Genomic DNA, 264,683 nt, shown 5'->3' with positions numbered 1-264,683 from the left:
AGGATTGGTTAGGCCAATAATAGAAGATGCATCCTCTGTTTGGGACCCCTCAACTCAAAACATTACGAAACTGGAACGGACACAAAATAAAGCTGTGAGATTCATAACAAACGAATATTCACATTTGACTAGAGTAACACCTTTAGTAAAATCACTAAATTTAGAAAGCCTTCAGAATGGAAGACTCAAAAGTAAAGTAGCTATTATATATAAAACACAACCATTATCTTGAAGTACAAAATCTAATAAAATACTCAGAAAGACACAAAGATAACGGCACATTCCTCGTTCCATATGCTAGGACAAATCTTTGCAAATGCTCCTTCTTCCCTAGCGCTATTAGAGCATGGAATGGGTTGCCTGAGGTAGCCAGGAAAAACAGTGACGTACCAGAATTTAGGTCATTTGTAAATATGCATGACGCGTAGGACGTAATCATCTTCTTTTTTGAAGTTAACGTCTGTATTATATATTATTATATTTTCCCAGGGTCGACATCACCAACCATTGATTTTGTCTGCTCCAAAATATTTCCCTCTAATACAGGGGTGGGCAAATTACGATCCGCTGGCCACATGCGGCCCGCCGAAGTGTTGTATGCGGCCCGCGAACACCTAAAGAAATCAGGTGTGCCCACACGTTACACATATAAAAATACTAATATATTAAAAATAAATAATTGCAAATATGTATAGAAAGTATTGAAAATTGTTATTCTTATCACTTATAATAAAGAGGCTAAAGAAACAAGAAACATTGTCTATAACGTCATTCTAAAAAGTTCAAAGTAAACGAAGATTATTTTAATTGTCAATATTTCCAACAATTCAGTCAAAGACACAAGCCCAGGCCAGCATTTATTCTATGCTATGAAGTAATGTGTTGAAAGTGTTGGGTTGACAAGATGGCACGTGTAACAACTGATGGAGACCGTGCTTTGACTGAAAAAAAAAACAACAAGCTTTGCAATAAAATAAAGAGCAATATCCCAACCATAAACTCATTAGGGGACAGTTTACACTAATTGAATACCGTTTAATAAAATTATACAGTGAAAGCATAGATATAAAAGGCATAGGGCCGGCCTTAAGCATAGGCAAACTATGCATTTGTTAAGGTCCACGATTGTAGGGACCCCGCACAGGATATATAATATTTTTTAGTATTTTAGAGAAGAAATAGAGAAACTTGTCCTCACTGCTATTGTTGAAGTACACAAGGCTTATAATACGCTGCATAATTCTCTTTTTTTTTCGCTGTTAATTAATATTTTTCTATTTTATTCGGGGACACCAAATTCACTTCGCTTCCAATTATCTATGGCGGCCCTGACTGGCAGTTCCCAAAAGTACTTGAAGATTTGGAAACAAAACATTCCGATGTTCGGTAACACAGTAGTAGGCCTACTCGCTGGCATAACATTAGAAGAATATGGAATAGCAAGTAAAGGTTCCTTGACTGTGACTTTGTTACTAATATTTCTAATGAAGAGTTCAAGACAGACTTCATGTTTATCATCGCAAACATATAAGCAATTTGTTGTTTGCATATGAAATGTACGTGCATCTTAAATCGTTTCAAACAAAGCTATTTCATTTCTTGAGGCCAGCAAGTGAAATTAGGATTTATCATTTTACTTAGCTGTAAGGTGAAACTATTTCTAGTGAAATGGTTGAAAAGTACAAGACTTATTTGGATTCCTTGATTGTGGGATTTGAAAGCAAATTTTAAGACTTCAACAAGAGGTTGGAACCATTTTTCAATACCCTCAGCTCACCATTTAATGTAGAAGCTGACCCAGCTCCAGATGACTTAACTCCAAGCAAATTATGACCTGAAAGAAATGTTCCAGTCGGTTCTTTCACGGGAGATCATGGCTGCCAGAAGCTGTATATCTGCACTTTAAAAAAAACTTTCCTGCTAAACTTTCACATTATTTGGAACCACATTCATCTGTGAACATGCTTGTTTGTTGTTTGACAATTATCGAGTGTTAGAACAGGTCGATGCTTATTGACTGTACTGTCACAATGATAACAACTAGTAAGCTAGTTCCATGGTTACGGAACATGGTACACGAGAGTAAGCAGCCATATACTTCACATTAAGTACAACCCAGTGCTTTTTTTTTTTTTTTTGTGACCGGTATTTATTTATGCGGCCTCCCAGTCCCCAATTTTTTAAAATGCGGCCCTCGGCAGAAAAAGGTTGCCCACCCATGCTCTAATATTTTACAATTTGCTGAATTTTACTCTACTATTAATTCATTTAAAATACCATAAAGTTTTTCCAGTTATGGACATTTATACAATTTTATCTTGATGCTTTTGCTTACAAAATAAATAGAAAAATATTTTCAAAGGGTTCAGAATATAATAATTTTGGAAGGGTATGTTAATATATGTATAAACATATTAGCAAAATTTTTTTTTACTTTGAGAGTAGCAGAAACCTCATACCAATGAGCTCCAAGAAAGGTTGAAACATTTTTATGTCCTATGTTACACATGTGCAAAAACTTCAATCAATCTTAATCCTGGAGAGATTGGACAAAGTTTTGAAAAGATGGTTTAGAATCTTCAATGGTACCAGTCAACTTAAACAGGATCTGAAGATCTCATTCCATCATCAATAGTTTATCAATGGATGGCTGCCTGGTCATGCAGTTTGCGCGCTGGACTGTCGTTCAGATTTATCGACGGTCAAGGGTTCAAACCCTGCCCGCTCCCGTCGTCCTGCGGGAGGTTTGGACTAGGAAGTAAACTATCTTCAACTGTGAAGAAACATCCGAAACATGTAAAACAATTTTCTCAACAAAGCTGCTGTATTTACTGGATCATTTAGACAGGTACTTTATATGTAGTTTTTAGGTGTGAATTGTGTTTTTCATTGGATACCATAAATGATGTTAGTTTGAGGAGATTTTTACCCATCTTTACACCTTTACTATTCTCAATCAATACAAAATAAAAGCATTTTGTTTTATCAGTAGTGGAGACTAGTGGTCTCAAGAGGTGAGGGTGTACAGGGTTTTAATGTGCAGTATATAGCTCATGTTCAATCACAAAGTAAATAAGTGAACTAAACATTGCATTAAAAGAACTGCTGAAATGTCAGGTATCAGCAACATTTTGTTTTTATTGAAGACTATTAGTGTTTCTTGTACAAATAATCTAATCACAGCCAAATCAACAGTCATGCAAATAAGTCATTTAAAATAACTTAAGACATTAATTGGTTTTGTGTTTCTATATTCAATATTGACGTTTAATGAATTTTAATACACAAAGGAATGAATAAAAAAATGTTGTTCATTACCAGTCTACAAACACACAATCTGGGGAAGCATATGACCTCAACCTTCAAATGTTGACTTCACAAAGTAACCAGGGGGAAAAAAGTGACTACTATCTATATGTAAAATTTTGTTTCCTCATGGAGGTTTCATGTGTTGTATGTCTGTATATCACATAGGTCAATCTTGTCCCACAGAGCACAGAATAGATACACACTAGGTTTAATGACTCACCAAGCCTTTCATCCAATAAGAATCTGGTCCACACATACACAAATATTAACAATTAATAGTTCTTAAGGTTACAATTACTTAAGATATTGTTGGTTTGGAATGGCCTAACAGCTATCAAATTAAAGTGCAGTCTAGGAGAACATACAAATTGAACTCTATGATGCTCAGAAATCAATGAGTTCCTATTCACACTGCCTTACTGTGTGAACTTAATGAGCCACACAAAGTTTATAATGGAAGAACCCAATGACTCAGAGTTTTATTTTTAACATGGTTGGGAGATGAGCTTAGAATGATTAACTCAATTCTTACAGAACAAGCAATTAGGTTAAAATACAAACTTAAGACTTAACATTCATACATTTTCAGACAAAGGTTTTTAAAAAATCTAAACTCTGAGCAAATAATTTAAACACAAAGAAAAGAAAGGAGAGGTTGCCAGCTTCAAATTCCTTAATAAAATGATGAATGTCATACTTCTCAAAAACACTACTGGGAATTTGTAAAAAAAAAAAAAAAAAAAAAAAAAAAAAAAGAATTATGTTATCCTTTAATTGACAGAAAAAAAAATACACATGTACTATTTGTTTCAATGCCTAACACTATTGATGTTGACATTGCATGCGTGGATGTCCATGGCCACCATCATCTTCATCATCATCATGGTATGCTTCAGACCTGGCACCATGAAGAGCATCGTGGCTTTTACTACCATCAAACTCAACTAGATTGACTTCCTCTACATTCTCACCACTGGGAATTTCTGTGCGAGGACGGGCTGGAAGAAACGTTTCCAGAACCTGAAATAAAATAAATCGATTTATGAAAACATTTCTTTTTGCAAGGCAGGGAGTAACATCTAAATAAGATTCAAGACTGACAGGAACTAAAATGTCTATTACCTTTAATTGTTCTTCAGAAGCAAAATTATTCGCTGGGAAAGTGACATTAAAGTTTATATACAAATCACCCTTTTCAAAAGGATTCCTATACATGGGCATGCCTTCACCAGCAACCATCTTCAATTTACCTTAAAAAAAAAAAAAAAAAAAAAAAAAACGAAACAATATTAGAGATGAAAATTGGAGAAATTTTGAAATGAACAATCTAGGAATTACTTCTGAATAGAGACCCAGTCCCTCAAAAAAAAAAAAATCATCCTAAATTTAACTTACCAGGTGATATAACCTCCCCTGGTTTATTGTGTATAAGTAAATCTCTGCCATCTAAGTGTTTGATTACAAATTGGAAACCACAAAGTGCTTCAGTCAAAGACACATTGTGTTCCATAATAAGGTCTGCGTCTTTCCTTGTGAAGATTTCATGTTCCTTTAACTGGAGGACAATGATGACATCACCAGGTTCCACCCCAGGCTGCAAAAAGAAATGTTTACACATCAGTCTACACAACTTTGACTGCCCTGCATTTTACATTTGTTTAGCTTGTATAGATGTTTCTAGTTTTAACATAAAATGTGAAAAGAAAAACAACTTACCTGCTGGTCTCCTTCTCCCCTGAATGGTATTTTTTGTCCGTCCCTCATTCCTTTGTCTACATGCACTTCAAGGATCTTGGTCTCATTGCAAACTTTTTTACCTTTGCATTCAGCACATCTATCTTTTTCTTTTATCACTTCACCTGATAGGATAACATTGATAGCAATAGTCAGTTCACTGAAAAGTCTAAAGTAAATGATTGTAGTACCACACTATTAATCCTTATAAGAAATGCATGATCACATTGAAGGACTGATTACTTCAACAATCAACAAAGAAGAAAAAGTACTCTCATATTCTTCTTCTTCTAGCCAGCTTTATTGCTGCTGAGCTGTGAGCTCTTTTGCAGACTGTGCCAAGGAAAAAAATTGTGCTGTTTTCTTCAGTTGTTTAGCACTGCCGTACAGGGTGTTGGTTATGTTGGGCTGTAGTGGAAGTAGGGTCTGCCTAAGGTGGATTAGGGAGGGGCATTCAAAGAGGATATGGTTTACGGTTTCAAAGGGGTGGGCGCAGTGTCTGCAAAGTGGTAGTTGTGTGGAGTTTATATTGTTCAGGTGGTAATTTAATAGTGGTGTGTGTCCTGTTCTTAGTTGGAAGATTGTAGATTGTTCTTTGCGGGGGAGGAAGTTAATACTGTCCAGTTTGTTAGGCATAGTCATTTCTTTGTACATGGCTCTGCCTGTGTTTCCTGATGCCCAATTGGTTGAGCCACTACTCTTTGTGATTGTTGACTAACATTGACCTTAGGGTGAGGTAGTTAACAGGTCTATCTGGTTGTTCCATAGATGAACCTGCCTTTGATAGCTTATCTGCCTAATCATTTCCCATGATGCCAATGTGTCCAGGGATCCACTGTAGTGTGATATTGATATTTAATTTTGATATCATCTGATGGATTATCACAATGAGTGTTGTCAACTCTCTTGAGCTGTTTGAGGTGCTGCTAAGTGCTTGCAGAGTAGATTGGGAGTCTGTAAAGACAACAATATCTGATGGTGGTTGCACTCCTTCATATATTTTGTTTTCCTCTGTCTGTAGTGCCATGGTAATTGCCTCAATTTCGGCTTGGAAGTTTGAGCAGTAATCGCCACAGGGTGCGCTTATCTCAAAGTGTTTATTTTAGGGAAGACCAGGAAGGCACCAAGACCAGCATTGATGGTAGCTTTGAAAGCCGATCCGTCTGTATAAATATGGATAGCTGTTTTTTTTATAGCTTTCAATAGTTTCAAGCGTGCCTACTTTGAGATCCAATGGATTAGATTCTTTTGTTAAGGTGTTATTTAGTAAATGTATTTTGATGGTTGGTTGTTTGTAGTTTAGTCCGGGTGTAATGTACTCTCATATAAATAGATAGGTAGATGAGAGAGGAGTAATATGGGAAGGAACAAACTCTCCATCCGATCAACTTCTTTGAACCATAACCAGCCCTTTGTCCCAGAAACTAACCTAAGCTCTTGAGACTACACCCCACTTTTACTATCTATCAAGCTCTAAATCTAATTAACATAAAAATTGTTCTGATCAATAGATCTGTTGTTTCTTTCCATTGAAGTTAATACATACAATTCTGATACCTAACAGTCTAAATCAATCAAAACATTGATCAATTTTAGGTTTATTACAAGCCTGGACCTATCATTAACATGATTATTATAATTTTTTTTTTAAATGTTCATGTCAAATCAAAACAATTCAATCGGGGCAGACATTTGCAATGACTAAAAATGTGGTTTAATTATGACTGGTTGGATTATTTTTAGATTCTGTATCATTTTTTTTTAAATAAAACCAAAAAATAGGTGCACTGCCATATCTACCATTTTGGAATTACTGAAAAGTAGCACAGTGGTCTGGTTTTAGGGGAGTTTTCGCTTTCAGAAAAGAAAAAAAGTAGCTGTTGCATCAACTTTGAAGGGTATAAAATATTATGATGTCGTAATTTCACTATCTTTTCTAGTTTACGGGATCTAACACCACACAAAACTAATAGTGTCTTTTCCCCTTTCGGGGGCAGATAAAAATGAGACAATCTCATAAAGTTTCATTTCTCTTTCTGTATTACTGCTCAAATTATATATACTACTTAAAAGGATAAGTAGTGTACTTGTATTCTTTCTTCAAACATAGAAAACAGAAGCAAGTATTTACCTTCACCATGACATTCTGAACATATACTCTGTAGCTGCTGTACCATTCCTGGGCCTAACTGTCGAAGCTGTATTTGCACACCACGACCATTACATTTCTTGCATCGCATACTTGCTCCACTTTTACCACCCATTCTAGAAATAAGCAGAAAATATATTAACAGACTTTACCTGGTAAGCGTAACTTCTTGACATTTAAAAAATGACTAGATGGGGAAAAAAATCTGTAGAAAGGGAGAGGAAGAGTAAATACAAGATTTCTATTTTTTACAAGTTTCCTTATAAGTAATATTGAAAAACAAATTACTGTGATGTGGTATTGTTAAGACAATTTACATCTCGTAAAGTCAACATTTACAGCAATTTTAATTTGGTGACATATTTAAAACCTTGTTCAAAATTGGAATACAAGTTCTTAACTACAACTTACCCATTACATTTTTTACAGATAATAGTTTTACTAAGTTGGAGTTTAGATGTTTTGCCATTATAAAGATCTTCCAGGGAGACTCTACAAAAGAAGAATCCAAAATAAAACAAAGAATGAAATGCAAGGTCAAAATTACTGTTTTGCAAATTAAATACTGTAATTTATTTTTTTTATAAAACACAAAACCTCAATGGATGTAAGGTATCTTCTCCTTTTCTTCTTCCTCTACTTCCACCCATACTGACGCCTCCAGGAAAACCAAAGAAACCCCCAAATAAATCTTCAAACATGCTGGCACCACCAAAGCCGCCACCTGAAAAAAAAAAGAAAAAGAAAAAAAAAAGGAGCAATATTTGTATTTATCGCAACTCAACTTTTTAAATATCCTTCAGAAGTTAAGTTGTACAAAGGAATAAAATTTAAATTCTTACCTGGTCCAGCCCCACCCTCCTTGATACCATCAAGACCATGTCTATCATATATTTCTCTTTTGTCTGGATTGGATAAAACTTCATAGGCAAAACTTATCTCCTTGAACTAAAAAGATTTGTTAAACAAATTTTAAATAAAACAACACTAATGTAGACCAGAAAAGCAACCCTTTGCAATCATTACAAAAATATAATACTGTGATGCCAATATTTAAAAAAAAAAAAAAAAAAAAAAAAAAAAGAATTACCTTTTCACCAGCATCTGGGTTTTTGTCTGGATGATATTCTTTAGCTAGTTTACGATAAGCCTAAAATTAAATGAGATCAATTAAGTCAATATGATAAATGTGTAAAAAATTATAATAAAAAAATGTATGCATAAGATGGATATGATGGATAGAGGAAGGAAGAAAATGATCTATCAAATGCAATTGATCTACAATCATAAAAAAAATTATTTGTAGGAGTTCATGTGATGACAATGTAATTTAATTTACTTGAAACTAGATTCTAATTGAAAAGGAGAGTGAGATTAAATTTTTTTCCCGGTCAAAGCTGTTGTTTTTTTTCTACATGACATATTGTAATACTGACATGCTACAAAATTGTAAATCGCAGTCAATAATGATTTCAACAGAGACCATATACTAGCCTTTATATCAGACATGCCTGCCTTAAAAAAAGTTAAAATGTGTATTTTGGCATCAGAATGTATAACACTGGACTGTTTTTGTAGAGTGTAATATGTATATATATATACATAGATAGATATAGATAGCCACATTGATTCAACTTTTTTTTTAAGATTGAGAATAATTAAAAATGATGTAGTTGCAAACTGCCTACTAATGCATCACTCATAGCACACTGGTTTTCTTCCGTTAACGGGATAATTGCTATCAAGAACCAATCAACATATAAATCTGGTCTTACTTTTTCTTTTCCTATAGGATGGCTTAGCGTGACCGAACTTAAAGAGGAAAAAAACAAAGGATACAAAATGTATAATGTGAGGGGCTAATTCTTATTTGAGAGATTTAGCATTTAATGAACATATGCATTATCCATATAATCTAATATTTAATTTTGCTTTAAAAGTAAAGAAAACACATTGCATAAAAATATGTTAACACTAAAAAAGAAAGAGTCTAGTTTAATGTGCGACATTTCCAGAATGGTAAACCTTATAGATCACCCCCCCCTCCCAAATCAAAATTTTATAGCCATAGGTTTCAAATTCAATTGATATCAAGGAAAGTGACAATACATACATGTGTTTCCCCTTTTAATGTTTACAATAGTAATAGTACCATAAGGCAAACACCCTCATACATGTGTATGAGATTTGTAAAAAGTTCATACTAATCATACCAATGCCAATGCACTTGGACGTTGTCAGTGCCTAACACCAAGTTGAACTACAATCTTGCATAGGCATAGCCTGGCATATAGGAATTATTAGGAAAACAAAACTAAATGTGATACATAGAAAAAAATGTATCGCACACAGTAATACAACAAAACATCAAAATAAAGAAGCATTGATAAAAATTTGGTGAGGGTATTGATATGGGAGACAAAAGAGCTGCTACTAGTGCTAGAAAAGGGGGGGGGGGGTAACGTTATTAATAATATTAACTTTTGATCTAAAATCTAAATTAAATCTATGACCTATGTATAGCTAGGCGAAAAAAAAACAGAAGTGTGAAAGTAAAAAATGACTTGAGATTGCCTTTTTGACTTTTTTCACATAAGCCACACTTGCAAATTTATTACACTTTTGAATGAAATGCGAGATGTTTTAAACTTGTGTTATCGATTACTTTAGACAATGGCCTATATAAAGCTTAATCACGTTTTTTTTTATAAAGTTATTTGTCATTTTTACATTTATTATAAAAAAATACTCATTTTTTGTATTTAGCAATACAGTGTCCAGGAAAATGATCAATGATTCATTTTTTTTTCATGGTAGATATCATGCCTGGCTATAATTCTACCAAGTTTTATTGCGATATCTCCTTCGCATCGCTCAAAAACTTGAAAATACGGTTATCATTGTGGGCTATGGGATTTACAGTTTTTGTGAATTTTGATAAGGAAATTTCATCATCAATGTATAACCACTGGAGGCAATGTAAGGCCTAATATTCTGGATATATTCAAATAGATTTTATGTATTAATCGTCTTCGCATGAATTATAAAGCGCATTTGAAAAATAATTGTTTCAGACGATTTTGATCCCACTTTTTAAATATTTTGTTATTTTCTGCCATCACAATGCCACCATTTAGTCCCTGCCTGTCTGGCATTTCTTGTAGATCTAGACCCGATAATTTGTTTATTTCATCAATATTTACATTTTAAACAAATAAAGTTCATAAATATAAATGAAATCAGATTTGTGAGCTAGAAATTCACTATGAATACTAAATCTACTATTAAATTTCTTATCCTCTACGAAACTCAATTCCAACTTTTTAACTTTTTGAGCCAGGGGGGGGGGGGTGTCCTCGCTGGCTAATGATGACTCATCTTACTTGTTCCATGTCAACCAATGTTAAGCCAAAATGACGCAAAAAAAAAATCATAACTTTCTAACTATTAAACATACAGTCATAATTTAAACAGCATTGGAAAGTTCTTTAAAATCATTTTAATGATGTACTAACGAAAATTTTTTTCAAAGATCAATTTTTTATTTCACCTCCCTACTAGATCTATGTTAGATACTTCGATTTTCCGGTCGCGCGAGATTTTTTTTGGTTACCGGAACCGGTAGTATTCGTGCGGCAGTATTTAAGCCGAAAGCAGTGGTGATTTCGTTTCAGTCTGGTTTTGTCTTCAAAATCAGACACAAAAGGATAATCGGAGCCCTTTGTTTGTTCAAGGATCGGATATCAGTTAATTCTTTGGATTTATATCAGTGCTTTTCTATCGTCTTCATGGAGTTCCAGCGTGTTGAGCATAGGGGTAAGTTGACCATCCATAGTTTTTTTATTATTCTGAAAAGCATAGTTATTTAAGTAAATCCGTGTACCTTAATATCTAATCTAACTATTTTCGTTCATATTATCGCAATAAGTGTTCCACTTTTTTAGTAAAAAGTGACCCAGTGCATCAAGTATCTTGGCTAGAAAACGAAACTAGCCGCCATTACTAACCGGAAATGATAGATTCAATGGTTATCAATGGCTGCATAGCTTTTTTGTTAGATCAATTTTTTTTAAATCCATCATCTAGAACACTTTTATTTAATCATCCGTGATTTTGAATGTTATTTTTTAAACTTTTAGAATGATTTTAACCTAGTTCAATTGATATTTTTTGTTTTTAGTTAAATTTAAGTGATAATTCTTGCAATAGCTGGTAATATAATTGCGATAATTATAAAACAATTTTTATACACAATTTTAAGTGATAGTTACCATAATAATCACTATGTTAAAATTGTACATATGTGTAATTTTGTTTGAAACATTTTTTTTTTCACAATTAAATAAAACTAACTATAAACAAGTTATAAACAAAATAAAACACAAATCAATTGAAATATCATTTTATTTCAATGAAAATAAATTTTCAGAGATATTAATCTATAGATCTACTTAAATCTACTATATTCTCTATATGATTTAGGATAATTGTAGAAATTTATTTTAAAGTAAAGGCTTGGCTGGACTTGGACTTATGAAGTTGAGCCTTCTATTTTACATTAAATGTCTTATATCCTTTTATAAATAAAATCTTTAAACTGCATTTTATTAAAATTGTACATATGTGTAATTTTGTTTGAAACATTTTTTTTTTCACAATTAAATAAAACTAACTTTTTTTGTTACATTTTCCCCAGATAATGTGGGCGTGGCAGGCCTTGATGTCGATGTTGTTGACAATAAGTTTCGAAGGCATATGACTGATGTGAAGAACTTTTGCAGGAAGATTACCCGCAGCTGGCTTCTAGTTGTACCCTACTTGGATAAAAAAATTTCTATCGATGCTGCTGGCAAAAAGACACCTATCCAAGTCCCACGACAGAATTGAACGACCTAGTATGGTGAAGAAGTTGCGACCTGAAGGTGATGTTGAGGCTACTGAAAGGCCAGGTAACACAGAACAACACTGTGCTTGTTGTTGCAGAAAAGCGGTTAGTCTTTTAAGGTAATAACTTTTACATTTTCTTTCGTAAATTCATCTATATAGTTTCAAAACAATTCCTTTTTAGGTGTCTCAACCCTTTTGACATTTATTATATTTATTAACAGGGCTTTTTGGCAAGATGTTGACTGGACCGTGGATGACACTGATCTACAAAATGAAAGATGAAACATTTTAAAGATACCATTTATGCAGCTATTATATTTATTCTCTTGTTTTCTAGATCTCTCATGTGAAGGTCTGCATTGACAAACTAAAGCCACTAAAGGCCATTGTGGATTCTCCAGAGAATCTCCTTTCAATACTAACTGATTGCTTTGGCCAGACTGTGGATACTGAAGATCTCGTTCTGAAAACCCTGAGAAATGTGACTGTTGATGAAGTATTTATCGAGATCACTAAAAAACTTGCTGAAGGTTTTTGTAAGGTGCTACAGAGACAGTACTTCAATTGATAATTTCCAACAACAAACAAATCCATTATGTGCTTAGCCATCAAATAGTTAGATATATTTTATTTTAAGGGAACATGTTGCATATCTGGGATGTTATTTATTTAATGTGAAAAATATAATTTCACAATACAGCTGATAATTGTGCTATGAACCATTTATATTAAGTCTTGATAATTTTACCTTTTCAGCAAGCCTACATTGGTATGCATTAAAAGTATTTATTCTATTTCAGCAAAACAGATAGGGTACACCCAAACAATGTTCATCTTCAAACAATCATGCATGATCCTCGCAAGCTTTGGATACTGACGTACATTTGCAAACGCACTCAGACTGATGACATCAAGAAATCTATATTTGTTATTTACATTATATGTAAATTTAAATACTCTTTTTTTTTTTAATTTTGTAAATCTTGTATAATTATCTCAAAAGTCTAGATTAAAATGTTACAGCTCTCAAAGTATGAAATTGAAATTTTTGTTTTTATTTTTGTGTTGTTTTTCCAACATGTTATTCATCCAAAGTTTATTATAAGTATCAGCAAAAAGTTGTTCATTTCAGTTAAAAGCCTAAAAAGTAATTTACGGCTAAAAAAGTTGCAACATTTTAAGTGTCAACATAATGAAAACTTCTGTCTCAGATTATAATAAAATAAACAAATAACACATAATCATGCATGCATTCCTGTAGAAAACTTCATTTAAATTTCTCAATTAATTAAAAATTTATAACCAACATAAATTTTGGTTGTTAAAACCATAAGTGTCAACATAATATTTTGTCGAAAAAAACTCAAACTTGTCATTCCACATTTATCAAAAATCAAATTTTCAAAAAAATTCTTATCTCAGTGTTAAAATAGAATAAACAAATAACACATAATCATGCATTTCTGTTCAAAATTTCATTTAAATATAAAAAATTTTTTCTTTCTTAAACATCTTACTCAGCTTTATAACAGAATAAATAAATAACTAACACATATTCATGCATTTCATTTGCATATCTCTATTGGTTAAAAAGTTATAACCATTTAAGTGTCAACATTTTTTTTTTTTCGTTTTCGAAATGTCGACCCACATTTAAGAAATTAAAAAAAAAAGTTTCAACTTCTATCTCAGAATTATAAAGAAGAAATAGATAACACATAAACATGCATTTCTGTTGAAAATTTCATTCAATTATCTCTATTGGTTTAAAAGTTATGACCATTTATGTGTGAATATCTATTCTGTTTCTGTCGTTTTTCAACACCTACCCCTACATCAAGGGCTTAACACAAAAAAGTGTTAATAGATATCCCAGATTTAAAATTGTCATAATTATCAGAACATAATTGCGCATTTCTTTAGAAAATTTTATTACATTATCTTTAAGCGTTAAAAAGTTATAGCAATTTAAATGTATAAGCTCCTCCTTTCGGTCACAATTTTTTGGGTATTTTAATAGGCTAATTTTCCGACACTAAAATGGTCATAACTTATGTTCTAATTAACCTAGAAGCATAAATGAGGTATCAATGAACTCCATTCAAAAAGATCTATCTAACTATACTAGTTTCATTTAGATTCATTAAAGTTGAAATTTTTATCAAAGTACCTAATCTATGTAGTATGACTATGATAGTAGCTAGGCGAAAAAACGCGGAAGTGTGAAAGTAAAAAATGACCGATAAACTTGAGATTGCGTTTTTGACTTTTTTTCACATAAACCACACTTGCGAATTTAGTACACTTTTGAATGAAATAAGAGAAGTTTTAAACTTGTGTTATCGATTACTTTAGACCATGGCCTATATAAAGCTTAATTACGGCTTTTTTTAAAAGTTATTTGTCATTTTTTTCTTTTATTATAAAAAATACTCATTTTTTGTTTTTAGCAATACAGGGTCCAGGAAAATGATCAATGATTCATTTTTTTTCCTATGGTAGATATCATGCCTGGCTATAATTCTGCCAAGTTTTATCTCGATATCTCCGTCGCATCGCTCACAAACTTGAAAATACGGTTTACCATTGGGGGCTATGGGTTTTTCATAATTTACTGAATTTCGATAAGAAAATTTCGTCATCAATGTAAAACCACTGGAGGCCATGTAAGGCCTAATATTCTGGATATATTCAAATAGATTTTATGTATTAATCGTCGTCGCATGAATTATAAAGCGCATTTGAAAAATAATTGTTTCAGACGATTTTGATCCCACTTTTTAAATATTTTGTTATTTTCTGCCATCAGAACGTCGCCATTTTGTCCCCGCCTCTCTGACAATTCTTGTAGATCTAGACCCGATAATTTGTTTATTACATCAATATTTACATTTTAAACAAGTAAAGTTCATAAATATAAATGAAATTAGATTTGTGAGCTAGAAATTCACTATGAATACTAAATCTACTATTAAATTTCTTATTTAATAAGTAGATTTATCCTCTACGAAACTCAATTCCAACTTTTTAACTTTTTGAGCGGGGGGTGTGTCTCGCTGGCTTAGCGAGAGAGACGCTCTCATGATGACTCATCTCTTTTGTTCCATGGCAACAATGTTAGGCCAAAACGACAAAAAAAAATTCATAACTTTCTAACTATTAGACATACAGTCATAATTTAAACACCATTGGAAAGTTCGATATAAGTATTTTAATGATGTACTAACGAAAATTTATTTTTTCAAAGATCAATTTTTTATTTCACCTCCCTAGTATGCTATGACTGAGTATGAGTGAGTATGATAAAGCTAGTTTAAATCTAGATTCTAGATCCTTCTTTTGTGACATGAATGATCATATTGTATTATTATTAATATAGCTAGATAGATTAATAATAATATAATAATAATATGAATTATGATTGTCGAGATGACGATTTTTTTTGTGTCTTCTCCAAACTTCTGGCTGGCTCAGTAGTCAGTCTTACTTTACTCTTTTCTTGCGTCTAAGTCTAACACTCACTAGAGAGCTTATTTCTAGATTTCCAATACCACCATTTGATTCGATGATGTGGTAAACCACAAAATAATGTTTGATAATAATTTACCTTTTTTAATTCAGTATCGTTGGCATTGCGGCTAACACCAAGGAGATCATATAACTTGTTGTCGGCCATCTTGCACGAGGACGATAATGACGTCACACAAAGCGCCCTCTTACAACAAAGAAAATTACTTCCGTTTAGGATATACATTTCTTGTATCGCTAAAAAGAACTATATATATCTAGATCAGGGATGCCGAAAGCCGCACCAATATGAATAGCACTGTATAAAAAAATATTTTTTATTGTGTGTACAAAACAGTTTATTTTCTCCCAAATTTTAAATTTCTAGGAAAACCGTTAGCGTTGATTTCGAAATCCGTGTCCATGTTCCACCAATGAATTTGAAAAGAATTGTTAAAAAGAGGGAAGGTGGGAATGATCCATTCAAAACTCAAAAGAGACAAAACGCGCAGCGTATCGGACTGTTTTATATAGCCGCTGAAAAGTCCACTGACTTAAAACGTTCAAACTGTGTTAAATAACCAAACCAACGTTCCCAAAACCTTTTTTTCCCAATAGTTCCTTCCTACGATACTCTAATAGCATTTTAACGCTAAAATAAAACGCGTAAATTCACGAGTTTGGGTATATAGGCCTTCATGTACAGTGGAAAGGACAAAATTAATTTTCTAATTGTGTAAAAAATACGGTCGAAATAAACTGCAATTAGACATTTTATAAAACAAAAATTAATATTCCCATAGCTCGACGTAGCCTACCCAACACATTTTTGAGCGGGTTCTGAATATATAATTGGGTGGGGTGTACTAGGCTACGTGTTAATTCCTCTCATCAGACTGCTCCGTGGTCAGAATCAGAGACAAAAAGGCCAAAAAAGTGTGTGTGTGTGTGAAGGAAAGGGGCGCCCCTTTTGTATTTTTTTTCTGGAAGAGACAAAGCAAAGGGGCTACTAGAAGTAGAGTTCCCTAACACACGCAATATAATGCAGGTCGATCGATTGGATCATTGGATGATAAAAAAAAAGTGTCGACAAGAAATAGCCTATGCTTTAGGGCAGTGATGCCCAAAATACGGCCCGCGGGCCAGATCCGGCCCCGGCCCGCCGAATCGTCGGCACAAAAGATAGAACCCCCCCCCCCCCATCTAAAACAATGTTCAAAATGTATCTTTACCTACGTTAGGGCATTCACTTTTTTATAATGGATTACTACCAAGGCATTTAACATTTGTGCGTTCATGAAATAGGACTATATAGAATCTACAAGGAAAAGTGAACGTATCTTTACTTTTTTAGTAGAACATGATAACATTCCTAGCCAACATGTTTGTTTTTATGACGAAAGTGTGGCTGCTTTTACAAAAACAAGAACAACAAAATATAAACAGAACTTAGCCATTTTTTAAGTGTAAAGAGAAAATGCGGAAATCCGAATAGTTCAATGTAAGTAGGGGTACAAGATCCTCGGGTTTGAAATAAACCCAGCCAGCAAAGCTACCTGTTCAGGCCCGGGCTGAGTTAGGGGCCCGCACGGGGAACCGGATAGTCGTGCGGGGCAGTTTTTTCCTTTCCTACCCCGTCATGCGCCCATTCAAAACCCCCCTTAGATGAATGGGGCCCGTAAGTAGCAGGGGATGGAGAGATTCGCCCCATTGTTTCACTGCTGGGCGTCGGCTGGCGGTCTGAATTTTGCGTAATACAGTTACGGTCCCACCACCTTCCCCCTTCTCGTCCTACTGGCAAGGAGTGCCCTCCCCGCCTCGCTCTTATCTCGGACGAGACCGTCGGCCAGGAAACTCGTTGCGTAATGAAATTCAAGGGGAGACAAAAAAAGAGCTCAATATAATTGGTTCGGATAGTCTCCCATTTCATTATAAACACAATAAACTCATTGAATGTTTTGTTATTTTTTTATATAAACTTTTTATTGCTTCGTTTTTTTTTACATTAACATATTTCGTTTTAATATATATGTATATAGCTATGAAATAAAAACAAGTGTTTTATTGTTATACAATATATAAGGACGATTCTTTTGATTTAATAATTTTATTTACATATTTAATGAAAACTATATTTTTTGATATTTTAAATTTATCAGAAAATTTTTTACGAACAATATAAAAACTGATGTAAACGCTGCATACAATAACTGTATCCCTGATAGCAAAATGTTCGGGCCCGGTAAGGACCCCCAATTGGGCCTGCCCATACTAACCACATGGGCCCCAATTGGGGGAAGAACTCGGTTGAGTCTGGGCTCAGTCAGTGGCCCCAGAAAATCCCCTTGTGAAATCCGTCTGGGACCAGTAAGGAAAAGGACTTGTGGGCCCCAATAAGGCTATAGATACTTGGCCCTTTGGGGAGAATTAATGAAAGCCCAAATGGGGCCCTTAGGGGTCGAGTCTGGGCGAAATCAGAAGGCCAAGATGACGCCGTGATGGAAACCTCATGGGGCCAGTACGGGGAAAACATTAATTGGCCTGAAAGGGCTTAACACATGGGTTCGATTTGGGGGATGAACGTAGGCCCAAACGGGTGCCCTTAGGGCTGAGTCTGGGTTCAGTTAGGGGGCCCAGATGAAGCCCTGATGGAAACCTCATGGGGCCAGTACGGGGAAAAATTGAGGGGCCTGAGAGGGCTAAACTCATGGGCCCCGTTTGGGGGATGAACGTTGGCCCAAACGGGGGCCCTTAGGGCTGGGTCTGGGCTCAGTTAGGGGGCCCAGTTGAAGCCCTGATGGAAACCTCATGGGGCCAGTACGGGGAAACATTGAGGGGCCAGAAAGGGCTAAACACATGGGCCCCATTTGGGGGATGAACGTTGGCCCAAACGGGGGCCCTTGGGGCTGAGTCTGGGCTCAGTTAGGGGGCCCAGATGAAGCCCTGATGGGGCCAGTACGGGGAAAACATTGAGGGGCCTGCTAGGGCTAAACACGTGGGCCCCATTTGGGGGATGAACGTTGGCCCAAACGGGGGCCCTTAGGGCTGGGTCTGGGCTCAGTTAGGGGGCCCAGTTGAAGCCCTGATGGAAACCTCATGGGGCCAGTACGGGGAAACATTGAGGGGCAGGAAAGGGCTAAACAAATGGGCCCCATTTGGGGGATGAACGTTGGCCCAAACGGGGGCCCTTAGGGCTGAGTCTGGGCTCAATTAGGGGGCCCAGATGAAGCCCTGATGGGGCCAGTACGGGGAAAACATTGAGGGGCCTGCTAGGGCTAAACACATGGGCCCCATTTGGGGGATGAACTTTGGCCCAAACGGGGGCCCTTAGGGCTGGGTCTGGGCTCAGTTAGGGGGCCCAGTTGAAGCCCTGATGGAAACCTCATGGGGCCAGTACGGGGAAACATTGAGGGGCCAGAAAGGGCTAAACACATGGGCCCCATTTGGTGGATGAACGTTGGCCCAAACGGGGGCCCTTAGGGCTGAGTCTGGGCTCAGTTAGGGGGCCCAGATGATGCCCTGATGGGGCCAGTACGGGGAAAACATTGAGGGGCCTGAAAGGGCTAAACACGATGGCCCCATTTGGGGGATGAACGTTGGCCCAAACGGGGGCCCTTAGGGCTGGGTCTGGGCTCAGTTAGGGGGCCCAGTTGAAGCTCTGATGTAAACCTCATGGGGGCCAGTACGAGGAAAACATTGAGGGGCCTGATATGGCTAAACACATGGGCCCCATTTGGGGGATGAACGTTGGCCCAAACGGGTGCCCTTAGGGCTGAGTCTGGGCTCAGTTTGCCTCTAGTTTCTCTCTCTCTTTTCTCCCTACTGACAAGGAATGCTCTCCCGGTCTAGCTGTTATCTCAGACGAAACATAGAAAGTTATTACGTAACATAACTCGAGAAGAGGTAAAAGAAAAAAAAGAAAACCATGACTTTGATATGTTGGCTCGGATAGACTCACTTAGATTATTAATACAAACAATATTGCTGTTTTTTAATTATTTTATTTTCATAAAAATATGTATAGGTTCCTATATGTTTTACTTCTTTTTTTTTTTCGTTCTTTGCATTTAATTTAAAGTTATAGAATGCTGATTTCTAAACTGTGATAATTTTATCGTACATTATACTTTATTAAATAAATTGGATTGTAGGTCATTTTTAGGTATAACATTCAATGTCATTAAGTCAAAAAGTGATTTATATTATATATTTTATTTATTCTTCTCACAGTAGTTTGATCAAAACGTTTCTACTATAACGACATATATATGGGATATTTGTGTGTGTGCATGTTTGTTAGCGCGCGTGTGTATGAACTATGCATGTTATATGCCAATATAAAATTTCTAGATCTAATATAGTACGTGACACTTTAAAAAAAAGAAAAAGGTCATTGCATAGCTCCAAGATTTTTCATGAGATGGCTAGATACAAATGTGCGATTAATATGATGTCGAGTGTTTTGATTTTTTCGAGTAAAAAAAAAAGCAACTTGTGACTTTACAACACTTGCTGTAAATGGACCTTCACTTAGGCATCATTTTGACTTTGCTCACGTAATGTAACACCCCTGTGACCATAGTCGCACTCCCTCTACGTCTATCTGACCCAGATGTTTAATTAACATCATGGTGATCTCTTTTATTGCCTTCCTCTAACTTAACTCCCCTTTCTTCTTTTTTTTTTTACCCACTCTGCTGGATTTCTCGAGTTAACACCTAATGAAACGCTAGACAAAATGACGCCTCTCGAAGTAATAAAACTGAATCTGTCGTTCTTGTAGGTTTCTATCATTGCGGAAGGTACCGGTACCGCTATTTACTGACCAGTCATTGATATTTAGGGTTATGTATTTTCACGTCTACCTCAGGAAATAAATAAATAAATAAATAAATATATATATATATATATATATATATATATATATATATATATATATATATATATATATATATATATATATATATATATATATATATATAGTTTTAGGTTAACATAGAAAATCAACAGATTCAGTTAAACAAGCACAGCATTGGTTTCTTTTTTTTTTTTTAAAGTTTTATCTGTAACATGTATTAAATATATTTTAACCATTCATAATACAGATATCTGATTTACTGTAATTGTGTATAGTTGCACTGTTCAATTAGATTTCAAATAAATAAATTATTTGCAATTCTTATTGCATCTTCTGGTAATAAGCCGATTTAAAAGTTTTAATGTAGCCTATAATGCTAGTTTCCAGTACCGGTAGATATTTTTAATGTAAACAAACTTTACACAAGCAAAGAATTTTAACAATAGGGGTTTTACCCATCTTGTTTGAATTTATTTAGTCGTTTTGAAACATGACTAATAAGAATGCTTTTATATTGATTTAAATGTTTGTCTCAGTTATATTTAAATATAGATATCAATTTATAAAGATGAGTGCGTGTAAAATTCCTACAAATAAAGATCAGCTTAGGTTAACACGTGTTTGACGTTTTCCTTGCTCGTTGCATAGAACGCGTGCTATCAAGCAAGAAAGTACACGTGTGCACACTGATGGTCAGTAGGTCAAGGCTCACTGACTCTCACTGTAAATCTTTTTCGTATACCACCTCTTTACTCGATCTTTTTGTTGACGTAATAGACCTTGTGGTCTCTTTCTTTTATGAGTTACAAAAATGTTTAGGCCAATAACATTCAAATATAATGAAACACCTAACTAAAACTATCTTATGATTTAAATATAATTCAAGGAATTTTTATTTTAAAGTATAAGATATAACTGGCAAGATCATGATATAAACGACAGGATTTGCTATTCAGTTTCATACATTTAAAAAAAAGTTATGACTCAAAATACATGCTACATGACAGATCTAATAAACTACATTATAGGCACAGTTCGTAAATATTATCGATGACTGATTCTACGAAGATAAAGAGCATAAAAAAAAATCAAGAGGCATGCAAATGTGTTGTAGCCATAGTTGTAGACTATGTACGTGTCAGTGTTTTATCTAATATCTACTGTATACCCCATTCAAGAATATTTATGATTTAAAATATATATAAAATTAATTAGATCCATATTTTAAATCGTGCAATCTAACTTTGTAAGAACTATCTTCGTTAATTATAATGTCTATAATCCGATTTGTGTAAGTACGGTAGTCAAGTAGATGAGGTCACGAGATGAACCAACACATCCTCACATAATTTGTTCAAATGCTGCACTCTGCTTTATGGTATCGAAATACTAGAGTTAATAAAACAAACAATTTAAATATTCAACAAGAGACACTACTAATATACAGTATTAGAGAAGATTATAGTCCTGGGGGGGGGGGGGCGAAAGAAAGACTGCCGCTGGTCAATGTGTAGGCTACCCGGTCACGTGGCTTACTTACAATTGACCAACCAGAGACAGGTCTACATGATAGGCTACAGCCTATTGCATTATTAAGAAAAATAGCGCCAGAACCAAACACCATGACCATCCCATTCCAGTCATAGTACTCATAGATCTACTTCAAGATTGTGTTGATTTGTGATTAACTCGACTCTATTCTAACAACTTTGGAATGTGTGCGTCAAGCAAAGGTACTTTTTTATTTTATTAGACAATTAGATCTACTTTATTATTTTATACTTATTTATAGAGATTAAGTCTGGATAAATTAAAGTAGATTAGATCTAGAATCTAGATTATTCTAGATCTACATCTACATTTAATTTTAATGTCATTTTTGTTTGTGAATGTGCTTTTTTGGTTTAAGTTTAAGTCTAGTCAGACTAGGCCGTCACTAGGCACAAATAATTATTTTAAGTGACGCAAGGAAAGCCGTTTGAAATAATTAGTCTATAATCATTCGAATCCCGTGGCGTGTCTCACAGTTTATTAGAACCTTAATAGATTAGATTTAGAAAGTCAATTTAGAAAAGATAGTAAAACCAAATTCTTCAACCATTAAAATTAATATTTTAAAATACGTGAGTTCTTGAGATCTATTTTCAATTTAAATGCAAAATGTAGGCCTATAAATACATTTTTGTATACTTTTTTGTAGAAGCAAATCTAACAATGTTATAGAAATATAGATTATAGATCTACTATACTGAAACTAGTCAATAATCTTGTCATTCAATATGTTGTGCAGAATTTATAATTTATCTTTATATTGCTTATGCCTTATGTAGATCTATGTATTTAATATTTCTCATGTGTGACTTTGATTTAAAAAAATTGAAATGTTAAAAAAAATGATTTTCAGACTCTCGGAACCAAAGAGTGAAAGAATGATGGCATCACTATGATCACTTCTTGCTGGATCTGTCCAAGAGTCAATGAGTACAGGTATTTAATTTAAAATATAAAGTATTATTACTACTCAATTTTATTATAATTACCAATTGATTAAGTTTAAAAAAATTATTACTATACTTAGGCTACTATACTAATATTTTTTCATATTCTTCAAGGTGGACCATGTTGGAAAATAACTTTCAGTCAAGACTCAAGTTGAGACAAGAGCTCCATTGATGTTATTGATCAAACTGGTAATTTTTTTTTACAATATTTTCAAGCCAAAAATGTTGTATACAAATCTGATGATCCAGATTTCCTGAATAATTTATATTAGCAGTCTAGATTTACTTGTAAAATTTATTTAATACTTATTTTATTTTCTGTCTGCAGAACATGTTCTAGAGATACTGGAGAAAAGATTTGAGTGCAGTACAGACTCATTTTCAATTGAAAGCAATTAAAAGAAGCAGAGATAAATACAATCAGGATTAGGTATGAAGCAAATTTCCCAATGGCAAATAATGTATCACTGTTGGAAATAGAAGTGAAACTGAAGGATGAAGATTCTCATGAAAATTTGGTAAGGCCATATTATATTGTAGGATTTAGGATGTAAAATATCATTTATGTGAATAGGTACTTCGATAAACTTACCTAGATCAATTTTTTTTCTCCCAAAAAATGGCTGAAAAGTGTGTCAGCACATTTTACCCTTTTTTTAGGGGTGGTCATTTCCATCAAAGTTTTAGCATATTGTATTTGATTTGAGGACTAATTATGATTACTTTTTGTAAACATAAGATATCAGAGATCATTTTTATTTGCTTTTGAAGCCAATCTGTTAAATTTTTCTTAACAAAAGTTTATATGACAGTTGACATTTTTACAACTTTTTTCCTATAAAAGTTACAACAATGCTGTTTGCTACAATAATTTATCATATTATGAAATGTGTATATTTCAAATTTCATTAAATTCTCTTGGCGCACTTTAAAGATATTTGATATTAAAATTAACAAAGACAAAGAAGGGTAAAATTTTCTTTTTTAAATAAAATAAAAGTGTTTATGGTTACAACAATCTCACTAATTCTATTGAATTTAGCATGTTAATATTTATCTGTGTGCTAAGTTTGAACTTTGTAGCTTGGCGCACTCTTTAGCTTTAGATATTAATTTTCAAAGTTGATGGTTAAAATCTATTTTTAGTAACAACCAATACTGTGATTTACTGGAAATGGTCAATTTCTGTCTATCACAAGCTATTTTTAGAAGCACACATAGGAATCTTTCATTTATATTAACTTTTATAGTGTTTGAATGCTAGATTATGGAGAGGGAATGTGTCTTTATTAAAATGACTTTGTAATCTGCAAATTTAAAGTAAAAGTTTAATTACTTTAAAAAATGATATTAAATATTACAATTTTTTTTTCATATTTTTAGCTCAGCGAACTAATAATTAATTTTTTTTTCTGTGTGTTGTTTTTTTCTATTAATATACATGTAAATTAATAGTTAATAAATGAGTACATTATATTTTTAAAATGATGAGCTATTATTGCACAAAAATTCAAGTAAAAAATCTTTTAATAACTTCTAAAAAAATCGCAAGGTTTCTTTTTTATTTTATTGTCCGAAGCAAGAAATTTTTCATTTACAATCTAATTTTTAAAGCATTTAAATTAAGGCATTTTAAAATGATTAATTGCCAGTGCTCTACAAAAAGGTTAAAACTGTTTTTTTATCAAGTTTATGAAACTTATAGTCATTAAATTTTAGGAAATATTTTTCTGCGCAGTGCTATTTTCATTTATAATTTATAAGAATTATCTATCTGATGCATATAAATAGCTATTTAAATACAGTAGAATTATAATTAAACAAAATAAAACACAATACAGATCTCTGATTTGTTTTATTTGTGATTTTTGGGCTCATATGATGACAAAATCACATATTTTTATTTTTTGTCGAAGGCTTTTTTTTAATATATTAACTTTTTTTCAAAGATTTTATTGCTTGGTCTTATTTTTTTAATTTATTTTAACAGAATACTGGTTAATGTAAAAGAGTGTGAAGTTTCAACCCCATATCTTTAAGACTTTTTATAATACAGTTAATTTAAGTTCAACTGTCAGTTGTTTCGGTCAGATTTTTTATTTATTTACAAAGGCTAAAGAAGGCTAATTTTTGGCCACTAAAAATTTAATAACTTCCCCCACAATTAACTCAGCAATATAAAATTGGTATCATTGGAAAGCATTTCTCAAGCTCTATCTAACTAAATAGGTTCCATTGCATTGTGATCATTTTGAAATTTTTATCGAAGTACCTAATGTGAAACAATAATTCAGCTATTTATTTATTTTATGTGTCAGCAGAATCATACTTATCTCATCTTATATATTACAGATCTATCCAGTGAAAACAGCATTAAGAGAACAATAGTATGGATTATAACTTGGCTGGACTGGACATGGCACAAACAGAAAATAAATGTATTGAATTTTCAATCCAAATTATGGATATTAGGTATGAATTTTTATTTCCATATTTTTAACTAACATAATCTTTATAATTTTTTTTTATGCCACAATGGACCTCATTCACCAATCGTAAACAAACAACATTTAGCCACTTGGTGCTTTATCTCTTCTATATAATTTACGATCTCATGTTTAATTCATGATGGTTGTCACGTGACAGTTTTTTCATTGTTTTATCAATAAGATCACGTGACTAAATGTTGTTTGTTTACGATTGGTGAATGAGGTCCATTGCATTGTTACTTTTCTTTCAAATCATTTCTTGATCAAATGCTGTGTCAACCTAACCTAAGAGGCTCATAAGTATTTTAATTTTTTATGAATATTGTGTGTAAACTGTTAGGTCTTTATACCTCCTATAATTCGCTGTGTGGTTGTGAAATGTTTTCTCCACCATCACCAGATAACTATGTCAGTGACTTTCTATTGGAAAAACATACTACTTATACATATGATGGTAGGCTCATATTTCACAGAATTTTGAACTCTGTTATCACTTGTTGGAACAACTGAAGCTCAATTGCATCTTGAGGGACAGATAAACAACAATTAATGTACTGTTAGTTTACGCCAAGTCACGTTTGGTATATGATACGAGTTGTAAGATTAAAAAAAAAAATTTTTACTTGTGCAGGATATGTACATGTGCGAAAATACAGTAGTTAATGAAGCCTGCATACACAAATCATGAATAGATAATGTCAGCATTTTTTGGTTTGGAAAAAGTGAAAATCATTGTGTTTTTGTTTTTTGTATGTTTTATATGAACATTTCATTTTGAAATCATAGGCATAGGAATATATTTAAAAAAAAATTTTTTTTTTTATGTTCTTCTTAGATTATTCAAGTGAGTTACCCAAGTCTGTCAAATAACTTAGAGAAAGTACTTGAACTTGGCACATGTGATGGCACAGAAATCGTAAAAAAAAGAAGGATGATGGCTTCAACTCTGAAGGAACATCCCAATCATGTATAACATTTTACAAACAAACCTAATCAAAGTTTATAAATGTTTAAAAAAAGTAAGATGCACAAGCAAATTTATTTACATACTACAGATATTAGAACTAATGGAAAAAGAACAACTACCTATCTAGACTTAACAACAAAGAAATAAGTAAATATAATATTTCAAACATGTGCTGGATCTTGTTAACCATTAGCCAAAGAAACTGATGGCCTTAACATCATCTGCCCTATAGATGCTAAGTTTGAAAAGGGGAACTTTACTTTTATTACAACATAAGGTTATAAGTTGACAGTTACAGATGATGTACCATATGAGTATCATTGTTGTTTACTGGCTTTTGAACAGTAGCTTGAAACATTTGCTCTTTCTTACATAGAATATTCACTGTTAAAAAATTATGAATATGATAGTGCAGCTAGTTACTCTGCTCAAAATTGAAAAAAATATTTTGTTGAAATTATAAACATGAGCTACCGGTATATATAAATGTATAGTTTTCATTGTTGAGCACACACTTTTTCTTTGGTACTGGGTAACGTACATGACCTATATTTTTTTGAAATATTATCATCTAAAATTAGGCGAGGTCTTGAGAATATTTACCTCGAACAGACTCAGCTTTGGGTTTTTGTGCATGTAGACCCTATTGATTAAAAAGCACCATTCTCTAATTATATTTTACTTGTTTAAATTTATATATTTATGGTTATTAATTATTCTTTGTATTTATTTTTTAAATTTTTTTTTGTAAAGTAAGCACTGGTATTTTTCTAAAAGTATGTTTCACACTTATTTCATTTTAAACAAATTAAGTCATTTACTTAATGTTCAATTATGTTCTAAATGTATGTTTTTAAAATTTCAGTGTTTATATTGCTAACATTTCACAAACTTGTTACAGGTAGCTTATTTTTGTTTTGGTCATTTTTTCTTTAGAACTACCGGTACAACATAATCTAAAAAAAAATTTGTTTCATGATTGTCAAAACAGTTTGCTTTTCAATTTACATACAGCAGGCTCATACTTTGTTTAGATAATTCTGAATTACATTCTATATATAATTTATAGGTTTCTGTATAGGCTATTCAAGCTTTTGTACATGTTAAAATTTCATAAATTTGGTAGCCATTATATTTTTTTAAAATTTTATGGTATAATAAGTACTTATTGTATTTTTAAAATATAAGCATCCATATTTTAAAAACTTATTTCTAATTTGCCATTTTAAGCAATTTTTTATTACAATTAATATTTAAATGAATATGCTTTTACTTATTTCAGTGTACATATTGCTTACATTCCACCAACTCAATACTTTTTTTGTTACTTTTATTTTTTTACATTTTTTTTACATAATTACAAAAGCTAAGTTGTTTTTTGTTGTTGTTTTTATGATTGTCAAAACTGTTTGCTTTAAACATAATTTTTATACAGCACTTATACTTTCTGTAGATGATCCTGAATTATGTTCTTTATAAATTTGTTATACATTTTCATGTTATCATTCACAACTTTTTTGTTGACTCAATGCATTTTCCATAGTATACTAAAATATTATAGGATCAATTTTCACAGTTAAAATCTTTGCTACAGGTATTGCTTTTACTTTAAAAAAAAGTTTTTTAGTGTATTCCGGTATTTTTAATTATTTTAAATAGTTGCTAACATTAACATTTTATAATGCAATAAACTATTAATTTCAACTAGTAAATTGTTTATGTAATTATTTGTCATTTTATGCCATTTCAGCTAGAGCTCAGTGTCATTTCTTACTGGCCTCATCTGGGCCCCTAACTGAACCCAGACTCAGCCCTAAGGGCACCCATTTGGGCCAATGTTCATCCCCCAAATTGGGCCCATGTGGTTAGCCCTTTCTGGCCCCTCAATGTTTACCCCATACTGGCCCCATGAGGGTTCCATCAGGGCTTCATCTGGGCCCCCTGACTGAGCCCAGACTCAGCCCTAAGGGCACCCATTTGGGCCAACGTTCATCCCCCAAATGGGGCCCATGTGGTTAGCCCTTTCTGGCCCCTCAATGTTTGCCTCATACTGGCCCCATGAGGGTTCCATCAAGGGTTCATCTGGGCCCCCTAACTGAGCCCAGACTCAGCCCTAAGGGCACCCGTTTGGGCCAACGTTCATCCCCCAAATTGGGCCCATGTGGTTAGCCCTTTCTGGCCCCTCAATGTTTGCCCCATACTGGCCCCATGAGGGTTTTGTCAGGGTTTTATCTGGGCCCCCTAACTGAGCCCAGAATAGACCCTTAAGGGCCCTAATTGGGCTTTCATTAATTGTCCCCAAAGGGCCAAGTATCTCTTACCCTGTTGGGGCCCACACGTCCTTCCCCTTACTGGCCCCACAAGGGTTTAACACTGGGATTTTCTGGGCCCCCTGACTGAGCCCAGACTCAGCCCTAAGGGCACCCGTTTGGGCCAACGTTCATCCCCCACTTGGGGCCCATATGGTTAGCATGGGCTTGCCCAGTTGGGGCCCTTACTGGGCCCAAAATCTTTGCTATCAGGGAAATACTTTCAGGTCAATTTCATTAAGTTTTTGTATCTTTTTCATCATGTAGCCCGCGACGAGTGTTGGAAATTAAAATGCCCGTAGATTGTAATAGGTTGGGCATCACTGCTTTAGGGTGAGATGTGTTGGAGTGTATATTGTAAATGTGTGACTGCTTCGGACTGTCGTCACTAAGATCTTAAGTTTGAACAATCCCTGACGTCTTGAAGGAGATTTGGGCCAGGGCGTATAGGCCTGATAATGTTTATTTAACGTCCGATACTTGTAAAACAAATATTTAAAAATGTTAATTTGAATCATCCGTAATTATTAATACGAAGCCTAGGTGTTTGGCTATGTAGTTTATGGTTTTGTTTAGGGCCTACAATTCCTTTTCAGCTTGCAACTTCTTAAATTCTTGGGTGGAAAACACAAAACACGCCCGGTTCTCGAAAACGGCTGAAACGATTTTACAAGAAATTTGACAATTAATAAATATCTTTTGGAAAAGAAACATGCCTACTCTCTAATTGGCTACACTGGGAAAACGCTAGTTGTATCGTTATAATTTTTTTGAAATATTATTTTCTATACATTGGCCTAGCTATTTTCGACTAAATCTTCCCTGGACTTCAATTTACCGACATGAGTCTGTGTCACATGTATTGGGCCTAGATTTATAACGTAGTCCCATAATATGAGAGCTTATTATAATTATATTATTATATATAGCTGTCTGTTCAGCTAGGTTGCATGTTAGGTCGAGTTCATTCATGCATGAAGTGATCAAGCCCTAGCTAGTTCAACGCCTGTTTGAATTATTCTTTGTTGAGTAAGTCTATTGATTAATTGCCGTTATTCAAATAAAACGAATGACGCAATCACTAAAAGAGACTGAACCTGTACGTAATACAAATAGAGCCAGCTACTATAATATCAGTTAGAGTTTTTTTTTTTTTTTTTTCAGCGCCGCATCTACTAATCTACTAACTTGAAAACTATGCCCTTACTGAGTGCTCTATTCCCGGAATAAAATGTTAAGTTTAATAACAATGAAATACAAATTGTGGACCAGCCCCTCCACATCCCATGATGAGGAGTTGATCGGGCCTAGGGTTCTTAGATCTTTCGCATACGCACCCACTTTTAACTTGAAAACTATTCTACATCTAGACCTAAAACTATCTAGTCTAGATCTATAGAATATAGACTCTAGAATCTATCTCTCCGCCCTACCATCAATGTATTTCCCGGAGAGTTGAAAAAGCAAGGGAGGACACTCTTAATTACTTTATTATTGTAGTCATGGTTACTGCTATTTTTTTCAATTTACTATCTTATCGGAATCAAAAAAAATAATAATATAAAAAAATAAATCTATCTAGGTCTAGATTTAGATCTAGACATCTAGATCTATATAGAACAAAGTAGTAGATCTAGATTCTATATATATCCATAGTATTATTATAATTATGTCATTCATTGTGATTCATTGATTGATTGTAGTACTCAGACTCAGGACTCAGAGAAGTACTAGAATCTAGTAGGCTATAGCAGTATAACTGAGTATAGTCCTAGGTCTAGACAATCTAGACACTATGAGTCTATGTCACATTCTGAGTATGTCTATGGTGACTATAGTCTATAGACTATGCAGTAGAGTTCAGTAGAGTAGAGTCTAGACTAGAGTTACTAAGAGTTGACTAGTCACTAGACTAGGAGTGACTAGAGTAGAGAGTTATAGAGTGTGACTAGAGACTATATATGGCTGCTTTTTTCCATATGGCATGATAAGGTCAATAAGGATCAATAAAGCAGTCTTAGCTTTCCTGGCTGATTTAGGCTTACTGCTCTGTTTTGTATTTGTTCTAGTTCTTTATCATGTTTTCTTGGGCTGAAAGAGTTGAGGGATCCCAAACAGAGGATGCATATTCTAAGAGTGAAAGACAAATGAATGAGAAGTCAAGTCAGACTCTAGTCTACTGTTAACTTCAAAATGAATTTGTCCTGACCTTTGCTCTTATTGTTAGTTTTAGCCATAGCGAAATTCTTTGGTTATATTATATTAGAATTAGATATACCTACGTACATTTACGGATTTATTAAATAGAAATAATAATTTATAACGCTAAAAGGTTAATAGTTTATAATTCAAAGACTATCTCTATTAGTGAGTATACATATAGTGCTGGTATCATGGGCGTAGCCAGGATTTTTTCCAGTGGGGGGGGGAGGGTCCCTGACTTTTGCTCTTATTGTTAGTTTTAGCCATAGAGAAATTCTTTGGTTATATTATATTAGAATTAGATATACCTACGTAAATTTACGAATTTATTAAATAGAAATAATAATTTATAACGCTAAAAGGTTAATAGTTTATAATTCAAAGACTATCTCTATTAAGGAGTATACATATAGTGCTGGTATCATGGGCGTAGCCAGGATTTTTTCCAGTGGGGGGGAGGGTCCCTGACTTTTGCTCTTATTGTTAGTTTTAGCCATAGAGAAATTCTTTGGTTATATTATATTAGAATTAGATATACCTACATTTACAGATTTATTAAATAGAAATAATAATTTATAAAGCTAAGAGGTTTATAGTTTATAATTCAAAGACTATCTACATTGGTGACTATACATTTAGTGCTGGTATCATAGGCGTAGCCAGGATTATTTTCGAGGGGGAAGTGATCCCCACTGGAAAAAAAATTTCATGTGTGTGTGTGCGTGTGTATTGTACATAATAAATCTTTATTACATTCTGACCCTTCATTCTTTCGGAAGACGTTTATTGTACCCTAAAGAATAGATTTTATATCAAAAGGGAAGTTTTATCGTCAAAATCTTTTCTTTTTTTTTTTTTTGGGGGTGGGGGGAAGAGTTTAAACTAAAAAATCTGTGGAGTTTTTTTTTTTTTTAAATTCAAAACCCCATTAGCTATGGTCATAGAATTTGGTGACTGTAGTTTGCTTTAGAATAAAATTGAAGAGAAAGGTTTTCAACCTCAAAACTCTCTGTATGGAGGTATTTAAACCATCAGGAGGGTTTTTTTAAACATTAAAAAAAAAGCCCTGTGGAGGAGGGGGTTTAAACTCAAAACTTCTTTTGGCTTGACTATGCTCATAGAATTTTCAGTGTGTAATTTGCTTTTTTTTTATATTGAAGAGGTATTTTTTAGCTTCAAACCTCGCTTGAGGGGGGTTTAAACTCAAAATCCCTATGGCTAAGATCAGTTCATTTTAAGTGTGTAATTTTCTTTTTTTTTTAAATATTGAAGCACCATTATTTAGCTTCAAATCCCGCTGAAGAGAGGTTTAAAATCAAAACCCCTTAGGCTATGCTCATAGATTTTTTTTTAGTGTGCATTTTTTATATTGAAGAGGTATCTTTTTAGCTTCTAATCCCACTGGATTAAACACAAAACCCCTCTTGGCTACGCTCATAGAATCTGGTGACTGATGCATGGATAGTCTTATATTGAAGAAGGGGTTTTAAAATCAAAATCTTCCTTAGCTAAGCTCTTGGATTTTGGGGATTCCCATTTGCATTCTTTTTTTGGGGGGTTTTGTTTTCTAGAAGAGGGGGATTTGACTGCAAAACCCCCTGGTAGTGAGTTTTAAACTCAAAACCCACTTGGCTGCACTGGGGGAAGAGATTGTTTAGTTTTAAAATCTCACCTAAAGTAAATAGAATAAATTTCAATTCGGGGGTGGGGGGGGGGGGTAAGGGGAGGACTACACCCGTGACTGTTATAGTAAAAGAAATAAAAGAGTACCATTAGTAAAAAAAAAAGAAAAAAAAAGTAAAACATAAATTTCATAAACTAGAAAATTGGAGAGAAAAAAATTCTTCTTATAAATTAGATTAGAATATATTCTAGGCACATTTCATATTCCTACAAGTGCTTCTTCTTCCCTAGTGCCATTCAAACATGGAAGAGTTGCCTGAAGAAGCCAAGAAAACCAATGACATTCAGGGATAGATTTTAATGAATTTCTGTTATTAATAAGATAATATTATCATTTATAAACTAAAATTTATTGAATGTGCAATACCTTGCATACATACCGGCATGCTTACATTTACAGTAACAACTAAATGGGCACTGGGCAAATGTAAACAATGTAAATTATAAAACAAATTCAAATGGAATGCATGCCAATGTTCCTACTTACAGGCATATAATTACAGTGACAATGAAATGGGTTCACAACATGTCAAATGACAAATGTATATATATATATTACTTTTAGATACATTCTTATTATGCAAAAATGTTTCAAATTTGTGTATTTAAAATGATTATCTTGCTACCAAAGTTTAACTAGGGTAAGTGGGTGTGTTATCTGTTGTGAAAAAAGATGAAATAAAGATAGATGGGTTCACATTTTAGTAGTAACAAGTGAATACATTCAATAAAAGCACAAAATCTGATCCTAAAAATTACATTAAAAATAGACTATTCTGCCTTATTTTATTTATAAACTGCTATACATTTTTTTCCCCAGGTTAAATGAGCAGTTGCTTCAGTTTGAGAGAGATGAAAAGTAAATTCAATTTAAGTCATGACTATCAATGTCGAATCTAATCCAATTTAGATAATTTTCAATAGGCTTTTTCTTTCAAAAAGTCTTTTAGAACAGCCTGCAAATATGTACCATTTGATGCATCAAATTTGTATCTAACATTTCTATTATAATATAGTTATGACATTTGAATCCAAACTATATTCAAAAATAAGGACTAGAAAGAATGGAAGTTGTGTACAAACTGCATTTAAATAATCAAAAAAAATATGTTCAAAAGCCTTATTTAAATACAGGAAATGGTCAAATTTCTAATCAAGCAAGAAAACAAAGCAAAAAAAAATGTTTTTCTCCTTGTCGCTTAGATGAACTTGCAGCTCCACCAGCCAGATTGCGTCTTCTTCCAGTGCATCAAAAAATGACGAATATTAGATTGAAGAAACTTCCTTTGCTTGCAGCAGTTAAACCAGAGAATGTGAAAGCTGAAAAAGATAGGTTCATGAGAGCAAACTTCAATTACAACCCTTACTTTATGTATAAAGGATGTACAGATGATAAAACTATGAATACATTCAATTATCCATCTGACAGATATTTGCCAGAGGTAAGTCATGCTTACATTTTAAAATCTAAACAATATTAGGAAAAAATAAAACCAGCATAAATTATCATTAGATTATTTTATTGCATTTAATCTTTCATCTGTAATTAACAGGCCATATTAATTCTTGAAAACACAATAGCCCATTTTGGAAACTTTGAAACCTTTGAAAAGGTGACAGGAGGACCCCCGATAACAAGGGCTGGAGTTTTAAGCCTGACAAAACAGTAAGTGGATTATACATAAAAAAAAAAAAAAAAAACTTCTTAAAAAAAAAGTTTTAAAGTTCAGAATTAACATGTTTAAAAAACCTTACCAGGTATTTGGCCAATGAAAATTTAGAGGATGAAGTGCGCATCATTCTCAAAGATGACCTGATCAGCAGAGGCTCCTTCATCAACAGCCATGGCTATTACACAGTGCACCTACGTTGTGCTAATCTTAGAGAAAACTGTCTTGAAGGTTTGCTCAATCATGAAGTAGGTAGGCTATAAAGTTTTTAAACCAAAATTTATAGCAATTTTAAAATGCATATCAGTTGTAACACATAAAAAAACAAACTATATGTACTATAATACTTTACGCTGTACACATTAATTAAATTGTATCATCTAAACAGTTTATTTTCCAGGTACACATTATTTACGTAGTTACAACAATAAACTCCAGCCTTGGGCTACTTTAGATGAAAGAAATAAATTAGACATTGGTCCTGTCAATCCAACAGAAGAGGGTCTCGCTTCACTTCACAGTATCATGTTTAGGTAATTATTTTTTTTTAAATATTGGTATGTCCCATACAATTCCTTGTGTTGAATCCAGCCATTTATGTACATTATACATTGGAGTTAATAAACTTTGCTTGTGCAAAAAGAAAGATAACTCTTGAACAACATATGTCATTGTCAAAAGACCATGTCATCCAAATTTGACTTACATGCTTCAGACATTCCTTAAGAAATAAACATTATTTTATTTTATCCCAAATCTCCTGCTGGAGGGTTGGGGATGCAATCAGGATTCAAACTTGGGACCATCAGTTTAACAGTTCCAAACTCTTTCCACACATAAAAAATTTCATAAAATAAAGAAAAACCTAATTAAAATTTTAAAATTAAAAATGCATTTCATTTTCTCATGGCTGCATTAGATCTATTATTATCATAGTATTAGGTCCTAATTTAAGTTGCTGACCTCCCTAGCAATGTAGAGGATTTATTTTCATTTGCTGATGAAAATGGTAGAAAAAAAAGTAGAACCCATAGAATTTTAATAAAACTTGATCAATTAAATATAGTAGACACTTTTATTTACACTGTAGGGTTAAATGCACACAGAATTTGAATCATCTTCTGCTTGAATTAGATTATTTATTATGGGCAAAACATGGGCACTCAACACTTTTTAGTTTATGCTAATGATTTTAATTGATCTCTCTCAGAAAGCTTATTTCACTGTACTTATTCAGTTTTGAAAAATGTTCAGTGGTGCAATTTCTAAAATAAAAATTATTGGATAAATATATGAAGAAGTTTCATAACAGAAATATGGTATATGATGTAATTACTTGGTTAAAGAATAAAAAAATGTGTCCAACTGTTCCTTTTTTCTCTTACAAAGTTAGTATAAGTGTTCTAATATGTTAAGGTGTACTTATTAAGGAAAGAGAATCTTGGTTAAATAACAATTACTAATGATACAGTTTTAAGGAAGTGACAAAATAGTAAAACAAGTTTGGATTTTTAAGAGGGACAATATTCTTTCCAGATAGCAAATAAACCTTGTTATTAAAGAAGCCATTTTGTTTACATGTCATCACATTAGACTTACTTTGTAATATTTGCATAGATTTTGTTTTTATTCGCATAAAATAAGTTCTACATTTTTTTTAGGCCCCATTTGAGGCATATGGGCTTCCTTCTCTGCTGCAAAATTGACTTTATTTTTTTTGAATCACTGATATAAATCTTTATTGAACCCATCACTAGCCAAAGTCTTTGAGTACACAGATTGCCTTCGAGTTTAGGTGAACACATTGACATTCACTGCTTTTAGTAAATATATTTATTATCAGATGCAAACCGGAGAATTTTAATTTTAGAAAGTCAGCCTAACAATCCACCATTGTTCCATGATAAAACATGACAAAGTGAAAGAGCAGTAAAATTAACTTTACTTATTTCAGAAGTAAACCTTTCCTGTGGCGCATAGCTCTATTGTACTACACCACCTATAAAGCTTCCAAAATGTCCTTTAAAGATACCTTCAGTGACCTTTCTAAATATGTGGAAAATCCTGATATCAGGTGGGAATACTGTATGCGAGCAAAGCGAGGACAGTTGGACACATCAAGGCCAGGTGATCAATTCGTTAGTCAAAACAAAAACTTAAAATTTTCATTTAAGTAAGGTTGAAGAAAATAATGGGATTTATCACATGCACTTCAACTAGTAACAAATCATAAACAAAGCAACTTTTAAAATATTGGAAAGTGAAAGACTTTTTTATCGTCACTATAAGTTCCATGTGCCAAAAGGTAAATGAATTATCAACTAATACTTAAGTCTTAGGTTTGAATCCTGGACTAGAATTTATAAGCTCACCTCTCAAAATGGATATTTTACTGAGTACAACTTACATTTATAAATGTTAATGAGTTGGTGTCTGATACAAGATCAATGCTAGTACCATCTATTATATGTGATTACAAGACATATTAAAGGCACCAACAATAAACACTGAAGAGGGACTAGCTGTTTGTTTATCAGGAGTGTCTTTTTAAAGAGTTAGATATTGACCTTAGTATATTTGTTCATCCTTCATCTAAACACAAAACTAATTGTTAATGATTATAATAATTTTTTCAAGTTACACCAAGTGTCTTTTAAAAGTCAGCATTTTGATGCCCAGTATGGCTATTTCTTTTGTATGTTATGGAATTTTATTTATTTTTTGGTTAATATAAGAGATTAGTATAGTTTTTTTTTCTTTAAAATTATATATCTTATGTATGTATATTTTTAAAATAATATTCCAGGAAGCTTTTGCAAAGATCAAGTCTATTTAGTGGGTGTCTTGCAGTTACTTAAAAGAAGAAAAAATTTAGATTTTCCGATGCTTCTACGGCTAGGTAAAATATCATTTCGGGATGTGAATCGCAGATGTGTAACAGATGCTGCTAAATTAGACAAGACCAGAATCCCAAAGTTCATGGAAGATTTAGAGAGTTATCATCAGAAACTAGACAATGTTGTCAAAACCAATGGTCTTACAGATATATTGTCACATGTAGAATGAGACAAATAGTTTTATCTTGCCAGTTTTGTTAAATCTTACAGGGGAAATTAAAAGCATTTATGGTACACTTAATAAGTTTAATGGTACTTGCTTTGGATTAGAGCCCTGGACTATGAGGTCAAGTAGAGTTCACTTATCTTAAAGCTGAAGAAAGTCCTGGTGGCAGATCTCTGTCAGCCAAGGGAGAATGTTTCAGTTATTTGTAGGTTATAGAATTTAACATCTTGGCAGTCTAAATGTACGGGTATCTAACATTTACCATATTAGACTAAATGCCAGATTTTTAAAGTATCAGAAAATGTTTTGTAATATTGGGAATATTCATGTTCTCTTTTAGTGACATTACTATAACAATATTGTGCATTTATTTACAATAATAAAAATTTTAGGAATCATGTTCAGTGTAATTAATTTATGGGTTATTAAGAATATTTAAGTACCTATTCAAACCCTTGTAATTTGTAAGTTTCCAAAAAAATTAACAAATTAAGTTTTGAATCATTTCTGTTTCAAATGCATAAGTATTCTTATTCATTCAGTACAATTGTAAACACATTTTGCAAAGAAAAAGAAAACAATTCAGTTACAAATATGTGTGAAAAGAAAAGGTTTATTTCTATGACATTATTAATTACCAAAAAAAAAAAAGAAAAAAAAAACTCTTAAAAACATGTAACCAAGGCTTAACTATCAAGCATGTACACCAGGATTACTTCCATATAATAAGTTATTTTTGGCTATTACTTTTAAGTTCAATTAAAAATAAGTAAATAAAAAAGAAAAGACAGAAAATTAAAATAAATAACAAGTGTTTACTTTTGATTTGTCTAAATTACAATAGAAAGACAATAAATAAAACTCATGTGGAGCATTTTAAAACTAGTGTGTACCAAAGATTAGCTGGAAAATATTTTAGCAATCTGAAACAATTGACAAACTTGTAGCTATTATTTAATTGTTGAGTGCATGATTTCTCAAATATCAAATCAATGTATATGTCAAATAAGACAAAAAAAAGTTTGATGGCATTTCTGGAAGCATGTTTGCTGACTGAAAGTTTGACATGATACTTCTGTTAAGACTGTTCATCTTGCTGTATCACTATAAGAAGGAACTCCTTATCTGTTCAAAAAAGAGAATATATTTAATTATTTAAAGGTGTCTATTAGCATAGTAGAACCTAGAAATAGTGGTATCAATCCTATTTCGAATATGATGAAAACATTAGTGCAAAAAGATTTTCAAGAAGTATGCTTTATGGAAGACCAAAAGTGTCTTTGATGGAGATGATAGTGAAATCTAAAGCACAATAGCTTTTTAATTTTTTAAAAATTTAATTTAAAATCTAAGCTTAACAACACAAAAACCATAGTGATATTTCTCTACAAGGTCCATAAACTAGCCCATAATAGTGTATATTAGGCTTAATGTATATATACCCTATTTTCACCCATTTAACCTGCGGGTTATACAAGTATTTACAAACAAATTCCAGATGTGAATGGTATACAAAATTTATTTTCTCATAAACATAGAATAACAGAAATTATGGACATACATGTGGGTCTTTATACCTCCTATAGTTTGCTGTGTGGTTGTAAAATGTACATTGGAAAGCTTTATGAAAACTTTATCTCATTATAAAACTCAAGCAAACAAATAGTGCCGATGTGGCAGAGAATCTTTAATATACCAGTAATTAATTGTGTCAAGTAAGTAAACAACTAAACTAATTTGCCAATACTGGGAATGTCGAAACATAGGCTCATATTTCACATGTGTATTGCACTCTATGTATCGCTTGTAGGAACAACAACTGGAGCATGATTGCATCTCGAGGGTGACATATCTGATGAGCAACAGCTTTATGTACCAGTAGTTTATGACAAGTTACGCTTTGCACATGTGGGGCATATAAGGGTGCGGGTTGTACAATTTTGTTTTTACTTATTTCCTAATTTGTGTGGGGTATATGCATGTGCGGATTATACCCGTATGCAGGAGAATATATGCGGGAAAATATGTAATTTCCAAATAGATGCTATTATAAACAGAGTGTAGGTTACAGACATTATTACAGAGGCTAAAGACCAAGTATCAATGCAACACAAAGTAAGGAGCTTCTAATCAGTGAATTTGAAAAATCAATTAAATGAAGTTGGCCATACTTACCAGGTGCGCACATGATCTCATTCTTACGGGAACGAATTCGCAAAAACTTGAGATCATTTGAAGGGTCAATATCCCTGACTGTACTTCGCGCCTTCGCTGTCAAACTGTGGATGAGGCTAGCATATTGCACAGTTGTGGAGTTGTCCAGTGTAGTCTTTATAGGTATGCCTAGTAAAAAAAGTTTCAAAAAGGACATGTATAATCTTACTTTGTACTAAATAAAGATGATCATTGTGATAAGCAATAATATATAGAAATTAATTATTAATTCCTGTGGTTTTATATCCTTATATAATGCAACCTCATTTCGAATAGAATTAGAATAATATATTTTGTAAAATTGGCACTAAGTATATATTAGTTAAAATCTGTATCTTTGTTCAGGCTAGCTCAAACATATAAAGGAACAAAATAAATCCAAAAATGTGAAATATATTAGCCTATGATGAAAAAATATTAAATTCTCCCTGCCAAAATTATATCTACAACTCTTTTGATATAAAATGTAAAAAGGGTATTAAAATCAAAATATGATGATAATTTGAACACACACACACAAAAACAGTCAACTTGTGCCATATAAAATGATTAACTCTGTTAGATTGTGTTTTACCTTCACTGTTGACAACAATTGTCCCTGTCACACCTCTGTGAGACTGGATTCTCTTCAAAGTTTCTTCTACTTCAGCAGCCTAATGATTAAAAGAAAAATGCAGTAGTTCCTACAAATATGTGAAGAGTATAGCAAACGTTTTTTTGGAGGAAAAAAGTGACTGAGGAAGTTAAATTATTGAAATCAAGCAAATTTTTAAATATATACCATCACTGATATAGTTAAACCAATCATCATTGTAAATATCTGACCATATTTGATGTTTCTTTAGAGCATCAGCATGTGTTAGTAATTTCAATGTATTAAATCTGTCTGCTGTCAGGCCTGGGATATACGACACATTTTTATGTATAAATTCACAAATGAACCTGACCTAAACAGAGATGCCAACGTTGACCAATGAGAATGTGTATTCCCTGCTGTTGAAGTGTGTGGTTTTTTTTTTGTCTAAATATGTATTTTATATAAGAGTATGTATGAAGACGCAAAGTGTACATTTTAGAATCCCACCTTACACTTATAGAAATATGTTGTTGTTTTTTTTTAACAAAAGGTATCTAATCTTTATAAATAGATACAATTATAATAAAGTAGCAATGTTTCTTTTACAAATAATTTTGTATTATGAAGCTTGGGATCTTCAGACAAATATTTGTTACCAGTGTTTTAAAAAGCTAAATATTATTAGTTTATTAATTACAACAGAGGAGGTTGCCATGGCCATTGCAGTCCTAAAGAAAAACAAAGAACCAGGGCTACACATAGTGTCAGCAGAATCGCTAAAACATGACTGAGCTCTTAAATCTCTATAGGCAAACTTCTAAAGTCCCTGAGGACTGGCAAAAAGGAGTGATTATAAAGTTTCCTAAATAGGGTAACTTGACAGATTGCAACAATTGGAGGGGCATTACCCTCCTCTCTGTCCTTGGCAAAGTTTTTAGCATTGTTCTGTTAAGATGGCTTCAACAGTCTGTAGATGAGAGGCTCAGAGAAGAGCAATCACTTTGGAAAATAGTTAGAAAATATTGCATCCCAGAAAAATTAATCCAAATTTTACAACACTTATACATTCAATCTAATAGCTGCATTAAAACAGAAGAAAGAACCAACCAAGTTCTATAACATCGAGACAGGTGTGTGACAGGGGTGCATCTTGTCTCCCTTCCTCTTCGTCCTAGCCATCAACTACATAACGAAGAGAGTAATGAATCAGACTGCCTCCGGTATTCCATGGCGTGAACAGAATAGAATGACAGACTTGGACTTGGCGGACGATACTGCACTACTCGGGTCTACAAATAAATGCATACAAGTAATGGCAGAGAGCCTAGATAGACACCCAAAACTGGTTCCCGAATAAACTTATATAAGACTAAAATTGTGAGAGTGGGAAATATATATTATATATATATATATCTATATTATAAAGTAGAATGTGAGGGGTATGTATGTATGGATGTATGTTACTTATAGACATCAAAACCGCTTGACCAATCTTGATAAAACTAGGCAGGAATGTTCGTTGGGTACCAACTTAGATCGTAGTGTATGTATTGTAGCCCTAAAACAAACTTAAGATCCTCAAAAAAAAATAAAGTTGTCCGACTCTATTACAGCTATAGTATTTTATGGATCTAGGCCATGTCTACAATGTTGACATGAGAAAAAATAGAAAGGATTTAGACCTAGATCTAATTTTAAGAAATACACTTTGCGCAGATAGTTTTTTACTTTGACACATGAAAAGACAAAAGAAGATCCATTGATTTCATTATATAATAAAATTAACCTTCAATTTTGTGTTTCAAAAGCATTTTTTACATTAATTAGTTCCTTATATCTGTGATTACAGATTTCCTGACGAACATTCTTTCATTAGACAATTCAGTAATGAATCGCGTACTAAATATTAATTCGTTTAATTGTTTACTTTATAATCCCATCCCTAGATCTAAAACTCTAATTCAACTCTAAGATGATAAAACTTCTCTTCGCACAGATAGTTTTATACTTTAACACATAGACATATTAATTAAAGTCCATTCATTTCATATTTTGATCAAATAAACATTCAAATTTGGTTTTATAAAGCTACATTCGATTACGAAAGCTGCGAAGCCGAGTTAAAGGCCTAGATCTATATTCATTCATGAATCGCGTACTAAAAATTATTTCGTTTTATTGTTACTTTATAATCCATCCCTAGATCTAAAACTCTAATTCAACACTAAGATGATAAAACTTCTCTTCGCACAGATAGTCTTATACTTTAACACATAAACATATTAATTAAAGTCCATTCATTTCATATTTTGATCATGTAAACATTCAAATTTGGTTTTCTAAAGCTACATAGATTTACGAAAGCCACGAAGCCGAGTTGAGATAGGCCTAGATCTATATTCATTCATGAATCGCGTACTAAAAATTATTTCGTTTAATTGTTCACTTTATAATCCCATTCATTTAACAAAGCTATCGCTCTTTTCGTTTTTAATAGATAAGAATGTATCGACCTCGGGTAAACCCATTTTCACAAAACTAATTTTATTTTCGTAACGAAAGATAAATTACGTGAAAGGATTATTAGCTAAGTTTAACATATATCTAAATCCAATCCACTAGATTATTCAAAAGCATTTTTTACATAAATTAGTTCCTGATATCTGTGACTACAGATTTCCTGGCGAACATTATTTCATTAGACATTACCAATGGTTACACATTAACACATCTCTCTACTGAGTCTATTTCTAGGCCTAGGTCTAAAACTCTTATTGAACTCTAAGATGATAAAACTTCTTTTCGCAAAGATAGTTTTGTGCTTTAACACATAAATATACTAATTATTGTCCATTCATTTCATATTTTAATCAAATTAACATTCAAATTTGTTTTTCTAAAGCATTTTAATACATTCGTTCGCTGTTCGCTAAAGCTGCGTAGCCGTGTTGAGATAGGCCTATATTCATTCATGAAAAAAGGTCACGCATGCACAGCACAGAATGAACTCTATAAAAGCCAATGTTTAACTCTAGATTAGTGTAGATTTAGATCTATGTCTACCTCAATATATACTTTATACACATGAACATACAAAATTTAGTCTATTCATCTCAAATTTTAATCAAATATATGTAGGCCTACAAGCAAATGTTTTAATTTGAAAAAAAAATTAAAAATTTAAGCCTATTATCTATTTTGATTTGATAGCTTCATTCACACCATTTTTACATTGACACATTCGCTTTACTTATTACATTATTATTTCGTTTAATTGTTTACAAAACACTCTTAGTGACTATATCGACAGTAATGCGCAAATAAAGACCCGCGGGTCGCGGGTAACATATGTCTAGTATATATATAAATGGCGAAAGGTGCTCCCTTCAGACTTGGCAAGTCAGAGCTTGAAGAGTTGGGCAAGTTCACATACCTAGGCAGCAACATAACCTGCCAATATTGAGAAAAGACTAAATGTGACTCAACAAAAAAGATGGATTTTAGGAGTCAGTTATAGAGATGGTGTCTCAAACAAATAAATCCCATGCCAAACTGGGAGTTGAACACTTAGTGAGTTTGTAACAGAGCGTCACATAAATTTTCAGGACATGTTCTTCGACAAAATGAATTACGCATGCCAAATGTTGTGATGACATGGAAGCCAATACGGCGAAAGCACAGACAGGGATGTATCGTATAACTTGGCGCCACACTTTCATGGAGGACCTCAGAACAGTGGACACCAGGTGGGAAGAGCTTCAGACATTGCCAGTGACAGACCTTGCGGAGACAGCTTGCCATCCAATGTGCCATACAGTGCAAAAGGATCTAAGTCTAAGTAAGAAATATTAAAATATGACAGTTATTTTTTCAACAACTTTATAGATCTATGACTAAAAAGAAAGAATATCAACTAATTTGTAATAATCTTTCCTTTCAATGTAAAGATATTTAGATTAAGAAAGTCACAGTATGATTGCAAATAGCTATAATAATATTTGAAACATTATGCAAAGAATCATTTGAATTATGGGGAAAACAATATTTTGTTTTTAGCCTTATGTCTAAGTTATAGAAGATATATAGATTAAAAGATTTATTAATCTGCCATTACTATATCTAAATACAGCATTAGAGTAAGCTTACTTAGTTTTACTAACATTTATTAGTGGGAAAGAGAAATAATGGTTTTAAAATAGAAATACTTGCAAGAACTAAGAAAGAAAATGTCTTTACACCTAACATTCATACCATTTAAACTAGGGGTGCACCAGATAGCACTTTTTGATATCTGGACAATGATGGATTTAGTCAGGTAATAAAATAAGATAATCATCAGAATCCGCATAGAAATAAAAAAAAAGTTGACCAATCTTGATAAAACTTGGTAATAAAGTAAGATAATCATCAGAATCCGCATAGAAATAAAAAAAAAGTTGACAAATCTTGATAAAACTTAGTATAAATGTTGCTTAGATCATGGTGGAGACAGTAGTGTATGTTTAATGTCACACCCACAACCCGAAGGTTATAAAAATAAAATTAAAAAGTAACTAAATTTATCTCTATTAAAGAACAAAACTTTTAAACAAATCTGGTAAGCCCGTTTTCACAGTACCGGCTATTTAAATGTGATATCAATATGTTGGCTAAACTGGTAAACTCATTTTCACACTTTGCTTTCATTTTTATGGCAAAATAACAAACAAAAAACAATTAAGGGAACATTTGTTATGTTTGACAAAGATCTCAATCCAATCCACTAAAGCAGTTATATCCAAACTAAGGTCTGCAGGCCACAGGTCATATCCAGCTAGTTAATCATTAATGATAAGCCTACCTTATCATGTCCCTCTCCCTCATTGTCATTAAAATCCACTACTTTTCCTAATTTACATAAATGCATTAGTTTAGAAACAAAAATCAGATTATTTGCAGATGATCGCATAATACTAATTATTTAATAATAATAATTTAACAAAGAGAAGTAGAAGAATTAGAAGAACTAGAGAAACAGAAATCAAATTGGAGCATGTCTTTCAACTCAGTAACAAAAAAGCTAAAACAAATAAAAACTACTTATTTTATTCATGGTAAATTAAGTACACAGACTAAATTATGAGTAAGTATGGTTTGAATGTATATTTTTGTTTTCTATAGTTAAAATGTTTTGTTTGGTGTATTGCACAAATTTTAAGACAAATTTCCTTATGGATAATAAAGATTATTATTATTACAATATTTTCACAAATATAACTTATGGGTTTTATAAGTTTTTGCAAGCAAATGGCGGCTGTGCGGGTTATTCAAAGGTGTGTTAAAAAGTTTTATTTTACTCATAACATAAAATAGCTATAGTTAGCTGTTGTGAAATGTTCATTGGAAAGCTTTATGAGCATCTCATTCTAAACAACAAAGAAACAAATAGTACTGGAAATTTATGGCAAGTCATGCTTTGCACATGCAGGTTATATAAGGGTGTGGGTTTACACTTTTGTTTTTACTTATTTTGTAATTTGTGCGGGATATATGTATATGCATGGTATATGTGCAAAAATTTGGCAGGTGTTATAATGAAGTTATGGTCCAGTGTTTTATTATTTTTAGTCTTCTATCCTGAAGGGTGTCCTAATTTATTGATTTTATTAATGGTGTTACTCTAGTCAAATGTGAATATTGTTATTGTTTGTTACAAATCTAACAGCTCTATTTTGTGTCTGTTTTAGTTTCTCATGTTTTCTTGAATTGAGGGTCCCAAACAGAGGAGGCATATATTAATAATGGTCTAAACTCTAAACCAAGGTTAAATAACATTTTTGGTTTATGCTCTTGTTTGATTTGTAAAAGTTTCTTTTAATAAACCCTGAAACTTTGTTGATCTCATTCGCCTTGTCTAGCTACCTACCTAGGAGGAAAAAAAAATTTGAATTCTAAATTTTTGATGCCTTGCAGTTATACATGGGAAAGTCGTCAGGAGTTAACACTAAGAAAAATCTGGAGCTGTGACCTTAGGCAGCATACCGTGCTACAACCTAGCAGAGCCTATGATGTCACTGACTCCTAACTGTATTAGTATACTATTAGTATATTAGCACTGACATTCTTTTAGATAATCAGCTGCATGGAGGAAGGGGGGGGGAACTGATTTGTGGGCAACATTTTTCCAACCATAGCTAATGTCCAGGCATTTATCTTATTTCCATAAGATGATCCATAGACCTATTAGTAGAAGTCGTATGGGTCGTACGAGACTCTGATGACAGTGATGAGTCATTGATTAAGTTTGAAACAGAATCAATCATTATCATTAAATCATTATGAATGATTATGATTATTATCTATCTCAGATTATGAGATTATCATCTGTCACATTATCTATTATCATTAAATCATTATGATTCTCAGATTCTGTGTAATGTAAGTTACTAGTAACTAAGTACTGTAAGTATATTGAACGTGAAAGAAATAACCAAGACTTGTTTAGAGAATAGTCAATTACTATAAAATAAGTTGAATCACTATTTCGACTATGATTTGGGTATATTTTAATATATATTTTGATAGACGTATTTATTGCTACTTACCATTTTTAGATAACTGTTATCGCGGTTGCTAGGATGAGAAATGAAAGAATGTCTTATACCGGAAGTGCCAGACAAATTCAAACAAGCAGCCAAATTTGTGGTCTTGCTTTGTTGCCAGATGCATTATTTTTGTAACTAGACATAGTCATAGTCCTACTTTTTACACTGATACCTGTGAATCATGGGCGCCCGCATGGGGGTGCAAGGTGGTGCATTTGCACCCCCCTGGATTCTGAGCAGCCAAACTCTAGTCTTTTTTTTTTTTTTGCACCATCAGATCAATTAAAATCTAAGTAGCAACTGAACAAGTTATGCTTCTACTGGTGACTGAAGTACAGTTGTAGTAGACGAGCCTAGGCTTATCAGGCTGACCATGTAGCCTACGTGCACCCCCGGCTCTATCAATTCTGAGAAGCCAAATTTTAGCCAATTTTTTACACCTTCAAATCAGTTAACTTCTGCTAGGAAGCAACTTAGCATGTCGTGCTTCCACTAAAAATAAAGTTAATAAGGAATTCAATATTCTATCGCACGTTAGTCGTGACGATTTGGTTTCATTTTCACACAATTGAACTTTTTATTATATTTGGTAAAGGCCTAGGGCCTATTTATAGAATATGATAAAAGTGTGTTATTTTTAGCGCCTCCGAAAGGGGAAAAGACGCTATTAGTTTTGTGTGAAATGTCTGTCCGTCCGTCCGTCCCGTTTAGATCTCGTAAACTAGGAAATAAGATAGTGAAAATCAAGCAATAATAATGCTCAGTTCAACCTGTTTTGTCTGCATCCTAAAACGATGCAAGAGCCGCAACGTAAAGAGAAGTGTCAGAACTGCCAGATAACCTTCATCGCCGCTTGTCCATCGCGACGAGAAGCAATTCAGTGGTAAAGTTATTGACAGTTTCGGCAGTGTTTGCATTTTTATTTTGATCAACCGTTGGGATGCACGGGCCCTACGGATAAACTTCTGTGGGTGCCCATGCTGTGAATACCAGCCTTAGGAAGATTCTTATGGTCCATTTGCAAGAAAAGATCACTATATAGCTCCTTCTTTGGAGTCGAAGATGAGCACATTTCTCATGAGCTTGAAGATGGCTAAGGAGCCAAATCCTCGCTTTAAAACAAAAGCTGGCTACATAGCCTTCATGGTCAAGAAGTTTTTCTTGAGATCTGTGGTCTTTTCTTATATGCAGGGGCGGACTGGGCCGGTAGGGCTACCGAAAGAAGGCCTAATGCATGGATGTCACTTATTAAATTTTTAAAGGTTTTACAATATTCTATTATAAAATTGAGCATTTGAAAGTCGTGTTTAGAGTAATCTCTACAATGCAATCTTATCTTATCTTATATAATACAGACGTTACTTCAAAAAAGAAGATGATTACGTCCTACGCGTCATGCATTTAGTCATGCATATTAACCGTCCCAGTCCGCCCCTGCAATGTGTCAAGTTTGCCGTTTCTGTAGCTACAGGGGTCTCAACAACAGACAGTTTGTGTCATTTCTAGCTGATTTAGAAACGGAATATAGAGAGTTGCTGTATTAAACGGAAGTCAGATGGTTGAGTCGTGGAAAAGTGCTGCAGAGATTTTTTGAACTGAGAGGGAAATAGCATTGTTCATGGCAATGAAAGACGGAAAACATAACTCAGCTCAGTGACCCAATGTTTTTGTCGGATCTTGCTTTTCTTACTGACATCACGCAACATCTCAATGCACTAAATTCATAACTATAGTGCACAAAGCAGCTGATTACCGTGATGTTTGACAGCATCAAAACATTCAGATGCAAGCTGACTTTGTGGGCCACTCAGCTGGCAGATGGAAACCTGGCTCATTTCTCATTTCTACAGAGCATAACGTTTGAACCACAGAGCCTGAAAGACTACGTAGAAATCCTCTTCAGACCACTGCTCTCGAACCACAGTTTTTCATTGTTGCCACTCCGTTCGCAGTTGACGCTAAAAACGTTCCAGAGGAAGTCCAAATGGAACTACTGGACCTGCAGTGTGACACTGTTCTGAAGCAAAAATACGCTGATGTTGGCGTTCCAGATTTCTACCAGTTTCTTCCCAGAGAGAAGTTTCCAAACTTATTCTGCGCAGCTGCTAGAATTCCTGCGATGTTTGGGAGTACGTACGTTTGCGAACAGTTTCTCCAGAATGAAGATCAACAAAACAGCATTACGATCAAGACTGACTGATGAGCATCTGAGAGCAACCTTGCGGCTTGCCACTTCACGCGACTTCAGGCATAACATGAGTGACGAGCCATCTGCAGTAGGCCTAGTAATTATAGTTTTTTTTTTTTTTTTTGGGGGGGGGGGGGAACTACAATTTCTGCTTTTTATTTATGACAGAGACAACGTCAACTTATTTTAGTAAACTAAACTGCCGGTGCATGTAATAAACTACACTAAATGTAATTAATAATTATAAAAACTTTATTTTAGCATTTAACTGCAGTGACAGCAGTGTTCATAAAATTTAATGAAAAAAACATTCTCTTTCCGTGGTGCGGCCCGCTGACTGGTTGTTACTTTCCACTACGGCCCACATGCTGATATGAGTTTGAGACCCCTGCTCTAATCTATCCCTTTTGGGCCTACACACTGAGCGATTAAAAAGCAATATAAGGTTTATATTTCTTTTAAAGATATAAAGCTTGTGTACAGTTATTGATACATTATCCAACTTAACATATTGATTTTGAGGACAGGTAGGTCTAGAATTGGATGTCCATCATATGATATTTGTGGGCCGGATTGTATAGAAATGCACGGGCCGATTTTGACATTCAGTCCGCCCTTGCTTATATGGCTGATCTCAGTGCCTCATATCTTGAAACTCCGACACTTGAGGAGCGATCGAGAGCTAGCCTTTCCCATCCGTGAATATCAATCTCACACTCCTCGAGTGACCTAAGGGAGCAATTGACAATTCTGAGAGCGCTATTCTGCTCACAGCTCCCATTAAAAAAGTCGTTTGGGGAGATGATTTTCAGGCATACGGACTACATGCCCCACCTATCGTAATTGTGACTCTTTTGCTGTGGAGTGGACACTGTAATTACTGCCCATCTGTGAGATTTCAACGTCTCTTATGTTGTTAATCCAATTCACCTGACGAGTTGTTTTTTTTTAGCGTAGGTGGAAGGAGTTAAGCTTTTTGATATGGCGGGATTATGTAGTCCATGTCAGAGTACATTTAAGAAAGGGCTACAGTGATGTAGACTTTCAGTTGAGTAGATATGCTGAGTCCTCTCCGTGTCCTTGAACTCTGCCAAAAGCGGCACTGGCACGTGCAAAAGTCTACCTCATATCATCTAGATTGGAATTTACTGAAATAAATACTTTTTTTTTTTACATTTGCTAATTTTTTGGCAATCTATGAGAAAGTCTAGTTCTGTGACAGATTTATTTGGAGGAGTTTGGTGCAGCACTTGTGTCTTTTTGACATTGATGGTGAGGCCAAAGTTTTTGTTAGCCTTAATGAAGAGGGACAAGTTCTTTTGAAGATTTAAGGCATTGCCATCTGCAAATAGCAAATCTCTGATGCTGTCATATTTGACTTTGGTCAATAGCAAATCTCTGATGCTGTCATATTTGACTTTGGTCAATAGCAAATCTCTGATGCTGTCATATTTGACTTTGGTCAATAGCAAATCTCTGATGCTGTCATATTTGACTTTGGTCTTCGCCTTAGGCCTCTGAGGGTGGAATAGACTTGCCTCAATGTGATATCGTATGTCTACTCCAACGCTTTCTTCACAAAAGGCATTTTTCAGCCTTCAGCATGGCGGTGGGGGAACACTATGCTGAATATTATTGGAGCCATCAGAAAGCCCTGCTTCAAACCATTTGAAACAGGAATTGGCTTACAGCACTAGCATTTTTGAATGTCATGATTTAAAGATGTATTTATTTTATTTCAGCTGATTTTCATATTTTTAAAAATTTCTTTTAACAGTTCATAAATAGCATAAAACAGACATTTTGATTACAATTTTGTACTTGTCAGTGTTTTAATTTTACCAGGTACCAGTACTGATGATTTATATAGAAAAGACATCAAGACTAGATGAGGCCTTCATTTTTAACAAAGCTTATATCAACTTTGCCTGTCTGGTTCACATTTTCTACCTGTACACATTAATTATTTCTCCAACTTCCCATTCTTGGATCAAGTTGAAATTTTGCACAACAATCAATCATTAAATTAACCAATTAATTAGTGATAATTATTTAATTTTGTTTGATACGTAAAATAAATCTTACAGTAGAGATGTATGACTGTAAATGTGCATTTGTAAAAGCTTTGTTGTTTTTGTTAAGTATTTTTTATTTAATAATTCATTATTATTTTTTCATCTGCTGATGTAAGAAAGAGATTTTGGGTAAGTAAATTTAAGTACCGGTAGTAATTTTAAGATATATCAGTATATCAATTTAAAAAGTAAAAGGTCTATGTCTAGCTGTCAACATTTTCAAATTAAGTAAACTGATGAAAATGTACATTCTTTGAAGTTCAGATAACCTAGGGAAAGAAAATGTAGGATAACAACAGTGTGATAAAAGATTACTTTCACTCCAGTTAAATGGAAGACTATTTGCTTTACTTTACAAAATTTTATTTAGAAAAAAAAATGGCTGTAAAACAATTGGACAAATAATCCTGGGTTTTATCACAATAAAGTACCTCTGCAAGAAAATGTTATCTTCAAATAAATACAAGAAAGTTCATTTTATATAAAAAAAATGTTTACAAATTGTCATAAATAAATATTACAAAGATACTAGCTGTAACATTTGTTCATAAAATAAACAAGTTATCCTAACATTGAAAAAGAAGTTTCAACATGAAGATAAGATAAGATAACTTTATAGGACCAAAAAATGAAAATTCAGTTCAACTACTATTGAAATTTGACCAAAACTAGCAGATGGCATTTAAACAAAAATTCAAAGAGTACAGCATGTGTAGGTGACTTATTCAAACAAGATATAATATAGACTACAAAATTTTAAACAAATTTGATTTATACATACTGAAAAATTGATATGTGATAATGTTCAGTCTATTTTTTTTCTTGCTTGACTAGAACCAGGAGAGAAGAGGAAACCAGGTAGATCAAAGTAAACATGAAAGTTAATAGTCAGCAAAACTAATGTATAACATGGTACACCAAAGGACATGGAGTATCAGGATGTCAACCTAATTCTATTTTATAAAATAGACTTACCGGTACTTAATAATTGCTTTTTTCATGATCATTGTATGTAACAATCCTATCTACATTTTTAAGGAACGATAGATTTCAAAACTCAAAAATTAGCTAAACAAAGCCTAGCATTTTTTGGTTTTGGAGACAATGAAGAATGATAACATTTTATAATTTCCACTTCCTCTGCCTGGTTACATACACAGTGCCGATGGAATTTCAATGTCAATCTTTACCTTTAAGAATTCCTGATTTATTTGTATGACAAACTATTTAAACTTATATGTACGAAAAACTATTTAAACCTAACATTACTTTACATTTTTTAGTTAACTGAAAATAAAAAATGTTATGTTTTATGCATGACAATAAAGAACAATTATACTGATACTGTACAATTTATTAGTTGTCAAAACTATTAGACAAATTGATATTAAATAAATAACACTTGCCATATGATATTTCAATGATGTTTGGTCCCTAAACATACTATAACATTAATCTGTTTGAAATTCTGATCTTTGTGAACCTTCATTATTGTCCTCAGTTGAGAATTTGACGTTTTTCATTACAGCTGCTGGCTGGGATCTAAATGAAGATTTTCTTTCTCTTCTCATAGACAGCTCTTCTAGACCAGATAAAACTGTTTGAGTCTTATGTTCTTTTTCTGCAGGAACATCATCCAAACTAAACATGACTCTCCCAGACGTTCCCACATTGTCTTCCTCATTTGAGCTTTGGGAGTCGGACTCCACCATCTCGGCTAATTCATGAGCACTCAGAGCTCTTGGCTGTCTGATTCCAGCCTCATCGTTGAGCAGCTCAGCCTGGGAAGCACAGGAAGATCTGCGCCGCAAGCTGGACATGGCCAGGTGACGCTGTTCAAACTCATGGCTGATGTTAGGCCTGCGACTTTCATCTATTGCTTCACCAATCATTTGTACTATGTGATTAAAGGCTTTTGGACGATCTGCATAAACATGGTGCCCTGCACCACTAATTATCTTAAAGAAAAAAAAAACAGTGATAGTTAAATAAAAATTAGAATAAATTAACATAATCTTTTCCCACCAGTAATAGTAGAATACAAGAGATAGCTGAATAGTAAAGCAAATGACATACAACAAAAAAAAAAAGATGTCAACCTTTTTATTCATGTGGAGGTAAAGATTATTTTACTTTCATGATTTGAGAACATTCCAGAGAGATATACAACAAACATAACTGAATTCTAATCAGCAACCCTTCTGTCACCTGACAGAAGTTGAGGTAAAAGCTTCCACACAGTTAAAAAATGTTTGTCATGCCAAAGCATGCATTATAGGAGATTGTTAATGAAACTTTATTAGGCTGCTCCATTGGGTTAGAGGTCCAAATAGACTTTAAAAATAAGACTTTGAATTGTAAAGTAATATTAAATATAAGCATTACTTGATTACAGATAAACAAAAAAATTTTTCTCAAGCAGCCAACTCAACTGCATCTGCTGTCTACTTACATGTACATCTACATAGTTGTCATGTCGTTGATTTTTAGTTTCTAGCCCTGGCTGAGAATCTATCCAAGAACGTGCCCCATAGATAAAAGTTACATCCAACTTGCTATCCCAAGCCTGTACACGTTCCACAAGAGGTTTCCTTGCCCATCCAAATGGTATGGAAACACGACTGAAACCTACTTCTCCACTGTAAAAAAAAAAAAATCACATTTTTCTTAAATTTTAAGATATTCTGATTAAAAAAAACAACAACTCTTTAAGCCAATTAACACCCCTAATAATTAATATTTTTAAAGCACAGAAAAAAAAATTGTTTTGTGGGAGTGAATGCACTAAGCTTAGAAAGAAAACAGACATAGCCAAAACAAAATAGACAGCGAAAACAAAATAGTAAAATTTGGTAAACACTTTAAGAAATACTTTATTAAAACTAAAGCTGAAAAAAAAAAGCAATAACTGGAAAATCAAGCAAAGGGTATTTATGTGTAAGAAATGTATAGGAGAATTTTTAAAAGAAGTATATTTAGAGAAAATGCAATCAAAAGCTCAGTTAGTATAGTAGGATGCTGCTATTACATTTTAGAGTTAACAATGGGGTGAGAGTAGGATTTTTTTTTTCAGACTTTAAGAGCAGTTCTGATACCACCAGACTGTAATGGATAAGTGACATTTGTTTGGGTAAGTAAAGATAGGTGGTTTATGTGCATCAAACCCCTCATCAACCATGAGCAAATAAAATTAGTAGCATAATCTTCTCTAAGTACCACACTGTCAAAGGGAGCAAACTATTTAGATGCAAAAATTGGAAATGAAATAAATTATATGTCTATATCAGAGGTGGGCAACATTTTTCTACTGAGGGTCGCATTAAAAAAATTTGGGGACTGGCGGGCCGCATAAATTATTATTTTTTTACTCCCAATTGAGGAATTACAACAACAGTTAGCAATTTCTTGAACTAATTTTATGAATAATTTTTTAAATTTTGTCATTGTCTTTTTACATCACAACATTTCACCACAAATGTACTAATGTACTTAATGTGAAGCATTTAACTGTTTACATTCATGCATAATGTTCTGTAACTGTAGAACTAGCTTACTAGTTGTTTTGTTCTTGCAACTGCTGTCAAATTACAGTCAGTGATCATCGACCTGTTCTAACACTTCATAATTTTCAAACAAACGAAATAAAGCGTGTTCACAGATGAATTAGGTTCCGAATAATGTGACAGCTTCGCAGCAAAGTTTTCTTAAGTATTGGAATACAGCTTCTGGCAGTCATGAAACTTCTGTAGAAGAACTCACTGGAATTACTCTTTCAGGTCATAATTTGCTTGGAGGTATGTCATCTGGAGCTAAATCAGCTTCTGCATTAAATGGTGAGCTGATGGTATTGAAAACTAGTTCCGAGATATTGATGTCTAAAAATTTACTTTCAAATTCCACAATAAAAAAAATCCAAATAAGTCATGTAATTTCATCCATTTCACTAGAAATAGTTTTACCTTTCAGCTAAGAAAAATGATAAGACCCGATTTCACTCGCTGCCTCAAGAAGTGGAATAACTTTGTTTGAAAAGATTTATGATGCAGATACATTTCATTTGCAAACAAAACATTGCAATGTCTCTAATGATAAACATGAAGTCTGTCTTCAACTCTTCATTAGCAATATTAGTAACAAAGTCACAGTCAATGACCTTCAATGAACCTAACTATTTCTTCCTTGAGATTCCATATTCTTCTCCGAACTGCCAGTCATGGTCGGCAGATAATTGAGTGAATTTGGTGGCCTCAATAAAATAAAATTTAAAAAAAGCGACAACAGTAAAATTATTAAATTTATTAAAAACCTATTGTACTTCAACAATAACATTGAGGACAAGTTTTGCTATTTCTTCTCTAAAATAATAAGAAGGAAGTCAGTGCAAGGCCCTCACAAATTTGTGACCCTAAGCACTTTGTCTATGCCTAAGGCTGGCCCTGTGCCAATAATAAGATCATTGAGAAATCAATTCCAACAATATATTTGATATTCAATGCTTTATTTTATTAAAAAGTCTGTTTTTCTTAGTCAAAGCATGAGCTCCATTAGTTGTTACACTTGCCATCTTGTACAAGCCGACCCAACACTTTCAAAACACAGTTTTTGATAAAATTGAATAAATACTGGCTTGTGTTTGTCTTTGACTGAATGTTTCGAAATATTGCCAATATGAATAATCTTCTTTTACTTTAAACTTTTTAGAATGACGTTTAAAGACAATGTTTCTTTAGCCTCTTCATGATAAGTGATAAGAATCAGAAGTTTCAATTATTTCTAGATCTATAGATATTTACAATTATTTATATAAATATTTTTGCATTTTTATATGTGTAATGTGTGGAAACACCTGATTTCTTTAAGCGTAAGAGGGCCGCATAAAACACATCAGCGGGCCGCATGTGGCCTGCTGTCCGTAATTTGCCCACCCCTGGTCTATATAGATCTGTTTAAGCTTAAATTGTTTCTTTTCTACAAACCTATTTCCAGAAAAGCACTTTAAAAAGAACCAAAGACATTTTGAGGCTAAAGAAAAACCTATTCTGTTTTAATGAATGATTCCTCATTTTAAAAAATCTTTATGCAACTCTAAACTAAGGAGCCCTATCTGAAGTATGCTGTATGTTTAAAAATAATAATTTCTGGACACCCTAGAAAAACTTCTTAAGTAGCTTTAACAGAAAACAAATTTAAGAAATAAAAATTCAACAAATAGTAATCAAGAAAACATTTAGAAAAATTGTATTTTAAATAATAAGATAAAATGACAATCCTTCTTTTTTAAAATTAATTTGTATCAAATTAAAAATGGTACCTTAAAATGTAAAATGTTTACTGTTTATCTTTACAAATATAGCAAGCAGCTTTCTAGAATATAGAGTGCATCTATCTTCATCTGTTAGGAATTGTAATGTGCAATAGTGAAATATCAACTTAAAAAAAAAACAATATTTGCAAGTCTGAATTCAAAAATACCTTGGGGCACCATATGTATTACAGGCATAGAGATAATCATAAACTGTATGATCTAGGAAGTAGAGCTGAAATTTGCGACCCAAATCAGATCTTAGTGAACGGAAAACAAGTGGACCTGAAGATATAATGGTCATTTAGAAGCAAAGATATTAATAAAATCCAGAGTGTGTTTAAAAAAAAGAAAAAAACATTTTAGTTGATGTATTCCTAGAGCTTCTTATATTGGTACCTAGCCATGTTGAAAGTAAGCATGAAAAAAAAAACTGGATCTGAAAAAAAAAAAAAAAGCTTTTTTAAATGATTAGCACATGGAAAAAAATAATATGGGAAAAAATCCTGGCAGCCTATCTGGCAAGCTTAGTGAGAGTGACTACCTCTGGCTGTGCATCATCCACATGTAACAGTAATCCTGCATAGTGGTGTTAGGGAAGACATGTAAGCCATCCTGCCTGAGCAGCTTCTGGCGTTCAATCAAATCTGCTGAGTCTTCAGTGCTCCCACTCAGTTTAACTATGAAGAGGGTCTTAAGGCCCAGCTTACATATTCTGAACAGTGGTAATGCTGTGAGAGAGGTGTGTAGAAGAAATTAACATTTGTTACAAGAGTATACAAACTGTTCTATTAATAGACCTCATGTAATAGACAGCTGTGGAATAATACGTTGAAAAAAAAGTAATTACCATATATACTCAGTCTAATTCCTTACATTGACAACATTATGATCCAATCCACAACTAAACCTTAAATGTTTCCTTTTAAATTTAGAAGAGAAAAAAAAAAGTCCCATTACTTTGAGTGAGTTACTTTGAAATATTATGTTATAAGAACCCTTATGAGAAACTGCTTAGAACAGAGGTGTAGCTATGGTGGGGGCAGGGAGGAGGAGAATTTGAAAATCCTCACAGGCCCCCCAAAAGAGTCTTTTATACATTAAATATTACTCAAAATGTAGGAGCCCCCAAAGAGGTCAAGCCCCCTGGGCCCCCAAATGATGTCAAATTCCTAGCTACGCCACTGGCTTAGAAATGTGGCATGGTGGAAAATCAAGGTGGAAAGGAAATATTACAGAAAACATGAATGCAAAACACTTCAAAGAAAGCCATCTAGAATTTTGGATGAGACTGGACTGGGGCAAGGCAGTGGAGGAAATAACTTGTTCAAGGAGGGAATGGAAAAAATGATGTCTTGAATGAAATGTGTTGTATTTATTTTATATGTTAAAGGAGGGAATAGAAAAAATGATGTTGCCTTGAATGAAATGTGTTGTATTTATTTTATATGTTAAAGGAGGGAATAGAAAAAATGATGTTGCCTTGAATGAAATGTGTTGTATTTATTTTATATGTTAAAGGAGGGAATAGAAAAAATGATGTTGCCTTGAATGAAATGTGTTGTATTTATTTTATATGTTAAAGGAGGGAATAGAAAAAATGATGTTGCCTTGAATGAAATGTGTTGTATTTATTTTATATGTTAAAGGAGGGAATAGAAAAAATGATGTTGCCTTGAATGAAATGTGTTGTATTTATTTTATATACATGTCCATGTCACTCCAAATGATAAACAAGGAGGACATGAAAGTTATGTTAAATATCACATGTTTGAGTTGTTTGCTAGATTTTGTGTAGTAGGACTTTTTTTTTAAGTTAAAATGCTAAAAAACAAAAATTAACATTAAAATGAAATAAAGATATATAGACAATTTAAATTCAAGAGATATTTTTCAACATCACTGAATAAGCTTTGGTAGACTAAATTAATCAATATACCTTGATTTAAAATTTTAGATAAATTGCTATATAATTGGTCCTTATTTAGCCCCCCTGATATTTTTCTAAAATAAAATCATTTTAGATAAAGTATATATGGTACAAAATAGATCAATAAGTACTTTTCAAATATATATTATAATATAATTAATAAATAAATTCTAATACATGTAATTCAATAGCTTATACACATGTAGCCATAGACTTGAAATAAAGTAGGCTACACAAACAACAATAGTAATGTGTACTGGAATAGACTTCATACTTGCAAGTCAAAGGCAAAGACACATTTATAGGAACATATAACAGTATGTTAATTCATATTACTGATAGTAGTAACATGAAATTTAAAACCCTTATTTATAACTCTATTTTGAAGTGGTAAAAAGATTTTTTACAAAGCTTATATTAACTAGCCAAAAGTTTGTACATATTATTTCTCCAAAAACCCAAACTTGGATCAAGCTGAAATTTTGCACAATTTATTTCTTTTACCTGACAACACAAAAATCAATAAAAAAATTAACCAAACAGTTAATTAACTATCGGTTATAAATTACCTTGTTTGGTATCTCAAACAAAGGAAAGAAAGAGTACTTGACTAAAGTGGTGGTATAAACTGAATCAGTCCTCTTTATAGATTTTTGTCTGAGGCTTATTACAAATTTAATTACATGACTGATCCAAACTAAATTATACACTTAATATAAGCTTTGTTTTTTAAAAAAGCTTTTTTTTTTTATTTTGCTTGTTTTTCAGTCATAAATAAAGAATATTTACCATTTCATAGTTTGTTACAATATATATTATTTAGCTTTAAGTTTTAAATATAAATTGAATGTAAACATGTAAAGAAATTTTTACCAATTATTATTAATTGTGTACATTGAGTTCCTGTAACTCACCTAGAGGTCCAAGAACACGAAGTGGTGTAAAAATATTCATCTTGCCATATAACTTAGACAACAGCACAAGGGCCTTGTTTCTCATGAAAGGCCTCATGTCTGCTGCAGCAGGTCGCTGGGGAAAGCCCCAGGGATCAGCAAGGATGAGGTGCTTGACACGATCTGGGTATTTTAAACAGTAGACAGAAGAGAGATATCCACCATAGCTGTGACCTGAATAGAGAAGTAAGTAAAATGAAAGATGGGTGTATTCACAAGACTACTTATTTTCTGGTTTACTTAGTAGTTTACAAGAAATAGTTTTATATACTGGTACTACAAAGTATTTTAGAAATAAAATATATATCCTTTGATTAATTACCGATTGATTTTGGATTGTGCATTCCAAGAATGGGAAGTGGGAGAAAAAAAAATGTGTTGAAAATTTCACCAAGACAGACAGAGAGACTTGATACAAGCTAACAGTAGCTGTATAATTTTATGATGATTTTATCTACACCAATATTTACAGTTATTAGTGGAAGGAAAGTCTGCAGTGTATCCTGATGAAGAAATATGGTTAATCTGTAAGTCTTTTGTGGTTGATATTTTCATGGGCGTAGCCAGGGGGGGGGGGGGGGGGGTTCTTGGGGTTCAACCCCGGGGGGGGGGGGGGGGGAGTCGGAATTTAGTGACTGATTTTTTGCTTTGATTTTGTTTATTTTAGGTGAGATTTTAATACTAAACCATCACTTGCCCTAGCACAACCAAAGGGGTTTTGAGTTTAAAACCCCCTACCAGGGGGGTTCGAGTTTAAAAACCCCTACCAGGGGGGTTCGAGTTTAAAAACCCCTACCAGGGGTTTTGAGTTTTAAACCCCCTACCTGGGGTTTTGGCAGTTAACTCCCCCTCTTCTAGAAAAAAAAAAAAAAATGCAAACGAAAATCCCCTAATTCCAAGAGCACAGTTAAGGAAGATTTTGATTTTAAAACCCTGTCTAAAATTTACGATAAACCCCCTCTTTAATATAAAAAAAGCTAATTATGCACTCAAAATGTTATGAGCGTAGCTAAATGGGTTTTGACTCAGTTTTGAATTTAAACCCCACTTCAGTGGGGTTTGATGGTAAAAAATACCTCTTTTTAATAATAAAAAAAAAGCAAATTATACACTAAAAATGTTATGAGTGTAGTCTATGGGGTTTTGAGTTTAAACTCCCCTCCAGTGGAGTTTGAAGCTAAAAAGTACCTCTTCAATATAAATAAAAGAAAATTACTCACTCTAAAATCTATGAGCGTAGTCAAAGGGGTTTTGAGTTTAAACCCCCCGCCATCTTCAGTGTAAGAAAAAAAGCAAATTACGCACTCAAAATGCTATGAGCGTTGCCGAAAGGGGTTTTGAGTTTAAACCCCCATTCAGAGGGGTTTGGTGCTAAAAATACATCTTCAATATAAAAAAAAAAGCAAATTACACACTAAAATTATTTGAGCGTAGCCAAGCCAATCGGGGGTTTTGAGTTTCTTCTACAGATGGCTTTTTTTTTAAAGTTCAAAACCCCTCCAGATGGTTTTGAGTCTAAGATCCCCCTTCAGAGCATTTTGAGGTGGAAAACCCCCAACAGAAGATTTTGACGATAAAACTTCTCTTTTCTATATAAAATCTAAAGCAAACTACAGTCACTTAATTCCAAGAGCGTATTCAAGAAAGGTTACACATTTTTACCAGTGGCAGGGCTCCATTAATAAACTGCAGTGAATAGTCACCTACCGAAATCGAAAAACACTAAATGTGGCTCAACAAAGATGGCTAAGACAGATTTCAGGAGTCAGTTATAGAGATCAGATCTAAATCAAGGAAATCCTATGCCAAACTGGGAGTCGACCCCTTAGTAAGATTGTGAGAGAACGACGCATGAGGTTTACGGGACATGTTCTCCGACAAAATGAATTACGCATAAGAAGAGTTGCAATGATATCCTAGTACAACTTGACGCCACTCATTCATGGAGGTCCTCATGGTAGGTGGGAAGAGGCTTCAGAAATTACCAGTGACAGATTTTTATGGAAACTGCTTGACGTCAAATGCTCCGAATGGCGTGGGAGGGTCTAAGTCAGTAAGAATAGCACATTAGGTTTTTGAAATAAAACTTTTTAATAGCATTAAAATGGACTGTAGATACCTCAGAATATGCATTTTGTTGGCTTTCAATACCAGAAATAATGCTTGGCGGGGAGGCTTCGCCCTGCGCTGGGGAGCTCCTAGTGCTCCCCCAGACCCCCTTGCTAGTAATGGCGGGGAGTCCACAATTTTATGGAAACAGCTTGATGGCAAATGCGCCGAACGACGAGGGAGGGTCTAAGTCAGTAAAAATAGCACATTAGGTTTTTGAAATATAACTTTTTAATAGCAGGAAAATGCACTGTAGATACCTCAGAATATGCATTTTGTTGGTTTTCAATATCAGAAATAGTGTTTGGCGCCCCGCGCTGGGGGAGCTAGGAGCTCCCCCAGACCCCTTTGCTAGTAATGTCGGGGAATCTACATATTTTTCACTAACTCATGGAAGAACCTATTCTAGGGCACAATAAACGTCTTCCAAAAGAATGAAGGGTCAGAATGTAATAAAGATTATGTACACACACACACACATAAATACATATAATTTTTTTTTCGTGAACCCCCCCCCCCCCCGAAAAAAAATCCTGGCTACGCCCATGGATATTTTAATTATAAATTTGAAAGTCTTTAAGCTGGTGTTAACCCCTATGAACAATTAATACTGCTGCATTTAGTACTAATAATTTTGTTAAAAATCAATTTAAGTGACTCATAATTCTTAAACCTATAACAGTAATGAAAGTAAAAAAAATGTTTTATAATAAATAGAAATTTAAATATATATACAAAGGAAATGAAATAGAAATGAAAAAGAATAAGTATTGTTCAAGTGACAAACTAGTGAAGGAAGCTAGCAAGGATCATACTGTAATCTGAAAATCCCATTAAAACATCATAATAAGGTTAAATCTCATTACCTAAAAGTATCACTTTATCTAAGCACAACTTTTGAAACCATTGTTCTAGAACTTCTGTGTAAAATTCCTCAACATCATCTGCAGATGTATCCACCCACCAGCCATTTTCATATTTGACTCGTAGATCTGGCCGGCTGCTGAGTCCAAATCCAGGTAAATCCAACAAAATGACATCTCGCTGAAAGTTCATTAAAAGCAATGTTTTATTAGACATAAGGAACAAGAAAAGGTAAAAACAAAGCACATGTGTTATATATAGGTTATCCTTCTTATACAGTAATACTCATCAGTCCTTGGATATTCATTAAAAGCTTTCAAATTCTGAGATCTAAATCTGACGCATGAACTGAAAGACAAGACTATAACAACATCACTTAAAATAAAGTAGCTTCTAAAAAAATAGCAAAAATTAAATCATTGGAATAAAAATTAAAAAACAAAGCTTCTTGTTGAGCATGTTTGTGAAATACATCATTATGATATGTTTTGAAATTCTATGAATCCTGAAGCTTTGATAAATCATCAGTGATAAACATACTTAGTTAGAAATACATTAGTACTGGACAAAGGCTCACCTGTTCTGCCAGATCATCTATATTATTGAGAAACATGTTTGCCCCGCCTCCCATGCCATGCATGATAACAAGAGGCACTGAACCCTGCACATCACCTTCAACTTTAACTGTCCATATATCAAGTACCTTGCCGCCATGGTTAACCTGAACCCAATCAGCACTGTTTTTATGGCTTATTCCTGAGAAGTCATAAAGATATTTGCGATTTATAAATGCTGGCATGTTTCAAAATGTACTGGTTTATAAAAATGTTATGACATATAAACTTAGATTTATTCTAATTTAATATTGATATTAATAACTATTTCTTTAAGAGGAAAACATTTTCAAACATTATCACAAAACATAAATGTCAAAAAGAATATCTATATATAGAAGAACATCTCGATAATTTCTTAATTACTATGATTATATAGGCAATGAAATCTGGGTAATTTCTAAAGTAACATAACAGATTTTTTTTTTTAAAATTCCCTCTTTAACTTAGAGCCCTATGCCAGCATGTAAAAAAAAAGGGCCACTTTTTTTTGGCCAAGGATGTGTAGATAATGTGCATTTAGAACATGCAAACATAATTTAAAAAAAAAACCTCAAATTATGAATGTGAATGTACCCCCAAAAATCAAACATGTTTCTACCATTCCATACAAGCCATGCAGAAAAAAATGGAATTTAAGAAATTTCTTCAAAAACAAAAATATAAGTGGTTGCAAAGGGAAAAGATCATCTCTCGAGACGTAAAATGCCACAGATATATACACATCTATCCCCGGTCACTTCATCCCCTGGTCATTTCATCCCCAATTAAATATTTTATATATAAATATGATTATGTAGAATGCTTTCTTTTTGACATTTAATGACATATTACTAATGCGTTTATGGTGTTTCCTCTTCCACTTTGTATTCTTAATAAGAAATCTATTATATGGTAAATCTGGATGTGCACTTATCAAAGGCCAAGGTGTAGTGCAAGTAGTGGAATCTTTTGAGAGATAGAAGTGCGATTAGAATAATTATGACCGTGCCGCTGATAACTAACCATCAAAGGCCAAGGTGTGGTTCAAGTAGTGGAAATCTTTTGAGAGATAGAAGTGCGATTAGAATAATTATGACCATGCGGCTGATAACTAACCATCAAAGGCCAAGGTGTGGTTCAAGTAGAGGAAATCTTTTGAGAGATAGAAGTGCGATTAGAATAATTATGACCATGCGGCTGATAACTAACCATCAAAGGCCAAGGTGTGGTGCAAGTAGAGGAAATCTTTTGAGAGAAGAAGTGCGATTACAATAATTATGACTGTGCCGCTGATAACTAACCATCAAAGGCCAAGGTGTGGTGAAAGTACGACCATGTTTCACTTTATTTTATTTTTCAATCGCTCTTTCTTGAAAATGGGCGAGTCATTTTTAGCCTTGAAATAAGGTTTTATTTTTTTCTACAAGTAAATGTAAGTATGTATTTTGTTTATTGATATTCATTTTAGATATCGAAACTGGTGGGCCTATATTTATGTGAACATAAATGCCCATCATGATGAGTTTCCTATGTCCTTAAAATTAATTGTTTGAGTGCTTATTGGAAATAATCTTTTTTAGGGTGTGACTCTCTCTATCTCTTTCTCTCTCTCTGCCAGTAGGCGTCAATCTGATGTATTTTTTCCCACTCCACAGCATCGTTTTTAGGTTTTATAAGTGATCAGCAGTTCTCTATTTCAAATAGCCAACATTGCCTAGCTACACGAACTGTTAGAGAAATGCCTCTGGAGTTCACATTAAGTAGTAAAGGCAGATCTATCCTAGTTTATGAAGGATATGAATTCTGGCTCAAGAAGAAGGCGCTCATTTAATGCTTTTTAAAATTACAATTTGTTAGATAAAATGAACAGATGATGAAAATATCAGGGGATGAAGTGACCAGGGGATGAAATGACCGGGGGATGAAGTGACCAGGGGATGAAATGACCGGGGATGAAATGACCGGGGATGAAGTGACCGGGGATGAAATGACCGGGGTGAAGTGACCGGGGATGAAGTGGCCGGTCACCATATATATATATAAATATAATAAAGTATTAGGCACTAACAATTATAGCCTTATGACACCAACTAGACCTGTTGATATGTTATCAGGCTATCTATTATTTATTTTTATCCACCCATCCTTGTGTATTTCCAACAAAATGGCCCACATTTAATGATTCCTACACACTTGCATACTTTTGGCCTGTGAATTCTAGTAACTGTTACAGTGAATAGGAAAGGCCTGCTTTATAATGCTCTCCCATGTCATGACACACATATTTTTGGCCTATGCATTCTTATTCGACTCAATCCAAAATAAAAAAGAAAAATAGTTTTACATACAATCCAAGACTATTCTTCAGTTTTTCATTTCAATAAAGAAATATGTGGTAAGCTCTATGATGCTGTTGTTTTTTTCACCCTGCACATCATAATGCTCTCCCACATAGACTTTGACCTGTGCATTCTGTTCTCCTTTACTACCACTCTCATCAAAACAATTTAATAAGCTATTTTTTTACTTAATTATCACTACTTTTCTTTGTGACTTTTTTACCCAAGCAAAGAAAAAAACCTCTAGACCAACTAACTTCGTCATTTGTCTAATAGAAGCCCTTAAATCAAAGTCTCCTGATAATGATACATTTTGAGCCAACATTTTTTTTATGTAATACTGCTAAAACATATTTTAAAACATTAAAAAGTTCATATTCTTATATTTTGTCTAGTTAGGTCAAAAATAACGAGTAACTTTTTCTCTAAAATTTCAGTTAATGCAATTTAGTGCTTAAAAGCTATGAACGTACTTGATCGAATAGTGCGATCCAAGCGCATCAGCCAAGTTTTTGATGATGGAGTCCATCGAAGCTTCAACCATGAATGAAATCTGTTGATTTTTTTAAAGGCTACTTAATTTAGCTTTGAGTGGGAACTAATCAAATCAATGAGTCAAATGTTAATGTTATATATATTATAATAAAGATAAAACAACCATTGCAAAAGATTTCTAACTGCAGTAAATGTAAAATCCCCAAGACCTAGCAGTTCCATATGGCAGATGATTTGTTCACAACATGTTTCCAGACAGAGCTAAAAGTGGCACTAGCATATATATACCACAAGGAAGTCTTCTATCTTATCATCTAGTTTGATATTTATTGATATGGTGCTTTGCAGATAAACTAACTTTTTCACATTTGCTAGTTTCTGGCTATCTATGAGTATCTGAATGCTGCTGTTTGCCAATGATGCAGCACTCATATCTCATTCATAAGAAGAATTACAGAGGCAGCTGCTTGTCAAGGGTATAGACTAACAATAAGACCCAAATCCTGGCACAAGAAGTTGCAGAAATACCAGTGATACATATATTGGAAATCACACACTTACTGTAGGTAGCCAGTAACCTACATTTAGACACTGAGCTGACAAAAAGAATAGGAAAGGCTTCTGCAGCAATGGCAAAACTCTCAAAGCGTATCTGGGAAAATACCAAATTGACTACGGCAACCAAAATTCTAGTCTACAATGTCTGTGTTCTGAGCACACCTTTATGGCAGTGAGAGCTGGGCAACTTACATGCGTCAAGAGCATAGATTAAATAGCTTCCACTTATGCTGCCAGCAATGCATAATGTGCATCTCCTGGAGGGATCATGTCTCCAACCACGACATTTTGAAATGGGCCAATATGCACAGCATATATATATGATCTTCAGACACAGAGAAGACTACGGTGGCTCAGACAAGTCACTTGCATGCCAGATGGAAGAATCCCTGAATCCCTAAAGACATCCTATACGCTGAGCTTGCGGAGGGAGTCAGACCCAAGGGCCGCCCAAGACTAACTGAGATGTCTGCAAGCAAGACATGAGAACCACAGGCATATCCAAAATATCTTTTGAAACACAGACATTACTTAAAAATAAGAAGATTATTACGCATGTTCCTAGGTCAATCTAGAGATGCATGTTAATCAATGACTATATTTCTGCCAAGTCATTGGTTTTCCAGGCTGAGTCAAGCAACCCATTCCATGTTCTAAAAGCACTAATAGAAGGAAGAAGGAGCAATAAAGAAGTAGAAATGTCAGCAACTTTACTTACATTAAGAACGCTAGATCTTGTGCATGATAAATAAATCTGGATGGCATGCTTGTGATATTATATATATAATATTTCAATAGAAATTATATTGATCTCTGGAATACTCTAGACTAGATTATTCTAGATTAATCAAGATCTATTAGAATTATTTGGTTTGATTAGATCTAAGATTTAATTTAATAACTTACATGCGTAGATCAGAAAATCTATTATAACAGTCTTTGCTTAGTAATGGTCTTGGGTTAGTATGAGTTTATATATTTGCGGGTCCATTAGTTGAAGTTATACTAGTTGAAGTTTTGTTGTATCTTTAAGTTTTATTGAATGAGGAATTAAGTTAAATTGTTATTGAATCGAGAAGTTACTTATATGTGAAAGTTGAAGAAGTTTATTAAAGAAGTTTTGAGAGAATACAGATGTTTCTTCATTGAACTATCAAGTTATTAGTATAATCTCCGGCGTGTGATGATTCTGTTTAATTAACAACTAATATAAGAAGAATTACCAAGAAATAAATGAACAGAAAACTTCACACTAGTTACTAGTATTTTAAATTATTATAAAATATAATTCAGATTCTACTTAAATATAGATCTATATATAAAAATACAGTATACTATACTAGTACTAGCTGATATACTACAGTACTACAGTTACAGTACTACTTCTAGTAGTTCTAGTTATTAAGTCTAGAAACAAGATTTTTTTAATGATTATAGTCTAGATAATAATAATAATTTTATTATTTATAAATTAAAAATATATCTAGAATGAAAATAGATTTTAGATTATTCTAGATCCTAGTCTAGATTTAAAATACACATTTCAGATACTTTGTTATGTTTGTTTTTTGTAAATGTCATGAATTTTTTATGAAATGTGTTAGTGATGTATTCAGAGATGTATAGATCTAGAATTCTAGATTCTATTCTAGAGTCTAGATAGAATCTAGAATCACTCTAGATAATATAGAATTTTCAATCTAGAATCACAACTAAAATGACTCAGCATATTGACATTGTTTATATAGAGAATAGAGTCAAGAGTATTTATAGAGTCTAGTGACTAGTCAATATAGTCCCCGCAGGCCGCAGGACGACCGGGGATGGGAGAGGGCAGGGTTTGAACCCGGGACCGTCGATCATCTATCTAGAATCTAGATCTAAACTATGTATAGAGATCTAGTAAATCTTATTTATGTAAGGAAGTGAATTCATCAATGAATGAACTACTGTACTGACTTAGTTTAGTGACTACTCAAGTCCAAGAGTAAGACAGTCTCAGAGTCTGTCTAATCACTAATCTTATTCTTAGTCTAGACTCTCTAGATCCTAACTTGGCAGAACACCTGACCTGATTTTAGAACCGTAATCTAAATAATTAAATAGTAAAATAGACGATCTAATCTAGATTCTAAATTTATTTAAAAAAAAAAAAGATCACACACAATGCTTTGATAACTGATGTAAAAACTCTGAATGGAAGAACAAAAAACAAATGCATAAAGTTCATATCCGAAGACATCAAACTCCTTCTGTACTATCACGATTGTACCATAATATATGCCACTGATCTATATTATCTTGTGAGTTGTGCATTATCTGGGTCATAGACATAATGCGTGTTCCCAGCGTCATCGTAAACCAGAGCAGTGGTTCCCAAACTTTTTTGTCTCTTAGACCCCTTGTCATGTTTTCAGGTTTTTGGTAGACCCCCTGCTAAGCTTATATTGCATTTAAAAAAAATCTAACTGTAGTGAGTCTAAGAGTGAAAAACTAATTTAAAGCTACATTTTAAGTTCTTTTTATTGATAAAATTCAAATTTAAATACATTAATGTGTATTGCAAGAATTACCAAACACACTGGAAAAAATTTTGTTTAATTTTTTTTTTTTGCAAGTTCATCATCCGTTCCTACTGATATCATGTTTCATATAGGAATTTGTTGTTCTATGAAGTAGTAACGTCCTTTAAACATTAAAAATTAATTAATTAATTTGCCGTCAGTATCATTGTAAAAGTTTTCGCAAAGAGCAGTTTCTCATGCATTTCTTGATCTTTCAAATATTGGGTCCACGGAACTGTTTTCAATAACAGGAGAAGGGGCGAAGGCGAGTATCTGGCGTCTAAACCAGCAAGCTTTGGACAGGAGTGACTCATTAACCTTGGATGGCAACCCACCTAGCAGAATGAAAACTGAATTCAAACCTTTGCTGCCTTGCAGCTGTACCCAAACTTAGGAAAATTTGCGTGGGTCAACCCTGAGGAAAAATATGGAGCTGGCGAGTGGCAACCATTAGGCAGTTTGCAGCACACACCGTGTCAGAGCCTGCGACGCTGCTGATCTCATACTTTACATATCGTTTGCAAAGAATTAAATAAGAAGCTTTTGATGTTAAAACTCATATACCACCAATGTGAAATTCGTTTAATAATATCAGATGAAGGTTTGTGTAAAACAATTTTTAAAATAACTTCAACGGCTGGTAAAATCAATGTTATATCTATAGTATTTTCGTATTTAGCTATTAGTAAAGAGATCTTGTAAGACTCTCACAAACCCACATCTTCTCTAAATGATGTTGAAAATAGATTTTGAGGGTTTATTCTGAACTTTATCTTTGAGTGTTCAAAAGTTTTCAAATCTTTATCTTTCTATCAGGGAAGCATCGTCTCAAATGATCCTCCAGCATTATTAGTTCCATAGTGTCATAAAAAGGCACTTAGCAACCGCATGTTTGACACAGAAGAAATGAATCCCAATTTTAAATAATCAACGCTGTAAAATCTATGTTCTTTTTGTTAAACATTATAATTACGTGTAGACAAAATTAAGCTACTTAAATAAGCGTTGAATTAAATACAATTTTTTGTTTGAATAGCAAAAAAAAAATAAAATTTAAAGGATTTACAAAGGTTCAAATCATATAATAGTGTAGGAAATTAAAGTCAAGACCTTCTAAAATCAAATCCATTATCGAGACACCCGTAGACATAGATAAACCCCAAATTTATTTTTTCAATTTTGTAGACCCATTGGAAGTCTTCGTAGACCCCTCCCTATATATAGGGGTCTATATATATAGACCACTTTGGGAATCACTGGACCAGAAGGTAATTGCTAGATCTTTGTATATATACATATTTAATATATATGGATATCGGTTTTAACACACAAAAAAAGTTCTGGAATAGGCTACATCTTGCCTTTCCAACTTCATATTAATGTGATGCAAACAATGACATTCTTCTCATTGACCCAAATAAAGTTTATTTATAATATCTAACTTTTCTTTATATTTTATTATGAACAATTTTAGTTTTCGTTAATTTAATTTTTTTTTTGGTCACAGTTTTTGATAGATAATTCGCAACCCAAGCGCGGAAATTCGCGAAAAAACATCACGCTTTTTATTACGCTTATAGTCATTGAGTTAGTGATGGGCAAAAGTTAACTAAAAAGTTAAAAACTTTATTAAGGCCAAATTTTAATTAGAATTTTTTTTTATATTTAAAATCGTAGTTTAATTATTTTATTTTTTAGTTACAAAGTAAAAAGTTCAACGCACATCCCTGTTTCCTGTTCATGTACACGATATCTACAGCGTTGATTATTTAAAAAAAAGATGCAATTAACAACTATTTAGTCACAATCTGCATTTGAAGAGGTAGGGCCTATTGGTCAAGTAAGATGGTGGTAGAAGTTATGGAGCCAATATCTGCACTTGAACGCAGCAGCATTATAAATGATTATAAATGTTGTTAAATATTTTTTGCCAAAAGCTTCTATGCAATATTATGAATGGTATTGTTCAGAATTTTTTAAAGTCACGTGGTGGTGTTTACTGTTCGTTTATTGTGGGAATCTGATAAGTGTGTTCGATCAATATTTAGTGATTTTAATCAATTCATTTGCAATAACAATAATTTATTAACTGCAGGAACATCAAGTAGACCCTTTTTATAGCTTAAACATTAGCGCCTTAGATGAAGACGAAGCATATAGGCCTAACAGATAATGATCTATTAATTTAGACCTATTATTGAGATCTAGGTCTAAATCCTTAAGTTAGGCCTACTCAGATAAGAGCATTAGGATAACCAACTATTTAAACAAAATTAATCCACATCCCTGTCCAAAAAGTAAATAGACTGTCTGTCTGATTTTAACAACCTGGTTAGACGTACAGATGTGTAGCATTGATATGGGCGCCCGCAGGATTTTTTGCATGGTGGTGCAAGCTGCAACCCATGGCTCAAAGTCGTAGCCTCAACTTTCTTGTTATAGTATTAAAGAAAAGAATATACTGCCCCCTGTTCGGGCCCTAATACCTAATCGATATTAAATGCATAGTAAATAATTCTTTTTCATGAAATAAAAAAAAAAAGAAACTCAAAACGTGAACAAAGTATTCTCTTCGCAATGTTAACTTTATCCGTGAGGCCTGTGCTTCCCTACGTTCGATCAAACAAAAACTGCAAACGTTGACTGAGGTTGCAGAAACTGTCAATAACTTAAATTTACTATTGAATTGCTTTTTGTCGCGATGGACAAGCTGGTGATGAACGCTTATCATGCAGTTCTGATTTTCTTCTTTGCATTGCAGCTTTTGCATCGTTTTAGGATGAAAACATAACAAGTTGAATTGACCATTATTATTGCTCGAAAAGCGAGACGTAATGAAGAAACTTAAAAATTAAGATATGTAATGTAAAGCCGTGTTCTGTAATAACTCCCAAAATCCAAACATGTTTTTTTTCTCAGTGCGGATTCTCAGCATCAGCAACTCAATATCCGGTATCAGATTTTTCTGCCAGCAGTCTCTCCTTCCTCAAGATGACATCACTGACGTGTTCCTCAGGATGGTCAAGTTGGTTTTTGATTATGTCATTAATGTGACTGCTGATGTGCTGTTGAGCGGCCACTATGTTAAGTTGGAAAGACTGCAATATCGTGAAAACTGGTTCAAGACCATATGAATAATTGACGATAATGAAAAGACAAATAAGAAACACAAGAGGAGACAGTTGTGCAGTTTGTCTGGTTTCACTTGCAGTCCTTATTTTAAGATCCGCCAAACAGTCAAAAGAATGCTAGCCATGAGGGGCAGCCTTGGCCGAGTAGTTTGTCCATGTCTAGACTGTACAATGACGTTGGACGCATGCAGTGCGTCTCTCTGAACAACAGGTACTAAACCAAGGAAGTCGAATACAATCGCAATAACAAACCAACCGCTCAAAGACATCTGCTCAGTGCCTGAGATATCTGCTATTTCTTCACTAAAATACCCAGCTAATGCAGTTAATTTATGATGCTGCAGCCTGTATTTTTTTTTTTGGTGTCTTGATGCTGCAAGTGCTACGTTGATCCAAAACAGTGGCGTAGCTACCAATGTGCGGGTGGTGCGGGCCGCACAGGGCACCAAGTGGAGAGGGGCACCAAAATTCCCCCAGTGTGTATTAATTTCCTATTTCCCTGAGCGTTTCAGTAAAAACGACTAATTATATGGACACGAACAAACATAAACTGTATTTTAAACATGAACTATTTATAAACTATAAATATTATACTTATAAACAACCTTTAACCCTAACCCTATTCTATTTCATCTCCAAGACTATTTCTTCAATACAATGTAAGCTATAGAACAGTTTGAATCTAATTTACTAGATTTATTTCGGACACACGGTACATGTTGTTACTACACTGATCAATGCTCTGTAATATAAAGAAGAAGAATAAGATTGGCCAACCTTTTTTTACTTCATTGTTTAGTCCATTAGTTTAATCTAGATATTGAGTCTAGAGGGTGAAAATCTGTTACATATTGCGCATGCTGTTATTGTGTATGAAATAACTGAACAATTAAAAGCAACAAAGCAAGATGAGACGGTTATCATTGAATCCAGAAAAAATGATGAGGCCGACATCCTGAATGATGAAAAAGAAGAAAATACTTCAATACCGCAGGTTCTAGAGACTAAAGGACAGCACACAAGCATGTCTTTAGTACACTCCTCAAATATTCATACTGAAGAAGCTGAACCATCAGACAGTGTAAACAATACAGAAAGCAGGATAATAAACTCTAGACTGAACGACATTGGAGATTGGCCTTATGTCATCACAGATAATATTCGCATACACCTTGCCACTCAAGGATCTGAAACAGTTCAGCGTATGGACAGTAAATTCAGAGAGGTGTATAGACATCAAGAATCAGCAAAAGGAAAGGCTAGAAAGCTTCCAAAGGCTAGTTTTTTCCGGCAAATGTCAAACGGCGAGAAAGTTCTTAGAAAGTGGATGTGTTATTCGCCAAAAAAAGAATCCTTATTTTGCTTTCCCTGCATACTCTTCTCAACAAGATCAAGTACCAAATCTTCATTTAAATCCAAAGATGGATTCAATGATTGGTGGAGGTTATCCCCGAAAATAGAAAAACATGAGACCAGCAGAACTCACATTCAGTCATCGCTTGCTTGGGGGGAACTTGAAGTTCGCCTGAGAGTAGGGTATTGACAACAAGGCCCAAGATTTGATTATACAAGAGACGAAAACCTGGAGAGACTACCTGAAGAGAATCTTGGACATCATTCGTTTTCTCTCAAAGCAAAATCTGGCACTTCGTGGGCATCGCGAGCGAGCAGAAGAAGTGTTGGAAGGGCAAAATCAAGGCAATTTCTTGGAGTATTGGAGTTAGTAAAATTACTATCAAAGTCCGATCCACTCTTGAGGGAGTATGTGCTTCAAACTAAGCTTTGTTCCAGACCGAATACATACATGCTACATGCATGGGCATAGCCAGGGGGGGGGGGTTTGGGGGTTCAACCCCCCCCCCCCCGAAATGAATCCCCCCCAGGGGGGGGGGAATCGGAATTTAGTGACTGATTTTTTGCTTTGATTTTGTTTATTTTCGGTGAGATTTTAATACTAAACCATCACTTGCTCCAGCACAACCAAAGGGGTTTTGAGTTTAAAACCCACTACCAGGAGGTTTTGAGTTTTCAACCCCCTACTAGGGGAGTTCGAGTTTAAAAACCCCTACCAAGGGGGTCGAGTTTAAAACCCCTACCAGAGGGGTTCGAGTTTAAAAACACCTACCAGGGGTTTTGAGTTTTAAACCCCCTACCTTGGGTTTTTGCAGTTAACTCCCCCTCTTCTAGAAAACAAAAAAAAATGCAAACGAAAATCCCCTAATTCCAAGAGCACAGTTAAGGAAGATTTTGATTTTAAAACCCCTTCTAAAATTTACGATAAACTAAAAAAAAGCTAATTACGCACTCAAAATGTTACGAGCGTAGCTAAATGGGTTTTGACTCAGTTTTGAATTTAAACCCCACTTCAGCGGGGTTTGAAGTTAAAAATACCTCTTTAATAATAAAAAAAAAGCAAATTATACACTAAAAATGTTATGAGTGTAGTCTATGGGGTTTTGAGTTTAAACTCCCCTCCAGTGGAGTTTGAAGCTAAAAAGTACCTCTTCAATATAAATAAAAGAAAATTACTCACTCTAAAATCTATGAGCGTAGTCAAAGGGGTTTTGAGTTTAAACCCCCCGCCATCTTCAGTGTAAGAAAAAAAGCAAATTACGCACTCAAAATGCTATGAGCGTTGCCGAAAGGGGTTTTGAGTTTAAACCCCCATTCAGAGGGGTTTGGTGCTAAAAATACATCTTCAATATAAAAAAAAAGCAAATTACACACTAAAATTATTTGAGCGTAGCCAAGCCAATCGGGGGTTTTGAGTTTCTTCTACAGATGGCTTTTTTTTTAAAGTTTAAAACCCCTGCAGATGGTTTTCAGTTTAAGATCCCCCTACAGACCATTTTGAGGTGGAAAACCCCAAACATATGATTTTGACGATAAAACTTCTCTTTTCGATATAAAATCTAAAGCAAAATACAGTCAACTTATTCCAAGAGCGTAGTCAAGAGAGGTTACACATTTTTACCTGTGGCAGGGCTCCATTAATAAACTGCAGTGAATAGTCATCTGCCGAAATTGAAAAACACTAAATGTGGCTCAACAAAGATGGCTAAGACAGATTTTAGGAGTCAGTTATAGAGATCGGGTCTAAATCAAGGAAATCCTATACCGAACTGGGAGTCGACCCCTTAGTAAGATTGTGAGAGAGCGACGCATGAGGTTTGCGGGACATGTTCTCCAACAAAATGAATTACGCATAAAAAGAGTTGCAATGATATCCTAGTACAACTTGACGCCACTCATTCATGGAGGTCCTCATGGCAGGTGTGAGGAGGCTTCAGATATTACCGGTGACAGATTTTTATGGAAACAGCTTGACGGCAAATGCGCCGAACGGCGCGGGAGGATCTAAGTCAGTAAGAATAGCACATTAGGTTTTTGAAATAAACTTTTTAATAGCAGGAAAATACACTGTAGATACCTCAGAATATGCATTTTGTTGGTTTTCAATATCAGAAATAGTGCTTGGCGGCGGGGCTTCGCCCCGTGCTGGGGGAGCTCCCCAGACCCCATTGCTAGTAATGACGGGGAATCTACAATTTTTCCACTAACTCATGGAAGAACCTATTCTAGGGCACAATAAACGTCTTCCGAAAGAATGAAGGGTCAGAATGTAATAAAGATTATGTACACACACACACACGTAAATACATATACATTATTTTTTCGCGGGGGGGTGGCCCCCCCCCCAAAAAAAAAAACCCCCGAAAAAAAATCCTGGCTATGCCCATGCATACATGTCTCCACAAATACAAAATGAATTTATTAGAATATTGGAGAATCACGTTAAAAACAAATCATACAGCAAGTAAAACAAGCCAAATATTTCTCTATTATTTTTGACAGTACACCTAACATCTCAAAGCTGGATCAAACTTCCGAAATAAATTTTACGGTATGTTGTCATGGATAATGACGGGGTGTAAGTTCGTGAGTCTTTTATTGACTTCATCGACACAAAGGACAAGCATGCTGCTGAAATCGCTGAGATGATTCTAGAGAAACTGCGTTCGGATGGCTTAGACATAATGGACTGCAGGGGTCAAGGCTATGATAATGCTGCGGTCATGAAAGGTCAAAACTAGGGTGTCTAAAAACGTATTCTAGAAGTCAATTCCAAAGCACTATTCATTGCCTGCTCAAACCATTCTCTTAATTTAGCAGGAATTCGAGCTGCTGAAGCTGAAGTCAATTCGGTAACATTTTTTTTTGGTACACTGGACCGTTTACACACCTTTTTCTCAACTTCAACACACCGCTGGGATATCCTCATGAAAATAACCGGAACTAGCCTTAAACGTTTAGTTGAGACCCGCTGGAGCGCCAGAGGAGAAGCCGTCAAGATGATTAGGGATACATTTTCTAAAATTATAGAAACTCTGGAGACATTAACTAGCAGAGAGGAAAATTCATCGGCTAGATCTGAAGCAGATAGATTATTGGTTGCTATTCAGTCTTTTAATTTTCTCACCTATCTTGGATTTTGGGCTCCTGTATTAACTGAAATTAATGATACGCAAGTCTACCTTCAAAAACAAGGATTGTCTATTCGATACTGCTCACTCAAACTAAAAAAATTTGAGACATTTTAAAGTAGTAATCGAGAGGCCATCGCTGAAGCCAGCATTACCTTTGCCGAAAGCGTGTGCTCAGAACTGAGAATCAGTACAGAACCTCAAAAACGTATTGGCCATAAGAAAAAGATGCCTGGTGAGAAAAGTGACAACTCTGTACTTACACACAAAGAAGAGCTACGAAGGGAAATTTATTCTACCTTGGACAGGATTGTTCAAGAAATAATCACCCTATTCCAGCAACTTCATGATGTAGCAGATAGATATGAATTTTTGTTGCCTTCCCAGCTGGAGCGAAAGAGGCTTCAACGGTTTGTTAGTTTCATCAGAAGCCTCCGAACTTCCAAAACCTGTTGAGCTCTTGAAATTTAAAAAAAAATATATATCAGCTAGATGATTCAGTCCCGAATTTCGTCATCATGATTCGCATATTTTGACTATTGTGGTAAGCGTCGCTACATGCAAGAGAAGTTTTTCCAAACTTAAACTGATCAAGAATTACTTGCGATCAACGATGACAAATTTACGACTCACTAATTTGGCCATTTTGTCCATTGAACAAGAGCTGGTGGAAAAAATTGATTTCGATAAAATTATTGATACTTTTGCCAGCAAGAAAGCGCGTAAAATTCACTTGTAGTATGTTTAATTAAAAGTGGCAAAGATTTCTTCTCCAAGGCAAAAAATTAATAAATAAATAAACAAATATTCTAGACGTTAACTAGATTATTATAAAAAATAATTGTGGCCTTTTACGTTTCGAGACGATTTTTTCCCTTTGCAACTTCTTGTGTGACTAAAGAGGCCAATCTTTTGTACTTTCGCCCCTCTTTCTATAACTGTTGTGCATGACATCTGCAATCCAGGACATTTCCTGTAATGCTCGGTCTTCATGTGGAACTGTTAGCGTTGATTTTGAAGAGCTTGTGACGCGTTTGCATACATCAATATACCTTAGTAGTGGACGACTAGCGGATCTTCTTCCTTCTGTTAAATCACATACAGAATGTCTTGTGAAAGTCGACCTTGTGGCATTCATAATAACTACATCTATGTGAAAATGAAAACAAATCGTCACGACTAACATGCCATAGAATATTTGACACCATTTATAGTGCAAAGAATTGCAAGCCTGTAATAAATCGTATCGTACATGGTCGGACATGAACTACGGATTTGCCTATTCTAGTTACAATACTAGCATATCTTTACAACTGTACATCAGTGGAAGCACTACTTGTTAAGATACTACACTTTATGATATTCTAATGATAGGCCTTTAGATTTAGACATAGAAGACAATGCGCAAAATTTTCCTTAACATTAATTTATTAAAATCTTTAAATCAATAACGCCTGGGTGCCCACAAAGGGGTACATGGTGGTCCACTTGCACCCCCCCCCCCGGATTCTCACAAAATCTACATCTACGTAATAAAAACAAAACAGATCTGGAAGATGCATTTCACTATAAAATAATAACAACATCAACAAAAAAGGCTAAAATGTGGCTACTCAGAATTCAGAGGCGTGCACGTACATGGTAGGCCATCTATTTCATACGCCTATCGGGGAGGCGGTAGGGGCGACCCCCCACTCGGCCGACCCCTCGGGACGAATTTTAGTAAAGAAATCACACAATTTGTATGCGAATTTATTAGTTATGTTAATAATATATATTAATTATTTATATTTCAACCTATTTCTAGATTATTTCGCCCATCCTCTAGTATTTTGGCTGATTTGGTGGGATATGGTTAGGTGGCAACAATCCCGCTCCCCCAACCATAAACTTTCGAGTGGTGGTGGGGGGCAGTCCAATTTATTTGTAGAAATCACAGCTTGTTAACAGAATCAATTAAATATCTATATAATTAAAACGTGTTATTGATATTTTAACCAATTCGTTATATTATGTCGTTCCCCTGTTAGCCGATTGGGTGGGAGGGAGCGAATACATCTACTGCCCTTCCCCCATAAACCCTTTGAGTGGGAGGACGGTCCTACTTTTAATTAGAAATCATTATTTGTGAACAAAATTAGTTGAATTACTATATAATTTTTATATTATGTCGCTACTCAGAATCCGGGGGGGGGGGGGGGGGGGGGTTGCAAGTGCGGGCGCCCATCTGTAGTTGATGATGACTAGACAATAAACTGCGTTATTTCCTTGCGCGTTATGCAATAGTGTTTTTAGTTTGTTCAGTTGTCAGACAAGAAAATAACAATTTGGTCTAGCTAGTTAGTAAGAATGTAGCTAGCCTAGGCTACGAAAATCTATCTTTACACTAAAACAGTTACACACCCTCCCTGCCCATAAGTAAATAGGCTGTGTCTCCGACCTATTTTAACAACTTGGGTCAGATAGACGTACGCATATAGTCCTAGTGTAGGCCTACTACAGGAGCTATAGCTATTGGAGCATTGAGTGGGTTGCCTGAGTGGCTGAGCTGCCAGGAAAACCAATGACTTGGCAGAATTTATAATTGACTAACATGCATGACTAGATATAGACCTATAGGAATAGGCGTAGGACACAAACGTCTTCTTTTTTTAAGTGACATCTATATTTTATAAGAAGATATAGATCTATCTAGATCTAGTAGGCCTATCTTCTATATTATAGATGATAGAGACAAATCTAATCTCACAACATTACCACATTTAAAGGAACTTTTCGAACAAAAGTGCCTAAGAAAAATCGAAAAAATCTTGGAAGACAACGGCTACCCGCTCCATCAGAACTACGTCAGGTCAGGTCGTCGCGAAGTGGGCGACTGCTGTCAATCAAAACAAGAACGGAGCGGTACAAAAACTCGTTTGTACCTCACTCGGTCAGACTCTATCACCGCAACTCATTGATCAGGGAACATGAAATGCACCAAGATACCTGCCTGTAGTCGCTGAATGAACTCTTTATGTTGTGTCTGTTGTATTTATATGAGAAAAGAGTCATTGTAATCATTACAAATTTCCGTAAGGATCAATAAAGCAGTCTTAGCTGTCTTAGTCTTAATAGTGAGGCCAAGACCCGGCGCCAAGCAATATTTCCGGTATTTAAAACTCAGAACCCCCCTTGGCTACGCTGCGGCAAGTGATGCCACAAAATTCCACCCCTCTGTAAGGGCGGACCAGCGGCGTAGCTAAGGGGGGATGGGTGAGAATTTGAAGATCCAAATCCCCAAATGGGTGTCCGAAATTTGTTTGTAAATACATAAATTAATATATTTGATTGACAAATAGTGTCAACGGGTGTCTTCTATTTCAACATTTATGGATTAAATTTATAACAAAGACTAAACCTAGATCTAGGTCTATCAGTAGGCTACGTTGACTTTGTTGACATTTTAAAAATATTTTTTTCCCACAGAAATCAAAGTTGTTTTTTTTTAAAGTTAGTTTTACATTTTAAAATGGAAATCTTTAATAGATTTGTTGCCGATTTATTTTCCTTTTAAAAGAGATCACACATGTGCTTGCAGCAAGAACCAAGAATATTTCTCTCTTTGTTGCCACGAATAAAACTGTATGATATACAGCGAATTCCAGGTATCTTGTTACCTTTACTAATAATAGATTTAAATGGCGAGTATTTTAAGGTTACGCTAATTAACATTGAAGCAAAATTTACAGAATCGGGTATAACAGATCCAATAGTTATTCTTAATAATGCTAAAATTGTCCATTATTTGGGTTTGGCTTCTATAATTTCAGAATTAAACTTCACAATCGAGTTATTAACCCTCTATTCATCTTTCCTCAATCCAATGGAAACATGCTTTTCTAAATTAAAAACAAACAAACAAACCGTTCTTATAGAGTGATAAAAGAGTGAATTGCAAAGGTGGGAAAATGAATAAAAAAAAACTAAATGTCTGTCTTTTTGTCAGAGGAAATTTCACAATCATGGCATATTTTTTATTTGTGAAATAAAAAAAATGTTATTCTTTCTATGGGAACTTCCCCCATGCCGAGTTGACCAGAGTGGGGCTACAAAACAGCGTGTCGCAAAGGTTAAATCTATGATAACGCAGACACAATGAGTGGCCGTCTGTCTAGCCTGCGGATACGTCTGTTGGACATTAATCCAAAAGCATCATTTGTGAACTATGATAATCACTCTCTCAACCTGGCAGCTTTTCATTCTGCTGAGATAGATCCAACAATCGTCACCTTTTTTGGAACTGTACATGAATTGTTCAACTTTTTTTTTCAAATTAACCCCAGAGATGGGCCAAACTGAAAGAAGATGAAGCCGAGATTGAAAAAAAAAAGAGCAATACAAGAGAAGAAGCTACGTCGGCAGTTTCCTTGCATCTCGACAAAATCATCATACTGTTGGAGAACCTTTTTGAATCAACAACTGAAAGAATGGACACTATAAGCTATGTCTCGTCAAATCCTTTTGCTTTCGCACAAAACATAAACAACAAACAATGACGTAATATCGTATAATATTAGCACATCCTTCCTTTTGAAGTTATTATCACATCCTTCCTTTTAAAGTTCTTAAGATCTATTAGGAACTTTAACAATTCGACCACTTCTGGTTGTATTGACTGGCACAACAAGATCTCTAGACGTTGGTCTATAACTGTTTGTTTCGTTTGTTCCAACAGTTTGCTGTTCATTGTCTTCATTGGTATCATAGTACCCAGAGATGCCTTCATCGAAACTCTTGTTAAAAAAAGCGTTGATTTCTTCTGTATGTTTTTCCATCGTTTGTCTTTATGATGTAAGATCTGGGTGATGAATGTTTTTTTATGACAACTGCTTTCTGCCTTATTTGTCCTAGACGAACTCTCACTTTCTCTCCGACAGGGTAATCTTTAGGTAGTCTTGCTTTTGCATCGTATTTCACTTTGCTTTTCACCTGTCGTTCGTTGAGTAATGTCTCTGCATTCTCAGCTACTGGTAGTTTCAATAGTTTGGGATCAGTTGGAATTCTTCTTCTTCATTTCTTCATCGTTCTCATTGTTATGTTGGAGTGTTCATATGACTAGACCAATACATGAGATGAACTGCGCAGTGGTTTCCAAATCAGGGAGCTCTCCATATAGTTTTCTTTCTATTGGGGTGATTTGGGGCCAATGTCTTATACGGGCCTCTTGGTAGAGAGAGCAGTTTTGGAGGACGTGGTCGGCATTTTCTGGTGATACTCCACATGGGCAGATTTCACTGGTTCCAATTTTGAGCTTCCGGAACATGTGTTGTCGCATTCTGTTGTGTCCGGTCCTGAGTCGAAAGATTAGACGTTGGTCTTGTCGGGATAGCTTATAGTAAGCATCATCTTTCTTGTGATTTGGATGGGAGCTCGTCCATTTCTCATTTATTTTATCTACAATTAATTTCTTCATTTCTTCTGGATAGAGAGCAGAGTTTACTTGTGAGTTTGTTCTCCCACTCTTGGCGAGTGTGTCAGCCTTCTCATTTCCTGCTAGTTGTATGTGAGCTGGTATCCATTGAATGACGGTTTTTTTGCTGTTGTGGTTGAGCTTTGTGAGTGCTGTTCTGAGGTTTTTAATACAAGGGGAATCAGAGTTTTGCAGGCTTTGGAGGGTTGTTTTTGCGTCTGTTAGAAAGACAATCTGACTGTGAGGGGAACTAGGATGATTTGCTAGCATGGTAGCAGCTAGTGCTAGTGCTTCCCTTTCTGCTCTGTGACTGTCAGAGAGCTCTCCAGTTGCAAAGGATTTTTCTAGTTTTCCTCCATCTGGCCATTCGATAAGTATTCCAGCTCCTCCATTTGTGGTGGCTTTATGGGATGAGCCATCTGTGTAAACTCTGATCCACTGATTGCTAGGGTAATTGGTATGTAGAAAACAGTTCACTATTTCCTTGAGCTCTGTTGGTCTGTAATCAGATTTTCTTTTTATTTTTTCAATATGGTCCCTTATAGTAGGAAGAGGGCTTTCGTCCCAGGGTGGAGATTCATTATAGTGTTTCGAGGATTCCAGAGTAATTTTTTCAAGTTGGTGTTTCTTTTTTAGGTTTAGAGATTCCTGTATGAAATTGGTCCTTTTGAGACGGTTTTTTGTGCCAGTTTTGTGGATTTTTGTTCTGAGTGGGTGCCTCTCCAAGGTTTCCAATTTAGTGAATTGGGAAAGGATTTTTATTTCTCTTCTTTCATCCAGAGAGATCAGGGCAGCGGTTTCCTCCATAGCTCTTATGGGTGTTGTTTTGATTGCTCCTGTCATTATCCTTAGACCAATATTTTGAACCTTGTCTATTTTTCTTAGGTTAGTTTGGGCTGCTGAGCCCCATGCTGTGGCACCATATTCTAGTACAGGTCTTACATAACTGGTATAGGTCTTTTTCAGGATGTTGTGATTAGCTCCCCAATCTGTGCCAGCTAATTTTTTCAAGAGGGATAGTCTCTGGATGCCTTTACTCTGTGTTTTATCTATTTGGTTTTTCCAGGTTAGTCTCGGGTCATAGGTGACTCCAAGATAAGTAGGGCTGTCATTTTTTTCTAAAGCTTCCTTATCTAATGTTAATTTTATTGTTTGTTGTTTTGTTGACAGTGAGAATATGGTATATGTTGTCTTTTTTGTGTTAATGGACATGCCCCAGTCTTTGGACCAATTATTGAGTTTATCAAGAGCATCTTGTAATCGAAATTTCGATGTTCCTACATATTCTTCTGTGCTAATTAAGGCAAGGTCATCTGCATACATGCTGCTCTTAACTTTTTTGGGTAGGTTTTGATTTAGATCGTTTATGAATATTAGGAAAAGTGTTGGGGATAGGACTCCTCCTTGGGGGACACCATTTTTTATACCCACTGTGTGGCTTCTTTGTCCTTGCAGTTGGAATGATCTCCCTAAGTCTTCTACTCATCAGCTGTTGTGATGGTGAATACGGCAGTCCGCTTGTCGGAGTATTTCCATACTAGAGCATACTCCCACTTTTGTATGCTTTTTTTGCTTTCGCACAAAACATAAACAACCAACAATGACGTATTTTCTTCATGCAGTGGAAAATTAAGAATTTTTTGCCTATTTGGAATTCTGGTCAAAACTCCTGCGCCCAATTAATGTAGTTCAGAAGAAACTACAAAAGTCTGGACTGCACATACGGGAAGCTGCTGAAGAAATTAGTACCCTTTCATGCTTTCTACAAAATGATGAGAAACTGACAAAACCCAATCCATGGAAAAATCAAATGAAGGTAGTGAATACTATGGATTCCCTGTAATCAAAACAACCAGAAGAAAGAAAAGACTTGATGGGAAGTTGAGTTCTAATGTAGGACTGTCAATAAAACTGCAATTCAAACGTGTTGCGACAGAAGTGCTGGACAGATTTCATATGGAGATGAAGGGCAGATTACAAAGGCTGGAAAGAAAATGAATACCTTTGGGTTTCTTCTTGAACCAAGACACCTATTGGGTGATGACACGCTTATGACAAATTGTGTTACTTTTTCCTGTTTGTATGATGAAATAAATTGCAGATCGCTTGTTCAATGATGTCATTGATGCACGAGCACTTTTCATCAACAAACCAGTAATACAATCACCATTAGACATATTGCGGAAACAGGCTTCATATGGTAATTACGTGGGCTCAAACCTTGCAACCTCCTCCGAATACCGCTAACTCAGGCCAATTCCATTGCGTCATGTGAGAGATCATTCTCAAAGCTCAAGTTCATCAAAAACTATCTGAGGAGCACAATGACGCAAGAAAGTCTTATCATGGCTTTAATGTCAGTGAAGTCACAAATACTAGAAAGTATCGATGTAGATCAGGGGTCTCAAACTCATATCAGCATGTGGGTCACAGTGGAAAGTAACAATCAGTCACGAAAAGAGAATGTTTTTTCGTTAAATTTACAAACACTACTGTCACTGCAGTTAAATTCTAAAATAAAGTTTTTATATAATTATTAATTACATTTATTGTACTTTATACATGCACAGACAGTTTAGTTTACTAAAATAAGTTGTGGTTGCCTCTGCCACTAATAAAAAAAGCAGAAACTGTATTCCCCCCAAAAAAAACAAAAAACTATAATTACTAGGCCTACTGCAGATGGCTCGTCACTCATGTTTCTGTCCACTCAGCTGAGAGCGTTTGGCAGAGACCAGACCATCGACGTTAGGCCTGAAGTCGCGTGTAGTGGCAAGCCGCAAGGTTGCTCTCAGATGCTCACCAGTCAGTCTTGATCGTAATGCTGTTTTGTTGACCTTCATTCTGGAGAAAAACTGTTCGCAAACGTACGTACCCCCAAACATCGCAGGAATTCTAGCAGCTGCGCAAAATAAGTTTGAAAACTTCTCTCTGGGATGAAACTGGTAGAAATCTGGAACGCCAACATCAGCGTATTTTTGCTTCAGAACAGTGTCACACTGCAGGTCCAGTAGTTCCATCTGAACTTCCACTGGAACGTTTTTCACGTCAACTGCGAACGGAGTGGCAACAAGGGAAAAATGTGGTTCGAGAGCAGTGAATTGCTGAAAGCGGTGTTCAAAATCTTCAAGTAGTCTGAAGAGGATGTCTACGTAGTCTTTCAGGCACTGTAGTTCAACCGTTATGCTCTGTAGAAAAGAGAAATGAGCCAGGTTTCCATCTGCCAGCTGGCCCACAAAGTCAGCTTGCATCTGAATGAATCAAACATCACGGTAATCAGCTGCTTTGTGCCCTGTAGTTGTGAATTGATTGCATTTAGATGTTGCGTGATGTCAGTAAGAAAAGAAAGATCCGACAAAAACATTAGGTCACTGAGCTGAGGTATGTCTCTGTCTTTCATTGCCATGAGCAATGGTATTTCCCGTCTCAGTTCAAAAAATCTCTGCAGCACTTTTCACGACTCAACCATCTGACTCCATATGATACAGCAACTCTCCGTATTCCGTTTCTAAATCAGCTAGAAATGACACAAACTGTCTGTGGTTGAGACCCCGTGCACGTATGAAGTTCACCGTCTTCACAACAACATCCATCACGTTCTTCATTTGTAGACTTTTGCCACAGAGTGCTTCTTGGTGCAGAATGCAGTGTATGGCTGCAAAAGGTCCCGCCAAGATGAGCTGATTCCGTTTCTCTACCATTAATCCAAGAACACCAACCTTCTCTGAACACATTGCTGGTTCACCGTCCGTAGCCACTGAAACAAGGTTTTTCACGGTAGCCCACACACCTGTCAATACAAGCTTCCAGTTCTTTAAACACGTCGCGTCCAGTCGTCGTTCCTTTCATGGCTAGTAAGTCCAATAGCTCTTCAACAATGTTCAAGTTTTCGTCGACCCCACGAATGAATACGGCACAGTATGCGGTGTCTGTTACACCAGTAGACTCGTCCAGTGCAATGGAATATGCTACAAAGTCTTTTGCAGCTGCAATCATTTGCTGTTGAACATTTGTCGCTGACTCGATGATCCTGCTTGCCACTGTGTTCGCATACAAACTTATGCCTTCGAAGAGCTTCTTTTTCTCGGGGCAGATAATTTCACACGCATGTAGCATACACTCTTTTACAAACTGGCCTTCAGTGAATGGTCGTGATGCCTTTGCTATCATCTCGCTAACAACAATTTAAAGCTTGCTTTCACTGAATCTTGACACAAGTACTCCATCCCTCCCCATCTTCCTCTCTTTCTCCTGTTTCGCTAACCGCGTGGCCTGATTAGCCACGAGGCCAAACGGTCGGGGCAGTGGTATAATGATGGCCAGATTCTAGCCGCTAGCGGCCAGCGGTAAGAATCAGGCCACCGTTCACCCAGCTGAAAGCCTAATCGCTCGGTGGGCGACAGTGACACCTCATTTAATGATTTGTGCAGTTGTAAATCATTTCACGGCTTATTTGTGGTCATTGTAAATTATATCTATTTTTTTTCAATTCGCGGACGTGGTCGCTGGCCACACAAAATAGATTCGCGGGCCACATGTGTTTGAGACCCCTGATGTAGATGATGTTATAAAAATGTCTTTGCTGCACAGAATGCACGACGTTAAGCGATATGAATTGAGATTTGTCACTTGTGCATTATTTAGCTAATAAACAACGGTATTATTCATTAAAAGAGTCTTAATGATTATTTTTTTGTTAAGTTTACTGATATACAGAACCATTTTGATTTTGGGCTTATTATTTTTTGCGTACATTATCTCATGTCATATGTCGAATGTCAAAATGCAAGGGGCCCGCAAAGAGGTCAATCCCCCCGGGCCCCCAAATCCCTCTACGCCCCTGGGGCGGACCCAAGACTATTCAAAAATTAGTATGTATGACTTCATTTTTAGAATGTATCGGTTAAAAGCAAAAGTATAGATGTGCGTATGTGTGTGCGCGTATTATAAAGCTGTTCCAATTCAACGTAACAGATAGGCCTACTGTACGATTGGTGGGCCATAAGCATGTTAAGTGAAGCATTAAAATGCAGACAGTTTTATTGTAACTGTAGTCTACGTGTATAAATAGGCCTACATGACGTTACGGAAACCTAAACATCTAAGGTTTTAATTTTCGATGGATTATCAAACTATATGTCATATGAGGACAGGTACGGGATACTGCATGGGCATAACTCGAATGTAAGGTAGACCTAATGCTAATAGCAGGGGGGAAGATCTAATCAATTTTTATACCGGTAGGCATAAGTAGCTAGTTAGATGGATACATGATATAAATGAGAGATTTTTTTATAAAATAAGCAATTGATTTTTTTTTTTCGTGTTTGCGTCGTGCATGTCTATAGAATTACACAAAACTAAGCCAAACCAGGATTTCGCATAAATGCAGCCAATCAAAGTGAACGATTGTAGTTTTCGAGGTGAAGATTAGAAGCCATTTTTTGCGTCGTCTAGATCTCCATTTTGGCGGTAATGAAATGTTTTAATTTGAAGCTAAATTAATGATAATTTCTTACACCACCATGTATCAGTAAACAAACTTTAAAATTATTGTCTCATTTTTTTTCATTTCAATCAATATTTGACCATGCACTACAAATCTACTTGCTTAGGTATACGATAGAATTCAGATCTAGATTTACAACTTGGCTAAACTAATGGCCAAAATATTCGGGTTTTCTTGCCAGCTTGTATTCGGTGTTATTTAGCCAAAATTATTTTTTTACATCACGTCAACCATCTTTAGAATTTGTGTTTTTTTTAGACTAACAAATCTAGAGTCTAGAATAGTCTAGATTTAGATCTAGAATCCAAAGAAGCAATGATTAGTCTAGATCTAGAGTCTATATACTGAACAAAAGAACTTGCACGTTATAATAGATCTACTTGACTTAAGTCAAGAATTTGAATGAAATGCTAAAATTAGGAATTGTAGATGTAGATATAGAATCTATAGACTTAGACGTCTTAGATCTAATCTATATCATTATTAATTTAAAAATTAATGTTAACAACTTAATATGAACTGAATACTGAATATCATACTATTATTACTATCATAGTAGTCAGTAGATCTCTATATGAAGTATATGACTATATCATTAACAAGTATATCTCTATTAGATATGTGTAGGATATAAAATATAATTATAATTATGTTCTATTTTGAAGTAAGATTTTGTAAGATATTGTCATTAGTTCTCTAAACTGGGCCAATTTTGTTATATCAAATTCTATGAATAGCATATAAGTTAGGCCTACTTATTACAATGCTTACTTATAAATATCAACTCACTCTGTCTGGTAAAAAGTGTGTTAATGTTATTTCTCCCACACCCATTCTCGGATCAAGTTGAAACTTCTCATGAATCAATCAATAACATTATGAATCAATGACAAAAAAAAAACAAGTAACCAATTAGTCAATTAATTGCTGGTAATTAACTCTTTTATCTCCATAATTATTTTCCACATTCTGACGGAGTTGTTAGTTTTTCACATTTGTACATTCTACCCTGTTATCATTAAACTTCAATAACATTTTTGTAATTTAATCAGAAAACATTACTTTTGGTATAGAATTATAGGAGAATGCATGCTCTTTTTATATATATAACACAATACAAGTTTATAAAACCAAAAATCAATTTAATTTAATGGGGTCAAATCAACGATAGTATTGTTAATAAGGAGAGAAAGAGTTAATTATTTTGTTTCATACCAAACAATGGAAGCTACTCCTTCAGTATTCACATATATGGCTAAATTTGTTGGGTTTGGTCCCCTTAAATAATTGTTAATACCATTTCTCCCTCATGCATTCTCTGTTCAAGTTGATACTTTGAACTATTATTTATTATACCTAGCAAAACGTGAATCAATAAAAAAAAAATGTTTGATATTGAATAAGGGAAATAACTTGTACATTATTGGTAGATATAGTGTTAAGGGCAGATAAGCTTTGTTTTTTTTTAAAAGGATTTTTTAAATATTCATATATTATTGTTTTAATTTTAATGTGACATTTTAATTTAAATATTACTATTATTATTACTTTTTTTCATTTCAGAGAACTCAAGTGTAATGAAATTGTAGCCAGTCAATGATGGCTGAGCAAGAAGATTCTGTAGATAATAAGACGATGTTCCCAGAACATGAAGGGGAAAATGAGAATGAAAACGAACATGATCAAGAACAAGATAATGAAAATGAAAATGACATTGAAAATGACCAGGAAGATGGAGTCAATGGTGATGGTGTCAGCGATGATGCTGTCGACACAACAGCTGATTTTTTAAAGATTTTTCAAGGGAAAACAGAGTTTGATAGCTGGGAAGAGTTCTCAACATTGTTTGAAGAGTTTCAGAAAGAAACAGGCTCAGGTAAAAAAATTTACAAGGTTTACATAAACTTAATATTTTTTCAAGGAAAGCAAGATGACTAATTGAATTTGTGTAATAGAAACTTATAGGTGACTTCTGCAAACAGCGCAGTACTTCTGAACAACCAAATAGGAGTGCAGCAAGGATGCATTCTCTCTCAAGCTCTTTTTAATGAATTTCTGGATTATATTATGATGAAAACTCTAGAATTCTAAGGATTTACTACTATCCTGACTATAAAAGCGCGACCTATTTCCTATCTCAGAAGATATAGACCTCTTGGAGAAAATGCACACCAAGTACAAGATCTTACTTCAAAACTGGATGCTGCAGCTAGAGCAGTTGGCATGGAAATCTGTGCAGAATAGAGCAAAATACTAGTTTGTGGTGGAGATAGTAGGAGTTGTTGCATACAGTTGAATGGCCTAACATTAGAACAATAAAAGAGATAAAAACCCGTTAAAGCTTGGCATCTGCTGCTACGAGCAAACTGTAGAAAATCTGGAAGAGTAACGTAAGCTTCCAAGTAAAAATAAAACTGTATTCTTTGCTAGTGTTCTCTGTACTCCTTTATGGTTGTGAAAGTTGGACACGAAATACTGAAACCGAAAGAAGAATTCCCAGCCCTTGAGAGTAAATGCTACAGAAAAATGCTGGGTATCAGATACCAGGAAAAGAAGACAAACGAGTTTGTACTGTTACAAATCAACTCAACACTCTGGCAAAAAGGAGGAAGAGACTAAAGCTGAGCAGGTTTGGTCATATTCAAAGACATCCTTTAAGGAGCAGAAAGAAGGGGTTGTCTAAAGAAAAGCTGGCTGGGCAATGTTAAAGAATGGATGGATGACTGAGAACAATGGAAGTTTTTGGTTATGTGAACTGTCACAGCACCCCTACATGGGGACAGATGAGATGAGATAATGATGATTGGTGAACACAATTGACTAAACATTTAGAGTATATAAATATATTTCTATTATAAGCTTGTTGTATTAGCTTGTATTCTCACTAAGTCTTGGCCTCCTTTTACTACACGTGTAATGAAAGGTAACAATCACACTAAAATATTGAGAGTGATGTTAAAAAAAATATTTTCTTAAACTTAATTTTGGTTGTGGGAAAAAAATCATTTTATATTTGTTTATTTATACTTTCAAACTTTTATATGTTATAGATATATAAATCCTAACTATAAATTTCATTTTTAAGATTTGTTCTGCATTTCTCTTCTTAAATATGTATTTATATTAAATAGCTTTCAAACCAAAGTCAGCCACCAGTTTAGAATATGCCAATGAAAGACGTGTGAAAGACAAAATTCCTGACCGCTTTGTTTATCAAACTGTAAAAATGGTCTGCAATCATTATGGGAACCCAATAAAAAAGGAAAACAGTGCAAGGAAAGCCAAAAGGTTGGTTCCCATTACTTTGATGTCAAGAAAACACTTTTTTAAAAAATTTAGTAAAGCTGATTAACAACTTACAATACCTTTAAAATTAATTGACAGGAGAATATGTATACTTAATTATTTTCAGATATGTTGGTCTTGGATGTGAAGCAATGGTACACTTGCGTTACAAAGCTGGAAGTTTGAACATTGTCAGCTGTAATCTAGAACACAAAAATCACAAACTGTTTATTGGCAATGAGATCATCAGGTGCAGTTTGTTGTCTAAAATAAATTAAGTTAGCTACAAGGTGTTACTATATTCCATTCAAACAAAATGAAAATAATTGCAAATTGTATTAACTAATCTAAACTATTATATTTTGCATAAAATTGTATTGCTTTACATTACATAAGTAATAGAGATATAGATAGTTGGGCCTCTCTTTTGGGAATACCTAGAATAATAACTTCAAAGTGAGTTATTAAATGAATGGTTTTGAGATAGACAATGGAGCATATTTTCTAAAACAAAAACAAAACAACACATTTAATGATGCTGTTTAATATCACAAAACTGTTCATTTCAACAGAATTATGTAAATGATAATTAATGAATGATAATATTAGATTGTAGTGAAAATAAACAAAAGGGTGTTTTAAAGTTAACACAGATGTGCATCACTCAATTATAATCATATTGTATTTTGGTGTAAAAAAAAAAAAGATGTGGGTGTTTTCTTTTTTTATCAGGGTACTTTTAATTAATAATAATGTGTTGTTAAATATGGAAAACTTTGAACATCGAAGCTGCCAGCAGTGATTGGAATTTAAAAATAACTATTTTATTATTTTATAAGACAAAGACTTCAGTTTAAACTAAATTTAATACTACAATTGTGGATTGGTAGCAAAATAATGGGGGGGAAAAAGGGAAAAGAATTTTAAAAGTTATACTGAGATGAAAAAAAAAATGGAATGTAATATCCACCTAAGTACTATGTACTGATATAATAAATTATGCACATCCTTTTTGTAAACCTTTTCTTTTTGCATAAATTAAAAACATTCTATATTAAATGATTACGATAAAATACTTCTTAAAGTAATCATTTTTGCTTACATTCTTACTTGTTTATATGGATCCAAAAGTAAAAGGGAAGTATCAGTAAACGTTGATCCCCTGTTAGCAATGCCAATAGCTTAATAGCAATATTTTTTTTAACATTAATACACATTTTTATTTATCTAATTGTAACCATAGATGAGGTAAAATTTCGGTATCAAAGTAAAAATTTAGTTAGTACCCATTTTTATCATATTGATTTGGTAGAGGGCTTCCAGAAAACCAAAAGAAAAAGTCTACCACCAAGATTTAGAATTCTCAACCCTCATTTTCTCCACACTTTTTTTTTCAGGTTGATTTGAAATAAACATTTGTTATTCTTTTTGTTATGGATAATTTTCTTCAGCTGTATTCAAAATAGCATAAAAAGATAGTTTTTACTCTGTCTTACTAAACATTTCTCGTTTTGAACTTGAAACACATGTCTTTTGTTATCAGCAGGAGTGTGCGATCATTTTCTTTCACTGACGATATTGATTTCCTCATGGCAAAAGTAGTTATGGAGCACAACCCATTTTCCACATGGAACTCAGAGAAAGAGTGGCTTGCCCTTGTTGACGATTTACAGAGTAGGGACTCCCGTATGAAAACAGTTACCATTCGTGTAGTTAAAAAGAGAATAAGATTTTTGATTGATAGATACATGGCCAACAGCAATGGAAAGTGAGTTTTGATTTTTGAATATTTTAATGATTTAAACAAAATATTGTGTAATCTTTTTTGAATGAGTTAACAATTTACAAGTTAAAGTAAAAGATACATTCAGGACAAATTTAGTATTTATTCTACATAATAGTAAGAGGGCACATAAATCCTGCTCATTATTAAATATGTACTTACATGTAAGCTAATCTTACATTACACATTTCAATTGGATTAATTCATGAAATTCCAAAAGCTAGGATTGATATCTAAAACACATTTTGTTACAAATAATGAAGAATGCCATGAGTTATAACTGAATTGCTATCTCAGTGTTGGGTCTCTTAATGTTTAATCTTGATATTGTGTACTTTGTTAAGGCCACCTCTACCTGATGATGAAATGGGCATTATTCTTTATGAGCTGGCAAAGGCAAAGCAAGATGCTATAGACAATGTTCCAAAGCAGCCTCCTAAAAAAAGGGGGAGAGGAAGGCCAAGAAAAAGAGAAAGAGAAGAAACAGAAGATGAGGAAGATGAAGCTGATGATTCCCATATGGACTTTGATGACTCTCCCAATTTTTCTCCTGGTAAGTTTAAATTCAGTAAAGTCTAATCTACAGCAAGACATACTTAAACTATCCCATGGACCTGTGAAAAGAATGTTGGAGCATCACTGAATAATATAAATATATTGCAAAGCTACTTCCCTTGTAAAGGAAGCCTGTGAGGGTATTTTGCTTTTTATCTTTGCTCCTAGTTCTTCAATATCATAGACAAACTATTCACTGGCACACCATATTTCAGGTTTTCTTGGGCATTTTTATTTTCTTTTGATGTCTTGAAGCTGAGTAATTTTCCTTTCAATTCTAAGAGATCTGTATTTTCTCTTTAAAGACTTTGACGTTGAAAAAAATTGAGCATGCTATTTTGTTTAGAACTTAAAATTGTGTTACAGTCAGGGGCAGCATAAAATTACTTTAAATTTAGTAGTTTTTGGTTCTGATTGATTCTGTAATTAATAAATTTGTAAACAAATTTTGAAAAAAAAAAAAGATATTTGAAAATTTGACATTTTCTGTACTTCAAAATTAAATACAATTCTTGGACTAATGTCAGGTATCTATTAAATAGACGTGGGTTAACTCTGTAATATCCTTAGTTCCAAATAACTATTCAATAGATTAAAACTCAGACAGAGCCATCTGCCAAAGCAATTTTATCAAGCAAATATTATTTATTTATTGGAAGTAGAATAGTTCTTCAATTAAAAAATAAATAAATTTAGAGTTGTTTTTTAAATCTCTTAGGTATAACATCTCCAGCAAAAAAGCCTAAGATAACAGCAAGATCATCTACAGGTGGAGATCTCTCAGCATTCCTCAGATACCTGGAGAGGAAAGATGAATACGAAAGGAAATTAAGACAGACTGAAATGGATCTTCGTCGAGAGGAACTTGAGCTCCATAAAAAAGAGCTTGAAATGCAAAGGGAAAAGTTTGAATTTGACAGACTTGAAAGGCAGGCTCATCTAGAGCTGTTGAAAGCCCAGTTAGAGACATTCACCGGACACAAAGCAGCTAAAATTGTGATTCCAGATGGGAAAGTTTTGGATGGGAATGCTGTGACTGAGTATACAATAGTTGTGAACAATGACCAAGCTTTTGCTACCCAATGACTATCTGAGTAAAATGTTGAGCCTCCGTCTAGTCTATTATTTAGTCCTAAGTTTGGAGCCCAATATTTCAGATTCACATAATGTTAATTCTATGTGGCTCAATATCTTGGATATGTCAGAATAGCTCAATTCACTGTAAGATCTGTAAAGCTTTTTTTGTCTTTAAGATCCATTTAGAGTTACATTATCTTTAGATTTTTGTATAAAAAAGGATTAAAAGTGGGGCATTAGAAGGTAAAAAAAAAGTTTAGCTAATATGTGTATTAAATGTATTATAAACTATTATGAATCAGTTGTACAGTTGTGTAAATAGTATGGTGGCATTTCTCTTCATCCTAAAAGAAAAATGAATAACTTGACATTGTTTAATACTTTCACTTTAAATGATTATGTCAAGAAATGTTGGTGCTACCAATCAAAATATGTATTATATATATATATTTGTAAATATTATGTTGTTATGATAGCATATTCATTGGATGAAAGTTGTTAACTTTTTCCTCTGGAGTTTCACTAAAAGTGTTGAATGTTCAGTTCCGCAAGCTATCATATTATTACTTCTTTGACAATGATAATGTCTTATGTTCATAAAGTTCTGTAAATAATTATGTTGTTGATATTTGAAATCAATGAATTTGTTTTTGTTTCCATTGCTGATGGCAATAAATTGAATGTCTTAATGAACTTTATGATTTTGTTAGTAATTAGTAAATTGATTCAAAGTAAACAATCCTGAATATATATGATTATGATTTGGCTTCCAAATCCAGGGGTCTCGAGTTAAAATCCTGGTGAAGACTTGGATTTTTAGGGCATCCCTTAACATGGGCATAGCCAGGATTTTTTTTGGGAGGGGGGGGGGACCCCCTGGCCAATATATGTGTGTGTGTGCATGTACATAATAAATCTTTATTACAATCTGACTCTTCATTCTTTCAGAAGACGTTTATTGTACCCTAGAATATATTCTTCCTGGAGTTAGTGGAAAAATTGTAAACTCTCAGCTATTGCCAGCAAGGGGGTCTGGGGGAGCGCTGTGAATTCTCCCAGTGGGGTTTGGGTCTGAGCCCTGCCGCCAAACACTATTTCCGGTATTGAAAGACAACAAAATGCATATTCTAAGGTATCTACAGTGCATTATCCTGCTATTAAAAAGTTATATTTCAAAAAACCTAATGTGCCATTCTTACTTATTTAGATCCTCCCATGCCGTTCGGCGCATTGGACGGCAAACTGCTTCCACAAAAATCTGTCACTGACAATGTCTGAAGCCTCTTCCCACCTGCTCATGGACCTCCATGAAAGTGTGGCGCCAAGTCGTACTAGGATGTCCCTGTTTGGATTTTCCTCGAAATGGCATGCATCTCTTATTATGCCTTTATTCATTTTGTCGGAGACATGTCCAGCAAACTTCATGCGACGCTCTGTCACAACTTTACTAAGGGGTCAACAGCATAGGATTTCCTTGATTGAGACTCAATCTCTATAACGGACTCCTAAAATCCGTCTTAGCCATCTTTGTTGAACCACATTTAGTCCTTTTCAATTTTGGCAGATGACTATTCACTGCACTTTATTAATGGAGCCTAGCCACTGGAAGAAATTTGTAACCTCTCTTTGCCACGCTCTTGTAATTAAGTTTGATTTGGATTTTATATCGAAAGAAGTTTTATTGTCAAAATCATCTGTTGGGGGTTTTAAACTAAATGATCTTTTTTTTTAACAAATTCAAAACCCCCTTAGCTATGCTCACAGAATTTGGTGAATTTAGTTTGCTTTAGAATAATATTGAAGAGAGGTTTCTATCTCAAAAACTCTCTGTAAGGGGATTTTAAACTCAAAACCATCTGAAGGGGTTTTCTTCTTCTTCTAGCCAGCTTTATTGCTGCTGAGCTGTGAACTCTTTTGCAGATTGTGCCAAGGAAAAATAGTGTGCTGTTTTCTTCAGTTGCTCAGCACTGTCGTATAGGGCGCTGGTTATGTTGGGCTGTAGTAGAAGTAGGGTCTGCCTAAGGTGGATTAGGAAAAGGCATTCAAAGAGGATATGGTTTACGGTTTCATAAGGGCGCAGTGTCTACAAAGGGGGAGTTGTGAGAATTTATTTCGTTCCAATGGTAATTTAACAGAGGTGTGTGTCCTGTTCTTAGTTGGAAAATTGTAGATTGCTCTTTTGTGGGGGAGGAAGTTAATACTGTCCAGTTTGTTAGGCATAGTCATTTCTTTGTACATGGCTCTGCCTGTGTTTCCTGATGCCCATTGGTTGAGCCACTCCTCTTTGTGAGGGGTTTTAAACTTTTAAGAAAAAGCCATCTGAAGGAGGGGGGTTTAAACTGACTGGAATGCGTAATTTGCTTTTTTTTTTGTATTGATGACGTATTTTTTAGCTTCAAACCCCCCTGGAGGGGTTTAAATTCAAAACGTCCTTAGAATTTTGAGTGTGTAATTTGCTTTTTTTACATTGAAGAGGTGGTTTTAACTGCAAATCCCGCTGGAGAGGGGTTTTAAAAACCAAACTCCTCTTGGCTACGCTCATAGAATATGGTGACTGATGAATGGATAGTCATATATTGAAGAAGGGGTTTTACTGTTAATTTAAAATCAAAATCTTCCTTAGCTATGCTATTGGAATTTGGGGATTGTTGTTTGCATAATTTTTTGTTGTGTTTTATAAAAGAGGAGGATTAACTGCAAAAACCCCTGATAGGGGGTTTTAAACTCAAAACCCCCCTTGGCTGCGCTGGACAAGTGATGGTCTAGTATTAAAATCTCACCTAAAATAAACAAAATCAAAGCATAACCCCAACTCCCCCCTGGCTACACCCATGTCCCCTAATATATATTTGAGAAGTAAAGGCAAGTTGGTCATTGTTCTGGCCAGTAACCCATCTACTTTAGAAACGATGAGCTTTACATCACCTGCTCCAATATATTGCAAGGTCTTTACCTATCTTTTGGAGACCAGCCTACTTGCTGTTTGGAAAATAACAATGATTTGCTTAACACAAGCAATGAATTGATTAAATGAATTGATTAAAAACTTTATTTTTTTTTTTTACATAATTCATTACAATAATAAAATTGACCAATCATTTATAGAAGGCCTGAACACAGAGCTGCAATGTCACAACCTGTGGGCAGATTAGACTGATAGCTTGTTACCTTGTCACAGGTCATGATGTCAATTGGTCTAAATAGCCCACTGGTTGCTGTCCCAGGTCAGTTGTTCAGGCCTTTCCTAACTTAGTAGTTTAAACATAAAAAAACAAATATAAGATCTTGTATTAAATGAAATACGGTATGCAGTTAAAAAAATGTACTAATAGAAAGGGATCATTTTACTAAAAAAAAATGTCTGACACTTTTCTTCACTTTGAAATATCCACTTAGCAAGAAAGAACAAACTTGACACCATCTATTATAAAAATAATGGCTTAGCTTATTTAATGTCAGAAATGTAAAGAGGGCATGAAATGATGGTTGAAGTTTGATTTCCATTTACAAATTTGCTAAACTTTTACAAAGGATAGAAATTAATATGTGAACATAAACAATGAACCCATGCCTGTTAACTGTAACATGTCAGCACAGGAGTAACTTTTCCTCCACCAATTCTTTCCAAAACAAACATGCCAGACATAATTATATATAATGCATTCATGTATAAAAGCTTTTATGGACGGATAAAGACTTCATTAGCACAGAAGTTTTATTACAAATTGATGAATGAAAACAAAATCTACGGCTACTAATACTTTTGAGAGTATGCAAAGAAAGCTAAAGATAATAAAATTATGAGCTGCAGAAAGTTGTATTTTTGGGTATAACATTTATCACAGAGTAAAAAAAAATGTTTGTAGCTTACAATTACGATACAAAACTTTAAAACAAAAGTTTTATAATGTAAGAAGAACAAAGATATAATGAACGTATATCTATTTATACAATTCAAGAATTGTGAAAAAAAGTACATAAATATATACAATACTGATGTATGTTTATTTTGATTTTACTAACTGCAAACCAGAATTAAAATTTGGTGTTAGCAACTTATAGACCTAGATATAATTGGAAATTTATTTTGTCTGTTCTTGAAGGTTTATAGTATGAATCAGAGTTAAAGATAATATCGACTAGACTTATTTAACATAACTAAAAATTATTTTATCCTCCATTCGCTTTCTTTAGATCATTAATACAAAATAAAACTTAGTTCAATACAAACAAAACTTAAAATGTGAGTTTTGCAATGAATTTTATAAAACGAAAGCTGAATATTTTTCATAATTAAAAGTTTGCTGCAATAAATACAATAATAAAATGGCTATTTGTTTACCAACAAGTACCATTAGTCCTTGGGAAACTAGTACTACATAGTAAATATCACAATAAGTTTTAATGCACTTTGATCACAGCACTTGCACATCTTGCCTTTTCAAGTTGGGTAGACAGGTCCCTAACTTTATCTGACCAATACTCACTACTCTCTTGCAGTTGAATAGATAACTGTTGAAATAGATACAATTAATTAATTTATTTTGTATGTTCCATTTTTAATATATTAAATTAAAATAATTATAACTGTTCCTATTTTAAAACGGAATGAGAACAATTATAACAAAAGTTAAGAATCATGTTACTGTTGTTAATGGAACTAAAACAATGGCAAGTTTTTTAAAAAGACAAAAAATGAAAAAAGTAATACAAGTATTTAGAATGATAAAAATATAAATTGAAAATCAAAACAATGTTTATGGGTTTTCAATACAATGAAAGCATCACTGGTTAGGAGGGGAGGGAGATACTAACTGAATAAGATAGATGGAAAGTAAGCTTGAAGTCTAAACACTTTGATTATTATTTAAATAAAACAAAAATTAACATGTTTACAATATTAAGGAGTCTTTTTTTTTTAATACTGCTACTTTATGTTAAGAAAGGACACAAGAGTACCAGTACTTTATGTTTGAAAAGAAATATAGAAACTTTGATGATAGGGTCGAGAATTTTGAAACTGTCTAGAAAAGTCTTTTGGGAGACTATAAACGTCAAACCTCTAACCTCTACCTATTGCATATACCAAAGGACCAGCATAACATAGCACTTTTACATTGGGGTGGGGGTGGGGTGTGTGTGTGTCCATCTATACCCCATTACAGTAGGTATATAGTAGGGAGCACCAACTAAAGCTCTTGACCTTGGGGTCATCTTTGGCTTTTATTTATTAGTCATTAGTGGTCAGTCATTTGTTCAGCTTTATATGACAGTAATATTAATTATCTGTCAAGCTATTATACTGCTCAAATGAAAGGTTAAATAAAACTTAATGCCTTTATGTTCTTGTTGATTTGTAAAAATTTCATGCCATGTTAATTACATTCAAAACATTCTATGGCGGCCTTCATTTAAATGGAGACAAAACATTAAATCATGACCAGCATTTTGTATATATGAATGTAAAAGGTTTAAATCCAAAGAATTAATTACTAAGAATATAGTTGCTATACATGTTTAAATGAAAATTATTTGAAAATACAGTCAAACTTGGTTAAATTTCATGAGGTAGCTTTGTTAACCATGCTACAGCTATAATTTCTAAGCAAGTTTTGAACATTTGCAGTTCTGATTACTATGGGATGACATTGATTTAGCAAGGCGTATTTTCACATCGAAGAAGTTTGGTACAACAAAAAACAAACTAGGTGCTCAATTTATCCAAGTTTTATGACATGAATTCTGAACTATTAGTTCATATAATGTTTTGTTTGAAGAAAATGAGTGAAATATAAGATAAATTCATTGAAGAAAAACAAAAAGTATGTTAGAGTACATCACATGTTAAGTGGAAGATAAGTACAATTAGTAATAGGAAGGCTTAAGAAACATTAATAAACATTGTTATGATGAAGATAACCAAAGTAGTATGAAGACTCAAGACTAAAAGTCAGTCATACTACCATACCTGTAAATAATTGGGAAAACTAACAGCTAGCTCTAACTGCTTTTAGGATTTGACTTTCTGTTGTCGAAATAAAGTGAACATTTTACATTTACAAAAAAAAAATACATTCCAAAAGCATCAACAAATTTAGCCACATTTAATTACACAAAATATTTCAAAGCTTGGTAAACAAAAGGTATAATATAATATAATTATAGTCATTTATTAAAAAAACAAACAATAACATAAATAATTCACTGAAATGAAACTGTTATTTAAAATTAATTTTTTTTTTTAAAGACGTGAAACTAATAACATCACTCAACAATCAGTGCATTGAAAGTAAAAAATTATTTTTAAACAGAACTCAAGTCAAAATCCCTGCTGCCCCCAAAAAACTAAAGAACACAAATGCTAGCTAGAAGGCAAAAGAAAATAACCATTTACCTCTCCAACTCTCTGTATCCAATAGGATTTGTCAAGACTGAGAGGATCTAATCCACTACTTTCTTCAGCTGCTTTACTCAATGCTATTCTAGACTGTCAAAAGAATAAAAAGAAATCAATTTAGTATCAGTTATTTGTTTTTCCAGTTGATAGTTAAAACCATCTCATACTCTTGTGACTAGTTAACATTTAAAAGTTTTAAATGAAGAGATGAGCCTAAAATAACGTAGGAATAGATCAATAGGATGGAGGAAATTAATTTTGACTGAGAATAATTTCATGCTGATCTGTTACTTCTTTTCAAGACATTCATTGCTCTAGCATACAAGGGAGGGAGGTAAAAAAAAAAGAGATTTACAGTATTTCTCATAAGGATAAACACAAAAATATTGGCATAGCTGGAAGGTAAAAGCTGTTTTTTTTTTAAAGCTCAAACACAAACCACTGGCAGTAGAAAAAGTTATCTAATGAGTCCTAGCCAAAATTTGTTTTATTAAAATGTTTTTTTAAAGTAATTTTGATACATTGAAAGTACCATGAAGATTATTCAGTAAATTTAACTTTGAAAACAATTATAGAGATTATTTATTGAACTTGAATGCACTATTTTTCAACATTTCTTACCAGTTTTTCAGGATCTTTAATTTGGTCTGATTTTTCAAAAAGTCGTTTGTATGCTCCTGACTCCAGCTGTGATCTCATGCTTTCCACCAACTGGTCTTTGCCCTGAAGCTGTAGCTCCAGATTTTGTCTGGTACTCAACTCTCTATCTAACTCACTGCGGAGCCTCAGGTTTTCTTTTTGTATGTTTGACAACTGGATAACAGAGAATCAAATGTGTACTATGAATACATGGATAACAGAATCAAATGTGTACTTTAAAGAACTGGACAACAGAGAATGTTTTTTTACTAAAGAGCAATTTTGTTTGTATAATTGAAAGCACTTTACAGAATGTCTGTTGTACAATTGTTTTAAAAGCATGGTTGCATTTTTCTATTAAAATTATTTATATAAGTTATTACAAATTCTTCACCTGTTGATTAAGTTTATGTATGTTTTCAATGTTTGACTTAAGTCGATGATGAAGATCTTCAATTGCTGCCTCTTTTGTTTTCAAATCTTCATCCTGTTCCACTCTGTTACAAAAAGTAGACAAAGATGGTATTAGGATTTACAAAATTGTAGCTCATGTCTGTTATTGAACTTATGTCTTTGCCTATTGCTTATGGGAATGAATTAATGAACTGCTATAACAAAAAAAAAAAGAAAAAAGATAAACTGCAGCTCCAATAATATTTTTGCATATAGTGTTATACATTATTAAGATTTAATCTAAGTTTAACATACTCATGTTCTTCCAGTCTACTCTTCAGCTGGTTGAGGATGATTTGTTGGTGGACAGAATGTGTTTGAAGTGCCTGATGAATACAGACAAAAACATTCTTATATAAATGTTAAAGTTTTTGATGCTTTGTAAAGAAATAAATCCTCCAAACTGAAAATATAGTTAATACATTTAAAAAAAAATAAATGTTTCTTTTACTACCAACTGGCTACACACAGTTTCTTTTTAAATTAATAATGCCATTACTTTATCATTATGCACATGATTTCTTATGAAAGTAGCCTACACCAAAAGTCAGACTATTACATGTCGTATCTTGTACATTTCTAAACTATATTACCTTAAACTTATCACTCTCTGCTAGTTTCTCTTCTAGCTCAATTTTAACTTTGCTGTAAGACTTCTGTAATTTTGTCACCTGGTCAAGAAGAGTTCTAAGGAAAACAAATCGTTACAAAAATAGAGACACTGACATTTTGTTTATTAAAATAAACTATCTGAGAAAAACTAAATGTTTACAAATGAATACATACTCCTTCTCAGCTGAGAGTACCATTATTGCTTTACTTTGCTCCCTGAAAGATTTGTAGAACTTTAAAAAAGTATTACAAACAAAATATTTATATTATACAAATATCTGAACAGATTTTATGAAATAAGAAAGAAAAAATAGATGTGTATCTATTAAATATACAAATATTCATTTTCAATTATGTTGTTAAATACCATATATTTCTTTTTGCATAAATTCTAACCTGATTTTATTTCCTAGTTTTTCATTGGCCAACCTGTATAACAATAACAGAAACAAAAATGAAGTATTAAGAAAATTAAAAATGAAAATATTATTTAAAAAAAATTAAGTTGAACAATAAAAACATTTTGCAAAATCTTTCTAATTGTAACAGTGTCTGACAACATTTGTGAAAATGGCAGTGTCACATTGTTCAAATATCAAACTCAATTCCAAGAAACTTTTCAAAATGCTTTTTTTTAAAGACAAAGAACAAAAAAAAATGAATTTCACTGAACTATCACAATCCAACCAAATTCTCACAAATCAAGAAGAAACAGTTGAGCCTGCTGCTTTTATTTCCTGTACTGGTACATCATTTACTCAAGTTGTCCACCCAAAGCAAAATAGTTCACTTGCTTGGCTCCCTCATCAGTATAGATGACAGGTCCTAGTCCCATACTCTCATACACCTCTTCATTTATCCATCTCCCTCTCTCCTCTCTATCGCACCAGGAAACAATGCCCATTCTCTCTAAACACTTTCTCCTCCACATTTTCTTATGCTGCCTCCTATCTAGCCAAACACACTTTTGTTCTTGCACCCAGGTGTTGACGTTCTGGACCACCAGCTCACTCTCCCTGTGTAGCCGATCTCCGTTGGATCGAGACTCTTCTAGGGCTGCCCGCAGGCCAGCTATCTCCTCATTGGCACTGCGGTAGTTTTGTTTCAGAAGCTCAAGCTCATTGATCAGTTTGCTAGACTGGGAAAAGAAATGTGAAATAAAGTTAGGGTCTGTTCTATTCTCATGAAACTAATCAACACATTGAACTCCTATGACTATATGAACAAAGAACAACAAAGTTACTAAATAACTGGATACTTAGCATTCAGACTAATGCTGTATTTTAAATTACACAAATTGACTTATTTCTTTGTCTCCTGCTGCTCAGAATGCCAGCACTAAGAATTTTTTAAAATTGTTACCTTTAGTTCCATCTCCTTTTTTTCCTTTTTAGTTTCTAATCAAAGTCTAAATGTTTTTTATTTATAATGCTTAGAAAATGTATGTGAGTTTAAAGATGTTTATATTTTAGTGCTTTTAGATGTATGGGGCTACTTTTGTAATCCACTAAAGACATACTTATAGTGAAAATGGAATAGAACAAATGTCTAAATATATTTCACACCCAATAAGAAAAAAAAACCCATTGAGATTTATAATATCAATGTCTATTTAAACAAGATAATATATGGAGTTTGTGTTACATATAACCTTGTGGGTGGTCCCTGAGGGTCAGTCATACACACATAGAATTAACCATAAAAAAATATAAACATACTTAGTTTTTTAAAAACAAAATCACACACCTTTAGAAAAACACACAAATAACTGTTGTACCTTTAGTCACAATTAACAATATTAATAATAATTAAAAAAAAACTTATTTATGTTACAAAAGACGTAACAGTTTGATTATTTCCCTTGTTATTGTACCTTGTGATCACTATACAGTAGCATAAGACTAAAAAATGGTAAAATCAGATTTTCAATGAAGCTTTCAATTTAGAAGGCCTAAACATGATAGTTGGATAGACAGCTCAAAACTAACAGCAGCTTTTCTTAGCAAAAGTTATAAAACACAAATTAAAAGCTACCTTGCAAAGTTATTTGTCATGTAAAATAAAACTTCAATCCCCCAGTAACATGCATTTACTTTTCTACAACTATGTCTGAACCCACTATTACACAACATCTACAGTTCTAGATAAATTCCTGATTTTTACATTGGAATTCACAATTACATATCATTGAATGTTCTACAATGATTTCTGTGTTTACAACAATGAAACCATTCCTTCTCACAGCTCACCTCCTCAGTGGCAGCCTTATATTTCTCCTGCAGAGAGCTGTACTCCACTTTCAACACAACAAACTCTTCCTCTCTGCTGGCCAGCTCTTGCAATGACTGCTTCTGTCTCTCCTGGCTGGAGACAAGATCCACCTGTAGTCCTGTGTACTTCTCTTCAAAATGTTGAAGCTTTGTTGGGAAAAGAGAAAAACACACCCATATTTCTGCATTTGCAAAGCACTTAATTATATCAATACACATAATAACGGAAGAAAATGTAACATCAAATGTCATAAAGACTCCTTCCTTCTAGACAATTTTATCTTCTTATCTTATATAATACAGACGTTACTTCAAAAAAGAAGATGATTACGTCCTACGCGTCTTGCATTTAGTCATGCATATTAACCAATGATTTAAATTCTGCCAAGTCACTGGTTTTCCTGGCTAGCTCAGGCAACCCATTCCATGCTCTAATAGCACTAGGGAAGAAGGAGTATTTGTACAAATTTTTCCTAGCATATGGGACGAGGAATGTGCCTTTATCTTTGTGTCTTTCAGAGTATTTTATTAAATTTTGTTTTTGTATTTGAAGATTATGGTTCAGTGTTTTATGTATGATTGCTACTCTACTTTTCTCAGCATTGTCAGAGACAAAAAAAAGGTAAGATGTTTTGAATATGTTTAAACAGGATCCTTAGGGCACACTGCCATGGAAGAAATCAAAGAAGACTAAGAAGATGAGAGCCTGACTTTGAGAAGTAGACCAACCAATTCAAAGATGAGAGCCTGACTTTGAGAAGTAGACCAATCAATTCAAAGATGAGAGCTTGACATTGAGAAGTAGACCAATCAATTCAAAGATGAGAGCTTGACATTGAGAAGTAGACCAACCAATTCAAAGATGAGAGCCTGACTTTGAGAAGTAGACCAACCAATTCAAAGATGAGAGCTTGACATTGAGAAGTAGACCAACCAATTCAAAGATGAGAGCCTGACATTGAGAAGTAGACCAACCAATTCAAAGATGAGAGCTTGACATTGAGAAGTAGACCAACCAATTCAAAGATGAGAGCCTGACATTGAGAAGTAGACCAACCAATTCAAAGATGAGAGCCTGACTTTGAGAAGTAGACCAACCAATTCAAAGATGAGAGCTTGACATTGAGAAGTAGACCAACCAATTCAAAGATGAGAGCCTGACATTGAGAAGTAGACCAACCAATTCAAAGATGAGAGCTTGACATTGAGAAGTAGACCAACCAATTCAAAGATGAGAGCCTGACATTGAGAAGTAGACCAACCAATTCAAAGATGAGAGCTTGACATTGAGAAGTAGACCAACCAATTCAAAGATGAGAGCTTGACATTGAGAAGTAGACCAACCAATTCAAAGATGAGAGCCTGACATGGAGAAGTAGACCAACCAATTCAAAAATGAGAGCCTGACATTGAGAAGTAGACCAACCAATTCTAAGATAAGAGCCTGACATGGAAAAGTAGACCAACCAATTCAAAGATGAGAGCCTGACATTGAGAAGTAGACCAACCAATTCAAAGATAAGAGCTTGACATTGAGAAGTAGACCAACCAATTCAAAGATGAGAGCTTGACATTGAGAAGTAGACCAACCAATTCAAAGATGAGAGCCTGACATTGAGAAGTAGACCAACCAATTCAAAGATGAGAGACTGACTTTGAGAAGTAGACCAACCAATTCAAAGATGAGAGCCTGACATTGAGAAGTAGACCAACCAATTCAAAGATGAGAGCCTGACTTTGAGAAGTAGACCAACCAATTCAAAGATGAGAGGCTGACATTGAGAAGTAGACCAACCAATTCAAAGATGAGAGCCTGACATGGAGAAGTAGACCAACCAATTCAAAGATGAGAGCCTGACATTGAGAAGTAGACCAACCAATTCAAAAATGTCAGCCTGACTTTGAGAAGTAGACCAACCAATTCAAAGATGTCAGCCTGACTTTGAGAAGTAGACCAACCAATTCAAAGATGTCAGCCTGACTTTGAGAAGTAGACCAACCAATTCAAAGATGAGAGCTTGACATTGAGAAGTAGACCAACCAATTCAAAAATGAGAGCCTGACATGGAGAAGTAGACCAACCAATTCAAAGATGAGAGCTTGACATTGAGAAGTAGACCAACAAATTCAAAGATGAGAGCCTGACATTGAGAAGTAGACCAATCAATTAAAAAATGAGAGCCTGACATGGAGAAGTAGACCAACCAATTCAAAGATGAGAGCCTGACATGGAGAAGTAGACCAACCAATTCAAAGATGAGAGCCTGACTTTGAGAAGTAGACCAACCAATTCAAAGATGAGAGCCTGACATGGAGATGTAGACCAACCAATTCAAAGATGAGAGCCTGACTTTGAGAAGTAGACCAACCAATTCATTATTTGAGCACAGCAGAGAACTAAGACAGATGGCATGAAGTTAGGAATAAGTGATCATTGAACACACACACACATCCACTCATATACACATGGGAACTGGAAAAGAAGAAAAAGTAAAGAAAATTTTAAAATGTATTATTAATTGAATCACCATCTTCTTTTCCTCTGGAAAATAAAGTAATTCCTATTTTTGAGGTGACACAACACTGCCTCACCTTTTAAGAAGTTTTTATATTTGAATGTTCACATTTATGAGTATAAAAGAAAGACTTCATAAATATGTTGTGGATACAAATGAAAACAGCACTCTTAGAGTTACCTCTTCATCTGTGGCTTTGTTAATTTCCTGAGTTTTCCTTAATTCTTGCTGAAGCTTTCTGAGTTTCTCATCATAGAACATGATCTGTAAAATAAATTGATCATTTAATGATAAGTAGATGTTTTGAGTTACTGAATTTAACTTATTAGCTCTTAATCTTGTTGATTGGTCAAATTTTATAGGAAAAACTAGTGATTTGTTGTAAAAACTTTTCAATAAAAAGAATTCTTCTGTCTTGTACAGTATTCTACATTTTTAAAAAATCTAAACTTGAATAATTAATTCTTTTAGTGAAAACCAGATGTTTTAAGAATTTTGTGTTAGTTTCTAATTGATGAAATAAATAAAATAAAAAGTGAGTGTCATGGAGAGAAGCAGATGACAGATCATGTGTGGTGTCCCAACAGACAAATGGATAAGGTGAAGGGTGAGCCTAAAAATGAATCATGGATGATACCTTGTTTCCTTATACTATTATTGTATACAATTATTTAAAATGTAATTTCTTGTTAAATTTGTTAAAGACAAAGCTTATATTTGGGGAAAAAGCATTAATTATTTTGTATCAATCATTTAGTTAATTTTTAATACATCTAGATTAACAATTATAAATTTGTGCATTTGTGAAGTTTCACCTTGAGAATGGGAAGTGGGAGAAATAACATGTAAAAGATTCCGACCAGACAGACAGACGCAGTGAGTAAATATAAACTTTGTGAGAATTTTTTGTGTGTATTTTGTACAATATTCTTTTTTTTTTTAAATTGGGATGTCAATGATAACTTTCACACACAGAGTAGGAGCGTATAAAAAATAAAGAGTGTCAGAGGTCACTGCACATGACATTGCTAACCTCTTCTTTCATGGAGTTATTCTGCTGAGCCAACTTAGCAGACTCAGTCTTCAAATTAGCCAGTTGCCGAGACTTCTCTGTTAGCTGTTCCATAGACTCTTTATGATTACCTTGGACAGTGGTTAGCTGGACCTTTAACTCATGAATCTTTGCATCAGCTTCCATCAACTGTTGAAAACATACAGAAATAAGAAATATTACAGACATTTAAGTCTATTGAGTTCTGTTTTTAGATGTCATTCCTTATACAGTAAGATGAATCTTTCAAAACATTATAAGCTCATTATTTAAACACTAAAATTAAGGGTCCATATTTTGTCATATGCTAAGCTACAAAAGTTTAAACTTTATGACAATGAAGACAAAGAGAAATCTATTAGACAATATTTTTATTTGAAACATGACCCAACTCAATAATATCTAGAAAATGTTGAGGTTCTAGTAATATTTGTAATGCCATTGTTCCTGATTTGAGAACTGTCTAATTTTGTTCTATTAATTTTCATATTAAGTTTATCCTACTTACATCGGAACTAGATCTGCGATATTGCTCCTGCAATTTTTCATGGTCAGTTTGAAGCTTGCTCAAAGTGTCCTCATAACGAGATATCTGTAAGTGATAAGTTTTACATCCAAATTATCACATAAAGACATAACATATGGCAATACATTCTCTAAGACTATCTGCACAGCGTTCCATAACTTGCAATACTCACTTCTTGAGTATGATGTCTGGCTTGCTTTTGGCTTGCCTGTAAGTTCATGTTAGACAATCGGAGCTGTCCTTCTCTTTCTGCCAGGACTTCACTAGTCTCCCTGTTTTTATTGTGTAGGTCATCAATCTCACGTCGATGTCTAGCTATCTGATCCTCTCTGGCTTGTATCTTAAGAAAAGTTAAAGAAGATATGTTAGTTAATTCAAATAGACTTTTTATTACAAAACAAAACAAAAACCAACATATTTTGACTGTAATAACTTAATACAGGAATCAAATGCTCACTCTTTCCTGGTGTTCTCTGATCTGTTTCTGCAGGGCCTCAATGTCTGCCTGCAGATCCAGCCCAACTTTCTTGCTGGCACTCAGCTGTCTGACTGTCTCACCATGCCTGTCTCTCTCTGCTCTCAGCTCTGTCTGCAACTGTCCAAGTATATGTTCTTGCTGCTCTACCTGCTCATTCAATGAATATTATTTTAGGGCTATAGAAGTAGTGGGATGCAAAATGTATACCTTTTTGTTTCTATAGTCCCAGTTATTTTGATATTAAAGATCAAATAAGTTAATATTTGTTTTCCTTTGAAAAATACTACTGTCTTATGATAGATAGATAGGTTTGGGATAGGATGTAGATTATCTTGAACTCTCAAAGAATATCTGGAAACATAAAATATGTCTCCTTTTCAGCTTAGAATTCCATAAGAATTGTCAAGTTGGTGACATGCTGTAGCATTATAATTACATAATTAATAAATATAAAATATGTGTCTACACTAAGCAAACAAAACGTATAAACATAATACAAGGACACATCCTCCATCTTGCCTAATAAGAGTGATTTAAAAATATGCTGAGGCAAACCATTGCATCATTAAGTTTCTCTACCCAGCATATGTCTATGATGAATGTATACCTGGTCAGAGAGCATCTTCTCTTGTTCTCTAGCACCAGTCAGTTCCAACTCCAGTTTGTGTGCCTGTTGTTTGTGTCCCACACCCTCCTGAATAGAAGCATGGAACTCTTCTTTAGCTGCCATCAGATCCTTGCGAAGCTTGTTGATTGTAGTTTTCTGTTCCTCCATTTCCTCCTCATAACTGGCAATCCTTTCTCTGGCAGTTTTCAATTCAGTCTGTTGTATTTGATTCAAAAATAATTTGAGTTAATTATTCATTGTTATAATGAAAGAGCTCTTTATAACTACCAGTAGTTGGATATTTCTGAAGTTTCAAGTAATAAACTTAAACTGCTTATATAAACCATGTAACTGTTGCTATGTGGAGCTGAAGATACACTAAGAAATAATAGTAAGCTCTATGTAATGATTTCGATGTAACCATAGTTAAAATGTTACTTTTTAAAAATTTAGTTGATGCAACTAATTATATATTAAGTATATTAATTATAAACAGTACAATTGCTAGAAATGTTTTTAAAAAAGTTGAAATAATGAAAAACATGAAATAACAACAAAACATGATCAAAAACATAACAAACAAAGCCAAACAAACAAACAAACATGTAAAACAACTTGTTCTACTTGAAACTCAAAATCAAGGTAACACTGGATTCTTTTGAGGAGTATGTCACATTTGATTCTCACCTGAAGTTTCCTGATGTTCTGTTCATGTCTCACAACTTCTGTCACCCTCTGACTCAACTGGTCCTGGGTTGACTGTAGGCTTTGTTGGATCAGACTTAACTTTTCTTCATGGTGGGCAAGCTAGGCAAATATTTAATGAATGAAACATTTTTAAGTATGCCAAAAATTTAGGACAGCAACCCCATTAATACTCAGTGAGTACTCTGCTGTACTGCACAATTCAACAAAATATTAAATGAATGTTAATTTATTTATGTAAGAACAATACTTAAAAACAAAGATCATGCAAGTTAAGAATTGGATTTTCATTAGCAATTAGTTAAGAGTACATTTTAAATTGAATCATTTATATACTGTTTGTGTAGCAACCATATGCTGTACAGAATTGTATAATATAAAAGGAATCATTGGTATGCTGTTTCAGGGATTATTTGTATATTGTTAAGTTTGTTAAGTGTTAAAATGGTAATTTTTTTAAAAACATACTTGTAGAAATACACACAAAAAAGCTTGTGAACTTACTTCCTGGGCACAATCTTTATATTGCGACCTGGCTTCATTCAAATCTTGTTTCAATGTTTCACATGAACTTTTCAAGTCTACAATCTTGACAGGTAAACAGAAGTAAAGATTATTTGACAAGATATTAGCTGTCAGAAAGAGAAATATTATATTAATGACATTATCTAATTACAGTGACTTGGGCTTCCACTTACATTTCCTTCTAGCTGTTTGTTGTATCCATGCACTTGGTTCAACTCCAACTTGGCTTCATGAAGACTACGTTCAAGTTTCTCAATCTATGGTGCAAAAAATGTAAATAATTGTGTTTAGTCCCCAACAAAAATGTTTCCTATTAGGCTAAATTAGTCATAAGAAAAATCCCTCCTATAATTAATTGTACAAGTCAGTATCAATAGTCTTTACTCCTATAACTAATTGTACAAGTCAGTATCCTTTTGTGTAAATGTGTGTAGACACATTTTTAATAATAGACTTGTTCTGTCATGTAATAAACAAAACATTTTAAATTAATAACGAGAACAAATGTTCTCTATAAGAGAACAAATGTTCTCTATAAACAAAATAATGTCATTTGCAGAAAGAAAAACAAAAGGGAACTATATCAGCCCCCCAAAAAATATATATATAAATATTTTTTAAAATAAGAGCTTATATTTATTGAAGAGCACCATTTAATTGCTGCCATATCTATCAAAGTTTTATCTCCCCTTTTTCTATATAAAAAAAAAATTATTATTTACCATTGATTGATTAACTATTTGGTTAATTTTCTATTGATTCATGTGTTGTCATTGACAATAAATAATTGAACAAAATTGCAACTTGATAAGAGAAAAGGTAGTGGGAGAAAAAAGTGTAAAAGCATCAACTCAGACAGACAAACAGAGTGACTTAATAAAAGCTTTGTAAAAATGAAAGACATCTATGAATTGAAATCATTAGTCCCCACCTCCTCAACTTTCATGCGTATGTCTTCCCTGCAGGTTGCAATCTCTGCCTCGTTTCTCTTAATTTCTCCTTCCTTGCTGCCGATGTCATGCTCTGCATGCTGCAGCTGTGTCTGTGTTTGGTTCAGTTGTCTATCCAAGGTGGCCACCTGGTCTTCAAATCTGCAGACTTCACTCTTGTGGCGTTGATGTGCCGAGGCCAAATTAAGCTGCAGTTGTTGAATGTTGCCTTCTAGTTTCTCAATCTGGCAAGTCAAACATAAAAATGAAGGAATTGATTATTGAGATGTGAACAAATAATATGTGTAAATGATGTTTTTTATGTGAAGCTTTTTCTTATCAACTCTTGTGGAGAGCCTATTCACCTCATTGAGTGCCGTGGTCCTGTCATCTTTAGTCTGCTGCAGCTCAGATTGGCAAAGATTTAGCTCAGACTTGAGCTGCTCAATGAACCTGACCTTGCCCTCCATGTCTACTCTATTCTCTTCCAGTTGGTATTCCAGTCCAGTAATCTGGTCTAATTTGTCAGCAAACTGGGAAGAGTAAAACATGGCTCCTCAATATACAAAATTGGATTCACTTAATATCCTATAGTTTATCTACTTCAAGAGCTTACAATAAGTAAAACAATCATGCATATCTTACCGTTATCTACTGAGAGAGCTTACAGTTAGTAAAACAATCATGCATATCTTACCATTATCTACTGAGAGAGCTTACAGTTAGTAAAACAATCATGCATATCTTACCATTTTCTACTGAGAGAGCTTACAGTAAGTAAAACAATCATGCATATCTTACCGTTATCTACTGAGAGAGCTTACAGTAAGTAAAACCATTGTGCAGACTTACTTCTGTCACAGTTACTATGTTTCATTTTGATAATAGCTAATTAGAGAGCTTACAGTAAGTAAAACATTTAGACTTACCTCTCTGTCAGAGTGACTATGGTCTGTCTGATAAGTTAGAAGTTTGTTTTCAAAATCATGAGCCTTTTCTTCATGTTGCAATGCCTATCAAGTACATCAAAGCAGTTCATCATTTATGGAATTATATGTTTAAAACTATACATATATAACTTTATATCTAATTGACATTAATGTTAAAACTAGTGACCACATATATTACCAAATGTTGAGAATCTTGAACTCTGTCCTTAAGTTCCTTGTTGGCATCTTCCACCTCTTTGATACGAAAATGTGCAGACCTCAGCTCTTTCTGAGTGGACTCTAACTCTCCAGTCAGCTGGTGTATCATGTCTTCACAACGGCTGATCTCCTCCTTTCTTTCAGAATAGGCCCTGTCCAAACCTTCCAATTCAGATCTCTGTTGCTCTATGGTGGCTTCTCTCTCTAGTTCCTGTAAAGAGCAAAACAAAGTTAATGTTTGTAGCTTTTTTTAGGAGTGCACATTGGCAACACTAAGCCTTGTTAATGCATCTGTTCTCAACAAATAATTTCCTTGCAATGAATAACATTCTTGTATACCTTGCAATCTTTACTACACAAATAACCAAAAGTTCAAAGACTCTTTGAACGAGGTGCAAGCATTTCATTGGGAGGGAAAATAAGGGAACAGCAAAACAACAATTTAAACATTTTGGAAGCTGATACAGAACATTCATAAATAGGAGTGCATGGGTGAATATTGAGAGTCAGTCAGTGACGGAATATTAAGTCTGTAAGTATTCGTTTTTTCTAGTCCTTTGTTTAATTTTGATTTTTCACCTATTAATTTTAAACAGTGGTATATGTCACATTTATTAGTATGTTCAAGTGGATTCATTATCAATTTAATTAAATATGCAATTAAGTCTACAAAAATTTTTTTTCTCATCTAAGTCTGTTTTATATACATGACAAGGTCAAATAGTCTATTAGGAACTCTGATGGAACTCACAGTACAAGAGATGGAGTAATTACACCTTTGTGACACTATTAGCTAGTGAATAGGAGCACAGTTAAACATTTTAACAAGTAAGCGAGTGGTAAAGATTTGGTTGATGAGGTAATGCCTCTGACTCAAAAGTGAAATTTAAATACTTATGGTTCTGATCTTGGTATATAGATAAAAAAAAATATGAGTTGGAAAATCAAATAGCTATTTAAAATATTCTTCAATACTAACATAATTTTAGGCAAATGAATTTTTATTTTATACTTTTCAAATTCATCAGCAATTAATGTTTGACTATTGCATTCTAAGTATTAAATGTTAAAGCTAAGTAGTTTTTTTTTTTTTACAAGTTTTCTAGTTTCTAAAAGATTATGATAATCAAAGTATAAAAAAACATAAATGCTAAATTTTTACCTGGTTTCTACTATCTGAGAGTTTTTCTTGGAGAGATGCTACAGTGGTTTCTAAATGATTAATCTGATTGGTTGCCTGAGTGTACTTCTGCTTGTAACTGCCAAGAGCAGAGTCCAACTTTTCAATATCTTCATTGGCTGCCTCCAACTGGCTTTGCGAGATAACCAACTGTTGCCTGGTCTCTGACAGGATGTTCTCTTGCTGTTTCAGAAGATCACTTTGTCGACGAATCTGGAAGTCGAAGCAAAAAACAGCATGATTCCAGAGTATTCTTTGTACAAACAAATTATTCATTTTGTTACTCAAGAAGAAACATTAGATATGCTGGGTTATAGTTTATTTTAGAAAATAATTGAAAGGTAAATTGTATACTGTTAACTTGATATTTGAAATCATTAATGAATGTAATTTTTAAATTTCAATAGATCAGATCTCTGGAAGGCTAACATGTATATAATATTGTCATGTCTTATTCACAACGGTGAATAAAAAGTTCTTAAGACTTCATATATTATTGCATTGTCAATAGCACAAAGCCATACACAGGGTATGAGAGTTTGATTATGCCAGCAGCTATTATGCAATTTGGGCAAACAAATCATGTTACAAAGGGATTCTACTAATATTGTATGAAAAAGTTTGAGAACTTCTGGTCTAGACTTCTTTTCTTCTGTCTGGATCTGTTTCATCAAACAAGAATTTTTAAGTTGATTTATATATGTGCTTAAGAAGGATTTTTTATTGGGGGGAGGATTTGTGGGTGAGGTAAAAATGTAATATGTAAATGTAATAATCTCTCATTCATTAGTTATGAAGAGCAATGTAATCACTCATACAAAAAGTCAGCTTCATAAAGGAGGAATTGTCTTTTTGAAAAATCTTTTTTTTTTATGTTACTTGTTTTTTTTTTCATTTCTTGTTTCATTTCTTCGTTATATTTCAATAGTTCTTGCATAACCATTATTTCACAAAGCACACATCATATACTTTTTAAAATTCTGCCACAAAGTTTTATTCTGTTAATAATAAACTTTATTTGTAAATTAATCTCTTAGCATAGCTAAAAAAATTAAAGACAATTTTGTTTTCTCTGGATGATTCAACAATTGGTCAGACTGAATCCTCAACATCTTTTTAGATCACCCCTAACTCTTAAGTATTCTAAACAGTTTAATACATGTTTATCTAGATTGTAAGTTTCACAAATTTCTATTCTGATATGCAAATACACTCATCTAAAGTATTAACTCACTTCATTAGCATTTTCATCTTGCAAATTTTTGTATCTTGTTAGGTCATCATTCAGACCAGCTATGGTGACTTTAAGATCAGCATTGGACCTCTTAAACTCACTCAGCTCATTGCGGGTCATGTCAAGATCTTCCTTCACCAGGTCCAGATCTTCCTGCAAGCGTGACTGCTCCACAGCAGCATTGCTTTTGGCCACCTGTAAGTCTGATTTAAGTTGCTCAATTGTTCGCATATGGTTTTTTGCCTGTTAGAAAATCAAGCTTTTCTATCAGCAAATGACAAACTCCATTAGTTATATAATATTTGAAGTTACACATGTTTGTATTGATGATATTTTTAAATCTTGCTACAGGATAGAACAAACAATGTATGAAGTAAAATGAAGATACCAAATATAAAACAACTTAAGTTAAAAATATTTTGTTTCAGTATTGTTTTACATTTTATGAAGTAATATCAGTTTGATTTTTATTTAATTTCTAGTTTGTTTTTTTTATAAATAAGCTTACTATCATCACTAACAAAAATAACCAATAATTCCCCAAAAATAAGTTTACTTCATCATTGTACTATAAGGCTGCTCTTAAAGTGTAAACATAAAACAATATGTATATTATACTAGGCTAGATGGTTCAAGCTTACAATTTAAATATAAATAATGGATGCAAGATAAAAATCTGAGAAAATTGATTGAGTCTAAAACTGGTTCCTGGGGAATGCAAACAATGACTTAACAAGGTGAGTTGAAACATGGCAGACAAAAGATCTACAGATGCTCACATCAGTGAGTGAGATACTAAAACATAAAATCAAGACCACTGATCCATTAACTGTCATAAAGATGTGGAAACATGTGGACTTGACTGTTAATACAAGAAATCTGGAAGGAGCATGATTTAAACCCAGAATTGATGCTGGAAAATTATGAACATATTTTTTAGTTCTGGATTCTTTTTCATGATTTTCCATTCCAAGAAAAAAAAAAAAACTTTAAAAATTCTAGCTTTCAGAAACTGTAGAATGAGATCATTTTAAATGTTAACAAAAACATAGTCTTGTGTTTTCAAACAGCCTGTGGCTTGTAGACAATGAAATATTTGACATGCAGTGATCAGTACAATGCAACTAGTGATGTCATGCTGAACAAATCAATGTCATGAGGACATGTGACTTACAGCAATAAATAATGTACCAGTAACAATAATGACCTCTTAGAAAGTCAAATCATGCAGATGTGACAAAAACATAGAAAAACATGCCCTAAATAAAACATAGACATTTTATGCTAAAGATTTAGAACCTGTGCCAAAGATGCTGCTGTAAGAGCTAAGTAACAAAAAAAAAAACATCATAAAAATAAGAAACTGTAAATAGAATTTTTAGAAAATGAGGCTAAAAAAATTGTATTGTAAAAGAGAGAATGTAAAAAATAGGTATGGTAATAAAAAAAAATTAAATAAAAAAAATTATTAGTGATTTTATAATCTACGTTGATTTCCATTACTGAGAAAATGTAAGAGAAAATGTAACAGTGTTTTTTTGAGACTCCAGAAGCTAATATCAAGGGGACAAACAGCTGTTACATTTTTTTTAAAACAATGAAATTTTCTGCTGTGGTAAGAACATTGGTTAGCAGACTAAGCTCAATGTAACTAGACAAACTCTTACAATATCTTTCCCTTTGGAAATCATTAGTTGTTATAAGTTATCCAAAGTGTATGCACTTATGTTGGCAATAGTTATGTACAATGACAATTTATGAAAATAAATGTCTGTGCCATGGTTGTAAGTTTTTAGGAAAAGCAAAGAAAGGAGAAGGAGGAGGGAGTCAACAGGAGCAAGTAAAGAGACTAACAATGTCTAGATGTGTATAGGTGTGTGTAAATATTCATCTTTATGTATCAAGAATGTTTTAGCTCACATCTTTAAAAAAGTAACTGAAGTTAAGTATGTGGAGAAATAAAGAAAAAAACAACATTGAAATTATTGTATATAATTAGTACCATCATACATTTTTACTACCAATGCCGATTTACAAACCCTAAACTTCAATAATGAGAATATTACTTCCATAATTAAATATGCATCTAAACCAAGCAGAATCACAATGAGAAGTTAAAAAAGTAAAATAAACGTTGAGAGATGGATTCAGTCGAAAACTTTCAAAATGTAGATTAGAACAGTGGTTCATGATCATAACAGATTGACATAACAGTCACAAGATGCAGCTCCAAGCCAGAGACAACAAAATAGGTTCATGGGAAGGAAAAATGTCATACCTTTTTTTCCTAATGGAGATAGTCTGAATTTAACTAGTAGCGAATAAGCATTGCCTAGTGTTAATTTCTATTCTGGTTTGTATTTTAAGTTCAGTGTTGCTGTTAAATTTTATAGCACTTAAATAACTATGGCATAAGTAATGTAAAACAAATTTTTTTTTTAATCTTTAAAGTTTGTTATATAAGTTTGTTGATCTAGAAGCTATTAATTTGTATGTTTGTTAACATGAAGCTAGTTAACCTTAATCATTTCTAATATTGCTAATTGAAATAAAAGAAAACAATGAACAGTTGGGCTTAGATATATCATGGTATTTATTATTTCATGATTGACAGATTACTAACTTGACAAAACAATCATAACAAATTGTGATTAGTATATAATGCCAAGATTAATATTTCTCAGACTATCTCCTGAGTAAATCAAATCCAAACTCCATATATGTCTGAAATGGGTACAGATCAAATTAGCTCTGATCAATGAAAGAAATACTAAACCTAATAAAAACTTGGAGTTAGTTATTAAATAAAACCTTTTATTTTCCAATTAATGTTTTCTAAGTAATAGTAAAAACATTAGTTTGGAAAATGTTCTGACTGATATAACTTGTTAAATGAAATCTACATTCAATATAAACAGTTTCTAAAGCTAGTAGAGAGAAATCACTGTATAGACCAGTGCAGCCTTACTCTCAGCAATTAACTTGGTACAAGGTATTTGTTTCACTATCTTTATAATGTTAAATTTGTATTACCCTTTTATTTAGCTGATGTGGGAGTGATTGTTCTTTGTTTTGGTCATAAATTGGATAGTGGAACAGCATGTTTTGTTTTTAAACCTGATTTTAGCAGAACATATTTTTACCAGGGCCCAAAGTAACTGGGGATAATACAGTATCTTACTGTATTTGTTTATCTAATTTATGCGATTTGAAGTGACAAATGTGTTTTTTTTTTTTGCTTTTTATATAGTAATGAATTAAATGTGAAAAGGAATGTAAATCTTTTAGAAAGAGTAAGATGATTTTTTTTTTACATTTGTAAGTCTTATTTCCTGCAAATGATTGTTTTGCATATTTTATTTTTTCTATGAAATACTTTTAGCCTATTCATTTACCTTAAAAATAAAATAAAATCTGATATATAATAAAATTGAAAGGTTCTATTAGTTTTAGTAATTCCAGCCCCCCCCCCCCCCCCTCCTTTGCAAATTCTGGATTGTCAATTAAAGTCAATTAAAAAAAAAATATGCACTCAAAGAGTTAAAGCTGATAGGGAGAAATTACTTTGTTGTTAAAGAGTTCTGTTTTATTATCTTAATATCAAGAACACCCTATTCTCTCTCTTCTCTGTCATATATGCATATACAAACTAATCTCTTGAGTACTTAACAGATGAGTTGTTTAAAAGCTAATTGTTATGAATGACATCAAAATAACTGAAAAAAGTTACCTCCTGAACAGCCATTTCTTCATCATGCTGCAACTCTTGGATTCTTTTCTCATAGTCTACAATCTACTCAAAATAGTGGGTTTTTTTTTAGATTAAAGAAAAAATAATTAGCTGAATATTCATATTAAGGCAATTAAGGGAAATCTAAAGAGGTGCTATAGTAAATCTTAGATTCACTGTTTGAGGCAATCAAGAAAATATTCAACAATATGAAAATTTTATTTAAAAAAATAAATAAATAAAACTCACTGCATAAAAAAAAAAAGGAAAAATGTTTCAGATTCACATTATTATTTAAGAGAAAAAAAAAAGGAATTGCCTGGTTGTCTTTATTTTCCAGATTTTCATGACTTTCCCGTATTTCTTGTTGAAGCTGTTTTAATTTCCCAGCAATCCTCTTGACTTCACTTTCATTCAGTTTCAGCTACAAATGAATAGTAACAGACTAGTCTTGACTTTAATGGCTTTTGTGAACTTGTCTCAATTAACTTATAACTATCAAAATATATTTAAATTATTTTTTTTTCCAGTCACATATTATTATTATACAACAATCTAACCTCCTCCATGCTGCCAGAATAATTTTGCTGTGCTGTGTCCAGATCAGCCTGAAGTCTTAGAATAACTTGGTCTCTATTCGAAACCTAATTTAAAAAATTTTGAACTTCTTTATTATTATAACTAAAATTATCTGAAATATGATTTAAGTAATAAAAAAAATCACGTAATCCCCCCACCCCAAAAAAAAAAAAAAAAAAATGAAAAGCAGGCCAGAATATATTTTTGTTTCTCAGAATTTTCAATGACATTGTACATTGTTACAATAGCTCTTTAAAGAGATTTATTTTTACATTACTGATTTCAAAGGATTTGGAAATTTTTCTTTTCGAACTCAATATTTATATTTGGAATGCATTTAAAAATATCAAATTCTCACTTCTTTCTGGCAAGTCCTATGCTTCTCATTTGTAATTGTCAGATCTAACTCCAGTTGGTTAATCTGATCATGCAGTGATGTCAGCTGAGCACTGGTTGCCTGGGAGACCTTATTCAGCTGTAGGTGACTGGCTTTAAGCAGCTCAAACTCTTCTTCCATCTTGACAAGCTATAAATAAATATTGAGTAATACATGCACATGAGCCTTAAGTAGAGAGGTCAGTGTAAAAGTCACCAAACCAAACTGAAATATTTTAATGTATCTTTGTTTTGGCAAGGCTTGATTTGTAATAAGGCAGAATATTTTTTAATGATTTTAAACCTTTTCACTCAGCTAGAAGAAAAAATTATAAAACTCTTCAAGAACAAAACCATTTTGAGCATTATATAATTCTACAACAAACGAATAATTTTTTTTAAATGAAAAATCCAATTATTAAAAAGCTATACAATGTAAAAAAAGAAAAGAAAAAAAACATGTAGGATATGCCCTTAAAAAACTTAGGATATGCCCTTAAAACACAATGGGATATGCCCTTAAAAAATCAAAAAAAAAAAAAAAAATACAATCAATAGTATTACTTCATTGTAACAAGCTGAATGTTGACTCTGGGACTCAAGTAAATCTTCTTGTAGCTGTTTGATTTTCTCTTCTTTATGCAGCATCTAAGAAGAAACAAGTAAAATATCAATAAATACTTTTTTTTAAAAGACTATTGCCCATTTTTAGCAGTGATTATTTTGCTCTTAATAACTAATGAATAATGATCCTTTGGATCACATCAGCAAGGTCGAAAGAGGGATCATGACGCATGGGCCACCCATGACCCCTTTATCCAAGGCCCAGGAATGCGCCCCGGAGAGGAAACTCTGGTGCTGCTGCAAAGCGGCTAAAACAACACGGGAGACAACAGTTACGGGTTATAAGTCCAACTTGATTGGCGTAATGTATGGACGCCACGGGTTGTCTCTGACGGTGGGAGAGGTCTTCGCGCCTCACTGATCAGCTACCGCCCGCCTCAACCTGGGCAGCCCCCAGTCAGTTAGGTGCTGATCCGCCACAGCCTGCCTGCTCTAATGGGTGCTTAGAGCTTAGTTTAAAACGACAAGTAGGCTGGAAACTTGCACCAAGCAACAAAAGAAGAAAAATTAAACTGAAAAAGAAAATCCCTGTCATGCGACTGGCCACTTGGAATGTCAGGACAATGTGTCCTGGTCTCACTGATGATCTAAGGCAGATCGACGATGCAAGGAAGACGGCAGTTATAAACAACGAGCTAAAAAGGCTACATATTGACATTGCAGCCCTGCAAGAAACCCGACTGGCCGAAAACGGCATGCTCCGCGAGACTGACTACACTTTCTTTTGGAAAGGGAAAGCACAGGATGAGACTCGAATACATGGTGTGGGTTTTGCTGTCAAGAACAGTCTTCTTCCCATGATAGTCCCCCCAGTTGGTGGCTCGGAACGGCTACTAAGCATAAGTATGATGACAGCATCTGGAAAAGTCAATCTAATTAGTGCCTATGCCCCCACACTATGCTCGCCTCAGGAGGACAAAGACAAGTTCTATGAAGACCTCAAAGAAGCCATTGCAAACATTCCTCAAAAAGAACATATGATCCTTCTAGGTGACTTCAATGCCAGAGTAGGATCAGATCACACTACCTGGCCAGACTGTCTTGGGCTTTTTGGAATCGGAAAGATGAATGAGAACGGACAAAGACTGCTTGAATTCTGCACATACCATAAGCTCTGCATTACCAACACATACTTCAGAACAAAACCACAGCACTGTGTCTCATGGAGGCACCCTAGGTCTGGGCACTGGCACCAGCTGGATATGATACTGACACGAAAAAAGGACATTGGAAATATACTGCTGACACGTAGCTACCAAAGCGCGGATTGTGATACTGATCATACTTTAGTGTCATGCCGGACAAGACTGCTGCCAACTAAGATCCACACTTCACAGGGAAAAAGAAAATCACGCCTGAATACTACTAGCACAAAAAATCCTGATCTTTGCACCGAATTTGAGAACAAATTAGAGGAAGCTTTTAAAAACTTCTCTGTGACTGAGGTAGAAAAAAGCTGGACGTTTATGCGTGATACAATCTACCAAACATCATCACTGGTCTTTGGAAACAAAACCAAGAAAAGCGAAGACTGGTTTGAAGCTAGTCTACCAGAAATGGAAACTGCCACTACGAACAAGAGAGCAGCCATGCTAATCTACAAGAAGGATCCCACCCCAAGCAACTTAATAAGGCTCAGAGCTGCACGTAACAATGCCCAAAGAGTAGCGAGACAATGTGCTAATAAATACTGGCAGGAGCTATGCGAAGATATTCAATCTTGTGCCGACTGTGGTAACATAAGAGGACTATATGAGGGCATGAGAAAAGCCTTTGGACCTCACACCAGCAAGTGTGCTCCACTCAAGTCAAAAGATGGCTCAGTCATCAGCGATCGTGCGCTGCAAATGGAACGATGGGTAGAACACTATGCAGAACTCTACCAGATTGAAAACGCCATCTCACCAAATGCTGTTTCCAACTTCCCATCACTTCCAGTTTTGACGGAATTAGACGAAACGCCCTCAGTAAAGGAGCTGAGCATTGCCATTGACATGCTTGCACATGGGAAAACACCCGGAGGAGATGGCATTCCTGCTGAAGTAATTCAGGCTGGAAAACATGCCCTAATCAAACCACTCCATGAACTGCTAAGCTTGTGCTGGGAACAAGGAATGGTCCCCCAGGAATTGAAAGACTCCAACATTGTTACAATTTATAAAAATAAAGGCGACCGCTCTGATTGTAACAATTACAGAGGCATCTCACTGCTTAGCATAGTCGGAAAGGCTTTTGCTAGAGTGTTACTAAAGCGATTACAGATCCTGGCAGATCGTGTTTATCCAGAGTCGCAGTGTGGCTTTAGGGCAGGAAGATCTACAACAGATATGATTTTCTCTCTGCGGCAGCTACAGGAGAAGAGCAGAGAACAAAAGCAGCCCCTCTTCATAGCTTTTATTGATTTGACCAAGGCCTTTGACCTTGTTAGCAGAAGCGGTCTGTTTGCTGTACTAGAGAGAATCGGCTGTCCAAATAAGTTAAGAAAACTAGTGTCAGCTTTTCACGAAAATATGCAGGGCACCGTTCAGTTTGAAAGTTCTTCCTCCAGGCCATTCTCTATTAAGAGCGGTGTAAAACAAGGATGTGTACTGGCCCCTACACTTTTTGGCATCTTCTTCTCAGTCGTACTATCCAGTGCTTTTAAATCCCTGGAAGACGGAATATACATTCATAGCAGATCCGATGGAAGGCTCTTTAACCTGGCACGTCTTAAAGCCAAAACGAAAAGGCGTCGTATCTTGATAAGGGAGCTGCTGTTTGCCGATGACGCGGCACTCGTATCTCACTCACAAGGAGGTCTACAGAAGCTAGTGAACGCCTTAGCAGCTGCTTGTCAAGAGTTTAGCCTTACTATAAGTCTCTCCAAGACCGAAATCCTGGCACAAGACGTTGCAGAAATACCTATAATACAAATTGGGAACCACACCCTTTCAGTGGTGCAGGAATTTACCTACTTGGGTTCAACAATTGTCAGTAACCTAGACTTAGACATCGAGCTGACAAAAAGGATAGGAAAAGCTACCACAGCATTGGCAAAACTCTCCAAGCGCGTCTGGGAAAATGGTAAATTGACCACAGCGACCAAAATCCTAGTATACAACGCCTGTGTTGTGAGCACTCTCCTTTATGGCAGTGAAAGCTGGTCAACATACATGTACCAAGAGCACAGATTGAATAGTTTCCACTTGCGCTGCCTGAGACGCATAATGGGCATCTCTTGGAGGGACCATGTCTCCAATCAGGAAGTTTTGAGACTGGCCAATATGAACAGCATGTATGCTCTCCTGACACAAAGGAGATTACGCTGGCTCGGACATGTCACCCGCATGCCAGATGGTAGAATCCCGAAAGATATCTTATATGCTGAGCTTGTGGAAGGAGTCAGACCCAAGGGCCGCCCAAGACTAACATATAGAGATGTCTGCAAGCGAGACATGAGAGCCTCAGGCATCAGTGAAAGTATGTGGGAAAACATAGCCAAAGACCGGAGTGCATGGAGACAGACTGTGCGTTCTGGGACAACCCTTGCTGAGAACAAAAGAATTGAAGCGGCTTTAATCAAGAGGGAAAAAAAGAAAGCTGCCCTGTCTGCTAGCCCTAAATCAGAGGCATACAAATGTACGAATTGTGGCAAAGTCTGCCGTTCTAGAATTGGCTTGATTAGCCACACCAGATTCTGCCCCGTCTCAAGATTAAGCCAAAACCAGTGACTCACTTGGGCGCATCCATTGCCTTTCGAGACAAAAGGAGCCATATATATATAATAACTAATGAATGATAGATTTAAAAAACTAAACATTATTACCCCCCCCCCCTCCAAAATATTCGGGTTAAGTGAATATCTACTTAAAGTTTATACAACTGTAATGATATGCCTATAGATCAAAACTTAAAAGATGGTGCCCAAAATGTTCTGGAACGTATATTTACTTATTAAACTCTTTAATAAATAGGTTCTACATGTGGAAATACCCACAGACATGTCTGCTCAAGATAAAGATTTTCAAGACCAAAATTAATATTAAAAGATAATATTTCCAAAAATTATAACGGTCAAACCAGAGTTTTCCCAGTGTGGCCAATAATCTAGTATTTTTTTCCAAAATTTTTAGGTAAATTGTTAAAATGACTGTGCAGGTTTTCATCATTATGCTGTATGAGATAAACCATAGTCTTTCTACAAATGAAAGAGGCCAACACAAGCAGCAATGCAATAATATTGTCTGAGAAAACATATCTTTCATATTGTAAATGATGATAAGACTGTTTCTCAATGTTTGGGGATATTCTTTTTTTTTTAGTAACTCTTATCTGTATCAGCTATGGAAAAATTTTGTTTTGTTCTAAAAATAAAAACTAACAAAAAATTCAAGGACCTCAATTCTAAATAGTTCTCCAAATACTAAATCAAGATATTTTGTGACTACATTGTGAAATGTTTGGTCAATGTAATGCACTAACTTCATATTGTGTTGTTGTTTTTTGTTGTTGTAATAATAGAGTTCTAGGAAATGAAAGTTCTCTAAGTGTTTGTAACAAATGTAAGCATTGAAATTAAAAGATCAAACTAAGAATCCAATTACATCTTCATCAGCACGTCTGCGCAGCTCATCCAAATCTTGATGACACTGAGTTAAAGTGTTCTGTAGTTTCTTGATCAACTCAGACTGTTTAGCAATCTGTAAAGTCAAGTTGCCATAGTTACTAAACTTGACAGTAGAAAACAATATGTATCTTTAAGACAAGCCTTTTTCAGAAACATAACATTAATAGTAGTTGCTTTATACCATTTTGTGATGCAAAATTGAGTTTTTTAAAAGGAATAATTTTATTTGGATTTTTAGTTGTTAAAATTGGATGCAAATTAAATTCCTTTTCATATTCTTTCATAAGGCTTTAAATAGCAAGAAAGTGGTTTGAATGAAAATTTATATAAAAAACATTTCATAAATATTAACTCATAATATTTTTTAGAGGCAGATAACATGTGCTCCATTGCAGATATTGTATAGTTAGTTTTCAGATAACCAAAAACAAAACCATAAATTATCCATGGTTTTAACAGATTGTGTAATATTGTCTTCCATGCCCAATTCCAAAATAAATTTAAAACACAGTGAAACAAAATAAAAAACTAAAAATATTTCTTACCCTTGCCATTATTACATATTATTGAATGCATTTCAATAACCAAAAAAAAAGTTAAACTAATTTTTTTTAATTATAAAAAAAACCTTAACCATGCTTATCCCTAATCAAAGTAGCAACTTCTTTAGAAACACTGTCGCAACTAGGACATTGTGCAAAACAATGAAAACAAATGGAGTATACCAAGAACAGGCAGTTAGTTTTACACTATATTTTCACTTTCAACCATTAAGTAACTTATTGAACTATCACACCATTGTTCACAGGCAGATGTTAGTCACAAATGTCAGTTTCAAAAATGAGTAAAAAAAAACAACACAGAAAACATATCAAGGAAATCCCCAAGCCATGCACACTGACAAAACTGAACATCAAGGGTTGCAAACATGATTTAGGACATGAGGGTGGATAATTTTTAACAACTAAAGCAGGAAAAAGGGAAAAGAACTAATAAGTAAAGGGTAAAATAACGTGCACTTATTTTTAAAGATTCTAACCATAAGCAAACAAAAAATGGGCCTTATTTCTAGAGAAAATTTTTTTTTCTTATTCTCATTGCAAAAAAACTTGGATATGATATAAACATTATATGAAAAATGAAATGCTGTTGATGAAAATGGAATTCTACACATTTGAAAAAATTATTTTCTTTGTACATACATTGAATGTAAGTCCTATTTATTTGGAAATGGTGGATTCAGTTTAGGTTCTGCAAGGTTGTCATTACCGGAAGTGGTAATGGATGTAAGCACTGCACAACCTATAAAATGCTTCCTAATGGTATGCATCTCAAATAGCCTATGACAACCAGTCTAATTCCTGGCCATCACATGTGGCTCAGATATTGAGTCTGGCGGAACTAACAGGAGAAGGGGCAAAGGCAAGTAACAGGTGCCTTAACCAGTAAGCTTCGGGCAGGAGGGGCTCGTTAGCCAATGCTGGCTACCCACCTAGGAAAAGGAAAACTCTGAATTCAAACCTCTGTTGCCTTGCCTTGGGAGTCAACCCTGAGGAAAAATCAGGAGCTGGCGACCATAAGGCAGTTTGCAGCACCCAGTACTAACCATGGCAGAACCTACAACGCTGCTGACCACAAACTGTATCGGCACTGCCGTTCCTTTGGATACATCAGCTGCATGGAGAGGGGGGAACTGATGTGTGGGTGACATCATGCCCAGGCATTCATCGCATTTCCATGAGATGATCCATCTTTGCGAATGAAGGAGGCCATATATAGATAGATTCAGTTTAGCTAGATTTTGTGTTAATGTGATAAGACCAAGCACACAGGGATGACCATCTAGTTATTTGTTCTCTTTTTAAAAACCACATCTATGTCATGATTATAGTGCCCTATTGTATTTATTTATATATATCTATTCAAATATAGTGTTTGGAAAAAATGTAAATAGAATCACATCACTTCAAATGTCTTAAAATATAGTCTTTCTGAAGAGAGTTTTTGTAAAAAATAAGTGCTTGTAATCGCTGGCATAAATGAAACAACAAAAATTACATTTTATTCTCTCATTTTTTATTTAGAAAAAATATTTCTTTTTGAATGAATTTATGAAACTAAAAAAATGTGAAAGAAGAAAAAAACTAATAAACAAAATAAATTAAATTTTGATGGGTAAAATGGGGCAGCATTATGTCTTATTAGGGAGATACTTTTCATTTTAAATAAACAACATTGATTGTATTGTGGCAAGTTGGAAAATGCACAGTAACATGCTTAAATAGACTCATGATTAAGTTCTCTTATTTGTCTTGAGATGCATTATTCCTCTTATCTATTTATTATACAATCTATAGAAGGCCTATTTAAGACAAATATTTATGTCAAACAGGGTAAATGCTTAGATATACCAAGCAGTAGGCCAGTTAGCAGTGCAGTGCATTCAAAATGGAATGTATCTATTTATAGATATACTATACCTCCTCGGTGCATTCAATAATCTGAAAACATATACTGGGATTAGTGTTAGTGGAACACTATAGATGCATTGTCACTGAAAAATGGTCAAATAGGGCTCAAAAGAGAAGAGAAATCATCTAAAAATTATTAGTTAGTAGAATTGCATGCAAAGGTAATATATAGAATGCAAGTCTTCAAGAAAGAATTGATCTACTGAAGGAAATGGACAAGTTTAATGAAAAAGAATATGAAATGATTTAACTTTTTCATTACCCGGTACAGCATTGTTTCAAAACTATTCTCACATTTTCTAAACCATCAATTACTTAGAATCCCATATACAAATTAGTAAATTGATGGTGTCCATTTTTTCAAAAAACTGGACCTCTAAATTTATGACTTGAAAAAGATTTAGCTTGGAACAAAAAAAAAAAGATTTAAATATGTAAATGAAGTTAGCAAATGTTAAGTTGAAAATGAAAGGCTGAATTTGAATTTCTAAAAATAAGATGTGTATAAAATCTACTGAATGTAAGTTTCTGTACAAATCTAGAAATAACAAAAAAAAAATAAAGGAGAGACTGCAAGTTTTGAATTCTACCAACAATCAGACAATTTTGTTTTGTTTGAAATTTAAATAAGCTGTTATAGGATGTACCTGATGTCATGAGGAAATTTAATTTACTTTTTCATTGACAATGACATTTTAAACGAATTCAAATGATAACATTGTGTAATGGGGAAATGAACAGAAACAATGGACATCGTGTAAGAATATTTATTTTTTGTAACTTATTTTTATTTGTTTAGAGATGAAAGAAGATCTAGAACATGAACTAGATATAACATATTTGGAGACTTAAAAAACAAGTATTCAGTATTTTACAAAACAACATTGAAAAAACAACTAAAACTATTTAACAGAAACTATTATTTTTCAAAGAGTAAAACAGGGAACTACTGGACAAAAAAAAACACGCAATTTTCTCCGCCATATCACTTTTCATCCACTTATTTTAAAAGCAGTCATATTTATTTAAAAAAAAAAGCACATCAGTTAAAAAAAACATATTTTAGCATATATACATGTATAGGATATAGAATCTTATTAGTAGTTGTACAATTATATTTAAATGAAAACTTTCAAACAATTTTATCACACTGTTGGAGATACAAAACCATCACATCTCAGTACAAATCAAATATCAACAGGTATACTATATAATAGCAAGAACTAAGAAATGCCTTACCTCCTTTGTCTTGTCCTGAGTTTTGGCTTTTAGTTTCCCAATTTCTACATTGAGTTTTTGAATGTTTTCATCTCGAACTAAGACCTATTGGAAATATGGGCATGTCAAAGTTAAACTTTTATATATAATTTTTAAAAATTATTTTAGATAAAGCGTGGCAAAAGTGATTTCAGGTCTTATAGCCAGGATTATTTTTATGCAAGACATAAGACCGAGTGAGCTCAACAAACTTTAAAATGTTACCCTAGAATCAGCTACATAGGAATAGGCCATACAAAATTGCAAAATCCTCTCTCAACAAACTTCTAGTAAAAATGGTTAAACAATTTACAGTAGAACTTTTGTCTATTGCAAAATAATTTATAAATGAGCATATTTACACTACTAACATACTTTGCTGACTGTTTCCTTTAGTTGTCGGTTAAGTGACTCTGCATCACCCCGTAGTTGACAAATCAAATCTTCCTTTGTTGATACCTGTCAAGAAAGTTTAAACAATTTTTAGTGAAATTACACAACAACAACAGGACAAACGTTAAACTAACATTATGTGAGGACTTTTCTATGCTATTCAGCAAATACATTTCTATACTCTGTTGGTGCTACAGATTCAAAATTACATTGCAGCATATTAACTATAGAAGATTTAAACATCCAGCAAAGATATTTTTTATACTTTCTTGAGCTAGAGACATAAAAACACATCATAGTGTTATATACCTGGTGGTGGCACAGAAGGGTGTAGTGATGTGTGTGTAGTCAGCCGACGCAAATCGCCCCAGGCCAGCGCTAGACAAGCGGTCAACCGTGACGAGTTATGCCGGCCGGCCAAGACGAGTGTCAACATGATGGTTGGGGAAGGATCGACGTCAAGAACAGAGCTCAGGAGCGTCACGAGAGTTGTAGTCATCTGACCACCTAGAAACGTCGAGTGGCGTTCTGTCCGGTTCGAGAAGGCCAGTAGGGACCCTATATAAGAGCTGAGGTGTTGCAGTCAAGACGGTTGAGAAAAGGGGCTCAATACAGCACGGTTCACGAGAGACGGTTCACGACAGGGGCTCAGAACACGGTCAACTACAGCACAGTTCAACGGTGTGGTTCTGTACGGAGCATTACGACGGTTCAGTGCAAGAGTTGATACGGCGGTATGGTGTTTATCGGAGAGATATTTGTACAGTGTACGTGTAGCCAATTGTACAGTATTGGCTGTTATTTATTCAACCATTAAAGTGTTATGTTATTTTGAAGCCCTGAGTTGTCAAGTTCTTAAAGTTGGTGGTGTATGGTGCAGTTTGCAGAGAGCCTGGATAGTGAGATTCGTAACAATAGCATATTGACTATATTACCAATACTATATTAATGACTTACAAAGATTACAAAGACAGTTTGTGTGGAAACACAAACTCAAAATCGGTCCCAAAGTGGTCCACCCAGGCATGTAAAAAGGCAGGTTTCAATATTTTCAGAAAGAACATCAGAATGAAATTCTATCAAAGACAAAGTACAGAGAAGAATGGAGAAAAAAGGTCAACAGATCTTGTGTGGTGCCCCAGCGGTCCAGCACACCAAAGGATACGTGAAAGTAAATGTGAAGTTAGATGTGAACCTGGCCTAACTGATGTCTTTTAATGAATACCTAATTGATCTAATTGTTTTGGAAAGGGTCAATCTCTTATTCAAATCCTCAAGAAAAAAACATTTCTGTAAAAAAAAAAATAGTTACAATAAGTGTGACTGCGTCCCAATGTAGCTCTGCAGTTCATGTGATTATATGAAAAACTACTTGTTTTAAATTATGTCCAACTTATATGTATATTAAATAGATTTTTTCTCTTTAAAAAAAATAAAACTTTTTTTCTGTGTAAATGTAGTAGTTAGTATGACAGAACTTACTTAACTTAGCAAAAACAATGTAATAAAAATTTTTTTTTGACAAAAATTCTAAAACATTTGCATAAATTTGTAAAAAATATGGCAAATGGTTATCTCCCCTTCTAAAGAGTCTCCCGTGTTTGTTACTATTAATTGTGAATAGTTGTAAAAGTGGTGTATTTTTATGAAAAAAATTGCTTGCACAAGTGATTTAAAAAATTAGATTTTTCGCTTTCTGAAAAGAAAAAAGTAGCTGTTGCATCAGAACTTTGATTAAATATTATGGTGTCAGATTGTCAATATCTTTTCTAGTTTACGAGATCTAAACAGGACAGACAGACAGACATTCCACACAAAACTAATAGCATCTTTTCCCCTTTCGTGGGCCGCTAAAAATGAGAATATCATTTGGTTGTTGCTTGGCTTCTTTTTTTTTTTTTACCTTTTGACCTAATTACTTAAATATTTTGTAACTTAATTGAAAAGTATTGTTGCTGCTTTAAAAAAAAAACTTATATAAAAACAATAATTTGAGCAATTTTTTAAACAATTATTGGAGTGGGCTTTCATCCCTAAATGTATAATTCAAGACTTGTAAGCTGCAGTCAGACTTAAGTTAGAGTAAGCTGCAGTCAAGACTTAAGTTGGAAAGTTATGCTTATATTCCAAAATGAATTATATACAGGGTGCGTCAAAAAAATGTATACACACTTTGAACTGTCATAGACAATTGATTAATCGTTCTACAAGGTTAAATTTCTGTGAGAAAGTAATGTTATGTTTCTTCAACAAGTTGCAGCAGTGGCAAGGAAGTAACTGCAACATGGCGGACGTGCGTTTGAGTTTTGAAGAGCAGAAGCAGATAATTACGTGGTACTGGAAGTTTGAGAATGTAGCTGCAGTTCAAAGACAGTGGAGATGTGAGCTTGATGACTCCATATTCCTTTCCATTCGTGCATTATACAGTAAAGATGAGTTTTATTTCCAACAAGATGGCACCCCGCCGCACTATCATAGGGACGTATGAGCATACCTGGATCACAATGTGCCAGGCTAGTGGATAGGATGCTGGGGACCAATAGAGTTTCCTGCATGCTCTCCAGACCTCACGCCACTGGATTTCTTCTTATGGGGCACAGTTAAAGATAAGGTGTACAAACATAAACCACGTCACCTGGACACACTGTGGAATGAGATTCAGGAGGTGTGTGCAGAAATCTCAGTGGACACTTTGGTACGATGTACGGAATCAGTGTTAATTCGTAATCAGCAATGCTGAAGGCCACCAGTTTGAACATTACTCACATTTATTTTTCCAATCGGACATTAAGCTTTCCATGTCAAGAAATTTAGCATTGTAGAACATTTTTCTGATGCACCCTGTATATATATATATATATATATATATCCTCCACACTACTTTAAATGTAATCAAGTCTAGTCACTCTAACAACTCACAAGGTGCTTCAGCTTTTCACACTGGGCTTCTTGAGTTGTTATGGCAACAGTCAAGTCACGAATTTTATCTTCAAGGCGACTGTTTTCTTCCAGTTGCTTCCCTTGTTTGTCTTTGAGCTCCTCCACGTTCGTCTCAAGGTTCTTCATAGCTGCTCTCTTCACCTCAACCTAATTACAAACATAACATGTATCAATCAATTGATATGTGTCTTGTTTAAATAAATCAAAAAGTCAAGGAATAGCTTCATTTAATGGAATTGAAGGTCAAAGAATCAGCAACATTTTTTTGATTTGGAATCAAGTCATAGAAGAATCAACCCGAAGATTGCAAAGAGAAAGTAAGAGGAGTAGACAAATACGAGTAGACAAGCATATAGTCACCAGTACTGTTCTTAGTTACAGGATTAAAACTCTCGAATCAACCCGAAGATTGCAAAGAGAAAGTAAGAGGAGTAGACAAATACGAGTAGACAAGCATAACCAGTACTGTTCTTAGTTACAAGATTAAAACTCACCAGTCACTGATTTTGTCAATTATGTAAAGATTAAAATGAATAAGTCTATAGGAATATTTGGTGCTTAATTAAATTCATTATATATTCTAAGATATTTTCTTGTGTATATGCAGTGCCACTGATTAAAGTCATTATATATATTCTAAAATATTTTCTAATATGCAGACATTTCAACAGTTACCTACTTCATTGTGACTTGATCTCAGCTGTGTTTTCAAATGCTCCACTTCTCTCTCTGCTTGAGAGCTCTATTGAAACAGACAATTAGCATACCTCAATATACCTTAAAAATACCTTATTATACCTTAAACATATGTTTTTATATCTTAAAAATACCTTACTATACTTTAAAATGCTCTTATACCAATACCTTAGAAATGCCTTAAACACACCTTGGTTTACTAAGCATTACTTAGTATACTTTAAAATAAGCTAGTATACCTTAAACATAACTTAGTGAATAAATAGTCTATTGAAAAAAGAATAAACTCTTTACAAAAATTATTTTTTTAATGTTAATTTTATCTGCAAAGTAATTCTTTTGTTTTTTTATTTCAAATTTGTGCTTTAGACATTTCCAATCTCCATGATAATGAAAAGCAAATGATAAAATATATGCAAACTTCCTTTACCTTTTCCTCATATTTACTACAAATTTCTTGCAACTTGACCCCATCTAGCTTTAGACGCTTGATAACTTCTTCCCTGCGTTTGACCTAGAAATTAAAAACTTCCTTATGAAAGCAACTATAAAGAAATACTAAAAACACAACATTGAAAAAGTCCAGAAGTGTGTAAATAAATGATTTTGAAAATCATCCAAAATAATGCATACTTTTTAAATGCTATCCTAATTCAATATGTAAAATAAAGAAAGAAAATATTGTTACGAATCTCACTATCCAGGCTCTCTGCAAACTGCACCATACACCACCAACTTAAAGAACTTGACAACTCAGGGCTCCAAAGTAACGTAACACTTTAATAGTTGAATAAATAACAGCCAATACTGTACAATTGGCAACACGTACACTGTACAAATATCTCTCCGATAACACCGTTCCGCAGTATCAACTCTTGCACTGGCCTCTCCGTCTCGTTCCGGGCTTGCACTGGGTTCAACAGTTCAGGACTGACTTCACACACTAGGCTCGTTGTGTCGGACTCGATTGCAGACCAAGATCAAGACGCCAGCCGTCTCAACTGTACTTGACAGTACTCCGCACTGAACCGTCGTAATGCTCCGTACAGAACCACACCGCTGAACTGTGCTGTAGTCGACCGGACTGTAGTGAACCGGGCTCTGAACCCCTGCCGTGAACCGTCTTGACTGCGACACCTCCGCTCTTATATAGGGTCCCTACTGGCCTTCTCGAACCGGACAGAACGTCGCTCGACGTTTCTAGGTGGTCAGATGACTACAACTCTCGTGACGCTCCTGAGCTCTGTTCACGACGTCGATCCTCCCCGGACCGCCGTCGATCCTTCCCGAACCGCCGTGTTGACACTCGTCTCGGCTGACAGTCGTAACTCGTGACGGTTGACCGCTTGTCTAGCGCTGGCCTGGGGCGATTTGCGTCGGCTGACTACACACACACCACTACCCCCATTTGTGCCACCACCAGGTTTATAACAATATGTAACCAAATAAAAATTGTTTATACAAATTTTTTAATAAGTTTTATAACTATAAACAAAGCATCACTACAGAAAAGAACAAACTTTTATAAAGAAAAGAAGTTTTCAAAAGGAATAGTAATCTCTAGCTGAGGTTAACATTGAGAGCTTGAAATGATGATGGTTAGTTTGATTTCAAAATGAGAAATGAATCAGAACAAATATTTATAAGAAAAGATGAATATGCATTATCCGCAAAATTATTATAACTAACAGGTGTCCGAAAAGTTGCAGTGACCAATGAAAATTTGTGATGCACATCAATTGTACTCTCGAAAATTAGTCTAATGAGACATGTATGTATCTTTTTACTGTTGGAATGAAAATAGTTCAATAAACCCAAGAAATGGGTAGTTCTATTGGTGGTTTTTTAACTGAGAGATAGTGTCTACCATTACAACAAAAACAATAAAATGTTCTTTACAGCACAGAAACTTTTCATACACCCAATATTTTTTTAACTTAGATTTTCTGTAGTCAAGGAATGTTATACAACAAACTTCCTTAAAAAAACAAGATCTGGATAGTCAGATTGAACTTTTTTAAAGTCATATGTATTTCAAATAATTGTATGTATGATTTCCTCACCTCAGTACTTAGAACATCCTGCTCACTCTGAGCATTGATGGCGAATGCTTGTATTCTTGCCTCTAGACGACCATTCTCTTCAATAGCATCTTTGTATTTTTCTTTCGCCATGTCAAGGTCATGTTCCACTTGTTGTAGAGTTATTTCTCGTCTCTGAAGCTATAAAAATTAACAAGACTTTGAGAAGATGTTTCAGATAACTCTTTCTGCATCAAGCATTGTGTGCATCAAGTTTAATGCAAATGTGAATTGTCTCCCATCAATTTTTAATAATTAGCATTCTCATTAATATTGTGATTTTATAATTTTACATTTAATATTCATATGGTTAATTAAGATTTACAAATGTTGAGCAATTAAATGTAGTGACTGCAGAATGTACTAGCAGAAGGTAAAAAATAAGCTTCTGTAACAGAAACTGATGTATTGATAATAATGATAAGCTAAAGCAGCCCTTTCACAAATTGAAAATGCCATTACTAGGGATTCAGACTTGTATAGAATTTAAATTTGTATTATTAAAGAAGAAATAGAAAATGTACATTTATTTAAATAAAGATCCGTTAATTAGGTTACATAAAACATCTTACAATATCTTCCACTCTTTTTCTTTCATCTTCCACTGAATGAAGATCTTCTTCCAATCTTCTCAGATTCTCTTCCTTTCTGCTCGTTTCTCCCATCAAATCTCTGAGCTGGCTTTGAAGCCGAGCAATTTGTTCTTCTCTTGAGATCAACTAGAGACCAGGAGTTGAATTTGTGAATAAACAGAATAATATAAGAGAAACAAAAAGCATCACGCCTCTCATTTACATGTCTTTATGCCAATGAACTAATGTACGTGCTCAATCAAAGAAAACATACCTGTCCCTCAGACTGTGCCAGTTTTTCATGGTAGATGTTCAGGTCAGCTTTAAGCCTGGAAATCTCTTCCTCTCTGTCAGCAACTTCTGATCTGAACAGTGTCTCCTGCTGGGAACTAGTCAGTTCTTTTTCTTGCAACTCTGTCTGTAGTCTGTCAATCTGTTCAGAGATAGTCATAGGCTTATATTCTTAGATCACAACTATAGATACTATTTTGCCTGTTGAGAATTAAATACAATTAACTTACCAAATCAATAATCAATATTTAGCAGTGGGAATGTTAAGCACTAAAGCTAAGCTCAGGGGGTGCATATTTACAATAATCAATTGAATTAAGATGAAAACTTACTAGATGGAAACTTACTAGCAAAATGATAAAACATATTTGAAAAGCAAGAAGAAAATTAAGGGTACTGTTATTAAAATATCCATTTGTGAACTAACAAAAAGTAAAAGACATAAGTTTCAAGTTTCAGAAGTGTTCAAAAGACAATTAGATGAGTTTAGTTTAATAACAATCAATAACATTTATCTTGCCAATATAAATAGGAGATAATCAACATCTCCACAAGGAAGACTATTGAAAACAAAACTTACTTCTTTGGCCTGGACAGTATATCTGCTCTGAAGTTGTTGGTGTTCTATGTCAGCCTCTTCCAGTTTGCTCTGAGACTCTTGTGTCTGATGAATAACAAGTCAGGAGAGTCGTGACATTGTAAAAAATGTTACTTTATTGTAAAGATGTTACAAAACTGAAAGAAACGTTGATAATTGGTTAACCCAATCCTTGCAGAGCTACAAAACAGACTAAAGAACACTGTGAAATAACAAGCAAAAAACTTTTCACCTTCATGACTGCTTGCTTCAGTTCTTCTTTAACCTGTTTAATTGCTTCCCCTCGCTGCTGAGCTGTGTTCAATGCTTCACGTAACTTCTCTTCCAGATCACGGTAATCATTTCTCAACCTAACAATAGTTTCTTGTTTGTCATTTACCTTTTAAATAAATAGAAGTCATTCTTTAGTAACCTGAACAGATTTTAACGTCTTTGAATCAATTTTCAAGTATTTAAAAAACATGGTACTTACAAGGTTATATTAAAGTGCACATTTTTGTGTTATGTGATTGATGTATTTTCAAAACAGCATATTGCTAATAAGCCTTAATGTAAAAGTGATGTTTATTAATCATAAAAAAGATTACATTTGTGTAGATGAGTGATCTAAAAAAGTAAAGAGTTGCTCTTGTAGAGAAAAATGACACAACAAAATGTAACAAACAATTAAAGACACAAATAAGATTAGACCTATTAAAGTTGTGCATCAGAAATTTAGCAAGAGTTAACTTCAAACTACTATCAACTTATCTGGAGGAATAGTTTAATAGTTTTCTTTTTGTAAACAATGTTCTGTGTTATGATGGGAAAAAAAATCAATGTACACACATCCAATTATTATTTGTATATATTAGTAGTTCTCTGGTGAGTCATTTCTAAATGTTTAACCCAAAGCTTTCCTTGACTTTTGTTTACTTGCCAGTCACTTCTAAAGAAAAAATCTCACCTCTACACTTAATGTGTCTCTAGTGTCTTTGGATGAGCTCTGGAGTCTTTGTAAACTTTTAGTTAATTTAGATACCTGAAGTTATAGTGTTTATTTATGACAGAAATATAAATAGATCAAATGATAAGAATGGCAAAAGGAAAAAAATGTCTAGATATATTATACCTATTGCTATTTCAAAATGAACAAAGTATCACAAGGAGTCACATGACAATCTAAGATGTGACTAAAATTAAAATTCAAAAAAATTCAAAAAAGCAAAAAACAGGCACAATTAATTAAAAATTGAAATCTACAAATGAAAACAATGTTTGTGCAAAACCTAAAATGTGACCTAGATATTGCAAGACAACCATTGGAAATAAACGATAGAGTGTGGTTGCACCCACTTTGACCAATATTTTTCAAAGATTTGTAGAAAAAAAATGAAATAGTTATTCCATCTTATAAAATACAGGCATTACTTAAAAAAAGAAGATGATTACATCTTATATGGTCAATCGAGTCATGCATGTTAATCAATTACATGACTCTGCCAAGTCTTTTGCTTTCCTGGCTGATTCGGGAAACTCATTCCATGCTCTACTAGTTCTAGTTTACATTAAATAATAACTATCAAAGCAAATTGACACACAACTGTAAAGTCAGAAGCCTTTTTCTAGCGTTCTTTTTATATAGTGCTTTAAATTTCTAATATAAATTTTGACATCTATCTAATTACTAATGTGACAAGCATTTAATTAGTATTGATTTCAGAAAAAAAGAAAAGAACTATAAACACTAACAAATAAACAAAACCAACACAAACTTACTTGTCCTTGAAACTCATCATTCTGTCCCCTAAGTGCTTGAAGTTCTCCTTCTAATCTTGTGACTTTTTTATTGGCAGTTTTGGTCTAGTTGGAAATGTAAAAAAATTGTTTAAATGTTTAATAAATTATTTCCTATTGTGTAAAAATAAATATTTTGTAAATGAATCAAATGCCATGAAAAGTGTTTACCTCATTGTCTGCTTCATTCAACTGTGACCTGACATGCAAAACCTCATCTTCCAGAGCTTTGGTTTTCTTTTCCATACGGTGAATCTTTTAATAAAACAATTTTTTTTTTTATTTTTAAAAAGAAAAAGAAAAAATACATTTACATTAAGTAATTAAATTCAGACTGTCAACAGTAAACACTAGTCATAAAAATCTTAATTGTGTAAGTGTAACTTTAATACTTTACTGTGGAAGATGTTTGCAGGTAGTAACATTTTATTTAAAATTCAAGGACAAATATCATTATTTCAGAACTAAAAAAACCTTGCAAAGAATCGCTAAAAAAAAAAGTTCCTTCATTTATTCTAATGAAAATCTATTTATTTATTTATTCATTAATGTTATACATTTTATAAGTTAAAAAATGCAAAGAGTTAGACCAAAACCAAATAGTGTTACAATTTGGTTTAAGCAGTAAATACGTTTAGTTTTGTAAGTGGTCTCCTGTTAACATGAATACACAGTTGTATCTTATATACAAAATATTAAATAATAAAATACATTTTAAACATATATGATTATATTAAGAACACAAAATCCATTGCCTTATAAATTATGGTATGCCCTGAGATTGCCTACAACAACAAAAATAGAAATTCAGCTGAATGACTAAATAAGATTGCACATTACTTTTTTTGAGCATTGCTTCTTTTTTTTTTAAATGTTGCATTATTATGTAAGATTAAGTAAATTTGTTTAAAACTTGTCAAAAATGATTACATAGGAGACATGACTGAAATAGAATGGTCATTATAGTCAAAGTGAATGGAAAGTTTATCATATACACAGACTTTAAAAAAAGTGTAATAAGTCTGGATACTTTGAGCTATCAAAAATCTTGAATGAGCGTGTTCAGATGTGTAATAATGAAATAAAAAAATGGCACTAAATTAAACAGTATTTACAATAATGTGAACATATACAATAATAGTGCAACTTTTATTTTAAGCACAAGAACTTTTATATCTGATAGATCAATGATAAAAAAAATACTAGCTATTTTGTCTTGAATTTCTTGATTAATACATTTTACTAAAAAAATCTTCAGAGAAAAACATAAGATTTCATAAATTAACATCAACACATCATTGGCCACCATCAGTCTACACAACTAAGGCTCATCACATTTCTTTGTTGTGGCTATAAAAAAACAACAACATATTTTGGAGAGGAACTATAACCGCACACTTTGCATGTGAAAGCCTATTAGTATTGTTGAATACTATGTAAATGAAATATGGTTTTCATTTGATATGAGCAAGACTCACTAAATGGCTTTATTGTACCAAAATCATATCTGTTACCATTGAAGTTTGGTGAATTTAAAGACCACATAACAAATGAAGAGATTAGAGACAGGGTTACTACAGTGACTGGACCCCAAGATGATCTGTTAACTATTGTAAAAAACACAAACTAAAACTCTATGAGCATATTACAAGGTCTTTGGGACTCGCAAAAATCTTCCTTCAGGGAAGAGGTCAAAGGAAAAAAAAGAGGTTGACAGAGAAAGCGATAGGAAGACAACAAAAAAGAATGGACAGAACTGCCACTGAAAGAGGTTCTATCCAAGGCAAAAGACAGAGAGGAATGGACCACACATGATTGAAAAATCTTGTGTGGTGCCCCAATGGTCCAACAGACTAAGGAATATGTTAGGGTTAATTTAGAAATAAACAATTCTTACTCTTTGTTGTAATTAATTTTTAGCACCCCCCTTCCCCCCACCTCAGTTTAGAAACCAAGACCTTAACCAAGAATTGGTTACCATTAAATTGCGTTTTTTGAAGCATAGAAAAAAGTCCTTCCTTTAATTTAGCGGTTACCATCTATTAGAGTAGTTAATGTTAAGAAGTCTTATATTAGGAGAGTGAAATTGGTTAAACTGAATAATGGCTACATGAAAAAGCAAAATAAAATGGTCTTGAATTTAAACATTTATCTATCATATGATGTTAAATTAAACTAACATGTAACAAATTAACACACATTTAAGGAAGCCATCATTAGAAAAAGCAAGAATACTTAACAGATATAAATAATGATATGCAGCCCAAGAATAAATATTAATCAAATAAATCCAGTAAAACCTTGATATAGTTTGGATTTTTTAAAATTATCTGGCAAATGTTCTTACAAAATTTGTGCCCCCTATATATTAAGAGATTTAACTGTATATAGAAATAACCAAGTAATATGTTTTTGCCTACTGAAAGCATCAGAAAGAATCAGAAGTTGTAGTGATTTTAATATAACAAGGTCTGAGGTCTTTTACACAAATATTTGACTTATTGCATAGATTAACATAAATAGTGCAACATAAATAGAGAATAATTATATTTAATTTGGTTTATTTCAGAACAAATATAAATGAAAGTTGAACAGATCAACTTTTGTATGATTCTGAGTTTTAGTGGCAAGAGTTTTTCTAAAAAAAATAAAGTTTAATTTCCCTTTTCAGACCTTGTGATCTATAGAGCAAATGATGTAAAGGTCATCTGTTTCTGTGGCCCATGATGGTGTCATGTGGCCAGCACAATGACCAACCGCCTTTAGTTTTTCCAACTATTGTCAGGCACCCATTAGAGCTGGGAGGACTCAGAGGCACCCAAAGATCCTGAAATTTAAAATCATGAGGATTTGAAACCAGGACCCCTGGTTCAGAAGCCAAGCACTTTACCACTCAGGGGATATCTGGAGTGGCATAATGTACCACAATCTTGAAGAATTCAGCAATGCTTAAATAATTATATCAAAAAGGAAATCAATTGAGCAGGCTAAAAACAATGTGGCATTTAGGTTTCATTATAAAATATATAATGTATTTGACAGCTTACAAAATGTTATAAAGAATGAGCTAGTTTTAAACAACATTTAAAAAGCTAATATATTTATCTGAAAACTTTTAAGCAACTGTGTTATAGTAATAGTATCACTGTGTTATTACTTTGAGCAGTGCACAAATAGTGTTTTAAGCAAATTAGGCAGTAAAGTGGATTTTTTGGAAAGTCAAACAGTAAGTTAGCAAAAATAATACATCAATCAGTTTTTAAACTCAGATTAAACAATTAGCCCAACAAAGCTGTGCAAAATGTACATATACACTTATTAAACATGGCATACACTTTAAAGTTCTCATGTACAGTTACCTCCTCATGCGCGTTACTAAGCTGCTGCTCTGTTTTAGATAGCCTATAGATGGCTGTTTCACACTAATAGAGTCAAATTTTATGGAAAAATAAAACATTTACTGGTGAAGAAAGAAGGGTGGGGGGAAAGACATGCTTCAAATGTAAAATAAAACTTAGTTGACATGTATGTTAGTCACAGAACAACGGATGAGACTAGAATATTCAAATGTAAGTAAAGTATATCTAATGTCATGCAGTAAATCTTAGAATGCTAAAAAGTGAGTAACATTTTGTTCTCACTAAGAATGTAGGAGGTCGTCTAACTTTTGCTTCTAAAAAAAAATATCTGATGCTTAGAAAGTTATTAAGTAAGCAAAGAGAAAAAAAAACACAGTTGTCACACTCACTTCTAGATGTTCTATAAACTAAAGTTTGTTGTTGGGTGACACTGGTCTTATTCCATTGTCATTAAAAACGTAAAAGTAATTGTACTGTAGACTATTTTATTCAAACTGACAATATTAAGTTGCAGTAATGCATTTTCTTTTTCACTTGTACTTGGTCCTATTTAATTAGTATGAAAGTCAAAGGGACAATGTTTTTTTTTTCTAAAAAGTGGACAACAGTGTTTAATTTACAATGTAAGTCTTCATATAGAAAACAAATTGTCTGTCAGTTACCTCTGCCAGTGAACTATCTCGTTTTTCTTGCAAGGTGAGCACATCCCGTCTCAGTTTTTGAATTGTGTCATCACGCCGAGCTAACTCTGACTTGAGAACTTCGTGATGGTCATGAGTCGAAATGTTGCCTTCACGAAGTTTCTCTTGCAGGGCACCAATCTAAAAATTATACATTCATCATTCAGTGCATTAAACAGCTTAGCCAAGATACAAGCAAAAGACTTCTGGCATACAATACTTAAAGAGTCCTGACTTTTCAACTAATAACTGGCACAACTGTTTTTCTGACATATTGTAGCATCAAACTATAACAGTTATCTATATCCATAACTAAAAGTAACCTTTAAATATACCTATTTTTAGCTTTCATAATCAATGTTATCTTTTTTAGTTTATGTAATCCTAAATAATCCTTTTTTTTTTCAATAAAATTAAAATTGTTCTTTATATACGGAATCAATACAGTTTTATTAAATATTTTTTAGTAAATTTTTTTTTGAACATTAAAAGATTAAGTTTTACCTCATCAAGATTTTTTCTTCTCTGATCTTTGGCTTCAACAAGTTCTGCTTCTAAGGCACGAATTCTGCGCTCATAGTGCGAAACCTAAATCAATAGTACACAGTTTAAAGTTTTTCTTACTAAACAAATAACAGAAATTTGGAGATCAAATATAACACGAAACACTAACTACTTACACTATGAGAAGACTGAGAATTCTGATCCCTGATGGAAGCTAGGTCTGACTTGAGTTGACGACTGACCTCTTCTGACTTTGTGAGCTGAAATTTTTTTAAAGATAAGTTTGAACTTTGTACCTGACTTATCTATAAATTATTAAGATTATGAGAGAAACTTTATTGTTATTAACTATAAATATTAAATAGCACCGTAGTCAGTCATGGTTATTGGCTCCTACCTCTAATGTTGACTGTCGAATCTTGTCTTGTAACAGTTTAATAGTTTGTTGATAGTTACTCTTTTCTGAGTCTTTCATATTCAACTCAGCTTGTAAATCATTGATCTGTGATGTCAGGCCTGAGATTTTTCTGTCTCTAGAGTGAATCTGTAAATAAGAAAATTAAATTTAGCTGTCAGTGATCAACTTAATTTAAGAACCATTTTGTAATAGTATTATTTTAGTTTAGCTTTAATAAATTTTAACTCTTCTTTTAATGTTTCAATAAAAAATTTATTACTTTCTAATAAAGCAACATTTTTTCACAAAGTTAATAGTCTTGAACTTCAGCAAATTATGAAACACTACACAATGAACAGAGGATAAACTAAAGCAAAGTAAATATCAAATTTCTAGACAATGAATCAATGATAAACACAATCATTGAACCATCACAAATGCTTACCTCTTGTTTCAGGTCTTCCACTCTCTGCTCCAATCTTCTCAAATCAGATTTAACTCGACTTAAGTCCGTTGGTTCAGAAATCTGAGTGACAACAATCAAAGGCCATTTTTTTTAATTGCAAAAAAAAAATGTTTTTAATAGTAATAATAATAATATATAGCTTTTATATAGCACTACTTTCATGCTAATAGCATTCTCAGAGCGCTATGGTTCAATCTCGTTTGTGGACCAGTGGAGGTGGGGGGTATCTGGGAGAAGGTTTTCTGTGCTGCATTAGGCGCTCAGTAAACCAAACTCTGCTTGAGTTGGGTGTCGAACCTCGAGCCCACTTCATAGGTAGCCAAGCCAAGCCAAGTTCAAGCATACTTAGTCTCTCGAGCAATAATTTACAATGAAGTATAATTTTTTATTCTCATTTCAACATTGGATTTTTCTTTTGTGGAAAGAGAGATGAAAGTTGAGTCACTAATCAAGGTTACTATTATTTTAATAATTATACATTGCTATTTCAAGTTTAAATGCCACCTTCTTATTTTTTTGGTTCAAAGAAAAAAATAACCTGGTAGAATTCTTTTTGAAAAACAATCCTCTCCATGTAAAATTCTGAAATCTATTTAGATTGCAGAAAAACAAAATTTAATGCAGCCCCCCTGCCCACACCATTACTTATGTCAACCCTACTGAATTCAACAATTTAATTTTAATATGGACGACAAACAATTTATAAATGACATTCAGGACAGAATTTGTTGTAACTGAACAGACTCTTTCTTCGATGTCAAGAGGATAGGGCAGTTTTAATTTCTCTTTTCTTTAAAGCTCCCTCAGCTATTTTGACATCTTTGAAAGTAATACTTGGTAGATATGCAATGGTAGGGCTTAGTGCCTTTGAAAGCTGTCCTCTTCAAATTCTGACATATGATCGACATGACAGAGCCAATGCTCTTCATTCCATAGTGGTTGAAACAAAGGTCTATTGAGAAGATGTAAATGGTTGCAGATATATTCAGTAGATGTTCTTGATGAATATATGTTGGCCAACTCTTACTTCCATTTGGGAAATGAATTCCCTACACAGGTAAGTATCTTAGTTATTACGACATTTGCCCATACCAAACTGAATAGTTATGCCACAGTCAGTTCTTTTTGTCCCCTCAATGTTAAGAATTAAGTTGCTGATTTGTTAAGTTGTTGATAGATAAACAAGCTTATGCAGGTAAATTCACACCATTTCATGAGTCTGGTTGGCAATGTTGATCAAAGGTATACATTTGAAGAGATAACTAGTAAGTCTGGCCTCCTGGATTTTTGTAAATTTTCTAGAGAGAATGTAGCTACTAAGTGTCAAGCAATAATACTTGTCGTCTTGAACAGAATGTACTATAAATATTAAAGAAAAGAGAACTCTAGTATGAAGTCTTCCTGAATGAACATTGTCAACTTTACCTGGTCTCCAACAATAACTCCTTTAGATTCAAATCTCAAGGCCCTCAACTCTCTTTCAAGGGACTCAATCCTGTCATCCTTCTGTCGAACTTGTTGTAAAAGTTCACTACTGTCAGTCTCTTTGCCTATCCTGTAGAAAATAATTATTTAAACACGGTCATTTTTTTTAACTGCAGTTTATTTGGGTCCAGAAACTAGAAACAGTCAATTTTTTGTTGAAACTTGCAGTAATGATGAACTTGTTGGTATCAATAATGGACTAGTTATTGGAACCATTTTAGCTGTCAATAGTATCACATACATTTATATATATGTATTATAACTAGGGGTGCACCGGATAGTACTTTTTGATATCCAGCCGGAGCCGGATATGACCGGATAGTAAAATTTGATATTCGGCCGGGGCTGGAGCCGAATACCTAAGTGTCTTGTAAATGGCTTGTATTGCTGAACATTTTATGAAACTGTTAAATAACATACCTACATTTGTTGGTATTATTTGTTTTCCATTTATATACCTTATTGTTTTAAACTCAGTTACTGATTGATGTATTAAAGATTAACAGTATTTATAAACAGAAATTAATCTTTGTAGCATGAGCGTTTCTGTGTTTATGTACGAGGCCAACAACCATAAAGGCTGTGTGTTGGAGGGTCAATGTTATATGTTAGTATATATTTAACTAGCTACTAATGTAAATCTCTCATCTGGCTTGTATGGTGGTTGGATGTATGTGTTCAAGAATTTCTGACCAACAACTGGTCATCAGACTTGTAATTTTAAGTCCAAAGACTAGGAGTGCTCCGGCTTCTGCTGAACATTCTGCACTTTTTCACTATCCGGCTCCGGTCGAATATCACTACCGGATAGTAAAAGCTACACCTGTATTTCTATTAATATTGTTAGGCGCCTCCGTGCTAAGTCTTTTCCAGATACGCCAAACGAAGGTAACACTTAAATATCGAAACATAACAGACGAAAGACAAACAATATAAAGGTAGTCAACGCTGATAAACGATGTCTAACAAGAAGTTTAAACTAAATTTCCACGTTAATAAAAATATACCAATATTCATAAAGTGGACATGATTCAATATAGTCAGTTCTGAAATACATTAACGTTTTTGTTTCAAATAAAAGGATTTGTTTTTAAAACTATAAACTATGACTATTCACCAAATATTTTTTAGTACAAAGACAAGGCGTGTTAATCTAAATAGAAATAAGACTTCACATTATAAATTCGCATTACATATGTAGCAGCGATGTCTGGCACATTTTAAAAGCTTGTCTTGACCTTTGAGTGGTCTAGTAAACATCTAATATTCCTTAACTACGTCACGCTGATAATCTGTCTAGATGTGCGGGTATATCTCCAGAGGTAGAGATGAGCAACCCCACCTCCTTTAGTTTGTTTAGTCAATAACATTGAGATCACAGATAGGCAGCTGACCACATTAAGCCAGATGTCAATGTGTTGACACAGTCTAAAGGTCACATCTTATAAGAGAACTGAGTTTGTTCTCTTGGACTACAAGCCACACCTTTTATACTATTGGCCGGGTAATAAGTTTGTTTACTTTGAGTTAAGTCTCAATTAGGAGGCTGGACTACAAGCCAAACAGACACTGACCATGGGTATCTTTAAAAGGAGGGCTCAAGAGACTCAACACCCCCAACTTCTTATTTGTTTAATCCATGACAATGTATTGATAGACATTGACCATTTTTAAGCCAGAATGGATTAACGCAGATTGTTGAGAAATATTGACACTGTCTAGAGGTCACTAGATGATGACACTAAGTTTGTTTACTTGGGGAGAAATGTCATTTAGGGCACTGAATACACGTTCGTTGAACAATAAAATAGAACAAATATGTGCATGTGAGCGTGTATGTATTTTTTTCCCTTGTATTAAAACCTTTAGAAAGAAAGCTAATTTCACTGTTTAATTCTATTGACTTAATATATAAAGGAAAACCTTACAGTAATATTTAACATCGCAGAAAATAAATTGATCTAAATCATCACAATTAGATCTAGCAAACAAAGAAAAAATATGCAGGAATGTTAAACACTTGACCTCCGAAACTAGTGTACGGATATAATTTATCTATATGCTTGACTGACCACTAAACACTATGGCGTATGCTCAAGGAAAAACAAAACGCGTGAAGGTCAACACAATCATCTATACACATTACACTAGGACTACACTACGTCTATCTGACTAGGTTGTTACAATCAGTCAACACAAAGTCTATTTATGTTGTCTTTTTTGGTAGGGAGGGTGTGGGTGAGTTTTTTTTTCCTTCTATAGTTAGTTTTCCTAATGCTCTTAGATCTATATAACAGTAGATCTAAACATAGATATCAATAATAGGCCTACAGACTACAATTAAATCTATGCTTTGCAACATTTAAGGCTCAGGCTATAAGAAAGTATAATTGATGTTCCTGCTGTTAATAAAATATTGTTTGCCGCAAATGGATTAATAAATATATGACCTAAAACGCTTCAGTTTCCAACTATTAATTAATAGCTATCAGTATTAAGCCCTTGAAGCCAGAACCAGTCTTTGGTAGAGATGCACCGGATAGTACTTTTTGATATCCGGCCGGAGCCGGATATGACCGGATAGTAAAATTTGATATTCGGCCGGGGCCGGATAACCCTTGGTTTTAGGTAGGAAGTAATTTTGGTTAGTAATGAGATTACTGTAATAGTATTCTTTTTTTTTTATTAGATAGAATTTAAATTGTTCCAAACAAAAAAAGAGAGACCAGTTAATCAAATAATTTGAGAATATGAAACAAAATACTCTGTTGAAAAAAAAAAGACTTAAAAATGTAGTTTGATAATATAAAGTCAATAAATTAGAACATTACACTCTCAAAGACTCTCAATTATTAATTGCTGGTCTAAAATACTTATGCTTTGTCCTACTTTGAATGTAAATATTTGATTGAGTTAAAAGGGGGAAAAAAAACTTACAGTTTAGGAAATGTCTCATGTATAGATCCAAACACTTGGTCAATTGTAAGTTCACGAAACTTTATTCTATCAATCTGGATAACAAAAGAACAAACAAACATTTAAACAAGAATACTTTCAATTAACATTAAAGCCATATAAAGTTAGGTAGTTCTTTATGATTAAGAAATGTTACAACAAGCAAATGATTCAGGTGATTATTATCTTACTTATCTTCTTCTTACTTCTTCTATGATACAGACGTTATTTCAAAAAAGAAGATGATTACGTCCTACGCGTCATGCATTTAGTCATGCATATTAACCAGTTACATTTCTTGCTTTATAAAGACATTTTAGTCATTTCTAAGAGGATTTTTAAAAATGAAGTTTTGGGTTTAAAATGGAAGGAAATATTTGATAAGCTATGTATTTTTTAAAATACCAATAAACATATACATAGGAAAACCTGAGGGATGTATATTTATTGTATTTTCTATACAGTTGTTCACAGTTATAAAAGACTAAAAGAAAAAGAAAAATATTGAGGTTCATTTTAAGTTCATTGAAGGTTTATAGTACTTCATTGAACATAAATGGTTACTGTTGATGCCATTGTACTCTCAGTCAAACTACCGCATGGTATTAAGACTAACAGTTTATATATGTGATGTTTCAAGTGATTTATTTCATTATTGGGTTTAGATTCATTTTCCTTCATTGAGTTTGAAAGCATTAAACTTCAATCAACTTAACATCAACATTGTGTCACTTTATTTTACAATGAGAAACAAAATTAAATGAAATTTCAACTCTCAATGAAAGTTACTTAGGATACAAGATGTGTGCCTGAGAGGCTACCTATCAATTAATGTCATTCAAATTTTTTTTTTATTGTTATATTTTTTTTACAACCTAATAATCAATGAAAATCTAAAATAGTGAGTATGTATATGTACTATCTAAATCTAAAATTCATATCCAAAATTTGAAACTTAATGTAACTCATACTGGTGAAAGCTTATAGTAATTAGTAATCAACTATTTAAATAGTATGTGTAATAATCAAAACTTTAAGTTAAGTGAAATTATTACAACTCTTTTTCTCAAGAATCATCAATTTGAAAAAAGAATTTAAAAATGGCTGTAATAGGAATGGCAGACATTTTTGGGTTTATTAAATTTCATGTTTCTGTGTAAGACTGCTTACCTCCCATGTTCCAGTCATTCTTGCTGCTCTAACAACGTCAATAAGTTGGTCTATGTCATAGTTAAGGTTGGAGTTCTGGGCCCTGATTTGTGCAGTTTGTTCCTCTTGTCGAGCTAATTTAGTCTGAAGATCCTATAATGATATTAAAATTTCAAATAATTTGGCTTATACAAACTGTCATATTCATGTATTGTTTATAAACCATTCAATAATTTTTATGACTAGTGAGCTCTTCAGATAGATGATAAAACTTTTGTGGAATCAAGCTGTGAGCTCTACAGGTTGATACAACTCTTATAGAATCTAGTTGTGAGCTCTACTAGTGCCCATATTTTAAAGAGAAAAGTAAATAGATACAAGTTTCTCTGAAAACACAATTCTAGAACAAATGTACAAAAAAAACACAAAGTGGCAGCAATATACAGCATCACTTTTTCTTGTCTCAGAAAGCACTATAGTTAAAACTATTGGGAAAGGGCCTTTCTTGGTTCTAGAAAAAAAAACTAGCATAATTTGTTTCCTCACTATTGTTTATTGTTATTTAATTACATTTTTTCTGTTATTTTATTACATTGTGATCAGTTTTAAATTCCATATGTGGTTGAGAATGTTTCTGTCTCATGTGTCCTGACTGACAGTAACATTTTTGTATTCAACAGAAGCTAAGTTAAAAAAAAAATGGACTTATAGAAGATAATGTGAAACTCATGTCACTTACCTCTATAAGTGTTTCTGCTCTAGTCTTCTCTATGGATATACTTCTCAGTTCTCTCTCTAGCTCTCTGCATTTACTCAAGTAGTCCTGCAATAGACCAAAAGAAGCTCATGTTGTTTTCAGGGTTTACTTTTGACTAGTCATTAGGCCACTGAAGTTGTAAGTTTCAGACATTCCTGCTTTAATGACAGCAGGGAATGACTACATACAAGGTTTGAACTTGCTACCATCATGAGAACAGTTCAAAGGTCATAACACAAGGCTGGTAACCATCCAGCTATAGCCATAACAAACATGACTTACTGTATACTTTTTATTTTTATTCAATACAGAATTATCACAAAATCAAAGTGCAGGAAGTGTTCTTGTTGGTCTGTCTGAGACGTGAGGTGACTAGATGTGAGGTGACTAAGATGTGAGGTGACTAAGATGTGATGTGACTGCGGTATGAGGTGACTGAGATGTGAGGTGACTAGATGTGAGGTGACCAAGATGTGAGGTGACTGAGATGTGAGGGGACAAAGATGTGATTGAAATGTGAAGTGATTGATATGTGAGGTGATTGATATGTGAGATGACTGATGCGTGAGGTTACCAAGATGTGAGGTAAATGAGAATTGAGATAATTGCAATGTGATGTGATCAAGGTTTGAGATGATTGCAATGTGATGTTATCAAGGTTTGAGATGACTAAATGTGATGTGATCAAGGTTTGAGATGATTGCAATGTGATGTGATCAAGGTTTGAGATGACTAAATATGATGTGAACAAGGTTTGAGATGACTAAATGTGATGTGAACAAGGTTTGAGATGATTGTAATGTGATGTGAACAAGGTTTGAGATGATTGCAATGTGATGTGATCAAGGTTTGAGATGATTGCAATGTGATGTGATCAAGGTTTGAGATGACTAAATGTGATGTGAACAAGGTTTGAGATGATTGCAATGTGATGTGATCAAGGTTTGAGATGACTAAATGTGATGTGAACAAGGTTTGAGATGATTGCAATGTGATGTGAACAAGGTTTGAGATGACTTAATGTGATGTGAACAAGGTTTGAGATGACTAAATGTGATGTGAACAAGGTTTGAGATGATTGCGATGTGATGTGAACAAGGTTTGAGATGACTAAATGTGATGTGAAAAAGGTTTGAGATGATTGTAATGTGATGTGATCAAGGTTTGAGATGATTGCAATGTGATGTGATCAAGGTTTGAGATGATTGCAATGTGATGTGATCAAGGTTTGAGATAATTGCAATGTGATGTGAACAAGGTTTGAGATGATTGCAATGTGATGTGAACAAGGTTTGAGATGACTAAATGTGATGTGATCAAGGTTTGAGATGATTGCAATGTGATGTGATCAAGGTTTGAGATGATTGCAATGTGATGTGATCAAGGTTTGAGATGACTAAATGTGATGTGAACAAGGTTTGAGATGACTAAATGTGATGTGAACAAGGTTTGAGATGATTGTAATGTCATGTGAACAAGGTTTGAGATGATTGCAATGTGATGTGATCAAGGTTTGAGATGACTAAATGTGATGTGAACAAGGTTTGAGATGATTGCAATGTGATGTGAACAAGGTTTGAGATGACTAAATGTGATGTGATCAAGGTTTGAGATGACTTAATGTGATGTGAACAAGGTTTGAGATGACTAAATGTGATGTGAACAAGGTTTGAGATGATTGCGATGTGATGTGAACAAGGTTTGAGATGACTAAATGTGATGTGAAAAAGGTTTGAGATGATTGCAATGTGATGTGATCAAGGTTTGAGATGATTGCAATGTGATGTGATCAAGGTTTGAGATGACTAAATGTGATGTGAACAAGGTTTGAGATGACTAAATGTGATGTGAACAAGGTTTGAGATGATTGTAATGTGATGTGAACAAGGTTTGAGATGATTGCAATGTGATGTGATCAAGGTTTGAGATGATTGCAATGTGATGTGATCAAGGCTTGAGATGACTAAATGTGATGTGAACAAGGTTTGAGATGATTGCAATGTGATGTGATCAAGGTTTGAGATGACTAAATGTGATGTGAACAAGGTTTGAGATGATTGCAATGTGATGTGATCAAGGTTTGAGATAATTGCAATGTGATGTGAACAAGGTTTGAGATGATTGCAATGTGATGTGAACAAGGTTTGAGATGACTAAATGTGATGTGATCAAGGTTTGAGATGATTGCAATGTGATGTGATCAAGGTTTGAGATAATTGCAATGTGATGTGATCAAGGTTTGAGATGATTGCAATGTGATGTGATCAAGGTTTGAGATGACTAAATGTGATGTGATCAAGGTTTGAGATGATTGCAATGTGATGTGATCAAGGTTTGAGATGACTAAATGTGATGTGAACAAGGTTTGAGATGATTGCAATGTGATGTGAACAAGGTTTGAGATGACTAAATGTGATGTGATCAAGGTTTGAGATGATTGCAATGTGATGTGATCAAGGTTTGAGATGATTGCAATGTGATGTGATCAAGGTTTGAGATGACTAAATGTGATGTGAACAAGGTTTGAGATGATTGCAATGTGATGTGATCAAGGTTTGAGATAATTGCAATGTGATGTGAACAAGGTTTGAGATGATTGCAATGTGATGTGATCAAGGTTTGAGATGACTAAATGTGATGTGAACAAGGTTTGAGATGATTGCAATGTGATGTGAACAAGGTTTGAGATGACTAAATGTGATGTGATCAAGGTTTGAGATGATTGCAATGTGATGTGATCAAGGTTTGAGATGATTGCAATGTGATGTGATCAAGGTTTGAGATGACTAAATGTGATGTGAACAAGGTTTGAGATGATTGCAATGTGATGTGATCAAGGTTTAAGATGACTAAGATAAGAGGTAACTGAGAAGTGAAATGGCTGATTTGTGAGGCGACCAAGGAGATCTGAGCTAACCAGGCCAACCGTTTTATCTTTCCTTCAGACCGTTTCCATTTTGGATAGCTACTGTAGTAAGTGACGGTATTGTGGCTGATTGTGTCCCCAGACAGCACGTGTCTGAACGTCGCAGCTAATAGTTGTTCGCACATCTGTCAGTCTAAACTCATTAGCGCTCCTCTCTGTCGCTGGTCATTAGCACACAATGAGACATCGATCATTTCCGTGATGTCGATCAAGTGAACGCTTGAACAGTCAAGTGGGGGAACAGGATTAGCACATGACCACAGAAGTTAGTCTAATGTAGATTGAACTAGCGTGAGAAGAGATATGTGTGTAGTGAGTAGCAAAGACTACCGTCTTGAACAGCCGAATAGTCTTCCAATTGGTTTACTATCTACTTTAAAAAGGAATGTTAGTCTTCTTGTCTTATAAATAATAGAGAACTATTATAGGATTCGTAGCATTTAATAATAGGGATTATAATTTGATTTCACTTGCGCTGTTGACGAACACAATGTAGGCTCAGCGTTGTTAACAAACACATTTTAGGCTCAAGGCGCTGTGAGAATATTCAAGACATAAAAGAATAAGCTGTTGGAATCGACCAAGGCGAGGATGGGAGAAGAAATACAGAAAAACCTTTTTAGGCAGCGTCCAAAATCAGAGAGACACTGTATCCACGAGTGTAACAAGTCAAACATACACAATACTTTAAAAAAAAAAGCTAATCTTGCGTGAAATTACATCAATTATTTTGAATCAAACATGTAATTAATTTTGAATAGATCAAGAATAATAATAATACATTTGTGCGACTGAAAATATTTTAAATAATTTTGTATGAATTATGAATTGCTTTTGTTAAACGTAATGTTCCCGCTTATAGAATGCTCAGAGGGCTAGGGTCCAATCTGTTTGTTTTTTGTGGACCATTTGGAAAGGGGAGGGAGGGGTATCTGGAAAGTTTCCATGCTGTTTTTTTGTTTTTAAAAAAAGCTGCTTCAATTTGAACTGGAGGTATTGAGCCTCCGTGGTGGTTTGATTCACATGTTGCCATCGACAATGAATAAACTTGATCATAAAATGGGAAGTGGTAAAAAAACAACATGTAGGCCTTAACAAGACAGACAGAGTTGATCTAAGCTTTGTACACAATAAAGTCTCCAGATTTGAGATATTGAAACAGAAATGCCTCAATACTATTATTTCCTTTATTGATCGCCATTAAGGGAGCTGGTATCAGCTTTCTGGACAGAATATAGGTCTAAATAATTTCACTTGATAAAAAAGGTTAAAAGTTTTTATACTAAGTTCAGTAGTCACGTGAATGTTATAAAGATTGTCCACATAAAGTCCAGTAGTCACGTGAATGTTTCTAAATTGTCCACATAAAGTAGAGTAGTCACGTGAATGTTTCTAGATTGTCCACATAAAGTCCAGTAGTCACGTGAATGTTTCTAGATTGTCCACAAAGTCCAGTAGTCACGTGAATGTTTCTAGATTGTCCACAAAGTCCAGTAGTCATGTGAATGTTTCTAGATTGTCCACATAAGGTCAAGTAGTCACGTGAATGTTTCTAGATTGTCCACATAAAGTTAAGTAGTCATGTGAATCGTTTCTAGATTGTCCACATAAAGTCCAGTAGTCACGTGAATGTTTCTAGATTGTCCACAAAGTCCAGTAATCACGTGAATGTTTCTAGATTGTCCACATTCAGTCCAGTAGTCACGTGAACCTTTCTAGATTGTCCACAAACAGTCAAGTAGTCACGTGAATGTTTCTAGATTGTCCACATAAAGTCAAGTAGTCACGTGAATGTTTCTAGATTGTCCACATAAAGTTAAGTAGCCACGTGAATCGTTTCTAGATTGTCCACATAAAGTTAAGTAGTCACGTGAATGTTTCTAGATTGTCCACAAAGTCCAGTAGTCACGTGGATGTTTCTAGATTGTCCACATAAAGTCACGTAGTCAAGTGATCGTTTCTAGGTTGTCCATATAAAGTCCAGTAATCACGTGAATGTTTCTAGATTGTCCACATTCAGTCCAGTAGTCACGTGAACCTTTCTAGATTGTCCACAAACAGTCAAGTAGTCACGTGAATGTTTCTAGATTGTCCACATAAAGTCAGGTAGTCACGTGAATGTTTCTAGATTGTGCACATAAAGTTAAGTAGCCACGTGAATCGTTTCTAGATTGTCCACATAAAGTTAAGTAGTCACGTGAATGTTTCTAGATTGTCCACAAAGTCCAGTAGTCACGTGAATGTTTCTAGATTGTCCACATAAAGTCACGTAGTCAAGTGATCGTTTCTAGGTTGTCCATATAAAGTCTAGTAGTCACGTGAATGTTTCTAGATTGTCCACATTCAGTCCAGTAGTCACGTGAACCTTTCTAGATTGTCCACAAACAGTCAAGTAGTAATGTGAACCTTTCTAGATTTCCACAAGTAGTGTAGGCTTATGATGAGTCTCCCTTTTGTCAACACAGAGAAAATGATCCCTTCCAGGATCATACCTGACCAGCTGGGGGCAACAAAGTTATGCACACCAAGTACTCCCAACAATGTTATTGTCACAAACCTAGTATGTCTTCAGACAATGGGATACTCTGGCCGAACAAACACGACGCCTTAACTTCAACAATAGGGGAATAGGTCGTGTTCTTACAGGCCATGCAGTTTGAAAAAGATGTCTCTATAGCAACAAGCGGCGTTACTCTTAGTATTAGAAGGTCAATCTAGTTAAATCCCATGACTTGTACCAATCTCCAATCTAAGGAGGAAATAAACAGTGAAATATCCAGTGAAACGACAATGCCAAAAGTTTCACACTACAGCGGGGGTATCAGACGTGAGCTGAATCGGTTCACAGAGAACTTTTTTTTTTTTGTGGTTCACAAAAAAACACCAGGGCCAAGGCTGAACAATAATGAACAATGTACACACACACACACTCAAGCAAATACAAACACTTATAGCAGTGTCTCCTACAGACAGACAGGAAGATAGATTAGATTAATAGATAGCGATAGATAGATAGATAGATAGATAGATAGATAGATAGATAGATAGATAGATAGATAGATAGATAGATAGATAGATAGATAGATAGATAGATAGATAGATAGATAGATAGATAGAAGCACTAACCCTAATCCCTTAAAAGCGATGCGTCATGTGATACACATACTGTAGCTATTCATAAAACTCATAGTAAAATGTTCAAAATATTAGAGCAGAAATGACTTTGAATTTCGGATTTGATCAAGATTTAAATCAAGGATTTAAAAGAAGGGTCTCGAATTGCAAATGCCATACACAACAGCAGCAGAAAGAAGGGTGAAAATGCAACGGCACCTGGTGATTACATATGCCCAACCTGTGACCGCAGCTGTGGATCAAGGATTGACCTATTTAGACACACAAAAAGTTGCAAAGGGAAAAGATCGTCTCTCGAGACGTAAAATACCACAGACAGAAATCAAGGATTTAGTTGAAATCAAGATTTTGGTTGAAATCAAGGTTTTAGTTTGAATCAAGGCTTTAATTTGAATCAAAATTTTAATTTGAATCGAGATTTGGATCAAGTTTTGAAAGCTGGCAGATTGACAGATCGATCTTTTGTTTCCCACCAATGTCGCCGTAGAGCACTGAACACAATGCAGGAGCCTATAGAATAGTTGGGGCAAACAACTGGTCATAGTTTCTTGATAATTTTAATGTAACTTTTACAAAATATAGCTTTTAGAGATTTGTTTTTGGAAGGCCCTTCAAGTCACACAGTTTAATGTACGTGACACTGGTGGCCAGCCACTGAATTCGACGCCTACAAGAAATAAAGGCAAATGACAAATAAACATGTCTAAATACAAAACTATGCGAGGAATCTTCAACATTTGCAATCAGCAAAGTGGGCAGACGGCCAAATGTGAGTGTGTGGGTGTATGTTTGCGTACGAAGTAAAAGTTACCATGTAAAAAAAAAATGAATGTCGAGACTATACATTAAATAATGTTAAGGTACCAATGAACTACTATTGATGCAATGGTTATCATTTGAACAGCTACGTTGAATGGGAGATGACCGAAAGCCTAAAGGCAATCCTTTCGGTAACTCTGAGAAGAACATAACAGAGGCCCTAAACGGGAGTAGCTTACTAATCAGCTTAGTCTTAATTGAGTAGAGAGTAAATGTGACATCTATTTACTGGAAGTAGATTCATAGATATCAATGTTTAATTTACACCTACAAGTATTTTCGTAATGTAAATGTGTATAATGGGAAATAGAACTCCTAAAACATTTCATTATTCATTGAAAACACCTGACTATTGACTATTAGCTCATGTTTGCGATCACTCTAAAAGTAATACTAATATAGAAAGTCATCAAAAGTGTTGTCTATTGAAAACAATGATACAGACCCCACATCTAGGATGTAGATCTCTCAATAGTCTGTCAAGTAAAAGCAAACAATCTTTGTCCTCGCTGTATCGATCAATCGTTTCTACCTAAGAAATCGTTCACGGCCAGACAGGCACACTATATCAAAATATCAAAGTACAAACAAATTGTTCCGGTAAATGGAATACAAAAGACTCGCCTCGGTGGTTCTAATTCTGTATTTTCTCTACCTTCTCATGTATGAAACTTGTTAACGGGTAGGCACTGGACATTTGCTTTAAGCATGTCGATGTATCGGTGTCAAGTTTTCCCGTGCACTCAGCAATGAAGAAACTACACATGTCAGTTTGACATGTACACGATTTACTAGGTCAGTGTTTCCCAAACTGTGTTCCTCGGAACCGTAGTGTTCCGCGAGGCTTGAATAGGTGTTCCACGAACTACTGGTATAGTTAACTAATAGGCCACCACGTGAAATAATCTCTCTAAAAAATAAACAAAGGTTTCTGCTAAATACTCAAAATGTGCGAAGTGTTCCCTTAGGGAAAAAGTTTGTGAAACACTGAACAAGTGTGAAATTCGGACAATACATGAATAAATAGAATCAGTATTTTATCATAGTACAACTTAGCATGCATGATAAGAAATTTTCAGGTGCATTATTTTATAAAGTATGTATTTTTCATGGTACAAGAATTCAATTCGCCTACTGCTTTAAATAGAAAAATGAAGGTACAATAAACAGGTCTTCGTTAAACAAAGTTACTTCCTAAACAACGCAGACATCATTTGGTAGATTTTAGATGACTGCTGCCCCATTGTGCAATTGAGGACTTCCATTAATGCATTGACTCGATTTAGATCTATTTTTTAACTTATATAAGTTTGATTATTAGATAACATTAAATCCATGTTCCATTGAACCTAGATCTCATCAACATACCACTTTGTATTGACTAAAGTCTACCTGGTCTACCAGATACCACGATCGTTTAAAATTTGAACAACAAGAGAAACATAAAAAAAAACAAAATCGGGGTGGCACTTGAGTCAGTGACATACTAATATTTACATCTTCGGTTTGATTGATTGTGAAGACTTTAAGACACTATTGGATCATTATCTGTTGACATAAACAAGATATTCTTCCTTCTTAGTCAGCAAAGAACACTCCAGTGGATGCCCACACTCCAGTGGATGTCCACTACATTTATGTTTTGTTTTAGAATTGGTGTATTTTTATGAAAAAATCGCTTGTACAATTAATTTTATAAATTAAACGGTTTGCTTTTAGAAAACTAAAAGTAGCCGTTGCACCTAAACTTTTCAAGCCGCATCGCATGGTGAAATAATATTTTTCATTTCTCTTCTAGTTTTCGAGATCTGAGTGTGACAGACGGACATTTTGCACAAACCTAATCGCGGTTTTTCCCCTTACGGGAGCCGCTAAAAACAGCCAAAACAAAACAAAAAAAAGCCATTTAAGAACGAGAAAAACAAAATACTTTTTAAAAAAAGCGTATACGAAGTGTAATTGTATCAATTAGTTTAGAACAGTCATGCAATTAATTTGTAATAAATCTAGACCACAACAATAATTCTGTGCGGTTAGAAATATGTTTACCAATCTTTTTTTTTTTTTTTAGCACTATTTCATTTCATGCCTTTAGCTTTCTCACTATGATCCTATCACTTATCTGGACCAGTTGGCTCGGAAAATGGGGGGCGGGGGGGGGAGAAAGAAGGGTATAACTGGGTGAATTTGACCGTAATCATTTTTTGTTTAAATAAGGAAAGAAATAACCTGAATTGGCACTCATGGCTCACACCTCCACAAGCCAACACACTAACCACTCTGTTAGTGATATGAATATAAAAGTAGAGTATTGTATTTTATATCTTTTGTTTGTTTCAAAATTACTTTAAAGCGGGGACTAATGTCACTTATACCACCACTTCAGTCAAGAACAATTTCTTTCCCTTGTTCGAGATACCAAACAAAATAATTAATTACAAATAATTAATTAACTAATTAGTTAACTTTAAAAAAAATTGAGTCTTGTGTTGTCGGGTAAAAGAAATGTCAGCTTGATCCGAGATTGGGTGTCGGAGAAATAACGTGTACAAACTTTTTACCAGACAGACAGACAGAGTGAATTGATATAAGCCTTGTCAAAATGAAAACAATAGCTAAATCTATTTTTGTGCTGTCATGTTTATTTAAAAAATATTATATACGTCCGTGGATAACGGAAATCAAATGACTGAATGGTTTGAATGGTATCTACCATTCTCCACTGTTCTTTGACATACAGACACATACAAACATGTCGGCAGTGTAGACTACCAAGGCAGCTATCAGAAAGAGATTGTAAATGAACGAATCATAAATAATGTGCAGGATTATGACTTACGTCGAGAGTGTTGTTCAGAGGGGTTATCAAAGAGTGAGCCCCAGCGCTGGTGTACGGAGATATAGAGATATGGTGACCAATGGTGGGGAATACCGTCGATGCGTTGCCAACCACACGCATGGTACCTTTTTTTTTTTGTTGTTGTATTTTTTGTTTTGTTTATTTTGTATTGTTTAAAAAAACAATCCAACTTTTAAAGAATGCATGCTTTTGATGTAATAAAACATCAGATCAACATTCAGTTTGCTGTTTGGAGATGACATACTGATTGGAGCGTACTTAAGGAAATAGCTTTATATGCGTATAATAGAAAACACAAGTGGCAAGAAGTATCTCAAGGAGGACAGCTTATGATAAGTTCGATATACACGTACTCCATTTTATACTGTAACGTTAGTAAAAGATTAAATGCTGTATTTTGTTGTCTACATGAGTATACACAACTGATGTTACTACTAAGTCATTCTTTTTCAATAATCAGGACTGAATTAATCAATATTGATTTTTTTTTAAATTGTTCGTTCTTCTTATTTTCTTAAGAGAAATGTAAATCTACCCGATTAGTCAGAAGGTACCGTGAAAACACTAAGTAGCCTACTACAGGACTTGTTTTCTTTTAATCTATAGAGCTAATCACGTTATACAATATGAAATATATTTGTTAAAAAATGTCAGTGCTTTTTTTGTGACGGTAGGCTACGCACCGGTACGGCGTACAGGCACCTTTTTTCAGTTTGGGGAAAAATGTATTACTTTTCTTGTATTATAACGTTCATTATTAATTTATAAGTAGTTAAAAGTTTGGCAATCCATCACTGAGTACCGGCACCCATTTTTTTTTAAAAAAAGCACTGAAAAAGATAATAAACTTACCAATATTTAATTGAAGCTTAATGTTTCAAAAAAAATAAATAAAATAAAAGGCCTACAACTATAGTTGGGGATCAAACACATAAAGTTAGATCCTACATAATGATTGAAACATCTTTGAATATGTCTTCGCCAGTAATAGTCCTCATAGCTGCTATTTCTTCTGTGGTTTTAAAATTAACTTTCATACGGTACCGCGAATAAATAGCAAGCTTGTGTCGGTTACAAAAGAAAACATTTCGAACTGCTCTATCAATTAGTTTTACATCCAATTTCTTATTTTCATGCTAGAGGTGGCGGCTTCAACTGCATTCTTCTTTTCTTGACACATTTTTTCCATCCGTGCTAACTATTCGCCGACCAAAAAATGACTTTATTTTACCAGTTAAAATGTGAGCATCACTGTAGCTTGCCCGTACCGCAGACTTATTTTCTGATCCCTTGTTGGTAAGTATGCTTGTCAATCCTCCAATCTCTAGACGTAAGCTAGCGATCTTTTCTTAGCGGCTAAAATACAAAATGCCGCCATATTTCTTTATGTGTTTGATTTCACAAAATGCTGTTGAATGTTACGTTATTTAAAAACAGCCACAAACAACTTTGTATATCAAAAATGTTGGCGTATTTTCGTGCTTCACAAAAAGGTGAAGATCTGTGCACTTTTTTTGGTAGGTTCTATATTCAGAGGCTACTTCTCGTTTCTTTGGATCTCCCATGATTAACGCACAAATTCTAAATAGTACGGTGCCATTCGCGTTGATATCAGAAGAAGACCACCCAAAATGATGCAGGAAAGATGTACACGCAAGATGTCAAAGACATGGCTAGCTCAAACAGCAGGAAACATTTTCTAGGAATTAAAAATAACTGTCAAATCATGTCGCCGAAAACTATTTTTTTTTCAACAAGAATTGGAAATCTTGAATCGGTTCGGTTATGGTAAGGACAGTTCGGTTCGTACCAATCAGTTTTTAAGTTCGGGTTCGGTTCGGTCGTAAGTGAGGTTCAAGTTCCGTTTGTTTCCCATCTCTAGTACAAAATCTAGCATAAGATGACAAAAACTTATTTTGTTAAGTTAAGCCATATGGTTCCAAGACAAGTAAAGTCCTGATTTACAGTAGTCCACTCAAATCAGATGGTAAGCGCCTTAGGAACAGAAATTTAAGTCAGTCTGTTCTTTCTCTGGCCACATATTTTTGTTAACTGACTGTCACGTCAGAACTTTGTAAACTGATACCCCCCCCCCAAAAAAAAAGCAAACTTTACTCGCTTACATCGTGGACCTTTGAAATGAGATGTTTTGTTTCTATCGGATGGGTGAAAATAGAAAAGGTTTACCATAAACATCCTCTTTTAGTTTTGGTCACTTCCAAAAAACACTCACGCAAAGAAACGAATGGTATATCACATTCACACACAATTAGTCTAACACACACACACACACGCGCTTTCGCTCTGCTTACATTATTTTGGGCTTTTTTCTGCTCCACGGGTTCTTTCCACGTGACCCTCTTAGGGCTTGGCACTCTCTGGTCATCCCTCTCTTGTGGCCTGTTGGGTGAGCCAGGGCTGCGTGACCTTCTCTCGCCCAGGTCCCAGCTGTCCACGTACCGGTCCCGACGGTCCCGGAGCGTGGCTTCCTCAGACCGGGGTGGAGGGCGACCCCTGTACACGCCCCGAACGTTCACATCACAGTAGTTATCCACTTCCTGCATGGCTCCCAGCGCCTGGTACTGGAACAGCCGGACGTTGGATCAGGAAAAAAATATTTCACGAATTAAAAAAAAATCGATTTAGTTCCTCAATATTTCTCCATTTAGTTGTAGATCACTTACGCCAGGCGCGATGATACGGGATAAATTGAAAGAATCATTTTGTAGACGAATAACTGACCATTACATAGAAGTAGCAATGATCTGATAATCTCGTGTAAAAGCAGGATCCTAATACTACGAAACAATCAAGTATTTCATCACTTCCATTCACAAAAACACAATTTCTGATCCAAACATAGGCTTTTTATCCATGTAAATGTACTGTTTTCCTTTGACGAATAACAAAACGTTTTTTAAAAAAAATATTCCAATCAGCTTTCGGCCATACAAGCATACATAAAAAATATTTAAACCACTGACTACATGTAGCTACACATTCACTACTGAGTGTTGCCAGTTCCGCTCTAAACAGTGCTGAATCAGTGTGTGCTGGCACTGAATGTAGTTAAACATTCAAACTCATTATATACATATTTAAAAAAAAAAAGAAACCATACGATCAGAAGAACGAAGATCGATCGATCTCAACCCCTCTTCGACACAAGAATCACCTTTGTTGACACGACCCCTCACACCTAACTACCACCCCCGATCACACATCGCCTCTCCCCTCCCAGACCTTCCTAAACTCTTTAGCGAGGAACTCTAGAACCAAGGTTGCCATAAGCGACAACGAGTCGAGCCAAAAGACCCTTCTCGAGTAACACACTGACACACGCATGTCGAGTCAGATAGGAGTTCTTATCGCCCTCACCGTCGGCGCAATACCGGCGGGAAAAGTAACTGAGTTGACTAGGCAGGACGTGTCCCGTCTTGTCGATGACCAAGAGAGCGAAACAAGTCTTTTGTAACGAGCCGTCACATTGTTGCGCCAGAGAAAGCTGACACTTCTGGGAGGTTTAATAAATGGGCGGGGGGTGTTGTAGTGGGAGAGTAGTAGATAGGAAAATAGACCCCCCTCGCCTCCTTTATTTGTATAAACACTAATAAGTACCGGTAGCCAATACAAAATGTAGCACTTAATTTGTACAACTTTTTTAACAAAAGCGCCCCTGACAACAAGGGAAACATTTGTTTAATTCTTGGCGCTAAAAGATACAAAATGAAAACATTACAATCTTTCAGGAGGGAGAGCAACACGAACAACAAGGGAAGAGAACAATGTGATGCAGACAACAGAAAAAAAAAACATCTTTTTTCGATAGTGTAGCGACACACAACATGCTACCATAGCAAACCTAAATGTATTACATAGGCTACTGCCTTACGACATAAGCGTACACACACTCAAGTGTTTGGGTTTGTTTGTTTTTTTGGCACATCGGCACTATTTAGGCCATGTCGCACACTCAAGTGTCAAAGTACAGTCATCTGGAAAACATTTCCAATGCAAAACTAAGAAAAAAAAAAACAACTGTAGAATGGAAACGGGAGATTTATTGTAGCCAAGAGCTCACTGCATGTTATGTCAGGCTTTATTATAGCCCAATCTTTTAAGATCCACTTAAGGCCTATATATATATATTATGAAGCCGATCAATGAGTAGAAGTGCCATAGAGAAATAACGAGATGGTTCATGTACATCATGCTCAAAGTCTCACTCTACACTGCTTACAAGTAGGTTAGAAAGAAATACACTATGAAACATTGCGATTCTAAAGTACAAGCAGGGTTGTTTTTTTTCCAGACACACATAGCTCTCACTTACTGGTTTTTTTTTTTCAAATCATTAATATATCAAATAAGATTGTTTCTCGATTCTAGCAATATGTTACCAACTACAGCCGTCCTCCATTTAAACTTCAGTGAGTCTTAGAAACTTCAAGTTAAGCGCACTTCAGAGAAAGTTTCCTTGACGAACGAAAATAGTAGCAAGTTGACAGCATTAAAGACTAATGTATAATTAGTTTCAAGTGCTCAAGTGAATGGCCTCCCCTTATGTTCGGTGATCTCCCCTATTCAGTCCCAGTGCTTGTGAAGCCTATTTAAAAGGAAGCTAAGAAAAGTATATTATATTATACAGGGGAAAAAAAAAAGGGGGGGGGGGCAATATAAATAATCAATAAAATTTTACAATCTATATTACAACCTTAACATAGCTTATGTTATATGAAGTCATATCTGAAGTAAAGAGTGGATTACATTCAATGTTTTTGAAAGAAATATTCCTAAGCCTAGTTAACAAAGAGGTAAATATTTTCTTGTAAATTTTTGTTTTAATAATATAGAAAATACATTTAGAAATGTCTGAAATGACTTTTAAATTTTGAAATTGGATTTTGAGTACCGGTATGCGATATTTGTACACAATAAACAACAATGGATACAGAAGTATTTTTGGTTAATATATGTTGCTGGCAAAATGCAAAACCCAGGCAATATATTGAATGGCTGACATTTTCAGGCAAAGTAGAAAATAACTGTAGACATCTTTTCCTACTTGAAACAGACAATAAATTGTTTAGATTACTAAAGAATTCTGGATTTGGTACTTTGAGGGTAAATAGTGTTGCTGAATGCAAGTAAATTTCCAAAAATATTTTTAAAAATTATGAACTTGAATACTGAAATGGTTACTTTTAAAATGTATCTAATTTCTTCTTCTAAGTATTCACAGATAGTAAAAGTTTTGTGACCTTATAATAGATCAATTGTTCTATAGTTTTCCAGAGTCAGTAATCAAGTCAATACCTTCTTTATTTGTCAATTAAGTAGGACCTGACAAATTTGTTTTATACCATAACTAAGAATGGCTTATCTTTTCCTTCATGAATGGGATATGAGTTCAAGAAAATTATTTGCTGGAACATAGATAATAAGCCAATATCTTGAAATGTATTTAAATTAAAACACAGTATGAAAAGTCAAAGTAGGCATTCAGAATATGATGATTCTGAATGATAAAACTCACATTTTTGTAACTTTATAATAAAAGTCTCTATTGTTTTATGGCTTTCCAAGGTTGGTAGTAAAGTCAAAACCTTTTATCTTATCTTCTTATCTTTTATATTATAGACGTTACTTAAAAAAAAGAAGATAACTATGTCCTATGCATTTCATGTGTCAATCTAGTCATGGCTGTTAATCAATGACTTAAACTCTGCTAAGTCATTGTTTTTCCTGGCAGATTCAGGCAACCCATTCAATTCCTTTTTGGTTAACTTAGTAGTATCCAGTTTGCATTCTTTATTTCTTTTATGCCATTCTCCAAAAAATGTTAAGAATGTAAATAATTTAGAGAAAACACTTTTTGGTGTGCCCCTGTGAGGAAATTCTTTCTCCCCTAGATGCAGTGAAACACACTTTGGGAAACACTGGGTGAGGAAAAAAATGTAAAAGAAGTAAAGAATCTACCAAAAAATCTGAAGGTTTTGATGGAGAGGTACTGCCTGAAAGTTTTCTAGTTAATACTTTCATGGGATACTTTTAGTCCTAAGATGCTGAAAGTAGATATGTTGATTGTTAGGGTGAACATATCATACCTGTGAAATCATTGATCACAGAAATGTGTGGGCTGTACTTAAGTTGTCCATAACAATTTTAAAGTCTCAAAAACTTAAAAATACTTACATTACAGGAAATGTTGGACCTGGACAATTTGTCTTCTAAATGTAACAATTTCTCATTTGCTTCTCTTTCCAGCTCTTCAACTGTCTGAACCAAAACATCATTTTGTTCAACCAAATCATTGACATAAGACTGCAGCATCCGATTCCGAACCTGAAAACAGTTATTATTATAAGAAGTGAAAAAAAAAACTATGTCTAGCATTAATGCCACTAAAAAATTTTTTTAATTATTATTATGAATACTTCTGCCTTAAGAGATAATGTATACACCCAGACAAAGGGATATTCCATAGATCATGGGCTGCCTATGCGTTATGGTTCCACTCTCAACCTTGCTGGTTTGATTGAAAGGAATGCTTGCAATATCAAAGTTTATAGAGCTGTCAAAGAGAATAACCATAGATGATAGTCCTAAGACCTAATGGGCTCCATTACCTCAATGTTAACTCATGATGCTTTAGCACTGCAAGGCAGTGGAAGTTTGAAATCATAGTATTATTCTCTTAGATGAAAAGCCTTAAGCTGATCAAATCAACTGCCTAAAGCTCTTAACTTTAAAGGGAATATGTTTCCATATCCACCTTCACCACATGTTGGTAAGGGCAGTTTGGACTTAATATCTAAGCAGCACAAGCAAGCAAGTGCTGGTCTTTTATTCATATACTTATTCATTTTAAAATGGATCATCATTGTGTTTATAACAATCTCTTGAAGGCCTAGATTTGTCACATAAAAGTCTTCGTCTTCATCAGAACAATGCACTGACACAATAATTTTGGCATGAAACTAGTAGTGTTGCATAAGCAAGATACATAAAATATTGTAATGTATTCTAAATAGTTTTTTTTCTTTTTTTTTGTGTGTGAAATTTTACATGGAATACCCCTTAGAAGAATCTTACCCACGTTGCAAGAAACACATTCGCCCCCCCCCCTCCAATGTATTTAGACTAGATCTAAGACTATAAAAAAGTCTATATTATTGGTTTTAATTATTCTTAATTTTATGTAAGCTTAGCTTGCCAACCTTGGTCACTTCTTCTCCACCTTTCTCCACATCATCTAGTCTCTTTAATTTTGCTGTATAGAGACTTTTAAATTCACCCATAAGCTTTTGTATTTGACCACCCTTTTTAGGTATTGGTCCACTAGTCGATTCGTAACTGGGGGTGGGAGGCAGAGATCGAACATCAACTCCACTATCTCCCCCACTGTCACTGTGTAGTAAGTCCGATAAATGAGAGCTGGTTGAGTGGCTATAGTGTGAAGAAGAAGACTGAGATAATCGTGGGTTTCTGCTAGTCATGGTGATAGAACAATAGAAGATCTCTGAATTCAAAGCATTAACTTCGATATGCGCGACGACATATCGAACAAAAGGGTTAATTTAACAATAACCCAGTAACATCATTGTTTCGGCCATCACTGGATATCAACAATACACAGACCGGTGATAACTTGTGTTTACAAAATGAATTCATTGGTTGAAACAATCACGTGGTTTTGTTGACATTTTCCCACGAATAGAACTAGAGTAAATAGACTTTCGCATTCAAAACAAATTATTAATTCGCTGAAAAAAAAAAACAACTAACAACACAATGACGTTACTGTAAATAAATACATAAAAGAATAATAATTGTGAATTGAGGAAATATATGCCAACATTATAGTTAGATCTACATATTTTGTTCGATCTTTATCTAGACCCAGATCAAATGTCAGACATTTCAATTTGCCAGATTTGTAATTTGATTCATACTGTTGTAACCCAGCCTTACACCAGTGCTTGAGGTGCGCACCAGCGCACTAGTGAACGTAAACAAGAAGGACTGTTGGGAAGCCGGCTAGAAGTCATGGGAGTCTGAACAGTCTGGTGCTGAGTGATGTCCTGTGTGATACTAGGAAACTGTTTGTGAGACCTGGAACGACACTGGGAAGTGTGTCGGTGGTCTGTTGTGTGTTCTGGTATAAAGTAGGACTCTTAGAACTTAGACATATTACTCCATGTGACTTTATAGCAGAAGTCCAAGTCTAACCTTAGAGAGTTACAACAATTGGTGTCAGAAGTGGGATCTAGGTAGCTCAACGAAAGGAAAGAATGACAACGCTGAGGAAGCTAGACGAACTGAGCTACAAAAAGTTAAAGGAGGAGCTCCGAGCCAGAGAGCTAAAGATCATTGGGGCCAAAGAAAAGATAAGAGCCAGTCTTCGACAGGACTTGGTTGATAAAGATGAGGATCCCGAGACCTACCTGTTTGAGGTAGAACCAGATATTGGTGAGGTGCTGCACATCTGGTTACGTGAACTTTGTACCTTCCAGGATTCGATGAATCATTCTATGGACAAACTGATATGTAACGTGCAAGGCCAGATCAATCCTGTAAGAGAAAGGAGTCCAACATCATTCAACAACAATGAACCGTTACTCATTCAGGACTGTGGCTGTCCTGATAGTTACAAAGAATGCGCCAATCTTAACAAGAAGCACACAGATGAACAGAAAGAGACAGTCGAAGCAATAGAAGACGTCTGCTACGCGACTGAAACTTTTGCTGTACCAGCTTTGAGTGCCACAACGACCCAGACAGAGCAGGAAAACTTTGAGCCTGCATTAGAGCCTGTCACTTTGGACCTTAAGGACCCATGTCGATCTGCCAGTGCCTACGAGGGGAACTTGAATTTTGATTGTTGCATTCAGGCGGTAAGCAACAACTGTACATGCGGTGCTTCACGAGGGGAATGCAACTGTCAGGAAACTCATCAACATTGTCTGAAACCAGTGGACTTCGATACTTCTGTTTTCACCAGCGAGAGAGGCCCTGGAGGTTGTCAGAAGAACCCTGCAGCTGATGAACTTTTGCATCTTAAACGCTGTAGGGGTGTCTTACAGACAATTCTCCCGGAGACGGCTGAGGCTGACAGTTTGTTAAACAGCGTGGCTTCATGTGGGTCTACAGCTCTTTTACAAGTCATCCTTAGAAAGGGCATGATAAAGCGCAGTTCTGAATCAACTGCATTAATAACAACAAGAGCTGTCACTACTACTCTATGTGTCAGGTGGCCTACGCCAGCGACGACCGTCAAGATGGAGAGGCCACGTTTGCGACATCGTGTTGAGAGAAACTTGGTCAACTGGAGAAGGAGAAAACGACACCTGCAGAGAACAGTGTGGATGGTTTTGTGGGAAGCACGCTCCATGCAATCTGTGACTCCCACTGACCGACCTCCACCTGCACTGATCAACCGTGAAAGTGTTTCTTTTCGGGACGAAAAAACTAAGGTGGGGGTAATGTTGTAACCCAGCCTTACACCAGTGCTTGAGGTGCGCACCAGCGCACTAGTGAACGTAAACAAGAAGGACTGTTGGGAAGCCGGCTAGAAGTCATGGGAGTCTGAACAGTCTGGTGCTGAGTGATGTCCTGTGTGATACTAGGAAACTGTTTGTGAGACCTGGAACGACACTGGGAAGTGTGTCGGTGGTCTGTTGTGTGTTCTGGTATAAAGTAGGACTCTTAGAACTTAGACATATTACTCCATGTGACTTTATAGCAGAAGTCCAAGTCTAACTAGTTACTATTACCCGTACCATTTGTCGATGCTTCATTTGCATTTATCATAAATAAATACATCATTTACTCTTGTCAACCTGTCTTTCGTTGAGTGCCTGCCTTAGAGAGTTACAACAATACTTTTGTTTTCTTCTATCTGAACCTCGCATTTTCAAATATTATACACATAGATTTTGTGTTGTTTATTTAAGTCAATTGTCACTAGTGGATAGTGCAAGAATTATGAAATTATGGCATATCTCTCTAAAATTATTATAAACATAACATAAACCAAACATTTATGTTCAAGAAGAGTTTCATAGCAAAAATGTAAAACTAACAGGCCTATAACTGACCTATTTGATGAATCACACAGTATTGTTAATCAGTGTTGTCAAGAATATAGTACGGGTAATATTTAAAATCCAATGGTCTTGAAAATAATAATAAAAAAAAATAATCAGTGCTTTTTTTTGTAAAAAAAAAAAAAAAAAAAAAAAAAAAAATAGGTACTCAGTGATGGATTGCCTATTTTTTAGCTTCTAATAAATTAATAATAAACATTAAAATACAAGAAAAGTAATAATTTGTCCCCACGTTGAAAAAGGTGCCAGTACGCCGTACCTGTGCATACCGTCACAAAAAAGCAATACACAGGAGAAAGAAAAAAATAAAATAAAATGGAAGATATCTAGATTAGACTGACTAATTTTTTAGATTGAGAGATATGCCTTGAAGTTGTCAGCAGCTAGGTGTCTTTGACTTCCCAATGGGAAACTTTTATTTTGTGGCAAACTTAAATTTGTTCCTAGTGAATTTTATTAATAAATAGATCAAAATAAATACAATCACACCTAATATACTTTTTGTCTTTTTAATTTTAAATGATGATATTTTGTTAAAAATTACTACCTTACCCTTGGTAGGTAAAAGTTATTTTAAAAAAAAAAAAAAAAGGAAAGCAAAACATTTAGATTATGTCAATGTCAGCCAAACACTTAGCCTACCATATTAGTTAACACTTTGTTCCTGGTTTTTAACACCTTGGGTCCTTATCCATCATGTAGGATACTCATTCAAAAAGGAAGATTAAATTATTGTCCTAAGTGTCTATAGAGTTCATCAAATATTGCTCAAGGATCATAACCAATAATTTTTGCATAAAAGCAGTTTTCTTTAATTAAAAAATTCAACAATGTAGATTATATAGATAATAATTATTTGTTTTTAGTTTTTGTACTTATACATCCAAAAAGCTTTCCTAAATCCAAAGATTTAAAGTTAGACATGCTAACATATTATAAATGCACATGACATTCGAGCCGATTAAGACATTTAGAATGCTCTGATGCATGTACAAATACAAGATTATGTAATTATTTAACTTCTTTTTTTAAATTATAAATCATGTATTTTGTGTATGAAGAACATTTGTTTTTTTTTTTCCCTTACTAAAGTATGTCTTCAAAAACAGCTAACTCACCTTTATTTGCAATGTGTTTTTTACAAAGCTTATATCAACTCACTCTTTCTGTCTGGTAAAAAGTTTGTACATGTTATTTCTCTGACACACAATTTTGTACAATTATTTCTTTTACTTAACAAAATAAGAATAAATAAAAAATTAACCAATTAGTTCATTAAATATTGGTAATTAATTATTTTGTTTGGTGTCTCAAACAAGGGAAAGACATTGTACTTAACTGAAGTGGTGGTATAAGCTGAATTAGTCCCTTTATAGGTGACTGCTTTAAACAAAGGATAACAATACAATATTCTATTTTCATATTTACCTCACAATCAGAGCGGTTAGTATGTTGGCTTGTCGAGGTGTGAGCCATGAGTTTGAATACAGGTCGTTCCCCCTTTTTAAATTTATAAATGCTTTTAAAAAGGGCTTAATAATAATAATTTTATTTATAGAGCGCTGTTGACAAACAAAATGTAGGCTCATGGCACTGTGATAATATTACAAACATAAACAAGAGAGCTAAAATGACAAAAAAAGTAAAGTTCCCCTTTCAGACCTTGCAATGTAAAGGTCATCTGTTTCTGTGGTCCATGGTTAACGAGGGTGTCATTTGGCCATCACAATGACCAACCGCCTTTACTTTTCCCCAACTCATGTCAGGTACCCATTAGAGCTGGGTGGAATCAGAGACGCCCAATGATCCCGAAATTAAAAATCCCAGTCTTCACCAGGATTCGAACCTGGGACCCTCGGTTCAGAAGTCAAATGCTTAACCACTCAGCCACAGCTAAAATGACAAACTAATCTAAAAAAGTTACATTAAAATTCAACCAGATCTCCCTTTCTTTCTCCCCCCCCCCCCCTCATTTTCCCAACTGGTCCAGATAAGTGATAGGATCATATGGTATCTAAAAGCATAAAATAGCACTAAACAAAAATTAGTTAGTAAAAATATTTCTAAACGCACATTTATTGTTGTTGGTCAAGATCTGATACCAATTTATTTACACGACTGATCCATACTAATTGATGCAATTACACTTCGTATCTTTGTTTAAAAAAAAAAAACTATTTTTTTTCTTTATTAACAAGCTTTAAGCCATAAAAAATTAATAAAAAATAACGTCACAACATTCAATTTATCTGCATTACTACAGAGGTTTAACACCTGGTTGCATTATTCCTTTCATATTGTGTTATTGTGTTTCAGGAAATGAAAGTGTTTCTAGTTTTATTTGCATCTATATTGTTATTGTACAGTAGTTACACTGAGGTTGTCAGATGTAGTCAAACTGAATTTCCATTTGATTGGATCAATAAAAATTATCTTATCTTAAATTATCTTTTGAATTATAAGTTTATATTTTAACCCAAACTTCCAGCACGACTGCTCTGGATGACAATAAGTTAAGCTCAAATTCAGGAATACCAAGTGGATAATTGAAAGCATATGGCGAGACTTTAAGAATACTAAATGAATGTTGTGCACAAATACCAATGAAGACTATATTTGATTACTATTATAATGGTCTTAAGTGTTAATAATTTTCAGAATTTTATTATTTTTGTATGCCTACAACTAGAGCCTCCATGCTCCAGTAGCATGCACAGTGCACTCTTACTATCTCCTTTGTGCACATAAGGGGAGAAGGAAATCTGAGAGAAGGTTTTTGTACTGATTTCACAGCAAAGACAACTAAACTTGAGTTAAATCTGAAATTTAAAATTGCTAATCTCCACTGGGGTTCCAATTTGAGCTTCCCAAGGTTGCCAATTGGTTATTGGCAGTTACAACTATTTAGTATGAAGCTAAAAAAAAAAGATGATCAGACTTTATCTTTTTTTTCAATCATATATTTTATTTTTTATATATATGAGGACATAACAATTCTAACAAGTAGAATTATGAATTTAAAAAAGCAAACAAAGAAAATATTTTTTCATTTGAAAGTTTTTATTTATTTATTTTCATTTCTACAGAGCAAACAAAAAAGTTACTAGGTTGAACTGACATTCTTCTAAAAATTAGTAAATAGAAAAATATTTCTAATTTAAAATGAAATATTATAGGGAAATACCAAACTTAAATTGATATGATAAAACCATTAGTGAAAATTTAAGTATTAACATACAAAAGTACACATTATAAATTCAATGTAAGATGTTTTGAAAATAAATTCATTTTTATTTTGAGAATATTGATAATATACAGTAAATTATTGAAGGTAAAAAAAAAATGTTGCTTTTTAATAATTCCCCCCCCCCTCCCCCCGGGTTTCTATGTAAGGAATCACAATATTAATGAATCCTTTGTACAGATGCCTAGAGCATGTTCAAATTTGCCTAATGCCTTGGCAGCACTCTTAAAAACTAAATTAATATCAGATTTTCACATTTTGGTGATCAAAATTTTTTATATTTTTTTAAAGTATGTTTTCCAATGTGTAATATTAGCATTCTAAATTTTCAGTTTGAAAAGTTGTGAAAAAAAAAAGTGTTTGATAAGCTTTGATTACAAAAAATTGTAATGCATCAATAAAAAATTATGTACACAAAATTATTCAATGAAAACTTAGAACATGTGGGGAATGAATTTAAAATAGAAACCAGTAAGTAAACAGTTCTATGCTTACTTCAAATGTATAGAGATAAAGATTTGTATAAAAATTACAATATATATCATAAGCAAAATCTTAAGTATGTTGAGAAATTCAGAATGAGAAATTCATGAAAGACTTTCCATAGGGATTATGTAATGAGAGGTGCCAGAATGTGGTTGTTGAATTAGATATTTAGCTGCAAATGTCACTATTTCAAAGGTAGAAGGATTGGTTCCATAAAGACATTAACAATATAGATTTAATTTTATTATCGTTCCTTTCGGAAATGAATGCTTTAATATTTTAATTTCCTATTTTGCAATTATCCTACAAGTAATTATTTTTTTTTTTACAGAAATAAATTACCGTTAGGAATAATCCTAAAATTAAAAAGAAAAAGCAGTTAAAAATACTATGTAGACAAAAATTATATATATATATTTTTTTATTAATCCACATGTTGAATACAGAATACATCTTCAGTTAGCCACATTGATAATTAAGGAACAAAAAGATATATAGTAAATTTTCTAAATAAACCTAATAAATCATTTTAGATCTGTTTTGAGTGATGATTTTGAGATTCTAAAGAAGAGAAAATTAATATTTATATAAAATTCTAATGTCTTAAATGTCCTTAATGTAAAATTTTTCAACCAATTTATTTTATTTTGTTTATAAATGTGTTCAAGTGAAAAGTCTTCTTGTATATTAGGTGCAGGAATTTAATCAACTATCACGTCACCATAAGCACAGTCTGTCTCAATGGCCAGGTTGTAATCTCCATTTCCATTCTTACTGGTCACAATATATAGCCAGCCTTCAACACCCTGGAATAGGTAAAAATATTTTCTATTACAGGTTTTGCCCATTTGTGGTGTCAAAATAAGACAAAAATAAAATAATTTATTAATCAACAAATTATAATAATAAACCAGACGTGGTTAAGTTTTCTCTCTCTCTCTCTATATATATATATATACACACAAAATAATAATAATATAGTTCATCCATCATAATACAACAAAGACCACCTTTGTCATTCATGAGGCTGAGGCTTTGCACAATAAATTTTTCACATTCTCATGTGATTTGTGAGACCTATGTTGGCCAGAATAAATCAGCTGCACACTGGGCAAACAATTCCAGCTGGAGTCTGTGCGAGTTACTTTTATTTTTTCTCTGGTGTATTTCTTCATGTGTTTTTCTTGACATCAGCAATTTTTGCACCAGTTTGATACCATGATGCTCTATCATTTGCTTCTGTCTAACAAGTGGCAGGGTCTATGTTGAAGGTTCTAAGGTAGGCTTTGAGGATGTCCCCATAGTATTTTCTTTGAACACCTTGGGCTCGATTTCCATCTGTTAGCTGGCCATGAAGGAGCCTTTTCGGGATGCAGGAATTGTCCATTCTGCAGATATGGCATGCCCATAGAAATTGTGACTGCATCAGGGTTGTGTGGATACTATGAAGGCCCACTATTTTCAGGACCTCTGTGTCAGGTATTTTGTCTTGCCACCCCGCCACAATTTAGGCCATGTCAAGTCCATAATCCCTCAAGGGTTACTTCCTCTTTATAGCTAAAGTGTTAAACATTATATAACTAAGTTATTAAAAAAAGGTCCATTTACAAATCAAATAGTAAAAACTTGTATAATTTAATAAAATCTGTTGTAAATATGTATATATTTACAATTACTTTGCCCGATCTAAACTCTAAACTTAGTAGTCAACCCCTACTCCCAGATAAAGGCAAATATTTTCCTGGGATCAACATGATCAAACAGTGTTTTGAAGTTGTCTCTTCTAAAATATTTCCCTCTTAATATCCTGGTATCTGAGACAATCAAGGAGTATGTGTTCTACATTTGGGGCTCCTCTACCTTTAACACAAAGGAGTGTGTGATGTAGGTGTGGACAATCCTAAGTCTGGACATGGTCGTGCTTCCACGCCTTGTCAGAACCTTAGATGTGGATCACCACCTGACATTCGCTACAACCCGTCTTAGCTTGGTAGGTGGCAGAGGCTATACTATGTCACAGGTCCAAGCAGGGAATTTGGGTTCCTGATACTGCTTCATTTATGGCTCTCTTTGCTTCTCTGTCTGCCATTTCATTTCCCTCTATGCCCACAAAGTAGAATATAGAGATGGCTTGGCCATGTACCCAGAATGAGAACAGACAAATAGAGCAGGACAGGTATTGAGATGGACACCACAAAATAAGAGAGAGGGTGGTCAAAGAAAGCATGAGATCAATGGTGAAAACGTTGAGAAAGGTAGCCTAATGTTCCAACAGGCTTAGGTTTATAGCCTGAGACAGAATAAAATAATTCTCACATGATGCAATGATCATTTATGTAACCTGAACATTTAAGAACTTTTTATTATGCACTGATGTATGTCTTGTGCTTCTGTCTAACTAATTTCCTTGAGTTTGTGACCAACATTCCAAAACTAGATGTAAATAAATGAATAATTATTATCAGGCTTTGGTGATTCAAAATAGTCACTTACCCAGTAAGTACCCCAAGAGTTTCTAACAATCCAGTACTCCACTCCGTCTTGTACTCCCCAGCCTACAACTGAGACAATGTGATTGATCTGTCAATAAAAAATTTTAAAAAGTTGTTTTTTTTTTACACAATGAAGTCTCTGACTTGTCTTTCTTTGGTACTATAAAAAAAATTATTTTGCACATAAATGGTCTTAAAATCATTTTACTAATAAGATTTAAAGTACAAAGGTAAATACACTACTCACCATTGGGAAAAGTTTATATTCTTTATAAATTCCACCAGTGTATTTTTCTAAATTATCTGTTACAGCAATGCCACAGCTAAAAATAGAAGTTAACAATTTATGAAGAAAAAAATTACATGCATTACTTCCTTTTGGACAAACAACAACAGACGTTTAGTGCCTATTAAGTTGCTTTAAATAAGCTTTAAATGAAATATTTATCTTGAAATATACAAGTGATGACACTTATGATGAAAGCTAATAATAGAAGCATGTATGTCTGGATGTTTCCAAAATGTAAAATCTTAACTTTCATATCAAGTTCTCACACGTACAGCATTAGCACTTGAAAACAGTGGGGGAAAAAAAGGATTTGAACATTGTTTTAACTCACTGATTTAATTTTACACAGTTAAATAAATTTATTTAGGAAAATAATGCAAGATAGAAGTATAGGACTGTCTTCATGCCTGCATTTTACAGAACCATAGAGATATTATCCAAAGCTAATATAGACATTATTTACAAAAAAAAAAAAAAAAAAAAAAAAAAGATCAGATATTAAAAACTTGAAAGCCATTTCAAATGAAAAAATATTTTTCTAATAATTGAAATGTTAAAAATAGTAACAAACAATGTAAAATTTAATGACCTGATTGGTCCATTTTCTTTAATTTCTGCCATCATAGCTTCCCGTCCACTCACTGGACCATAGTCAGAAACCTTCCATCTTTTAAAGTTAGTAACTTTAACACAGCTTCCACCATAGCTACATGTCTTGCAAGTGTTCATCTCATTGCATTCTGAAATGGACATCACAACCTTTGAGGAAAAACAGTATGCTACAATAGTTTAAAAGTGCAAATCTTAACTTGACAGTAAGCTACTTTCATAATGGCTGTTGTAACAGTTCTTAAGCAAGTGGCAAAAATTAATAAAGCAACCTTGATATTACCTTCCCCTCCCAGCTAAAATGAGGAATGAGACAAAGGTAGAAAAAGGGAAAAAAAAATGGTTAAAAAAAAGAGAGGTGACATGATAAAATGTTCTAGTATTTTTTAACCTTTTTTGTTCTCTAATTACTATTTTCATAAACCTTGGTGCTCTTTGAAAAGAAATGACTTTATTGAGCAATCAACTGACCTCCATCTTTGGCCTGATAGTTGTTGCAGGTTTCATCTGGAATGCCTTCTTTATGGGCATAGGCCCAAACACCTTTGTCGTCTCCACCTTCACAACTGCCCGCTTGAGCACAATCTATGACTTCCTGGGTAGAGAGGTATGCACTTGGCCAAGCAGCTTTTCTCTTGATGTTAATTCGGTCAGCCATAGCACTTGTTGATCCAAAAGCCCAACAGGAGCCACAGTCTAAAGATATGAATGTGATTCTTTTTAAATTAAATAAAAAAAAAATTGATACATCTAAATATATGAATTTAACTAAATTTCTCTATTACTACCTTATATGTCTATAAAAACATAAGCCAAAAAAAAATTTAAGAAAATAAATAAATATAGGATAGGATATAACCTATTTGGAAAATTAATCATCTGATTTATAATTGATGCACAATTAATTTAGAATTCTTAATATGGAACAATCTTTGTAAAATATGTAAAGATTTTAGACACCCAGTAGAAAGCTACACTAGAGAAATGCAATGGGACCTATCTGGCTGTCCTATTCCAGAATTTAAGAAAGGAATAAACAATATTCAGGAATCAAATTGAAAGAAAACTAAAAAAAAGAATAGGTTAGCTGGATGAAAAGAACATGCATATATATCGAATCAGCACATCATCCCTCAGAAAAAGAAGCAAATTAAAAATTATTCTAGTGCCTCTTGCCGAGTTCATTTTGAAAGCTTCAGTGATCACCATGGCTTTCACGTCAAATTTTTACCACTTGGAGTTGAGTCAGAGCTAGGGAACTTAATAAAGACTCAGTAGCCTGCTAATTCCAGAATCTACTGTTGATGTCCTATAAGAATGATGCATAAAACACCATAACAATAAAATAATATATTTATATATTTCCAAGTTTTAAGAATCAACTACACCTGTCAATTTCATTAATAAATTTTAAGTGTAGAAAAATTATATTCTTACATTGTGGTATATGCTGATTACGAGTAGTACTAACATAATTTGTTCCATTAACGTTTCGCCAATCAAGAGCTTCAGGTAAATTTTGAAGAACATGATTACTTTCAAAGGGTCTCTTTTTAGTTCTGGAAACAAAAGAAGCAAGAACAATGACTTTCAGATATGAGATAAATGCTAAGCTAATTAAAAATTAATTTAGCCCCATTTTCAACTTACTATTTAATGATATAATGATGACAAGAACATTTGAGCAAAAAACCTATTTGTCAGGGTTCGAATTATATGCTTGTTCTTGTGTTTCTTGACTTGGGTTATTGTGTGGCTCACTAGGGGTTTACTTATATGAACAATTATTACTTGATACAGTTTGACTCCAGATATCCACTCAATTAGAATTACTTATTACTGAATAAACTCCAACTTTTGATAATAACAATGAATAACTTTAATATTCAATAAATGACATCGACTCTCAAATAAATATTAATTCACAATCGCTATTCAATCAACTTATAAATATAAATACATAAACACCAGTCCATCAACTCTAATGAAATATATATACATAACACCAGTCCAGGAAGCAAAGTCCAACCTTCCTTGACCGGGAGCAAGACCTTACTAACTAACACACTCTCTCGCACATTCAAAGAAAACTTAATCACTCAGTTCACAACACATGCAATACTATTCACATTCACAACAAGGGGATATAACAATCATACCAAAATATCAAAGTAACATTCATTCTTGCCATACCTCCCCCCGACACTATTTCAAGACTATACAAGACTACACAATAATATTTTTCATTAAAAAATCTGAGAAAAATTCTGCATTCATGCAGTCTATTCTAAAACAAGACCAGAACAGACCAGAAAATTGATTAACAAACTTTCTGAACATAGAGTTTAGCGAGAAATCGGTATCTATAGTAACTGACAGCTAATCATTTAATATGACCAAAATACATTATTTGTATTTAATACTCGGGGACTCTCTCTGACTCAAAACACTGCTCACTTTTGAAAACTTAAGTGTTTTTCTGCAGTCTTCTGTTGCTCTCAGTGAGTTTGGAAACAATAAAATTCCAGAATTCACTTTCTTCTGTCTGCTATAGTGTGCCAAGTTGAATTTTTTGTTTGTGCAAGATACATTTATGAAACAAACCACACTGGGACACAATCACTTGGTCCTCATAACGGTCTGCTTTATCTTATATGATACAGATGTTACTTCAAAAAAGAAGATGATTACATCCTACATGTCATGCATTTAGCCATGCATATTAACCAATGACCTAAATTTTGCCAAGTCACTGGTTTTCCTGGCTTGATGATACAAATAAGTCAGTTTTCAAGATTATTTTAGTACTTCATAAAAAGGTCCAACCAAATTGGTTCTAGATCTATATCTGGTCAGATTAAATAAAATCTGCAGTCTATCTGGATGGAGTGTATACATGATTACATCTCTAAAATATATGATAATTTCAGAATTAATATCTACAACTTATATAGTTATAAGTTAAACTAGCTTTGTTTTATAAAAAAGATCTTAAAAACATAGTCTTCAGATACATTTTATATTTATAATTGTCACAGTCTCAGTTGACATTGCCTGATTTAATGTTTACATCATGTTAAGAGGTTAAAAGACGTGGAATTCTGGATGTGGAAAACGTAGAATGATTAAAGTTGACTTTGAGTTCAGTCAAGTCAGTGAAGTGGTATCCTTTAGACCGGGCGGTCAAGTAAGATATTTTGGTCTGGGACGGACAATAGCGACTTAGAAAAGTCGAGTAGTAATTTCAGTTAGATAGTATCTTTTGGGCAGTTGATGCCAGTGGTCTTTTTGAGACATGTATTTCTAGTATTATTCTGTACAGTGTTACCCGCTGAGATGCGGACGTGATTTGTAATATACTCAGGAGAGTTTAACGTATTGGATATTTTTTATACTGCTGTTATGCGGATAGAATTTTCTCGACTTGTAACACTAACAAGGAGTGCAGTATTATTATTGTTGTTGTCAAATAAACTTTGTATTTGTCTGCTGAAACGGACTTAAGTCAATTTGTGGTATAGATCTATATGTTTGTCACATGTCAAGAGTACTCCAGGAAGCACGAACCCAGCACTCCACGACATTCTTCAACATTACACCATTTAACCTTTTTACAATAACTTATACTATACTATAGCAACATTATTATTCTAAATCTAGATTAGATCTACCAACTTACTTGACAAACTGAGATGGATGCGAAAAGTTAAATTTTTTCACATAACAAGGAGGTGAATTCTTTTTGATTGAATGGAAATCATTGACTTTGGGTAATGTAGATTTATCTTTGGAGTCTGCCTGATGAATTCGAGAATCAGAATATGCTTTTTGTTTTAGATCGGATGATTCAAATTCAAGAGAAGTTGTTTTCACAACAGAATATGTTAAACGACTTTCTGTTTGAATAAACAGAACTAAACAAAAAATAGTTGTGGTTGCAATTAAATGAATTATTGCGTGCTGTGCAGCCATGATCATTTCTAATATAGATTATAATAGATCTATAATTAGAAATTAGAGTATAATAATAGATATACAAATCTTAAAAGCTCAAGGTATTAACTGTTTTAAATGCGGATCATGCCAAGGCTCAATAGCTTGCCTGGCGTAAGCAGATCTAGATTTACGTCTATGCCTAGTCTATCTTGCCTTGACAGTAAAATGAGTAAATGAGGTAGTCAAGAACGTAGATAAATATTATAAACAAGGAAATCAAAATCACGTGACTTTGAAGTCATGTGATTATTATAGAAGAAGAAAAAAAAAAGTAGATGGATAGTAGAAATAATTATTCGCAGAGTTTATGCTTTCCTCCCTTCTCTTTGATTAGTCTTTTTATTTCAAGATAAAGTTAAAGTCTATGGACTTAAAATATATGTATAAAAACAACAGCTATTTAAGAATATTTAAGATCTAGACCAAAAGTTTCTTTGACAAGAATACCTACGCAAATTTTGTGATAAAATAATAATTTATTTTTACTAAGTGACAATTTTAGAGTCTAAGTCTAACTAAGACTTAGACTTAGACGTCTTAGACTGAACACTGTGTGTGTCAGGGCTAGGCAGACAGACTATGACCACTAAGTAATTGAAAAAGAAAATTAATGTTTAAAATTAATGTTTAACTTAAAACAATTTTTTTAAAAATATACTGTGATTTTATATCTAGATCTTTCAAATGATTTTTTGTAAGTTCTCTTTTTGTACTAACAAAGTCTTACGAGTCCTAGGGTCTATAGTCTAGATCTAAATATTATTATTATTATTTGTTAAAAAAAAAAAACGGCGAATTTTTCTTAAAACTTTTCTAAAGAGTGATCTCCAGTTGCGACTAAAGGGAAAGAAGAGATGCTAGATTAGATATATCTCGATATCTAGACTAGTCTAGATTCTAATTGGCTATCATTAGAGTCTTCTAGATCTATATTAGATCTATATTATATATAGATCTAGATCTTTATATGACTGCTACGAAATCTTGAAGTCGCTTACTTTTCAAGTGTACAAAATTGATTCTAAATGGCTGACCAGGACACTTTACAATCTAGGTTGTAACATTTAGTTCATTTACATTAGGAATTAGGGTGATTAGGCTAGGCAAGGGGCACTAGGGCTAGGCTCATTAGCCTCTAGGCTAAGCTTTGGGTCTAGAGTAGGGGTGGGCAAATTACGCCCGCGGGCCACATGCGGCCCGCCAGAGTGTTTTATGCAGTCCGCGAACATCTACAGGTGTGCCCACAGATTAAACATATAATAAAGGGGGAAAAAATTAAAATATCTTCTTATCTCTTATGATGAAGAGCCTAAAAAAGTTTAAAACAAATGAAGATTATGCTTGTTTGCAATATTTCCAACCGTGATTTAGTCAAAGACATTAGCTCAAGCCAGTATTTATTCAAAGCTATGAAGAACTGGGTTGAAAGTGTTGAGTTGGCTTGGAACAAGATGGCAAGTGTAACCACTAATGGAGCCCGTGCTTTGAATGAGTAAAGCATTTTTTTTTAAAAAATAAATTAAAGAGCAATATCCCAACTATTAACTGTACATGGGAAAGTTTGCACAAAACTGCATTGAATGACAAACATGTTATTGACCCAATTATCAGCGATCAAACTTATCAGAGCTAGGGGACTCACACAGTTCAGAGAATTAGGCTACTTGAAGGTGTGAAAACAAAACATTCTGATGTTCGGTACCACAGTAGTTTCCCCTGGCTTAGCATGGGCAAGGTATTGAGAAGAATAAGGGATCTCAAGGAAGAAATTGTTATGTTCTTTGAGGGACATCGACTGTGACTTTGTAATTAATATTTCTAATGAGTAGTGGAAGATAGACTTCATGTTTTTCAGCATCATTTTAATGGGTTGCTTGCTCATGAAATGTATGTACATCTTTCCAAACAAAACTTTTCCATTGCTCCAGGCAAGCAAACAGGTTTAAACCTTTGTTGAAAAGTTTCTAGTAAAATGGTTGAAAAGTACAAGACTTGTTGTATTTGCAATGCAAATTTTAAGACATCAAGATCTTGAAACCAGTTTTCAATATCCTCACTTCACCATTTAGTGCAAAAGCTAATTCAGCTCCAGACAAAATACCTCCAAGCAAATTATGACCTTCCACGGGAGTTTTATGGGTGCTAGATGCTGTATTTCTACACTTAAAAAAAAACATGAAGCTAAATTTTTACATTATTTGGGTTCACATAAATCGTGAATAAGCCTTTTTTGTTTGAAAAAAAACAACAATTGTACAACTAACTCGATGCTGACAGACTGTAATTTGACAGCAGTCACAAGGATAACAACTAGTTAGCTAGTTCCACCACACTTCCAGAACATTATGCACGAGTGCAGCACGAGTGTAAAATTAAATATTTTACATTATGTATGTAAGGGGACTCGGGGTGCTGAGTTCCTAACTACATACATATGGCTCGATGATCTAGGGTATGATTCTCACATGTAGACCTTAACATGCGTAAATATCACTCAACGAAGGAGTATAAAATTAGTATTTATTTACAGTCAACAGCAAGTACACATATAATAATTGAATGCATAGTCATTAATAACTGAGATACTAAAACGTGCCCAACTGACATACTACGGGGCGCTTAGACTAGATTCATTGAACAAAAGGCTATCAATGCCATACATACTATACCCACAAATAGTTTTCATACATAACAATGAATAGAAATATAAGTTATAAACATCTCCTTACGCTAGGCATAAAACTGGTAAATACAACACAAGCACCCTACTCAGACCAGGTCAGCTCTCCAACTGCTAGACTGACCGCGAGAAACCCAATTGTCCCCCTTTGAAAATCCCGTGATAAAACAATTCACACACCAACCAACAAAATAAATAAACACACACACAATCTCACATCTTACACACCCACGCTCTTGACAATGTACAACAGCACAACCGAATTGTTGTGATAAATTGTTGTGATGTAAAAAGTCAACAAAATTTAAAAAAATATTCGTAAAATTAGTTTCAGAAATTGCTAAATCTTGTTGTAATTCTTCAATTGGTAGTGTAAAAAAAGATGTAAATGTTTAATACAGTATACATGTATATTTCTAAGTTGTAAATACATATTATAGGCCTATATGTATGCAGCCCCCCCATTCCTAAAAATCTTTTAATGCGGCTCTAGATAGAAAAAGATTGCTCACCCCTGGTCTAGAGTATGAGTATGGAGAGTGTATCAGTCTTAAGAGCTTTTGTCTTAGACTCTAAAGTCAAGTTAAGTCTTATTAATAAAATATTATTCTAATAATCTAAGATAGTTTGACAATTTCAAATTTGGTTTAAAAATAAAATCAAGTTATTTTTTCCCGACCCTACTCCTATCAACTATACTCATTCACTCAACGATCAACTCAGAGTAGTCAGAGCCTCAGACAGAGACAGTTACTGTGATAGTGATAATGTGTGATAGAATCTAGTGTCTAGTACAATAATTAGATTGGCTCATGTCTTTGCTGCAACTACACTGCAAGCATCAAAATAACAAGTGTAACAAAACATGATATATATGCATAGTCCAGGTAAACCAGTTACTCAGACTAAAAACTGAAAATACATAAATGATATTAAATGTTATATAGGCTAATAAATCAAAGTTACCATGGAATCCCCATATTGATGAAATAATTAAAGCGGAGAGGATGCCCGAGATGAGGGAGGAGGAAATAACCTCCGCTCTAACCAGAGGGATCTCCCCTCTCCAAAGAGAAAGACTTCCCCCAAAAGGGGGGGTGTCCTCCTTTCCTCCCAAACCCAAGACTAAACTAAAAATTATAAGGTCACTGGAATAAAGGGAAACCCCTCCGGGGGCCTCCCAAGGCCTAATAGCTCCAGGTAGGTCATTTAGAATAAGCCATGGATTCCAGAATTGTACAGTGGAACTGTAGAGGCTTAAAGGCCAATTATGAGGAAATGCAGCTACTGATGGACTCTGAGACTCCTGTAGCTGTCTGCTTACAGGAAACATTTCTGAAAGATAGCATCAGTTTCCAAAGCTACAGTGCTTACAACAAAAATGTTGAGGATGCAGAGAGAGCATCAGGTGGAGTCTGTATCCTTGTGAAGGACAGCGTCCCCCATGAGAGGGTAGAACTACAGACCACATTACAGGTCGTAGGAGCTAGGATAACCCTACACAAGGTTATCACTTGCTGCAGCCTGTATCTACCACCAGGACCTATTGAAAAAACTCCCTCGGCCTTATATAATCCTTGGGGATTTCAATGCCCATAACACTATGACACAAGAGGTCGTATGCTGGAGGATATCTTCCTCCAACATGATTTATGCACACTCAATGATGCATCACCGACCTACTTGCACCCAGGAACTGGATCTCTCACATACATTGACCTCACTGTATGCGTCCCCGGACTTCTGGACGACTTTAAATGGTCAGTTAGCAATGACCTACGGGGAAGTGATCACTTCCCAATCATCATTACTAACAATCTCCCCTCATTGGGACGACCTCAGCGGTGGAAACTGAATAAGGCCGATTGGGAACAATTCCAAAAAAGATGCTCCGAGGATATCACAGAAAATATCCTTGATGAACAGAACCCAGCTGATACCTTTGCTAGCAAGCTACTTAGTATAGCCAGAAAAGCTGTACCCCTAACCTCCGCAAATCCAAAATGGCCTAGCAAACCATGGTTTAATACAGCTTGCAAAAGTGCTATTGGCGATAGGAAAAAATGACTGGGTGCATTTATAAAGAATCCTTCCCAAGAAAACCTAAGGCTATTCAGGATAGCTAGAACAAAGGCTAGACAAACCATATGGTCAGCCAAAAGGAATTCCTGGAGGAAATTTGTCGGCAGTCTGGATGCCAAAACTTCTGCTAGAGCGGTTTGAAAGGCAGTAAGACAAATCAAAGGGAAAGAAATGCAATAGGGCATTTGAAAAACCAAGGACGAACTGTCACGTCCCCCAGAGAAATAGCTGACTGCCTTGCATCCTCAATAGCAGATAAATCATCCACTGCACACTACATGCCAGAGTTCCAAAAAGTCAAAATCAGGGAGGAAAGACACCCCATTGATTTCAGATCTGAGAACAACGAAGATTATAACACACCGTTCTCACTTGAGGAACTGAAGGACTTGCTGGACAAATCACATGATGTCACAGTCTTAGTTGACATTGCATGATCTAAAGTTCACGTCATGTTAAGAGTTTAAAAGACACGTGGAATTCCTGATGTAGAAAACAGGAAGTAGAATGAAAAGTTGACTTTGAGTTCAGTCAAGTCAAGTCAGTAAGGTCTTGCTCCCGGTACAGGAAGGTTGGACGTTTCTTCCTGGACTGATATATATATGCATATAGCATAAAAGTCGATGGACTAGTCATTGTTGATTAATAATATTTGAGAGTTGATTTCATAATGTGCTTATTGGATATTAAGGTATTATTCGTATTTCAATGGATATCTATAGTTGAAGCTCCAGTGTCACTAGTAGTAATTGTTCTTATTGTTACCCGCTGAGATGCGGACTTGATTGATACTTTTGATACCGCTGTTATGCGGATAGGATTATTATTTCTTGACTTGTAGCACTAACAAGGAGTGCAGTATATTATTATTATTATAGTAAAATAAACTTCATGTTGTCTGCGGAACGGACTTGAGTCAGTCGTATACTGTTTGTCTTGTCACGTGTCTAGAGTACTTCAGGAAGTAAGAACCCAGTATTACACCATTCAACGTTCATTGACACATGACACAGTGCCAGGAGAACATGAAATCCATTATCAGTTCCTCAAGCATCTCCCCGAACCCTCATTGGCGACCCTGCTACAAATCTATAACTGTGTGTGGCAAACAGGCGCTTTCCCAAACAGCTGGAGGAAAGCCACAGTTATACCGATACCCAAACCGGGAAGAGATGTGTCTGACCCAGCTAAAAATCGACCAATAGCACTTATAAGCTGCATCTGCAAAACCATGGAAACAATGATAAACAATAGGCTGGCCTGGTACCTTGAGAGAAACAAGGTAATCTCCAACTACCAGTGTGGATTTCGACAGGGGTGGACAACAACTGACCACTTGGTAAGGCTGGAAGCTTTCATCAGAAATGCATTGCTAAGACGAGAACATCTAGTAGCTGTATTTTTCAACATAGAAAAGGCCTACGATACAACCTGGAAACATGGCATTCTACGTGACCTGGAGCTTAAGGGACACCTTCCCTGCTTTGTGAGGGAATTCCTAAAAGACCAGAAATTTCAGGTTCGAGTGGGCAACTCCTCTTCTGATACTTATGACCAGGAAATGGGTGTACCCCAGGGCAGCATTCTCTCAGTAACCCTGTTCAACATAAAAATAAACAGTATTATAAAGGCTCTGTCCCCTGGCATAGAGTGCTCTCTGTATGTTGATGACTTTGTCATTTTTACACATGGGAAAAACATGAATACTTTAGAAAGAAAATTACAGTTATGTTTAAATAAAATTCAAAATTGGGCAAACGATAATGGTTTTAAATTTTCTGACTCCAAAACAGTTAGCATGCATTTTTGTAATTTAAGAAGAATCCACCCAGACCCTGAACACAAAAAGAAGATCCCTGTTGTGAAAACTACAAAATTTTTAGGCCTCACCCTAGACTCCAAATTTAATTTTCTCCCCCACATTAAGGAACTTAAGAAGAAATGCCCAAAATCATTAAACATACTCAGAGTACTCAGCCATATGGACTGGGGAGCTGACAGGGATGCCTTGCTGCTGCTATATTGGAGTCTAATCTGATCCAAGTTGGACTACGGATCCATAATATATGGAGCAGCAAGGAAGTCTTTTATCTAAAAATACTGGAACCCATACAAAATGCTGCCCTGCATCTCTGTCTCGGCGCGTTTCGTAATCACCTATCCCAAGCCTCCCTGTGGAGGCTGGAGAACTCCCCATGGACATAAGAATGAAAAAGCTTGCAATGCAGTATATAGTCAAGCTAAAATCCAACCCCACGAACCCTGCTTTCGACTCCATATTTAACCCTACACACGTAGAACTATACAATCGAAGGCCTAACGTCATACAGCCGTTGGGCCTTCGAATGAGAGAATCCATTTAAAATTTAACCCCACCCATCTAAAATAGAAACTCCACAGAATCTTCCTAGGCTAATGAATAAACCCAAATTAAATTTATCCCTCCTTTATTTCAAAAAAGAAAATACAGACCCAAGCATACTACAAGTCCACTTTAGGGAACTGCAGGAGAGCTACGGAGATTGTGGCACTATCTACACAGATGGATCCAAAATGGATGGAAAGGTCGCGTGTGCCTGGTCCTTTCGGAACAAAACAATCTTCCATAGACTCCCCGATGGCTGCTCCATCTTTACGGCCGAATTACATGCAGTATCGCTTGCACCTTATGGCCGTCAAAGCATCAGAAAGGAGAAAATTTATAAAATGCTCCGACTCCAAATCTGCATTGCAAGCTTTGGGGCAGATGAAGACTAACATTCCATTGGTACATAAGAGCCTGAAGCTGTTGGACCAAATAACAGCCGACCATAGGGATGTCACCTCCATCTGGGTCCCCTCCCATGTGGGCATTGAGGCAAACGAAGCTGCAGACAGAGAAGCAAAGAGAGCCCTAAATCATGCGGTGTCAGGAACCCTAATTCCCTGCTCGGACCTGAGACAGAGTATTGCCTCTGCCAACTATCGAGAGTGGCAGGACTGATGGGAGGCTGAGACTCACAACAAACTCAGGCAGATTGTGGCGGATGTCAGGTGGCGGCCCACATCTAAGGGTCTGACAAGGCGTGGTAGCACGACCATGTCCAGACTTTCATCACGCACTCTTTTGTGCTGAAGAGAGAGGAGTACTGTGACTCTCGCCTCACCATGGAACATATCCTCATTGATTGCCCCAGATACCAGGATGTCAGGGAGAAATTTTTTAGAACACACACCTTAAAAACACTATTTGACAATGTCGACCCTGGGAAGGTACTGGGCTTTGTCCGGGAGGTGGGGTTGTCTACGAAGATCTGATTTTTTGAATTGTGAACATATAATATTTACATAAGATTTTTTACCAAATTATTAAATTTTTACTACCTTTACAATTTTAACTGTGAATAGACCTTGTTTTTAATGACTTAACTGTATAGAATTTAGCCCTTGTTATGAAAAGGGAGAGTGATCCTTAAAGGATTATGGGCACGACATGGCCTAAATTGTGCCTATGTGCCTAAACTCAACTCCAATTAGATTATTTCTATGTTCAATGTTCGCCGTTTTGTAGCACTGAGTTTTTATAGAGAATACATAAAATGCTAAACCATAACTTACTAATTCAAAAACTTAACCTAATCAAAAAACTTTTATAAAGATAATTGCTCATTTCTTATTCCATATGCTAGGACAAATTGGTATAAGTGCTTTTTCTTATTATTGCTATTAGAGGATGAAATGGGTTGCCTGAATGAGCCTGCAAATGTTTTTAGAGATAACTCTTTAATTAAAAGTTCAACAAGGTTAATATGTGAACAGGCATAAGATGTAATATTCTTTTTTGATGGAACATCAAACGTTTATATAATAAGATGCTGTCTATCCAAAGTGATCATTTAAATTTGATAAAACAGGAGCTTGGCAAAAAAAAAGAAGAAATTACTGTACATTAAACACATAATCAGAATTCAGGTACCCTCTGATAAGTCAAGATTCATTCTATTTTATAACAATAGATTCATTGTAGTAAAGTAGTTTATGCTACTATCTTATCACTAGTAAAATAAACATTCACTTTTTTTTTTTAATTATAGACATTTCATATATATAGTGAGAGAGACAAAATTGGTTGAGAAGTTGGCAGGTAAAATTCAAATACTGGTACAACCAGGTCTTCAATTTCCTCATTTCTATTATTTAAATATTGATTCTTGCATTATCAGACTTAGCCATTGGCTACCAACAGATTTATTTAATCTTTGGTTTGATTTTTTTTATGTTTCTAACTGAATAAAAAATGAACAGATTTTATTTTGGAATTGAAACTGTTGATTGGATGGCTGCCTGGTTACGTGGCATGGCCTCAGGCTCAAATCCTGCTCATTGCCATCCGAGGTTTGGGACAGGATGCAATAAACTTTATTTCTGAAAGAACATATGAAAACATACAAGTCAAATATGTGATCTTGGTGTTTTAGTGTTTTTTAGTCCTTTCACATACCACGTGTGTGTGTACCAGGCTATATTGTAGGTACGGTAATAGGAGAGATTACAAAAACACTGGTTAGAGATCATTGCATCAAGAGGACTTTGACCAAATTTTGATATTCTGATGAGGTACTGCAAATGACTTATAATTCACTCATTTTCTTAGTTCACAATGTGTTAGCATCACAGTGACATTGCTTTTGAAATTCATTGTAAAATAAAAAAAAATTAAAATAATTTTATTTCTTTTCAGATTGGTTCACTTAGACCTAAAAGGGGCTCCATTATGCCTGAGCTACTTAGAAAAGGTATTAAAAAAAAATATTTTATATATTGCTCCTAAATATAATTGTCATATAAATTTTTTTATTGGGGAATACACCATTTTTATTTGATGAACAATAAATTTTAGTTACACACCTAAAATAATATAATTCCTGAACCAACAGTTTTGTAGAGAATAAAAATGTCTGTTTACCAAATTACATGTTTTGGACGTTCTTTCAGATTTGAAAGACAATGGGGAAATGGGAGCAGGTATGGACTATTGAGACCACCAAACGACAGTCCAGAGCGCATAACACATGACCTGGCAGCCAAGGACTAACCTCTTAAGGAAACCATTAACACGATTGAATCAAAAAACATTGTAAAACATTGCTGTTTATCTTAATAATATTTATCAGCTTGAAATAATCACTGCTATAATGTATTTATTTGGATTCTAAAAACATTCTCAGGTTTTACCATTATTTAGAACTTTTGGAGCTACTGGGCTTTTAATTGAATATGAAGATACATTTCCATACCAAGATGACTTGAAAACTATAAGAGCCCCTCATGCTTACAGGTATATAATTAGTGGTGATAAAAGTATAAATAGTTAACTCTTTTTTTTAAACAAATACGTAAAGAAAAGACACTGAATTTGACAATTGCATTTACGTACATTTTATAATTTTGAAAGTTAGAGGTGTAAGCTTTCAATATCTGTATAAAATACTGTATAAAATAATCTTACATATGAACATAAAATGATATGACTATTCACAAATAATGTTCTATAGCTGGGGTGGGTAGGGGTGCCTATCCCATACATGGGATGACCATATGCCAAAGACAATCTTGTTTGTGTGCTTAAAAGAGGATGGTGTAATAGAGATGCCCATCCAGAAACACTTTAAAGACTTAGCTCAGGTGTGGGCTTGTCTTGACTTGAATATAGAAGAACATCAGATAGAAAATGGTTTCAAAAGAAACAGCCACTGCCAAAGATAGGAACTAATGTTAAAAATAGGACTTAAATAGATCTCCCAGCAGATAAGTTTTGTCTGATTTATAAGAACAAAATATGTAGATCACAGTTAGATCTTTTAAGCCTTGTAAAATACATTACTTTTTTGTAATCTTCCCATTTGAAGACATTCTATAATTTATTGGTGAAACTTCTTGAAAATGTGTTCACTTAATTTATAATATGTTTTTAAGTAGTTACTACTGCATTAACTGAACTCAGTTTTATTTATAATATTTACTATGATCAAAAGAAATGTGAATTGAAATAAACTTTTTTCATTTTTTGTTTATTCCTAGTGAGGATAATATAAAAGATATTTTGAAATTAGCTGAAGATAATAATTTGGAAGTGATTCCACTGGTTCAAACATTCGGTCATTTGGAGGTAGAGCCATTAAATATCTCTTATTTCCCTGTTTAAAATATCTAGTTGTTAGCATCCAGATAATACATTTGTATGATAATTACAAATTCAACATTTACTGGGATTCTTAGCAATAAAATTCATTTCTGTCACATTTTCTTTTTTCTTTTCAGTTTGTTTTGAAGCATCAACAATTTGCCGCTTTGCGGGAAATAAAAAAATATCCAATGGCCCTTTGTCCATCCCATCATGGTAAATATTGAAATTTATTTAATTTAAATCTTTGATTATATTTGTAACTAATCAATTCTATCAATTAAGCTGAAAAAAAATGTATCAATTGAATGAAGAAAGAAAGAAAAAAAAACTGTACATGACAAAACATAAATATGAATTAGTCTACAAATTAAGGGTTGAAATTGTACAAATATATTCTCACAATAGATACCATAATATTACATGTACAAAAATGCTACTCTCCTTTATATAAAGTGAACACTTAAATACTTTGAAATGAATGTATTTAAAAAAGAAGTTTGCTTAATAAATATGCCTTTGCCAGATAATTAAGAAAATTTGTTTGTATTTTAGATTCTGTGACAATCGTGTGTAAAATGATAGATCAAGTCATCAAATTGCACCCACAAGTAAAACATTTTCATATTGGCTGTGATGAGGTAGAGTACTTTATTAGTTCTAAATGTTTTATCCTATAGCTACTTTTAAATTTAGCCTCATTTGTTCAAAATGTATTTTTTCTGTAGAGCATTTCTTTATTGTCATTGATAGTGTTAGTTACACTATTTACACATCTTGAACCAATTTTTTTCTCAAGCATTATAAAGTAACTTGTTTTTTGCTTGTACATTTTTAAAACTTCAGCTGCTGATTTCATGAAACAATATTTTCTCAAATAATGAGCACTAAAGAAAAATACAAGAGAATTGTATAGCTGTTTTTACTGCTCTTGTTATAACAGTTGAAATGCTATTAAGTTTTGAGATTTGGTCTGTTAATAATGATATTACTTTGTATAAGATAAAAATATACCTTTCAGGTTTATCATCTTGGGCTGTGTGAGGCCTGTACTCAAAGAATGATTAAAGAATCTCTGACTAAAGATCAGCTGTTTTTTGGGCATGTGAGAAATGTGGCCAAACACATCAAGGCTCATTATGACAGCATTACTGTAATAATATGGGATGACATGTTGCGTTACTCTGAGATGTCCATTATTTTAAGTATGTTGACTTTATATATATTGTTATAAACTTGGTGGTGGGACAGAGAGGGGTAGTGGTGTGTGTGTAGTCAGCCGACTCAAATCGCCCCATGCCAGCGCTAGAGGAGCGGTCAATGGTGACGAGCTACGACGGTCAGCCGAGTTGAGTGTCAACAGGACAGTTCGGGAAGGATCGCTGTCGTGAACAGAGCTCAGGAGCGTCACAAGAGTTGTAGTCATCTGACCACCTAGAAACGTCGAGTGGCGTTCTGTCCGGTTCGAGAAGGCCAGTAGGGACCCTATATAAGAGCGGGGGTGACGCAGTCAAGACGGTTCAGAAAGGAGGTTCACGACAAGAGTTCAAAATACGGTTGACTATAGCACAGTTCAGTGGTGTGGTTCTGTACGGAGCATTACGACGGTTCAGTGCAGAGTACTATCAAGTACAGTTGAGACGAACGGCGTCTTGATCTTGGTCTGCGATCGAGTCCGACACAACGAGCCTAGTGTGTGAAGTCAGTCCGGAACTGTTGAACCCAGTGCAAGCCCGGAACGAGACGGAGAGGCCAGTGCAAGAGTCGATACGGCGGAACAGTGTTATCAGAGAGATATTTGTACAGTGTACATGTTGCCAATTGTACAGTATTGGCTGTTATTTATCAACTATTAAAGTGTTACATTACTTTGGAGCCCTGAGTTGTCAAGTTCTTTAAGTTGGTGGTCTATGGTGCAGTTTGCAGAGAGCCTGGATAGTGAGATTGGTAACAATATATATATTACTTTTACTACAGGTTTATAGTTTAAATTATTTATATTTGGATTTTTGTTCCTAAGTTAGGTGGACAAAAATCAAACTTATTTATTAATATTAGATCCAGTTTAAATTGTTCTGCTACTAGTAGAACTTTTAACCCTGTGGGAAAACTCGCCTCTCTTGAGACAATATCGTTTGTCTTCTAGCCATTGTGCATAGGCTGGTCGACTAAAGCATAAAATGAACAGTCCATCTTTTCATCTGCCTCTCTTTCCTATGCCATAAGTTCCACTGTGTAAATTTAAGAAGATTAGACAGCCTTGGGTTGTTGTTTTTCTTGTGTAGATGTCAATTTTATTTACACAAACTAATCAACTAATCTTCCTCTCCTCAACAAAAACTGGGGACAGTTAAGCTTATTTGGCAGTTTGTTCATCATACATTACTCTTTAAGTTTTGAAAGACTGATGAACTCAGCTTGAGTTGCCAATTCAGTTTCAAATAAATGACTATAATAATGTCTTGGGGAGTTTAAATCTGATACATTGTAAAAGTAAAAACCAATCTTAATAACTTAATATTATTTGTTGTTTTATTGTAATACGTAGAGCAGGACATATTTTAATTAGCAGGGTTTTTTTAGAGATAAATCTCATACTTATATATTTCTTTTGTTTGTTCCAGACTGTGGACTCGGTGATTTAGTTGAACCCATGGTGTGGCACTATTTGCCTAAGTTCATATTGCCAGCTTGTAAGTTTGTTTTTAAATGAAATGTACAAAAGTCAGTCTTTTTTAAGCTATATGTATGCTTACATTATTAAAAAGTGCTACATATAAACTATACGAAAAACATGCACATATGTAACCCTGCCGGACCAAGTAAAACAAAGGACGTTTGGGCCACAAGGCCTTCATCAGCTACAAAACAAACAAAAAATAACAAACAATTAACACAAAATAGTCTTAAGTTAACTTATCTGTCTGATGTTGTTCTCTATCGAGGCAGAAAAGAAATGCTGGTGTAAAAGCGCGGGAAAACGGAAGGGGGCAGAGATGAATGGGAGAAGGGGGTACCGTAGTGTTAGTGCCCATTAAATAAAAGTGTGCTGGTTGTTGATCCCATTAGGTTGGAGGGTGCCTGACATGTAAATAAGTTTGTTTTCTATCGTTTACCCCTGTAGCAGTAAATCTTTGTTACATATAAACTAAGAGTAATCTAATATGTTGGTTAAATAAACAAAAAATTTTCATCAAACTCATTCACATTTTTATTATATTGGATTTCTTTAGTCCTTATCACTGGAACATATTATTACTATTACAATTATATATAAATATACATAACATTTAGATTTTTATAAATAAGGACCCTAAGAAACTTATTGCATAACTTAAGTTTTTTTGTTTTTTTTTGTGAAATAATAAATGTCAACTGTTTTCTTTATAGCTTTATGGGATAATTTAAGTGCAGTGTTCCCCAATATATGGATAGCCAGTGCATTTAAAGGGGCTACTGGACCCAAGTCTGTGATAACCAATATTCTTTACCATTTGGACAATAACAACAGCTGGCTGGACACAGTCCAGTTGGTCAAAAGAAAGTTTAAAAATATCAAAGGAATAGCTGTAACTGGCTGGCAGAGGTAAAATACACTGTTTTTAGATGAATATGTTGCTCAGTAAAGCTTAGAACACTAACTTTAAAAATCCTGAATGTTTTTTAATAAAACGTAATTGTTTTAAAAAATATTTGAAAAAAAAAGATCTATATATTTGTAAGATATATTTAGTCTGCAAAGTAAACTACATTGCTAAAGACCCAGCAACAAAGGCTAAAAACTTTAAAAACTAAACAACCATGAAAATATAAATATTTATAATTTCTTGATTTTGTTATCATTTCTTGTCTGTTGTTAGTAGATGTTGACATGCATTTCTGTGTATTAATCTTGACATTTAGAGGACAATAGAACTAGATTTGTGGATTTCCCCATACAAGCCATTTCATCTACAAATGGAACATGTAAAAAATACTTGTTTAAATAAGTCATTGAATAAAACAATTTTGCATCGTTTCTATCCTTTTATCTTGCTGAATTTTTTTAAAATTTAATTTTCTATAAATCAAATAAAATCTTTATTAAAGTCTACATTGAAATAATTGTTGAAATGTAAATCTCAACATCTTCCTAATTGAGTATTGCTCTATCTATTGAATGATTAAGGCCAGTGGATCTTTATAGCTTTGTTTGCACATTAATCACTTGTAGTACCAAATAAAATATCCAAGTGAAAGAAAGCTCATACTCTGTGGTCCAACTCAGTATTATCATATTTTCTGTGCAAATGGTTATAGGTGTGGAGATCACTCTTCACCATAAATAAATGAGCAGGTTAGATAAGTTCTAGTTTGGTATGCATTTGAGTTTGTCTTTTCCTTGCTATTGGCTGTTTTTGTATTATTTTTTGCTTAGTGGGTAAGAACTCTACAAACTCACCAAGAGTTTTGATCTTAATGCTAAGGTTTCCCATTTAGAGGTGTTGGTTATTCATAAATATGCAATGAAATTTTGATTTGCTTTCTAAATTTTGCATATTCCATCATGAATGATAATTATTACATCCTAGTCCGAACCTCCTGCAGGACAGCAGCTGATGGCATTAAGCATTACTTAGGGTAACATCATGAGGACAGTCCAAAATACTTACCACATGACTTGGTTGTTTTGATTGAGTTAATGAGGAAAAATATTTTTTCTCTTAAAAGAGATGTGAACACTGGGCTGAGTCATTGTATTAGAACTTCCATCCCCAAGTAGTTTTGGTATTTGTGCACTTATTTGTACTGTTAGAAAACTAGGGTACATTTTTTTTTAATTTAAAATTTACATTAAAATAGTTTGCTAGTTAATGTAACTTTTTTTCTTAACAGGCTCAAAAAAATGTTTTAAAATTAATTTCTCAAAAACAATAATAGAAAAATTGAAGGAAATAAAAAAAAAAAAAAGAAATATTCAACTGCAAAACATTACTGATTAAGTTTATAATTATGACCTTTTCAGGTATGATCACTATGCTATCCTGTGTGAGTTACTACCTCAAGGCCTACCTTCTTTAGCTATATGTCTTAAAGCTATTCAACAAGGTTTGTACTCTTACATCTCACATATAATTTACATTGATATTTTTTTAAAGCTTATTCCTGATTAAACTCATTTAAAGAATCTACAAAGGATAAGCTACATGTGGGTGTGGTTTAAATTTAAATATATACATGTAGAGAATAACTAATAATGTATTGTTTTAAAATTAAAAAAAATGAACATAACTAGTTACGTTATGTATTGTTTTAAAATTTAAAATAATGAACATCACTAGTTATGTTATGTATTCTTTTAAAATAAAAAATAATGTACATAACTAATTATGTTATTTAATGCTTTAAAATGCAAAAAGATGTTTAAAATGCTATTTTATAATAGAGTTACTGTATATCATGCAATAAAAGGTACACATTTTGTCATACAAATGTTAATAATAAAAATATTTTATACTAAAATTTAGGTAGAAACATACAGTACTATTTTTAAAACATTCTATGATGCAATGTTGATAATACAAATTTAAAAAAAAACAAGTGAAAAAGCCAGTGACTAATCAAATGAGGCAAATCAAATTATCTCATGTTTTACACCAGAAGACACTTTTTTAACCTTCAAAGTGTGTGACCTCTGCATCCTAAGGAGAAATGATGCTAGCTGACACATAAAGATGCAAAACTCTGACCACTCAATGAGTCACTGGGTGGTAGTAGTAGACTACTCCATAAAACATTTTTATTTTTCTACCACCTACACAAATGTTCAAGCAAAAAGGCTAACATCTACAGTTTGTTTTAAAGCTTTTCCCTTTAAAGTGCTGCTGGTTTTACATTGCTGATTAATATTTTAGCCTCATTTTATTTTTTAAAGACATTCAATGAATGTACAAAAATATGTAAATTCCTTAGTGTCTGTCTGAATTTGGTATTTCTTGAATTACCACTAATATTTTGCTAATTAATTTTTTGATCCTGTAACATTGTGCCTCTTCTTCTCATGAAAATGTACATGAAGCATAGAGTGTTTACAGTACTTCTCCACATTTATTCACTTGTTTTTTGTTTGTTGTGATCAATATTTAATTTAGGGCTTGGTCTATTTTATTAGATATGTGATTATGATAAGATTTGAAACATAATTTGTTCTTGGCTGATTTATTAGTTTGTATCAATAGGATAACTATTAAGTAGTTATCATTCTATTGAGTTTGTAAACAAAAAAAAAGTCAATATTTCTGGAATATAAGTCTGTTGTAAAGTTTAGGCAGTTACTTATTTGTTATTATAATCTAATAATTGTACCAGTCCAGTAATGTTTACAAATGTTCAACATTTTTTTTTTAATTTCCAGGTACACTGGGACCCAATGATTTAGGTCAGGTTGCCAAAGAGTTAAAATTTCTGACACCAATTCCATTTAATCCATTTATCAGGTTTGTCAAATGTTCATGTTTTTTTTTAAGTATTGTGCTAACAGGGACTTTAGTTATAGACTTCAACCTGTTTTTTTTTTCTAAGTGTACCTGGAAGGCCAAGTTTTTAATGATTTAAGTTTTTAATGATTTCTCTCTAATATGAATTGCTTTGTCTAGCTTATGAGCTTCATGTGCTTAGGTTTTTTAGTTATAGAGCTTAGGTTTTTTAAGTTATAGAGCATCATCTCATTAAGTTTAGCTATACAGCATTTTCTGATAATGTTTTGTTTTTGAGCTTCATGTTCCGTGGTCTTAGAGTCATAGAACTTCATATTTGTCATAGCAGTTATCTCCCTACATTTCCAAGCTGTGTGAAATCTCTCACAACCACCTGCTGATCTTATCCCATTCCAACCACATGATTAGGCTGTTCTTCTGCCATTTATAACTTTTTATCTGTGTTAATCTAGTTCTGCTTGTTAATTAGACACTCTACTAAGACATTGGCATTCCAGCTGCGTTACTCAAAGAACTAAGCCCTTTTAAGTAGGAATATTACTACAGGTTGCTACTGGGTTTGTATAGTTATGTGAAACACTTCACTTATCCTTAATCTTCAGAATCAAAAATATTGCCTTTATTACTACAGTTCCACCTGAGAGAGTTTACTATAGTACTCTCAAGTTATTGACTTGACTTTGTTGACCTTAAAATATATTATTGTTATAACAAATAAATATTCATAACTGAAAGTAAAAGATTTTTTGCAAAGAAAATTATTTGAAAATAAGATTTGATGACAATGTATTCTTGATTACAGCCCAGAGATCCCTATATGTGAGTTTCCTGGCTCAGAAATCTACCAACTGACAATTGAGTATGTTCACACGGAAGCTGCTTATAATGAACTTTTTGCTTTAGATGGGTATGACTTTTGGTTTGTTCTTTTTTTAAATATTTATTGTTAGCTTTTTAAAAATTTTCATTCAGTTTATAGAATAGTGTTTAGAAAGATGTGAATCAATTTGATGATTGTGTGTCAAGCTCATGTTATTGCAGCAAGAAAACTTTAAAAATATATAACTGAAACTAATTCTAAGCTTACATTGTTTTTTAAATTCTAGAGCTGTGTATCCTGGCTAAAAATAGTACCTTGTTCTATTCAATAGTAGCACAATGCTTATTAGTAAATGGTTTTAAATTTCAGAATGACTGCCTGGATGCATGAATACAATGTCCAAAGGAAGTTTATCAACCCTGTTCATGTAGAACCACTATTAGGTCGAGCCATTAGGTAATTTTTGACTTAGTGAAAAAACATTAAAAACTAATTGGAGCAACAAGCAAGTTTTATATCTTAAGCTACATGAATAGATTTAAGGGGCTTTAATTTAAAAAACAGCAAAACAAATGTTATTTCATTGAGCAAATATTATTTGTAACAGTTCATCTAAAAATATATATTTATTTACTGATAAAAATGAATAGCATAGGATTTTACTTCATAAATGGCTGTATTATAGGAACAAATTTTACACTTTCCCCTAAATGCTTATCATTAACTATGTATTCATTTTATAATGATTACAGCATCCTGGACTCCTATCACTCCCTGGATAAAAAAATACAAGCAACATTTCGGCATGTGTTTGTAGATGGTGTGGAAGAAGAATGGCGTGCATGTTTTATAACACCCTCCATCCAGCGTCTTGAGGCATTTATGGAGAAGGCTCGTTCTCTCTTGTACAGCGATCCAGAAACAGCATTATGTGAGGAGATGAATGTAGAGTGACTCATTTTATTGACACTGACATTTTTACTTTATATCCAACAATTAGTATTTGACACTGACATTGATGAATGCAGTACCTAGATAAACATAAGTTTTAAACTCCATATTGATGTAACTTTAACTTGAAGAAATTTAGATATGAAACACAACTAGTCGATTCAAATTATATGTTCAAGTGATTTTTTTTTAAATGACCAGATGGGTCATTGTTATAGCTTGAATGTCTAGGTTTTAACATGAGAGGACATAGGACATTCTTTTCTATTCTGTAACTTAGTGAAATATATTGTGACATTTTATCAAGAACAGTCAACTTAAGTTTCTTGTGATTGTTGCATTTTAATGTTAGTTAGAGAAGTTGTTCACTTTCTGCCATGTGGCTTTATCATTCTGTTGTTGTGGAAAAATGAATCAAACATTTCATCACAAAGTAAGATCTCATGAGGTGTAAGCATTGCTAGAACTTGTTCATTTCTACAGGAATCTTAGTCTGCTTGGTGTCAGAAGTTGAAACTAGTGTGTTTTTGTTGGACTGATGAGTAGTGCTCTCATGTAAAAGCAATCCTTATTTTAATTTAACCAATAAGTTTTAATAAGAAGCAAATGTTAATGCACAAAGTGTTTTCATTGATGGGTTGGTGCAGAGAAGTCTATTTTATATACAGTTATAATAAACTGTGGATATATCCAACTGGCTGAATTGTTTTATTAAGAATAGTGAAATATATATTTTACATATTTCTAATTTTTAATGAAAGTTTTGGTTTGGGCATTTTTAATTTTAACACGTGACTCTATTTGTCTCTCTGTTCTCCTTGTGTTCAAAGTGATAGTCTTCCAAGCCTATAGCAGATAGGGAAAACCTCTTCTGATGGAGGCTGAGGTTAAGAAGCTATATTATGTTGATATTCAGATCTTTTATTTGTTTTTTAATCTTGATGTCATTGCATTAGTCACACAGTAGTTCAATGTTTATGTAGTTTGTATGAATTGAAAGTTGATTTCTTGAAACTTTAACTGATGTCAGTACTAATTGAGTTCTTAATGAAGCATTGTTAACATGTTGTGTATATTTTGACCATATGCCAAGCACATATAGTTAAGTGTGTTTCTCAGTTCAGTGCCATAAATGGCTTGGCTACATAAGGAAATCAGGTTCTACTCTTGAAGAGACAAGAAATTTGTAATTAGAGCTTCTACTTGAGCTGAGTTCTGTTTGATGAGCACCTTAAGGCATCATGGACTCCTTATCCAATAGACTCCACCCTCCACTCCAAATGTGCATAAAGTAATTGAACAAAGCATTTTCTAGCAGCATGGTACAAAAAAATAATAATTTTGTTTCTAAAGTTGGAACCTTCAACAGGACATTTAAAAACACTTTTTTTTTTTTTTTTATCTGGATTCTTATCTAAATTTTAATGTTAATGCTAATCTAGTCAGTGTGTTTTTGAGAAATGTTAGTTTTGTGTGCATTTAATTTGCTTTGGAAAGGGAGTAATATTTATATTCATTTTATTGACAATTTGAATTGAAATGATTACTTTGAAAAGATTTTAAAGCTTGTACTTTTGTAACATTTTTCTCGTAGTTGGCAGCAGTGTACATTTATTTATTATGTTCTTTTTCCTATTGTGTTTAAATCTCAACATTTTGTTCTCTTAGTAAAGCAAAACAAAACTAGGTGATTGAAATGTTACTCTTTTTTTTTTTACAATTATAGCAAAATTTTAATTTAATATAAGCCTACTATTAGTAGTTATCCATCCATCCATCCATCCCAGTGGCGCTACAGCCCATGGAGGGCTCTGGCCTGCTTTAACACATCCTTCCATTCAGATCTCTCCTGGGCCTTTCGTCTCCATGCCCTAACCCCAAGCTGCTTCAGATCTGCTTCCACGTCATCTATCCATCGCATTCGGGGTCTGCCTTTGAGTCGCCTGCCTTTTGGTTTTTGCCTGTATACGATTTTCGCCCCTCTGTTGTCTGACATTCTTTCAAGGTGACCTGCCCAACGTAGTCTGTTCTTTTTTATTTCGTTCACTATTGGTGGGTCTTCATATAATTGATATAACTCATGGTTAGTGCGTGTCCTCCACCCTGTTTCATCCTGTATGGCACCATAGATTTTCCTAAGGATTTTTCTTTCCCAAGTGTTAAGTAAATTTTCAGATGTCTTTGTCAGTGTCCAAGTCTCACTTCCATACATTGCTGCTGGTCTTATTATAGTTTTGTATATTATTTTCTTGGTTTTACTTGAAATCATTTTGCTCTTAAGTAGATGGTGGGTGCTATAAAATGCCCTGTTGCCTGCTGCTATTCTTTCCTTTATTTCTGTTAGTAGGTCATTTTTTAAATTAATAGTACTTCCTAGATATTTGAAAGTTTGGACGTTTTCAAATTCGTGGTCTTTGATTTTGATATTTTGTCCCTCTGTTTGATTGTCTCTTGTCATTGTGATGTACTTGGTTTTACTGTCATTGACCTCAAGTCCTGCTGGTCGAGATGCTTCTTCTAGTTGTATGAAGGCTCTAGCGATGTCAGAGGTTTCTTTACCCAATAAGGCAATGTCATCGGCATAAGCAAGGTATTGTAGAGGTTGGCTGTATATCGTCCCTGTTGGTTGTGGACCCATGTTTTCTCTCCTGAAGTAGTTAGTAATAGTTCCCCTTGTGTTTATGTGTATATTTCTTATAACTCTCTCCAGTGTTAAGTTGAAAAGCATGCAGGAAAGTGCGTCTCCTTGTCTTAATCCTCGTTTAATCCTAAATTCCTGTGAGTGTTCTCCTTGTATTATGACTTTGCTTTTTGAGTTGTTTAATGTCATATGTATAAGTCTTGTCAGCTTATTGGGTATTCCAAAATCCTGTAGTGTGTCATATAGGTATTTCCTTCTGATACTGTCATAAGCCATTTTATAGTCTATAAAGAGTTGGTGGATTGGTATGTTGTATTCATGGCATTTTTCTAGTATACATCTTAGTGTGAAGATGTGGTCGGTTGTGGATTTGTTGGGTCTGAAACCACATTGGTAGTCACCTAAGATTTCTTCTGAATATTTTCCAAGTCTCTTAGTTATAAGCCTAGACAGTATCTTATAAGTCACATTTAGTAGAGAGATTCCTCTGTAATTACAGCACTTTAACTTGGATCCTTTTTTGTGTATTGGGGTTATAAGAGCAGTTTCCCATTCTGTTGGTATTACTTCTTCTTCCCAAATTCTTGATATTAGTCTGTGTATTTGGGAATGTAAGTCTTTCCCTCCATATTTAATTAGTTCTGCTGTGATTTGGTCCTCTCCTGGTGCTTTGTGATTCTTCATGGTCCTAATTATTTCTGATGTTTCAATGAGTGTTGGAGGGTTCACTAAGGGATCTGGTCCCCCATGCTCCTTCCTGCTCTGATTTTTTCAATAGGAGTTCATCTCAGGTCCCCCATGCGGCAGTTCATATTCTCCATTGTCTCCATCTTCAGTGGTATTTAGGATCTCCTCAAAGTATTCAGCCCATCTCTCAATGACCCTGCTGTTTTCTGTAATAAGCTGACCATCTTTGTTCTCACACATGTGTGATCTAGCTTGAAATCCGTTCTTTTCATCTTTAATTTTCATATACATTCCTCTCATGTCTCCCTCCTTTGCTAGTTCCTCAATTTTAGTGATCTTGGACTTTTCCCATTCCCGTTTTTTCTTTCTTACAACTTTTGTGGCCCTTCTTCTTGCTTCATTGTATTGCTGTCTAGTGTTCCTGGTTTCTCTCTGTAGCATTATCATTCGGGCATTGTTCTTCTCTTCTATAGTTTGTCTGCATTCATCATCATACCACCCTATTTTCTCGTTCTTTTGTTTAAATCCAACTACCTCTTCTGCTGTTCTTTTGATAGCATGCTTTATTATTTCCCAATGCTCATTTATGTTATTTTCGCAGTCCTTTTCTAATGTTGTCAGTTGTGTTTGGAGTGCCATTCTATAAGTTTCTGCAACAAGTGGATCCTTTGTGAGTTTTTGACTATCATATTGCTGTGCTCTCTTTCTTTGGTAATTGTGTATGGTACTTATTCTTTGTCTAAATTTAGCTTTTACTAGTAGGTGGTCTGAGTCAGCATTAGCTCCTCTGAAACTTCTTACATCTAGTATGTCTGATCCATGTCTCTTATCTATGAGTATATGATCTATTTGATTCTGGGTGTTGCCATCAGGTGAGATCCAGGTTACCTTGTGAATATTCTTATGTTGGAATTTTGTGCTGCTGATAGACATTCCTTTTCCTGATGCAAAATCCACTAATCTTATGCCATTATTGTTGGTCTCTTCATGTAAACTTTCTTTGCCAATTATTGGTCTGAATGCTGGTTCCTTTCCAATTTTTGCATTGAAATCTCCTAGGACTATTTTGATGTCATGCTTTGGCGCTTCATCATAAATTCTTTCCAGTCCATCATAGAAGGCTTCTTTTGTGTTATCATCTGCATCTTCAGTAGGGGCATGAACATTGATAAATGATATGTTGAAGAATTTTCCTTTCAAACATAGTGAGCAGAGTCTATCACTTACAGGTTTAAATCCAATGACATTACCTACCATTTCCTTTTTAACAGCAAAACCTGTACCTAAGTTGTTAGTGCTTCCACCACTATAAAATATAGTATACTCCTTGGTTCTGAGAATGTCCGAGTCTTTCCACCTGATTTCCTGTAGGGCTGCAAGGGGTATCCTATATTTCTTTAACATTTCAGTAAGTTGGGCTAGCGCACCTGCTCTATAAAGGCTTAGCACGTTCCATGTCGCAAAACAAAAATCATGTCCTTTTCCAGGCCTAGGACGTTTTCCGTTGAGATCTGTCCGGGTTTTCTTGTGTGTATGAGCTTTCGTAACAGTATTTTTTATATGACAGAGTTGTTAGCCCTGTGCATAACCATCTGGGGGGCTGCCCCTTTCAGCTCTCTGGATAGCTGCCTTTATTTTCGGGTAAGGTGCCCTAGCCTTTGTGGATCCCTCCACTTCCTGCAAGGCAGCAGGTTTGATTTTGGTCCACCCCGGGTATTTTATTTCCCCGGTACCCACCATATCTGGAGGGCATTCCCCTATCCGCCACCTGGGGAGGCGCTCGATGGGAGATCAAAAACTCCACACGAGATTAGTAGTTATACCAGTATATATATATATTGTAGAACTAAAAATTGTATTCTTCAATTTCTTAACTCTTTCTCCCTAATGTATGATACTAACAGTGATTTGAACTCATTAAATTAAAATAATTACGGAGAGAAAGAGTTAAATAGTTTGGTTTAATCACGACAAAAGATTTGTTTCATAAAATATTCCTTTTATTCATTCAAAATACAAACAATTTAAAATGTTTGCAAGGTTAAAAAAAAAAAAAAAAAAAAAAAAAAGTCAACAGAGTTAACATTATGTGATTTTGTCAAATCTGTATTTGTAGGAACATTTTGGATGCTCAGTGAAGTACATTTAGTTATCATCTTTTAGTTCAAATGTCTACATTTTGTTTCGTTTTTTCTTTGAGATTGGAAAAAAATTATAATTAATTCATTGAAATATATATATATGTTAAACGTTATGGAAGAGTTTGATTGTGAATTAAAAGCAATGTAGTTAAACAACATAAAATGGAAGAAAAAAAGTTTAATCTTTTGGGGATTGCAATGATAGGCCCTTACTCTGATAATAACTATTACCTGTGACTTTATATTTTTAATTTGTTTACTCTTCAGGATGATTCTTCCGATGACAACCCTAAACATACTACATGGTAATCTTAGGTCATGATGAATCAATAGCCTAATCTTTTTAATAAACACACATAACCTAGCTTACCTAGAAATATGTTTTTCTTTTGACAATCATCATATATTCTATTCTTATTTATAGATCTGTTGGTTTATTGAGCATAATTTTCGATTTTATACACTGTTAATTTAATAATACCAGATAACTGGCTGAATTTTAAACTAATAGAAAATTTGTAAAAATCTTTTTAACATAGGTTCAATACAAGTAATTATGTTTTGTGGGCTGTCATTTTGTATTTCATATGAGCCTATTTATACATACTTTTGTTGCCAGTTGTTTTTATAGGAACTGCATAATGTCAAATCATTTTTAGAAATATCACTTAGTATGTTTTTATTTAAGGACAGTCATTCAAATAAAGTTTTACAGGCATTTAAAAAAATAAACTATTAAACAGCACATTTAGAGGCTATAATTTGTATTTTTTTTTTTAATTATAGAAATTTATAATTCAAAAATTCAATTTTCTGACAAGTTTTCTGTCATTTTAATTAGAATTAGATTGACAAAAATTAAGTAGAGTTACAGAGTTACCATCTTTTCTTTTTTTTTTTTTTTTCTAATTTAAAGTTTTATTTACTCCTTTCTCCCATTGTTTTTTCCTTACACTATTGTGAATCTATTTGAGTGATGAATCTAATTGAAGATTCTTTTCTTCTTCGATCAGAGATTTTTTTTGTAAAAAATGTTAATTGCTAACACTAAGGGGAGAGTTGTATATAGCAACAAGGATGAAATCAAATTATGGCAGTTGACCTAGATTTGTTGAAAATATAAGTTAAAACAGACTGAGACTCTCTGGAGGATTATAAACAATGTGACAAAAATATGAAATAGAAAAACAATATGTACATCATATCAAATAAGAGTTTTCAAGCATTAAACAGATTTGTGCTATTCATTACCCAAATACCCATCGATGTTTTTAATTATATAGATGATAAAACATTTGAAGCACATTCACTAATTCTTAAAATGTTTATAATTCGACTTTTTTCAAGACATAGTTCATTCAGTTTGTTTGATGCATAGACATGGCTATGAACCTCTGTGTATCCCACCTGCAAGTAAAAAATAGTCATATTAAAATACATTTGAACACAGCAGGCCTTTTAGATAATAGGATTGCCCATCAAAACAAAATGGCGACTAACCAGCTATTACAAAAATTATATATGCTGAGTTCTGGTAATTTAAGCTTACATTTGTCTAGCTCTTTTAGAAGTCTTGGGAATAAAAATGCTCTAGCTATGTATGTATATTGAAATATTATGAGTAAAAGTATTCATAGTAAAAGTATTCATAATAAAAAGCTGTTTTAATTTTCAACCATTTTGAATTAGACAATGGGTTATCTTAATTTTGTTTATCTATTTATCCTAAAGATCTTTTGAAGCAAAGCTATACTAAAATTTGGCATTCAGATTATACCAATAACGGTAGCTAATATTTATTTGCACATTACTAATCATTTCATTTAAGTGTTAGTTTCAAAATTGAATAATTCTTATAATCTGAAACTACCTAAATTACAAATATAATTAAAAAATACAAATGTAATTTAAATTGTTTTAAGGTTCATTGATACTCATGTTCTAAACCTTAATGATTTCACATATTTACTAAATTATATTTTTCATAAAAGAAAAAAGATGTTTACTTACAGTAAAGAATTGAAAAATAAAATTGGATAAATTACAAAAAAAAAAAAGTATAAACTTAAGATTTGGAAATGGGCAAATGTGATGTTTTAAAACCAGAAAATTCTACAAAATATTAAAACAAACTGGAAGAGAACTAGATTTTATGTGATAAACTATGAAAGTTGTATAAATAAAATAGTTAAATAAAATTTGTGAAGAAGATAATTCTCATTGAATTAATTAAGGTGAATGGAAGAGATAGAAAAGAAATTCTATTCACAAATATTTTCAAAAAGAATTTTAAACTCTTGATAAAGTCAATGTTTCTGCTAACGCACAACTATTATTTAGTTGAACAATATTCTTCAAATAAAATTAAGAGTTGAGGGTATGTCTTAATATTTAAAGTAATAATTCCTACAGTTCAGTTTAAAAAATACTTAATTTATAACAGATTTTGCCTTTGTATAGTAAAGTTTTACTCTATACATTAATGGCAAATTTTATTATGAAAGAAATCCTTGTATTGTAATTAAATAATAATGTGTAAGGAAATGGGTTTCCTTGAAGTGTTATATATGTACACACATTTAAAAAAAATCTCTATTTATTCCTAGACATAAATATACATTTCTTTAATAAATATGTCATTTAAAAAAAAAACATTCTTATTTTGTAAAAGGAGTAAAAGGGGGGAAAAGTAAAAAGATCTACAAAGAAGAGAAAGTTATAATTATAGTATACCAAATAAAAAAAAAGGGCTATGTTTAAATATGAAGAAGGAAACTGAACTAGAGCTACCACTTTTAATTCAAATTGAGTCAATGAATCTATTATATCTAGGCAAGAGAAGATATTAAATCTATAACTACAAGAGCAGAATCAGATACTACAGGCATACACATTTTACTGTAATGTAATGGCAATCATTTTGAAGTTTTCTTCCTGGGAAGTACAATTTTAGAGTATGTTGAAATAACTTTTTTAAATTGACATAAACTAATGAAAGCAAAATAAAAGAAAACAGTGAAGAAATAAATGCAATTGAAATGTTAGATTTCTAATTTTAAACTGCAAATAACTGTGTGATAGTAACGTGTTAAAATAAACCAGTGATGCAAACATAGAACATTGTCTAGCCTCAGAGAGCGTAAGTAGAATCTTTCTCATCATGCTCTTCATCTTCAGATGCCTCTAAAATGCCTCTTTTTTTTTTTAAATACATACATACATTAAAAATAAGTTATGTTAAACTCCAAGTAAGTCTAATAAAATTGATATTTACATAAACACTTAAATTAATATTCATTTATAAAATAGCATTTTAAAATTAAAAAAAAAAAAAGATATTCTAACAAATGTACAATCTTTATTTATAATCATCAGAAATGTTTCTAATACATTGTGAAACTGTAATTTGGTAGATGAATGAATAAACATGCTTGGGTGTTGTTCTTTCAAATTCTTGAGCCTTTTATAAGCTTTAAAAAATACAAATCTTGTTCACAGATAACAAAATTACAGGAATGTACACTGAAAATTAGAGTGCAGTTAGCATGTTATAAGTCTGATAGCATGGAAAAAACATCTGACCTTTACCAGCATCACAAAGCAAACATTGATGGCTATGCCATCAATTAAATCACACAACAAACATTTGGTGGCTATTGCCATTGTCTCTAGTATCAATTAAATCACACAAACAGTTGGTGGCTATGGTCATTGTCTGTAGTATAATTAAATCACACAACACAAAAATTTGATGGCTATGGTCATTATCTCTAGTATCAATTAAATCACACAACAAACATTAGATGACTACTTTAGTATCAAATCACACAACAAACATTTGGTGGTCATTGTCTCTAATATCAATTAATTCACATACACAACAAACATCGTGAATAAACATGACATGCAACATGTAATAATAACAGCACTAAGATACCAAGGTTATTAAGAGGAGAAGGTGAAGAAAACCTTTGTACCTTAGTGATGATATTATTATAATATGTCATGTTTATTTATAACTTGTGTCAGCTTTAAAAGCTTCAAACTCCATTTATATAAAAAAAAACAACATTGGTAGCTATTGTCATTAGTCTCTTGTCTATTTATTTAATTAATTACTTACTTAGGTTTTTTGGTGACAGTTTTCTTCTTTTGATTTAACTGTAATAGGAGGAAGGCTGGTTGCATTGTTTTACCAAGGAAAGGTGGGTTGGTCACTTCACGAACAATCAAAACATATTCACCTGGAGGAAGAATGGTTGGAGAAAAATTCAAGTTAAGCAATAAGCATGATCAGTTTTAAAATCATGAACCAACATTACATCAAGTATTGGATTACCTGGTCTGGCTATTGTTTCATAAATTTCTTTCTCAGGCACAATTTGCTGGGAACTTTTCTTTTCTGTTGTCCACACCAAGTTTAAAGGAATAAAAACAGATATGAATAGGGAAAAGTATTTTTTAGAATATAGATTCAATATGAATATAAAGTTTTTGGTGTTTTTTTTTGGTAGTATTTTAGTTGTCAGATTTTGTATTCTTGTTGTTTTGAATCAATGCAACAACAAACAAGAAAACATAAAAATACTTTTAAAAAACAACTAAGTTTATATTATATATAAAGCTTTTATTAATCGTAGTTGTATCAATTATTTTGGATCAGTCATGTTATTAAATTTGTAATAAATCTAGACTAACAATAATAAATCTGTGGGATTAGAAATATTTTTACCAATAGTAGTTGTTAAGCTTAACTTCATGCTTTTAAGTTTCTCAATATGCTTTGATCCTAGCACTTGTCTGGACCATTTGGGAAAAGGGTGGGGGGTGAAAGAAGGTGGTTTCTGTGTGAATATTACAGTGATTGCTTTTAAAATGCATTTATAAAAAAAGACAACACTGTACCAGAGAAGTGCTTATGAAAATAGAAGGTTTTAAAGTCATCTATTGTTAGTTTCAAATTTAAATGCAACATATAAAGGGACTAATTCAACTTATACCACCTTATCAGTCAAGTATAATGTCTTTCCCTTGTTAGAGATACCAAACACAATAATTAATTATCAATAACTATTAAACTAATTGGTTAATTTGTTTTATTCTTGTTTTATCAGGTAAAAGAAACAAGTGAGCAAAATTTCAGCTTGATCCAAGACTGGGTGTGGGGGAAATAACATGTACAAACTTTTTACCACAAAGAGTGAGTTGATATAAGCTTTGTAAAAAGTCATAATAATTTAAATAGTCAACATTAAATCTGCCTATCTTTAATGTCTTTTGCCAAAATTTTGCTTTAAATTTGTATTCTACATGACCAGGAAGGTGTAAAAAAAAAAAAAGTTAAAGCTGATTTCTCTCGCTTAAGTAAAAAAGAAAATAAACAAAAAAATGTGAATAAAAATTTTTACAATTGGTTTTGGATTAAATTTTTTTAAAAATACTAATAGGTTTTATTTTATGCACATATACAATAAGGGACCATATGTGACTTTTTAAATTCCTTTTTTTTCCAACTGTAACTCCATCAAAGTTTCTTTACTTTTTATTTGCTTGGTTTTTAGCATGTTCTTAACTATTTGAAAGATAGCTTACATTATTCTAAACAACATTTAATTCTATATAGAACATATCCCTGATTTCCATGGCTTGTCACGAACAAAATATTGTATTCTTAAGCAGGTCAATACTGAATGAAATGAACTATTAAAAAAATGACTGTACAACTGACAGAAAAGTTTAAATTGTAATTTGTTTAGTTGTTGTTTTTTTCTGCAAATATACAAGCACAAGCAATAATATTTTAGGATTTCAAGAAAGACATAAGTAGAGACAAAAAGTGCTTATAAATTCAGAACAAGAAAATTCCACTGAAATAAAATAAAAATAAGTCATTTAAAACGTAGAACAGCAACTGCCAACTGAATTATTATTCAACCTTTGGATGCAAGGCTGTGATGGGAGCCCAGATTTGATTCATCCCCCTCTTCAATGAACACATTGTCTCCTTCTTGTAGATCATTGTTTTTGATTGAGTCTTCTTTCTGTAGACGGTTGTTAGTTATGTCATCAGAGTCTTGAATGCTAGAGGAACTTTCATTGTGGTAATTTTCTGGGTTTTCAAATGGAAGTGTTTTCAGCTCACTGTCCTCTTCTTCTTCATCTTCCATTAGATTCACTGGAAGAATTAGTACGACATGAATCACTCGTTCCTATATACACATTTTATATTAGATTCACTGAAGAGTTGTCCTGAATGACTCATTTCTATCTATACACTTTATATTAGATTCACTGAAAGAGTTGGCATGATTCAGTCACTTCTATCTACACATTTTATAGTTAGCACTAAAACAAACAGTAGGTGTAGTGACTGACTGGTAAAGCTATTGGCTTCAAAACCAAAAAGTCTCGGGTTCAAATCTCTGTGAAGACTGGGATTCTGAATTTCAGGATTTTTAGGACACCACATGTCCACCCAACTCTCAACTCTAATGGGTACCTGACATTAGGGAAAATAAAGGCAGTAGGTTGTCGTGGTGGCCTCATGACACCCTCCTTAACTTTTGACCATAGAAATAGATTATGTTTACATCTTCTGCCCTATAGATTGCAAGGTCTGAAAGGGGTACTTTACAAAATTAGTTGCACAAATATGATAATTGAAAGTGTTTTCATTTTAGTTGGTTTGATTTAATTGATAAGGGACTATTTTTTACAATCAGGTCACAATCATTATGTATCATTCCAACATTAGTGTTGAAAAAAAATTCCTCCTTGGAATTAAGAAAACATTAAGAATATTTGGAAATCTTTTATTATACTCACAAAATGTAAAGACAAAGTTTTAAAAAATAAAGAATTACCACTTTCTGTTCTTTCTTGTGTTGCTAAAGAATTTAAAAATAAAAATGATAAAAAATAAAAACAAGATTAACATTAATGTTTTAGCAAAAGGAAAATACAAGAACAAATTTTATTTATGACTAATGCTACCTAGTAGAATATGTGCTACTTCTTTATTTAAAATAAAACATTTAAATTTATATCATGCTAAGCTTTATTTATGCTTTCATAAAACGTGAAATATTATCTTGTTAGCCTAAATAAGAAAATGTATGCAAATGATTGGTAATAATATAAGAAGGTATTATCTTCTTATCTTATCTTATATAATACAGACATTACTTCAAAAAGGAAGATTACGTCCTACGCGTCATGCATTTAGTCATGCATATTAACCAATGACTTAAATTCTGCCAAGTCACTGGTTTTCCTGACTAGCTCAGGCAACCCATTCGATGCTCTAATAGCACTAGGGAAGAAGGAGTATTTGTACAAATTTGTCTTAGCATATGGGACGAGGAATGTGCCTTTATCTTTGTGTCTTTCAGAGTATTTTATTAAATTTAAATTTCTAAGCTTTATAAACTAATTTTAATAAAAACACAAACCAAAATGATAAATTAACTAAATTATAATTACAGTAACAAAGTAAAAAAAAATGAATTTTTTTTTTTCAACTGGTAAGTAAACAAACATTAGTTCTTAAAAAATTACCCATTTCATCAGTGATTTCTTTCATAATTTCTAGATTGAATAATAAAATTTAACTATAAAATTATTTTAGTGCAAGCATCAACTGACAAATCATTACAAACATTGCAAACTGTATTTGTCTTGTTATAAAAAATTGTGATTAAAATAAAAAAAAAAAAAATTCTATAAAATATATTTCCATGATTAAAGCATATAAGAAGCAAAGAAGTTTCATGATCAATGCACAATTTCAAATGTTTGTAACATACAAACAGTATTAACAAAGAAATGGTAGAATAAAATGGTAGCATAACAAATCATACTGAAACACTCCTCAGAACACTAAAAGTTGATTTCCCACAAATAAGTGTTTGGCTGGATTTCTTCTTCCTCACTCTATCATTAAGCAATCAACATTCCAATAGAATGTTTGTCAGTAATGGAGGACTGAATGTAGATTTCTTGTTATTAAGCAATCAGCATTCCAATATAATGTTTGTCAGTAATGGAGGACTAAATGTAGATTTCTTGTTATTAAGCAATGGAATTTCAAATAACTGCTTGGTACTTGTAAGGGTATGGCATGCAACTTTCACAGGATATATTCTGAGGACTTCTATCTTCCAATAGGGATAATTATTTTTTAAAAGCAGGTCCATTGATATCCAGTCCACCTACTGGGTTCTCTTATTCTAACTCTCCAAATCTCTTTTGTCCAGTGCTATCCTATTCATCTGGTTGTAGGTGGATTTAGACAAGGCATTCTTAATTAGGATTGAGCAAGTTAAGAACTAGTAGGAAGAATGAAAGTTAGGGAGCCATGAAGAGCTAAATAACTTTTGTTTTCTTCATTAGTAATACCAGATAAGGTGGCACCCTGAGTTCTAAGTTGTTAAAACTGTGAAAAATATTTTCAAATAAGCACAAATGTAGATCTATCAAAAGTATTTAAGCATATTAACAAACAGGCAACAGGAAATGTTACAAGCAAAAATTTTAATCTTAAAGGTAAATTAGTGCAGTTATTATATGCTTTTATTGTTTATTAGAAGCATAAGAATTTGAATTATTGACAAAGTAAGAGAGTGTTTTTTTTTTAAATAGTACAGTCTTGCATCAAAGTATCTCACACAGATTTAATTCAACAAAGATTGTTGTAATTGCAAAGAACAAATATGTTTACATTGTAGGCCTATATTCGTTAGTTTTTCCAATCATAACATTTTAGTAAAGGAAACATACCATCTGTGAAATAAAACATATATTTTTTGAAAGACGAACTCTTTCAGTTGTTACAGTTCTTTACTTCAAGTTGAAAGTATTTGATAAAAATATTTAAAAAAAATAACCAATCTCTAAGTAGATTTGTTTTTATTGCACAAGACAACATTTTCACAAGATAATTCATTCAATTTATGACCTAATTCTTTAATGTTAATTCTACTACAATAACTTTCAATTATTTGCAAGTGTATATGGTGTTTAATTAACAAAGGTAAATAATTACATAAAACTATTATTGACTTTCAAACTCACAATTGGTAAATAAATTTTATCCAAAGCCTCAGTATTCTCTTAATTTTTTTTTAAAGTCAGATAATTGCAAGAGATACTAATTTGCTTATGTTTTCAGTCCCTTTTCATGCCCATATTTTGAGATCCTTGATCATTTGGTCACTTCTGCATTTAAACTAATATAAAAGCTCTTAAATTTAAATAGTTTATACAACATACAGAGATTGGGGATAGGAAAAATTATTTGTTATATCAACCAATATCCAGTGTCTTTGCACTATTGACACATAGAAGATATATGGCAGGTGCATGCCAGATGAAACTATTCTTATGGGTATAATCCTTACAGAACCTGACAAAGAAACAAGATCAAAGGGATGTCCAAGATTAACTAACAGGGATGCCTGCAAGAGGCACTTAAGAACTATGGCTGTTAATGAATATATGTGGGAGGATATTGGAGAACATGGAGACTGTGTGCACTGGTAGAGTCCTAGCAGAGAGCAAAAAGACTAAGGCACCCTTAGACAGGAGGAAGAGGATGAAATCTTCCCTATGAATCGTCCTATGGATTGCCCTAAGAAGAATTCATTCTTATGCATTAGCTTTGGCAAGGTCTGCTTACCCAGAATTAGTCTATAAAATCATAGCAGAGTATGACCCTATTTATGAAGATGCAAGCAGCACTATTAATTTATCTGGGCATATCCATAGTCTCTCAAGTCATGTGGAGCCATATAAATGTATATATTATTTGTGCACCAATATTTCATTAGCATATTCTCTGAAATCAGCTGGGAAAAAGAGGCACTGGATAGATCCACAGGGAGAGCAAGCATAAAGGAAGGGTCCTGGATTGCAGATGGCATACACACCAGAAATAGAAGGAAGGGTGAAAGTTTAACAGCACCTGGTGATTACAGATTACAGCCAGTGACTGCAGCTGTGTATCAAGGATTGGCCTTTTTAGTCACATGAGAAGTTGCCAAGGGAAAAGATAATCTCATAAGACATAAAATGCCACAGATTCTCTGAAGTAATAGTCAAATGCTAGTGCTTAGTCATGAGGACAATAAATTGATCTTTCAAAATGTAAACAACTGTGAACTGTTATCTACATTGTGGTCTTGTTTTTACTAATTACAATTGTCTCATTTACCTATTTTTTCTTTACTCAGTTTCTTTGTCTTTTTTGCTTCCTCTTCCCTTTTAAGTATGACAAATGGTCGGTACATGGGAGGAGGTGGTGCCAGCTGTAAATTGAGCCACTCACAAATCCCATTGGTGGTGACTTTATTTTGAACTTGTGGTGCCATCTGAGATACTTCCTCAAATTTAGTTTCTTTTTCTGTTATAAAACAAGAAATAAGTAATTTTAAAATAAAACATCTGCAAGACTAAATTCATAACACACTTATACACCCATAAATTAAGAATGTTAAATTGACTTAAACAATGCAGAATTTGCAAGTTTTAATAAATATTGACAACAATAAAAGCAAAAAATCAAACATAAGGCATATAAATTAAGCTAGCTAGGAGTAATGGGGAATGGCCACTTCCTGACCAAACTTGCTGTCAATATGGCACTTAACTGAGATTACCAGTGAAAAGAAATAAGGGTTGAAATGCAAGAGGAAAGCGACCAATAAACCTGCAGCAGAAGGATTTAAATGTAGTCAACATGTTGTGTTAGTTAGAGATATCTGGTTGAAGAAATGTGCTCCTCAAGAAGTCAAGTACTGGTAACTCAACATAAAAAAATAAATATTTTGGACTGGAATTTTTTTATGAAATAAATATAAAAAATGTTTATTAAATGGAAAAACTATATGTATAGCTTGAGACTAAAATAATTTTTAAGATAAGCAGAATTTTAATTTACCAAAATGTCTTTAGCACCCAATAAAATGTTGCTAAATTTTTGTTTTTTTTCTTACAACTTTGTATTTTATGAAAAAACAAATCTTAGCTAAATGAAGTTAAAATAGAGATCTGGCTACTAAATGGGATGTATGGATAAGTAGCATAAACTGCTTGGAAAATTATCAATAGGGCTCAAGTTAAAAACTTGAGTTTTTTTTGCTGAGTGCTTAAAGGCAGCATGGAAACCTTCTCCCTGATACCCCCTCCTCCCACAGGTGCAAATAAAAGTATGGACTATATAGCACACTGAGGATGCTATAAGATGAAAAATGTGCTATTCAAAAGACATTTTTAAAAGAACTGTTGTAAATTGACATTTCTTAAAATCTAAAGTGAATATAAACATTTGAAAACTAAATAATCAAATTAATTATAAAATAATCCATTTTTCATTTACCTCTTACAGTCTCTGTAACTTGTTCTGGTAACTTATTTGATTCATCAGAAATAATGGAGTCCACTTTTTTAACTTCCTCAACAGTTTCACGGCTTTCAGTTTCCTGAAGTTCTTTTGCAGACTCACTAAGCCTAACTTCATCTGTATCCTGATTCTCAGCAGAGTTATCTTCAGCTGGTCCATGATAGATATGATCAAGCTGTACGTTTTGTTTATCAAAGTTATCAAAAATAATGAGAATAGGATAAACACTAAACTAGACAATAAAAAAAATGTTAAGATCTGACCTTCTTCATCTATTTTAGTTGTGTCTTCTAGTTCTGGGAGCTGGTCAGAGATAGGATAGGGAACCACATCATAGCCACTAAATTAACAAGAAAAACAAATCTCATCTCATTAGTGTTAGTTAATACCATAGATATTATATTGATGTCATTTATGTGTTATTCATTTTATCTAATTGAAATGTCAAAGTTAAAAGCTGAAGGTTGCAATGCTCTAAGAGTAGATTATTTTTAGGTAGGTAATAACATTTCTAGTTAGGCAGTTCATTAATTGCATGTTTAAAATTTTCTATTGTTTTTAAAGCCAAGTTTGTATAACATTTCTATTGAACTCACAATGGTGTATGAATAGGCTGCTCTTTAAAATCTTCAATCATATCAAAGAAAGAGGAACTTTCCACTGGTGGAGTATACTTAAACCCTGCCAAGAGCTGTAACTCTCTCCCATGCTCTTAAAGATTTAAAAACAGTTTTTTTTTATTATTTTATCAGTATTTCATAAACTACTTATAATAAAATAAAGATTACAAATACTTTTTTTAGATTAAAATATAAAAAGTGTTTTATTATTATTTTTTAAAATTTAGCTACTACAAAATGTTTTTAATTGTTTAAATATCTTTATGTTCACTGACCTATGACAAGTTCATCATCATCATTTCTACATTCCACATGAATAGAAAACAATTGACCTTGTTGTAGAACCAAGGATGACTCACACAAGATGACAATTTTTGTTGCCATTTTTTCAGGGAAACCATTCAGCCACAGGCCACGATAATATATCCCAGAGGCATGGGATATTTTACCCTCCCCATGAAACAAATCATTAACAAAATTGCCCTGAAGAAAATTAAGTACAGATTTCTTGCGTAAATCTAAAAAATGTCTAAAAAAAAACAGATTGGGATTACCATTTTTAGAATAGTTTTCATATTGAAACATTTAATAAATTTTCTTCTTTTTTTCATAATTGGCTTTAAAAATAATATTATTGTGATAGTTTATTTAGAATTATACTAAGTGTGTTGTTATCACTACCTCATAATGTGAGCCGTCTGCACACCACAAATGACCTTGACCATTTCTTTTATCTTGAATCCAATGCCCTTCGTACTTATCACCATTACTGACAAAAGATATTTAAAAAACACTATTTAGTGACAAAGAAAAAAAAATTAAGAATACTTTATTGAAAGAATTTAAAAAATTAAATACTATATTTACATTTTTTTTCCTAAATTTAAAACATGTTAATGAAATCAATGAAAAGAAAAAAAAACAACAATGCAAAGAATCATTTACCTGAGTTTTTGATACGAGCCACTGTGATGATAAAAAAAAATCAGACAGCAATAAAAGCAAAAGGATTATAACTGTTCAGCTGATGTTACATTAAATGTTGATACATGTATGGGAAACAGGTGCATTTAGTATTTACAAAAAATGTGCTTAGTGTGCTAAGTGTGTTAACTATTGTGCATGTGCAGCCAATACACAGTAAGCAAAAGTAAGAAACTTTTCAAGACCTTTATATCAAGGGAGATGACTAATATAAAAGTAGGAAGATTTTTCCTTTTAAAGGAAAAAGAGGTTTTAAAGGATATGGAGCTAGTTGAGGTGTTCAAGTCTTAAGAATATGGAGCAAGTTGAAGTGTTCAAGTCTTTAAAATATTGAGCAAGTTGAGGTGTTCAAGTCTTAAGGATTTGGAGCAGGTTGAGGTGTTCAAGTCTTAAGGATATGGAGCAAGTTGAGGTGTTCAAGTCTTAAGGATTCAGAGCAAGTTGAGGTGTTCAAGTCTTAAGGATTTGGAGCAAGTTGAGGTGTTCAAGTCTTAAGGATTTGGAGCAGGTTGAGGTGTTCAAGTCTTAAGGATATGGAGCAAGTTGAGGTGTTCAAGTCTTAAGGATTCAGAGCAAGTTGAGGTGTTCAAGTCTTAAGGATTTGGAGCAAGTTGAGGTGTTCAAGTCTTAAGGATTTGAGCAAGTTGAGGTGTTCAAGTCTTAAGGATTTGGAGCAAGTTGTGCATAACTCAAAAGGTTGTGTTTTAGGTTATTGAAATAACAAAATACAAATGCAACTAATCTAATTTGTTGCCACAATTTAAGTGTTGTAACATATTTTGTGCAAATGACTAACAGTGATTGTACCTCACACCAGCTGTAACTACTAGAGGCTACATTTGGGTTGTTGCTGTGCTCTTGTGCATGCATTAAAAGATCTGACTACAAAAGTAACTTACTCATAATTCTGTTTTCCCTCCCCATCTCTCATGTCTTCATAAAATGTGCCTTCATAAATTGATTTTTTCTGTGTCCATAATGTACCGAAACCTAAACGAATTAATTTACCAATGATATATTAGTTTTAATAATTTATACAATACAAGTTTGCCTAAGGGGAGATTTTATATATATGTTTATGTATTCAAAGTATTTACTCTTAATTGGAGCTACAAAATATATTTTATCTTAACAAATACTATAAAAAAAAAAAACAACTATCTATGGCCTCATTCAGTCTTGAAGTGACTATGATTCATCACATAGAAATGATATGAATGCTAGAGCATCAGGTATAGTCAGAATAATGTTATCCACACAGCTGTTTCCCCCTCTCCACCCAACTGATGAGTCCAAAGGAATGGCAAGTGCTGATACAGTTTGGGACTAGTGGTGTTGCAAGTTCTACCAGACCCGGCTACACTATTCTGCCTCAACAAGGCACTCCCGTGGAAACAATTACTAGTCCATGCGCCTGGAATGCCGGATACGTCGGAAATAGCAATGTCTTACATAGGCATTGACTTGGACCTCTTCCAGACAGAATGGTTTGTTTAAGCAGGCTTAGATGCTTAGATTTTGAAGAGCCTTCAACTCAACTCCTTTGACAATCAAATGGTTCTGCCAGAGTGTAGCAATGTGTCAACAGCTCCTGATTTTTGTGCAGAGTTGACTCCCGAAGCCTTTTCCATGTTTGGGTATAGCTGCAAGGCAGCAGAGGTTTGAATTAGTCTAGGCTAACTAGCCCCTCCTACCCGAAGCTTACTGGTTTTGGTGCCAGTTACTTTCCTTTGAAGCTTTTCCTGTTAGTGAAAACAGTTCTGCTGGACCCCATATCTGAGCCACAAGTGAAAGCCAGGAATTGGACTGGTTGTCAGATGCTACTTGAGACACATGCCATTGGAAGCATTTTATAGGTAGAGCGAGTGTTAATATCCATTACAGCAATAACAACCTTGTGGAGCCAAGACAGAACTATAATATTATGATAAAACCTTTTTGAGTAAATAAATAAAATCATAAATTCAATGATTCATAGTCCACTTTCCAAAACATTTACCAAGCACTCCCCCCCCCCCTTAACCAAAACATTTATGTTTGTGCTTCAATTAGTGTTTTACAACATCACAATTGTGGATGCACATTCTCCTTAAAAAAAGGTGGTGGAGACCTTGTTTAACACTTGTAGAGACAAATGAGATTTTCGTTTTGAAATTTTTATGCAAATTTATAAGGCAGTGAGTCTCAAACTTTTACCAGCAATGCCTCTTCCCCTCAAACCAAAAACATTCTGTTCACACATTAATTTGCCAGCTGAAGTTTTACAGTAGAGCCCCAGTGCCAAACATCCTGCATTCTGCTGAGCTTAAAAAGAAAAATTTCTCCTGGATTCTACTAGTAAGAAGTGTGCTGGTTAAAAAAGTAAGTATGAGCTGATTCCTAATCATCCTCATGTTCAGTAAGATGTCTATTAGAGAAACTGCTTTGATTAAGCAAAAGAAGGATGGTTCATCACTTGGGAGAAATTTAACTTTCTTAATGTTAGAAAAAATGGCTAGACTCTAGAATGGCATTCATGCATTCATGACTTTGTATCAAAATGTCTTCTTCAAAAGAACATTTCAAATAGATCTTGGTGCAGATACCTTTTACAAAAACAGTTTGAAAGATTCTTCATAGAAGATGAATGATATGACTTAATTTAACTTTTAAGGATTGGTAGTAACATCATTTTTACTACATTAATATTCAAGTATGGATTTATAATTACTACGCAAATACAAAAAAAAATTTCTCCCTAAAAAAATTGACCACTTCAATCTGATGTATTTTAAATGTACTTTAAATACCAGTACTAGAGTACTGGGTTAACAAATCTGACAAAAAGCCAATATATAGCCTACCTTGACGTCTGTTTTTTTGCCACTGCCCTTTATAGACACTTCCATCTTTATAAGCCATCATTCCATTACCATGCATCTCCCCGCACAAAAACTCACCAGTATACTTGGCATTGGATGTAGCAAAGTATTTATAGCCGCTGCCAGTGATTTCACCTTTTGTGAACTGACCTTCATAAAATGTTCCATCTTTCATTAGCAGCTTACCATGACCTAAATCAAAAGCACCATGACCGAATTGTAAATTGTGCAGCTTAAGAAAATTATCACGTTACAAAAATTGAATTGAAATCTTTAAAGCAAAAATACTTAAACCTCCTCAGCTCAATATTTTTATTTGAATGAATTAACATTTGTTTAATAAGATAAGATAAGATAATCTATATTGGTCCAATCAAATGGAAATTCTGTTTGATTACAACTGACCACCTGAGCGTAACTACTGTAACAATAGCTATATAAATGCAAATGCAAGCAACATTCACACACAAAACACATACACACTCACAACCAGCATTTTATGAATTAGACTTTATATATATATATATATTTATATATACTATACTTTAACTCTTTGCTACCTTAACTAAAAAAAAAAAGAATATTTTTTATGTTGCAGTGAGATATAAATTTTACCAAGAACTTTATTTATTATTTGATTAAAACATATAAAACTTAAATTTTATTTTTTCTCAATGATTTAGAAAAATTAATTTAGTACTTACAAAGTGAAGCAGTTAGATGTCAATTAATTAAGAATTTATAATACACTAACTTTCAATTTGCTTTTTTCTCTTGTTTTCTTTTGTTGCATTTGGTGTATAACTGATATTATCAAAAGAAAGTTTTTACATGTACTTGTATGTGTGATAACAAGTTTTTACATGTACTTGTATGTGTGATAACGTTTTCTAATGTATTGAATTCCTTTTATTGACAAAGAAGATATCTATTTATTATTTAGTAATATTAATAAGTAAATAGGAAAGATCTCAGATGTAATGAATTGAAACAAGTTAAAAAGGATTCTATACATTTTAATACTTAAGTAGCATACCATGTTTTTTTCCATCCACCCACTCTCCATCATAGCGAAAAAACTGATTTTCATAAACATATGTTCCATATCCTGCAATTAAGATAGAAATTTATTTTTAAAAATTTAAACATATATTTAAACATCTATATGATATATGATAAAAGAAACAAAGATAAAGGCATATTCCTTGTTCCATATGCTAGGACAAATTTGTATGAATACTCCTTCTTCCCTAGTGCTACTAGAGCATAGAATGGGTTGCCTGAGTCAGCCAGGAAAACCAATGACTTGTTAGAATTTAAGTCATTTGGTTAACATGCATGACTAGATGCATGACACATAGGATGTAATCAACTTCTTTTTTTGAAGTAACATCTGACTCTGTATTTTGTAAGATAAGATAAGGAAAACCAATATCTATTATGACTTTGGCAAAGTTTAAGTCACTGATTAAAATGCATGAATACATTGACTAAGGGACACACATAGAAGCATAGGACATAATCATCTTCTTTTTTGAAGTAACGTCTCTATTTTATAAGATAAGATCTTATTATAATTATAAATTACAGATCTTAATGGTATTTCAAGAGTAGTTCGAATCTATTTATTATAAGACTAAAAGAGCACAAACTTTAATGTTGATAATTGATCTAGATCTGATTGCTAAATTAGTAAAATAATTTAAAAATAATAATAATCTGAATATAGATCTAGATCTAGTAGCCTATAATAAATCTAAATAATTTGAAAATCATGAAGCAAGAATAGCCGCAGGACGAAATGAAAAAAAAAAAGGGTTGTATTAGTATTAGTATTACGAGTATTACTATAACTATTACTATTTATTACTATTAGTTAGTATTACTAGGTCTAGAACAATCACTTTCTTTTTATTAGAGGCTATAAGATAATATTATTAATTTTAGCAGAATGAGAAAATAATAGATTAATACTGTTTATCAATATAAAAACAACAACAACCGTTTCGTAAATAATTAACTTTTTCTCCCAAGTATGGCTCTTTTCGTCGTTCTTTTGCGAAATCTGCCATATTGTTTTCATTAGAGACGGACGACAGAAATTTTACTTCGCACAGTTGCTTTACTGTAAAATGTTTAAAATTATTTTCTCAATGGACGTTACACATCTGTGTGGCTTACTTTTTTAAATCAAGGCAGGATTTTTGTGGAGGCCGTACAATTTTTCGAAAGCTTTAAATATCGACTTATGAATGAATATCTAAAACATGCTATATTTTAGATTATTTAAAAACAAAGAAATAGTCCAGAGTTCTTGTAAATTTAATCTCACTGCTTTCCTTTAAAAGAAAATAATTAATATGCATATTTTAGTTTTAAAAAGTGTATATAGATATATTTGAGTTTGTGGAGGTTAAGGTCCTTGGTAGACGCAAAATCGTAGGCCTAAAAATCAGGAGCTGTATTCAGTGGCGTCACTAGGGTCGGTGTCACCCGGTGAGGTTAGATCAGGGTGTCGACCGGCTATCAACTTTATCCACTTTTCCTAATAGAAATTCATTTTGTTGAACCAATACAGTAAGCTGCTTGCCTAGTTTCATCGATATTTATATTTTTAAAAAAGTAAAATTAGTCAATTCTATTTGAAAATCCCATTGTTTATGACATTTTTTCAATAGTTTTGCATATTTTACAATGCATATTATATTTATTAAAATCACATAAACATATTTCCTTTGTTAGACTTTTAGACGGAAGCGATATAACATTTTGCTGAGTTATTCAAACTTTTACTACCATCTAAAGGGGAAAATGTAAGCTTGCCGCTACCTTAATCATCTATATTGGTCTTGGGGAGCGTTTACACATCACATATCGAGGTCAGGGGCGAAGCCCCGGGCACCAAGAATTTTTCAGCATTTCTGAGCTTTAGAAACTCATTTTCCTTAAGCCTATCATTTACAAATTCTACTAGAAAGAAGTTTGCAAGTTTGGCTGTATTTTTTTAATCCGAGCTTGCTACAAGCGAAACTTCTTGATTACGGCATTTTTTGCTAGCGGTAAAAATACGACGAAAATGTTAGAAAAAAAGTTTCTGACCCGTGGAAATTAGAATATATTTCTACGTCTTTTGAGGGGCTTCTTTCTTGTGGAGTCCGAGGGTCTGTAGCCCCCTTAAATCCGGCACTGGAAATATATATAATATAGTTATATTTTAGATCTAAGTACATTTGTATTTAGGCCCTATTTATTTTATATGTTTCGGATGCTCCTCAGAGTATAAGATAATCACATCCTAGCCCAATTATCCCGTAGGACGGCAGGGGAAGGCGGCGACCAGTGTTCCAGCCCAGGACAATCAAATGACAGTTTGGGGCGCCTTTTACACAACCAGACAGCCATCATGTATAGTGCCTACGCTAGATCAGAGCGCACACCACATAACCAATCAGCCATGATACATAGTGCCTACGCTAGATCAGAGCTCATAGCACACAACCAAACAGCCATGATACATAGTGTGTTAAAAATCAAGTAGCATGTGTTTAAAGGAAAGTTGAACACTTTTCTTGTAGCCACCAAGGCTCTCAATGATGCATGCTGAAATCTATTTTTAACTGTCGTGATATATACCCCACACAAAATGACATCACTAAGTGTGGGTCACTAAAGTGTATCAAGAAAGATGTGTTGGGGGAGTGGTAGTGCAAATACAGATTATTTAAAGAAAAATGGTACGACTAGATAGATACCCAAAAATGATTTTCCGCAGGCATCATGTGATATTTCTCCTGGCAGTTACATTTTTCTAAAAATTGAAAAATCATGTTGTTTGATTTTCTGTAGAGCCTTCTCTTTGACTAACATTTCAGTTCATGTCCTATCATGCTTCTTGCTTAACGTAGGGATAAAGTTAAAGTCTAAGTATAGCACTATGAATAACAGGAGCCTCGTGGTGATCTTAACGTACCATTGTGTCAAACGTTCGCCTCCCATTTCCCATTTGTCCTATGTCCTATACTGTACTTTTACCGTTGTGACATGATCCCCATTCCTATTACTAGGCCAACGAATGATCCATATGGTAACCAATGTTTTGTGGTTAGATGAGTTGAAGATAAAAACATTTCTGTGATGTGACCAATGATAAGCGAGGTGCCATAAATATTAGGATCTATGGCTACATTAGATAGCTATGAGCAGGGTTTCACATGCTAATTTTTACTCATTTGTAGGTATTAGGAGGCGTTTTATTATAGTGCCCATGCATTTCTTTGTTAAACATTAGATCTACTTGTAGGCCTACCTAAAGCAGGAGGATTAACGCAGGTGTTGTTAGATAAAGAATACAAATTATGGATGGATGGAAAGAAAAAAAAAACGATCCTGGTAATAAATGACTTTGACAAAATGTGTCGGATACAACTAACGTGCAGACTGCTTGCTCCATAATATTGATTATGCTACATTAACATTGTCTAACATGACCCAGAAGACAAAGGGATGCTTTACTTGGAATTAAAAGGTAACTCTGTATAAAAATCACAATTTTATGTTATGGTTTCTATTTTTAGTTTTTGCCTTACAAGAACGTCCACCTCATTTCAAAAGACTCAACACAAAAACGGATGTGACTTAACTTGACTTGTAATGATCAAAAGAGAGCCAATAGATTTTCAGAGTTCGAACTAAATAAATTAAATAATTTGGTGGGTAAGTGATCTGTATTTACTTAAGTTAATATTTATTGTCATTTTTCAATCTATATAATCTACATTGACTTTGTCATAGCGAATATCCGCTTTTATTTTTCTGGTCATTATATATACAAATAAAGTTTGTCTTCGAGTCCGAAGATAAAGGAGTAGCCGATGAGTAGGTTATTTCACACTACGAAATATTGGATTTCATTTATCCGGTATTTTAAAATTAGTAATTTGATTAAAGTCACTAGTTGTCCAATTAAATTATGTATTATCTTATCTTATATAATACAGACGTTACTTCAAAAAAAAAAGAAGATTGTAGAATTTAGAGATGTATTCCCAATCTTCATTTCGTACACTTTCATTGTGACGTCTAGACTTAGAGACACTAAGAGTGTGTACATTTGAATATTGCAACTATCATTCTCAAAACTTGCAGCCACCTAGTGTGCAGCAGCAACACTTTATTTAACATCGCCATCAGCAACAACGTCATCAACAGAAAATAAGAATTAAGAACCATAACTCCCATTGAAAATGGTTCGAGAAAATCGCGGCCATGCTCTGGAAACTCTACCGGACATCCACCCCTATGAAGTAGATCAGATCTCCACAGGAAGCAAACGGGTTAGCGACATCTTGTTTTGTGTGTGTGTTGAGTGTGGGCTAGCTGAGGGGGGAAAGTTTTAGAGCACTATTTTGTTTTGATCGAACAGATATTTAGCAAATGCTACTTTCGCAGCATGATTTACTAACTAACCACTGTTTTCTATTCCCATTTCTTTAAAGTTTGGGGGGGGGGGGAGGAGTTTTCTCTCACTGATTAGATCAAAGTATTCAAGGAACAAATTTAAAATTTGTTTGTATCTTGTCCTCATTACGGATAGTCCTGATAATGGCGTGCCATAGAGATGTAGCCTAGATAGTAGAGCGGCTAGAGCCTATCTACCGTAGATTAGGCCTACCGTCATTGTGCATATATAAATTCTTTTAAACTTTTTTTTTTAAAGAAATTTTAGGGAAATACTGTGCTTTAAGATTGTTACTGGTTTACATCACAAGTTACTGGGTATTTTCGTACATTAAGAAAAACTATAAATAGCTAGCATTTTTTGTTGGTGTATCCGGTGTAGAAACTAAAGGAAGTGGCTGCTCAACTCTTGTGTTTGTTTCTAATGGTATCTGGCTAATGTTTGTGTGTTCACTTGTTAGCACTGCGGAATCAAATGGTTTCAGCTCTCCCGATTACAGCACAAACTAATTTCAATATGAAGGAACCATGAGACTTTCATTCTAGGACTTGAAAACGTATTTAAAAACGAAATTGACAATTAACTATTGGTAATCAAGGAGATTTGATACTAAGATCACTTACCACTCTTTGAGATTCTCCATCACCCATTCTCGGATCAAGTTGAAACTTTGGACAATCTTTCATTGGCGTGGACAATACATAAATCCATTAAAAAAAAACAACAACCAATCAGTTAGTTAATACTGGTAATAAATTATTTTGTTTGATACCAACAATGGAAATTTATCCTTCAGTATTCACTGATATCGTTAAATATGTAGGGTTTTATCCCCTTAGATAAATGTACACGTTATTCTCCCACACCCATCCTCGCATCAAGTCGAAACTTTAAACAATAATTCATTGTACCTGACAATAACATTAATTAATTAAAATATTTACCTATTCGTCACCTAATTATTGATAATTAATTACTTTATTATATATTGAATAAGGGAAATAATTTCTACATTATATATATATATATATATATATAGGCCTATATATATTGCTACGATCTTCTCTACCAGGCCTTCTGCAAACACTACTTAACAACACAACACAGCACATCTAACACAAGAACTTGACAACAAGAGCGTCAAGTAACAAAGTGGCCATTTATTTACAACTACATCAACAGCCAATAAATACAATCGGCTACACTAACTTGAAATGCTTTCTTGTACTCAACAGAACTGCCTAACTAAACATTACTAGTCTATCTAGCTCGTATGGCTACATTTTCGAGGACTCAAAGGTACCACAAGTCCCTACTGCCTTGCTGTCCTGGACTCAACTGTCCTTGTAAACACACTGTCTCTTGACCGTTAAGGCTCTTGATCACATGACCACAACACAGGTCATACTTGCGGTTATTAGCAGTACTGTCCCTTGTCTATCGACAGCCGTTGACCTGTGTGATTGGCCTGAGTCGTGTGTATCAGTAGGCCGCACACACATTAACCCTTTCGGTCCGCCACTGGAGTTACAACATTGCCCCCTGTATTGTTGTAAGTGCAGAGTTCCTCCCTTTAGATAAGCTTAGGTTTTTTTTTAAAGGTGGACATGTCAAAGGAGACTATAGTAGTGTTTAGTCACTGTTTAGTAGTGGTTCCCCCCCCCCCCCCGGAAAGCCGCAATGGGTGGTCCCGTTAGTTTTTCGTTTCATTTCTTCATTTTTGCATAACTTGATAGTTTGAACGGTTCTCACAACCCTGGAAAGAAGGGATCACATGCGCTGGTGCAGACTCTGACTGTCTTCGCAGGAATGTCAAGTACTTTGTCTCACAACGACCGTCTGTGTTTTTCTATGATGGCCGCGCTACCAATCAGCTGGTTAGTCGTTACAACACCGTCTCACAATAGTTAACTTTCGTTAGGTATCTTGTATGTGTGTGTGAGAGAGAGAGAGCGAGAGAGAGAGAGAGTGAGGGATATTGCTTTAGAGATATTAATTATATCTAATTTCTATGTATCGTAAATAATAATATTTTTATAAAACTCTTTTTTTTTAATAGATCGCAGATGATTTCTTGCGAGACCCCTGTAAATATTACAGAAACATTTATCCATGGGTGAGTCAATAAAAGATTGCTTTATTTTCTGGTTCTCTAGTTTACAATACCATTATAAACAATGTAAGCATTGCATCATCCAAAATGGCCAACACTTTTTCCAACCTTTGGTTTCAATGTTTATTCCTGAATAAAAGTACATAGGAGCTCATAGCTGTTATTGCATTGTTATATTTGCCACTAATTGTTCCTTTTTTTTTCTAAACTGAGATGGATATTGGGGATCCTAATTAGGATCATCCAGATCTGTGTATTTCAATTAGCGCAATTTAAAGGGGGCCTCCAAATTAAAAAATAAATTTTAACAATATATGCAAATTAGATATTAAAATATAAGGAAAATTAATCAGTTTATAAGTCATCCCCTGGTCACTTCATCCCCCGGTCACTTCATCCCCCGGTCATTTCATCCCCAATTAAATATTTTATATGTAAATATGATTATGTAGAATGCTTTCTGTTTGACATTTTATGACATATTACTAATGCATTTATGGTGTTTCCTCTTCCACTTTGTATTCTTAATGAGAAATGTAATATTATTTGGTAAATCTGGATTTGTACTTATCTATAGCGTAATGATCAAAGGCCAAGGTGTGGTGCAAGTAGTGGGAATCTTATGAGAGATAGAAGTGCGATTAGAATAATTATGACCGTGCCGCTGATAACTTATCATCAAAGGCCAAGGTGTGGTGCAAGTAGTGGGAATCTTTTGAGAGATAGAAGTGCGATTAGAATAATTATGACCATGCGGCTGATAACTAATCATCAAAGGCCAAGGTGTGGTGCAAGTAGTGGGAATCTTTTGAGAGATAGAAGTGCGATTAGAATAATTATGACCATGCGGCTGATAACTAATCATCAAAGGCCAAGGTGTGGTGCAAGTAGTGGGAATCTTTTGAGAGATAGAAGTGCGATTAGAATAATTATGACCATGCGGCTGATAACTAATCATCAAAGGCCAAGGTGTGGTGAAAGTAGTGGGAATCTTTTGAGAGATAGAAGTGCGATTAGAATAATTATGACCGTGCCGCTGATAACTTATCATCAAAGGCCAAGGTGTGGTGCAAGTAGTGGGAATCTTTTGAGAGATAGAAGTGCGATTAGAATAATTATGACCGTTCCGCTGATAACTTATCATCAAAGGCCAAGGTGTGGTGAAAGTACGACCATGTTTCACTTTATTTTATTTTTCCATCGCTCTTTCTTGAAAACGGCACTGAAGAACTCCCAAGGAAGAAATATGCAACACTGGCTAAGAGAATAACAAACATTGTTCATCAATATGAATCGATGGATCGTCTTCTGTACTTACAATCGATAGCTTATCTATCTTACTGATGTAGATGAACACAAAAACACTTTTTTTTTACATTACCTCTTTATTTATACATGCTGAATTTTTATAGTTTTTAATGGCATTTAATTTTAATTTTATTCTAATCTAAAGTATTACAATTGTGTCATTTAAATAAAAAAGGAATACATTAAATATTGCTCATTTAATGCTTTTTAAAATTATAATTTGTTAGATAAAATGATCAGATGATGAAAATATCAGGGAATGAAATGACCGGGGGATGAACTGACCAGGGGATGAAATGACCGGGGGATGAAATGACCGGGGATGAAGTGACCGGGGATGAAATGACCGGGGATGAAGTGACCTGGAATGAAGTGACCGGTCACCATGTGAACACTGAAATCATTTGTTTTGACATTTTTAGATCAAAGAATTTTTATCTTTTTCGTCTCTTGTTTATTGTATACCTTGAAAGTCTAAGAGAGTCTCTTATTACAGTATAATATTTTCTTGACATAACACAGTTATATTCTTTGACGGACAACTAACCTTTACTGATCTGAAGTTTTCAGGCCCCCCTCCTCCTGAAAATGTCGGACTAATTAAGATTTTGTATTAGAAAATACATTCGTCTTTACAATGCCGTTTTTTTTTATAGCGCGTAAAATTGGCACCCCAAAATGAAGCTTTTGTCTATTTTTCAGGAGATTTTTTTGTTTTCAGGAGATTTCCAGGACTTTTTGGCCGCATAGGTTTCAGTGGCCAAAGTCCGGCCCTGTTCCACATCCCTACTTTTATACTCAATTTTAATACATACTAATAAATAGTAAAATTTTAAAACGTAATAATAGTAATAATCATAAAAATAATATTAATAGTAGTATAAATAATTATAATTGTAATATTTAACAAAACTACCTCAATCATCAGATCAAGATACTACACAAACAAATAATTATCGCAGCACCCAGCTCCATTATAAGGCATTAAAGCTCTCAGCACAAAAATACCAAATATAATAACAATAAAAGTTAATCTTTAACTAACGATATCAACTCATATGAAGGCGGTTGTCTTTTTAACAAAAGACAGTATTACCTTAGTGAATATACAAAGGTTTTTACAGATATAGAATTGAGCATTCCAGCAAGTTTTCGACATTAGATCTGGAATAAAAACATTTTTGCAAGTCTTTTTTCTATCATTCAAAACACACACCAACAGATAACCGAAGGCATCACCTATTTAATAGATACAGAATGGACATATTCTGTCTTCATAGTTGGTTCTATTGCGTCAGCCTACTTCAACTGGGAACTTGTTATTTCTTTATAATAAGTAAACATTTTAGAAGGGAGTTTATTTAAAAAGGGTGGATAATTTTCCAAAGCAAGTTTACTTTTAATAAAAGAGTATAGCTTCCATTTCTCATTGCTTTGCATTGTCGCTAGAATTTGTTGAACACTTTGATCTATTATTCTGAGGCCAACAACTACTTGGGAAATTTAGCTGTCAAACGATCTGGGTATAACCGCATATATCCCATACTTTACTGCTCATAGCCCCTATTGTAATTTAGCATGTAACGACCAATTACGAATTAATTGTCGTTTTAAATTATGTTCAACTTATATGCATACTAAATAGATTTTTTCTTTAAAAACGTTAACATTTTTGTGTAAATGTAGTTAGTATGACAGAACTTACTTAAAATAGCAATATGTTTGTAAAAATAAATTGACAAAAAATCTAAAACCATTTGCATGAATGTGCATGAATGTGATATAAATATGATCAAGCATTCGCCCGTACTAAAGAGCCTCCAATGTTTGTTTCTACTAATAGTGAATAGTTGTAAAAGTGTTGTATTTTTAAGAAAAAAAACTGCTTTCATAAGTGATTTATTAAAAAATTAGATTTTTCGTTTTCAGGAAAGAAAAAAGTAACCGTTGCATCAGAAATTTCAGTGGTCTAAAATATTATGATGTCGGATTTTCACTATCTTTTCTAGTTTACGAGGTCTAAACGGGGCGGACGGACAGACATTCAACACAAAACTAATATCGTCTTTTCCCCTTTCTGGGGCCGCTAAAAATGGTTAGACGAGATAGTGAATCTAATTATAAAAGCAGCTGTAAACGTTGACACATTAAATTCTTATTTCTATTATAAAGGAATATTTTTTAAAAGTTTACAAATGATTTTCATCTTATTACTTCTACAGAAACCAGTTGGACCTAAAGCTTTTATTCCAGCTGTTGGCCATTACGAGGGGCTTGGAAAACCGCCAGTTGTAACTATAATATTCTTCATTCACGTTGACTTTACGTAAAACTAGCATCACCCACCGGCTACGTCCGTTGATTTGTTCCCAGGCCATATATTGTTTCTTTGGCAAGAATCTCCCCTCTTTTTTTTTAACTTCCAGTACACAGGCCCGCACTTGAACGTTCATGCTAACATACTTTTAGTCCGTGAATTATAGTATCTTTTACGTTGGCTTGGAATGGCTTTATAACGCCCTTCAAACACACACAAACTTATGAACTGTGTATCACTCCAACCCCACCCCCACCCAAATAAAAATAAAATATCTCATGCATACATCTCTGACTATTCTTGGGTTTCTCAATTCAGCATTGAAATATTTGATAGGCTCTATGTTGTATTTGGGCCGATCCTCCCCCCCCCCCCACCTCTTAATTAAAAAAAAATTCGCACTCTGCTTCATGATTCAATCCCATATAGACTTTTGACCCATGCAGAAAAGGGCGGAAGTTTGTGTTTATGTTTTATACATAAATTTGAAAAATGTAATACAGCCTTTTAGAAAATTAAATAAAAAAGATTAACATAAAGCTTATTTTTACACCAAATTTTGGCGCTTGTAGTATTTCGCGTATATAGCTTATATGTGTTTTTTTAAGTCTTTATAAAAAAAGTTAACACATTTATTTTTTTTTGCGGGCAATACTTTAAAATCCCATACACTCCCTGTCTCGTTACATAAGCAATACTTCTAAACAGTGTTTCTCAACCCGGACGAAAAAATTGTAAGTTCGTGTCCACTTAGCTACCTAGGAGACCTGAGCCACCCCCCACACCAAGTGTTTTCTGAGATTCGGAAATACATCCTCTTGGCGTCTAATATGCATTATTCTAGTGTTAGAAAAAGAAGAATTTTCTCAATAGTGTGAAGAGACAAAAGCTGAACTGGTTTAAATATAGTGTATGAAGTCTCATTGTCAAAAGCCATCTTTCAAGTTACGGTGGAGGGTCGTCCAATGAAAAGCTGGCTGAACAATGTAAAAGAATGGACCGGCCTCTCTCTTGATATTCTGCTAACCGTGAAAAGTAGAGAGATTTGGTTACACGGACTGTCACAGAACTCCTTACGACCAAAGTCAAGGGACAGATGATGGCGATGAAAAGTTTCAGCAAGACGTCTTGTAGCGGGTCTGTTTTGTCCACGCATAACTCGTCAACAGAACGATTGGCAACGTCTGGCGTGAGAAAGATGGGCTGAATCGCGTTGGCAGAGACATAATGAAATGTCCTTTTTAAATGAATGGACCTTGTTGCAAATGCTTCATGCGTAAACGGTATTAAATGTTCTACATAGCAGATCAAACTAAGTCTCATAACTTTTTTAAATTTTCATTTTTTTTTATTTAACACGCAATTTCAGCAGAATTTTCCGCTATTGAAAAACAAGTCCTTCGCGTTTCCCTTGCCAGGAAGTCTTTCAGCCCTCCGCTGGTTGAGAAACGCTGCTTTAACCCTATCACAATATCACACTCATTCGTTTCGTTTCAGAGGCAATACTTTAAGATCACGCCCAAACAAGTGCAAGAGACAAGGACCATGCCGACCTACGAGGTCTACAATTTCAGCGACTCATGCCATTACTACAAAGACACTGTCTAGATCATGTCTAGATCGTGTCATATCAGAGACTAGTGCTAGGTGAACCTAAGTGAAGGCCTTGTGTAATTAAAACTGCTATCTCCTCCCATGTCTTAAAAGTTTTTCCATTTTGAATTTTCTGTTTTAATTTATTTGAATGATTAATAATTTTATTTTTCTTAAAAAATAAATAATTAAAGGCTTTTTTTTTAAAAAAAAAAAAACAATGTTACTTTTAAAATAAAAAAAAAATTCTTAAATTTCTTCGAAAATCTGCTTTCAAACAAATTGTTTTTCAAGATGGCATTTCCAATGTTGTAACTAAACACATACATACAACTGAAAGTGCCTGTGTGTGTGTGTGTGTGTGTTAGGAGGAGAAACAAAATGTAATGTTTGGAAGAAGAGTTTGGGTGTGTGTGAGTGCATGTTTATCTTCACCCTTCACCTACCTCTTAGTCTGTTGAACCACTGGGGTACCACAAATAATCTGTGTGTGTGTTAGGAGGAGAAATACTATCTAATGGTTAGAGGAAGAGTCACAATGAGTCATTGACTTTGTTGCTGTATACATTTGAAGCTGATTTGATTAGTGGTTTGGGGGGGGGGCACATTGCTTGTTTTCGATATTCTTTAAATTGGTCATAGGTGTCTTTTCCTCTATACATACATTGATATACATCTAGTCAGGTGTTTATCTAGTGTCTAAAGCAGGTTGATATACATGTGTATACATCTAGTCAGGTGTTTATCTAGTGTCTAAAGCAGGTTGATATACATGTCTATACATCTAGTCATGTGTTTATCTAGTGGTTAAAGCAGATATTTGTGTAAGGGCTTAAAGAAATCAAATGCATGGCGATATTTCAGACTTTTTAAAACGTTTCTTCTTGCAGTTTCTTTTTTTTTTACCCCTTGCGTAAAATTTCCCTATCAGATCTTGCAATCAATGGGGCAGTTGATGTTTAGGTCATCTGCTTCTATGGCCAACGGCTTACAAGCAGGGTGTCATGCGGACAGCACAACGACAGCCTTTACTTCCCCTAACTAAAATCAGGTACCCATGTGGATTAAAAATCCACAGAATTGTTAGAGTAAGTGTGAAGGATTATCCCTAGATCTCTGGTGAATTCCTCTTATATCTCTGGGACTATCAAATGTGTTTTCATAAAGAACATCGGTATGAAGGCGTGCGTGCGTGTGTGTGTGTTGGGGGGGGGGGGGAGAACAGTTGAAAATTAAAGACTAGCTAATGATAATGTATAGCACAATTGTATAACGACTACATCTAGATCTACAAGCAGCCTCTTTTCTAAATCTAGAATTTAAACAATTGTCACACTGAATATATAAGCAAGGGCCTATTAGAGTGTTTTGCTCACATCTTATTAGTATCATTTCTTTTTATTGTGGATAAGAGTAAACAAGACGGGTGTGGAGGTTCTTCCATCTAAGGGGCGACTCTAGATAAACAAAAACGGCTCGAATCTGTTTGAGCTTGATGTAAAAGTCTAGATTTATGAATGACAAAATTGACAAAGACATTTGTAAAGACTAAATTGAGAATTGAGGGATTCAAAAGGAGGGGTGGGGGGGGGGAAAGCTCGTGGTTGGTGATGAAGTTTTTTTTTTATTGGAGGATATCAAAAAAAGTTTGTGATGTCATTATAAATCTGACTTTTCCATCGAATAATAAGAAAAAAAGAGATTCAGTTCAAACTAGCGTTATGCGCCTTTGAAATTCAAAGCCATCCGTTCCATTGAAATTTAAATAAACTGATTTAAACACTTAAATTATGACTTGTTTAGCCGTTAACATCCCGCCTGTTCTTAACGAGTAGAAGGACACCTACAACAGTAAACACAAGATACAGATATTTTACAAAGAGAATTAGATGAATTACAGCAATTGGAATCAAATTGGAGCATGTCTTTCCAGCCAGAAAAATGTCATTTATTAAGAGTAACAAAAAAACTAAAACAAATTAATTCCACATATCTTATTCATGGTAAACCAGTAATACAGACTAAAAATGCAAAATACTTAGGTGTTATAATAAATGAAAAACTGTCATGGAATCCCCATATTGAAACTATCAAAAAAAATCAAACAAAGCATTAGGGTTAATTAAAAGAAATTTCTATAAATCAAATCAGAACATAAAATTAAAATGTTATTTAACCTTGATTAGGCCAATAATAGAATATGCATACTTTGTTTGGGACCCCTCAACTCAAAAAAAAAACATTAAGAAGCTGGAACAGACACAAAATAGAGCAATGAGATTCATAACAAACGAATATTCACATCTTACTAGAGTTACACCTTTAGTAAAATCTCTAAATTTAGAAAGCCTTCAGGACAGAAGACTCAAAAGTAAAGTAGCAATTATACATAAAACACTGAACCATAATATTCAAATACAAAAACAAAATCTAATAAAATACTCAGAAAGACACAAAGATAAAAGCACATTCTTCGTTCCATATGCTAGGACAAATTTGTATAAATGCTCCTTCTTCCCTAGTGCTATTAGAGCATGGAATGGGTTGCCTGAGCTAGCCAGGAAAACCAGTGATTTGGCAGAATTTATTTCATTGGTTAATATGACTAAATGCATAATGCGTTGGACATAATCATCTTCTTTTTTAAAGTAATGTCTGACTCTATATTTTGTAAGATAAGATAAGGAAAAGATTGTCTCTCGAGACGTAAAATGCCACACTGGTGCCGTTGTGTCAAAAAACTAATGTATTGGAAGATACAGTTGTCAAAAGTGTGTTGGAAGAGAGACGTTTCACTACGAAATATTGGGGGGGGGGGTTGGCTTGTAATGCAAGCAGACGAGAAAGCTACAACTGGTGAGCCTAAAAAGTTTTTGTGCAAACTCAAAATTATGGTTTCAGCCGTTCAATGGAAGGATGAAAGAAAAAAAAAGGGGACTTATGAAATTTGAGGACTAGAAAATTGTGTTGGTTTTGGGGAGCCCGGTAAAGCGGGATGTTTTCTTGATGGTATTGATATTTCAACGTTGGCGTAGCACGGGTAACAACTATTGTAAGATAGCTCTAATTTAATGATATATCACAGTCTGATGGCGTCATTGTTATAAGAACATGTGGAAAACGTCATACATAGGCTATGTGTGCTTTGTTTACACACCTCTGAAAGTAAAGGCTATGGAATAAAAACAAAAGCAACATTTTTCCTAATTGGTAGGCTTACTTTTTTTTCTTCACAAGTAGGGCTAGATTATAGTCATGATTAGTTGAGGTCTACTTTTTACAAGACACTCTAAATACTTTATCTTATCAATACTTTAGATAAGTTTTCTGTATAGTCTAGATTAGTATTGTAGACTTTAGTATTTACAGTACGTTTCTTTTAGATTCTAGAGGGTCTAAATTTAAAACATAAATTAAAAAATTATTTAGTTCTAGTCTAGAAGTCTAGATCTATGCCAATATCTAGACCTCTAATTATAGGGGACTACTATCAGAAGATTACTAGAGTTATTCTAGTAGGTCCTACATTGAGAAAATAAAAAAAAAGAACAAAACTTTGTCTTGTTCATACTTGTAACTTGATGATTAATTGTCAGACACTGCAGAGGCGTAGCTAGCCACGTGCGGGTGGTGCGGACATATGGACAGTCCATTCAGAGAAAACTAAAGACTTCCGAAATCTGCAAAAATTAGGATGATGAGGCTTTCAACAGTTAGGCTTTTCCGACGAAAACCAAAAATTCTGATAAAGTGTATGTATCACAGTATTGCTCTAGTACTACGCCTCTGCATTTAAATCCAACTATGGATTCAAAGAGTGCGGGAGGTTTTTGCCGAAGATGGAAAACCAAGAGACTGCAGAGTTCACATTCAGTCATCGCTTGAAGTTTGTCTTCGAGTAGAAAACAGTATTGACAGAAAGGCTCGAGATGTAATTAAAGAGGGAAGAGATTCTGTAAGAAAATCTGACCTTTTGTCTGCATTTCAAACGAGTTGAAGAAGAATTGGAAGGACAGAATAGAGGCAATTTCTAGGAGCAAGTCAGATTGCTATGCAAGTTCTATTATTTTCAAAATTTATAGGAATTCTGGAGACATTGACAAGTACAGATGAAAACTCTTCTATTTGATGTGAAGCAGGTCAATGGTTAGCAAAATAATTTTTTTTTAAATCATCTCGTGTTTTTGGTCTCCTGTATTAACGGAAATTAAGGACTAGCAAATATACCTTCAAAAATAAAAGGATTATTTATTCGAGACTGCGCATTTAAAATTAAAGCATTTAAGTTACTTTCAAGAAATTTTAACTACTAGTCGGGAGAGCTTCCGAAAGAGGAGCATGCTGGGCTTTTTTTTTTGTGTTTAAACAAAAATTGGTTAGATAATTCAGTCCCAAATATCGTCAACTTGGTTCGCATATTTCTGACCAGTGCGTAAAGTGAGGTAACTTGTAGCGACATGCGAGTGAAGTGTCTTAAGACTAAAGTTGATAAGAATTACTGGCGATCAATGATGGCAAATTTACGACTCACTAGTTTGGTCACTTTCTCAGTTAAACAAGTGCTGAAGGAGAAAAATAGATGTCAATAAAAAGTTATCGATCCTTTTGTTAGCAAGAAAGCACGTAAGATTTATTTGTAAAATCTTTTTGTCTATTTTGTTTTTGCGTATTAGCAATACTCTAACAAAGAATTCATGTTCTTTTGAAAAAAATCTTTTTGGAATTTTATTTCGATTTTTTTAAAGGCATCAGGAGGAGCTGTCGCAACGGGCGTCATATACACTAGCTACGCCACTGTCTTTAGAAACTAGGAAATTCAGTAAAGGATTATAAAATATAACATGGAACATGGAGGCTATTCGAGACCATGTAGCCTTTATATGGAGTTTTTTTGTTGTTTAAATCTAAAGTTGACTAATGTTCTCTATATGGTATTACAGATACAATTAATAAACCACGACCCAAGTCATCGAATTCCAAAAGCCTACGAAAGCGCTGCTTAAAAAACTAGTCGCATGTTCTGTCGCAAAGATTCAAGCTCTGTTTGAGACCCAGGACTAAAAACAAAATGTCTGCAAAATTCCCTGATTTCTTTCATTCTCATTGGCGTCCTCCACCATACGAGTTGTGTGAAGAAGATAAAGAGTGGATCAAAAGAGATTGGGTGAGGGTAAGTGCACCAAGTTCAACTTTCTCTTCATGATCCTATTGCAACACCTGTTTTTCTTTTCAAATGCGTAAGTGATACACAGGGTTACTTCCAGAGTGTACTTCCAGAGTGTATGACGTGACCTCCATATTATATGTCGTGTGACGTAACCTGTGTATGACGTATGACTTAACCGCTAGAATGTATGACGTTACTGCCCAAATATATGACTCCAGGGTGAATCGCTTGAACTTTGAATAACAGCTCCCAAATCTTATTATAAAGTAAAGTTAATATATAGATAGAAGAATTTAGAACGAAGTGGAAAGGTTAATGCCTTTATGTCATATATAGTTAAAACTGAGTTTGCTAAAAAATTCTAGGTCAAGTTGTTTTTTCAATACAGTTATAGGCCTACTAATTACATAACGATATTGGCAGAAAAAAGAACTATGATGCGTTGGTGACTATTTAAAGTTTGCAAGTTCGAGATGCCTCACTGGCAAAACATTTCTTAGCTGCCAGATCAAAGGGACTTGATGTAGATCTGGATATTGGTCATCTAAGTCTTGGTCTTTGGTTAGAGAGAAGACGGTATTTGGCTGCATCTATGGTCTCATTTATCCTTTGCAGCTCATACAAAAATGTAGACTTGACTTTCATTGCATCTTCATTTTCTCTTGCGATATTATACGTGTCACCTTTAGCTTTTATCCTATCCAATGTCTGTCAACTTTTAGTCTGTAGCAAACCTTCATGACAGAGATCTCAGAAGAACATTACTCATCGTACGCCACCCGAACATTACCGAACATCTATTCTCAGAACATTACTTATTGTCTATTCTCAGAACATTACTTATTGTCTATTCTCAGAACTTTTTCTTGGCTGACAAGAGAGACAAAAGCTGCTTCTATCTTCTGAGCTTCATAACCCCAACGACCAATGGCTATCGAGTGTTTGACAAATGGCATGGCATAGACACTAGTCGGTGTCCCGAAGATGTTAAAGCAGAAATCCAGGAGAAACTGTGAGTGCACGTGGCTCCTGTACATTCAGGGCTCAATGATGCTATAAGAGGATAAAGGCCAGATCTCTTGCTCATTTTCATTTCACATTAAGACTAGGTTGACACAAATAGCTTCAGTGTCTACTCACCAAGACTATCTTCTTCTTAAATTAATTGAAACACGGTGTACTGTCTGGAACTAGACGATGTCCAATGCACCAATAAGCTTTGGTTCGAGTCCCCTACTTCTTCCAAATAATGGATATTGTTAATTCAGTTTAGCTGAGGATGCTAGAAGTCTTTTATATCTATTTTTAATCATTATCATCATCTGTTCCTTGACTTAGGCCTAAGTCGTAGGGGTGCTCTGACATACTCGATTATAGGCAGCACGATAAAGGAACATGTTTCCATGTTGAGATATCGGTAAACTTTGGATAAAGTCAACTACCTTTTGGTTTCACTCTGCTGACTGGCTTGTCGTCACTAATACGCAGGGGCGGACTGGCTATATGGGCATTCGGGGAAATGGGAAATACCCATTTGGGCCGTAGGGCCAATGAAAGGGCCGCATGAATGCCAGTAAATTGTTTCAAGATTTATATTATTCTCTTTAAACTTTGATCGTCATGATTGAACAAAAATACTTTTGACACTTTCCAAGTCTAATACTAATCTAAAGCATGGACGTAAATATCCTTCATCCGTATATAGTGCTTCTAGACGTCACTAAACGATAAACAAGAAAATTAAGGCATTTATTTCTTATAGAGATCGACGTTAGTGTGAATCTATAAAGGGATCACCAACAACGTTCCAAGTCCTATAGAAGACATGTCCAGTCACATACGAATTCTTTTTTTTTTTGTTTGATGGAGTAGGCCCGCTTCGAAGTCCTTCACAAATCACAATTATTATCATAAACAGTGTTGAAATATGTTGATTGGAATCAAAATGCAAAGATTCTAAAAAGAAGGAAAAAGAAGGAGCAGAAAATAAATAATAATAACAATGGCTGGAATGCTGTGCAAAACAATATTACAAAGAGAGTTTATGTTATCACACAAACTCAGAGGCTGTCCCCATCGAATTCACCAATGGACCAGGAATATTCAAGCCATAGTCTTGTTTTGATCGTTTAAAGTAATAAAATTTTTAAAATCATTTGGCGTTATTTTTCACATAAAGGAAACAGTGCAACACGTCGTCTTTGATAAGACTCTTCTAACTCTTCTGGAATAAGTAAAGTAACGTTAACTGATCACCTAAGAACTTTTTTTTAATTTCGGGATCTTCGGGCGCCTCTGAGTCCACCCAGCTCTAATGGGTACCTGATAATAGGTTGGGAAAAGCGGTTGATCGTTGTGCTAACCACATTACACCCTCGTAAACCGTAAGCCACGGAAACAGACGACCTTTACATCATCTGCCCTATAGACCACTAGATCTGAAAAGGGAACTTTACTTACTTTACTACTGGGTAATTGTGTACTATGCTTTTTGCATCAGATTCATTTCTTAATGTGATTTACTGTTTACATAATAAATAAATCTGCACCCCCTAAGCAGTAAGAAGATAAGCTATATCTTAATAATTTATAGATTTGAATTTTGTTCAAATTATTTAATACATTTAAATCTAAATCTACGTTTGGCCTCTGTTTAGTCTAATTTAGATCGTTGTCATTCACCAACTTTATGATGACAGCATTTACGAATGAACAGGCTTAACGCCATAAGAAACACTAATGCCAAGACGTCAAAGTTATTGACTTATGTCGAAATACAAAGAGGGTTTGCTAGAATAATGAGATTATCTTAACAGCATTTGTTTTACTGAACGTAAGGATATTTTAAAAACAAGTGGATACGTTCTGCTGTGTATGTGTGTATCCAACTTTAAGATGCAATCAAACTAAGTTTCCAAGTTATTGAGAAAGCAGTATATGAGAGTAAAGTTCTCTTTCAGACCTTGCGATCTATAGGACAGATGATATTAAGGTCATCTGTTGTTTTTTTTTTACCAATGGTTAACGAGCAGGGTGTGATGTGGCCAGCACAATGACCAACAGCCTTAACTTTGTCAATTAAAGTCAGGTACCCGTTAATGTTGGGTGTACCAGGGGAGCCCTAAAAATCCCAAAATGCAAAATCCTAGTCTTCACCGAGATGCGAACCTAGGACCCCAGGTTCGGAAGCCACCGCGCCCCCATGACCTCGTGAGATGGACAGTTAAAATAATGGAGAATGAAGAGTTGTATTTGTAAATTGAAGTTCAAATGTCTGAGAAAATGTTGAGCAGTGAAAGTGAATCATAAACAATATGTTAATTAATGGGGAATCTTCAGATGTCTTGAATGTGAATCCTAATGTATATGGTAGCAATAACTTTTCACATTAATTAAGAGATTCCCCATTCCAAGTGTATACTTTATTCATTTAGTAATAGCGCTTATCTAATAGTTTCAATATCATCTAATAAATTATTCATATACTAATTACTTTCGATACATTATTAAAATTTACACAATGTTTTTGGTGACAGGTATGATTGGACGCCCATAATGTGGCATACTATTTGTGGGCCGGATTGTATAGAAATGCCCGGGCCGGTTTTGACACCCAGTCCGCCCCTGCTAATACGCACTACTAATATTTCCATGGGCCAGTCAATTAACACCTTTACTATAACATACAGATGTGCCTTTATTCCAGCATGTAAACAGGGCTATCCAATGCACATCTTTGCATTCTAATTATGAAATTAGTATCTACTTATGCACAACTACCGAAGCATGACCCAAATCCTCGGATCCTATAACCGACATCTTCGCCTATAGGCCTACTGCACTACTTAGACTCTTTGTCTCATAACATATCATACATACATGTAAGGAACATTTAATTCGTTACAGTGTTTTCATTTTATTATATTAAGGCCTATATCAATAGAACTGAAATGTCCGGGCCGTCACCCGCTTATCTTTAAGCTAATAGGCTACTCCGTCTGTAAATAATGCCTAACTCAAAACGAAGGTTTCCATCATGTGAAAGTAAAAATGCTGCCTTAAAAAATTACGAACATTTTTATTTTTCACTACACTAGGTTATTAAACTAACCGTACAGTGTCACTTATTGAATGTGTGAATGGTTGAAAGGTAGACATTGAGATCTACCTATTTAAGAGCGGTATGTCTAATAAACGACTTATTCCAAACAATAATATTTATCAGGATAAGTTGTCTTCCACAGAAAGACTTCAAGCATGGGAGGAGTCCGTACATTATAAATGGTGTCCCTATAGCCGATGTTTTGAAAGGAAGCGCCCAATTCCCGTGCGACTGCCGATCTGACGTTATCTTTTACAACGGCAGGGCTTATGATCAGAAGTATTTCGTGAGTAGTTTCCCTTTTTTACAAATTAAAAAAAAAATTCCAATTATCTACGATTTTTTGTCATAAGATCAAAAACATTTATACAAAAGATTTCCATCCTACTATCACCAAACATGATCCTTTCCTTTTGGTCCGTGATTATGCTCTAAACTCTAAGTATTAACTTCTCTTCAGTAGCCCTGCCATAAAAATGGCTGTGTCTACTGTAGGCCTACGCCATACAGCAACTCAGTGGAGAAACTTTACAACTTACAGCGACTAACTGTGAAATATTGTCATTGATGTAAACCTGAGGAGTGGCAGTTTGCTCTGTCTCTGACCACAACACATTGGTTAGAGTCCCTTTACTTTGCTGTCTCTGACCACAAAGCATTGGTTTTAACTGACTCTGACCACAAAGCATTGGTTTTAGTGTCTTTACTTTGCTGTGTCTCTGACCACAACACATTGGTTAGAGTCCCTTTACTTTGCTGTCTCTGACCACAAAGCATTGGTTTTAGTGTCTTTTCTTTGCTGTGTCTCTGACCACAACACATTGATTAGAGTCCCTTTTCTTTGCTGTCTCTGACCACAAAGCATTGGTTTTAGTGTCTTTTCTTTGCTGTGTCTCTGACCACAAAGCACTTGTTAGAGTCCCTTTTCTTTGCTGTGTCTCTGGCCACATAGTTCTTGAAGCATCAATTCATGCAACTGAACAAATGATCTGTTTTCCAAAGTTATGAATTAGGAAATGAAAAAATAACCTATTGAGTAGTTTCCGTTAAAATTCATAGTAGCAGTAGCCTATATCATCCATACTTATAACAGCGATCACTCCTGGATGTATTAAATAAACAAATCAATCCCACTGTTTCACGTCTATTGACAAAGCTTCTATGAACTCAATCCTTCGACTGTCTGCCTGTGAGCATTCCTGGACGTTTTTTCTTCCTCTTCTTATTCCCGGCTTAAGTTGAAACGTCGGACAATAATTCATTGTCGATGACATTAATTAACACATGAATCAATTTAAACAAAAATTTACCAGTTAGTTAATTGATTAGTGGTTATCAATTATATTTTTTTTTTTGTTACAAAGAAAATGATAGATAAATCTTGCAGCATTGAGTAATATGGCAGTAATTGTGCAATGTTTTCGCTTTTGTAAGTTTTTTTTTTTTTTAAAGAATATATTACATTTAGCTTTTGGTTCAACCACATTTTTAGCCGTTCTTATTTCTATTTGAATGTTTCTTAGCAAACTCTGAATCTGCTCCAAACGCGTCTAGTACATAGGCCTATGTGGTTTCTAAATCCTGAGTTTGCTCAAAGGAATGTTTCTTATTCAAAGTATAAAGAGCCTACTTTAACTTAGCTCACATCTTTTTTTAAAACACGTTTAAAAATTTGTGAGCCGGTTGTAGATATTTTGACAGATTTATCATTCTCTTAATGTCAATCAAATATTTTATGGGTTGGTGTAATAGGGCTTATTCGTTTGTATTAAATTATTTAAGGCAGGCTTCGTTAGGAGCTTGAATATAGATCTAGATTAAGGCCTACGAATGCGTACAGCAGAGCGCTTTTAATAATATTTATTATTTTGAAGAAGTCAAGTGTAGCAACCAAGATCGGGAAAAGGTTAGATTCAATCATAAGCTAAATGTGTTCGATTTTCAACACACTTTTACAACAGTCGACAGTGTCGGCATAGTGCATATGTAATTAATATTTAGGCCTATGCTATTTGAGAATCTACTTTTGAGAATTTAAAATCGTTTTCCCTGTTATACTCATTTTTACCGTAATTTTAATCCCCTAAGAGTAAATTTTGATCTTAATGAAATAAATACACATTCAAACTTAGAAAATGTAGAAAAACAGTGAAAACGACTGCATCACATTTCTCGTGCTTTAAATTACTATTACATTTTGACTACTGCTATTTTTTAAAGAATATTTTTACTTATATGTATGTTTACTGTTACATTTTAATAGGTCCAAATCTTTTATATTATAATTTCTCAAAGAACTTAATTTGCATCTAGTGTAAGTATATTTTGTATTACGCTTAGACATTTTATGATGACCATTGTCTGTTTTCTAGCTACAAGCTCGACTTAGAACCCGCCCCTGCAATGTGATGTTTCTGGAAGGGAAATTAATACCTCCATTTGTAAGTCATTCAAACACTTAGAGATGAGATGTGGAATTGAATGTTGAACTAATGAAGGGAAGAAAAATATTACTTCGCCTTCTCAAATTAGTCCATGGGTAAAAGCATGAATGAGTGACTTTGGCCTACAAAAACTGTGTGGTAGAAGGGATGTATATGAAAACATTATTTGCACTGTAGACACTAATTTATTTTTTTTAATTTTATTAAGATAGGTTGCCGAAATCAGCCAGGTAAGCCAATGATTTAGCAGACTTTAAGTCTCTAACGCACGACTTGATTAGAATATTGATTTGCGCAGGGGCGAAATTATCTTCTATTTTGAGGGAGCATCTGTAATTTATAAGAACAGTAGTGAGTGCAATAGTAGGCTAGTAGAGACTAACAAACACTTTCTTGTCTGTTTAAATGCTGCTTTATTCGTGTTAGATCGTCCATATATGTAGGCCTAAAAGGAATGCAATTATCTCTCCCCCCCCCCCATCTGTTAATTAGCGCATTCTTTCGACATGTCAGCAATGTGGGTTACTGGGTTACAATAACGAGACGGGCTTGACAAAACAATAACCTTTACTATCACAGGGAAGAGCAGAAATGCATTTTTTACTTTTAAATTATTTCGCAATTTTTACTTTGTAATTTCTGTGAGGTGATTGGGCCTATTTAAACCTTGGAGTGGTGCATGGGTCCAGCTAGTATTTGGAACCAAATAGGTCTAGGTGGTACATTCCTTATTCCATATGCTAGAACAAATTTGTATAAATGCTGCTTCTTTCCTAGTGCTATTAGAGCATGGAATGGGTTGCCTGAGTCAGCCAGGGAAACCAATGACTTGGCAGAATTTAAGTCATTGATTAACATGCATGACAGTAGATTGACCTAGGAACACGCGTAGGACGTAATCATCTTCTTTTTTGAAGTAACGTCTGTAGTTCATAAAATAAGATTTTGTTTTGTTCAAGGGAAATTTAATCAATAAGTTAGGGTTTTTTTTGGTGGATGGGGATTTTTGTCCTCAAAATAAATCAAACACCCGCTTTGTCAAAGACCTTTGATAACTTGATAGATGTAGATATGTTTTCACTTAAGCTTTGCCTTTTTTTTCAGATGCCTGGCAAATCTCCACAGATCTTGGGACCATACCGAAATAGAGATAAACCACCAATAGTAAGAGTCACATTTCTATTGGATAAAACTTTTTATCCCTTGTTCAGTAGAAAATTAAAATTCAATGAATAAATTAAAATTAAACACCAAACAAATCTCAAAGAAATGAGTTTAAGAGCATGTCTTCCTATTGACAAACAATGAAGCTTTCTTGTCTGTGTAACCAGTTATAATTTATGAACAAGAAAATCTTCCCAATATTGAAAGAAAAAAGACACCCAGTCCATTGTAGACCAAGGCTCCAAGATGTTTTGGCTTTGAGGGAGACAGTGAATGTAAGCTTTATTTAATGAGATTAAAATATTCCCTAAATGTAAGTGAGGAACTCGGGTACCAATCTAAAATGATTTTAAATGTTTTGGAATGTCATAGAACAGTAATGAAATAAAGTTAACATTTATTTTAAAAACATTGTAGAACATGGATAAATAAAAAATAGGTCTATTGCATTGCTGATATGTATCTTGTCCTCAGAACACAGGTTTTAACAATTGCATCTTTGGTAAAGGTTTAAACCCCTGCTGTACCACATCTATATTCAATGATACAGTTCCACCCTATCACAACACCAAAGATTACGGCTACACCCGGATGGGTCTACCCTATGGAGAGACCATTGGCTTCTTTAGATTTAAACCGGCAAGTACACTTTCTTTGTGTATTGAAACAGATTTAACATAGTCAGCAAAACAATCCTCGAAGCCTTTTTTTGATGGACTTAAAATAGTGTTATAATGTTATAACGTCTATAAGAATAGCTCCAACAATGTATAACACTGCATTCTAGGCTGGAACAGAAAGTGAGTTCATAAAAGTGGAAAGCTCTACATTTCCTTCAATTAAAGTTCATGACATAAAAGTGGAAAGCTCTACATTTCCTTCAATTAAAGTTCATGACATAAAAGTGGAAAGCTCTACATTTCCTTCAATTAAAGTTCATGACATAAAAGTGGAAAGCTCTACATTTCCTTCAATTAAAGTTCATGACATAAAAGTGGAAAGCTCGACATTTCCTTCAATTAAAGTTCATGACATAAAAGTGGAAAGCTCGACATTTCCTTCAATTAAAGTTCATGACATAAAAGTGGAAAGCTCGACATTTCCTTCAATTAAAGTTCATGACATAAAAGTGGAAAGCTCGACATTTCCTTCAATTAAAGTTCATGACATAAAAGTGGAAAGCTCGACATTTCCTTCAATTAAAGTTCATGACATAAAAGTGGAAAGCTCTACATTTCCTTCAATTAAAGTTCATGACATAAAAGTGGAAAGCTCGACATTTCCTTCAATTAAAGTTCATGACATAAAAGTGGAAAGCTCGACATTTCCTTCAATTAAAGTATATGACATAAAAAGTCAAAAGTCATAAGAAAATTTTGAAATCAATGAACTACCTCCCTTGTTTTATCATTACAAATTAAATTCGTAAATTACAGACGCAACTTCGAAAGAGAAGATAATTATGTCCTGCGTTTTTCATGTGTCAATCTAGTCATGCATATTAATCAGTGACTTAAACTCTGCCAAGTCGTTGGTTTTCCTGGTTGATTTAGGCAACCCATTCCATTCTCTAATGGCACTATGGAAGAACGAGCACTTGTACAAATTTGACCTAGCATGTGGAATAAGAAATGTGCCTTTAGCAGGTGGGAACAACAAATTTATTGTATACACTTTAATGACTCATACTAATGTTTTATTTGTATGTGTATATCATAAACACTGCACTCATTATTATATCATAAAGCAATAAAATTCTATGTAGCACTCAAGAAATTGTATTCAGTTGTCGAGCGTCTCTGAATTATTGTTTTGTGATTTCTTACAGAAAAAAATTTGTGACTGCAGGCAGGTGCCTCTTCAAAGTCTAGGTGAATGCTGTACTTGTGAACCAGGGGAATACAACCCTGCCCAGTATATCCAAGATGAATGTCCACCTGCCTGTTGCTGCTGAATCTCACACAGAACTTGGATTAAAACATCTGACAATCAACTGATATCAAGAGGAAAACAGTTATAACATCAAATGAAATAATAACCTTACAATAAATATCACTTTAGGAAATGTAACAACTTGAAATTTGTGTTTATTTGGAAATTTGTATTCAATAACAAAATAAAACAAAATCTATCCATTACAAAACTCAAACACAACAGAGAACAAAACAAAACACCAGTGAAATTAATACATGATCAAAAAAATTATAAATTTCATGTTTTAATGCATCATCAGTATTAAATGTAAATAAACAAACATTTGGCATGGTCCATTAAATAACATTATGGCATGATTTAAAAAAAAAAAAAAAAAAAAAAAAAAAGGGAGGTATTATCTCAGCTTTCTATAATAAAAGAAAATAGAAGGTAAACAAAGAAATAATATCTTAGTTAATAGTTTATAGCTATTTACAGGTCCAAGACTAGAAAGCTGTTACTATGAACCAGACAGTTTTCTATTGCACAAAATAATTTTCTATTAAGTGATTTTGATTATTTTAAATGTAATCCATTTCACTTAATGGACATGTACCAGCTAAATAATGACAGCAATGAGGGGAGAGAAGTAAACTGGAACTAGAAAAAGAGCTATCTTCCCATGATTTACCCTCAGGTGTGCACAGTATCTACCCTCATGTGAACACAATGACAAGTGTACTTTAAATAATTTAAAAAATGTCTTAAATTAAGAAACATCATTTGATGTCAATAAGAAAAAAAAATGTATAAGTATACAGAATCAAACATAAAGACAAGTACTAGACTGACTGTAAAAAAATATCTCCTAGTGGGGGAGGAGGATGAACTATTCAGAAGGATGCTAAAAATTAAAACTGTCAATGTTACTAGACTGAAGGCATTGTTTAAGTAGATTATTTAGTTTTGAAAAGGTGACAGGATGACTCTACACTCTGAAACAATGTGCAAATTACACTATGTAATTCTTGCACACATTTTTTGCAAAGCCTATATTTTTCATTGACATATTGTAAATTATTTCACAATTTATAACATTTTAGAACAGAGTAAGAAAAAAAAAAAAGAACAATATTTTTATAGTGCTGACATGTCAAGCTGAGCTGATTAAAGTAGCCTGTTGGACTATGTGTTCAGATTATGATTATCATCTTTTAAATAAGTAAAAAAAAGTTTGGCTGCTTATTTATTTCACTTTTTTCAATATCTTTAAGAGAAATGATTTTAAACATAAATTATTCAAGAAACATTTACATGAAAGGACGGCATAGAGATTTCAAGGCACAGTTGTAACGTAAACTAAAAGGGCAACAATGTACCAGTTGTAACAGATTAATGTAATTTTATAAAGTAAATGAAAGCTATATAAACTTTTTTTTTGGAAACTTTAACTTTGCATTAGAACTTTTCAAAAAGCAGTTATGAAATGAATAAACAATTTTGGAATAAAAGTTTTACATAGATAAAATTTACAAACACAAAAATGGCAAAAACATTCAATATAAAGGTGACCACAGGCATTTTCTTTTAACAGAAAATAGATTAATTTGTACAATAATGTCTGTAACATAGTAAATAAAGCTTTTTTTTTTTTGTACATATTTTTATAACTACAAAAACATTGGCATTTAAAAAAAAAAAAGATTTTCTTTCCACTAATAGGAGATCTAAGACCCTGGATCACAGACTGGATGAAGACAGGCAATATTCCAACATCAGCTCTTAATTGAAACTGAAAATGACACTAATGAAAATGTGTGCATAGCTGAAAAGGCAAAACTCTGGCAATAAGTCTGTTGAATGGTAACAGAAACAAAGAAATAACTTTGTGAAAGACAGACCCAAAACTATCACATAATTATTTTTTGTTTAATCTTAATGTTTCTTATCTTATCTTATATAATACAGACGTTACTTCAAAAAAGAAGATGATTACGTCCTACGCGTCATGCATTTAGTCATGCAGAAAGCATAAAAAAAATTACAAATAATGATAAATATAAGACAAATTTATGTCACCGGAATGTGGGTCATTAAGAAAACAAATAGTAGCTTTTAGAAACATTTCAGTAGGATTCACCATCATTGTTGTCAGAGTCAGAGGTCTGTCTGCATAAAATAAAAAAATTAAAAAAGTATTATTGAATCAAAATATTTGCAAATTTAATACAAAATTTAAAATATCATTTATGTATGGAAAGAGTCTATATGCAGACATAGCATGTTCAATGAAACTTAAAGGGACATACACAAGCATTTTGATATAAATAACCATATGTAGGTCAACTATTCTGTTCTAATTCTCAAACAAAACGTTACATCTGGCTTTAATATTTCACATTTGTATGCTGCATTCAAAGCAAACAATTTAATAGTTTTCAAAGTTAATATTGTAAATCAAAGTGAGCATTGTACAATAATATTAATGTAATGATGATAATCCATCTTGCAATATTAGCATAATAATAAGGCTATTACTTCAAGAAAATTTGTGCTGCAATAATGAACTTCATAGATCAATTCAACAGTATTAAAAAAAAATGAAAAGTTTAATGCACAAGCCCTCCATTCAACAATAACAAACAATGGAAATGAGATAAACAATAATTAAAAAGTTAACAATATTCTAAAGATAATTTCTCAACTCATTATTACTAGGATAATTTGATATGCTTTGTAAAAAAATGCTCAAAGTAAATTCCTTCCCTAAAATAACTATGTTGAGAATAACAAGATTTTATTGTTTAAAGACTACTTTAACTATAAAGAAACTGTTTATGAGATTAACCATGTAGATCCTAATTACAATAGTAGTATGAAATGATATGAAAAATGTGTTTAAAAAATTTATCTAAATGTATTATACAATATTTTTAAAAAATTATAAATGTAAACAAAAATAAAGAAAAATACAGCATCTCATGTAAATGTTAGTTAATTCTACTGTTGTAATAGCTTTTCAATAGATTTATCAACATATATATATATTTACTTTTACATAGATGACCTAATTGCTACTGACATGTTGATTTTGCACAAAGACATTAATTATTTTTAAAAGGTATAGCTCATTACATTTTACATCATTACATTATGTATTTTTGTGATGAAAATATCCTTTTTATTTCATCAGAAATCAATGCATTAAAACACTGGTGTCATCTAGAAACATTTCTTACCTGGAACTGTCTTTTGATAGCTCAAGTTCTTTGATTTGATTCTTTAAGCTGTGAATGAGATAAAATATATATGTATAAAAATATTCATCAGTGTTTCAATAATTTAAGATAATTAAAATAATTGTTGAGATGAACAGTTTTTTTTCTTTCTACTAGTTAAGTGATAAATATTTTTACCTTTCAATGAGTTCTTGACTTCGTCTTGATGCTTCTAATTCAGCCCAAAGTGTTACTTCATAAAGTGAATACTGTAAAAAACACATTTCAAAAACTTAAAAAAAAAAAATATGTTAAAATGTCCTTTTCTTTATTAAAAGAAACAAATCCTTAGTATATAATAAATAAATCCAGCCCCTGTCTGCTCAGGTACTTAAGGATTAGGATTTGAGCCAATCACTTCAGAAACAAGGATTTACTTGTAAAATGAAACTAACCGATCAGCCTAGTTAGGTAATTCATCATTTTCTGTAGCCCACATTTAACAAGGATGTCATGTAGCCAGCACAGCCTTTACTTTCCCCAACTAATGTCAGGTACCCATTAGAGATGGGTGAACTCAGAGGTGCTCTACATATTCCAAATTAAAAATCTCAAGTCTTCACCATGATTCAAACCTAGGACCTCTGGTTATGAAGCCAAGCATTTTACCATTCAGCCATCACACCTCAGTGGTAGATGGATAAAAACATCTACAAGAACAATTCTGACATGGTTCAACAGGGTACTTCTATTTATCTTGTATCAATTACAAAAAGCAACCAAAAGTCTGTCACTCCTTTGACTATAGGCTGTTCTCTTATATGTACCCTACCTTAGTGTGACAAAGTCTGTATTTAATTATGGCTACTGTTGCTAATTAATTCCTGATCATTCTGAACATGTGCATTGTCTATTTATTTCATACATTTAAAACTAACTGACACCCTATTGATTTTAAAGTTATCATTTATTCTATTGGATAATTAACTTGGAAAAAATTATTATGTAGCTTAATATTAAATTAGTTTTATTAACTAAATATTTTTAAAATGTGATTATAACCTTTCGCAAACTTGCCAGGCGACGAAAGTAAAATTTTCCGGCCTCATCTGCATAAATAGGATGAACATTCAAGAGGTCCCCAATACCTCCCTGACATTGATCTGCATTCCAGGGATGAACTATGACTTCAATGATATAGTCACAGATGATAACACCCTTAGCAAATAGGAGAGTTAAAACATAGAACAGCCAAAAATAAAACATCCAAACTGATAAATGTTAAATGTTACCTTGAGCTAATTAAAAGTTGGACCAAGCCATACATAGAGCTGATGAAATAGTTTATCTGTTTCAATGGTCAACATTTGAATAGAATCTTGAGCAACCAGCACAAAAACCAACCCTCAATATTCATTCAGACACATGTTAGGTATCTGGTAGGGTTGAGAAGAAGTGAGATGCCTTAAGATACCAATTATAAATCCCAGACTTTCAGATTTGAGATACTGGGTGTAGAAAAGTCTTTTAGCAAGCAACTATATCCTATAATCCTTTAATGAGTTCTATCTAAACAAATGCTTTATCTATTTTGTACACGCATAATGAATTGGCTAGGAAAAAATAATTAATAACAAGCTTATATTTTAAGCAATTTCTCCTTATTTTCATTTGTTTAAGATTTTTCTAATTTTTTTAAATTTATTTATTTAAAAAAAAAAGGATTTTAGTGAATTTTTGTTATTGCTATTCAATCAGAAAAAAGGATTGGAAGGGGCATAGTAGTATATTAATATTTAGGCCAATATAACCACTAAAAAGCAACCTACACACTCAAAAGCCATTTTCTTAGCATCTTCATCACACCAGCATCGACGTCGAGATCTGAACAGATGCAAAGCTTTTCTACTTTGTCCATCTACATGTTTTCTGTAGATTAAATAAAGTTTAAAATTAGACAAACCAAGTCTTGATTGTTCCGAAGTTATTTCTGACTTTGTGGAGAATGTTATGAAACAAAGCAAAAAGATCAATTGGTCACAGGTGAGTCTGAAAATAAACTAACATGGTTTGTTAGATATAAAGGAACTTCATGCAAAATAAAATATTCAGCAAATGGTCTTGGGTCTTCACTAGCAATTAAATAAAACAAAACAACCTGTGACTAAAACATCTGTGTTGTCTAACAAGACAAGACTAACATGCATTTTTAAAAATGTGTATAGATATATCACTTAATATCACAAAGATGTGTAGTTTGTTTTTTCTCTATTTTTTTCTGATATAATTAGTATATTCCATTTATGGCTTTTAAATCCACTTGAAAAAAGAGAAAATTAAATAAAGTTTTTGTCTCTTTAAGTTTTCTTATATTTTGAGAAAGTTTTCAAAATCACTTTGATTTAAAAAAACAAAAACAATTTTTTTCTATAAAATCTACTTTCAACTATTTCAAATCAATCAGAAATTTAATACCTATATATACTCTTTTTGACAGAACATGTTCTTACTTTGGGTCATACATGCAAAGATCCTCCCGTCTCTCCAGTGGTATATTTGAGTCAAGCACTGGAACAAAACGGATGCTGTATCGATCTCGAGGGACAGGTGGTGTGTAGCGAGACATTAAATCATGCAAAGACCCAACAACATGATCACGCTAAAATAGAACAAAAAGATAGATCAATCATTTTTCCCTTTAATAATAAAATAGGGAAAACATTGGATTGGAATGTAGTAAAAATGTAATTTAAAATAGCAGCAATGGCTTACAAAACCAATTTGAAAAAAAAAAACATGTATAATCATTGAAAATACCTGGTACTGGGTCAGTTTGATACCCATAATGATTCCAGTGTCATCCACACCACAATAAACGGTACCTCCCTTTCCCGTGTTCAAGAAGCCACATATGTTCCTACAGAAATAAATGTTCAAAAATTAGTTCAGTAGTAGATGCTTAAACATTTGCACATATGTATCTTTACAACAGCTTGTAGACAAATGTACATCTATAGATTTATCAATACAAAAATGTAATGGCTAATATCAAGTTTACAGCTAACAACAGAGACAGATCAAGATTCAATTGAAGCTACCTAGACACAGACTTTCTTGTTTTTTCATTCATGTCTGCTATCTCTTCTTGACAAATTTTTCTATGCCCTTTAAATTCATGGGTAGCATCTTCCTCATGAGGGAAAAGTGTACCATGTAAATAGTATTTTGCCATTGTATTCTGAAATTTAGATCATGTTTATTACACAAACCTGAAACTAACAGGAATGTCTGTAATTTATAAAATAAGATGGTGGTGGTCAGGTAGAGTTAAGATATAAAGATATAGATCTAGAATTACTTGACCTAGATATAAACTATTTTGTTTGTCTTAAAACTTAGACATAGATACACATCTAGTCAGAGTATTATAGATCTATAAATTTAGAGAGGTCTGGATTGACTAGCTGACACTAATTTCCATAACTTGTTTGGACAACCAATTCTCTCTAGTATGGCAAACAGACCGCTTCTGCTAACAAGATCAAATCAATAAATGCTATAAAGAGGGGCTGCTTTTGTTCTCTGCTCTTCTCCTGTAGCTGCCACAAAGAGAAAATTATGTAGATCTACCTGCCCTAAAGCCACACTGCAACACTGGATAAACATATTCTGCCAAGATCTGCAGCCGCTTTAGTATTACTCTAGCAAAAGCCTTTCCAACCATGCTAAGCGGTGAAATGCCCCTATGATTGTTACAATCAGAGCAGTCACCTTTACTTGTATAAATTGTAACTGTTTGAATTTTTCAATTTCTGGGGGACCATTCCTTGTTCCAACCAGCAGTTCGTGGAGTGGCTTGATTAGGGCATGCTTTCAAGCCTGAATGACAGTACAGTTTGAAAGTTCCGCCTCTAGGCCATTCTCCAGCAATAGCAGAGTAAAACAAGGATGTGTTCTGACTCCAACATTATTTGGCATCTTCTTTTCAGTTGTACTAACCAGCACTTCTAAATCCCTGGAAGATGGAGTATATATCCACAGTAGATCTGATGGAAAAGCTTTTTAACCTGGCACATCTTAAAGCCAAAACAAAAAGACTGCGTATTTTGATTAGTGAGCTGATGTTCGCCAGTGATGCAGCACTCATATCTCATTCACAAGAAGAACTAAAGAGGTTAGTGAATGCCCTGGCAGCTGCTTGTCAATAGATTAGCCTTACAAAAAGCCTCTCCAAGACTGAAATCCTGGCACAAGACGTCTCAGAAATACCTGTGATACATATTGGAAACAACACCCTTAAGGTGGTGCAGAAATTTACCTATTTGGAATCAACAATTGCCAGCAACCTAGATTTAGACACCGAGCTGACAAAAAGAAAAGGAAAAGTTTCTACAGCAATGTCAAACTCTCCAAGCGCGTTTGGGACAATGCCAAACTGACCAGAGCAACCCAAATCCTAGTATACAATGTCTGTGTTGTGCTCTTCTTTATGGCAGTGAGAGATGGTTAACATACATGTACCAAATGCACAGTTTGAATAGTTTCCATTTGCGCTGCCTGAGACGCATAATGTGAATCTCCTAGAGTGATCATGGCTCCAATCAGGAAGTTTTGAAATGGGCCAATATGCACATCATCTATGCTCTCCTGACACAGAGAAGACTATGCTGGCTTGGACATGTCACCCGCATGCCCAATGGTAGAATCCCAAAAGATATCTTATATGCTCAGCTTGTGGAGGGAGTCAGACCCAAGGGCCACCCAAGACTGCAAGCGAGACATGAGAACCACAGGCATCAATGAAAGCATGTGGGAGGAAATAGCCCAAGACTGGAGTGCATGAAAACAGATTGTGCATGCTGGTGCGATCCTTGCTGAGAGCAAAAGATTGAAGCGGCCTTAGTCAAGAGAAAGAAAGATGCCCTATCAGCTAGCTCTAAAACAGATGCATATACATGCACAAACTGTGGCAAAATCTGCCGCTCCAGAATTGGCTTGATTAGCCATACCACTTTCTGCCCCCTATCAAGACGAAACCAAAACTAGTGAGTCATCTTGGTGCATTCATTGTTGTCCGAGACAGAAGGAGCCATATAATAGATTTATATATAGGGCTAGATCCTAAGATAGATCTAGACGTAGATCTATCTAGAATAGATCTTGAATCTAGATTAGGTCTAACTTAACTAATCTCTAGATCTAAGTTTAACTCTAAACCCTAGATCAGCTAGGTCAGGTGATGTACTAGGTTGAGTCTACTAGATCTAGAATATATACATTATACTCATACATATAAATTATTTTTTTTATAAATAGGATAGAAGGCTATACTATAGACCATAGAGAGAGTCTATTTATAATTAGATTTATTCTAGTACTAGATCTTAGTACTGTAACTGTAGTCTGTAGTAGTAGACAAAGTAGATAGTCTAAGACTAAAGTATAGTTTAAGAAATTAAGTATAAGACTGGATTGATATAATAAACCCTATATACTAATATAGTATATAAATCTAGACTGTCACAAGTCTAGAAATCTAGAAGATCTATCTCGATTTTTGTTAGAGTTAGTGTTAGATCTAGATTTTCTAGATCTAGATCTAGATCTAATTTAGAATGTCTAGAGATTATCTCTATTAACTAGACCCTATTATCTTCTTTAGTTCTTATGTATGATCTAGAATAGTATCTAGATCTAGATAGCTGATATTTTAGCCTGATAGATCTATTCTATTTAATATCTAGATCTAGATCTAAGAATCTATCTGATCTCTACTAGAATACTTATAGTACTTATACTATACTATACATCTAATTTTCTAGTATAGTGTTATAGATCTATACTTTATTACTAGATCTAGACTAGATCTATAATAAACTATAAATAATTACTAGGACTAGAGACTCTAGTGTCTCTAGATCTAGACTAATCTACACTCTGGAATAGGCCTACATAATCTATGAATGTATTATTGTATAGAAAGTATAGATCTAGATCACTTAAGTTTTATAACGACTAACAGCCATTAAAAATTAAGCCCAAGACCCAAGGTAGGCAGCGCATTAAAAAAAAAAAGTAAGGGGAAAAAATAGCAATGCACATTCAAACATTGTGTACATTTCGGATTTGAGTGTATCTGTAATTTTGTTATGCCCCTTGTATATTTTTCGTTTTCCAGCCAGCTTTTCTTTGGACGACCCTGTCTCCTGCTACTGACACTGTACCCTGAAGGAGGACTTTTGATTAGTGAGTCATGTGGTACAATATGACTTAGAAACAAGCTCATCAGCTTTCGACTCTTCGCAGAGTTGATAAGTTCCTCCTGTATTTGCCAGCCAGAGTGTAAAATTGTAACAGTACAAACTCATTTGTCTTTTCCTGGGGTATCTGATACCCAGTATTTTTTTCTGTAGCGTATAATAATAATATAATACACGTTATTTCTCCCACAACCATTCTCGGAAGTTGAAACTTTGAACAGTTATTTATTGACATAGACAAGACATGAATAAATAACAATAAAAATTAACCAGTTAAGCAATTAATTACTGGTAATTAAAGTTTTACCATTTTGTTTGATACCAATAATGGAAATTAATCATTCAGTATTCACAGATATGGATAAATATGTAGGGTTTTGTCCCCTTTGATAATTTAATGCATTATTTCTCCCACACCTATTCTCGGATAAAGTTGAAACTTTAAACAATTATTTATTACACCTAATAAAACATGAATCAAAGTTGTTTTGTTTTTTTAATCCAATTAGTCAATTAGGTCTAATTATTAGTAAATGATTATTTTGGTTAATATTGATTAAGGGAAATAACCCCTACATTAATAGACATTAATTAAAAGTGCGGAGTTCTTTCTCTTGGATAAATTATTATTATTATCATTATTATTTTGCTTGTTAATAGATCTAGAGCTTTCTATAATAATAATAATAAATATGTGCGCTTGGAAATATCTATTTTATTTATTGTTTTGCTTAGAGGCTTAGCGCAACTTTCATGCTTATAGCATGCGCAGAGCGCTATGTTCTAATCACTTCTGCCGACCAGTGGGGAGTGTAACATAATAGTATTATATGTACATTTGCACACTAGCGCGTCAGTGCAACACCGCTTGTGTTTACGTAATAAACGGAGTTCCTAATATGTCTTCCCTCTTAAACACTAGTTTGTTATTTGTGTAATACGAATATTTTACATGGTGTCAGAATAAAACTTGAAAAGCTGTCCAGACAAAGGTTTTTATTAATCTAATAATGGCTTCTTTTTATTTTGAGCAACCAATCTTGAATTGGAATGCTAAAGATCTGTATCAAGAGTTTATAAGATTTCAACAGCAGGTGAGCTTTTGTTTCAAAGGACCGTTAGCTGGTGCCGATAGTAAACAAAAAGCCGGATGGCTGGGAATGTGGATAGGTCAGCAAGGCCGTGAGGTTTACAAAACTCTAAATATTACTGATAGTGAAGAGGGAGATCCGCAATTGCTATTAAAGAAAATAGAAGACTACATAAGGCCAAGACAAAATAAAAGAGTGTCTAGATTTAGAGCACATCAGAGAAAGCAGGTAGAAGGAGAAAGTTTTGATAACTTTGTTAAAGACCTAAAGCTTCTAATTATGGACAGTGAGTATGACAACCCAGACGATATGCTTATTGATTTGATCATTAGTGGAGTCATACACGAAAAGGTACAATTAAGACTTCTTGATCAGGGACAGAAGTTGACCCTTAGCAAGGCTATAGAAATAGGACAACAATATGAGATGTCGCAAAGCCAAGTGAAAATGTTTAGGGGCCAAGAAGTTCTAGCGATCAAGAGAGGGTCACACAATGTACTAAAGCAGAAGTCTAAAGACAACTCAGATAAATTATGTAGTAAATGCGGCAAGAACCACGAAAAGGGAAAATGTCCAGCAATAGGAACCACATGCAATTTCTGCAAGAAGAAAAACCACTGGTTTCAAATGTGCAGAAAAAGACGCAACGTCAATCTAGTAGAAGATGACAGTCACAGTGATGAAAATATTATACCTGTTAGCACTGCAAGTAGCCAGTATAGAAAGGGTAATATTGAGAACATCAATGTCGTCGAAGAGAAGTGGACTGTAAAACTAGTCGTGCATGGCAAGACGATCGACACTGGTGCAAGATGTAACATTCTTGTCAAGTCAGAGTTTGAAAAGCTCAAAGACAAAGTAAAACTTGCTTATTCTGCAAAGTCGCTCAAGTCTTACTCTAATCATGTTATTAAGACTTTAGGAGCAGTGGTGCTACCTTTGAAAAATAATATTCAAGAGGTGAAAGCAAGGTTTGAGGTAGTAGACATTAGCCAAGAGAACATTTTGAGTGGTGACACAGCAGAATGTTTAGGACTACTACAACGGATAGACAGCATAGAATCCAAGGCAGAAGACGAGTTACAAAGAGAATTTCCTGAAATGCTGAAAACAACTGGAACACTGCCAGGAGAATACAAGATTCAGTTACAGGAAAATGCTAAAGGAGTTATTCATCCACCACGTCGCTTAGCAGCATCTCTACGCAATAAAGTTGAAGAAAAACTTAACGAAATGCAAGCTGATGGATTTATTACTGCCGTACATGAACCTACTGAATGGGTTAGCTCCATGGTTGTTTCGTTCAGGAATGACAAAGTTAGAATATGTATTGATCCAAAAGATCTCAATAAAGCAATCAGACGGGAACATCACCCGATGAAAACTATTGAAGATGTGATCACTAATATTCCAGATTCGAAGATATTCTCAGTTCTCGATGCCAAGTCAGGGTTTATGCAAATAAAGCTTGAAAGAGAATCTTCATTTCTCACAACTTTCAACACACCTCTGGGAAGATATAGATGGTTACGATTACCTTTTGGTATTAAATCAGCGCCAGAAATTTACCAAAGAATTATGGATGAAATGCTTCAAGGAATTGAAGGAGCATATGTCATCATAGACGACATTCTAGTAGCTGGTAGAGATGTTGAGCATCATGATCACATTTTGAAACAAGTCATGCAAAGAGCAACGGAGTACAATCTAAAGCTGAACTATGATAAGTGCAAGATAAGGCAAAACAGAGTACCTTATATGGGTCACATCTTGTCAGAGAAAGGTTTAGAACCAGATCCAGCAAAGATAAAGGCAATTATTGACATGCCAGCTCCTCAAGACAAAGATGGAATCAGAAGATTTCTAGGTTTAATTCAGTACCTAGCAAAATTTATTCCTAATCTAAGTCAAGCAGATGCTCCAATACGAAAGCTTCTAAAAGATGATATAGAATTTCAATGGAATCATGAACAAAACAAGAGTTTCAAAGAATTGAAACATCTTTGTACAAACCCTCCAGTATTGGCATATTATGATGTCAACAAGAACGTGGAGATAGAATGTGATGCAAGTAAAGATGGACTGGGAGCAGTATTACTCCAGGAAGGCCGTATAATTGCATACGCATCAAGAGCTCTCACAGATACAGAAACAAGATATGCTCAGATTGAGAAGGAAATACTCACACCTAAGACACCAGATCTCAAGGTGGTGAAGAAACACTTTGACTCCGAGAAACAGTCTCAGAAACATTATTATGATAAGAGGAAAGGAGTTAAGAGTCATAATCCACTACAAGACGGAACGGCAGTCAGAATGCAACTTAATTCTATGTGGAAACCAGGAACAGTAGTTTCGAAGCATTCTAAGCCTAGATCATATAATGTCAAAAGTGGAAATAAGGGCTACAGAAGAAACAGAAAACACATCAGAAAGTCTTCTGAGAAAGCAAACAGATTTGACAACAATTATGACTTTCCAGATGACATCTCAGAACAACCAGAACCACTAGATCTAGAGAGTCCAAGATTACAAACTACACTAGATTTTGAGCCGCCACTACACACTGCTTCTTCTAACACCTCTAGACCAAATGAACCTTATGTAACACGCTCAGGCAGAATAGTTAACAAACCCAAGAGACTTGATTTGTGATGAACTGATTAGACTTTTTAGTTGACTAGTTTGTTAGTTATTCTGATAAATAGATTTTCTAAATTAAAGAAGAGAGATGTAACATAATAGTATTATATGTACATTTGCACACTAGCGCGTCAGTGCAACACCGCTTGTGTTTACGTAATAAACGGAGTTCCTAATATGTCTTCCCTCTTAAACACTAGTTTGTTATTTGTGTAATACAAATATTCTACAGGGAGTTGGAAGGAGTATTTGGTTTCTGTGCTGCCCTTTCAAAAGCAATTTAAATAAAAAGAAAGTTGCTCAAGTCGAGTCTGAATTTGAACTCAAGGTCTCGAGCCTTCAGGATGGTAGGCCGACGTACTAGCCACTGAGCTATACAAGTAGTTATTAAAATAGAAAGTTTTATGGTCTAATTAAGTCTTTAGTTTAAATATTTTTAGCGAACGACCTAATTCTCAACACATCTCACCTTAACTTATTACATGTCTATATTTAAAAAAAAAAAATTAATTACGAATAATTGATTTAATTTTTTATTTATTTTTGTATTGATTCATGTGTTGTCATCGAGAATAATTGAATAATTTTGCAAGTTTCAACTTGATCCAAGAATGGGAAATAGAAGGAATGACGAATCCACCCAGACAACCAAATGGAGCTTTATAAGAATAACAAGATTACAAACTCAGATGCGGCCCCCATCAAATTCACCAATGGACCAAAAAAATATTCAGGCCATATTCTTGTTTAGATCGTTTAAAGAAATTTTAAAAATTTGGCGTTATTTTTCACATAAAAGCAAACAGTGCAACACGTCGTCTTTGATAAGACTTTTCTACCTCTTCTGGAATAAGTAGAGTAGCGTTAAGTGATCACCTAAGATCAACATGGAAACCTCCCGATACAGTGTCGGTGGCACCTAGTGAGGTGCGATCTAAACTAGACTTGATGTAGATATAACTAGAATCTAGAACTAAAATCTCGAACTAGAATTCAGACTAGAGCTAGAATTGGAATCTAGGCTAGAACTAGATTTCTAGACAAGTTCTAGATTCTAGATCTAGTCCTAGTTTAGATCTGGATCTAGACTCTTGATATAAACTAGATTTAAATCTAGATTTAGATCTATCTAGATTTCGATCTAGAATCTTGATCTCGAATCTAGACTAGGTCTAGAAGCTAGATATCTAGACTAGGTATAGGTCTAGACTAAATAGACTGTAGATAAAAATCCAGAACTAAATCTATAGCATAATCTAGACTAGATCTAGAAATAGAATCTAGATCTACTAGAGCTATATCTAGGTCAATATTATGATCAGTATTAGTAGGCCTACCACTGGGTTCTAGCACTGGCGGATCCAGAACTTTGGAGTGGGCGGGGGGGGGGGGGGCGATTTTATATATATATATATTTAGGGGTGCACCGGATAGTACTTTTTGATATCCGGCCGGAGCCGGATATACCCGGATAGTAAAATTAGATATTCGGCCGGAGCCGGAGCCGGATACCTACATGACTCAAACAGCTCGTTTTACTGAAGTTTTTGCAAATCTTCTATATAACATACCTATATTCATATTATTTTGTTATTTACTTTCTTACTTTAAACTCTATCACTGATTGAGCATTTTTTTTTTACAGATATGCTTATCATAAACTAATCTTTGTAACATGAGATGGTGTGTGCGTATGTATGAGGCCGCTAATTGTAAAGTAGAATGTGGGATAACTCATGCAGAATATATAAACTTATATGTAACTAAGGTAAAGGTAAAGTTCAATCTTGGTTTTATAGCGTTAATCTCTCTTAAGTACAGTCTAAGTTGTATAGTGGGTGGATGTTTGTGTTCATGTATATGACACCATCAACTTGTCATTAGGCTCGTGTTTTAAAGGCCACAAACCGCTTCTGGTTTGTACCTAATACAGATAGTGGCCACGTAAATATCTTAAGTAATTTCAGTAATAACGAGGAGTTACTTAACACTCTTAAATTATTATTAAGAATATTGTGATTCAATCAAGACACGCATAACATAACTTTTTATCAGCCATTATTATCGATATTTAATTTACTAAATGCCCTTGCAAGCCACTTTTATACCCGTGGCTTGTGTAACAAAATACTTGTAGGAGTGTGTCCTGTAGTTCAGCGCTCTAATTTACATTTCTCTTCAAGTAAACAAACTTAGTGTCATCATCTAGTGACCTCTAGACAGTGTCAATATGTCTTAACAATTTGGTTTGTGGTCCAGACCCTTGATTGACAACCTATCTCATAATAAACAAACTCATACTAGATTAACCTTATAGAGAGAAAGCCACTTCAATTAAACAAGGCTGTCGGGAGAAAGCCACATTAATTAAGCAAGGCTGTCAGGAGAAAGCCACATTAGTTAAACAAGGCTGTCGGGAGAAAGCCACGTAAGGTAAACAAGGCTGTCAGAAGAAAGCC

General features: G+C 33.9%; 12 protein-coding genes and 3 long non-coding RNA genes across 50 annotated transcripts; 8 read left to right on the top strand and 7 right to left on the bottom strand.

The window, feature by feature from the left end:
• Positions 1 to 3,093: 3,093 nt before the first annotated feature.
• On the bottom strand, positions 3,094 to 15,842 carry LOC106068301 (dnaJ homolog subfamily A member 2-like). Its single transcript, XM_013227630.2, has 10 exons — positions 15,687 to 15,842; positions 8,283 to 8,342; positions 8,035 to 8,140; positions 7,790 to 7,916; positions 7,604 to 7,684; positions 7,175 to 7,308; positions 5,026 to 5,168; positions 4,705 to 4,903; positions 4,432 to 4,559; positions 3,094 to 4,329 (listed from the first exon to the last, which is right to left on the bottom strand). Exons 1-10 carry the CDS (start codon positions 15,831 to 15,833, stop codon positions 4,132 to 4,134), a joined length of 1,323 nt encoding a protein of 440 aa, XP_013083084.2. The 5' UTR covers positions 15,834 to 15,842; the 3' UTR covers positions 3,094 to 4,131.
• Positions 10,591 to 13,113, top strand: LOC129927273 (uncharacterized). Of its 2 annotated transcripts, none has more exons than XR_008778914.1 (2): positions 10,591 to 11,008; positions 11,889 to 13,113. It is a non-coding gene; the product is annotated as an uncharacterized LOC129927273 (long non-coding RNA). The 2 variants fall into 2 exon arrangements; XR_008778915.1 differs by having other exon boundaries at positions 10,591 to 11,404.
• Positions 15,843 to 22,018: 6,176 nt separating the features above from the next.
• Positions 22,019 to 28,105, top strand: LOC106062403 (uncharacterized). 2 transcript variants are annotated; one of them, XR_008779076.1, is made up of 6 exons: positions 22,019 to 22,177; positions 22,849 to 22,931; positions 23,057 to 23,134; positions 23,274 to 23,463; positions 25,298 to 25,417; positions 26,270 to 28,105. It is a non-coding gene; the product is annotated as an uncharacterized LOC106062403 (long non-coding RNA). The 2 variants fall into 2 exon arrangements; XR_008779077.1 differs by lacking the exon at positions 22,019 to 22,177 and adding an exon at positions 22,245 to 22,567.
• A 1,615-nt stretch (positions 28,106 to 29,720) lies between these two features.
• On the top strand, positions 29,721 to 37,793 carry LOC106068299 (putative tyrosine carboxypeptidase MATCAP2). Of its 7 annotated transcripts, none has more exons than XM_056036010.1 (7): positions 29,721 to 29,739; positions 33,416 to 34,037; positions 34,149 to 34,261; positions 34,354 to 34,517; positions 34,654 to 34,798; positions 36,220 to 36,392; positions 37,072 to 37,793. In XM_056036010.1, the coding sequence occupies exons 2-7, from the start codon at positions 33,660 to 33,662 to the stop codon at positions 37,329 to 37,331; spliced, it is 1,233 nt and encodes a 410-aa protein (XP_055891985.1). In that variant the 5' UTR covers positions 29,721 to 29,739; positions 33,416 to 33,659; the 3' UTR covers positions 37,332 to 37,793. The 7 variants fall into 7 exon arrangements, with proteins under 7 accessions (XP_055891985.1, XP_055891987.1, XP_055891988.1 ...); XM_056036012.1 differs by lacking the exon at positions 29,721 to 29,739 and adding an exon at positions 30,225 to 30,334 and having other exon boundaries at positions 36,223 to 36,392; XM_056036013.1 differs by lacking the exon at positions 29,721 to 29,739 and adding an exon at positions 30,226 to 30,334 and having other exon boundaries at positions 34,666 to 34,798.
• A 128-nt stretch (positions 37,794 to 37,921) lies between these two features.
• LOC106068300 (dynein light chain roadblock-type 2-like) lies at positions 37,922 to 46,858 on the bottom strand. The gene is made up of 4 exons (XM_013227629.2): positions 46,704 to 46,858; positions 40,117 to 40,195; positions 39,504 to 39,671; positions 37,922 to 38,453 (listed from the first exon to the last, which is right to left on the bottom strand). Exons 1-4 carry the CDS (start codon positions 46,704 to 46,706, stop codon positions 38,407 to 38,409), a joined length of 297 nt encoding a protein of 98 aa, XP_013083083.1. The 5' UTR covers positions 46,707 to 46,858; the 3' UTR covers positions 37,922 to 38,406.
• Positions 46,859 to 51,307: 4,449 nt separating this feature from the next.
• LOC106068298 ((Lyso)-N-acylphosphatidylethanolamine lipase-like) lies at positions 51,308 to 68,426 on the bottom strand. Of its 4 annotated transcripts, none has more exons than XM_056035747.1 (9): positions 67,664 to 67,847; positions 66,831 to 66,966; positions 65,533 to 65,612; positions 62,702 to 62,880; positions 62,127 to 62,304; positions 59,113 to 59,325; positions 56,813 to 56,999; positions 53,419 to 53,605; positions 51,308 to 52,924 (listed from the first exon to the last, which is right to left on the bottom strand). In XM_056035747.1, exons 2-9 carry the CDS (start codon positions 66,875 to 66,877, stop codon positions 52,418 to 52,420), a joined length of 1,578 nt encoding a protein of 525 aa, XP_055891722.1. In that variant the 5' UTR covers positions 66,878 to 66,966; positions 67,664 to 67,847; the 3' UTR covers positions 51,308 to 52,417. The 4 variants fall into 4 exon arrangements, with proteins under 4 accessions (XP_055891722.1, XP_013083076.1, XP_013083075.1 ...); XM_013227622.2 differs by having other exon boundaries at positions 66,831 to 66,950; XM_013227621.2 differs by lacking the exons at positions 66,831 to 66,966; positions 67,664 to 67,847 and adding an exon at positions 68,278 to 68,426.
• Positions 68,427 to 87,065: 18,639 nt separating this feature from the next.
• Positions 87,066 to 94,645, top strand: LOC106068296 (uncharacterized). 5 transcript variants are annotated; one of them, XM_056035278.1, is made up of 8 exons: positions 87,666 to 87,683; positions 88,099 to 88,182; positions 88,816 to 89,128; positions 90,384 to 90,540; positions 90,665 to 90,787; positions 92,081 to 92,305; positions 92,665 to 92,873; positions 93,594 to 94,645. In XM_056035278.1, exons 3-8 carry the CDS (start codon positions 88,849 to 88,851, stop codon positions 93,959 to 93,961), a joined length of 1,362 nt encoding a protein of 453 aa, XP_055891253.1. In that variant the 5' UTR covers positions 87,666 to 87,683; positions 88,099 to 88,182; positions 88,816 to 88,848; the 3' UTR covers positions 93,962 to 94,645. The 5 variants fall into 5 exon arrangements, with proteins under 5 accessions (XP_013083074.2, XP_013083070.2, XP_055891255.1 ...); XM_056035279.1 differs by lacking the exon at positions 87,666 to 87,683 and adding an exon at positions 87,836 to 87,854; XM_013227620.2 differs by lacking the exons at positions 87,666 to 87,683; positions 88,099 to 88,182 and adding an exon at positions 87,066 to 87,215 and having other exon boundaries at positions 92,084 to 92,305.
• A 2,338-nt stretch (positions 94,646 to 96,983) lies between these two features.
• LOC106068294 (early endosome antigen 1-like) lies at positions 96,984 to 167,356 on the bottom strand. 7 transcript variants are annotated; one of them, XM_056035269.1, is made up of 58 exons: positions 166,924 to 167,356; positions 165,899 to 166,048; positions 149,946 to 150,029; positions 149,228 to 149,359; positions 148,040 to 148,113; positions 145,043 to 145,172; positions 143,597 to 143,677; positions 143,152 to 143,298; positions 142,931 to 143,014; positions 142,755 to 142,838; positions 142,233 to 142,391; positions 141,571 to 141,633; positions 138,383 to 138,466; positions 138,194 to 138,277; positions 137,382 to 137,456; positions 136,668 to 136,814; positions 136,418 to 136,501; positions 135,821 to 135,979; positions 135,547 to 135,693; positions 134,957 to 135,115; positions 133,324 to 133,407; positions 132,877 to 132,939; positions 132,177 to 132,344; positions 129,240 to 129,323; positions 128,847 to 128,930; positions 127,617 to 127,637; positions 125,114 to 125,209; positions 120,471 to 120,554; positions 119,890 to 120,057; positions 119,513 to 119,596; positions 119,272 to 119,376; positions 118,953 to 119,015; positions 115,223 to 115,465; positions 113,971 to 114,201; positions 112,789 to 113,019; positions 112,590 to 112,673; positions 112,026 to 112,193; positions 111,663 to 111,905; positions 110,905 to 110,988; positions 110,711 to 110,794; positions 110,189 to 110,308; positions 109,502 to 109,717; positions 108,874 to 109,041; positions 108,589 to 108,756; positions 108,399 to 108,482; positions 107,873 to 108,040; positions 107,020 to 107,103; positions 104,303 to 104,470; positions 103,019 to 103,191; positions 102,450 to 102,482; positions 102,228 to 102,269; positions 102,035 to 102,128; positions 101,697 to 101,767; positions 101,383 to 101,485; positions 100,971 to 101,162; positions 100,347 to 100,439; positions 99,921 to 99,977; positions 96,984 to 98,464 (listed from the first exon to the last, which is right to left on the bottom strand). In XM_056035269.1, the coding sequence occupies exons 1-57, from the start codon at positions 167,200 to 167,202 to the stop codon at positions 99,963 to 99,965; spliced, it is 6,870 nt and encodes a 2,289-aa protein (XP_055891244.1). In that variant the 5' UTR covers positions 167,203 to 167,356; the 3' UTR covers positions 96,984 to 98,464; positions 99,921 to 99,962. The 7 variants fall into 7 exon arrangements, with proteins under 7 accessions (XP_055891244.1, XP_055891245.1, XP_055891239.1 ...); XM_056035270.1 differs by having other exon boundaries at positions 99,945 to 99,977; XM_056035264.1 differs by lacking the exon at positions 99,921 to 99,977.
• LOC129927244 (uncharacterized) lies at positions 164,247 to 166,727 on the top strand. The gene is made up of 2 exons (XR_008778873.1): positions 164,247 to 164,517; positions 165,971 to 166,727. It is a non-coding gene; the product is annotated as an uncharacterized LOC129927244 (long non-coding RNA).
• A 5,497-nt stretch (positions 167,357 to 172,853) lies between the features above and the next one.
• Positions 172,854 to 181,146, bottom strand: LOC106068293 (cathepsin Z-like). Its single transcript, XM_013227611.2, has 7 exons — positions 180,612 to 181,146; positions 178,370 to 178,491; positions 177,404 to 177,628; positions 176,913 to 177,063; positions 176,282 to 176,357; positions 176,036 to 176,122; positions 172,854 to 174,348 (listed from the first exon to the last, which is right to left on the bottom strand). The coding sequence occupies exons 1-7, from the start codon at positions 180,908 to 180,910 to the stop codon at positions 174,244 to 174,246; spliced, it is 1,065 nt and encodes a 354-aa protein (XP_013083065.2). The 5' UTR covers positions 180,911 to 181,146; the 3' UTR covers positions 172,854 to 174,243.
• Positions 181,147 to 181,756: 610 nt separating this feature from the next.
• LOC106068292 (hexosaminidase D-like) lies at positions 181,757 to 205,880 on the top strand. Of its 3 annotated transcripts, none has more exons than XM_056035277.1 (15): positions 181,757 to 181,982; positions 190,411 to 190,465; positions 190,898 to 191,007; positions 191,751 to 191,838; positions 191,991 to 192,069; positions 192,409 to 192,494; positions 192,875 to 193,058; positions 194,478 to 194,546; positions 195,244 to 195,439; positions 196,859 to 196,941; positions 198,248 to 198,329; positions 199,132 to 199,236; positions 199,519 to 199,605; positions 199,902 to 203,481; positions 203,533 to 205,880. In XM_056035277.1, exons 1-14 carry the CDS (start codon positions 181,954 to 181,956, stop codon positions 200,101 to 200,103), a joined length of 1,455 nt encoding a protein of 484 aa, XP_055891252.1. In that variant the 5' UTR covers positions 181,757 to 181,953; the 3' UTR covers positions 200,104 to 203,481; positions 203,533 to 205,880. The 3 variants fall into 3 exon arrangements, with proteins under 3 accessions (XP_055891252.1, XP_055891250.1, XP_055891249.1); XM_056035275.1 differs by lacking the exon at positions 181,757 to 181,982 and adding an exon at positions 182,098 to 182,420 and having other exon boundaries at positions 199,902 to 200,080; positions 205,837 to 205,880; XM_056035274.1 differs by lacking the exon at positions 181,757 to 181,982 and adding an exon at positions 182,099 to 182,420.
• Positions 205,881 to 206,220: 340 nt separating this feature from the next.
• Positions 206,221 to 223,534, bottom strand: LOC106068290 (MORN repeat-containing protein 1-like). Of its 9 annotated transcripts, none has more exons than XM_013227597.2 (18): positions 223,435 to 223,534; positions 222,469 to 222,540; positions 221,415 to 221,624; positions 219,471 to 219,561; positions 218,533 to 218,553; positions 218,269 to 218,356; positions 217,863 to 218,070; positions 217,564 to 217,678; positions 217,231 to 217,307; positions 216,944 to 217,117; positions 215,780 to 215,968; positions 213,127 to 213,156; positions 212,433 to 212,456; positions 211,505 to 211,744; positions 209,909 to 209,971; positions 209,693 to 209,813; positions 208,699 to 208,763; positions 206,221 to 206,976 (listed from the first exon to the last, which is right to left on the bottom strand). In XM_013227597.2, the coding sequence occupies exons 1-17, from the start codon at positions 223,502 to 223,504 to the stop codon at positions 208,700 to 208,702; spliced, it is 1,857 nt and encodes a 618-aa protein (XP_013083051.2). In that variant the 5' UTR covers positions 223,505 to 223,534; the 3' UTR covers positions 206,221 to 206,976; position 208,699. The 9 variants fall into 9 exon arrangements, with proteins under 9 accessions (XP_013083051.2, XP_013083057.2, XP_013083052.2 ...); XM_013227603.2 differs by lacking the exon at positions 208,699 to 208,763 and adding an exon at positions 208,460 to 208,503; XM_013227598.2 differs by lacking the exon at positions 208,699 to 208,763.
• Positions 223,535 to 226,002: 2,468 nt separating this feature from the next.
• On the top strand, positions 226,003 to 234,320 carry LOC106068307 (uncharacterized). 2 transcript variants are annotated; one of them, XM_056035281.1, is made up of 6 exons: positions 226,003 to 226,145; positions 226,578 to 226,765; positions 228,627 to 228,767; positions 228,950 to 229,006; positions 232,534 to 232,602; positions 234,126 to 234,320. In XM_056035281.1, the coding sequence occupies exons 2-6, from the start codon at positions 226,676 to 226,678 to the stop codon at positions 234,234 to 234,236; spliced, it is 468 nt and encodes a 155-aa protein (XP_055891256.1). In that variant the 5' UTR covers positions 226,003 to 226,145; positions 226,578 to 226,675; the 3' UTR covers positions 234,237 to 234,320. The 2 variants fall into 2 exon arrangements, with proteins under 2 accessions (XP_055891256.1, XP_055891257.1); XM_056035282.1 differs by having other exon boundaries at positions 226,014 to 226,141.
• A 3,001-nt stretch (positions 234,321 to 237,321) lies between these two features.
• Positions 237,322 to 249,178, top strand: LOC106068306 (uncharacterized). Its single transcript, XM_056036132.1, has 7 exons — positions 237,322 to 237,431; positions 239,162 to 239,391; positions 243,633 to 243,776; positions 245,863 to 245,931; positions 247,039 to 247,098; positions 247,573 to 247,737; positions 248,927 to 249,178. Exons 2-7 carry the CDS (start codon positions 239,290 to 239,292, stop codon positions 249,050 to 249,052), a joined length of 666 nt encoding a protein of 221 aa, XP_055892107.1. The 5' UTR covers positions 237,322 to 237,431; positions 239,162 to 239,289; the 3' UTR covers positions 249,053 to 249,178.
• LOC106068289 (uncharacterized) lies at positions 249,179 to 258,344 on the bottom strand. Of its 4 annotated transcripts, none has more exons than XM_013227594.2 (9): positions 258,251 to 258,344; positions 255,329 to 255,468; positions 255,048 to 255,147; positions 254,741 to 254,889; positions 254,060 to 254,159; positions 253,293 to 253,448; positions 252,429 to 252,499; positions 252,252 to 252,299; positions 249,179 to 251,181 (listed from the first exon to the last, which is right to left on the bottom strand). In XM_013227594.2, the coding sequence occupies exons 1-9, from the start codon at positions 258,254 to 258,256 to the stop codon at positions 251,139 to 251,141; spliced, it is 813 nt and encodes a 270-aa protein (XP_013083048.2). In that variant the 5' UTR covers positions 258,257 to 258,344; the 3' UTR covers positions 249,179 to 251,138. The 4 variants fall into 4 exon arrangements, with proteins under 4 accessions (XP_013083048.2, XP_055892103.1, XP_055892104.1 ...); XM_056036128.1 differs by having other exon boundaries at positions 255,329 to 255,470; positions 258,223 to 258,278; XM_056036129.1 differs by having other exon boundaries at positions 258,122 to 258,262.
• Between the last annotated feature and the right edge of the window lie 6,339 nt (positions 258,345 to 264,683).

This window comes from Biomphalaria glabrata, chromosome 7 (assembly GCF_947242115.1).
Source record: "Biomphalaria glabrata chromosome 7, xgBioGlab47.1, whole genome shotgun sequence".
NCBI lineage: Eukaryota > Metazoa > Mollusca > Gastropoda > Planorbidae > Biomphalaria > Biomphalaria glabrata.
The sequence above is the reverse complement of the archived record's forward strand: the minus strand, read 5'-3'. Positions and strand labels throughout refer to the sequence as shown.

Bases quoted from the DNA above. Each gene is read 5' to 3' on its own strand.
- LOC106068294 (XM_056035264.1), bottom strand. From the start codon at position 167,202: ATGACTAGCAGAAACCCACGATTATCTCAGTCTTCTTCTTCACACTAT. The intron at 102,129-102,227 runs GTATGTATTCAT...TGTTTTCCTTAG, and splicing joins GTACTCTCAGCTGAGAAGGA to AACTCTTCTTGACCAGGTGA. The intron at 98,465-100,346 runs GTAAATGGTTAT...CTATTTCAACAG, and splicing joins GGATACAGAGAGTTGGAGAG to TTATCTATTCAACTGCAAGA.
- LOC106068301 (XM_013227630.2), bottom strand. From the start codon at position 15,833: ATGTATATCCTAAACGGAAGTAATTTTCTTTGTTGTAAGAGGGCGCTT. The intron at 8,141-8,282 runs GTAATTCTTTTT...AAATCTTTTTAG, and splicing joins ACCCAGATGCTGGTGAAAAG to TTCAAGGAGATAAGTTTTGC. The intron at 7,309-7,603 runs GTAAGTTGTAGT...GCTTATTTCTAG, and splicing joins ATCTGTAAAAAATGTAATGG to AATGGGTGGTAAAAGTGGAG.
- LOC106068289 (XM_013227594.2), bottom strand. The intron at 254,160-254,740 runs GTAAGAACATGT...TTTAATCTACAG, and splicing joins CTTTGCATGTATGACCCAAA to AAAACATGTAGATGGACAAA. The intron at 251,182-252,251 runs GTAAGAAATGTT...TATTTTATGCAG, and splicing joins CTATCAAAAGACAGTTCCAG to ACAGACCTCTGACTCTGACA.
- LOC106068307 (XM_056035281.1), top strand. From the start codon at position 226,676: ATGGTTCGAGAAAATCGCGGCCATGCTCTGGAAACTCTACCGGACATC. The intron at 226,766-228,626 runs GTTAGCGACATC...ATAACTTGATAG, and splicing joins TCTCCACAGGAAGCAAACGG to TTTGAACGGTTCTCACAACC. The intron at 232,603-234,125 runs GTAACTATAATA...GTTTCGTTTCAG, and splicing joins GGCTTGGAAAACCGCCAGTT to AGGCAATACTTTAAGATCAC.
- LOC106068293 (XM_013227611.2), bottom strand. From the start codon at position 180,910: ATGATCATGGCTGCACAGCACGCAATAATTCATTTAATTGCAACCACA. The intron at 177,629-178,369 runs GTAAGAATATAA...TCATATCTTTAG, and splicing joins TAATCAGCATATACCACAAT to ACTGTGGCTCCTGTTGGGCT. The intron at 177,064-177,403 runs GTCAGTTGATTG...TGTCCATTTCAG, and splicing joins CTATCAGGCCAAAGATGGAG to AATGCAATGAGATGAACACT.
- LOC106068296 (XM_013227616.2), top strand. From the start codon at position 88,849: ATGATGGCTGAGCAAGAAGATTCTGTAGATAATAAGACGATGTTCCCA. The intron at 90,788-92,080 runs GTGCAGTTTGTT...TTTTGTTATCAG, and splicing joins ATTGGCAATGAGATCATCAG to CAGGAGTGTGCGATCATTTT. The intron at 92,306-92,664 runs GTGAGTTTTGAT...TACTTTGTTAAG, and splicing joins ATGGCCAACAGCAATGGAAA to GCCACCTCTACCTGATGATG.
- LOC106068299 (XM_056036010.1), top strand. From the start codon at position 33,660: ATGGAAGTTGTGTACAAACTGCATTTAAATAATCAAAAAAAATATGTT. The intron at 34,262-34,353 runs GTAAGTGGATTA...AAACCTTACCAG, and splicing joins GTTTTAAGCCTGACAAAACA to GTATTTGGCCAATGAAAATT. The intron at 34,518-34,653 runs GTAGGCTATAAA...TCATCTAAACAG, and splicing joins TTTGCTCAATCATGAAGTAG to TTTATTTTCCAGGTACACAT.
- LOC106068306 (XM_056036132.1), top strand. From the start codon at position 239,290: ATGTCTGCAAAATTCCCTGATTTCTTTCATTCTCATTGGCGTCCTCCA. The intron at 239,392-243,632 runs GTAAGTGCACCA...TGTCTTCCACAG, and splicing joins TCAAAAGAGATTGGGTGAGG to AAAGACTTCAAGCATGGGAG. The intron at 247,738-248,926 runs GCAAGTACACTT...GATTTCTTACAG, and splicing joins GCTTCTTTAGATTTAAACCG to AAAAAAATTTGTGACTGCAG.
- LOC106068300 (XM_013227629.2), bottom strand. The intron at 39,672-40,116 runs GTAAAACACAAT...TTTTTTTACTAG, and splicing joins AATTGTTGTCAACAGTGAAG to GCATACCTATAAAGACTACA. The intron at 38,454-39,503 runs GTAAGTATGGCC...TTTTTTGAACAG, and splicing joins TGAGATCATGTGCGCACCTG to ATAAGGAGTTCCTTCTTATA.
- LOC106068290 (XM_013227597.2), bottom strand. From the start codon at position 223,504: ATGGCAGATTTCGCAAAAGAACGACGAAAAGAGCCATACTTGGGAGAA. The intron at 218,071-218,268 runs GTAGTGATAACA...AATTTTCTTCAG, and splicing joins CAGACGGCTCACATTATGAG to GGCAATTTTGTTAATGATTT. The intron at 213,157-215,779 runs GTAAATGAGACA...TATTCAATCTAG, and splicing joins ACTGAGTAAAGAAAAAATAG to AAATTATGAAAGAAATCACT.
- LOC106068298 (XM_013227621.2), bottom strand. From the start codon at position 68,354: ATGTCTTCGGATATGAACTTTATGCATTTGTTTTTTGTTCTTCCATTC. The intron at 65,613-68,277 runs GTGTGTGATCTT...AAAAATCAACAG, and splicing joins ACATCAGTTATCAAAGCATT to ATTTCATTCATGGTTGAAGC. The intron at 53,606-56,812 runs GTAGTCACTCTC...TTTTTTTTACAG, and splicing joins TGGATGATGCACAGCCAGAG to TGGAGAAGTAGGTTTCAGTC.
- LOC106068292 (XM_056035274.1), top strand. From the start codon at position 182,257: ATGAAGATTATGCTTGTTTGCAATATTTCCAACCGTGATTTAGTCAAA. The intron at 192,495-192,874 runs GTAGAGTACTTT...TATACCTTTCAG, and splicing joins TTCATATTGGCTGTGATGAG to GTTTATCATCTTGGGCTGTG. The intron at 198,330-199,131 runs GTTTGTCAAATG...TCTTGATTACAG, and splicing joins CCATTTAATCCATTTATCAG to CCCAGAGATCCCTATATGTG.